Here is a 288358-nt window from a genome sequence, read left to right as displayed (position 1 = left end):
TTTTGTCCTTATTTCTCTTTCTTTTCTCTAGCTTTCTTTTCTAGCTCCCAAGAAGAAACTTTCTCTCTAACTATCTCCGTCCTTCTCTATCACTCTCTCTTTTGCTCTATGAACTAATGAGCTCAGGCAACTAATTGTCTCATTAGCTTAAGCGGCCACGTTTAACTCAAATTAATCTCGTTTAGCCACAAAAAAATAAAATTTACTGAGTAATTGTAGCTTTACGATATCAGTTTAACTCACGCACCTCATTTAGGTTTTTCCAAATCACCTAAGTGTTCAATTCTCACGTCCAAAACGATGAATTTGGATTCACCCCGATTTTGTTCCCATTTCTCTGTCTTTCTCTCTCTTCTAGCTCTCAAGAAGAAAGTTTCTGTCTAACTCTATCCGCCCTTCTCTCTTTTGTTCTAGGAACTAATTAGCTTTGGCAACTGATTGTTTCATTTCCTTAAGTGGCCGAGTTTAACTCAAACCAATCTCGCTTCGCCTCTAAGAAAGAGAATTTACTGAGTAATTGTAACTTGACGATATTGGTTTAACTTAAGCACCTCATTTAAGTTTTTCTAAATCACCTAAGTGCTCCATTCTCAAGTCCAAAATGTGGAATTTGAATTCACTTTGATTTCATTCCTATTTCCCTTTCTTTTCTCTAACTTTTCTTCTAGCTCTTAAGAACAAAGTACATCTCTAACTCACTCTGTCATTCTCCATCCTTCCTGGTTTTGTTCTAGGAACTAATTAGCACGGGAAACTAATCGTTTCTTTAGCTTAAGTGGCCTAGTTTAACTCAAACTAATCTTACTTAGCATCAAAGAAAGAGAGTGTGCTGAGTAATTGTAGCTTATCGATTTCAATTTAACTTAAGAACCTCATTTAAGGTTTTCTGAATCACCTAAGTCTTCAGTTCTCGAGTCGAAAAAGATGAATTTGAATTCCCATTGATTTTGTTCCTATTTCTCTTTCTTTTCCCTAACTTTCTCCTGTACCTCTCAAGAAGAATGTTTCTCCCAAACGCTCTCCGTCCTTCTCTCATTTGTTCTAGAAACTAATTAGCTAAGGAAACTCATTGTTTCATTATGTTAAGTGGCTATGGTTAACTCAAACTGTTCTTGCTTAGCGTCTAGGAACAAGAATTTACTGACTAATTTTTGCTTAACGACAATACTTGAACTTAAGAACCTCATTTAAGGAGTTCTTAATCACCTAAATGTTCAATTCTCAAGTCGAAAGGGATGAATTTAAACTCCCTCTAATTTTGTTCCTACTGTTCTCTAACTTTCTCTTCTTGCTCTCTAGATGAAAGTATTTCTCATTCTCTCTCGGTCCTTCTCCATCCTTCACCCTTTTGTTCTGGGAACTAATTAGTTTAGGAAACTAATTGTTTCATTTGCAAATGTGGCCAAGTTTAACTCAATCTAACTTAGCCTGTAAGAAGGCGTATTTACCGAGTAATCGTAGCTTGATGATTTTAGTTTAACTTAAGAACCTCGTGTATGGATTTCTAAATCACCTAAGAGTTCAATTCTCAAGTCTAAAAGAACGAATTTCGATTCCCCTTGATTTTGTCCTTATTTCTCTTTCTTTTCTCTAGCTTTCTTTTCTAGCTCCCAAGAAGAAACTTTCTCTCTAACTATCTCCGTCCTTCTCTATCACTCTCTCTTTTGCTCTATGAACTAATGAGCTCAGGCAACTAATTGTCTCATTAGCTTAAGCGGCCACGTTTAACTCAAATTAATCTCGTTTAGCCACAAAAAAATAAAATTTACTGAGTAATTGTAGCTTTACGATATCAGTTTAACTCACGCACCTCATTTAGGTTTTTCCAAATCACCTAAGTGTTCAATTCTCACGTCCAAAACGATGAATTTGGATTCACCCCGATTTTGTTCCCATTTCTCTGTCTTTCTCTCTCTTCTAGCTCTCAAGAAGAAAGTTTCTGTCTAACTCTCTCCGCCCTTCTCTCTTTTGTTCTAGGAACTAATTAGCTTTGGCAACTGATTGTTTCATTTGCTTAAGTGGCCGAGTTTAACTCAAACCAATCTCGCTTCGCCTCTAAGAAAGAGAATTTACTGAGTAATTGTAACTTGACGATATTGGTTTAACTTAAGCACCTCATTTAAGTTTTTCTAAATCACCTAAGTGCTCCATTCTCAAGTCCAAAATGTGGAATTTGAATTCACTTTGATTTCATTCCTATTTCCCTTTCTTTTCTCTAACTTTTCTTCTAGCTCTTAAGAACAAAGTACATCTCTAACTCACTCTGTCATTCTCCATCCTTCCTGGTTTTGTTCTAGGAACTAATTAGCACGGGAAACTAATCGTTTCTTTAGCTTAAGTGGCCTAGTTTAACTCAAACTAATCTTACTTAGCATCAAAGAAAGAGAGTGTGCTGAGTAATTGTAGCTTATCGATTTCAATTTAACTTAAGAACCTCATTTAAGGTTTTCTGAATCACCTAAGTCTTCAGTTCTCGAGTCGAAAAAGATGAATTTGAATTCCCATTGATTTTGTTCCTATTTCTCTTTCTTTTCCCTAACTTTCTCCTGTACCTCTCAAGAAGAATGTTTCTCCCAAACGCTCTCCGTCCTTCTCTCATTTGTTCTAGAAACTAATTAGCTAAGGAAACTCATTGTTTCATTATGTTAAGTGGCTATGGTTAACTCAAACTGTTCTTGCTTAGCGTCTAGGAACAAGAATTTACTGACTAATTTTTGCTTAACGACAATACTTGAACTTAAGAACCTCATTTAAGGAGTTCTTAATCACCTAAATGTTCAATTCTCAAGTCGAAAGGGATGAATTTAAACTCCCTCTAATTTTGTTCCTACTGTTCTCTAACTTTCTCTTCTTGCTCTCTAGATGAAAGTATTTCTCATTCTCTCTCGGTCCTTCTCCATCCTTCACCCTTTTGTTCTGGGAACTAATTAGTTTAGGAAACTAATTGTTTCATTTGCAAATGTGGCCAAGTTTAACTCAATCTAACTTAGCCTGTAAGAAGGCGTATTTACCGAGTAATCGTAGCTTGATGATTTTAGTTTAACTTAAGAACCTCGTGTATGGATTTCTAAATCACCTAAGAGTTCAATTCTCAAGTCTAAAAGAACGAATTTCGATTCCCCTTGATTTTGTCCTTATTTCTCTTTCTTTTCTCTAGCTTTCTTTTCTAGCTCCCAAGAAGAAACTTTCTCTCTAACTATCTCCGTCCTTCTCTATCACTCTCTCTTTTGCTCTATGAACTAATGAGCTCAGGCAACTAATTGTCTCATTAGCTTAAGCGGCCACGTTTAACTCAAATTAATCTCGTTTAGCCACAAAAAAATAAAATTTACTGAGTAATTGTAGCTTTACGATATCAGTTTAACTCACGCACCTCATTTAGGTTTTTCCAAATCACCTAAGTGTTCAATTCTCACGTCCAAAACGATGAATTTGGATTCACCCCGATTTTGTTCCCATTTCTCTGTCTTTCTCTCTCTTCTAGCTCTCAAGAAGAAAGTTTCTGTCTAACTCTCTCCGCCCTTCTCTCTTTTGTTCTAGGAACTAATTAGCTTTGGCAACTGATTGTTTCATTTGCTTAAGTGGCCGAGTTTAACTCAAACCAATCTCGCTTCGCCTCTAAGAAAGAGAATTTACTGAGTAATTGTAACTTGACGATATTGGTTTAACTTAAGCACCTCATTTAAGTTTTTCTAAATCACCTAAGTGCTCCATTCTCAAGTCCAAAATGTGGAATTTGAATTCACTTTGATTTCATTCCTATTTCCCTTTCTTTTCTCTAACTTTTCTTCTAGCTCTTAAGAACAAAGTACATCTCTAACTCACTCTGTCATTCTCCATCCTTCCTGGTTTTGTTCTAGGAACTAATTAGCACGGGAAACTAATCGTTTCTTTAGCTTAAGTGGCCTAGTTTAACTCAAACTAATCTTACTTAGCATCAAAGAAAGAGAGTGTGCTGAGTAATTGTAGCTTATCGATTTCAATTTAACTTAAGAACCTCATTTAAGGTTTTCTGAATCACCTAAGTCTTCAGTTCTCGAGTCGAAAAAGATGAATTTGAATTCCCATTGATTTTGTTCCTATTTCTCTTTCTTTTCCCTAACTTTCTCCTGTACCTCTCAAGAAGAATGTTTCTCCCAAACGCTCTCCGTCCTTCTCTCATTTGTTCTAGAAACTAATTAGCTAAGGAAACTCATTGTTTCATTATGTTAAGTGGCTATGGTTAACTCAAACTGTTCTTGCTTAGCGTCTAGGAACAAGAATTTACTGACTAATTTTTGCTTAACGACAATACTTGAACTTAAGAACCTCATTTAAGGAGTTCTTAATCACCTAAATGTTCAATTCTCAAGTCGAAAGGGATGAATTTAAACTCCCTCTAATTTTGTTCCTACTGTTCTCTAACTTTCTCTTCTTGCTCTCTAGATGAAAGTATTTCTCATTCTCTCTCGGTCCTTCTCCATCCTTCACCCTTTTGTTCTGGGAACTAATTAGTTTAGGAAACTAATTGTTTCATTTGCAAATGTGGCCAAGTTTAACTCAATCTAACTTAGCCTGTAAGAAGGCGTATTTACCGAGTAATCGTAGCTTGATGATTTTAGTTTAACTTAAGAACCTCGTGTATGGATTTCTAAATCACCTAAGAGTTCAATTCTCAAGTCTAAAAGAACGAATTTCGATTCCCCTTGATTTTGTCCTTATTTCTCTTTCTTTTCTCTAGCTTTCTTTTCTAGCTCCCAAGAAGAAACTTTCTCTCTAACTATCTCCGTCCTTCTCTATCACTCTCTCTTTTGCTCTATGAACTAATGAGCTCAGGCAACTAATTGTCTCATTAGCTTAAGCGGCCACGTTTAACTCAAATTAATCTCGTTTAGCCACAAAAAAATAAAATTTACTGAGTAATTGTAGCTTTACGATATCAGTTTAACTCACGCACCTCATTTAGGTTTTTCCAAATCACCTAAGTGTTCAATTCTCACGTCCAAAACGATGAATTTGGATTCACCCCGATTTTGTTCCCATTTCTCTGTCTTTCTCTCTCTTCTAGCTCTCAAGAAGAAAGTTTCTGTCTAACTCTCTCCGCCCTTCTCTCTTTTGTTCTAGGAACTAATTAGCTTTGGCAACTGATTGTTTCATTTGCTTAAGTGGCCGAGTTTAACTCAAACCAATCTCGCTTCGCCTCTAAGAAAGAGAATTTACTGAGTAATTGTAACTTGACGATATTGGTTTAACTTAAGCACCTCATTTAAGTTTTTCTAAATCACCTAAGTGCTCCATTCTCAAGTCCAAAATGTGGAATTTGAATTCACTTTGATTTCATTCCTATTTCCCTTTCTTTTCTCTAACTTTTCTTCTAGCTCTTAAGAACAAAGTACATCTCTAACTCACTCTGTCATTCTCCATCCTTCCTGGTTTTGTTCTAGGAACTAATTAGCACGGGAAACTAATCGTTTCTTTAGCTTAAGTGGCCTAGTTTAACTCAAACTAATCTTACTTAGCATCAAAGAAAGAGAGTGTGCTGAGTAATTGTAGCTTATCGATTTCAATTTAACTTACGAACCTCATTTAAGGTTTTCTGAATCACCTAAGTCTTCAGTTCTCGAGTCGAAAAAGATGAATTTGAATTCCCATTGATTTTGTTCCTATTTCTCTTTCTTTTCCCTAACTTTCTCCTGTACCTCTCAAGAAGAATGTTTCTCCCAAACGCTCTCCGTCCTTCTCTCATTTGTTCTAGAAACTAATTAGCTAAGGAAACTCATTGTTTCATTATGTTAAGTGGCTATGGTTAACTCAAACTGTTCTTGCTTAGCGTCTAGGAACAAGAATTTACTGACTAATTTTTGCTTAACGACAATACTTGAACTTAAGAACCTCATTTAAGGAGTTCTTAATCACCTAAATGTTCAATTCTCAAGTCGAAAGGGATGAATTTAAACTCCCTCTAATTTTGTTCCTACTGTTCTCTAACTTTCTCTTCTTGCTCTCTAGATGAAAGTATTTCTCATTCTCTCTCGGTCCTTCTCCATCCTTCACCCTTTTGTTCTGGGAACTAATTAGTTTAGGAAACTAATTGTTTCATTTGCAAATGTGGCCAAGTTTAACTCAATCTAACTTAGCCTGTAAGAAGGCGTATTTACCGAGTAATCGTAGCTTGATGATTTTAGTTTAACTTAAGAACCTCGTGTATGGATTTCTAAATCACCTAAGAGTTCAATTCTCAAGTCTAAAAGAACGAATTTCGATTCCCCTTGATTTTGTCCTTATTTCTCTTTCTTTTCTCTAGCTTTCTTTTCTAGCTCCCAAGAAGAAACTTTCTCTCTAACTATCTCCGTCCTTCTCTATCACTCTCTCTTTTGCTCTATGAACTAATGAGCTCAGGCAACTAATTGTCTCATTAGCTTAAGCGGCCACGTTTAACTCAAATTAATCTCGTTTAGCCACAAAAAAATAAAATTTACTGAGTAATTGTAGCTTTACGATATCAGTTTAACTCACGCACCTCATTTAGGTTTTTCCAAATCACCTAAGTGTTCAATTCTCACGTCCAAAACGATGAATTTGGATTCACCCCGATTTTGTTCCCATTTCTCTGTCTTTCTCTCTCTTCTAGCTCTCAAGAAGAAAGTTTCTGTCTAACTCTCTCCGCCCTTCTCTCTTTTGTTCTAGGAACTAATTAGCTTTGGCAACTGATTGTTTCATTTGCTTAAGTGGCCGAGTTTAACTCAAACCAATCTCGCTTCGCCTCTAAGAAAGAGAATTTACTGAGTAATTGTAACTTGACGATATTGGTTTAACTTAAGCACCTCATTTAAGTTTTTCTAAATCACCTAAGTGCTCCATTCTCAAGTCCAAAATGTGGAATTTGAATTCACTTTGATTTCATTCCTATTTCCCTTTCTTTTCTCTAACTTTTCTTCTAGCTCTTAAGAACAAAGTACATCTCTAACTCACTCTGTCATTCTCCATCCTTCCTGGTTTTGTTCTAGGAACTAATTAGCACGGGAAACTAATCGTTTCTTTAGCTTAAGTGGCCTAGTTTAACTCAAACTAATCTTACTTAGCATCAAAGAAAGAGAGTGTGCTGAGTAATTGTAGCTTATCGATTTCAATTTAACTTAAGAACCTCATTTAAGGTTTTCTGAATCACCTAAGTCTTCAGTTCTCGAGTCGAAAAAGATGAATTTGAATTCCCATTGATTTTGTTCCTATTTCTCTTTCTTTTCCCTAACTTTCTCCTGTACCTCTCAAGAAGAATGTTTCTCCCAAACGCTCTCCGTCCTTCTCTCATTTGTTCTAGAAACTAATTAGCTAAGGAAACTCATTGTTTCATTATGTTAAGTGGCTATGGTTAACTCAAACTGTTCTTGCTTAGCGTCTAGGAACAAGAATTTACTGACTAATTTTTGCTTAACGACAATACTTGAACTTAAGAACCTCATTTAAGGAGTTCTTAATCACCTAAATGTTCAATTCTCAAGTCGAAAGGGATGAATTTAAACTCCCTCTAATTTTGTTCCTACTGTTCTCTAACTTTCTCTTCTTGCTCTCTAGATGAAAGTATTTCTCATTCTCTCTCGGTCCTTCTCCATCCTTCACCCTTTTGTTCTGGGAACTAATTAGTTTAGGAAACTAATTGTTTCATTTGCAAATGTGGCCAAGTTTAACTCAATCTAACTTAGCCTGTAAGAAGGCGTATTTACCGAGTAATCGTAGCTTGATGATTTTAGTTTAACTTAAGAACCTCGTGTATGGATTTCTAAATCACCTAAGAGTTCAATTCTCAAGTCTAAAAGAACGAATTTCGATTCCCCTTGATTTTGTCCTTATTTCTCTTTCTTTTCTCTAGCTTTCTTTTCTAGCTCCCAAGAAGAAACTTTCTCTCTAACTATCTCCGTCCTTCTCTATCACTCTCTCTTTTGCTCTATGAACTAATGAGCTCAGGCAACTAATTGTCTCATTAGCTTAAGCGGCCACGTTTAACTCAAATTAATCTCGTTTAGCCACAAAAAAATAAAATTTACTGAGTAATTGTAGCTTTACGATATCAGTTTAACTCACGCACCTCATTTAGGTTTTTCCAAATCACCTAAGTGTTCAATTCTCACGTCCAAAACGATGAATTTGGATTCACCCCGATTTTGTTCCCATTTCTCTGTCTTTCTCTCTCTTCTAGCTCTCAAGAAGAAAGTTTCTGTCTAACTCTCTCCGCCCTTCTCTCTTTTGTTCTAGGAACTAATTAGCTTTGGCAACTGATTGTTTCATTTCCTTAAGTGGCCGAGTTTAACTCAAACCAATCTCGCTTCGCCTCTAAGAAAGAGAATTTACTGAGTAATTGTAACTTGACGATATTGGTTTAACTTAAGCACCTCATTTAAGTTTTTCTAAATCACCTAAGTGCTCCATTCTCAAGTCCAAAATGTGGAATTTGAATTCACTTTGATTTCATTCCTATTTCCCTTTCTTTTCTCTAACTTTTCTTCTAGCTCTTAAGAACAAAGTACATCTCTAACTCACTCTGTCATTCTCCATCCTTCCTGGTTTTGTTCTAGGAACTAATTAGCACGGGAAACTAATCGTTTCTTTAGCTTAAGTGGCCTAGTTTAACTCAAACTAATCTTACTTAGCATCAAAGAAAGAGAGTGTGCTGAGTAATTGTAGCTTATCGATTTCAATTTAACTTAAGAACCTCATTTAAGGTTTTCTGAATCACCTAAGTCTTCAGTTCTCGAGTCGAAAAAGATGAATTTGAATTCCCATTGATTTTGTTCCTATTTCTCTTTCTTTTCCCTAACTTTCTCCTGTACCTCTCAAGAAGAATGTTTCTCCCAAACGCTCTCCGTCCTTCTCTCATTTGTTCTAGAAACTAATTAGCTAAGGAAACTCATTGTTTCATTATGTTAAGTGGCTATGGTTAACTCAAACTGTTCTTGCTTAGCGTCTAGGAACAAGAATTTACTGACTAATTTTTGCTTAACGACAATACTTGAACTTAAGAACCTCATTTAAGGAGTTCTTAATCACCTAAATGTTCAATTCTCAAGTCGAAAGGGATGAATTTAAACTCCCTCTAATTTTGTTCCTACTGTTCTCTAACTTTCTCTTCTTGCTCTCTAGATGAAAGTATTTCTCATTCTCTCTCGGTCCTTCTCCATCCTTCACCCTTTTGTTCTGGGAACTAATTAGTTTAGGAAACTAATTGTTTCATTTGCAAATGTGGCCAAGTTTAACTCAATCTAACTTAGCCTGTAAGAAGGCGTATTTACCGAGTAATCGTAGCTTGATGATTTTAGTTTAACTTAAGAACCTCGTGTATGGATTTCTAAATCACCTAAGAGTTCAATTCTCAAGTCTAAAAGAACGAATTTCGATTCCCCTTGATTTTGTCCTTATTTCTCTTTCTTTTCTCTAGCTTTCTTTTCTAGCTCCCAAGAAGAAACTTTCTCTCTAACTATCTCCGTCCTTCTCTATCACTCTCTCTTTTGCTCTATGAACTAATGAGCTCAGGCAACTAATTGTCTCATTAGCTTAAGCGGCCACGTTTAACTCAAATTAATCTCGTTTAGCCACAAAAAAATAAAATTTACTGAGTAATTGTAGCTTTACGATATCAGTTTAACTCACGCACCTCATTTAGGTTTTTCCAAATCACCTAAGTGTTCAATTCTCACGTCCAAAACGATGAATTTGGATTCACCCCGATTTTGTTCCCATTTCTCTGTCTTTCTCTCTCTTCTAGCTCTCAAGAAGAAAGTTTCTGTCTAACTCTCTCCGCCCTTCTCTCTTTTGTTCTAGGAACTAATTAGCTTTGGCAACTGATTGTTTCATTTGCTTAAGTGGCCGAGTTTAACTCAAACCAATCTCGCTTCGCCTCTAAGAAAGAGAATTTACTGAGTAATTGTAACTTGACGATATTGGTTTAACTTAAGCACCTCATTTAAGTTTTTCTAAATCACCTAAGTGCTCCATTCTCAAGTCCAAAATGTGGAATTTGAATTCACTTTGATTTCATTCCTATTTCCCTTTCTTTTCTCTAACTTTTCTTCTAGCTCTTAAGAACAAAGTACATCTCTAACTCACTCTGTCATTCTCCATCCTTCCTGGTTTTGTTCTAGGAACTAATTAGCACGGGAAACTAATCGTTTCTTTAGCTTAAGTGGCCTAGTTTAACTCAAACTAATCTTACTTAGCATCAAAGAAAGAGAGTGTGCTGAGTAATTGTAGCTTATCGATTTCAATTTAACTTAAGAACCTCATTTAAGGTTTTCTGAATCACCTAAGTCTTCAGTTCTCGAGTCGAAAAAGATGAATTTGAATTCCCATTGATTTTGTTCCTATTTCTCTTTCTTTTCCCTAACTTTCTCCTGTACCTCTCAAGAAGAATGTTTCTCCCAAACGCTCTCCGTCCTTCTCTCATTTGTTCTAGAAACTAATTAGCTAAGGAAACTCATTGTTTCATTATGTTAAGTGGCTATGGTTAACTCAAACTGTTCTTGCTTAGCGTCTAGGAACAAGAATTTACTGACTAATTTTTGCTTAACGACAATACTTGAACTTAAGAACCTCATTTAAGGAGTTCTTAATCACCTAAATGTTCAATTCTCAAGTCGAAAGGGATGAATTTAAACTCCCTCTAATTTTGTTCCTACTGTTCTCTAACTTTCTCTTCTTGCTCTCTAGATGAAAGTATTTCTCATTCTCTCTCGGTCCTTCTCCATCCTTCACCCTTTTGTTCTGGGAACTAATTAGTTTAGGAAACTAATTGTTTCATTTGCAAATGTGGCCAAGTTTAACTCAATCTAACTTAGCCTGTAAGAAGGCGTATTTACCGAGTAATCGTAGCTTGATGATTTTAGTTTAACTTAAGAACCTCGTGTATGGATTTCTAAATCACCTAAGAGTTCAATTCTCAAGTCTAAAAGAACGAATTTCGATTCCCCTTGATTTTGTCCTTATTTCTCTTTCTTTTCTCTAGCTTTCTTTTCTAGCTCCCAAGAAGAAACTTTCTCTCTAACTATCTCCGTCCTTCTCTATCACTCTCTCTTTTGCTCTATGAACTAATGAGCTCAGGCAACTAATTGTCTCATTAGCTTAAGCGGCCACGTTTAACTCAAATTAATCTCGTTTAGCCACAAAAAAATAAAATTTACTGAGTAATTGTAGCTTTACGATATCAGTTTAACTCACGCACCTCATTTAGGTTTTTCCAAATCACCTAAGTGTTCAATTCTCACGTCCAAAACGATGAATTTGGATTCACCCCGATTTTGTTCCCATTTCTCTGTCTTTCTCTCTCTTCTAGCTCTCAAGAAGAAAGTTTCTGTCTAACTCTCTCCGCCCTTCTCTCTTTTGTTCTAGGAACTAATTAGCTTTGGCAACTGATTGTTTCATTTCCTTAAGTGGCCGAGTTTAACTCAAACCAATCTCGCTTCGCCTCTAAGAAAGAGAATTTACTGAGTAATTGTAACTTGACGATATTGGTTTAACTTAAGCACCTCATTTAAGTTTTTCTAAATCACCTAAGTGCTCCATTCTCAAGTCCAAAATGTGGAATTTGAATTCACTTTGATTTCATTCCTATTTCCCTTTCTTTTCTCTAACTTTTCTTCTAGCTCTTAAGAACAAAGTACATCTCTAACTCACTCTGTCATTCTCCATCCTTCCTGGTTTTGTTCTAGGAACTAATTAGCACGGGAAACTAATCGTTTCTTTAGCTTAAGTGGCCTAGTTTAACTCAAACTAATCTTACTTAGCATCAAAGAAAGAGAGTGTGCTGAGTAATTGTAGCTTATCGATTTCAATTTAACTTAAGAACCTCATTTAAGGTTTTCTGAATCACCTAAGTCTTCAGTTCTCGAGTCGAAAAAGATGAATTTGAATTCCCATTGATTTTGTTCCTATTTCTCTTTCTTTTCCCTAACTTTCTCCTGTACCTCTCAAGAAGAATGTTTCTCCCAAACGCTCTCCGTCCTTCTCTCATTTGTTCTAGAAACTAATTAGCTAAGGAAACTCATTGTTTCATTATGTTAAGTGGCTATGGTTAACTCAAACTGTTCTTGCTTAGCGTCTAGGAACAAGAATTTACTGACTAATTTTTGCTTAACGACAATACTTGAACTTAAGAACCTCATTTAAGGAGTTCTTAATCACCTAAATGTTCAATTCTCAAGTCGAAAGGGATGAATTTAAACTCCCTCTAATTTTGTTCCTACTGTTCTCTAACTTTCTCTTCTTGCTCTCTAGATGAAAGTATTTCTCATTCTCTCTCGGTCCTTCTCCATCCTTCACCCTTTTGTTCTGGGAACTAATTAGTTTAGGAAACTAATTGTTTCATTTGCAAATGTGGCCAAGTTTAACTCAATCTAACTTAGCCTGTAAGAAGGCGTATTTACCGAGTAATCGTAGCTTGATGATTTTAGTTTAACTTAAGAACCTCGTGTATGGATTTCTAAATCACCTAAGAGTTCAATTCTCAAGTCTAAAAGAACGAATTTCGATTCCCCTTGATTTTGTCCTTATTTCTCTTTCTTTTCTCTAGCTTTCTTTTCTAGCTCCCAAGAAGAAACTTTCTCTCTAACTATCTCCGTCCTTCTCTATCACTCTCTCTTTTGCTCTATGAACTAATGAGCTCAGGCAACTAATTGTCTCATTAGCTTAAGCGGCCACGTTTAACTCAAATTAATCTCGTTTAGCCACAAAAAAATAAAATTTACTGAGTAATTGTAGCTTTACGATATCAGTTTAACTCACGCACCTCATTTAGGTTTTTCCAAATCACCTAAGTGTTCAATTCTCACGTCCAAAACGATGAATTTGGATTCACCCCGATTTTGTTCCCATTTCTCTGTCTTTCTCTCTCTTCTAGCTCTCAAGAAGAAAGTTTCTGTCTAACTCTCTCCGCCCTTCTCTCTTTTGTTCTAGGAACTAATTAGCTTTGGCAACTGATTGTTTCATTTCCTTAAGTGGCCGAGTTTAACTCAAACCAATCTCGCTTCGCCTCTAAGAAAGAGAATTTACTGAGTAATTGTAACTTGACGATATTGGTTTAACTTAAGCACCTCATTTAAGTTTTTCTAAATCACCTAAGTGCTCCATTCTCAAGTCCAAAATGTGGAATTTGAATTCACTTTGATTTCATTCCTATTTCCCTTTCTTTTCTCTAACTTTTCTTCTAGCTCTTAAGAACAAAGTACATCTCTAACTCACTCTGTCATTCTCCATCCTTCCTGGTTTTGTTCTAGGAACTAATTAGCACGGGAAACTAATCGTTTCTTTAGCTTAAGTGGCCTAGTTTAACTCAAACTAATCTTACTTAGCATCAAAGAAAGAGAGTGTGCTGAGTAATTGTAGCTTATCGATTTTAATTTAACTTAAGAACCTCATTTAAGGTTTTCTGAATCACCTAAGTCTTCAGTTCTCGAGTCGAAAAAGATGAATTTGAATTCCCATTGATTTTGTTCCTATTTCTCTTTCTTTTCCCATGTCTTTAAAAACTGCATCTTGGAATGTCAGAGGATTTAATAATCCTCATCGACTGAAGGAGGTTAAAAATTTTTTGTTAAATGAAGACATTAAAATCTTGGGCATTTTGGAAACGAAAATAAAAGCTTTAAATGAACAGCTGATTTTTTCTGGTGTAAACAATTGGCCCTTTTTGACAAACTCACAACCTACTAAAACTGGGAGGATCTGCGTCTGCTAGGACCCAGCTTTTTGTAAGGTTACATTGTTATCAGCTTCTGACCAATATATTTTTTGCGAAGTTCATGAATTTTCGTCTGATAACATGTTTAAAATCTGTTTTGTTTATGCTGATAATAAACCTGACATTCGAAAAGAGTTTTTTGAGTTTATGGCTACGACTTCCCATTTGCAGTCCAAAACTCCTATCATGTTTCTGGGGGACTTCAATGCTATATGATACCCGTATGAGAAATCTGGGGGTTCTGTTAGTTGGTCTAGGGTCAAACAGGAGTTTAATTCATACATTCTGAAATCTGAGTTGGTTGATCTCTCTTACGGGGTTGCCAATTTACCTGGGCCAATAAGAGAACTAGTGGGGATTACATCGCAACTAAAATTGATAGAGTGCTGGTTAATGAGGCTTGGCTGGAAACCTTTCTTGCCTCTTTTGCCACCTTTTTACCCTCTGGCATATCTGACCACACTCTCCTGCTGTGGTTAATGTTTCTGACAAGAAATCTTCTTTTAAGAAACCTTTTAAATATTTTGACTTTTGGGCCGACCATAAGGACTTTAATTCTGTGGTTTCTAGAGTTTGAAACCAGTATATTTATGGTGTTCCTATGTATAGGGTGTGCCAAAAATTGAGATATTTGAAGCCTGAACTTAAGGCTCTGAACAAGAAAGACTTTAGTGACATAACTACTAGAGTCCAAACCTCTAAGTGTAAGCTCTTCTCTGCTCACTGTAAGCTGGATAAGGATCCGAGTAATTGTGAGTTGCAGAAAATTGAGCGCACTATCTTCAAGCAGCATGTTGACCTCCTGGCTGTTGAAGAGAGTTTGGCTCTCCAAAAATCTTGTGTCCAGTGGCTTAGTCAGGGGGATAGAAATAGTAGCTTCTTCTTCAAAACCATTAAGGGTAATATCAATAGGGGTAAGATTTTGAATCTGGAGTTGATGGATGGCCAAAAATCTTCTAAAATAGAGGACATCCAGAATGCATTCACAAACTTTTTCTCTGGTTTATTTGGTACCCCGTTTGATGACTAGTATCATGGTTTTGCTAGAATTCAGTCCGTGGTTAAGACCCGTGTTTCTCCTGATCAATCTCTTGTGCTTGCTAGCCCTGTGATTGACCAAGAGATCAAGGATACTTTTTGGTCTCTTAAGACCAATAAGGCTCCCGGTCCTGACGGTTTCTCTGCGGGTTTTTTTAAGACATCCTGGGCTATTGTTGGGAGAGATGTTATCCAAGCCATTAGAACGTTCTTTGAGTCAGGCAAGCTTCTGTCTGAAGTTAATAGCACAATCATTACTCTCATTCCCAAAGTCCCCAACCCTGCGAAAGTGGGTGACTTCAGGCCCATTTCTTGTTGCAACACCATCTATAAGTGCATTGCCAAGATCATAGCTAACAGGATTAAATCCGTTCTCCCTGATCTTATAGACCCTGTTCAATCCGCTTTTGTTCAAGGTCGGAGAATTTCTGACAATATCTTCCTATCTCAAGAGCTTATGAGGGGGTACCACAGGCATTCCCCTACTCCAAAGTGTGCCATGAAGGTGGATATCATGAAAGCTTATGATAGTGTGAGATGGGATTTTATTCTTGATATTCTCAAGGCTATGGCCTTTCCTCCTGTCATGGTTTCTTGGATCAAGGCCTGCATCACTAGCCCTTCCTTTTCAATTTGTATCAATGGTAGCCTTCATGGCTATTTTAAAGGAGCTAGAGGTCTTAGACAAGGTGACCCTATGTCCCCATACTTATTTGTTTTGGCCATGGAAATCCTGGCCAAAATCTTGGCAGAGAAAGCTATGAACCCTCTTTTTAAGTTTCATTGGAAGTGCGACAAGACTAAAATCATTAATCTTTGCTTCGCTGATGATCTTATGATCTTTAGTAGGGGTGATGCCTCTACTGTTAAGCTCATTATGGAAGGCCTTAAGGAGTTTTCATCCTTGTCTGGCCTAATTCCTAATCCCAGCAAAAGTAACATCTACTTTTCTGGTTGTGATATGGAGTTGAGAGCTTCTATTCTTGAGATTGCTAAGTTTAATGAAGGGACTCTTCCTGTTAGGTACCTTGGTGTCCCCTTAATTACCACGAAGTTGAGGGCTGCTGATTGTGGTCCTCTCATTGATAGGATCACCAATAGAGTGAAGAGTTGGACCAATAGAGCTTTATCTTACGCTGGTAGAAGCCAGCTCATTCAATCCATTCTCTTTTCTATGCAAGTGTACTGGTCCTCCCTTTTCATTCTTCCCAAGAAGTTCATTAGGGAGATTGATAGTATTCTTAAAGCATTCCTTTGGTCTGGTACTGATCTTAAAACTCATAGTGCCAAAATTGCCTGGGATTCTGTGTGTGCTCCGAAAAATGAGGGAGGTTTGGGCTTTAAATCTTTAGATATTTGGAATAGAGCGGCCATAGCTAAACACATTTGGTTTTTGTTTTCTGGGGGTGAGGGATCGATGTGGTGTCAGTGGGTCAAATCCTATTTATTAAAGGGGAAGAGTTTCTGGATAGTTAAGGTTCCTAATGATCCCTCTTGGGTGTGGAGAAAATTATTGTCTCTTAGGAAGTGGGTTTCCCCACTGATTAAGCATAAGATTGGGTGTGGGGACACCACTTTCCTTTGGTTTGATAATTGGCATCCCATTGGTCCTCTGTGGAACAAATTCGGGGATAGAATTATTTATGACTCTGCCCTTAACAGTGATACAAAAGTAAGTAAAATCATTGATGGGTCTTCTTGGAAGTGGCCTTTTCCCAACTCTTGGGAAATTCAGGAGCTAATCTCCTCTACTCCTGTGTGTTTTCATCCCAATCCTTCCAGCACTGATCAAGCTATTTGGAATCTTACCACTGATGGTAAGTTTTCCATTCAATCAGCTTGGAATCATTGGAGAAAGAAATTCGATAAAGTGGTTTGGCATAAGCTTGTGTGGGGCCCTCACAGAATCCCTAAAGCCAGCTTCATTGTTTGGGTGGCTCTCCACAATAGACTTTTCACTGGTGATAGACTCCGTATGTTTGGCCTGTCCACTAGCTCTCAATGCCCCTTTTGCCTCCACCTGGAGGAAAGCCACTCTCATCTATTCTTTGAATGCATCTTCTCTAGTAGAGTCTGGAGTGCCATTGAAGTTGCTTGTAACATTAAGTGGCCTGTCCTTGGCTGGCCTGATAGTGTTACATTTGCTTCTAAGGAGACTAAAGGTAACTCTTTGAGGGTGAATATCATTAGTAATGCATTCTTGTGTTCTGTTTACATGATCTGGATTGAGAGAAATAACAGAATTTTTAACAAAGAGCTAAAACCTGAAGAGGTGGTCATTAATTCTGTTATCCAAATGGTTAGAGATAGGATGCTGTCACTTAAGAATATTCCTAGATCCAATGGTGACAAATGGTTTCTTGATAAATGGAGTTTGCCGGAGACAATTTTGAAGCCCCATAGCATCAGAAATGGGAGGGCTGCTGAGTGATATGAGTTCACTAAATGTGGGTCGAGAGATGGTGAGCTTATATGAGGGCTTTATGTATTTAAGCTTTTTTTTCTTTTGCAGGTATATTCGGGTGTCCCAAGTGGATCTATCTATCCTTCAGGGTCGAGTGATGAAAGTTACTTTACATGTTCTCCAATTATTTGTGGGTCGAGTGATGTTAGCCATAAATTTTTTACTAATGACTATATATACTGTAAATTTTTATGTGCAGGTTAAGGAAGCTAATTTCGAGTTGTGTGAGCCCCTAAACTGTGGGCCGAGTGATGAGAGTTCCTACATTGAGTGTGCTGCTGCTATGTTTTGTCTTTGGTATCACTGGATGTACTCGCTTCTGATTTCTTCTACAGGGTCTATTACAATGTTTGAGCTTTATGGTGGCTGCCTGGATAGGGATACGTGCTACGTGTCTGAAGGATGTGGCTGTTATGATATTCCTATGCTGGGCAGATTAGGCTGTTGTGGGTCCACTATAATGTTTGAGTTCTATTGGGGCTGTATGGACTGTTGTGGGTTCGATGGCACTAAGGGTAGGGTGGTCGTGTTTTCTGGCACTTGATGATGGCTGCTTGTAGCGCCTTTGTGCATACTTGTCTTTCTTTTATTTTTTTTTTATTGTACTGTGTATGGACTATGAGTGTTTTGCTAGGTTGTCACTCTTTTTGGCCTAGCCGTGTGGGATGTACATGGTCTCTCATTTTGTGTCTGCTGCTAGTTGTAGCCGTTTATGGGCTGATTTCGTTCAGATTTGGTTCGCTGTTTGGATGTGTTCATGGTCCTCATTCGAATTTATGCGGCTCATGAACATATTTTGGGGCGGTTATAATTTTCCCATGTTTTGATTTCCTTTCTCCAGTTAAAGTCTTGTTTGTTTCTGGTCATGTTTTATTTTGGTTTTTTGCTGGTTGAGTGTTTTCGCCTATTTCTTTTGTTCTTGTATAGTTTTCGTTAGGTCCTGGGGTATGCCCCTTGTAGCTGTGTAATCTCTGTTTTTTATTTATGTCTTATTCACCCAAAAAAAAAAAGAAGAGAAAGTTAGAGAACAGTAGGAACAAAATTAGAGGGAGTTTAAATTCATCCCTTTCGACTTGAGAATTGAACACTTAGGTGATTAAGAACTCCTTAAATGAGGTTCTTAAGTTCAACTATTGTCGTTAAGCCAAAATTACTCAGTAAATTCTTGTTCTTAGACGCTAAGCAAGAACAGTTTGACTTAACCATAGCCACTTAACATAATGAAACAATGAGTTTCCTTAGCTAATTAGTTTCTAGAACAAATGAGAGAAGGACGGAAAAGGACGGAGAGCGTTTGGGAGAAACATTCTTCTTGGCAGGTACAGGAGAAAGTAAGGGAAAAGAAGGAGAAATTGGAACAAAATCAAAGGGAATTCAAATTCATCTTTTTCGTCTTGAGAACTGAACACTTAGGTGATTCAGAAAACCTTAAATGAGGTTCTTAAGTTAAATTAAAATCGATAAGCTGCAACTACTCAGCACCCTTTCTTTTTTAGATGCTAAGTAAGACTAGTTTGTGTTAAACTAGGCCACTTAAGCTAAAGAAACGATTAGTTTCCCGTGCTAATTAGTTCCTAGAACAAAACAAGGAAGGATGGAGAATGACAGAGTGAGTTAGAGACGTACCATGTTCTTAAGAGCTAGAAGAAAAGTTAGAGAAAAGAAAGGGAAATAGGAATGAAATCAAAGTGAATTCAAATTCCACATTTTGGACTTGAGAATGGAGCACTTAGGTGATTTAGAAAAACTTAAATGAGGTGCTTAAGTTAAACCAATATCGTCAAGTTACAATTACTCAGTAAATTCTCTTTCTTAGAGGCTAAGCGAGATTGGTTAGAGTTAAACACGGCCACTTAAGCAAATGAAACAATTAGTTGCCAAAGCTAATTAGTTCCTAGAACAAAAGAGAGAAGGACGGAGAGAGTTAAAGAGAAACTTTCTTCTTGAGAGCTAGAAGAGAGAAAGATAGAGAAATGGGTACAAAATCGGGGTGAATCCAAATTCATCGTTTTGGACGTGAGAATTGAACACTTATGTGATTTGGGTTAAACCAGATTAATTTGAGTTAAACGTGGCCGCTTAAGCTAATGAGACAATTAGTTGCCTCTCTTTAGTTCATAGTGGAAAAGAGAGAATGATAGAGAACGGCGGAGACAGTTAAAGAGAAAGTTTCTTCTTGGGAGCTAGAAAAGAAAGCTAGAGAAAAGAAATAAGAACGAAATCAAAGGGAATCGAAATTTGTTCTTTTAGACTTGAGAATTGAACTCTTAGGTGATTTAGAAATCCAGACACGAGGTTCTTAAGTTAAACTAATATCATCAAGCTACGATTACTCAGTAAATACGCCTTCTTACAGGCTAAGTTAGATTGAGTTAAACTTGGCTACATTTGCAAATGAAACAATTAGTTTCCTAAACTGATTAGTTCCCAGAACAAAAGGGTGAAGGATGGGGAAGGACCGAGAGAGAATGAGAAATACTTTCTTCTAGAGAGCAAGAAGAGAAAGTTAGAGAACAGTAGGAACAAAATTAGAGGGAATTTAAATTCATCCCTTTTGACTTGAGAATTGAGCACTTAGGTGATTAAGAACTCCTTAAATGAGGTTCTTAAGTTCAACTATTGTCGTTAAGCCAAAATTACTCAGTAAATTCTTGTTCTTAGACGCTAAGCAAGAACAGTTTGACTTAACCATAGCCACTTAACATAATGAAACAATGAGTTTCCTTAGCTAATTAGTTTCCAGAACAAATGAGAGGACGGAAAAGGACGGAGAGCGTTTGGGGGAAACATTCTTCTTGACAGGTACAGGAGAAAGTTAGGTAAAAGAAAGAGAAATAGGAACAAAATCAAAGGGAATTCAAATTCATCGTTTTCGACATGAGAACTGAATACTTAGGTGATTTAGAAAACCTTAAATGAGGTTCTTAAGTTAAATTAAAATCGATAAGCTACAATTACTCAGCACACTCTCTTTCTTAGATACTAAGTAAGATTAGTTTGAGTTAAACTAGGCCACTTAAGCGAAAGAAACGATTAGTTTCTCGTGCTAATTAGTTCCTAGAACAAAACAAGGAAGGATGGAGAATGACACAGTGAGTTAGAGACGTACTTTGTTCTTAAGAGCTAGAAGAAAAGTTAGAGAAAAGAAAGGGAAATAGGAATGAAATCAAAGTGAATTCAAATTCCACATTTTGGACTTGAGAATCGAGCACTTAGGTGATTTAGAAAAACTTAAATGAGGTGCTTAATTTAAACCAATATTGTCAAGTTACAATTACTCAGTAAATTCTCTTTCTTAGAGGCTAAGCGAGATTGGTTTGAGTTAAACTCGGCCACTTAATCAAATGAAACAATTAGTTGCCAAAGCTAATTAGTTCCTAGAACAAAAGAGAGAAGGACAGAGAGAGCTAGACAAAAACTTTCTTCTTGAGAGCTAGAAGAGAGAAAGATAGAGAAATGGGAACAAAATCGGGGTGAATCCAAATTCATCGTTTTGGACGTAAGAATTGAACACTTAGGTGATTTGGAAAAACCTAAATGAGGTGCGTGAGTTAAACTAATATCGTAAAGCTACAATTACTCTGTAAATTTTATTTCTTTGAGGCTTAACCAGATTAATTTGAGTTAAACGTGGCCGCTTAAGCTAATGAGGCAATTAGTTGCCTGAGCTCTTTAGTTCATAGAGCAAAAGAGAGAATGATAGAGAAGGACGGAGACAGTTAGGTAGAAAGTTTCTTCTTGGGAGCTAGAAAAGAAAGCTAGGGAAAAGAAAGAGGAATAAGAACGAAATCAAGGGGAATCAAAATTCGTTCTTTTAGACTTGGGAATTGAACTCTTAGGTGATTTGGAAATCCATACAAGAGGTCTTAAGTTAAACTAATATCATCAAGCTACGATTACTCAGTAAATACGCCTTCTTACAGGCTAAGTTAGATTGAGTCACTCACCTAAGTGTTGAACTCTCAAGTCCCTTCCCCAATCAAAAGGGGAAGAAAGTAGAGCCTCTCCCCCCAGAGTGAAAATGGAGCACTGTTCCGGTTATCTGCCTCACGCTTGAGGGAGAATGTGTTCTGTGTTTTATTGTGGTCATATGGTTAGCTTGATGTTCCTGGTGATGTTTAGCCAGTTGTTTATGGTTCCTTGTAGCTTCAATATCCATGTGCTGGGTTTATGGTTCAGTGTCGAAGAGCTTGGTTCATGGTTCTCTGCTTCTCTGAGTACGAAATTAGTTTTGTAGGAGAGAGAGAATCGCATGTAATGGTGGTCACTGTTAGTGTTGCAGGCCGACAGTGGTGGTCCGGCTGTTTTGTGCACTGGATTATTTTTCCAGTAAGGGTGTGGTATCTGTATTGAGCTCTGCTTTGGTTGCTATTCTCTCTCTCTACGTCCTTATAGCCTTAGAGAGAGAGAGAGATGATCTTCGGGTGTGTATTCTGGGTTTGCTGAGCTCCGGTTGAGGGTGACACCAAGGCGGGTTTGGCTCTGTATACACAGTATGTTTGTGCCGCTGGTGGTCTTGTGCCGCTGGCGGTGTTGGTGTTGATTGACACAGCCTCAAGCTTCAACAATGGCAGCATGGTCCTTCGGCGTTGGAGCTCGAGTGCTTGGGTGGTTTGAGCGATATCGCCAGTGGTCATCTTGCGGAGCCACCGGTTAGTGACGGTGCTTTATTGCTCCTTCAGGTATGGGTTCTCTGTGATTCAGCTGCTGGTGTGACCAGCCCGTGCGCTGTGTGTGTATGGAAGAAGATGTAATGGTGTGGACGCGCCTAGGTGCGGCTGGGCATAGTTATAGTCGGTACGTGGGGTGTGTTTTTGGGGCAGAGGGACGCACGCACTGTTTTCCCGCCCACTTTTGCGTTGGTATGTTAAACAGCTATTTCACCTTTTATATATATATATGGGTGAATATTTAATAATACTTAGTGGGTGCAAAGTGAAAGATAACCGTGTGGTAAAGGATGTTGGGTACATTGGAAAGTGCATCATTGTAGGCCTGCAGATTCAATAGGTGTGCAAGAGTCTAAGTGGTATATATTTATGATATTTTTGTATTAGTGGAGTACCACATGGGGTCAGCCACTTTATTGTTTTTGAATTTCAAAAAGCAGGTTGCATGGCCCATGGTTTTCATTTGAGCTGGTTGTGGAAATTGCCACCACGTGCAATGTTAGCAACATTGGGTCCCACCTACGGCTTTTTTATTATATATGGTTGCATGTTATAAACAAACTGGTTGGTGGCTCATAGTGGGTTGTATTATTTATTTGGTTTATTGGGTTTGGCTGGTGGATTTGTTAAGGCCCAAACCGTGGGTATGTTTTTGTGGGCCCTTTGTTTGACCCACGGGTTCATAATTTTGAGCAAGTGTGTTATGTGCTGGTGCTTGCCGCAGTTTTGGGCGCACTTTTTCAGCCCATATATTTTTGTTTAGCCACATTGCAGGGGACCTTTTGTAATTGGTTATCTCATGATGATTGATCGTGTGATCCTCATGTGACTCGATATGAGGGTGGTTTCGAGCCATCTCCGCCAAGAGTGATTGGGGAGAGTCACGCTATGGGGAATAGTGGTTCGATAACTAGCCGAGTTAGAGACTGGGAGATGAGCTGGAGGATAGCTACCGGTTTTCTGGTCGCTTCTTGTCTTCATGTGAATTCAAATTCCACATTTTAGACTTGAGAATCGAGCACTTAGGTGATTTAGAAAAACTTAAATGAGGTGCTTAATTTAAACCAATATTGTCAAGTTACAATTACTCAGTAAATTCTCTTTCTTAGAGGCTAAGCGAGATTGGTTTGAGTTAAACTCGGCCACTTAAGCAAATGAAACAATTAGTTGCCAAAGCTAATTCGTTCCTAGAACAAAAGAGAGAAGGACGGAGAGAGTTAGACAGAAACTTTCTTCTTGAGAGCTAGAAGAGAGAAAGATAGAGAAATGGGAACAAAATCGGGGTGAATCCAAATTCATCGTTTTGGACGTGAGAATTGAACACTTAGGTGATTCGGAAAAACCTAAATGAGGTGCGTGAGTTAAACTAATATCGTAAAGCTACAATTACTCAGTAAATTTTATTTCTTTAAGGCTAAACCAGATTAATTTGAGTTAAACGTGGCTGCTTAAGCTAATGAGACAATTAGTTGCCTGAGCTCATTAGTTCATAGAGCAAAAGAGAGAATGATAGAGAAGGACGGAGACAGTTAGAGAGAAAGTTTCTTCTTGGGAGCTAGAAAAGAAAGCTAGAGAAAAGAAAGAGAAATAATAACAAAATCAAGGGGAATCGAAATTCGTTCTTTTAGACTTGAGAATTGAACTCTTAGGTGATATAGAAATCCATACACGAGGTTCTTAAGTTAAACTAAAATCTTCAAGCTACGATTGCTCAGTAAATACGCCCTCTTACAGGCTAAGTTAGATTGAGTAAAACTTCGCCACATTTGCAAATGAAACAATTAGTTTCCTAAACTAATTTGTTCCCAGAACAAAAGGGAGAAGGATGGTGATGGACCGAGAGAGAATGAGAAATACTTTCTTCTAGAGAGCAAGAAGAGAAAGTTAGAGAACAGTAGGAACAAAATTAGAGGGAGTTTAAATTCATCCCTTTCGACTTGAGAATTGAACACTTAGGTGATTAAGAACTCCTTAAATGAGGTTCTTAAGTTCAATTATTGTCGTTAAGCCCAAATTACTAAGTAAATTCTTGTTCTTAGACGCTAGGCAAGAACAGTTTGACTTAACCATAGCCACTTAACATAATGAAACAATTAGTTTCCTTAGCTAATTAGTTTCTAGAACAAATGAGAGAAGGACGGAGAGCGTTTGGGAGAAACATTCTTCTTGACAGGTACAGGAGAAAGTTAGGGAAAAGAAAGAGAAATAGGAACAAAATCAAAGGGAATTCAAATTCATCTTCTTCGAATTGAGAACTGAACACTTAGGTGATTCAGAAAATCTTAAATGAGGTTCTTAAGTTAAATTAAAATCGATAAGCTACAGTTACTCAGCCCACTCTCTTTCTTAGATGCTAAGTACGATTAGTTTGAGTTAAACTAGGCCACTGAAGCTAAAGAAACGATTAGTTTCCCGTGCTAATTAGTTCCTAGAACAAAACAAGGAAGGATGGAGAATGACAGAGTGAGTTAGAGACGTACTTTGTTCTTAAGAGCTAGAAGAAAAGTTAGAGAAAAGAAAGGGAAATAGGAAAGAAATCAAAGTGAATTCAAATTCCACATTTTGGACTTGAGAATCGAGCACTTAGGTGATTTAGAAAAACTTAAATGAGGTGCTTAAGTTAAACCAATATCGTCAAGTTACAATTACTCAGTAAATTCTATTTCTTAGAGGCTAAGCGAGATTGGTTTGAGTTAAACTCGGCCACTTAAGCAAATGAAACAATTAGTTGCCAAAGCTAATTAGTTCGTAGAACAAAAGAGAGAAGGACGGAGAGAGTTAGACAGAAACTTTCTTCTTGAGAACTAGAAGAGAGAAAGATAGAGAAATGGGAGCAAAATCGGGGTGAATCCAAATTCATCGTTTTGGACGTGAGAATTGAACACTTAGGTGATTTGGAAAAACCTAAATGAGGTTTGTGAGTTAAACTAATATCGTAAAGCTACAATTACTCAGTAAATTTTATTTCTTTGAGGCTAAACGAGATTAATTTGAGTTAAACGTGGCCGCTTAAGCTAATGAGACAATTAGTTGCCTGAGCTCATTAGTTCATAGAGCAAAAGAGAGAATGATAGAGAAGGACGGAGACATTTAGAGAGAAAGTTTCTTCTTGGGTGCTAGGAAAGAAAGCTAGAATCTTGGCTGAAAAAGCTTGTGATCCCCTATTCAAGTTTCATTGGAGGTGTGATAAAACCAAGATTTTCAATCTCTGCTTTGCAGATGATCTTATGATTTTCAGTAAAGGTGATACTGGCACTGTCAATCTTATCATGCAAGGCCTTGAGGAGTTTAGGTTGTTGTCTAGTCTCGCCCCTAGTCCTAGTAAGAGTAATATATTCTTCTCGGGGTGTAATTGTGAGCTTAAAAATGACATTCTTCGTATTTCCAAGTTTACTGAGGGCACTCTTCCGGTGAAATACTTGGGTGTGCCCTTAATCACTACGAAGCTTAAGGCTACTGATTGTAAAATTCTGATTGAGAGGATCACCAAGAGGATTAAGAGCTGGACCAATAGACTTCTTTCTTATGCGGGTAGAGCCCAACTTATCCAGGCTATCCTTTTTTCTATGCAAGTCAATTGGTCCTCACTTTTATCCTTCCAAAAAAGGTGATTAGAGAGATTTATAGCATTTTGAGATCATTTCTTTGGTCGGGTGTTGAGTTGAAGATGCATAGTGCTAAAATCGCTTGGAATAATGTCTGTAAGCCTAAAGGTGAAGGGGGCTTAGGGTTCAAGGAGATGGGGGTTTGGAATAGGGCGGCTATCACCAAACACGTTTGGTTCTTGTTCTCCGGAGGGGAAGGATCCATGTGGTGCCAATGGGTTAAGTCCTACTTCCTTAAGGGTAAGAGCTTTTGGCATATTAAGATGCCTAGTGACCCCCTCATGGGTCTGGAGAAAATTCTGTCTCTTAGAAAAAATATCTTCCCTCTTATCAAGTTTAAGATTGGTAATGGAGAGAAGGTGTTTCTGTGGTTTGATAATTGGCATCCTTTGGGTTCTTTATGGGATAGGTTTGGGCATAGGATTATGTATGACACGGGTCTTCCTTTCAATTCCAAAGTTAGTGCTGTCATATCTAATAATGATTGGAAGTGGCCTATTGACAATTCTTGGGAGATCAAGGAGTGGATTTCTTCTACTCCTATTGAGCTTAAACCTAGTAGGGATATCCAGGATTGTCCTGTCTGGAACCTGACTGTGGATGGGAATTTTACCATACAATCTGCTTGGGATTGTTGGAGGGACAAGGATACTATGGTGCCTTGGGCTAATCTTGTTTGGGGGTCTCCGTCCATTCCTAGGGTCAGTTTTGTGGTCTGGATGGCTATTCATGAGAGATTAAACACAGGGAATAGGCTGCATCTATTCGGCCTTGTTCCTAATCCTACTTGTCCCCTTTGCCATGGTCCTGAGGAGAATCACTCTCATTTGTTTTTCAGGTGTGTTTATTCCTCTAGGATCTGGGGAGACATTCAGGTCAAGTGTAACATTAGCTGGCCCCAATTCTCCTGGCTGGAGTATGTGGTCTATGCTACTAAATCCACCAAAGGCAAAGATTTGAAGTCTGCTCTTACGAAACTCTCCTTTCTTTGCACTGTCTACCAGATCTGGATAGAAAGGAATAGGAGGATTTTTAGCAAGGAGTTTAAACCTGAGAAAATTGTGACTAATCTTATTGTCCAGATGGTTAGAGGTAGGATGCTTTCTATGTATAATCTGGCTAACTCTGCAGGTGATGCATGGTATTTGTCACAATGGAATTTACCTACAACAATTATGAAGCAACCCCAGGACAACAATGTTGGAAGCATATTGAGTGGGGATAGTTTACCTATATTGAGGGTTGAGTGAGGGTGAGCACATATTGTGGGTTTTCTAAATGGCTACTCTTTTGCAGATTTATATCATGGATGCTTGTTCCAACTTGATAATGATATCTTCCTACACTCTAGCATGTTCGGTTAATGCCATATGTGGGCCGAGTGAAGTGAGCCAAAATAATTTAATCCTACATTGTGGGTTGAGGGATGTGAGTCTGCTCACAAATATATTTCTAACTGTTATTATATATTATAATTTTTATGTACAGGTTAAGGAAGCTCCTTTATACAGCAAAACAATTGAGATCATGAGTGAGTTTGAGAGATGTGGGCCTAGTGAAGTGAGAACATATACTATGTCGAGTGTTGTTATTAGATGTGGGCCGACTGATGGGAGGTCTCATATACTAAGTATAATTTTCCTCCTTCTCTATGATGTCTCATGTAATATTGGCACTTACTATCTACTTCTCTATGGGAAGGTTAAGCAAAAACCTGTATGGTGGGTTTGTTACTGGCAGTCTCCTTTGGACTGTTACTGGGATTGTTATTGGACTATGGCTGCAAGTTGCATGCTGTTGGGGAAGGCTCTTAGGTGATGGCAACAATCTGTGTCTGGTTACGAGTTTAATGTTGACTGGTGGTGTGGAGGAGGCTGCAACCAGCGCCCCTCTTTGAAACTGTATGCTGTGTGGAGATGCTCTTCGGCAATGGCAGCAAGTTGCGCCTTGCCTAGGCATTTCAGTGGGTTCATAAGCTGTTTTCAATTCTGGTTGTATATATACCCGTATGGTGGGACTGTAATTATTGTATATCATAACGCTGGCCCCCTTTTTTTTGGGTTGTTTTGTTTATTAGTTCTGGACGTGTTTGAGACTAAGAACTGGGCTGGTTTTTTTTGTTTTGGTATTTCACGATGGACCTTGTATTATTCCAGTTCGGTACTACCTTTGGGATGGTGTAGTATAAGTTCTTGACCCCTATCTGATGTGGGACATGGTTCTTGAACAAGTATTATGTACTGCTTAGTTGTTCTGGCAGAATGAGCTACTAGGTTATTGTTGATGGCTAGCCTTTTTGGGGCCAGTTATTTCTTTTCTTTTTAAGTTAGGGCGTTGTCGTTGTATTTTGGGGTAGGGCCTGGGGTATGCCCCTTGTAATCGTGTAAATTTTCTTGTTTTATTTATTTCTTACTCACCCAAAAAAAAAAAAAAGAAAGCTAGAGAAAAGAAAGAGAAATAAGAACAAAATCAAGGGGAATCGAAATTCGTTCTATTAGACTTGAGAATTGAACTCTTAGGTGATTTAGAAATCCATACACGAGGTTCTTAAGTTAACCTAAAATCATCAAGCTACGATTACTCAGTAAATACGCCTTCTTACAGGCTAAGTTAGATTGAGTTAAACTTGGCCACATTTGCAAATGAAACAATTAGTTTCCTAAAGTAATTAGTTCCCAGAACAAAAGGGTGAAGGATGGAGAAGGACCGAGAGAGAATGAGAAATACTTTCTTCAAGAGAGCAAGAAGAGAAAGTTAGAGAACAGTAGGAACAAAATTAGAGGGAGTTTAAATTCATCCCTTTCGACTTGAGAATTGAACACTTAGGTGATTAAGAACTCCTTAAATGAGGTTCTTAAGTTCAAGTATTGTCGTTAAGCCAAAATTACTCAGTAAATTCTTGTTCTTAGACGCTAAACAAGAACAGTTTGACTTAACCATAGCCACTTAACATAATGAAACAATGAGTTTCCTTAGCTAATTAGTTTCTAGAACAAATGAGAGAAGGACGGAGAGCGTTTGGGAGAAACATTCTTCTTGACAGGTACAGGAGAAAGTTAGGGAAAAGAAAGAGAAATAGGAACAAAATCAAAGGGAATTCAAATTCATCTTTTTCGACTTGAGAACTGAACACTTCGGTGAGTCAGAAAACCTTAAACGAGGTTCTTAAGTTAAATTAAAATTGATAAGGTACAACTACTCAGCACACTCTCTTTCTTAGATGCTAAGTAAGATTAGTTTGAGTTAAACTAGGCCACTGAAGCTAAAGAAACGATTAGTTTCCCGTGCTAATTAGTTCCTAGAACAAAACAAGGAAGGACGGAGAATGACGGAGTGAGTTAGAGACGTACTTTGTTCTTAAGAGCCAGAGGAAAAGTTAGAGAAAAGAAAGGGAAATAGGAATGAAATCAAAGTGAATTCAAATTCCACATTTTGGACTTGAGAATCGAGCACTTAGGTGATTTAGAAAAACTTAAATGAGGTGCTTAAGTTAAACAAATATCGTCAAGTTACAATTACTCAGTAAATTCTCTTTCATAGAGGCTAAGCGAGATTGGTTTGAGTTAAACTCGGCCACTTCAGCAAATGAAACAATTAGTTGCTATAGCGACCCCGGTCTTTTCCCATTTGATTATTGTATCCGGACTTAGGTTCCGTAGATTTCCGTCATTGTATAATTGTTGTTGTCATTCATTATTTTCTTATTTTGAGTCATGGGTTGTGTTGGGAAGATTTGGAGCAGGTTGGTTGAGCTTAGGAACCAAGTCTAGTTGCCCAGATTTTGGCTTATCCGCTCGAGCGGAGGTTTGGACGCTCGAGCGGGGAATACACCCATCCAGTATCTCCTGTGTAGTGTTGGCCGCTCGAGCGGGGGATTGGACGCTCGAGCGGGAAGTCGTGAGTGACGCTCGAGCGGGGAGTTGGGCGCTCGAGCGGGGACCTGTCTGCAAAAACTTCTGGGAGTGTGCATTCGCCGCTCGAGCGGGGGTTTCCACGCTCGAGCGGGGCGACTGGTATAAAAACCCGAGATCCGACTTTCTGGATCATTTTTCATCTCCTTTTTGATTTTAAAACCCTAGAACCGTCTTCTCCCTCTCCCTACACACCTTCTCTCTTAGGTTTGATCTACTTAGAGTGTATTTCTACCCTAAGTCCTTTGTTAAAAAGATAGAGTGAGTCGAGGGCTTCCATTTAATCTGAACGTTTGGTGGTTTGGAGCACTTTGGAATTTGGGTCTTCATCTTCATCTTATCCATTCGAGTTCTTCACTTCAAGGTAGGGATTTCCTACTCCATTCTATAAGTTTTGTTCTAAGTTTTGGTATTTTGATATGTTGGGGATACTTTGGTAATTTTGGGAAAAACCCTAGTTGTATTAATAAATTAATTTGTATAATTAGTTTAAGGGAATTTGGTTAAATTCATGGAATTGAGGAATTCATTGATTAAATGGTGTGGTGGGATAATTTAAACCACTCGCCTAGTGAATTGTTGTTGTATTTATTTCCAGTCTAGAAATAACTGTTTTGGGCTATCGGTGAAGGATAGTCGTGATTGTTGTAGACATTGCATGTGGATTAGGAATGACTGAAACTAATCACATTGGTTAAGTCATTAATTTTGACTATTGCATTAATACAGAAAATACGTGTATTGATTGAGCATTGCATTTGCATACATTGTTTTGTGTGGGAGGAGATAGGGGATGTACTCCACGGTTTAGGGGAAGATAGGGGATGGACCTCTAAACCGGATTTTTGTTTGGGAGGAGATAGGGGATGGACTCCATTAGCACCATTTTTATGTGTGCTTATTATATTGAAGTGTTTTTACATGATTATTGATACAGCACTAAAATGTGTATCAAATGGGAAGTATGAAGTGTTTTGATATGAGCATGAGTCTCGTTTGTTTTGTTGATATTGGAAGTAATGTGAATATGATATACAATTCACTGTTGTAAGTTGGCCAGGTTCTGAGCCATGTTGATAATAATGGAAAGTGAAATGTGTCTTAGACATTAGTGTCATGAGACTGTTTAATGATAAAATTGATTATCTTAGTTAACCATCTATTGAATGCTATAGCTTTATTCAATGCTTATATTTGGTTTAGTGTTTTTCTACTGGGCTGTGGCTCACCCTTTATGGGAACATCATTTTCAGGTTCAGGTGATAAGCTACCTCCACAGACTTAGCCTGGAAGGATTTGATGTTTGGGATTTTGAAGACTTGTCTTTAGTTATATGTTTTATTTTGTTATTTTTGAGATTTCATGTAAACATTCAAGCCTAGGGCTTAACTTGTAAATGAGTTTAGTACTCATCTTTTTGTGTCCAAGTGTTAGCTTGGAAAGATGTAAGCCCTTAGGGCATTTATTTTGATGTTGCAGGATGTTACATGTGATGCCTTTCAATAAGAACACTCTGATGAATAACTCAAATGATTCATTTTCTTTTATAAATGCATGTTAATGTTATGGTTATTATGGGTTTATTTTGAGGGCGTTACAACTTGGTATCAGAGCGTACCGGGTTCGAATACTTTGGGTACGTGGGAAGTGATTAGTATCACAATGGGTTCGTCTCGCTTGATAGAGACTTAGATGTACTGTTATGTGCTTATATGATAGCATGTTTATGTGATTATGTGGGTATGGAACGTAGTTTCTAGGATGTTAATTGGACCCTTGAGTTTCTAGTAGTCTTGTTGGAAAGGCACTTGATCAATGCTGTTTCCAACCGGAACTATAGTAACGCTTCGGGACTATTATTATCCAGGAATGAAATTCGTAGGTGCTTATGTGATTATGTGCTTACGTGGAATGAATTATTTTTGTCCAATGCATTAGGACGCGAGTGTTTAGTTTCGGCACATTTATTAATGTGCTAACGTCTTTGTTTGTTTCCTTTATTAGGATGTCAGGGCGAGGACGAGGACGCGGTAGGCGTGGTAGGCCGGGTAGGCAGGAGGTACCGGTGCCAGAGGAGATTCCGTCAGTTCATGAGGGAATTGGCCAGGCCAATGTGGCCGAGCCAGTAGGCCAACAGGCTATGGGCGCTTTAGCCCGAGAGATAGCAGGGGCATTCAGGGAGTCAGTAGGCATTCTTAGGGCTGAGAATCAAGCCCAGGTTGTTGTTGCGGATGCAGGACCTTCCTTTCTGAAGAGGGAGTTCTTCCGGTCTAATCCGGATGAATTTGTGGGTGATCCTAAAGAGCCGCTTAAGGCAGACGAATGGCTCGAACAGACAACGAAGACGTTTGAGATGCTTGGCATCGAAGACGAGGGGTTGAAGGTGACCTTGGCATCATTCCAGTTGAAGGGGGATGCGGGTCAGTGGTGGAAGTTCACTAAGGGGCGTATAGGAGGTACATGGGAGGCTTTTGTGAATGCTTTCCAGGAGAAGTTCTTATCTCCAGCAGTTAGGGAGAAGCTGAGAGACCAGTTCTGCCAGCTTAAGCAGTCGAGTTCTTCAGTGGCCGAGTTTGAGGCTGCATTTACTAGTTTATCCAGGTTTGCACCTGAATTGGTGGCGTCTGAGGAACGCCGTTGTATTGAGTTTGAGAGGAAGTTGAGGCGTGGCCTCAAGCTGAGAGTTGGGGGAACTATGATTCGGGATTATGGGCGTTTGGTTGATGCTGCAGCCCACATGGAAATCATGATGCAGGAGGAGGAGGAAGGACAGAAGGGCTCCAAGAGGAGTCAGGATGGTCAGAGTGATGGTAGGAGACAGAAGGGTTTTAATCCCCAACAATCTCAGAGTAGCTTTTCTAGATCGACTTTTCCTGTGCCGAGTGCTAGTTCGGGGAAAGGCAGTCAAGGAGACATTACCTGCTTCAAGTGTGGCCAGCTGAGCCACAAGTCTCCAGTTTGTCCTCAGAAGGGAGGAGTGCAGAGAGCAGCATCATCTTCGGCTCGATCTCAGAGCCAGAGTCAGGGTAGAGGCCAGCCACTCTCGTGTTATCAGTGTGGTCAGCCAGGGCATATGAAGAGGTATTGCCCGCAGTTGGGTAGCACACCTGGTGCATCTGGTTTGAGGCAGATTCAGGGTCAACAGCCAGCTCAGTCGGGTCAGGCCTCGAGGGCCAATCAGGGGGCTTCATCGTCTCAGTCGGTGCAACAATCTTATGCTCCTAGGGGTGAGCAGGTTGATCAGAGGTCATCTGGGCGCGTGTATGCTGTTACCGCGCAGGATCTTGTACCGGCTCCATCGGTTGTGAGAGGTACTTTCTTGTTTTGCAACTCGGTTGCTAATGTTTTGATTGATACGGGTGCATCTCATTCCTTTGTGTCTGCTGCATTTGCATCTGTTTTGGAGTTGGAGTTAGCACAGTTAGCATCTCCTATTTGTGTAGTGTCGCCTCTTGGGGGTGAATTGATTTTGAAACACGGTGTTAGGGGTTGTGATATAGAGGTTGATTACCATAGAATCCCATTTTCCTTTGTAGTTATGCCTATGAGAGGTTTCGATGTTATTTTGGGTATGGACTGGTTATCGTCATACCGGGCAGTTATTGATTGCTACCGCCAGAGAGTCACTTGTTGTACCGTGAATGGTGAGTGTTTTCATTTTCTGGGGGACCGTGTTGGTAGTGTTTTGCCACCAGGGTATGTTCCGCGAGGACGGAGTGAGCTTAGTGGCCTACTTGCTAACCTTTCGATTAGTGAGGACGGTGAGACTCAGATTGTGTTGCCAAGGGTGGTGTGTGAGTACTCGGACGTTTTTCCCGAGGATCTTGTTGGTTTGCCACCGCATCGAGAGATTGAATTCTCTATTGACTTAGTGCCCGGCACGGCGCCGATTTCTATGGCACCCTATCATTTTGCCCCAGCTGAGTTAGTTGAGTTGAAGATCCAACTCCAGGAGTTGCTAGATAAAGGCTTTATACGTCCTAGTGTTTCGCCTTGGGGAGCACCGGCCCTCTTTGTTAAAAAGAAAGGTGGTGCTTTGAGACTTTGTATAGATTACCGGAAATTGAATCGGGCTACGGTTAAGAATAAGTACCCTATGCCCCGTATAGATGATCTGTTCGATCAGTTGAAAGGTTCCCGTTGTTTCTCGAAGATAGACTTGAGATCAGGTTATCATCAGTTGAGAGTCAGGGAGGAGGATATTCCAAAGACGGCATTCCGTACGCGGTATGGCCACTATGAGTTTTTGGTGATGCCATTTGGGCTCACCAATGCACCGGCAGTATTTATGGATTTGATGAACCGGATATTCCGAGAATTTCTAGATCGTTTTGTAGTCGTCTTCGTGGACGACATCCTTATCTATTCACCTTCAGAGGAAGAGCACGAGGAACACTTGAGGGTGGTGCTTGATTTACTTAGAGCCCATCAGCTTTATGCTAAGTTTGGGAAGTGTGAGTTCTGGCTAGAGGAGGTGAAGTTCTTAGGCCATGTAGTTTCTAGGGAAGGGGTGTCTGTTGATACATCCAAGACAGAGGCAGTGCAAGATTGGGTACAGCCTAAGAGTGTGTTTGAGATCCGCAGTTTTCTGGGATTAGCTGGGTATTATCGCCGGTTTATAAGAGATTTCTCCAGATTAGCTTCGCCTTTGACTAGATTGACTCGGAAGGGAGTCAAATTTGCTTGGAGTGAGACTTATGAAAAGTCGTTCCAGGAGTTGAAAGTTAGACTGACCACTGCTCCAGTCTTGATTATTCCGGAGAGAGGGTTGGGTTATGCAGTCTATTGTGACGCCTCACGAGAGGGTCTTGGTTGTGTGTTGATGCAAGAGGGGAAAGTGGTTGCCTATGGCTCACGTCAGTTGAAAGTTCACGAGAAGAATTACCCTACGCATGATTTAGAGTTAGCAGCTGTGATATTTGCCTTGAAGATTTGGAGACATTATCTTTACGGTGAGAGGTTCGAGGTATTCTCGGATCATAAGAGTCTGAAATATCTGTTCACACAGAAAGACTTGAACTTGAGGCAGAGGAGGTGGATGGAATTTATTGAGGATTATGACTTTGAATTGCATTATCATCCGGGAAAGGCCAATGTGGTGGCCGACGCCCTTAGCAGGAAACCTGTTGGTGACATAGCTAGTATAGCCATCCGAGAGTGGGAGATGTTAGGTGCACTTGGAGAGTTTGATTTGCTTCTGGGCGAATCCGTTGAGGCTGCGGCCTTGTTTTCTGTTGTTGCGCAACCTACACTTGTGACTCGAGTGTTAGAGGCTCAGAGGGGCGACCTTGAGGTAGAATCCCTCCGTGAGAAGATTTCTGGTGGGAAGGTTGAGAAAGGTTTGACGGTGTATCCCGACCTGAGTATGAGATACCGAGACCGTCTGTTTGTGCCGGAGTCTCATCGAGAGGAGGTACTCCGAGAGTTTCATCATTCACGCCTTGCGGTGCATCCGGGAGGTACTAAGATGTATCGGGATTTGGGTCGCCAGTTTTGGTGGCGGGGTATGAAGAGAGATGTGGCAGCTTTTGTATCTAAGTGCCTTACTTGTCAGCAAGTGAAGGCCGAACATCAGAGGCCAGCGGGTTTGTTGCAACCTTTGCCTATTGCCGAGTGGAAGTGGGAGCATGTCACTATGGACTTCGTTGTAGGTCTTCCGAGGACTCAGCGGGGCAGTGATGCTATTTGGGTGGTTGTAGACCGGTTGACTAAGTCGGCGCACTTCATTCCTATGCGCGTTAGAGATTCAGTAGATCATCTTGCCGACTTGTATATTCGGGACATAGTGAGGTTACACGGGGTTCCAGTGACGATCGTCTCCGATAGGGACCCTCGTTTTACTGCCAGATTATGGCAGAGCTTGCAGAGCGCCTTAGGTACTAAGTTGACCTTTAGCACAGCTTATCATCCTCAGACTGATGGGCAGTCCGAGCGTACTATTCAGATCCTTGAAGATATGCTTCGGGGTTGTGTTCTTGACTTTAGCGGGTCGTGGGAGAGGCACTTGCCATTAGTGGAGTTTGCCTACAACAACAGCTTCCAGTCTAGTATCGGTATGGCACCGTTTGAGGCCTTATACGGCCGACCGTGTAGGTCTCCTGTTTGTTGGGCCGAGGTGGGTGATGCACCTCTGTTAGGTCCGGAGTTAGTAAGGGAAACGACGGAGAAGGTTGAGCTTATCCGTAAGAGGCTTGTTACAGCCCAGAGTCGTCAGAAATCTTATGCCGACCGTAGGAGGAGACCTTTGGTGTTTGAGGTGAGTGATCATGTCTTTTTGAAGATATCACCAAGACGGGGATTGATGAGGTTTGGGAAGAGCGGGAAGTTATCCCCTCGATTCATTGGTCCTTTTGAGATCCTTGAGAGGATTGGCGAGGCTGCCTATCGTCTAGCTTTGCCGCCGCAGTTGTCCGGAGTACATGACGTGTTTCATGTGAGTATGCTTCGGAAGTATGAGCCGGATCCATCACATGTGTTGGATTGGACCGATTTAGTGGTTGATGAGGATGTTTCGTATGAGGAGAGACCGGTTCGGGTCTTGGATAGGCGGGATCAAGTTTTGCGAGGCAAAACCATCCCTTTGGTCAAAGTTTTGTGGAAACATCACGGAGTGGAGGAAGCCACTTGGGAACGTGAGTTGGAAGTCCGCGAAAAATACCCGGACATGTTTGTCGATTTATAATCTAGTATTTAGATTTTGTAATATTGTTAAACTTAAGAGCTTTACATGTGTCTTAAGTTGTAAAACGTTGAGTATGTTTTGATAAATGGGTGTATCTTGAAACTTGCTTCATTGTAGAAGTTTAGTGTAACATGGCATCTATTGAGTACATCGTTGAATATGTTGTTTATATCATGCGATTGAATATGATATGGGAGTTGTTAACATTAAAAGGAATAATCCATAATAATGATACAGGATGAAATATATGTTGTTTTATATATATTGTGAGATACCCTTTGATAAAGAGATGAAGTGACCAGTATTGGGTCAAGATGTTTATTGTTGTTATACAATATCTTTGAGAATCGAGAAAAACTTGTTTTTATTTACAAACTTATGCTTAATTTCGGGGACGAAATTCTTTTAAGGGGGGGAGGTTATAGCGACCCCGGTCTTTTCCCATTTGATTATTGTATCCGGACTTAGGTTCCGTAGATTTCCGTCATTGTATAATTGTTGTTGTCATTCATTATTTTCTTATTTTGAGTCATGGGTTGTGTTGGGAAGATTTGGAGCAGGTTGGTTGAGCTTAGGAACCAAGTCTAGTTGCCCAGATTTTGGCTTATCCGCTCGAGCGGAGGTTTGGACGCTCGAGCGGGGAATACACCCATCCAGTATCTCCTGTGTAGTGTTGGCCGCTCGAGCGGGGGATTGGACGCTCGAGCGGGAAGTCGTGAGTGACGCTCGAGCGGGGAGTTGGGCGCTCGAGCGGGGACCTGTCTGCAAAAACTTCTGGGAGTGTGCATTCGCCGCTCGAGCGGGGGTTTCCACGCTCGAGCGGGGCGACTGGTATAAAAACCCGAGATCCGACTTTCTGGATCATTTTTCATCTCCTTTTTTATTTTAAAACCCTAGAACCGTCTTCTCCCTCTCCCTACACACCTTCTCTCTTAGGTTTGATCTACTTAGAGTGTATTTCTACCCTAAGTCCTTTGTTAAAAAGATAGAGTGAGTCGAGGGCTTCCATTTAATCTGAACGTTTGGTGGTTTGGAGCACTTTGGAATTTGGGTCTTCATCTTCATCTTATCCATTCGAGTTCTTCACTTCAAGGTAGGGATTTCCTACTCCATTCTATAAGTTTTGTTCTAAGTTTTGGTATTTTGATATGTTGGGGATACTTTGGTAATTTTGGGAAAAACCCTAGTTGTATTAATAAATTAATTTGTATAATTAGTTTAAGGGAATTTGGTTAAATTCATGGAATTGAGGAATTCATTGATTAAATGGTGTGGTGGGATAATTTAAACCACTCGCCTAGTGAATTGTTGTTGTATTTATTTCCAGTCTAGAAATAACTGTTTTGGGCTATCGGTGAAGGATAGTCGTGATTGTTGTAGACATTGCATGTGGATTAGGAATGACTGAAACTAATCACATTGGTTAAGTCATTAATTTTGACTATTGCATTAATACAGAAAATACGTGTATTGATTGAGCATTGCATTTGCATACATTGTTTTGTGTGGGAGGAGATAGGGGATGTACTCCACGGTTTAGGGGAAGATAGGGGATGGACCTCTAAACCGGATTTTTGTTTGGGAGGAGATAGGGGATGGACTCCATTAGCACCATTTTTATGTGTGCTTATTATATTGAAGTGTTTTTACATGATTATTGATACAGCACTAAAATGTGTATCAAATGGGAAGTATGAAGTGTTTTGATATGAGCATGAGTCTCGTTTGTTTTGTTGATATTGGAAGTAATGTGAATATGATATACAATTCACTGTTGTAAGTTGGCCAGGTTCTGAGCCATGTTGATAATAATGGAAAGTGAAATGTGTCTTAGACATTAGTGTCATGAGACTGTTTAATGATAAAATTGATTATCTTAGTTAACCATCTATTGAATGCTATAGCTTTATTCAATGCTTATATTTGGTTTAGTGTTTTTCTACTGGGCTGTGGCTCACCCTTTATGGGAACATCATTTTCAGGTTCAGGTGATAAGCTACCTCCACAGACTTAGCCTGGAAGGATTTGATGTTTGGGATTTTGAAGACTTGTCTTTAGTTATATGTTTTATTTTGTTATTTTTGAGATTTCATGTAAACATTCAAGCCTAGGGCTTAACTTGTAAATGAGTTAGTACTCATCTTTTTGTGTCCAAGTGTTAGCTTGGAAAGATGTAAGCCCTTAGGGCATTTATTTTGATGTTGCAGGATGTTACATGTGATGCCTTTCAATAAGAACACTCTGATGAATAACTCAAATGATTCATTTTCTTTTATAAATGCATGTTAATGTTATGGTTATTATGGGTTTATTTTGAGGGCGTTACAGTTGCCAAAGCTAATTAGTTCCTAGAACAAAAGAGAGAAGGGTGGAGAGAGTTAGACAGAAACTTTCTTCTTGAGAGCTAGAAGAGAGAAAGATAGAGAAATGGGAACAAAATCGGGGTGAATCCAAATTCATCGTTCTGGATGTGAGAATTGAACACTTAGGTGATTTGGAAAAACCTAAATGAGGTGCGTGAGTTAAACTAATATCGTAAAGCTACAATCACTCAGTAAATTTTATTTCTTTGTGGCTAAACGAGATTAATTTGAGTTAAACGTGGCCGCTTAAGCTAATGAGACAATTAGTACCCACCCAAAAAAAAATGAGACAATTAGTTGCCTGAGCTCATTAGTTCATAGAGCAAAAGAGAGAATGATAGAGAAGGACGGAGACAGTTAGAGAGAAAGTTTCTTCTTGGGAGCTAGAGAAGAAAGCTAGAGAAAAGAAAGAGAAATAAGAACAAAATCAAGGGGAATCGAAATTCGTTCTTTTAGACTTGAGAATTGAACTCTTAGGTGATTTAGAAATCCATACACGAGGTTCTTAAGTTAAACTAAAATCATCAAGCTACGATTACTCAGTAAATACGCATTTTTACAGGCTAAGTTAGATTGAGTTAAACTTGGCCACATTTGCAAATGAAACAATTAGTTTCCTAAACTAATTAGTTCCCAGAACGAAAGGGTGAAGGATGGAGAAGGACCGAGAGAGAATGAGAAATACTTTCTTCAAGAGAGCAAGAAGAGAAAGTTAGAGAACAGTAGGAACAAAATTAGAGGGAGTTTAAATTCATCCCTTTCGACTTGAGAATTGAACACTTAGGTGATTAAAAACTCCTTAAATGAGGTTCTTAAGTTCAAGTATTGTCGTTAAGCCAAAATTACTCAGTAAATTCTTGTTCTTAGACGCTAAACAAGAACAGTTTGACTTAACCATAGCCACTTAACATAATGAAACAATGAGTTTCCCTAGCTAATTAGTTTCTAGAACAAATGAGAGAAGGACGGAGAGCGTTTGGGAGAAACATTCTTCTTGACAGGTACAGGAGAAAGTTAGGGAAAAGAAAGAGAAATAGGAACAAAATCAAAGGGAATTCAAATTCATCTTTTTCGACTTGAGAACTGAACACTTCGGTGAGTCAGAAAACCTTAAACGAGGTTCTTAAGTTAAATTAAAATCGATAAGGTACAACTACTCAGCACACTCTCTTTCTTAGATGCTAAGTAAGATTAGTTTGAGTTAAACTAGGCCACTGAAGCTAAAGAAACGATTAGTTTCCCGTGCTAATTAGTTCCTAGAACAAAACAAGGAAGGACGGAGAATGACGGAGTGAGTTAGAGACGTACTTTGTTCTTAAGAGCCAGAGGAAAAGTTAGAGAAAAGAAAGGGAAATAGGAATGAAATCAAAGTGAATTCAAATTCCACATTTTGGACTTGAGAATCGAGCACTTAGGTGATTTAGAAAAACTTAAATGAGGTGCTTAAGTTAAACAAATATCGTCAAGTTACAATTACTCAGTAAATTCTCTTTCATAGAGGCTAAGCGAGATTGGTTTGAGTTAAACTCGGCCACTTCAGCACATGAAACAATTAGTTGCCAAAGCTAATTAGTTCCTAGAACAAAAGAGAGAAGGGCGGAGAGAGTTAGACAGAAACTTTGTTCTTGAGAGCTAGAAGAGAGAAAGATAGAGAAATGGGAACAAAATCGGGGTGAATCCAAATTCATCGTTCTGGATGTGAGAATTGAACACTTAGGTGATTTGGAAAAACCTAAATGAGGTGCGTGAGTTAAACTAATATCGTAAAGCTACAATCACTCAGTAAATTTTATTTCTTTGTGGCTAAACGAGATTAATTTGAGTTAAACGTGGCCGCTTAAGCTAATGAGACAATTAGTACCCACCCAAAAAAAAATGAGACAATTAGTTGCCTGAGCTCATTAGTTCATAGAGCAAAAGAGAGAATGATAGAGAAGGACGGAGACAGTTAGAGAGAAAGTTTCTTCTTGGGAGCTAGAAAAGAAAGCTAGAGAAAAGAAAGAGAAATAAGAACAAAATCAAGGGGAATCGAAATTCGTTCTTTTAGACTTGAGAATTGAACTCTTAGGTGATTTAGAAATCCATACACGAGGTTCTTAAGTTAACCTAAAATCATCAAGCTACGATTACTCAGTAAATACGCCTTCTTACAGGCTAAGTTAGATTGAGTTAAACTTGGCCACATTTGCAAATGAAACAATTAGTTTCCTAAAGTAATTAGTTCCCAGAACAAAAGGGTGAAGGATGGAGAAGGACCGAGAGAGAATGAGAAATACTTTCTTCAAGAGAGCAAGAAGAGAAAGTTAGAGAACAGTAGGAACAAAATTAGAGGGAGTTTAAATTCATCCCTTTCGACTTGAGAATTGAACACTTAGGTGATTAAGAACTCCTTAAATGAGGTTCTTAAGTTCAAGTATTGTCGTTAAGCCAAAATTACTCAGTAAATTCTTGTTCTTAGACGCTAAACAAGAACAGTTTGACTTAACCATAGCCACTTAACATAATGAAACAATGAGTTTCCTTAGCTAATTAGTTTCTAGAACAAATGAGAGAAGGACGGAGAGCGTTTGGGAGAAACATTCTTCTTGACAGGTACAGGAGAAAGTTAGGGAAAAGAAAGAGAAATAGGAACAAAATCAAAGGGAATTCAAATTCATCTTTTTCGACTTGAGAACTGAACACTTCGGTGAGTCAGAAAACCTTAAACGAGGTTCTTATGTTCAATTAAAATTGATAAGGTACAACTACTCAGCACACTCTCTTTCTTAGATGCTAAGTAAGATTAGTTTGAGTTAAACTAGGCCACTGAAGCTAAAGAAACGATTAGTTTCCCGTCCTAATTTGTTCCTAGAACAAAACAAGGAAGGACGGAGAATGACGGAGTGAGTTAGAGACGTACTTTGTTCTTAAGAGCCAGAGGAAAAGTTAGAGAAAAGAAAGGGAAATAGGAATGAAATCAAAGTGAATTCAAATTCCACATTTTGGACTTGAGAATCGAGTGCTTAGGTGATTTAGAAAAACTTAAATGAGGTGCTTAAGTTAAACAAATATCGTCAAGTTACAATTACTCAGTAAATTCTCTTTCATAGAGGCTAAGCGAGATTGGTTTGAGTTAAACTCGGCCACTTCAGCAAATGAAACAATTAGTTGCCAAAGCTAATTAGTTCCTAGAACAAAAGAGAGAAGGGCGGAGAGAGTCAGACAGAAACTTTCTTCTTGAGAGCTAGAAGAGAGAAAGATAGAGAAATGGGAACCAAATCGGGGTGAATCCAAATTCATCGTTCTGGATGTGAGCATTGAACACTTAGGTGATTTGGAAAAACCTAAATGAGGTGCGTGAGTTAAACTAATATCGTAAAGCTACAATTACTCAGTAAATTTTATTTCTTTGTGGCTAAACGAAATTAATTTGAGTTAAACGTGGCCGCTTAAGCTAATGAGACAATTAGTACCCACCCAAAAAAAAATGATACAATTAGTTGCCTGAGCTCATTAGTTCATAGAGCAAAAGAGAGAATGATAGAGAAGGACGGAGACAGTTAGAGAGAAAGTTTGAACTCTTAGGTGATTTAGAAATCCATACATGAGGTTCTTAAGTTAAACTAAAATCATCAAGCTACGATTACTCAGTAAATACGCCTTCTTACAGGCAAAGTTAGATTGAGTTAAACTTTGCCACATTTACAAATGAAACAATTAGTTTCCTAAACTAATTTGTTACCAGAACAAAAGGGTGAAGGATGGAGAAGGACCGAGAGAGAATGAGAAATACTTTCTTCTAGAGAGCAAGAAGAGAAAGTTAGAGAACGGTAGGAACAAAATTAGAGGGCGTTTAAATTCATGCCTTTCGACTTGAGAATTGAACACTTAGGCGATTAAGAACTCTTTAAATGAGGTTCTTAAGTTCAAGTATTGTTGTTAAGCCAAAATTACTCAGTAAATTCTTGTTCTTAGACGCTAAGCAAGAACAGTTTGACTTAACCATAGCCACTTAACATAATGAAACAATGAGTTTCCTTAGCTAATTAGTTTCTAGAACAAATGAGCGAAGGACGGAAAAGGACGGAGAGCGTTTGGGAGAAACATTCTTCTTGACAGGTATAGGAGAAAGTTAGGGAAAAGAAAGAGAAATAGGAACAAAATCAAATGGAATTCAAATTCATCTTTTTCGACTTGAGAACTGAACACTTAGTTGGTTTAGAAAACCTTAAATGAGGTTCTTAAGTTAAATTAAAGTCGATAAGCTACAATTACTCAGCGCACTCTCTTTCTTAGATGCTAAGTAAGTTTAGTTTGAGTTAAACTAGGCCGTTTAAGCTAAAGAAATGATTAGTTTCTCGTGCTAATTAGTTCCTCGAACAAAACAAGGAAGGATGGAGAATGACAAAGTGAGTTAGAGACGTACTTTGTTCTTAAGAGCTAGAAGAAAAGTTAGAGAAAAGAAAGGGAAATAGGAATGAAATCAAAGTGAATTCAAATTCCACATTTTGGACTTGAGAATCGAGCACTTAGGTGATTTAGAAAAACTTAAATGAGGTGCTTAAGTTAAACCAATATTGTCAAGTTACAATTACTCAGTAAATTCTCTTTCTTAGAGGCTAAGCGAGAATGGTTTGAGTTAAACTCGGCCACTTAAGCAAATGAAACAATTAGTTGCCAAAGCTAATTAGTTCCTAGAACAAAAGACAGAAGGACAGAGAGAGTTAGACAGAAACTTTCTTCTTGAGAGCTAGAAGAGAGAAAGATAGAGAAATGGGAACAAAATCGGGGTGAATCCAAATTCATCGTTTTGGACGTGAGAATTGAACACTTAGGTGATTTGGGTTAAACTAGATTAATTTGAGTTAAACATGGCCGCTTAAGCTAATGTGACAATTAGTTGCCTGAGCTCTTTAGTTCATAGAGGAAAAGAGAGAATGATAGAGAAGGGCGGAGACAGTTAAAGAGAAAGTTTCTTGAGAGCTAGAAGAGAGAGAAAGACAGAGAAATGGGAACAAAATCGGGGTGAATCCAAATTCATCGTTTTGGACGTGAGAATTGAACACTTAGGTGATTTGGAAAAACCTAAATGAGTTGCGTGAGTTAAACTAATATCGTAAAGCTACAATTACTCAGTAAATTTTATTTCTTTGAGGCTAAACCAGATTAATTTGAGTTAAACGTGGCCGCTTAAGCTAATGAGACAATTAGTTGCCTGAGCTCTTTAGTTCATAGAGCAAAAGAGAGAATGATAGAGAAGGACGGAGACAGTTAGAGAGAGAGTTTCTTCTTGGGAGCTAGAAAAGAAGGCTAGAGAAAAGAAAGAGAAATAAGAACAAAATCAAGGGGAATCGAAATTCTTTCTGTTAGACTTGAGAATTGAACTTTTAGGTGATTTAGAAATCCATACACGAGGTTCTTAAGTTAAACTAATATCATCAAGCTACGATTACTCAGTAAATACGCCTTCTTACAGGCTAAGTTAGATTGAGTGAAACTTTGCCACATTTGCAAATGAAACAATTAGTTTCCTAAACTAATTAGTTTCCAGAACAAAAGGGTGAAGGATGGAGAAGGACCGAGAGAGAATGAGAAATACTTTCTTCTAGAGAGCAAGAGGAGAAAGTTAGAGAACAGTAGGAACAAAATTAGAGGGAGTTTAATTCATCCCTTTCGACTTGAGAATTGAACACTTAGGTGATTAAGAACTCCTTAAATGAGGTTCATAAGTTCAACTATTGTCGTAAAGCCAAAATTACTTAGTAAATTCTTGTTCTTAGACGCTAAGCAAGAACAGTTTGACTTAACCATAGCCACTTAACCTAATGAAACAATGAGTTTCCTTAGCTAATTAGTTTCTAGAACAAATGAGAGAAGGACGGAAAAGGACGGAGAGCGTTTGGGAGAAACATTCTTCTTGGCAGGTACAGGAGAAAGTAAGGGAAAAGAAGGAGAAATTGGAACAAAATCAAAGGGAATTCAAATTCATCTTTTTCGACTTGAGAACTGAACACTTAGGTGATTCAGAAAACCTTAAATGAGGTTCTTAAGTTAAATTAAAATCGATAAGCTACAACTACTCAGCACCCTTTCTTTTTTAGATGCTAAGTAAGATTAGTTTGTGTTAAACTAGGCCACTTAAGCTGAAGAAACGATTAGTTTCCCGTGCTAATTAGTTCCTAGAACAAAACAAGGAAGGATGGAGAATGACAGAGTGAGTTAGAGACGTACCTTGTTCTTAAGACCTAGAAGAAAAGTTAGAGAAAAGAAAGGGAAATAGGAATGAAATCAAAGTGAATTCAAATTCCACATTTTGGACTTGAGAATCGAGCACTTAGGTGATTTAGAAAAACTTAAATGAGGTGCTTAAGTTAAACCAATATCGTCAAGTAACAATTACTCAGTAAATTCTCTTTCTTAGAGGCTAAGCGAGATTGGTTTGAGTTAAACATGGCCACTTAAGCAAATGAAACAATTAGTTGCCAAAGCTAATTAGTTCCTAGAACAAAAGAGAAAAGGACGGAGAGAGTTAAAGAGAAACTTTCTTCTTGAGAGCTAGAAGAGAGAAAGATAGAGAAATGGGAACAAAATCGGGGTTAATCCAAATTCATCGTTTTGGACGTGAGAATTGAACACTTAGGTGATTTGGGTTAAACTAGATTAATTTGAGTTAAACATGGCCGCTTAAGCTAATGTGACAATTAGTTGCCTGAGCTCTTTAGTTCATAGAGGAAAAGAGAGAATGATAGAGAAGGGCGGAGACAGTTAAAGAGAAAGTTTCTTGTTGGGAGCTAGAAAAGAAAGCTAGAGAAAACAAAGAGAAATAAGAACGAAATCAAAGGGAATCGAAATTCGTTCTTTTAGACTTTAGAATTGAACTCTTAGGTGATTTAGAAATCCAGACACGAGGTTCTTAAGTTAAACTAATATCATCAAGCTACGATTACTCAGTAAATACGCCTTCTTACAGGCTAAGTTAGATTGAGTTAAACTTGGCTACATTTGCAAATGAAACAATTAGTTTCTTAAACTAATTAGTTCCCAGAACAAAAGGGTAAAGGATGGGGAAGGACCGAGAGAGAATGAGAAATACTTTTTTCTAGAGAGCAAGAAGAGAAAGTTAGAGAACAGTAGGAACAAAATTAGAGGGAGTTTAAATTCATCCCTTTCGACTTGAGAATTGAGCACTTAGGTGATTAAGAACTCCTTAAATGAGGCTCTTAAGTTCAAGTACTGTCGTTAAGCCAAAATTACTAAGTAAATTCTTGTTCTTAGACGCTAAGCAAGAACAGTTTGACTTAACCATAGCCACTTAACATAATGAAACAATGAGTTTCCTTAGCTAATTAGTTTCTAGAACAAATGAGAGAAGGACGGAAAAGGACGGAGAGCATTTGGGAGAAACATTCTTCTTGACAGGTACAGGAGAAAGTTAGGGAAAAGAAAGAGAAATAGGAACAAAATCAAAGGGAATTCAAATTCATCGTTTTCGACATGAGAACTAAATACTTAGGTGATTTAGAAAACCTTAAATGAGGTTCTTAAGTTAAATTAAAATCGATAAGCTACAATTACTCAGCGCACTCTCTTTCTTAGATACTAAGTAAGATTAGTTTGAGTTAAACTAGGCCACTTAAGCGAAAGAAACGATTAGTTTCTCGTGCTAATTAGTTCCTAGAACAAAACAAGGAAGGATGGAGAATGACACAGTGAGTTAGAGATGTACTTTGTTCTTAAGAGCTAGAAGAAAAGTTAGAGAAAAGAAAGGGAAATAGGAATGAAATCAAAGTGAATTCAAATTCCACATTTTGGACTTGAGAATCGAGCACTTAGGTGATTTAGAAAAACTTAAATGAGGTGCTTAATTTAAACCAATATTGTCAAGTTACAATTACTCAGTAATTTCTCTTTCTTGGAGGCTAAGCGAGATTGGTTTGAGTTAAACTCGGCCACTTAATCAAATGAAACAATTAGTTGCCAAAGCTAATCAGTTCCTAGAACAAAAGAGAGAAGGACAGAGAGAGCTAGACAAAAACTTTCTTCTTGAGAGCTAGAAGAGAGAAAGATAGAGAAATGGGAACAAAATCGGGGTGAATCCAAATTCATCGTTTTGGACGTAAGAATTGAACACTTAGGTGATTTGGAAAAACCTAAATGTGGTGCGTGAGTTAAACTAATATCGTAAAGCTACAATTACTCTGTAAATTTTATTTCTTTGAGGCTAAACCAGATTAATTTGAGTTAAACGTGGCCGCTTAAGGTAATGAGGCAATTAGTTGCCTAAGCTCTTTAGTTCATAGAGCAAAAGAGAGAATGATAGAGAAGGACGGAGACAGTTAGGTAGAAAGTTTCTTCTTGGGAGCTAGAAAAGAAAGCTAGAGAAAAGAATGAGAAATAAGAACGAAATCAAGGGGAATCAAAATTCGTTCTTTTAGACTTGGGAATTGAACTCTTAGGTGATTTAGAAATCCATACAAGAGGTTCTTAAGTTAAACTAATATCATCAAGCTACGATTACTCAGTAAATACGCCTTCTTACAGGCTAAGTTAGATTGAGTCACTCACCTAAGTGTTGAACTCTCAAGTCCCTTCCCCAATCAAAAGGGGAAGAAAGTAGAGCCTCTCTCTCTATTCTAGAGAGAGAAAGCTCCCCCCGGGCTGAAAATGGAGCACTGTTCCGGTTATCTCCCTCACGCTTGAGGGAGAATGTGTTCTGTGTTTTATTGTGGTCATATGGTTAGCTTGATGTTCCTGGTGATGTTTAGCCAGTTGTTTATGGTTCCTTGTAACTTCATTATCCATGTGCTGGGTTTATGGTTCAGTGTCGAAGAGCTTGGTTCATGGTTCTCTGCTTCTTTGAGTACGAAATTAGTTTTGTAGGAGAGAGAGAATCGCATGTAATGGTGGTCACTGTTAGTATTGCAGGCCGACAGTGGTGGTCCGGCTGTTTTGTGCACTGGATTATTTTTCCAGTAAGGGTGTGGTATCTGTATTGAGCTCTGCTTTGGTTGCTATTCTCTCTCTCTACGTCCTTATAGCCTTAGAGAGAGAGAGATGATCTTCGGGTGTGTATTCTGGATTTGCTGAGCTCCGGTTGAGGGTGACACCAAGGCGGGTTTGGCTCTGTATACACAGTATGTTTGTGCCGCTGGTGGTCTTGTGCCGCTGGCGGTGTTGGTGTTGATTGACAGCCTCAAGCTTCAACAATGGCAGCATGGTCCTTCGGCGTTGGAGCTCGAGTGCTTGGGTGGTTTGAGCGGTATCGCCAGTGGTCATCTTGCGGAGCCACCGGTTAGTGACGGTGCTTTATTGCTCCTTCAGGTATGGGTTCTCTGTGATTCAGCTGCTGGTGTGACCAGCCCGTGCGCTGTGTGTGTATGGAAGAAGATGTAATGGTGTGGACGCGCCTAGGTGCGGCTGGGCATAGTTACAGTCGGTACGTGGGGTGTGTTTTTGGGGCAGAGGGACGCACGCACTGTTTTCCCGCCCACTTTTGCGTTGGTATGTTAAACAGCTATTTCACCTTTTATATATATATATGGGTGAATATTTAATAATACTTAGTGGGTGCAAAGTGAAAGATAACCGTGTGGTAAAGGATGTTGGGTACATTGGAAAGTGCATCATTGTAGGCCTGCAGATTCAATAGGTGTGCAAGAGTCTAATTGGTATATATTCATATATCATATATATTTTTGTATTAGTGGAGTACCACGTGGGGTCAGCCACTTTATTGTTTTTGAATTTCAAAAAGCAGGTTGCATGGCCCATGGTTTTCATTTGAGCTGGTTGTGGAAATTGCCACCACGTGCAATGTTAGCAACATTGGGCCCCAACTACGGCTTTTTTATTATATATGGTTGCATGTTATAAACAAACTGGTTGGTGGCTCATAGTGGGTTGTATTATTTATTTGGTTTATTGGGTTTGGCTGGTGGATTTGTTAAGGCCCAAACCGTGGGTATGTTTTTGTGGGCCCTTTGTTTGACCCACGGGTTCATAATTTTGAGCAAGTGTGTTATGTGCTGGTGCTTGCCGTAGTTTTGGGCGCACTTTTTCAGCCCATATATTTTTGTTTAGCCACATTGCAGGGGACCTTTTGTAATTGGTTATCTCATGATGATTGATCGTGTGATCCTCATGTGACTCGATATGAGGGTGGTTTCGAGCCATCTCCGCCAAGAGTGATTGGGGAGAGTCACTGCTATGGGGAATAGTGGTTCGATAACTAGCCGAGTTAGAGACTGGGAGATGAGCGGGAGGATAGCTACCAGTTTTCTGGTCGCTTCTTGTCTTCATGTGACCCATCCTAATTGATTGTATTGCCACACCTGACATAGAGTGATGGGGACACTGCCGTGGGGTTTGAGGCTTGTGATCTACCAAGGAAGGGACCGGGGGATGTGATGATTGCTCTCATGTTTTGATTGGCCATGTATTGGTTTGTTGTAGCGGGGCTATTGTTTTTCCACTAAACTTCTCAAGACCGTGGATTATGGTGATTGACTATGCAGGTTTCATGTGACTCAACCAGGATCTTTCATGGGATAGATATTTTCCTTCGTCATGGCTTTGGTTGAGTGGCTAGGATGTCACGGCTATGAGAAGCGAGATGCTTATTGGATTCCATGCTTTCATCCGAGTTAGAGACTCCCAGCAAGCGGTGGCAGCTGCCATTTTTCGATTGGTCTTGTTGGGTTTCTAGTTAGTTACATTTGTATTGTGTGTTTTCTGTTATGTTTTATACGTCTGTGATGTGTGTTTGTTTATTTGCCCATATATCCACCCCAAGTTTCCATCTATTATCTTTGATGATAGGGGTTACTTGGGGACAAAAAGGATATATGGGCAAAGTGGGGTTCTGTTTTTTTTATATATTTATGTTTATGTTGTAAGATGTCCAGTGGTAGTTTTGTGATGTTTTTGTTCGTCTATTATTTGTTGTAGGGCGTACCTGGGGTATGCCCCTTGTAAACTTGTACATTTTACTGTCTTTATTTTATGACTTACTTACCCAAAAAAAAAAAAGTTAGATTGAGTTAAACTTTGCCACATTTGCAAATGAAACAATTAGTTTCCAGAACAAAAGGGTGAAGGATGGAGAAGGACCGAGAGAGAATGAGAAATACTTTCTTCTAGAGAGCAAGAAGAGAAAGTTAGAGAACTGTAGGAACAATTAGAGGGAGTTTAAATTCATCCCTTTCGACTTGAGAATTGAACACTTAGGTGATTAAGAACTCCTTAAATGAGGTTCATAAGTTCAACTATTGTTGTTAAGCCAAAATTACTCAGTAAATTCTTGTTCTTAGACACTACGCAAGAACAGTTTGACTTAACCATAGCCACTTAACATAATGAAACAATGAGTTTCCTTAGCTAATTAGTTTCTAGAACAAATGAGAGAAGGACGGAAAAGGACGGAGAGCGTTTGGGAGAAACATTCTTCTTGACAGGTACAGGAGAAAGTTAGGGAAAAGAAAGAGAAATAGGAACAAAATCAAAGGGAATTCAAATTCATCTTTTTTGACTTGAGAACTGAACACTTAGGTGATTTAGAAAACCTTAAATGAGGTTCTTAAGTTAAATTAAAATCTATAAGCTACAATTACTCAGCACACTCTCTTTCTTAGATGCTAAGTAAGATTAGTTTGAGTTAAACTAGGCCACTTAAGCTAAAGAAATGATTAGTTTCTCGTGCTAATTAGTTCCTAGAACAAAACAAGGAAGGATGGTGAATGACAGAGTGAGTTAGAGACGTACTTTGTTCTTAAGAGCTTTAAGAAAAGTTAGAGAAAAGAAAGGGAAATAGGAATGAAATCAAAGTGAATTCAAATTCCACATTTTGGACTTGAGAATGGAGCACTTAGGTGATTTAGAAAAACTTAAATGAGGTGCTTAAGTTAAACCAATATCGTCAAGTTACAATTACTCAGTAAATTCTCTTTCTTAAAGGTTAAGCGAGATTGGTTTGAGTTAAACTCGGCCACTTAAGCAAATGAAACAATTAGTTGCCAAAGCTAATTAGTTCCTAGAACAAAAGAGAGAAGGACGGAGAGAGTTAGACAGAAACTTTCTTCTTGAGAGCTAGAAGAGAGAAAGATAGATCGATCCATGGCTGGTAGTGGTTTACGTCGTGGGGCGGAGGTGTGGTGATTCCTTAATCCGCAGTTACCTGAGGCTGTTGACAGTGTATTTATCTCATGCAGTGAAGGAGTGGTGGCTGATTGCTGCATAGGTTCGGGTGGCAGTTGGCAGGGTGTGTATGTACCATGGTGATGGCTGCTTCAAGCGCCTTGCTATGCTACAAGTGAGAGCTAATCAGTGGTCTTTCTTGTTATTTGTACATAGTTTTAGTGTGCAGTTTGCTAACCAGTATATATATATTATCTCTTTATTTGCAGGATAAGGAAGCAATTTTCGAGTGTTGTGAGGTCCTATACTGTGGGCCGAGTGATGAGAGTTTACAAAATGTGTGTATTATCCTTCTTATTGGATTTTATTGGGCTTTCGTGATTTGGGTTCTGGTTTCTTGTTACTGGTAGGAAATTCTACTATGTTTAGAGAATGTCTGCCATCTTCACCAAACTTTGGACTGCCTTGCTGTGGTGTTGATGCTTCTGGAGATGCTGTCCGATGCTCTTGTGTATGCTGCAGCTTACCTGATAGGCGCTGCTACCTGCTGGGTTGGTAATTGGGAATTTGGTCTGCTGTATTTGAGTTACAAGTGGCTGTCAAGTGCCGATGGCTGCTGGATGCGCCTCGTTGTCTACAAGTTGTCTTCTTTTATATTACTATCTTCCTTTATGTTGTTTTTAACTTACATTGCACAATATTTTGTTAAGCCTACCCCTAGTGGGATGTACTAGGTCTTTTGTTGATATGTCTCAGCCTCATGCCATTACTTTAGTTTCTGGATTGCACATGATATACTGCGGTTGTCTCAGGTTGTATGCAGTCGGCTTAGTTGCTACTGGTTTGTGGTTTTGTGGGTCTGTCATGCCTTTTTGTTTTCGCAATGTTCATTTTCCCTATTTTCTTAGATATGGATACTGAACATTGTTTTAGTTTGCTTATGGTGTCTGTGTTTACTGTATAGCTGATTTAGGGCCTGGGGTATTCCCCTTGTAATCTTGTATGTTCTTTGTCTTTTATTTATGTCTTATTCACCCAAAAAAAAAAAAAAAAAAAAGTGCAGTTTGCCCACTCCTACGGGTTGTGTAGGAGGCTTTATGTGCATTTTGGTGTATCGTGTAATAGGTTTTTGAGCAACTTCGGTTGGATGGGCCTCTCTTGGCTTATCCCTACGGTCCCTTTTGGGTGGTTATTTTTATATGATATTTATTTTGTTACAGGTGCCTATCCCTACGGGTTGTGTAGGGAGGTTTGTTGTTGTGATAGTTCCTATCCCTACGGGTTGTGTAGGGGTTTTGTTGTTGTGGTGGTGCTTTTTGGCTGCTGGCTTTGGCTTTTGTACAAAGTCCCTATCCATCATAGGATATGGCCTTTGTACAGATCGATTGGCTAGTAATCAATTGGCTCTCTTAATCTTTCGGATGTAGCTCCTAGGCTTGGTTCAGTGTTTTTTTGTATTGTGCTTTCTTGGGCTTCGGTGGCTTTGGGCCGAGGCTTGTGTTGGTGTTCTGTTGTTAGGGCCTGGGGTATGCCCAATGTATTCTTGTAAATCTTTCTGTTTTATTTTATTTCCTATTCACCCAAAAAAAAAAAAAAAGATAGAGAAATGGGAACAAAATCGGGGTGAATCCAAATTCATCATTTTGGACGTGAGAATTGAACACTTAGGTGATTTGGAAAAACCTAACTGAGGTGCGTGAGTTAAACTAATATCGTAAAGCTATAATTACGCAGTAAATTTTATTTCTTTGAGGCTAAACGAGATTAATTTGAGTTACACGTGGCCGCTTAAGCTAATGAGACAATTAGTTGCCTGAGCTCTTTAGTTCATCGAGCAAAAGAGAGAATGATAGAGAAGGACGAAGACAGTTAGAGAGAAAGTTTCTTCTTGGGAGCTAGAAAAGAAAGCTAGAGAAAAGAAAGAGAAATAAGAATGAAATCAAGGGGAATCGAAATTCGTTCTTTTAGACTTGAAAATTGAACTCTTAGGTGATTTAGAAATCCATACAAGAGGTTCTTAAGTTAAACTAATATCATCAAGCTACGATTACTCAGTAAATACGCCTTCTTACAGGCTAAGTTTGATTGAGTTAAACTTGGCCACATTTGCAAATGAAACAATTAGTTTCCTAAACTAATTAGTTTCCAGAACAAAAGGGTGATGAAGGATGGAGAAGGACCGAGAGAGAATGAGAAATACTTTCTTCTAGAGAGCAAGAAGAGAAAGTTAGAGAACAGTAGGAACAAAATTAGAGGGAGTTTAAATTCAACCCTTTCGACTTGAGAATTGAACACTTAGGTGATTAAGCACTCCTTAAATGAGGTTCTTAAGTTCAAGTATTGTCGTTAAGCCAAAATTACTCAGTAAATTCTTGTTCTTAGACGCTAAACAAGAACAGTTTGACTTAACCATAGCCACATAACATAATGAAACAATGAGTTTCCTTAGCTAATTAGTTTCTAGAACAAATGAGAGAAGGACGGAGAGCGTTTGGGAGAAACATTCTTCTTGACAGGTACAGGAGAAAGTTAGGGAAAAGAAAGAGAAATAGGAACAAAATCAAAGGGAATTCAAATTCATCTTTTTCGACTTGAGAACTGAACACTTAGGTGATTCAGAAAACCTTAAACGAGGTTCTTAAGTTAAATTAAAATCGATAAGGTACAACTACTCAGCACACTCTCTTTCTTATATGCTAAGTAAGATTAGTTTGAGTTAAACTAGGCCACTTTAGCTAAAGAAACGATTAGTTTCCCATGCTAATTAGTTCCTAGAACAAAGCAAGGAAGGACGGAGAATGACAGAGTGAGTTAGAGACGTACTTTGTTCTTAAGAGCCAGAGGAAAAGTTAGAGAAAAGAAAGGGAAATTGGAATGAAATCAAAGTGAATTCAAATTCCACATTTTGGACTTGAGAATCGAGCACTTAGGTGATTTAGAAAAACTTAAATGAGGTGCTTAAGTTAAACAAATATCGTCCAGTTACAATTACTCAGTAAATTCTCTTTCTTAGAGGCTAAGCGAGATTGGTTTGAGTTAAACTCGGCCACTTAAGCAAATGAAACAATTAGTTGCCAAAGCTAATTAGTTCCTAGAACAAAAGAGAGAAGGGCGGAGAGAGTTAGACAGAAACTTTCTTCTTGAGAGCTAGAAGAGAGAAAGATAGAGAAATGGGAACAAAATCGAGGTGAATCCAAATTCATCGTTTTGGACGTGAGAATTGAACACTTAGGTGATTTGGAAAAACCTAAATGAGGTTCGTGAGTTAAACTAATATCGTAAAGCTACAATTACTCAGTAAATTTTATTTATTTGTGGCTAAACGAGACTAATTTGAGTTAAACGTGGCCGCTTAAGCTAATGAGACAATTAGTTGCCTGAGCTCATTAGTTCGTAGAGCAAAAGAGAGAATAATAGAGAAGGACGGAGACAGTTAGAGAGAAAGTTTCTTCTTGGGAGCTAGAAAAGAAAGCTAGAGAAAAGAAAGAGAAATAAGAACAAAATCAAGGGGAATCGAAATTCGTTCTTTTAGACTTGAGAATTGAACTCTTAGGTGATTTAGAAATCCATACACGAGGTTCTTAAGTTAAACTAAAATCATCAAGCTACGATTACTCAGTAAATACGCCTTCTTACAGGCTAAGTTAGATTGAGTTTAACTTGGCCACATTTGCAAATGAAACAATTAGTTTTCTAAACAAATTAGTTCCCAGAACAAAAGGGTGAAGGATGGAGAAGGACCGAGAGAGAATGAGAAATACTTTCTTCTAGAGAGCAAGAAGAGAAAGTTAGAGAACAGTAGGAACAAAATTAGAGGGAGTTTAAATTCATCCCTTTCGACATGAGATATGAACACTTAGGTGATTAAGAACTCCTTAAATGAGGTTCTTAATTTCAAGTATTGTCGTTAAGCCAAAATTACTCAGTAAATTCTTGTTCTTAGACGCTAAGCAAGAACAGTTTGACTTAACCATAGCCACTTAACATAATGAAACAATGAGTTTCCTTTGCTAATTAGTTTCTTGAACAAATGAGAGAAGGACGGAGAGCGTTTGGGAGAAACATTCTTCTTGACAGGTACAGGTGAAAGTTAGGGAAAAGAAAGAGAAATAGGAACAAAATTAAAGGGAATTCAAATTCATCTTTTTCGACTTGAGAACTGAACACTTCGGTGATTCAGAAAACCTTAAACGAGGTTCTTAAGTTAAATTAAAATCGATAAGGTACAACTACTCAGCACACTCTCTTTCTTAGATGCTAAGTAAGATTAGTTTGAGTTAAACTAGGCCACTTAAGCTAAAGAAACGATTAGTTTCCCGTGCTAATTAGTTCCTAGAACAAAACAAGGAAGGACGGAGAATGACGGAGTGAGTTAGAGACGTACTTTGTTCTTAAGAGCTAGAGGAAAAGTTAGAGAAAAGAAAGGGAAATAGGAATGAAATCAAAGTGAATTCAAATTCCACATTTTGGAGTTGAGAATCGAGCACTTAGGTGATTTAGAAAAACTTAAATGAGGTGCTTAAGTTAAACAAATATTGTCAAGTTACAATTACTCAGTAAATTCTCTTTCTTAGAGGCTAAGCGAGATTGGTTTGAGTTAAACTCGGCTACTTAAGCAAATGAAACAATTAGTTGCCAAAGCTAATTAGTTCCTAGAACAAAAGAGAGAAGGGCGTAGAGAGTTAGACAGAAACTTTCTTCTTGAGAGCTAGAAGAGAGAAAGATAGAGAAATGGGAACAAAATCAGGGTGAATCCAAATTCATCGTTTTGGACGTGAGAATTGAACACTTAGGTGATTTGGAAAAACCTAAATGAGGTGCGTGAGTTAAACTAATATCGTAAAGCTACAATTACACAGTAAATTTTATTTCTTTGTGGCTAAAAGAGATTAATTTGAGCTAAATGTGGCCGCTTAAGCTAATGAGACAATTAGTTGCCTGAGCTCATTAGTTCATAGAGCAAAAGAGAGAATGATAGAGAAGGACGGAGACAGTTAGAGAGAAAGTTTCTTCTTGGGAGCTAAAAAAGAAAGCTAGAGAAAAGAAAGAGAAATAAGAACAAAATCAAGGGGAATCGAAATTCGTTCTTTTAGACTTGAGAATTGAACTCTTAGGTGATTTAGAAATCCACACACAAGGTTCTTAAGTTAAACTAAAATCATCAAGCTACGATTACTCAGTAAATACGCCTTCTTACAGGCTATGTTAGATTGAGTTAAACATGGCCACATTTGCAAATGAAACAATTAGTTTCCTAAACTAATTTGTTCCCAAAACAAAAGGGTGAAGAATGGAGAAGGACCGAGAGAGAATGAGAAATACTTTCTTCTAGAGAGCAAGAAGAGAAAGTTAGAGAACAGTAGGAACAAAATTAGAGGGAGTTTAAATTCATCCCTTTCGACTTGAGAATTGAACACTTAGGTGGTTAAGAACTCCTTAAATAAGGTTCTTAAGTTCAAGTATGACGGAGTGAGTTAGAGACGTACTTTGTTCTTAAGAGCCAGGGGAAAAGTTAGAGAAAAGAAAGGGAAATAGGAATGAAATCAAAGTGAATTCAAATTTCACATTTTGGACTTGAGAATCGAGCACTTAGGTGATTTAGAAAAACTTAAGGGAATTCAAATTCATCTTTTTCGACTTGAGAATTGAACACTTCGGTGATTCAGAAAAACTTAAAGGAGGTTCTTAAGTTAAATTAAAATCGATAAGGTACAACTACTCAGCACACTCTCTTTCTTAGATGCTAAGAAAGATTAGTTTGAGTTAAACTAGGCCACTTAAGCTAAAGAAACGATTAGTTTCCCGTGCTAATTAGTTCCTAGAACAAAACAAGGAAGGACGGAGAATGACGGAGTGAGTTAGAGACGTACTTTGTTCTTAAGAGCTAGAGGAAAAGTTAGAGAAAAGAAAGGGAAATTGGAATGAAGTCAAAGTGAATTCAAATTCCACATTTTGGACTTGAGAATCGAGCTCTTAGGGGATTTAGAAAAACTTAAATGCGGTGCTTAAGTTAAACAAATATTGTCAAGTTACAATTACTCAGTAAATTCTCTTTCTTAGAGGCTAAGCGAGGTTGGTTTGAGTTAAACTCGGCCACTTAAGCAAATGAAACAATTAGTTGCCAAAGCTAATTAGTTCCTAGAACAAAAGAGAGAAGGGCGGAGAGAGTTAGACAGAAACTTTCTTCTTGAGAGCTAGAAGAGAGAAAGATAGAGAAATGGGAACAAAATCGGGGTGAATCCAAATTCATCATTTTGGACGTGAGAATTGAACACTTAGGTGATTTGGAAAAACCTAAATGAGGTGCGTGAGTTAAACTAATATCGTAAAGCTACAATTACTCAGTAAATTTTATTTCTTTGTGGCTAAACGAGATTAATTTGAGTTAAACGTGGCCGCTTAAGCTAATGAGACAATTAGTTGCCTGAGCTCATTAGTTCATAGAGCAAAAGAGAGAATGATAGAGAAGGACGGAGACAGTTAGAGAGAAAGTTTCTTCTTGGGAGCTAGAAAAGAAAGCTAGAGAAAAGAAAGAGAAATAAGAACAAAATCAAGGGGAACCGAAATTCGTTCTTTTAGACTTGAGAATTGAACTCTTAGGTGATTTAGAAATCCATACACGAGGTTCTTAAGTTAAACTAAAATCATCAAGCTACGATTACTCAGTAAATACGCCTTCTTACAGGCTAAGTTAGATTGAGTTAAACTTGGCCACATTTGCAAATGAAACAATTAGTTTCCTAAACTAATTAGTTCCCAGAACAAAAGGGTGAAGGATGGAGAAGGACCGAGAAAGAATGAGAAATACTTTCTTCTAGAGAGCAAGAAGAGAAAGTTAGAGAACAGGAGGAACAAAATTAGAGGGAGTTTAAATTCATCCCTTTCGACTTGAGAATTGAACACTTAGGTGATTAAGAACTCCTTAAATGAGGTTCTTAAGTTCAAGTATTGTCGTTAAGCCAAAATTACTCAGTAAATTCTTGTTCTTAGACGCTAAGCAAGAACAGTTTGACTTAACCATAGCCACTTAACATAATGAAACAATGAGTTTCCTTAGCTAATTAGTTTCTAGAACAAATGAGAGAAGGACGAAGAGCATTTGGGAGAAACATTCTTCTTGACAGGTACAGGAGAAAGTTAGGGAAAAGGAAGAGAAATAGGAACAAAATCAAAGGGAATTCAAATTCATCTTTTTCGACTTGAGAACTGAACACTTCGGTGATTCAGAAAACCTTAAACGAGGTTCTTAAGTTAAATTAAAATCGATAAGGTACAACTACTCAGCACACTCTCTTTCTTAGATGCTAAGTAAGATGAGTTTGAGTTAAACTAGGCCACTTAAGCTAAAGAAACGATTAGTTTCCCATGCTAATTAGTTCCTAGAACAAAACAAGGAAGGACGGAGAATGACGGAGTGAGTTAGAGACGTACTTTGTTCTTAAGAGCTAGAGGAAAAGTTAGAGAAAAGAAAGGGAAATAGGAATGAAATCAAAGTGAATTCAAATTCCACATTTTGGACTTGAGAATCGAGCACTTAGGTGATTTAGAAAAACTTAAATGAGGTTCTTAAGTTAAACAAATATCGTCAAGTTACAATTACTCAGTAAATTCTCTTTCTTAGAGGCTAAGCGAGATTGGTTTGAGTTAAACTCAACCACTTAAGCAAATGAAACAATTAGTTGCCAAAGCTAATTAGTTCCTAGAACAAAAGAGAGAAGGGCGGAGAGAGTTAGACAGAAACTTTCTTCTTGAGAGCTAGAAGAGAAAAAGATAGAGAAATGGGAACAAAATCGGGGTGAATCCAAATTCATCGTTTTGGACGTGAGAATTGAACACTTAGGTGATTTGGAAAAACCTAAATGAGGTGCGTGAGTTAAACTAATATCGTAAAGCTACAATTACTCAGTAAATTTTATTTTTTTGTGGCTAAACGAGATTAATTTGAGTTAAACGTGGCCGCTTAAGCTAATGAGACAATTAGTTGCCTGAGCTCATTAGTTCATAGAGCAAAAGAGAGAATGATAGAGAAGGACGGAGGCAGTTAGAGAGAAAGTTTCTTCTTGGGAGCTAGAAAAGAAAGCTAGAGAAAAGAAAGAGAAATAAGAACAAAATCAAGGGGAATCGAAATTCGTTCTTTTAGACTTGAGAATTGAACTCTTAGGTGATTTAGAAATCCATACACGAGGTTCTTAAGTTAAACTAAAATCATCAAGCTACGATTACTCAGTAAATACGCCTTCTTACAGGTAAGTTAGATTGAGTTAAACTTGGCCACATTTGCAAATGAAACAATTAGTTTCCTAAACTAATTAGTTCCCAGAACAAAAGGGTGAAGGATGGAGAAGGACCGAGAGAGAATGAGAAATACTTTCTTCTAGAGAGCAAGAAGAGAAAGTTAGAGAACAGTAGGAACAAAATTAGAGGGAGTTTAAATTCATCCCTTTCGACTTGAGAATTGAACACTTAGGTGATTAAGAACTCCTTAAATGAGGTTCTTAAGTTCAAGTATTGTCGTTAAGCCAAAATTACTCAGTAAATTCTTGTTCTTAGACGCTAAACAAGAATAGTTTGACTTAACCATAACCACTTAACATAATGAAACAATGAGTTTCCTTAGCTAATTAGTTTCTAGAACAAATGAGAGAAGGACGGAGAGAGTCATGATGGAGGAGTTGGCTCCTAACCCAGTGGTAGAGGAGGCTTCTCAACCTTTCCAAGCAGTGGTGGATCTCTCAGAAGGTTCAGAGGAGACTAATGCAGTGATGGACCCGGCTAAAGAAATGGACAAGTTTACAGAAAAAGTTCTGGAAATCACGAAGCTGGTTATTCCTCAGACAGCTGAGCACATGGAGTCAGTGATCGCTGAAGTCAAGTTGGCAAGGGAAATACAAAAAGCTACTACTCACCAAGTAGCTAATCAGATGAGTGGTAAGTCCTCTGGCAAAGGTACCAGCTGCCAGAGGAGGAAGAAAAGGTAACCCAGGTTGTAGTTGGTTGTGATTTGGTTTTTTGTTGAGTCTGGTTTTTTTGTATCCCAATGACTGTTAAAATTACTTTTTGGAATGTTAGAGGGTTGAATGACCCTTCTAAACATAAGGAAATTAAAAATTTGGTTCTCAATGAAAATATCAATGTCATGGGTGTTTTGGAGACTAAGATCAAACAAGTTAATGAAAATAAAATTTGTTCCAAGTGTTTTGGTGATTGGTCCTTTTTGTCTAACTCCCAACCAACTGTAACTGGTAGGGTGTGGGTGTGTTGGAATAATGTTATTTGTAATGTCCAATTGATTTCTATGTCTAACCAACATATTTTTTGCAAGATAACGGAGTTGGCTACAAATGATGATTTTTTTGCAACTTTTGTTTATGCTGAAAATAAACACAATTTAAGACTTCCTCTTTTTGAGAGTTTGGCTCAGATCTCCCGGTCTAAATCCAAATCCCCCAGTATTTTTCTGGGTGATTTCAATGCTATTAGAATTCGTCAGGAAAAAGTGGGGGGGTCTTCTAACTGGTCTTCTGAGCATGAGGCGTTTAATACCTGCATTAATGAGTCTGAATTGGCTGATCTTTCCTATGGGGGATTCCAGTTCACTTGGTCTAACAAAAGGTGTGGTGGTGAATATATAGCCACGAAAATTGATAGGGTGTTAACCAATGAGGCTTGGTTAGACAAATTTCCAGAGTCTACTGCCTTCTTCCTCCCTTCAAGGGTCTCTGATCACTCCCCTGCTGTGGTCAACACCTCTATTGCTAAGACCTCTTTCAAAAGGCCTTTTACGTTTTTTGATTGTTGGTCTAAACATCCGGAGTTTATCTCTACTGTGTCCTCTACTTGGAATCAATATATTAGAGGTGTCCCTATGTTTCGGGTGTATCAAAACCTGAGGCAACTCAAGGTCAAACTCAAACTCTTAAACAAAAAGGACTTTAGCGATATATCGCTCCTTGTTCAAGCATCTAAGACCAATTTGGACCTTCTACAATTTAAATTAGATAAGAACCCGTTGAATATTGTGCTTCAAGGTCAGGAGAGGGAGGAGCATAAGAAGTATTTAGATCTTAGCCAGGTGGAAGAGAGTCTTGCCCTTCAGAAATCTAGAATCCAATGGCTCGGGCTTGGGGATAGGAATAGTAGCTTCTTCTTTAGAACTGTCAAAAGTAATATAAATAGGGGGAAGATTCTGAGTGTTGATATGGGTAATGGCCTTAGATCCACTGAAAGTGGAGACATTCACAGTGCTTTCATTCAGTACTTCACTAATCTTTTTGGTTCCCCTTTTGAGGATGAGTATCATGGCTTTGAGAGAATCAGATCCCTGGTGCATTCCAAGGTCTCTGATGATCAATCTGCTATGCTGAGTAGGCCTGTTACTGATGGTGAAATTAAGGAGGTCTTTTGGTCCCTCAAGGCCAATAAGGCCCCTGGCCCTGATGGCTACTCAGCGGGCTTCTTTAAGAGCTCTTGGGATATTGTGGGTAAGGAGGTGACTACTGCTATCAGGTCTTTCTTTGAGTCTGGCAAGCTTCTCTCGGAAGTCAATAGCACTATCATTACCCTTATCCCCAAGATCCCAATCCCATGAAGGTGGGTGATTATAGACCCATTTCCTGTCGTAACACTACTTATAAGTGTATTGCCAAAATCATAGCGAATAGAGTTAAGCATGTGTTGCCGAATTTGATTGATCCTGTTCAATCTGCTTTTGTTCCTGGTAGAAGGATCTCGGATAATATATTTCTGTCCCAAGAGATCATGAGAGGTTACCATAGAGACTCCAAGGTCCCTAGGTGTGCTATGAAAGTGGACATCATGAAAGCCTACGACAATGTTAGATGGGAGTTTATCCTTGATATCCTCAAAGCTATGGACTTCCCTCTAAATATGATTAATTGGATCAAGGCGTGTATGACCAGTCCCTCTTTCTCTATTTGCATTAATGGTAGTCTTCATGGGTACTTCAAAGGTGCCAGAGGGCTTAGACAGGGAGACCCTATGTCCCCTTACCTGTTTGTGCTAGCTATGGAAATTCTTGCTAGAATCCTTGCTGAAAAAGCCAAGAGTCCCGTGTTTAAGTTCCATTGGAGGTGTGATAAGACCAAAATTGTGAACCCTTGTTTTGCTGATGATCTGATGATTTTTAGTAAAGGTGATCCTGGGACTATGAACCTTATTATGCAAGGATTGGATGAATTCAGAAGGCTATCAGGCCTTACTCCGAGTCCTAACAAGAGTAATATTTTCTTCTCTGGTTGTAACAGGCACCTCAGAGAGGAGATTCTTCATATTGCTAAGTTCAATGAGGGGACTCTACCGGTTAAATACTTGGGAGTTCCTTTGATTACCACTAAGCTCAAGGCTTTTGATTGCCAAATTCTGATCGATAGGATAACAAAGCGAATTAGGAGTTGGACTAATAAACTTCTATCCTATGCAGGTAGAGCTCAACTCATTCAAACCATCCTCTTTTCGATGCAAGTGTATTGGTCCTCTATGTTCATCCTTCCTAGGAAGGTTATTAGAGATATTGAGAGCCTGCTTAGAGCCTTTCTTCGGTCTGGGTCTGATTTGAAGAAGCATAGTGCTAAGATTGCTTGGAGCTCTATATGTAAACCCAAGAATGAGGGGGGCTTGGGTTTCAAAGATATGGGTATTTGGAATAAGGCTGCTGTAGCTAAACATGTTTGGTTCCTCTTCTTTGGTGGAGAGGGCTCTATGTGGTGCCAATGGGTCAAGTCCTACTTACTCAAAGGTAGGATTTTCTGGTATGTTAAAGTCCCTAGTGACCCCTCTTGGGTCTGGAGGAAAATCCTGAAGCTTAGACATCTCCTCCTCCCCCTTATTAAGCTTAAAATTGGTAATGGGGAGCAAGCTTTTCTATGGTTTGATAACTGGCATCCCCTTGGATCGTTGTGGAGCAGGTTTGGGCCTAGAATTGCCTATGATTCAGGTCTTGACTGTAACTCTAAAGTTAGCTCCATCATCTCTAGTGCTGCTTGGAAGTGGCCTTTCCCTAATTCTTGGGAGATCCGGGAGTGGATTGCATCTACTCCCTCCACTTTTAAACCCTCTGTGAGCACTCAAGATTGTCCTTGGTGGAGTCTTACAGGTGATGGTCTTTTCACTATTCAGTCTACTTGGGACTGCTGGAGGGAGTCCTAAAGTCTCTTGGAGTAAATTGCTCTGGGGGCATCCCTATATTCCTAGGGTTAGCTTCATTGTTTGGTTGGCTATTCATGAGAGATTGAACACTAGGGATAGATTGCAAGTTTTTGGGCTTGTTACTCACCCTAGTTGTCCCCTCTGCAATGATCCTACGGAGACTCATTCTCATCTTTTCTTTAGGTGTGCCTATTCATCACAGATTTGGGCTGCTATTCAGGGTAAATGTAATGTGAGTTGGCCTAACCTCAACTGGGCTGACAATGTTGAGCTGGCTGTGATTTCTACTAAAGGTAGATCTCTGAAGTCTGCTATTACTAAGTTGTCCTTTATGTGTACGGTGTATCACATCTGGAGGGAGAGGAATAGTAGAGTTTTTAGTCAAACTAGTATTCCTGCTGAGATTGTCACCAAACAAATTATCCAAATGGTGAGGGGTAGGATTATTTCTTTGAGTAATGTGATGTTGTCTACAGGTGATAGCTGGTACTTGTCACAATGGAATCTGCCAACAACAATCATGAGTTTGCCTATTGCTGGAAGAGGCACGAGGGATGTGAGTTCACCTATATTTTGAGGGTTGAGTGAAAGTAGCATATAGTGAGTGTTTCTTAAATGGTTATTATTTTGCAGGTACAGTTGACAATCATATTCTTTATGTTGTTTAAACTAAGGAATGGACAAGTCAAGACTCACTGTGGGTTGAGTGAAGTGAGCCAGTACATTATACACTCTAAATGTGGGTTGAGAGATGTGAGTAGTACCAAAGCTGGCTTTCTAATGAGTTTGTATATATGCTATATATTTTCTATTTTGCAAGACGGGGATGCTCTTTCAACTCAACTACTATTCCAAATTGAGTCTATATCTGTGAGTTGTGGGTTGAGTGATGTGAGACACTATATGGAGAGGAGAGACATATTTTATTGTGGGCCGAGTGTTGTGAGAATTTATATAATTTATGTTCTTTTTCTGCTCCTATTTGATCATAAAAACAGTTTCAACTTCTATATGTGGCTGTTTTTGGTTCATGTTTACAGTTCCATGTACAGGGGGAGTTTATGTGACATCAAGCTGTGCAAATCTGGAAGATGCAGTTTTGTTTCCAAAATGTTTTACTGGTGGTGGAGAGGTGGCAGCATTTTGCGCCCTTCTTGGTGGCTTCGTGATGATTGGAATTCCTTTTCGGCGATGGCAGCTAAATGCGCCTTGTCTAGAGTCCTCAAAAAGTCAAAGAATTGGTCTACTTATGGCTGTATAAATTATTTTGTGTCCTCTTGGTGTATTGTTTTTGGTTGTAATTTGTACACTTCCTGGGTGTTTGTAGTCCATTTAGTTAGTGTGTGGGCCCCATATTGGGCTGTTTTTATTTTATTTTTTTTATGTTGTTTGGACTTGCTCGTTGCCTTCATGGTGGCCTTGTGCAGGCCCCGTGTTTATCATGGACATGGCGCCTGAACAGGTTTTATGCGGTCTGTTTGTTTGTTTAGTCTGTTCGATTGGGTTCTTGTGAGGTGTATCTCTGGCCCGTCAAGTGGCTGTTTGATGTAGCTTGGTTGCTGTTCCTTTTGGTGTTTTTGTTGTAGTAGTGGTAGGGCCTGGGGTATGCCCCTTGTAATCGTGTAATTTTTGTTTGTTTTATTTATTCTTATTCACCAAAAAAAAAAAAAAGGACGGAGAGCGTTTGGGAGAAACATTCTTCTTGACTGGTACAGGAGAAAGTTAGGGAAAAGAAAGAGAAATAGGAACAAAATCAAAGGGAATTCAAATTCATCTTTTTCGACTTGAGAACTGAACACTTCGGTGATTCAGAAAACCTTAAACGAGGTTCTTAAGTTAAATTAAAATCGATAAGGTACAACTACTCAGCACACTCTCTTTCTTAGATGCTAAGTAAGATTAGTTTGAGTTAAACTAGGCCACTTAAGCTAAAGAAACGATTAGTTTCCCGTGCTAATTAGTTCCTAGAACAAAATAAGGATGGACGGAGAATGACGGAGTGAGTTAGAGACGTACTTTGTTCTTAAGAGCTAGAGGAAAAGTTAGAGAAAAGAAAGGGAAATAGGAATGAAATCAAAGTGAATTCAAATTCCACATTTTGGACTTGAGAATCGAGCATTTAGGTGATTTAGAAAAACTTAAATGAGGTGCTTAAGTTAAACAAATATCGTCAAGTTACATTTACTCAGTAAATTCTCTTTCTTAGAGGCTAAACGAGATTGGTTTGAGTTAAACTCGGCCACTTAAGCAAATGAAACAATTAGTTGCCAAAGCTAATTAGTTCCTAGAACAAAAGAGAGAAGGGCGGAGAGAGTTAGACAGAAACTTTCTTCTTGAGAGCTAGAAGAGAGAAAGATAGACAAATGGGAACAAAATCGGGGTGAATCCAAATTCATCGTTTTGGACGTGAGAATTGAACACTTAGGTGATTTGGAAAAACCTAAATGAGGTGCGTGAGTTAAACTAATGTCGTAAAGCTACAATTACTCAGTAAATTTTATTTTTTTGTGGCTAAACGAGATTAATTTGAGTTAAACGTGGCCGCTTAAGCTAATGAGACAATTAGTTGCCTGAGCTCATTAGTTCATAGAGCAAAAGAGACAGTAGAGAGAAAGTTTCTTCTTGGGAGCTAGAAAAGAAAGCTAGAGAAAAGAAAGAGAAATAAGAACAAAATCAAGGGGAATCGAAATTCGTTCTTTTAGACTTGAGAATTGAACTCTTAGGTGATTTAGAAATCCATACACGAGGTTCTTAAGTTAAACTAAAATCATCAAGCTACGATTACTCAGTAAATACGCCTTCTTACAGGCTAAGTTAGATTGAGTTAAACTTGGCCACATTTGCAAATGAAACAATTAGTTTCCTAAACTAATTAGTTCCCAGAACAAAAGGGTGAAGGATGGAGAAGGACCGAGAGAGAATGAGAAATACTTTCATCTGGAGAGCAAGAAGAGAAAGTTAGAGAACAGTAAGAACAAAATTAGAGGGAGTTTAAATTCATCCCTTTCGACTTGAGAATTGAACACTTAGGTGATTAAGAACTCCTTAAATGAGGTTCTTAATTTCAAGTATTGTCGTTAAGCCAAAATTACTCAGTAAATTCTTGTTCTTAGACGCTAAGCAAGAACAGTTTGACTTAACCATAGCCACTTAACATAATGAAACAATGAGTTTCCTTTGCTAATTAGTTTCTTGAACAAATGAGAGAAGGACGGAGAGCGTTTGGGAGAAACATTCTTCTTGACAGGTACAGGTGAAAGTTAGGGAAAAGAAAGAGAAATAGGAACAAAATTAAAGGGAATTCAAATTCATCTTTTTCGACTTGAGAACTGAACACTTCGGTGATTCAGAAAACCTTAAACGAGGTTCTTAAGTTAAATTAAAATCGATAAGGTACAACTACTCAGCACACTCTCTTTCTTAGATGCTAAGTAAGATTAGTTTGAGTTAAACTAGGCCACTTAAGCTAAAGAAACGATTAGTTTCCCGTGCTAATTAGTTCCTAGAACAAAACAAGGAAGGACGGAGAATGACGGAGTGAGTTAGAGACGTACTTTGTTCTTAAGAGCTAGAGGAAAAGTTAGAGAAAAGAAAGGGAAATAGGAATGAAATCAAAGTGAATTCAAATTCCACATTTTGGAGTTGAGAATCGAGCACTTAGGTGATTTAGAAAAACTTAAATGCGGTGCTTAAGTTAAACAAATATTGTCAAGTTACAATTACTCAGTAAATTCTCTTTCTTAGAGGCTAAGCGAGATTGGTTTGAGTTAAACTCGGCCACTTAAGCAAATGAAACAATTAGTTGCCAAAGCTAATTAGTTCCTAGAACAAAAGAGAGAAGGGCGTAGAGAGTTAGACAGAAACTTTCTTCTTGAGAGCTAGAAGAGAGAAAGATAGAGAAATGGGAACAAAATCAGGGTGAATCCAAATTCATCGTTTTGGACGTGAGAATTGAACACTTAGGTGATTTGGAAAAACCTAAATGAGGTGCGTGAGTTAAACTAATATCGTAAAGCTACAATTACACAGTAAATTTTATTTCTTTGTGGCTAAAAGAGATTAATTTGAGCTAAATGTGGCCGCTTAAGCTAATGAGACAATTAGTTGCCTGAGCTCATTAGTTCATAGAGCAAAAGAGAGAATGATAGAGAAGGACGGAGACAGTTAGAGAGAAAGTTTCTTCTTGGGAGCTAAAAAAGAAAGCTAGAGAAAAGAAAGAGAAATAAGAACAAAATCAAGGGGAATCGAAATTCGTTCTTTTAGACTTGAGAATTGAACTCTTAGGTGATTTAGAAATCCACACACGAGGTTCTTAAGTTAAACTAAAATCATCAAGCTACGATTACTCAGTAAATACGCCTTCTTACAGGCTATGTTAGATTGAGTTAAACATGGCCACATTTGCAAATGAAACAATTAGTTTCCTAAACTAATTAGTTCCCAGAACAAAAGGGTGAAGAATGGAGAAGGACCGAGAGAGAATGAGAAATACTTTCTTCTAGAGAGCAAGAAGAGAAAGTTAGAGAACAGTAGGAACAAAATTAGAGGGAGTTTAAATTCATCGCTTTCGACTTGAGAATTGAACACTTAGGTGGTTAAGAACTCCTTAAATAAGGTTCTTAAGTTCAAGTATGACGGAGTGAGTTAGAGACGTACTTTGTTCTTAAGAGCCAGGGGAAAAGTTAGAGAAAAGAAAGGGAAATAGGAATGAAATCAAAGTGAATTCAAATTTCACATTTTGGACTTGAGAATCGAGCACTTAGGTGATTTAGAAAAACTTAAGGGAATTCAAATTCATCTTTTTCGACTTGAGAATTGAACACTTCGGTGATTCAGAAAAACTTAAAGGAGGTTCTTAAGTTAAATTAAAATCGATAAGGTACAACTACTCAGCACACTCTCTTTCTTAGATGCTAAGAAAGATTAGTTTGAGTTAAACTAGGCCACTTAAGCTAAAGAAACGATTAGTTTCCCGTGCTAATTAGTTCCTAGAACAAAACAAGGAAGGACGGAGAATGACGGAGTGAGTTAGAGACGTACTTTGTTCTTAAGAGCTAGAGGAAAAGTTAGAGAAAAGAAAGGGAAATTGGAATGAAATCAAAGTGAATTCAAATTCCACATTTTGGACTTGAGAATCGAGCACTTAGGTGATTTAGAAAAACTTAAATGCGGTGCTTAAGTTAAACAAATATTGTCAAGTTACAATTACTCAGTAAATTCTCTTTCTTAGAGGCTAAGCGAGGTTGGTTTGAGTTAAACTCGGCCACTTAAGCAAATGAAACAATTAGTTGCCAAAGCTAATTAGTTCCTAGAACAAAAGAGAGAAGGGCGGAGAGAGTTAGACAGAAACTTTCTTCTTGAGAGCTAGAAGAGAGAAAGATAGAGAAATGGGAACAAAATCGGGGTGAATCCAAATTCATCATTTTGGACGTGAGAATTGAACACTTAGGTGATTTGGAAAAACCTAAATGAGGTGCGTGAGTTAAACTAATATCGTAAAGCTACAATTACTCAGTAAATTTTATTTCTTTGTGGCTAAACGAGATTAATTTGAGTTAAACGTGGCCGCTTAAGCTAATGAGACAATTAGTTGCCTGAGCTCATTAGTTCATAGAGCAAAAGAGAGAATGATAGAGAAGGACGGAGACAGTTAGAGAGAAAGTTTCTTCTTGGGAGCTAGAAAAGAAAGCTAGAGAAAAGAAAGAGAAATAAGAACAAAATCAAGGGGAACCGAAATTCGTTCTTTTAGACTTGAGAATTGAACTCTTAGGTGATTTAGAAATCCATACACGAGGTTCTTAAGTTAAACTAAAATCATCAAGCTACGATTACTCAGTAAATACGCCTTCTTACAGGCTAAGTTAGATTGAGTTAAACTTGGCCACATTTGCAAATGAAAAATTAGTTTCCTAAACTAATTAGTTCCCAGAACAAAAGGGTGAAGGATGGAGAAGGACCGAGAGAGAATGAGAAATACTTTCTTCTAGAGAGCAAGAAGAGAAAGTTAGAGAACAGTAGGAACAAAATTAGAGGGAGTTTAAATTCATCCCTTTCAACTTGAGAATTAAACACTTAGGTGATTAAGAACTCCTTAAATGAGGTTCTTAAGTTTAAGTATTGTCGTTAAGCCAAAATTACTCAGTAAATTCTTGTTCTTAGACGCTAAGCAAGAACAGTTTGACTTAACCATAGCCACTTAACATAATGAAACAATGAGTTTCCTTAGCTAATTAGTTTCTAGAACAAATGAGAGAAGGACGGAGAGCGTTTGGGAGAAACATTCTTCTTGATAGGTACAGGAGAAAGTTGGGGAAAAGGAAGAGAAATAGGAACAAAATCAAAGGGAATTCAAATTCATCTTTTTCGACTTGAGAACTGAACACTTCGGTGATTCAGAAAACCTTAAACGAGGTTCTTAAGTTAAATTAAAATCGATAACGTACAACTACTCAGCACACTCTCTTTCTTAGATGCTAAGAAAGATTAGTTTGAGTTAAACTAGGCCACTTAAGCTAAAGAAACGATTAGTTTCCCGTGCTAATTAGTTCCTAGAACAAAACAAGGAAGGACGGAGAATGACGGAGTGAGGTAGAGACGTACTTTGTTCTTAAGAGCTAGAGGAAAAGTTAGAGAAAAGAAAGGGAAATAGGAATGAAGTCAAAGTGAATTCAAATTCCACATTTTGGACTTGAGAATCGAGCACTTAGGTGATTTAGAAAAACTTAAATGAGGTGCTTAAGTTAAACAAATATCGTCAAGTTACAATTACTCAGTAAATTCTCTTTCTTAGAAGCTAAGCGAGATTGGTTTGAGTTAAACTCGGCCGCTTAAGCAAATGAAACAATTAGTTGCCAAAGCTAATTAGTTCCTAGAACAGAAGAGAGAAGGGCGGAGAGAGTTAGACAGAAACTTTCTTCTTGAGAGCTAGAAGAGAAAAAGATAGAGAAATGGGAACAAAATCGGGGTGAATCCAAATTCATCGTTTTGGACGTGAGAATTGAACACTTAGGTGATTTGGAAAAACCTAAATGAGGTGCGTGAGTTAAACTAATATCGTAAAGCTACAATTACTCAGTAAATTTTATTTCTTTGTGGCTAAACGAGATTCATTTGAGTTAAACGTGGCCGCTTAAGCTAATGAGACAATTAGTTGCCTGAGCTCATTAGTTCATAGAGCAAAAGAGAGAATGATAGAGAAGGACGGAGACAGTTAGAGAGAAAGTTTCTTCTTGGGAGCTAGAAAAGAAAGCTAGAGAAAAGAAAGAGAAATAAGAACAAAATCAAGGGGAATCGAAATTCGTTCTTTTAGACTTGAGAATTGAACTCTTAGGTGATTTAGAAATCCATACACGAGGTTCTTAAGTTAAACTAAAATCATCAAGCTACGATTACTCAGTAAATACGCCTTCTTACAGGGTAAGTTAGATTGAGTTAAACTTGGCCACATTTGCAAATGAAACAATTAGTTTCCTAAACTAATTAGTTCCCAGAACAAAAGGGTGAAGGATGGAGAAGGACCGAGAGAGAATGAGAAATACTTTCTTCTAGAGAGCAAGAAGAGAAAGTTAGAGAACAGTAGGAACAAAATTAGAGGGAGTTTAAATTCATCCCTTTCGACTTGAGAATTGAACACTTAGGTTCTTAAGTTCAACTATTGTCGTTAAGCCAAAATTACTCAGTAAATTCTTGTTCTTAGACGCTAAGCAAGAACAGTTTGACTTCACCATAGCCACTTAACATAACGAAACAATGAGTTTCCTTAGCTAATTAGTTTCTAGAACAAAGGAGAGAAGGGAGTGCGTTTGGGAGAAACATTCTTCTTGACAGGTACAGGAGAAAGTTAGGGAAAAGAAAGAGAAATAGGATCAAAATCAAAGGGAATTCAAATTCGTTTTTTTCGACTTTAGAACTGAACACTTCGGGGATACATAAAACCTTAAACGAGGTTCTTAAGTTAAATTAAAATCGATAAGGTACAACTACTCAGCACACTCTCTTTCTTAGATGCTAAGTAAGATTAGTTTGAGTTAAACTAGGCCACTTAAGCTAAAGAAACGATTAGTTTCCCGTGCTAATTAGTTCCTAGAACAAAACAAGGAAGGACGGAGAACGACGGAGTGAGTTAGAGACGTACTTTGTTCTTAAGAGCCAGAGGAAAAGTTAGAGAAAAGAAAGGGAAATAGGAATGAAATCAAAGTGAATTCGAATTCCACATTTTGGACTTGAGAATCGAGCACTTAGGTGATTTAGAAAAACTTAAATGCGATGCTTAAGTTAAACAAATATCGTCAAGTTACAATTACTCAGTAAATTCTCTTTCTTAGAGGCTAAGTGAGATTGGTTTGAGTTAAACTCGGCCACTTAAGCAAATGAAACAATTAGTTGCCAAAGCTAATTAGTTCCTAGAACAAAAGAGAGAATGGCGGAGAGAGTTAGACAGAAACTTTCTTCTTGAGAGCTAGAAGAGAGAAAGATACAGAAATGGGAACAAAATCGGGGTGAATCCAAATTCATCGTTTTGGACGTGAGAATTGAACACTTAGGTGATTTGGAAAAACCTAAATGAGGTGCGTGAGTTAAACTAATATCGTAAAGCTGCAATTACTCAGTAAATTTTATTTCTTTGTGGCTAAACGAGATTAATTTGAGTTAAACGTGGCCGCTTAAGCTAATGAGACAATTAGTTGCCTGAGCTCATTAGTTCATAGAGCAAAAGAGAGAATGATAGAGAAGGACGGAGACAGTTAGAGAGAAAGTTTCTTCTTGGGAGCTAGAAAAGAAAGCTAGAGAAAAGAAAGAGAAATAAGAACAAAATCAAGGGGAAGCGAAATTCGTTCTTTTAGACTTGAGAATTGAACTCTTAGGTGATTTAGAAATCCATACACGAGGTTCTTAAGTTAAACTAAAATCATCAAGCTACGATTACTCAGTAAATACGCCTTCTTACTGGGTAAGTTAGATTGAGTTAAACTTGGCCACATTTGCAAATGAAACAATTAGTTTCCTAAACTAATTAGTTCCCAGAACAAAAGGGTGAAGGATGGAGAAGGACCGAGAAAGAATGAGAAATACTTTCTTCTAGAGAGCAAGAAGAGAAAGTTAGAGAACAGGAGGAACAAAATTAGAGGGAGTTTAAATTCATCCCTTTCGACTTGAGAATTGAACACTTAGGTGATTAAGAACTCCTTAAATGAGGTTCTTAAGTTCAAGTATTGTCGTTAAGCCAAAATTACTCAGTAAATTCTTGTTCTTAGACGCTAAGCAAGAACAGTTTGACTTAACCATAGCCACTTAACATAATGAAACAATGAGTTTCCTTAGCTAATTAGTTTCTAGAACAAATGAGAGAAGGATGAAGAGCATTTGGGAGAAACATTCTTCTTGACAGGTACAGGAGAAAGTTAGGGAAAAGGAAGAGAAATAGGAACAAAATCAAAGGGAATTCAAATTCATCTTTTTCGACTTGAGAACTGAACACTTCGGTGATTCAGAAAACCTTAAACGAGGTTCTTAAGTTAAATTAAAATCGATAAGGTACAACTACTCAGCACACTCTCTTTCTTAGATGCTAAGTAAGATGAGTTTGAGTTAAACTAGGCCACTTAAGCTAAAGAAACGATTAGTTTCCCATGCTAATTAGTTCCTAGAACAAAACAAGGAAGGACGGAGAATGACGGAGTGAGTTAGAGACGTACTTTGTTCTTAAGAGCTAGAGGAAAAGTTAGAGAAAAGAAAGGGAAATAGGAATGAAATCAAAGTGAATTCAAATTCCACATTTTGGACTTGAGAATCGAGCACTTAGGTGATTTAGAAAAACTTAAATGAGGTTCTTAAGTTAAACAAATATCGTCAAGTTACAATTACTCAGTAAATTCTCTTTCTTAGAGGCTAAGCGAGATTGGTTTGAGTTAAACTCAACCACTTAAGCAAATGAAACAATTAGTTGCCAAAGCTAATTCGTTCCTAGAACAAAAGAGAGAAGGGCGGAGAGAGTTAGACAGAAACTTTCTTCTTGAGAGCTAGAAGAGAAAAAGATAGAGAAATGGGAACAAAATCGGGGTGAATCCAAATTCATCGTTTTGGACGTGAGAATTGAACACTTAGGTGATTTGGAAAAACCTAAATGAGGTGCGTGAGTTAAACTAATATCGTAAAGCTACAATTACTCAGTAAATTTTATTTTTTTGTGGCTAAACGAGATTAATTTGAGTTAAACGTGGCCGCTTAAGCTAATGAGACAATTAGTTGCCTGAGCTCATTAGTTCATAAAGCAAAAGAGAGAATGATAGAGAAGGACGGAGGCAGTTAGAGAGAAAGTTTCTTCTTGGGAGCTAGAAAAGAAAGCTAGAGAAAAGAAAGAGAAATAAGAACAAAATCAAGGGGAATCGAAATTCGTTCTTTTAGACTTGAGAATTGAACTCTTAGGTGATTTAGAAATCCATATACGAGGTTCTTAAGTTAAACTAAAATCATCAAGCTACGATTACTCAGTAAATACGCCTTCTTACAGGTAAGTTAGATTGAGTTAAACTTGGCCACATTTGCAAATGAAACAATTAGTTTCCTAAACTAATTAGTTCCCAGAACAAAAGGGTGAAGGATGGAGAAGGACCGAGAGAGAATGAGAAATACTTTCTTCTAGAGAGCAAGAAGAGAAAGTTAGAGAACAGTAGGAACAAAATTAGAGGGAGTTTAAATTCATCCCTTTCGACTTGAGAATTGAACACTTAGGTGATTAAGAACTCCTTAAATGAGGTTCTTAAGTTCAAGTATTGTCGTTAAGCCAAAATTACTCAGTAAATTCTTGTTCTTAGACGCTAAACAAGAATAGTTTGACTTAACCATAACCACTTAACATAATGAAACAATGAGTTTCCTTAGCTAATTAGTTTCTAGAACAAATGAGAGAAGGACGGAGAGAGTCATGATGGAGGAGTTGGCTCCTAACCCAGTGGTAGAGGAGGCTTCTCAACCTTTCCAAGCAGTGGTGGATCTCTCAGAAGGTTCAGAGGAGACTAATGCAGTGATGGACCCGGCTAAAGAAATGGACAAGTTTACAGAAAAAGTTCTGGAAATCACGAAGCTGGTTATTCCTCAGACAGCTGAGCACATGGAGTCAGTGATCGCTGAAGTCAAGTTGGCAAGGGAAATACAAAAAGCTACTACTCACCAAGTAGCTAATCAGATGAGTGGTAAGTCCTCTGGCAAAGGTACCAGCTGCCAGAGGAGGAAGAAAAGGTAACCCAGGTTGTAGTTGGTTGTGATTTGGTTTTTTGTTGAGTCTGGTTTTTTTGTATCCCAATGACTGTTAAAATTACTTTTTGGAATGTTAGAGGGTTGAATGACCCTTCTAAACATAAGGAAATTAAAAATTTGGTTCTCAATGAAAATATCAATGTCATGGGTGTTTTGGAGACTAAGATCAAACAAGTTAATGAAAATAAAATTTGTTCCAAGTGTTTTGGTGATTGGTCCTTTTTGTCTAACTCCCAACCAACTGTAACTGGTAGGGTGTGGGTGTGTTGGAATAATGTTATTTGTAATGTCCAATTGATTTCTATGTCTAACCAACATATTTTTTGCAAGATAACGGAGTTGGCTACAAATGATGATTTTTTTGCAACTTTTGTTTATGCTGAAAATAAACACAATTTAAGACTTCCTCTTTTTGAGAGTTTGGCTCAGATCTCCCGGTCTAAATCCAAATCCCCCAGTATTTTTCTGGGTGATTTCAATGCTATTAGAATTCGTCAGGAAAAAGTGGGGGGGTCTTCTAACTGGTCTTCTGAGCATGAGGCGTTTAATACCTGCATTAATGAGTCTGAATTGGCTGATCTTTCCTATGGGGGATTCCAGTTCACTTGGTCTAACAAAAGGTGTGGTGGTGAATATATAGCCACGAAAATTGATAGGGTGTTAACCAATGAGGCTTGGTTAGACAAATTTCCAGAGTCTACTGCCTTCTTCCTCCCTTCAAGGGTCTCTGATCACTCCCCTGCTGTGGTCAACACCTCTATTGCTAAGACCTCTTTCAAAAGGCCTTTTACGTTTTTTGATTGTTGGTCTAAACATCCGGAGTTTATCTCTACTGTGTCCTCTACTTGGAATCAATATATTAGAGGTGTCCCTATGTTTCGGGTGTATCAAAACCTGAGGCAACTCAAGGTCAAACTCAAACTCTTAAACAAAAAGGACTTTAGCGATATATCGCTCCTTGTTCAAGCATCTAAGACCAATTTGGACCTTCTACAATTTAAATTAGATAAGAACCCGTTGAATATTGTGCTTCAAGGTCAGGAGAGGGAGGAGCATAAGAAGTATTTAGATCTTAGCCAGGTGGAAGAGAGTCTTGCCCTTCAGAAATCTAGAATCCAATGGCTCGGGCTTGGGGATAGGAATAGTAGCTTCTTCTTTAGAACTGTCAAAAGTAATATAAATAGGGGGAAGATTCTGAGTGTTGATATGGGTAATGGCCTTAGATCCACTGAAAGTGGAGACATTCACAGTGCTTTCATTCAGTACTTCACTAATCTTTTTGGTTCCCCTTTTGAGGATGAGTATCATGGCTTTGAGAGAATCAGATCCCTGGTGCATTCCAAGGTCTCTGATGATCAATCTGCTATGCTGAGTAGGCCTGTTACTGATGGTGAAATTAAGGAGGTCTTTTGGTCCCTCAAGGCCAATAAGGCCCCTGGCCCTGATGGCTACTCAGCGGGCTTCTTTAAGAGCTCTTGGGATATTGTGGGTAAGGAGGTGACTACTGCTATCAGGTCTTTCTTTGAGTCTGGCAAGCTTCTCTCGGAAGTCAATAGCACTATCATTACCCTTATCCCCAAGATCCCAATCCCATGAAGGTGGGTGATTATAGACCCATTTCCTGTCGTAACACTACTTATAAGTGTATTGCCAAAATCATAGCGAATAGAGTTAAGCATGTGTTGCCGAATTTGATTGATCCTGTTCAATCTGCTTTTGTTCCTGGTAGAAGGATCTCGGATAATATATTTCTGTCCCAAGAGATCATGAGAGGTTACCATAGAGACTCCAAGGTCCCTAGGTGTGCTATGAAAGTGGACATCATGAAAGCCTACGACAATGTTAGATGGGAGTTTATCCTTGATATCCTCAAAGCTATGGACTTCCCTCTAAATATGATTAATTGGATCAAGGCGTGTATGACCAGTCCCTCTTTCTCTATTTGCATTAATGGTAGTCTTCATGGGTACTTCAAAGGTGCCAGAGGGCTTAGACAGGGAGACCCTATGTCCCCTTACCTGTTTGTGCTAGCTATGGAAATTCTTGCTAGAATCCTTGCTGAAAAAGCCAAGAGTCCCGTGTTTAAGTTCCATTGGAGGTGTGATAAGACCAAAATTGTGAACCCTTGTTTTGCTGATGATCTGATGATTTTTAGTAAAGGTGATCCTGGGACTATGAACCTTATTATGCAAGGATTGGATGAATTCAGAAGGCTATCAGGCCTTACTCCGAGTCCTAACAAGAGTAATATTTTCTTCTCTGGTTGTAACAGGCACCTCAGAGAGGAGATTCTTCATATTGCTAAGTTCAATGAGGGGACTCTACCGGTTAAATACTTGGGAGTTCCTTTGATTACCACTAAGCTCAAGGCTTTTGATTGCCAAATTCTGATCGATAGGATAACAAAGCGAATTAGGAGTTGGACTAATAAACTTCTATCCTATGCAGGTAGAGCTCAACTCATTCAAACCATCCTCTTTTCGATGCAAGTGTATTGGTCCTCTATGTTCATCCTTCCTAGGAAGGTTATTAGAGATATTGAGAGCCTGCTTAGAGCCTTTCTTCGGTCTGGGTCTGATTTGAAGAAGCATAGTGCTAAGATTGCTTGGAGCTCTATATGTAAACCCAAGAATGAGGGGGGCTTGGGTTTCAAAGATATGGGTATTTGGAATAAGGCTGCTGTAGCTAAACATGTTTGGTTCCTCTTCTTTGGTGGAGAGGGCTCTATGTGGTGCCAATGGGTCAAGTCCTACTTACTCAAAGGTAGGATTTTCTGGTATGTTAAAGTCCCTAGTGACCCCTCTTGGGTCTGGAGGAAAATCCTGAAGCTTAGACATCTCCTCCTCCCCCTTATTAAGCTTAAAATTGGTAATGGGGAGCAAGCTTTTCTATGGTTTGATAACTGGCATCCCCTTGGATCGTTGTGGAGCAGGTTTGGGCCTAGAATTGCCTATGATTCAGGTCTTGACTGTAACTCTAAAGTTAGCTCCATCATCTCTAGTGCTGCTTGGAAGTGGCCTTTCCCTAATTCTTGGGAGATCCGGGAGTGGATTGCATCTACTCCCTCCACTTTTAAACCCTCTGTGAGCACTCAAGATTGTCCTTGGTGGAGTCTTACAGGTGATGGTCTTTTCACTATTCAGTCTACTTGGGACTGCTGGAGGGAGTCCTAAAGTCTCTTGGAGTAAATTGCTCTGGGGGCATCCCTATATTCCTAGGGTTAGCTTCATTGTTTGGTTGGCTATTCATGAGAGATTGAACACTAGGGATAGATTGCAAGTTTTTGGGCTTGTTACTCACCCTAGTTGTCCCCTCTGCAATGATCCTACGGAGACTCATTCTCATCTTTTCTTTAGGTGTGCCTATTCATCACAGATTTGGGCTGCTATTCAGGGTAAATGTAATGTGAGTTGGCCTAACCTCAACTGGGCTGACAATGTTGAGCTGGCTGTGATTTCTACTAAAGGTAGATCTCTGAAGTCTGCTATTACTAAGTTGTCCTTTATGTGTACGGTGTATCACATCTGGAGGGAGAGGAATAGTAGAGTTTTTAGTCAAACTAGTATTCCTGCTGAGATTGTCACCAAACAAATTATCCAAATGGTGAGGGGTAGGATTATTTCTTTGAGTAATGTGATGTTGTCTACAGGTGATAGCTGGTACTTGTCACAATGGAATCTGCCAACAACAATCATGAGTTTGCCTATTGCTGGAAGAGGCACGAGGGATGTGAGTTCACCTATATTTTGAGGGTTGAGTGAAAGTAGCATATAGTGAGTGTTTCTTAAATGGTTATTATTTTGCAGGTACAGTTGACAATCATATTCTTTATGTTGTTTAAACTAAGGAATGGACAAGTCAAGACTCACTGTGGGTTGAGTGAAGTGAGCCAGTACATTATACACTCTAAATGTGGGTTGAGAGATGTGAGTAGTACCAAAGCTGGCTTTCTAATGAGTTTGTATATATGCTATATATTTTCTATTTTGCAAGACGGGGATGCTCTTTCAACTCAACTACTATTCCAAATTGAGTCTATATCTGTGAGTTGTGGGTTGAGTGATGTGAGACACTATATGGAGAGGAGAGACATATTTTATTGTGGGCCGAGTGTTGTGAGAATTTATATAATTTATGTTCTTTTTCTGCTCCTATTTGATCATAAAAACAGTTTCAACTTCTATATGTGGCTGTTTTTGGTTCATGTTTACAGTTCCATGTACAGGGGGAGTTTATGTGACATCAAGCTGTGCAAATCTGGAAGATGCAGTTTTGTTTCCAAAATGTTTTACTGGTGGTGGAGAGGTGGCAGCATTTTGCGCCCTTCTTGGTGGCTTCGTGATGATTGGAATTCCTTTTCGGCGATGGCAGCTAAATGCGCCTTGTCTAGAGTCCTCAAAAAGTCAAAGAATTGGTCTACTTATGGCTGTATAAATTATTTTGTGTCCTCTTGGTGTATTGTTTTTGGTTGTAATTTGTACACTTCCTGGGTGTTTGTAGTCCATTTAGTTAGTGTGTGGGCCCCATATTGGGCTGTTTTTATTTTATTTTTTTTATGTTGTTTGGACTTGCTCGTTGCCTTCATGGTGGCCTTGTGCAGGCCCCGTGTTTATCATGGACATGGCGCCTGAACAGGTTTTATGCGGTCTGTTTGTTTGTTTAGTCTGTTCGATTGGGTTCTTGTGAGGTGTATCTCTGGCCCGTCAAGTGGCTGTTTGATGTAGCTTGGTTGCTGTTCCTTTTGGTGTTTTTGTTGTAGTAGTGGTAGGGCCTGGGGTATGCCCCTTGTAATCGTGTAATTTTTGTTTGTTTTATTTATTCTTATTCACCAAAAAAAAAAAAAAAGGACGGAGAGCGTTTGGGAGAAACATTCTTCTTGACTGGTACAGGAGAAAGTTAGGGAAAAGAAAGAGAAATAGGAACAAAATCAAAGGGAATTCAAATTCATCTTTTTCGACTTGAGAACTGAACACTTCGGTGATTCAGAAAACCTTAAACGAGGTTCTTAAGTTAAATTAAAATCGATAAGGTACAACTACTCAGCACACTCTCTTTCTTAGATGCTAAGTAAGATTAGTTTGAGTTAAACTAGGCCACTTAAGCTAAAGAAACGATTAGTTTCCCGTGCTAATTAGTTCCTAGAACAAAATAAGGAAGGACGGAGAATGACGGAGTGAGTTAGAGACGTACTTTGTTCTTAAGAGCTAGAGGAAAAGTTAGAGAAAAGAAAGGGAAATAGGAATGAAATCAAAGTGAATTCAAATTCCACATTTTGGACTTGAGAATCGAGCATTTAGGTGATTTAGAAAAACTTAAATGAGGTGCTTAAGTTAAACAAATATCGTCAAGTTACATTTACTCAGTAAATTCTCTTTCTTAGAGGCTAAACGAGATTGGTTTGAGTTAAACTCGGCCACTTAAGCAAATGAAACAATTAGTTGCCAAAGCTAATTAGTTCCTAGAACAAAAGAGAGAAGGGCGGAGAGAGTTAGACAGAAACTTTCTTCTTGAGAGCTAGAAGAGAGAAAGATAGACAAATGGGAACAAAATCGGGGTGAATCCAAATTCATCGTTTTGGACGTGAGAATTGAACACTTAGGTGATTTGGAAAAACCTAAATGAGGTGCGTGAGTTAAACTAATGTCGTAAAGCTACAATTACTCAGTAAATTTTATTTCTTTGTGGCTAAACGAGATTAATTTGAGTTAAACGTGGCCGCTTAAGCTAATGAGACAATTAGTTGCCTGAGCTCATTAGTTCATAGAGCAAAAGAGACAGTAGAGAGAAAGTTTCTTCTTGGGAGCTAGAAAAGAAAGCTAGAGAAAAGAAAGAGAAATAAGAACAAAATCAAGGGGAATCGAAATTCGTTCTTTTAGACTTGAGAATTGAACTCTTAGGTGATTTAGAAATCCATACACGAGGTTCTTAAGTTAAACTAAAATCATCAAGCTACGATTACTCAGTAAATACGCCTTCTTACAGGCTAAGTTAGATTGAGTTAAACTTGGCCACATTTGCAAATGAAACAATTAGTTTCCTAAACTAATTAGTTCCCAGAACAAAAGGGTGAAGGATGGAGAAGGACCGAGAGAGAATGAGAAATACTTTCATCTGGAGAGCAAGAAGAGAAAGTTAGAGAACAGTAAGAACAAAATTAGAGGGAGTTTAAATTCATCCCTTTCGACTTGAGAATTGAACACTTAGGTGATTAAGAACTCCTTAAATGAGGTTCTTAAGTTCAAGTATTGTCGTTGAGCCAAAATTACTCAGTAAATTCTCTTTCTTAGACGCTAAACAAGAACAGTTTGACTTAATCATAGCCACTTAACATAATGAAACAATGAGTTTCCTTAGCTAATTAGTTTCTAGAACAAATGAGAGAAGGACGGAGAGCGTTTGGGAGAAACATTCTTCTTGACTGGTACAGGAGAAAGTTAGGGAAAAGAAAGAGAAATAGGAACAAAATCAAAGGGAATTCAAATTCATCTTTTTCGACTTGAGAACTGAACACTTCGGTGATTCAGAAAACCTTAAACGAGGTTCTTAAGTTAAATTAAAATCGATAAGGTACAACTACTCAGCACACTCTCTTTCTTAGATGCTAAGTAAGATTAGTTTGAGTTAAACTAGGCCACTTAAGCTAAAGAAACGATTAGTTTCCCGTGCTAATTAGTTCCTAGAACAAAACAAGGAAGGACGGAGAATGACGGAGTGAGTTAGAGAGACGTACTTTGTTCTTAAGAGCTAGAGGAAAAGTTAGAGAAAAGAAAGGGAAATAGGAATGAAATCAAAGTGAATTCAAATTCCACATTTTGGACTTGAGAATCGAGCACTTAGGTGATTTAGAAAAACTTAAATGAGGTGCTTAAGTTAAACAAATATCGTCAAGTTACAATTACTCAGTAAATTCTCTTTCTTAGAGGCTAAGCGAGATTGGTTTGAGTTAAACTCGGCCACTTAAGCAAATGAAACAATTAGTTGCCAAAGCTAATTAGTTCCTAGAACAAAAGAGAGAAGGGCGGAGAGAGTTAGACAGAAATTTTGGTATATATATTAAATGTATAATATATATGTAACTCAGTGGGTTAGTGGCTGAGAGTTTTGGTTTGTTGTGGGCCCGACAAAACCTCACTTCATGGATATTTGATATGTTTTGTTTTGGCCCACGGCAAATTGGTTTTATGAAGAAATTGGTGGGGCCATTTGGACTTCATGGTTATATTTTTTATGGGTCTGCTATTATTTTATTTCCACGGTTTATGGGCAGATTTTTTGGGCTCATAATTTTGTTTAGCCACAATGCAGCGGACCTTTTGTAGTCGGTTATTTCATGTTGATTGATTGTGTGATCCTCATGTGACTCGATATGAGGGTGGTTTCGAGCCATCTCCACCAAGAGTGATTGGGGAGTCACTGCTTTGGGGAATAGTGGTTCGTTAACTAGCCGAGGTAGAGACTGGGAGATGAGCGGGAGGATAGCTACCGGTTTTCTGGTCGCTTCTTGTCTTCATGTGACCCATCCTAATTGATTGCATTGCCACACCTGACATGGAGTGAAGGGGACACTGCCGTGGGGTTTGAGGTTTGTGATCTACTAAGGAAGGGACTGGGGAATGTGATGATTGCTCTCATGTTTTGATTGGCTATGTATTGGTTTGTTGTAGCGGGGCTAGTGTTTTTTCACTAAACTTCTCAAGACTGTGGATTATGGTTTTTGACTGTGCAGGCTTCATGTGACTCAGCCAGGATCTTTCATGGGATAGATATTTTCCTTCGTCATGGCTTTAGTTGAGTGGCTAGGATGTCACGGCTATGAGAAGCGAGATGCTTATTGGATTCCATGCTTTCATCCGAAGTAGAGACTGGGAGCAAGCAGGGGCAGTTATCATTTTCCGATTGGTCTTGTTGGGTGTTTAGTTAGTTACATTTGTATTTGTGTGTTTTCTGTTATGTTTTATGTATCTGTGGTGTTTTTTGTTTATTTGCCCATATATCCACCCCAAGTTTCCATCTATTATCTCTGATGATAGGGGTTACTTGGGGACAAAAAGGATATATGGGCAAAGTGGGGTTCTGTTTTCTGTTGTTCTTTCGCTTCTGCGAGTGTGGCTTTATGTTGTAGGTTGTCCAGTTGTAGTTTGTGGTGTTTTGTTCGTCTATTATTTGTTGTTGGGTGTACCTGGGGTATGCCCCTTGTAAACTTGTACATTTTACTGTCTTTATTTTATGACTTACTTACCCAAAAAAAAGGTAGACAGAAACTTTCTTCTTGAGAGCTAGAAGAGAGAAAGACAAATGGGAACAAAATCGGGGTGAATCCAAATTCATCGTTTTGGACGTGAGAATTGAACACTTAGGTGATTTGGAAAAACCTAAATGAGGTGCGTGAGTTAAACTAATATCGTAACGCTACAATTACTCAGTAAATTTTATTTCTTTGTGGCTAAACGAGATTAATTTGAGTTAAACGTTGCCGCTTAAGCTAATGAGACAATTAGTTGCCTGAGCTCATTAGTTCATAGAGCAAAAGAGAGAATGATAGAGAAGGACGGAGACAGTTAGAGAGAAAGTTTCTTCTTGGGAGCTAGAAAAGAAAGCTAGAGAAAAGAAAGAGAAATAAGAACAAAATCAAGGGGAATCGAAATTCGTTCTTTTACACTTGGGAATTGAACTCTTAGGTGATTTAGAAATCCATACACGAGGTTCTTAAGTTAAACTAAAATCATCAAGCTACGATTACTCAGTAAATACGCCTTCTTACAGGCTAAGTTAGATTGAGTTAAACACTTAGATGAGTGACTCAATCTAACTTTCTCTGTAAGAAGGCGTATTTACTGAGTAATCGTAGCTTGATGATATTAGTTTAACTTAAGAACCTCTTGTATGGATTTCTAAATCACCTAAGAGTTCAATTCCCAAGTCTAAAAGAACGAATTTTGATTCCCCTTGATTTCGTTCTTATTTCTCTTTCTTTTCTCTAGCTTTCTTTTCTAGCTCCCAAGAAGAAACTTTCTCTCTAACTGTCTTCGTCCTTCTCTATCATTCTCTCTTTTGCTCTATGAACTAAAGAGCTCAGGCAACTAATTGTCTCATTAGCTTAAGCGGCCACGTGTAACTCAAATTAATCTCGTTTAGCCTCAAAGAAATAAAATTTACTGAGTAATTATAGCTTTACGATATTAGTTTAACTCACGCACCTCATTTAGGTTTTTCCAAATCACCTAAGTGTTCAATTCTCACGTCCAAAATGATGAATTTGGATTCACCCCGATTTTGTTCCCATTTCTCTATCTTATTTTTTTTTTTTTGGGTGAATAAGAAATAAAATAAAACAAAAAGATTTACAAGAATACAAGGGGCATACCCCAGGCCCTAACAACAGAACACCAACACAAGCCTCGGCCCAAAGCCACCGAAGCCCAAGAAAACACATTACAAAAAAACACTAAACCAAGCCTAGGAGCTACATCCGAAAGATTAAGAGAGCCAATTGATTACTAGCCAATCGATCTGTACAAAGGCCATATCCTATGATGGATAGGGACTTTGTACAAAAGCCAAAGCCAGCAGCCAAAAAGCACCACCACAACAACAAAACCCCTACACAACCCGTAGGGATAGGAACTATCACAACAACAAACCTCCCTATACAACCCGTAGGGATAGGCACCTGTAACAAAATAAATATCATATAAAAATAACCACCCAAAAGGGACCGTAGGGATAAGCCAAGAGAGGCCCATCCAACCGAAGTTGCTCAAAAACCTATTACACGATACACCAAAATGCACATAAAGCCTCCTACACAACCCGTAGGAGTGGGCAAACTGCACTTTTTTTTTTTTTTTTTGGGTGAATAAGACATAAATAAAAGACAAAGAATATACAAGATTACAAGGGGAATACCCCAGGCCCTAAATCAGCTATACAGCAAAACAGACACCATAAGCAAACTAAAACAATGTTCAGTATCCATATCTAAGAAAATAGGAAAAATGAACATTGCGAAAACAAAAGGGCATGACAGACCCACAAAACCACAAACCAGTAGCAACTAAGCCGACTGCATACAACCTGAGACAACCACAGTATATCATGTGCAATCCCGAAACTAAAGTAATTGCATGAGGCCGAGACATATCAACAAAAGACCTAGTACATCCCACTAGGGTAGGCTTAACAAAATATTGTGCAATGTAAGTTAAAAACAACATAAAGGAAGATAGTAATATAAAAGAAGACAACTTGTAGACAACGAGGCGCATCCAGCAGCCATCGGCACTTGACAGCCACTTGTAACTCAAATACAGTAGACCAAATTCCCAATTATCAACCCAGCAGGTAGCAGCGCCTATCAGGTAAGCAGCAGCATACACAAGAGCATCAGACAGCATCTCCAGAAGCATCAACACCACAGCAAGGCAGTCCAAAGTTTGGTGAAGATGGCAGACATTCTCTAAACATGGTAGAATTTCCTGCCAGTAACAAGAAACCACAACCCAAATCACGAAAGCCCAATAAAATCCAATAAGAAGGATAATACACACATTTTGTAAACTCTCATCACTCGGCCCACAGTATAGGACCTCACAACACTCGAAAATTGCTTCCTTATCCTGCAAATAAAGAGATAATATATATATACTGGTTAGCAAACTGCACACTAAAACTATGTACAAATAACAAGAAAGACCACTGATTGTAGCATAGCAAGGCGCTTGAAGCAGCCATCACCATGGTACATACACACCCTGCCAACTGCCACCCGAACCTATGCAGCAATCAGCCACCACTCCTCCACTGCATGAGATAAATACACTGTCAACAGCCTCAGGTAACTGCGGATTAAGGAATCACCACACCTCCGCCCCACGACGTAAACCACTAGCAGCCATGGATCGATCTATCTTTCTCTCTTCTAGCTCTCAAGAAGAAAGTTTCAGTCTAACTCTCTCCGTCCTTCTCTCTTTTGTTCTAGGAACTAATTAGCTTTGGCAACTAATTGTTTCATTTGCTTAAGTGGCCAAGTTTAACTCAAACCAATCTCGCTTAGCCTTTAAGAAGGAGAATTTACTGAGTAATTGTAACTTGACGATATTGGTTTAACTTAAGCACCTCATTTAAGTTTTTCTAAATCACCTAAGTGCTCGATTCTCAAGTCCAAAATGTGGAATTTGAATTCACTTTGATTTCATTCCTATTTCGCTTTCTTTTCTCTAACTTTTCTTAAAGTTCTTAAGAACAAAGTACGTCTCTAACTCACTCTGTCATTCACCATCCTTCCTTGTTTTGTTCTAGGAACTAATTAGCACGAGAAACTAATCATTTCTTTAGCTTAAGTGGCCTAGTTTAACTCAAACTAATCTTACTTAGCATCTAAGAAAGAGAGTGTGCTGAGTAATTGTAGCTTATAGATTTTAATTTAACTTAAGAACCTCATTTAAGGTTTTCTAAATCACCTAAGTGTTCAGTTCTCAAGTCAAAAAAGATGAATTTGAATTCCCTTTGATTTTGTTCCTATTTCTCTTTCTTTTCCCTAACTTTCTCCTGTACCTGTCAAGAAGAATGTTTCTCCCAAACGCTCTCCGTCCTTTTCCGTCCTTCTCTCATTTGTTCTAGAAACTAATTAGCTAAGGAAACTCATTGTTTCATTATGTTAAGTGGCTATGGTTAAGTCAAACTGTTCTTGCGTAGTGTCTAAGAACAAGAATTTACTGAGTAATTTTGGCTTAACAACAATAGTTGAACTTATGAACCTCATTTAAGGAGTTCTTAATCACCTAAGTGTTCAATTCTCAAGTCAAAAGGGATGAATTTAAACTCCCTCTAATTTTGTTCCTACAGTTCTCTAACTTTCTCTTCTTGCTCTCTAGAAAAAAGTATTTCTCATTCTCTCTCGGTCCTTCTCCATCCTTCACCCTTTTGTTCTGGAAACTAATTAGTTTAGGAAACTAATTGTTTCATTTGCAAATGTGGCAAAGTTTAACTCAATCTAACTTTTTTTTTTTTTTTGGGGTAAGTAAGTCATAAAATAAAGACAGTAAAATGTACAAGTTTACAAGGGGCATACCCCAGGTACGCCCTACAACAAATAATAGACGAACAAAAACATCACAAAACTACCACTGGACATCTTACAACATTAACATAAATATATAAAAAAAACAGAACCCCACTTTGCCCATATATCCTTTTTGTCCCCAAGTAACCCCTATCATCAAAGATAATAGATGGAAACTTGGGGTGGATATATGGGCAAATAAACAAACACACATCACAGACGTATAAAACATAACAGAAAACACACAATACAAATTTAACTAACTAGAAACCCAACAAGACCAATCAAAAAATGACAGCTGCCACCGCTTGCTCGGAGTCTCTAACTCGGATGAAAGCATGGAATCCAATAAGCATCTCGCTTCTCATAGCCGTGACATCCTAGCCACTCAACCAAAGCCATGACGAAGGAAAATATCTATCCCATGAAAGATCCTGGCTGAGTCACATGAAGCCTGCATAGTCAATCACCATAATCCACGGTCTTGAGAAGTTTAGTGGAAAAACAATAGCCCCGCTACAACAAACCAATACATAGCCAATCAAAACATGAGAGCAATCATCACATCCCCCAGTCCCTTCCTTGGTAGATCACAAGCCTCAAACCCCACGGCAGTGTCCCCATCACTCCATGTCAGGCGTGGCAATACAATCAATTAGGATGGGTCACATGAAGACAAGAAGCGACCAGAAAACCGGTAGCTATCCTCCCGCTCATCTCCCAGTCTCTAACTCGGCTAGTTATCGAACTACTATTCCCCATAGCAATGACTCCCCAATCACTCTTGGCGGAGATGGCTCGAAACCACCTTCATATCGAGTCACATGAGGATCACACGATCAATCATCATGAGATAACCAATTACAAAAGGTCCCCTGCAATGTGGCTAAACAAAAATATATGGGCTGAAAAAGTGCGCCCAAAACTGCGGCAAGCACCAGCACATAACACACTTGCTCAAAATTGTGAACCCGTGGGTCAAACAAAGGGCCCACAAAAACATACCCACGGTTTGGGCCTTAACAAATCCACCAGCCAAACCCAATAAACCAAATAAATAATACAACCCACTATGAGCCACCAACCAGTTTGTTTATAACATGCAACCATATATAATAAAAAAGCCGTAGGTGGGACCCAATATTGCTAACATTGCACGTGGTGGCATTTTCCACAACCAGCTCAAATGAAAACCATGGGCCATGCAACCTGCTTTTTGAAATTCAAAAACAATAAAGTGGCTGACCCCACGTGGTACTCCACTAATACAAAAATATATATGACATATGAATATATACCACTTAGACTCTTGCACACCTATTGAATCTGCAGGCCTACAATGATGCACTTTCCAATGTACCCAACATCCTTTACCACACGGTTATCTTTCACTTTGCACCCACTAAGTATTATTAAATATTCACCCATATATATATATAAAAGGTGAAATAGCTGTTTAACATACCAACGCAAAAGTGGGCGGGAAAACAGTGCGTGCGTCCCTCTGCCCCAAAAACACACCCCACGTACCGACTGTAACTGTGCCCAGCCGCACCTAGGCGCGTCCACACCATTACATCTTCTTCCATACACACACAGCGCACGGGCTGGTCACACCAGCAGCTGAATCACAGAGAACCCATACCTGAAGGAGCAATAAAGCACCGTCACTAACCGGTGGCTCCGCAAGATGACCACTGGCGATACCGCTCAAACCACCCAAGCACTCGAGCTCCAACGCCGAAGGACCATGCTGCCATTGTTGAAGCTTGAGGCTGTCAATCAACACCAACACTGCTAGCGGCACAAGACCACCAGCGACACAAACATACTGTGTATACAGAGCCAAACCCGCCTTGGTGTCACCCTCAACCGGAGCTCAGCAAACCCAGAATACACACCCGAAGATCATCTCTCTCTCTCTCTAAGGCTATAAGGACGTAGAGAGAGAGAATAACCACCAAAGCAGAGCTCAATACAGATACCACACCCTTACTGGAAAAATAATCCAGTGCACAAAACAGCCGGACCACCACTGTCGGCCTGCAATACTAACAGTGACCACCATTACATGCGATTCTCTCTCTCCTACAAAACTAATTTCGTACTCAGAGAAGCAGAGAACCATGAACCAAGCTCTTCGACACTGAACCATAAACCCAGCACATGGATATTGAAGCTACAAGGAACCATAAACAACTGGCTAAACATCACCAGGAACATCAAGCTAACCATATGACCACAATAAAACACAGAACACATTCTCCCTCAAGCGTGAGGGAGATAACCGGAACAGTGCTCCATTTTCACTCCGGAGGGAGCTTTCTCTCTCTAGATTCTAGAGAGAGAGGCTCTACTTTCTTCCCCTTTTGATTGGGGAAGGGACTTGAGAGTTCAACACTTAGATGAGTGACTCAATCTAACTTAGCCTGTAAGAAGGCGTATTTACTGAGTAATCGTAGCTTGATGATATTAGTTTAACTTAAGAACCTCTTGTATGGATTTCTAAATCACCTAAGAGTTCAATTCCCAAGTCTAAAAGAACGAATTTTGATTCCCCTTGATTTCGTTCTTATTTCTCTTTCTTTTCTCTAGCATTCTTTTCTAGCTCCCAAGAAGAAACTTTCTACCTAACTGTCTCCGTCCTTCTCTATCATTCTCTCTTTTGCTCTATGAACTAAAGAGCTCAGGCAACTAATTGTCTCATTAGCTTAAGGGCCACGTTTAACTCAAATTAATCTGGTTTAGCCTCAAAGAAATAAAATTTACAGAGTAATTGTGGCTTTACGATATTAGTTTAACTCACGCACCTCATTTAGGTTTTTCCAAATCACCTAAGTGTTCAATTCTTACGTCCAAAACGATGAATTTGGAATCACCCCGATTTTGTTCCCATTTCTCTATCTTTCTCTCTTCTAGCTCTCAAGAAGAAAGTTTTTGTCTAGCTCTCTCTGTCCTTCTCTCTTTTGTTCTAGGAACTGATTAGCTTTGGCAACTAATTGTTTCATTTGATTAAGTGGCCGAGTTTAACTCAAACCAATCTCGCTTAGCCTCTAAGAAAGAGAATTTGCTGAGTAATTGTAACTTGACAATATTGGTTTAAATTAAGCACCTCATTTAAGTTTTTCTAAATCACCTAAGTGCTCGATTCTCAAGTCCAAAATGTGGAATTTGAATTCACTTTGATTTCATTCCTATTTCCCTTTCTTTTCTCTAACTTTTCTTCTAGCTCTTAAGAACAAGGTACGTCTCTAACTCACTCTGTCATTCTCCATCCTTCCTTGTTTTGTTCTAGGAACTAATTAGCACGGGAAACTAATCGTTTCTTTAGCTTAAGTGGCCGAGTTTAACACAAACTAATCTTACTTAGCATCTAAAAAAGACAGGGTGCTGAGTAGTTGTAGCTTATCGATTTTAATTTAACTTAAGAACTTCATTTAAGGTCTTCTGAATCACCTAAGTGTTCAGTTCTCAAGTCGAAAAAGATGAATTTGAATTCCCTTTGATTTTGTTCCAATTTCTCTTTCTTTTCCCTTACTTTCTCCTGTACCTGTCAAGAAGAATGTTTCTCCCAAACGCTCTCCGTCCTTTTCCGTCCTTCTCTCATTTGTTTCATTATGTTAAGTGGCTATGGTTAAGTCAAACTGTTCTTGCTTAGCGTCTAAGAACAAGAATTTACTAAGTAATTTTGGCTTTACGACAATAGTTGAACTTATGAACCTCATTTAAGGAGTTCTTAATCACCTAAGTGTTCAATTCTCAAGTCGAAAGGGATGAATATAAACTCCCTCTAATTTTGTTCCTACTGTTCTCTAACTTTCTCTTCTTGCTCTCTAGAAGAAAGTATTTCTCATTCTCTCTCAGTCCTTCTCCATCCTTCACCCTTTTGTTCTGGAAACTAATTAGTTTAGGAAACTAATTGTTTCATTTGCAAATGTGGCAAAGTTTAACTCACTCTAACTTAGCCTGTAAGAAGGCGTATTTACTGAGTAATTGTAGCTTGATGATATTAGTTTAACTTAAGAACCTCGTGTATGGATTTCTAAATCACCTAAGAGTTCAATTCTCAAGTCTAAAAGAAAGAATTTCGATTCCCCTTGATTTTGTTCTTATTTCTCTTTCTTTTCTCTAGCCTTCTTTTCTAGCTCCCAAGAAGAAACTTTCTCTCTAACTGTCTCCGTCCTTCTCTATCATTCTCTCTTTTGCTCTATGAACTAAAGAGCTCAGGCAACTAATTGTCTCATTAGCTTAAGCGGCCACGTTTAACTCAAATTAATCTGGTTTAGCCTCAAAGAAATAAAATTTACTGAGTAATTGTAGCTTTACAATATTAGTTTAACTCACGGACCTCATTTAGGTTTTTCCAAATCACCAAAGTGTTCAATTCTCATGTCCAAAACGATAAATTTGGATTCACCCCGATTTTGTTCCCATTTCTCCATCTTTCTCTCTTCTAGCTCTCAAGAAGAAAGTTTCTGTCTAACTCTCTCTGTCCTTCTGTCTTTTGTTCTAGGAACTAATTAGCTTTGGCAACTAATTGTTTCATTTGCTTAAGTGGCCGAGTTTAACTCAAACCATTCTCGCTTAGCCTCTAAGAAAGAGAATTTACTGAGTAATTGTAACTTGACGATATTGGTTTAACTTAAGCACCTCATTTAAGTTTTTCTAAATCACCTAAGTGCTCGATTCTCAAGTCCAAAATGTGGAATTTGAATTCACTTTGATTTCATTCCTATTTCCCTTTCTTTTCTCTAACTTTTCTTCTAGCTCTTAAGAACAAAGTACGTCTCTAACTCACTCTGTCATTCTCCATCCTTCCTTGTTTTGTTCTAGGAACTAATTAGCACGAGAAACTAATCATTTCTTTAGCTTAAGTGGCCTAGTTTAACTCAAACTAATCTTACTTAGCATCTAAGAAAGAGAGTGTGATGAGTAATTGTAGCTTATATTCAGTTCTCAAGTCGAAAAAGATGAATTTGAATTCCCTTTGATTTTGTTCCTATTTCTCTTTCTTTTCCCTAACTTTCTCCTGTACCTGTCAAGAAGAATGTTTCTCCCAAACGCTCTCCGTCCTTCTCTCATTTGTTCTAGAAACTAATTAGCTAAGGGAACTCATTGTTTCATTATGTTAAGTGGCTATGGTCAAGTCAAACTGTTCTTGTTTAGCGTCTAAGAACAAGAATTTACTGAGTTTTTTTTTTTTGGTGAATAAGAGATAAAATAAAACAAGAAAATTTACACAACTACAAGGGGCATACCCCAGGACCTAACACAGCTATACAGAAAACAGAACAAAAGCCAACAACCTGTTCACCATTCCTATAATCTAGCAATAGGAAAAGTGAACAAGAAATATAAACAATTATAGCAACCTAGGCGAAGAGAGAAACAAACTGAAGCATAGATCCAGGAGGCTATGGTCTTGAAAGGAACCTCCTGCTACTGTAGCACCAAGCAAGAGAACCTGGACACTGTATCCACAAGGGCACAAGCCAAAACAAAACAACATTCCCTACACATCCCGTAGGGATAGGAATAAGAAACCAAAACAAAACTAAACTGTTAAAATGTGTGCAACCCGAAACATGGTTACTAGGAAAGCTATTTGGAACACAAAGAAGCACAAAGATACTCCTACACAGCCCGTAGGAATAAGCTAAACACACTGCAAAATTATGTAAAAAATACAATGAAAAACAACTGATTTTCTCCCTCCTGTAGCACAGCAAGGCACTAGCAGCAGCCATCACCATGGTACAGACACACCCTACATACTGCCACCCGAATCTGTGCAGCATGTATTCATCACCCTTCCACACCAAAAAACAAGGATACCAGCAGCAATTCCCTGTAACTGCACTGTAAGCAGCACCACACCTCCTTACCAACAAGTGAACCTGTCGTAAATCATAAAGGAGAAGAAATAACAGACACACAGTATAGGAGCTCTCCTCACTCGACCCACAACACAGTATGTCTCTCCACTCCATATATGATCTCACAACACTAGGCCCACAACTCACATGATATCTCAAAAGAATCAGAAGGACATTATACTTGAAAGCTCCAAGAACCTGCACAAACCATATATAAGATATAATAAAAGTTAGCATAAAATATGTGTACTGTCTCTCATCACTCAACCCACAATGTCTGGAAATATTTAGGTAGCTCACAACACTCAACCCTCCATACGGACACATCAATGTAGGAGAAGATTTAGGATTCATGGTAACCTGCAAAAGAGCACCCAGTTAGTAAACCCCACAGTAGTTGCTCACCATCACTCAACCCTCAATGTATGTAACCTCACATCACTCATTCTCCGGCCAGCTGCAATAGTATGGTGCTGCTGCAAGAATTTGAGAGGAAGACTCCATTCCTCCAAAAGCCAATTATCACCTGCAGAAATTTTAACAATTTCCATAGAAAGAAGCCTACCCCTAACCATTTGGATAATAGAGTTAGTAACAACCTCTTCAGGCTTTTGGGCCTTATTGAAGATCCTACTATTCCTCTCCATCCAGATGTGGTAGACAGTGCAAAGAAATGATAGCTTAAGAATCACCATTTTCAAGGAGGTACCACTGGTGGATCTAACAGCAAAATCAACAGTTTCCAACCAAGGCAAAGAAGGCCAGTTAGACTTACACTTGGCAAGGATACCACCCCAAATTCTAGAAGAAAATATGCATCTAAAAAAGAGATGAGAATGAGTCTCCTCAGGATCTTGACAGAAAGGGCAGCAAGGATTTGTAACAAGACCACAGGTTTTAAGTCTATCACCAGTATTAAGTCTCTCATTGATGGCTAACCAAACAATAAAACTAACCCTAGGGATTGAAGGGGGGCCCCAAATAAGTTTGAACCAAGTGACTTTAGGGCCCTTATCCCTCCAACAATCCCAAGCTGACTGGATAGAAAAGTCACCATCAGTAGCCAAATTCCAAAACGGAGTATCAGAAGAGCCAAAGGAAGGTAGAAAAGATAAAGGGGTAGAAGAGATCCACTCCTTTATCTCCCAAGAATTAGAGATAGGCCACTTCCAAGAACCATTAGAGACTATAGAGCTAACCTTGGTGCTATCAGGAAGATTACTGTCATAAAGAATTCTAGGACCAAACCTATGCCACAGCGAACCAAGCGGATGCCAATTGTCATACCACAGGAACACATGTTCCCCATTACCAATTTTGAACTTGATGTGAGGATAGATTAAATGCCTAAGAGACAGGATTTTCCTCCAGACCCATGAGGGATCACTAGGAGTTCTAACAGCCCAAAAGCTCCTCCCTTTAAGCAAGTAAGCCTTGACTCATTGGCACCACATGGAACAATCACCCCCAGAAAACAAGTACCAAACATGTTTGGCTATAGCAGCCTTGTTCCAGGTAGCTAAGTCCTTGAAACCAAGGCCACCCTCATTTTTTTTCCTGCAGATATATCTCCAAGCAATCTTAGCACTATGTTTCTTCAACTCAACCCCAGACCAAAGAAAAGATCTAAGGATGCTCTCAATGTCACCAATGATTTTCTTAGGGAGGATAAAAAGAGAGGACCAATACACTTGCATTGAAAACAGAATAGACTGGATGAGTTGAGCTCTACCAGCATAAGAAAGCAGTTTATTGGTCCAACTTTTAATCCTCTTAGTAATTCTCTCAACCAGAGTATGACAATCAGACACTTTAAGCTTGGTAGTGATAAGAGGCACACCAAGGTATTTCACCGGGAGGGAGCCCTCAGTAAAATTGGCAATCTGAAAAATATCCTCTTTAAGCTCACTACTACACCCCGAGAAAAAAATATTACTCTTACTAGAATTAGGGGTAAGACCAGACAGATTCCTAAATTCATCCAATCCCTGCATGATAAGAGAAATAGTACCAGGGTCCCCTTTACTGAAAATCATCAAATCATCAGCAAAACAAAGGTTAACAATTTTAGTTTTCTCACACCTCCAGTGGAATTTGAACAAAGGGCTCCTAGATTTCTCAGCTAGAATTCTGGCAAGAATTTCCATGGCCAACACAAAGAGATACGGGGACATAGGGTCCCCTTGTCTTAATCCCCTCGCCCCTTTGAAATACCCCTGAAGGCTCCCATTAATACAAATCGAGAAAGAAGGACTCGTAATGCAAGCCTTTATCCAGGTAATCATACAAGGAGGGAAAGCCATAGCTTTGAGGATATCAATGATAAAGTCCCATCTCACAGTATCATAAGCTTTCATAATATCAACTTTCATGGCGCACTTAGGAGAGTGGGAACTCCTATGGTAACCTCTCATAATCTCTTGGGACAAGAAAATGTTGTCCGAGATCCTTCTACCTTGAACAAACGCAGACTGCACAGGATCAATCAAATCAGGAAGGGCCAATTTAATTCTATTAGCTATGATCTTGGCAATGCATTTATAGATGGTATTACAACAAGAGATGGGTCTATAGTCACCAACATGAGTAGGATTAGGAACCGTAGGAATAAGAGCTATAATGGTACTGTTAACCTCAGAAAGAAGTTTACCAGAGTCAAAGAAAGACTTAATAGCTAGAATGACATCCTTACCAACAATATCCCAAGAGCTCTTAAAAAAACCAGCGGAATACCCATCCGGGCCAGGGGCTTTATTGGACTTTAAAGACCAAAAAACCTCCTTGATTTCATTTTCAGAAACAGGCTTGGACATTGAAACAGATTGAGAGAGAGAGACTTTTTTTTCCACCAAAGATTGAATCCTCTCAAGGCCCTTGTATTGATCCACAGAAGGGGTACCAAACAAATTGGTATAAAAATTGATAAAAGAGGGGTGGACATCAGAACTATGCGTAGACCTAGAACCATCACCCATGACAACACTCAAAATCTTCCCTCTATTGATATTACTTTTCACAGACCTAAAGAAGAATTTGCTATTTCTATCCCCAAGACCAAGCCACTGCACTCTGGATTTTTGAAGAGCAAGGCTCTCTTCTAATTTGCTAAGCTCAATATACTTTTTCAGATCCTCTCTCTCTTGGGTTTGCAAAACACTATTCAAAGGGTCTTTGTCAAGTTTATATTGAATAAGATCCAGATTAGTTTTTGCAATTTGGACACGAGTAGATATGTCACTAAAGTCTTTCTTATTCAAAAGCTTGAGACTAGCTTTAAGCTTTCTGAGTTTTTGACAGACCCTGAACATAGGAACCCCTTGAATGTACTGCCCCCAGGTGTTAGAAACAGTACCCAGAAAATCTGGATGTTGAGACCAGAAATCAAAGTATTTGAAAGGTTTTTTGAAAGAGCACTTGGTGGCACTGATATTGACCACAGCAGGGGAGTGGTCAGAAATACCAGAGGGGAGAAACTGGCAGTAGCCTCAGGAAATTTGTCCAGCCAAGCCTCATTAACCAGAACTCTATCAATTTTGGTAGCTATATAGGTCCCCTCACTCCTATTGTTAGCCCAGGTGAATTGGCAACCACCGTAAGACAAATCAGCCAACTCAGAAGCATTAATATAAGTATTAAATTCCTCATTATCATTTGTCCAATTAGATGTCCCCCCAATTTTTTCCTGCTGGTATCTAATAGCATTAAAATCACCCAAAAAAACACAAGGAACTTTGGATTTAACACGGGAGATATCAAGCATAGAATTTACTGAGTAATTTTGGCTTAACGACAATAGTTGAACTTAAGAACCTCATTTAAGGAGTTCTTAGTCACCTAATTGTTCAATTCTCAAGTCGAAAGGGATGAATTTAAACTCCCTCTAATTTTGTTCCTACTGTTCTCTAACTCTCTCTTCTTGCTCTCTAGAAGAAAGTATTTCTCATTCTCTCTCGGTCCTTCTCCATCCATCACCCTTTTGTTCTGGGAACTAATTAGTTTAGGAAACTAATTGTTTCATTTGCAAATGTGGCCAAGTTTAACTCAATCTAACTTAGCCTGTAAGAAGGCGGATTTACTGAGTAATCGTAGCTTGATTTTTTTTTTTTGGGTAAGTAAGTCATAAAATAAAACAATGAAATTTACAAGTTTACAAGGGGCATACCCCAGGCACGCCCAAACAACAAATAAAAAACATATATAACCAACAAACTACCACTACACCCCCTAAAAAAGGGGGTAAACAAGAAACTGAAAACACAATAACCCAACTTTGCCCATATATCCTTTTTGTCCTCAAGTAACCCCTACCATCAGAGATAATAGAAGGGAACTTGAGGTGGATATATGGGCAAAGAAATACAAAAACATCATAAAGTAAAGAAACCAAACACACATACTGACAAACAACAACCCACAAGCCGAAACAAAGATGATGATCAACCCCACATGCCCCCAGTCTCTACTGCAGATAAAAACAAGGAATCCAATAAGCGTCCTGCTCCTCACAGCCGTGTCATCCAAGCCACTTAACCAAAGCCGAGACGGAGGAAAAGATATATCCCAAGAGAAATCCCAGCAAAGTCACATGAAGCTAGCACGATCAAAAAACCATATGCCACAGACTAGGGAGTTGAAGTAAAAGACAATAACCCCTCAGCAACAAACCCATACACAGCCAACAAAATCAAGAAATCAATCATCACATCCCCCAGTCCCTTCCTTGGTAGATCACAAGCCTCAAACCCCATGGCAGTGTGACCAGCACTCCATGTCAGGCGTGGCAATACGATCAATTAGGACGGGTCACATGAAGACAAGAAGCGACCGGAAAACCGGTAGCTATCCTCCCGCTCATCTCCCAGTCTCTAACTCGGCTGGTTATTGAACCACTATTCCCCATAGCAGTGACTCCCCAATCACTCTTGGCGGAGATGGTTCAAAACCACCCTCATATCGAGTCACATGAGGATCACACGATCAATCACCATAAAATTATCAACTATAAAAGATCCGCTGCAAAGAGGTTAGACAAAAAATTCCAAAGTACCCCAATAATATAAAATTACCAAGTGGGCCCAAAGAAAATGCAAAATGTTGTCCATACAAAAGAACCAATCAAAATCCAATTAACTCACCACACATCTCCCAGGTCCAGCAATGGCGAATTCCACACCTCAATTCCCCATGGCAATGTCCCCCTCACTCCACACCAGAAGAGGTCAGAGAACTGCGCTAAGCCGAATCACATGAATATGTACGGATCATCTACCAAATAACGAAAAGGCCAAATATAGAAGACAACAGAACGCATAATGGCCCATCAATTTCCAAATAAACCACTCACCCACATAGATTCATCAACAACAAAAGAAGCATAGCCCAGGCAAAATGTTGTCCACACAAAGAGCCAATCAAAATCCAATTAACTCACCACACATCTCCCAGTTCCAGCAATGGCAAATTCCACACCTCAATTCCCCACGGCAGTGTCCCCCTCACTCCACACCAGAAGAGGTCAGAGAATTGCACTAAGCTAAATCACATGAATATGTATGGATCATCAACCAAATAACGAAGAAGCCAAATATGGTAGACATCAGAATTCAAGGACTAAACAACTTCCTATTTTACTTTAATTGGCCGTGGACCTTCGGATTTCTCTACAAACAGCCACGGCCAAAAATAAATTAGCCCATAAGTTGGATAGTAGACCCATATAACAATATAACCATGAAGTCCAAATGGGTCCCACCAATATCTTCAGAAAAAACCAATTTACCTTGGCCCAAAATTTGCCCACTGCCACATTCCACTCCACGCCCCAAACATGGCAAAAATTATCAATTGGGCCCAGCTGCCCAGGCCAAGAAGCACCCACAAAACCGTAGCCAACAGCAAATTAAATAACCAAAGACCAAAAGTCCAGCGTGGGCCCACCCACTCCAACAACACCAATTTAATATATGCACCGTGGGCCCACCCACTCCAACACAAAACCCACGGCCATAAGAACATGGCTCAGCAAATATATATAATATATATATATATATTAAACCAATAAACAAGGAAACCACGTGGATAACCCAAATTTAAATTACCTCCAAAAGGCAGCCATACATCAATAACACTCTGCCCCACGTTTGAACCAACAGGCCTACAACTGGCTATACAACACTGCAGCACGCAAAGAGGTGAAATATCCACACCGTAAGCGGCGGGAAAGCTGGAAGCCTTGTGCTTACCATCTACTTCGACACACGCGCAGCTGTAACGCGTATAGCCACTCATCACTTTCAACACGTTCCTTGCCCACCCAAGCAGCCATGGATGAGCAATCACAGTAAGTTTTTTATAGAACCACGGCGGACAGGACGACGCCGGAAGCCGTAGCACCCAACTCAAAAACACAACGGTGTGAAGAAAACTCTGGTCTCCAGCAGCAACACGAGTTATCAACACGGAGCTCACAGAGATAAACACCCCTTGCACCACAAGGTACCATCACGGAGTTCAGTGTATGGACTCCAGCAGCAACCCCAACGAATCTTCCGTGACAATGTACCACACGCAAATGACAGCCTCAAAGCCACGCGAACCCCCGTCGGAAGCGACCGCACCGGTAAACCAGCGCTACCACCGTCGGAAGTGAACCTGGATCAACACTGTACAAATCAGTTCCTTATCCTCAACACAGTCGAAACGGCGCTAGAAGCCCAAAGGAAATTCCAACAGCACGAACCAGATACAAATCACACTCAGTCGCCCGAACACGACCAACACAACCACCGGAAAAACCAGTCAACAAAGACTAACTCACGCCGAGACCATAGCGTCTGAACTGCGTCGGCAAGCTATCAACACCGGCACTAAACCGGATTTATAGGGCACCACCAAACAGAGCAGACAAACATCAAACTCGATTCACCATAGCTAGAAAAAAACCCAGCAGAAGCAAACAGAGCAACAGACCCAAGCTATACACCAGCAACGACCCCACCAAAAACATTACAAAAACCTCCTAAATCTGGACAAAATAAGAACAGATTCAGCAACAACACATAGCATCATCCAAACCAGACAAAGAATCTGATAAGGGACCCGCACACTCCATGGGTAACAACGGAGGGAGCTTTCTCTCTCTAGGATCTAGAGAGAGAAGCTCTCAACCTAATCCCCAATTATGGGGCTGTTAATCGTAGCTTGATGATTTTAGTTTAACTTAAGAACCTCGTGTATGGATTTCTAAATCACCTAAGAGTTCAATTCTCAAGTCTAAAAGAACGAATTTCGATTCCCCTTGATTTTGTTCTTATTTCTCTTTCTTTTCTCTAGCTTTTCTTTTCTAGCTCCCAAGAAGAAACTTTCTCTCTAACTGTCTCCGTCCTTCTCTATCATTCTCTCTTTTGCTCTATCAACTAATGAGCTCAGGCAACTAATTGTCTCATTAGCTTAAGCGGCCACGTTTAACTCAAATTAATCTCGTTTAGCCACAAAGAAATAAAATTTACTGAGTAATTGTAGCTTCACGATATTAGTTCAACTCACGCACCTCATTTAGGTTTTTCCAAATCACGTAAGTGTTCAATTCTCACGTCCAAAACGATGAATTTGGATTCACCCCGATTTTGTTCCCACTTCTCTATCTTTCTCTCTTCTAGCTCTCAAGAAGAAAGTTTCTGTCTAACTCTCTCCGCCCTTCTCTCTTTTGTTCTAGGAACTAATTAGCTTTGGCAACTAATTGTTTCATTTGCTTAAGTGGCCGAGTTTAACTCAAACCAATCTCGCTTAGCCTCTAAGAAAGAGAATTTACTGAGTAATTGTAACTTGACGATATTGGTTTAATTTAAGCACCTCATTTAAGTTTTTCTAAATCACCTAAGTGCTCGATTCTCAAGTCCAAAATGTGGAATTTGAATTCACTTTGATTTCATTCCTATTTCCCTTTCTTTTCTCTAACTTTTCTTCTAGCTCTTAAGAACAAAGTACGTCTCTAACTCACTCTGCCATTCTCCATCCTTCCTTGTTTTGTTCTAGGAACAAATTAGCACGGGAAACTAATCGTTTCTTTAGCTTAAGTGGCCTAGTTTAACTCAAACTAATCTTACTTAGCATCTAAGAAAGAGAGTGTGCTGAGTAATTGTAGCTTATCGATTTTAATTTAACTTAAGAACCTTATTTAAGGTTTTCTGAATCACCTAAGTGTTCAGTTCTCAAGTCGAAAAAGATGAATTTGAATTCCCTTTGATTTTGTTCCTATTTCTCTTTCTTTTCCCTAACTTTCTCCTGTACCTGTCAAGAAGAATGTTTCTCCCAAACGCTCTCCGTCCTTCTCTCATTTGTTCTAGAAACTAATTAGCTAAGGGAACTCATTGTTTCATTATGTTAAGTGGATATGGTCAAGTCAAACTGTTCTTGTTTAGCGTCTTAGAACAAGAATTTACTGAGTAATTTTGGCTTAACGACAATAGTTGAACTTAAGAACCTCATTTAAGGAGTTCTTAGTCACCTAAGTGTTCAATTCTCAAGTCGAAAGGGATGAATTTAAACTCCCTCTAATTTTGTTCCTACTGTTCTCTAACTCTCTCTTCTTGCTCTCTAGAAGAAAGTATTTCTCATTCTCTCTCGGTCCTTCTCCATCCATCACCCTTTTGTTCTGGGAACTAATTAGTTTAGGAAACTAATTGTTTCATTTGCAAATGTGGCCAAGTTTAACTCAATCTAACTTAGCCTGTAAGAAGGCGGATTTACTGAGTAATCGTAGCTTGATGATTTTAGTTTAACTTAAGAACCTCGTGTATTGATTTCTAAATCACCTAAGAGTTCGATTCTCAAGTCTAAAAGAACAAATTTCGATTCCCCTTGATTTTGTTCTTATTTCTCTTTCTTTTCTCTAGCTTTTCTTTTCTAGCTCCCAAGAAGAAACTTTCTCTCTAACTGTCTCCGCCCTTCTCTATCATTCTCTCTTTCGCTCTATCAACTAATGAGCTCAGGCAACTAATTGTCTCATTAGCTTAAGCGGCCACGTTTAACTCAAATTAATCTCGTTTAGCCACAAAGAAATAAAATTTACTGAGTAATTGTAGCTTCACGATATTAGTTTAACTCACGCACCTCATTTAGGTTTTTCCAAATCACCTAAGTGTTCAATTCTCACGTCCAAAACAATGAATTTGGATTCACCCCGATTTTGTTCCCACTTCTCTATCTTTCTCTCTTCTAGCTCTCAAGAAGAAAGTTTCTGTCTAACTCTCTCCGCCCTTCTCTCTTTTGTTCTAGGAACTAATTAGCTTTGGCAACTAATTGTTTCATTTGCTTAAGTGGCCGAGTTTAACTCAAACCAATCACGCTTAGCCTCTAAGAAAGAGAATTTACTGAGTAATTGTAACTTGACGATATTGGTTTAATTTAAGCACCTCATTTAAGTTTTTCTAAATCACCTAAGTGCTCGATTCTCAAGTCCAAAATGTGGAATTTGAATTCACTTTGATTTCATTCCTATTTCCCTTTCTTTTCTCTAACTTTTCTTCTAGCTCTTAAGAACAAAGTACGTCTCTAACTCACTCTGCCATTCCTTCCTTGTTTTGTTCTAGGAACAAATTAGCACGAGAAACTAATCGTTTCTTTAGCTTGAGTGGCCTAGTTTAACTCAAACTAATCTTACTTAGCATCTAAGAAAGAGAGTGTGCTGAGTAATTGTAGCTTATCGATTTTAATTTAACTTAAGAACCTCATTTAAGGTTTTCTGAATCACCTAAGTGTTCAGTTCTCAAGTCGAAAAAGATGAATGTGAATTCCCTTTGATTTTGTTCCTATTTCTCTTTCTTTTCCCTAACTTTCTCCTGTACCTGTCAAGAAGAATGTTTCTCCCAAACGCTATCCGTCCTTCTCTCATTTGTTCTAGAAACTAATTAGCTAAGGGAACTCATTGTTTCATTATGTTAAGTGGCTATGGTCAAGTCAAACTGTTCTTGTTTAGCGTCTAAGAACAAGATTTACTGAGCAATTTTGGCTTAACGACAATAGTTGAACTTAAGAACCTCATTTAAGGAGTTCTTAGTCACCTAATTGTTCAATTCTCAAGTCGAAAGGGATGAATTTAAACTCCCTCTAATTTTCTTCCTGCTGTTCTCTAACTCTCTCTTCTTGCTCTCTAGAAGAAAGTATTTCTCATTCTCTCTCGGTCCTTCTCCATCCATCACCCTTTTGTTCTGGGAACTAATTAGTTTAGGAAACTAATTGTTTCATTTGCAAATGTGGCCAAGTAGATGAGAAGTCGGAGAAAAGAAAAAGGAAAATAGAAAGAAATTCAAAGGGATTTCAAATTCTTCCTTTTGGAATTGAGAATTGAACACTTAGGTGATTTAGAAATCCTTAAACAAGGTTCTTAAGTTAAACTAATATCGTTAAGCTGCAATTGCTCTTAAAATTCTCTTTTTTAGGGGCTAAGTTAGGTTAGTTTGAGCTAAACTTGGCCATTTAAGCTAATCAAACGATTAGTGGCCTAAGCTAATTAGTTCCTAGAACAAGATAGAGAAAGATGCGGAAGGACGGGGAAAGTTATGGAGAAACATTCTTAAGTGGATAGAGCATCTTGTTGCCGCTGACAGGCGTTGATGAGCCGGATTAATGGAGAAACTAAATAGGGTGCTTAAGTGGATACTAGAGTCAAACATGACCACTTAAGCTAATGAAATAATTAGTGGCCTAAGCTAATTAGTTCGTAGAACAAAATAGAGAAGGCCGGAGAAAGTTAGACAGAAACATTCTTATTGAGAGCTTAGAAGAGAGAGTTAGAGAAAATAAAGAGAAATAGGAAGAAAGTCAAAGGGCATTCAAATTCATCGTTTTGGACTTGAGAATTGAACACTTACGTGATTTTGAAAACATTAAATGAGGTGCCTGAGCTCAACTAATATCGTTATGCTACAATTACTCAGAAAATTCTCTTTCCTAGAGGCTAAGCAAGGTGAGTTTGAGTTAAACTTGGCCACATAAGCTAATGAAAGAATTAGTGGCCTGCGCTAATTAGTTCCAAGAACCAAATGGAAAAGGATGGAGAAGGACGGAGAAAGAGAGAAACATTTTGCTTTAGAGCTAGAAGAGAAAGCTGGAGAAAAGAAAGGGATTTTAGAAAGATAATCAAAGGGCATTCAAATTCATCGTTTTGGACTTGAGAATTGAACACTTCAGCGATTTTGAAAACCTTAAATGAGGTGCCTAAGTTAAACTAATATCGTTATGCTACAATTACTCAGAAAATTCTCTTTCTTAGAGGCTAAGCAAGGTTAATTTGAGTTAACACATGGCCACTTAAGCTAATGAAACAATTAGTGGCCTATGCTAATTAGTTCGTAGAATAAAACAGAAAAGATGAGGAAGCACGGAGAAACTTTGGGAGAAACGTTCTTCTTGAGATGTAGAAGAGAAAGTTAGAGAAAAGGAAGAGAAATATAGGAAGAAAATCGAAGAGAAATCGAATCCATCCATTTGGACTTGAGAATTGAACACGTAGGAGACTTAGAAAACCTTAAATAGGGTGCTCAAATTAAACTAATATGGTTAAGCTACAATTACTCATAAAATCCTCTTTCCTAGACGATATGCATGGTTAGTTTGAGTTAAACCTGGCCACTTAAGCTAATGAAACAATTATTGGCCAAAGCTAATTAGTTCGTAGGACAAAATCGAGAAGCATGGAGAAAGTTTTGGAGAAACATTCTTCTTGACAGGTAGATGAGAAGTTGGAGAAAAGAAAGAGAAATAGGAAGAAAATCAAAGGGATTTCAAATTCTTCCCTACGGACTTGCGAATTGAACACGTAGGTGATTTGGAAATCCTTAAATGAGGTTCTTAACTTAAACTAACATCGTTAAACTAAAATTACTTAGAAAATTCTTTTTCTTACAAGCTAAGCAAGGATAGTTTCAGTTAAACCTGGCCGCTTAAGCTAATAAAACAATTAGTGGGCTAAGCTAATTAGTTCGTAGAACAAAACAGAGGAAGACGGAGAAGCATAGAGGGAAACGTTCTTCTTGAGATGTTGAAGAGAATTTAGAGAAAAAGAAAGAGAAATAGGAAGAAAATCAAAGAGAATTCAAATTCATCCATTTGAACTCGAGAACTGAACACGTAGGCGATTTAGAAAACCCTAAATAGGGTGCTTAAGTTAAACTAACATAGTTAAGCTACAATTACTCAGAAAATTCCCTTTCTTAGAGGCTAAGCAAGGTTAGTTTGAGTTAAACTTGTCCCCTTAAGCTGATGAAACAATTAGTGGCTTATTAGTTCCTAGAACAAAATAGAGAATGATGGAGAAGGACGGAGATAGTTAGAGACAAACGTTCTTTTTTTTGGGTGAATAAGTCATAAATAAAACAGAAGAATAAACGAGATTACAAGGGGCATGCCCCACGCCCTAGAAAGCTATACACGAGAGAAAGAAAAGCCTGAATAACCAGACGCAAGATGTTCAAACACTACATCAAAGAGAAATAGCTATTGAACATCAGCGGAAGAACTAACTAAAATCAATAATGAAACAAAGTAATAGCAATGAGCCACCCATCCAAAAATGTCAAACGCCAATAATGAAAGTAGCAACCAAAGTAAGCCATCCAGAAATCACCGAAATCTGAATCGGCATAGTCTTGAAACGTAACCCACACGGAGTGTAACAGTATTCCTAAAGTGCGCTGGAGGAGAAACCCGCAATCTGATGTATGCATCCAGCAAATAGCTATGAGTAACAAAACACAGTCCCTAGTACATCCCACTAGAGTAGGCAAAATATGTATGTAGTTATAGTAGGTGTAGAACACAAAGAAAATAAAGGACAGCTTTTGAACATTCTGAATTCTTCTTGAGAGGCGGTAGAGAAAGGTTAGAGAAAAGAAAGAGAAATAGCAAGAAAATCAAAGAGAATTGAAATTCATCCTTTTCGATTTGAGAATTGAACACGTAGGAGATTTAGAAAACCTTAAATGACGTGTTTAAGTTAACTAATATCATTAAGCTACAATTAATCATAAAATTCTCTTTCTTACAGGCTAAGCATGGTTTTGTTTGAGTTAAACCGGGCCATTTAAGCTAATGAAAGAATTATTGGCCCAAGCTAATTAGTTCGTAGGATAAAATAGAGAAGGATGGAGAAGGCCGGAGAAACTTGGGGAGAAACATTCTTCTTGACATGTAGATGAGAAGTCGGAGAAAAGAAAAAGGAAAATAGAAAGAAATTCAAAGGGATTTCAAATTCTTCCTTTTGGAATTGAGAATTGAACACTTAGGTGATTTAGAAATCCTTAAACAAGGTTCTTAAGTTAAACTAATATCGTTAAGCTGCAATTGCTCTTAAAATTCTCTTTTTTAGGGGCTAAGTTAGGTTAGTTTGAGCTAAACTTGGCCATTTAAGCTAATCAAACGATTAGTGGCCTAAGCTAATTAGTTCCTAGAACAAGATAGAGAAAGATGCGGAAGGACGGGGAAAGTTATGGAGAAACATTCTTAAGTGGATAGAGCATCTTGTTGCCGCTGACAGGCGTTGATGAGCCGGATTAATGGAGAAACTAAATAGGGTGCTTAAGTGGATACTAGAGTCAAACATGGCCACTTAAGCTAATGAAATAATTAGTGGCCTAAGCTAATTAGTTCGTAGAACAAAATAGAGAAGGCCGGAGAAAGTTAGACAGAAACATTCTTATTGAGAGCTTAGAAGAGAGAGTTAGAGAAAACAAAGAGAAATAGGAAGAAAGTCAAAGGGCATTCAAATTCATCGTTTTGGACTTGAGAATTGAACACTTACGTGATTTTGAAAACATTAAATGAGGTGCCTGAGCTCAACTAATATCGTTATGCTACAATTACTCAGAAAATTCTCTTTCCTAGAGGCTAAGCAAGGTGAGTTTGAGTTAAACTTGGCCACATAAGCTAATGAAAGAATTAGTGGCCTGCGCTAATTAGTTCCAAGAACCAAATGGAAAAGGATGGAGAAGGACGGAGAAAGAGAGAAACATTTTGCTTTAGAGCTAGAAGAGAAAGCTGGAGAAAAGAAAGGGATTTTAGAAAGATAATCAAAGGGCATTCAAATTCATCGTTTTGGACTTGAGAATTGAACACTTCAGCGATTTTGAAAACCTTAAATGAGGTGCCTAAGTTAAACTAATATCGTTATGCTACAATTACTCAGAAAATTCTCTTTCTTAGAGGCTAAGCAAGGTTAATTTGAGTTAACACATGGCCACTTAAGCTAATGAAACAATTAGTGGCCTATGCTAATTAGTTCGTAGAATAAAACAGAAAAGATGAGGAAGCACGGAGAAACTTTGGGAGAAACGTTCTTCTTGAGATGTAGAAGAGAAAGTTAGAGAAAAGGAAGAGAAATATAGGAAGAAAATCGAAGAGAAATCGAATCCATCCATTTGGACTTGAGAATTGAACACGTAGGAGACTTAGAAAACCTTAAATAGGGTGCTCAAATTAAACTAATATGGTTAAGCTACAATTACTCATAAAATCCTCTTTCCTAGACGATATGCATGGTTAGTTTGAGTTAAACCTGGCCACTTAAGCTAATGAAACAATTATTGGCCAAAGCTAATTAGTTCGTAGGACAAAATCGAGAAGCATGGAGAAAGTTTTGGAGAAACATTCTTCTTGACAGGTAGATGAGAAGTTGGAGAAAAGAAAGAGAAATAGGAAGAAAATCAAAGGGATTTCAAATTCTTCCCTACGGACTTGCGAATTGAACACGTAGGTGATTTGGAAATCCTTAAATGAGGTTCTTAACTTAAACTAACATCGTTAAACTAAAATTACTTAGAAAATTCTTTTTCTTACAAGCTAAGCAAGGATAGTTTCAGTTAAACCTGGCCGCTTAAGCTAATAAAACAATTAGTGGGCTAAGCTAATTAGTTCGTAGAACAAAACAGAGGAAGACGGAGAAGCATAGAGGGAAACGTTCTTCTTGAGATGTTGAAGAGAATTTAGAGAAAAAGAAAGAGAAATAGGAAGAAAATCAAAGAGAATTCAAATTCATCCATTTGAACTCGAGAACTGAACACGTAGGCGATTTAGAAAACCCTAAATAGGGTGCTTAAGTTAAACTAACATAGTTAAGCTACAATTACTCAGAAAATTCCCTTTCTTAGAGGCTAAGCAAGGTTAGTTTGAGTTAAACTTGTCCCCTTAAGCTGATGAAACAATTAGTGGCTTATTAGTTCCTAGAACAAAATAGAGAATGATGGAGAAGGACGGAGATAGTTAGAGACAAACGTTCTTTTTTTTGGGTGAATAAGTCATAAATAAAACAGAAGAATAAACGAGATTACAAGGGGCATGCCCCACGCCCTAGAAAGCTATACACGAGAGAAAGAAAAGCCTGAATAACCAGACGCAAGATGTTCAAACACTACATCAAAGAGAAATAGCTATTGAACATCAGCGGAAGAACTAACTAAAATCAATAATGAAACAAAGTAATAGCAATGAGCCACCCATCCAAAAATGTCAAACGCCAATAATGAAAGTAGCAACCAAAGTAAGCCATCCAGAAATCACCGAAATCTGAATCGGCATAGTCTTGAAACGTAACCCACACGGAGTGTAACAGTATTCCTAAAGTGCGCTGGAGGAGAAACCCGCAATCTGATGTATGCATCCAGCAAATAGCTATGAGTAACAAAACACAGTCCCTAGTACATCCCACTAGAGTAGGCAAAATATGTATGTAGTTATAGTAGGTGTAGAACACAAAGAAAATAAAGGACAGCTTTTGAACATTCTGAATTCTTCTTGAGAGGCGGTAGAGAAAGGTTAGAGAAAAGAAAGAGAAATAGCAAGAAAATCAAAGAGAATTGAAATTCATCCTTTTCGATTTGAGAATTGAACACGTAGGAGATTTAGAAAACCTTAAATGACGTGTTTAAGTTAACTAATATCATTAAGCTACAATTAATCATAAAATTCTCTTTCTTACAGGCTAAGCATGGTTTTGTTTGAGTTAAACCGGGCCATTTAAGCTAATGAAAGAATTATTGGCCCAAGCTAATTAGTTCGTAGGATAAAATAGAGAAGGATGGAGAAGGCCGGAGAAACTTGGGGAGAAACATTCTTCTTGACATGTAGATGAGAAGTCGGAGAAAAGAAAAAGGAAAATAGAAAGAAATTCAAAGGGATTTCAAATTCTTCCTTTTGGAATTGAGAATTGAACACTTAGGTGATTTAGAAATCCTTAAACAAGGTTCTTAAGTTAAACTAATATCGTTAAGCTGCAATTGCTCTTAAAATTCTCTTTTTTAGGGGCTAAGTTAGGTTAGTTTGAGCTAAACTTGGCCATTTAAGCTAATCAAACGATTAGTGGCCTAAGCTAATTAGTTCCTAGAACAAGATAGAGAAAGATGCGGAAGGACGGGGAAAGTTATGGAGAAACATTCTTAAGTGGATAGAGCATCTTGTTGCCGCTGACAGGCGTTGATGAGCCGGATTAATGGAGAAACTAAATAGGGTGCTTAAGTGGATACTAGAGTCAAACATGGCCACTTAAGCTAATGAAATAATTAGTGGCCTAAGCTAATTAGTTCGTAGAACAAAATAGAGAAGGCCGGAGAAAGTTAGACAGAAACATTCTTATTGAGAGCTTAGAAGAGAGAGTTAGAGAAAACAAAGAGAAATAGGAAGAAAGTCAAAGGGCATTCAAATTCATCGTTTTGGACTTGAGAATTGAACACTTACGTGATTTTGAAAACATTAAATGAGGTGCCTGAGCTCAACTAATATCGTTATGCTACAATTACTCAGAAAATTCTCTTTCCTAGAGGCTAAGCAAGGTGAGTTTGAGTTAAACTTGGCCACATAAGCTAATGAAAGAATTAGTGGCCTGCGCTAATTAGTTCCAAGAACCAAATGGAAAAGGATGGAGAAGGACGGAGAAAGAGAGAAACATTTTGCTTTAGAGCTAGAAGAGAAAGCTGGAGAAAAGAAAGGGATTTTAGAAAGATAATCAAAGGGCATTCAAATTCATCGTTTTGGACTTGAGAATTGAACACTTCAGCGATTTTGAAAACCTTAAATGAGGTGCCTAAGTTAAACTAATATCGTTATGCTACAATTACTCAGAAAATTCTCTTTCTTAGAGGCTAAGCAAGGTTAATTTGAGTTAACACATGGCCACTTAAGCTAATGAAACAATTAGTGGCCTATGCTAATTAGTTCGTAGAATAAAACAGAAAAGATGAGGAAGCACGGAGAAACTTTGGGAGAAACGTTCTTCTTGAGATGTAGAAGAGAAAGTTAGAGAAAAGGAAGAGAAATATAGGAAGAAAATCGAAGAGAAATCGAATCCATCCATTTGGACTTGAGAATTGAACACGTAGGAGACTTAGAAAACCTTAAATAGGGTGCTCAAATTAAACTAATATGGTTAAGCTCATAAAATCCTCTTTCTTAGACGATATGCATGGTTAGTTTGAGTTAAACCTGGCCACTTAAGCTAATGAAACAATTATTGGCCAAAGCTAATTAGGTCGTAGGACAAAATCGAGAAGGATGGAGAAAGTTTTGGAGAAACATTCTTCTTGACAGGTAGAGATGAGAAGTTGGAGAAAAGAAAGAGAAATAGGAAGAAAATCAAAGGGATTTCAAATTCTTCCTTGCGGACTTGCGAATTGAACACGTAGGTGATTTGGAAATCCTTAAATGAGGTTCTTAACTTAAACTAACATCGTTAAACTAAAATTACTTAGAAAATTCTTTTTCTTACAAGCTAAGCAAGGATAGTTTCAGTTAAACCTGGCCGCTTAAGCTAATAAAACAATTAGTGGGCTAAGCTAATTAGTTCGTAGAACAAAACAGAGGAAGACGGAGAAGCATAGAGGGAAACGTTCTTCTTGAGATGTTGAAGAGAAAGTTAGAGAAAAAGAAAGAGAAATAGGAAGAAAATCAAAGAGAATTCAAATTCATCCATTTGGACTCGAGAACTGAACACGTAGGCGATTTAGAAAACCCTAAATAGGGTGCTTAAGTTAAACTAACGTAGTTAAGCTACAATTACTCAGAAAATTCTCTTTCTTAGAGGCTAAGCAAGGTTAGTTTGAGTTAAACTTGTCCCCTTAAGCTGATGAAACAATTAGTGGCTTATTAGTTCCTAGAACAAAATAGAGAATGATGGAGAAGGACGGAGATAGTTAGAGACAAACGTTCTTTTTTTTGGGTGAATAAGTCATAAATAAAACAGAAGAATAAACGAGATTACAAGGGGCATGCCCCACGCCCTACAAAGCTATACACGAGAGAAAGAAAAGCCTGAATAACCAGACGCAAGATGTTCAAACACTACATCAAAGAGAAATAGCTATTGAACATCAGCGGAAGAACTAACTAAAATCAATAATGAAACAAAGTAATAGCAATGTGCCACCCATCCAAAAATGTCAAACGCCAATAATGAAAGTAGCAACCAAAGTAAGCCATCCAGAAATCACCGAAATCTGAATCGGCATAGTCTTGAAGCGTAACCCACACGGAGTGTAACAGTATTCCTAAAGTGCGCTGGAGGAGAAACCCGCAATCTGATGTATGCATCCAGCAAATAGCTATGAGTAACAAAACACAGTCCCTAGTACATCCCACTAGAGTAGGCAAAATATGTATGTAGTTATAGTAGGTGTAGAACACAAAGAAAATAAAGGACAGCTTTTGAACATTCTGAATTCTTCTTGAGAGGCGGTAGAGAAAGGTTAGAGAAATAGGAAGAAAATCAAAGAGAATTGAAATTCATCCTTTTCGATTTGAGAATTGAACACGTAGGAGATTTAGAAAACCTTAAATGACGTGTTTAAGTTAAACTAATATCATTAAGCTACAATTACTCATAAAATTCTCTTTCTTACAGGCTAAGCATGGTTTTGTTTGAGTTAAGCCGGGCCATTTAAGCTAATGAAAGAATTATTGGCCCAAGCTAATTAGTTCGTAGGATAAAATAGAGAAGGATGGAGAAGGCCGGAGAAACTTGGGGAGAAACATTCTTCTTGACAGGTAGATGAGAAGTCGGAGAAAAGAAAAAGGAAAATAGAAAGAAATTCAAAGGGATTTCAAATTCTTCCTTTTGGAATTGAGAATTGAACACTTAGGTGATTTAGAAATCCTTAAACAAGGTTCTTAAGTTAAACTAATATCGTTAAGCTGCAATTGCTCTTAAAATTCTCTTTTTTAGGGGCTAAGTTAGGTTAGTTTGAGCTAAACTTGGCCATTTAAGCTAATCAAACGATTAGTGGCCTAAGCTAACTAGTTCCTAGAACAAGATAGAGAAAGATGCGGAAGGACGGGGAAAGTTATGGAGAAACATTCTTAAGTGGATAGAGCATCTTGTTGCCGCTGACAGGCGTTGATGAGCCGGATTAATGGAGAAACTAAATAGGGTGCTTAAGTGGATACAAGAGTCAAACATGGCCGCTTAAGCTAATGAAATAATTAGTGGCCTAAGCTAATTAGTTCGTAGAACAAAATAGAGAAGGCCGGAGAAAGTTAGACAGAAACATTCTTATTGAGAGCTTAGAAGAGAGAGTTAGAGAAAACAAAGAGAAATAGGAAGAAAGTCAAAGGGCATTCAAATTCATCGTTTTGGACTTGAGAATTGAACACTTACGTGATTTTGAAAACATTAAATGAGGTGCCTGAGCTCAACTAATATCGTTATGCTACAATTACTCAGAAAATTCTCTTTCCTAGAGGCTAAGCAAGGTGAGTTTGAGTTAAACTTGGCCACATAAGCTAATGAAAGAATTAGTGGCCTGCGCTAATTAGTTCCAAGAACCAAATGGAAAAGGATGGAGAAGGACGGAGAAAGAGAGAAACATTTTGCTTTAGAGCTAGAAGAGAAAGCTGGAGAAAAGAAAGGGATTTTAGAAAGATAATCAAAGGGCATTCAAATTCATCGTTTTGGACTTGAGAATTGAACACTTCAGCGATTTTGAAAACCTTAAATGAGGTGCCTAAGTTAAACTAATATCGTTATGCTACAATTACTCAGAAAATTCTCTTTCTTAGAGGCTAAGCAAGGTTAATTTGAGTTAACACATGGCCACTTAAGCTAATGAAACAATTAGTGGCCTATGCTAATTAGTTCGTAGAATAAAACAGAAAAGATGAGGAAGCACGGAGAAACTTTGGGAGAAACGTTCTTCTTGAGATGTAGAAGAGAAAGTTAGAGAAAAGGAAGAGAAATATAGGAAGAAAATCGAAGAGAAATCGAATCCATCCATTTGGACTTGAGAATTGAGCACGTAGGAGACTTAGAAAACCTTAAATAGGGTGCTCAAATTAAACTAATATGGTTAAGCTCATAAAATCCTCTTTCTTAGACGATATGCATGGTTAGTTTGAGTTAAACCTGGCCACTTAAGCTAATGAAACAATTATTGGCCAAAGCTAATTAGGTCGTAGGACAAAATCGAGAAGGATGGAGAAAGTTTTGGAGAAACATTCTTCTTGACAGGTAGATGAGAAGTTGGAGAAAAGAAAGAGAAATAGGAAGAAAATCAAAGGGATTTCAAATTCTTCCTTGCGGACTTGCGAATTGAACACGTAGGTGATTTGGAAATCCTTAAATGAGGTTCTTAACTTAAACTAACATCGTTAAACTAAAATTACTTAGAAAATTCTTTTTCTTACAAGCTAAGCAAGGATAGTTTCAGTTAAACCTGGCCGCTTAAGCTAATAAAACAATTAGTGGGCTAAGCTAATTAGTTCGTAGAACAAAACAGAGGAAGACGGAGAAGCATAGAGGGAAACGTTCTTCTTGAGATGTTGAAGAGAAAGTTAGAGAAAAAGAAAGAGAAATAGGAAGAAAATCAAAGAGAATTCAAATTCATCCAATTGGACTCGAGAACTGAACACGTAGGCGATTTAGAAAACCCTAAATAGGGTGCTTAAGTTAAACTAACGTAGTTAAGCTACAATTACTCAGAAAATTCTCTTTCTTAGAGGCTAAGCAAGGTTAGTTTGAGTTAAACTTGTCCCCTTAAGCTGATGAAACAATTAGTGGCTTATTAGTTCCTAGAACAAAATAGAGAATGATGGAGAAGGACGGAGATAGTTAGAGACAAACGTTCTTTTTTTTGGGTGAATAAGTCATAAATAAAACAGAAGAATAAACGAGATTACAAGGGGCATGCCCCACGCCCTACAAAGCTATACACGAGAGAAAGAAAAGCCTGAATAACCAGACGCAAGATGTTCAAACACTACATCAAAGAGAAATAGCTATTGAACATCAGCGGAAGAACTAACTAAAATCAGTAATGAAACAAAGTAATAGCAATGTGCCACCCATCCAAAAATGTCAAACGCCAATAATGAAAGTAGCAACCAAAGTAAGCCATCCAGAAATCACCGAAATCTGAATCGGCATAGTCTTGAAGCGTAACCCACACGGAGTGTAACAGTATTCCTAAAGTGCGCTGGAGGAGAAACCCGCAATCTGATGTATGCATCCAGCAAATAGCTATGAGTAACAAAACACAGTCCCTAGTACATCCCACTAGAGTAGGCAAAATATGTATGTAGTTATAGTAGGTGTAGAACACAAAGAAAATAAAGGACAGCTTTTGAACATTCTGAATTCTTCTTGAGAGGCGGTAGAGAAAGGTTAGAGAAATAGGAAGAAAATCAAAGAGAATTGAAATTCATCCTTTTCGATTTGAGAATTGAACACGTAGGAGATTTAGAAAACCTTAAATGACGTGTTTAAGTTAAACTAATATCATTAAGCTACAATTACTCATAAAATTCTCTTTCTTACAGGCTAAGCATGGTTTTGTTTGAGTTAAGCCGGGCCATTTAAGCTAATGAAAGAATTATTGGCCCAAGCTAATTAGTTCGTAGGATAAAATAGAGAAGGATGGAGAAGGCCGGAGAAACTTGGGGAGAAACATTCTTCTTGACAGGTAGATGAGAAGTCGGAGAAAAGAAAAAGGAAAATAGAAAGAAATTCAAAGGGATTTCAAATTCTTCCTTTTGGAATTGAGAATTGAACACTTAGGTGATTTAGAAATCCTTAAACAAGGTTCTTAAGTTAAACTAATATCGTTAAGCTGCAATTGCTCTTAAAATTCTCTTTTTTAGGGGCTAAGTTAGGTTAGTTTGAGCTAAACTTGGCCATTTAAGCTAATCAAACGATTAGTGGCCTAAGCTAATTAGTTCCTAGAACAAGATAGAGAAAGATGCGGAAGGACGGGGAAAGTTATGGAGAAACATTCTTAAGTGGATAGAGCATCTTGTTGCCGCCGACAGGCGTTGATGAGCCGGATTAATGGAGAAACTAAATAGGGTGCTTAAGTGGATACAAGAGTCAAACATGGCCGCTTAAGCTAATGAAATAATTAGTGGCCTAAGCTAATTAGTTCGTAGAACAAAATAGAGAAGGCCGGAGAAAGTTAGACAGAAACATTCTTATTGAGAGCTTAGAAGAGAGAGTTAGAGAAAACAAAGAGAAATAGGAAGAAAGTCAAAGGGCATTCAAATTCATCGTTTTGGACTTGAGAATTGAACACTTACGTGATTTTGAAAACATTAAATGCGGTGCCTGAGCTCAACTAATATCGTTATGCTACAATTACTCAGAAAATTCTCTTTCCTAGAGGCTAAGCAAGGTGAGTTTGAGTTAAACTTGGCCACATAAGCTAATGAAAGAATTAGTGGCCTGCGCTAATTAGTTCCAAGAACCAAATGGAAAAGGATGGAGAAGGACGGAGAAAGAGAGAAACATTTTGCTTTAGAGCTAGAAGAGAAAGCTGGAGAAAAGAAAGGGATTTTAGAAAGATAATCAAAGGGCATTCAAATTCATCGTTTTGGACTTGAGAATTGAACACTTCAGCGATTTTGAAAACCTTAAATGAGGTGCCTAAGTTAAACTAATATCGTTATGCTACAATTACTCAGAAAATTCTCTTTCTTAGAGGCTAAGCAAGGTTAATTTGAGTTAACACATGGCCACTTAAGCTAATGAAACAATTAGTGGCCTATGCTAATTAGTTCGTAGAATAAAACAGAAAAGATGAGGAAGCACGGAGAAACTTTGGGAGAAACGTTCTTCTTGAGATGTAGAAGAGAAAGTTAGAGAAAAGGAAGAGAAATATAGGAAGAAAATCGAAGAGAAATCGAATCCATCCATTTGGACTTGAGAATTGAGCACGTAGGAGACTTAGAAAACCTTAAATAGGGTGCTCAAATTAAACTAATATGGTTAAGCTCATAAAATCCTCTTTCTTAGACGATATGCATGGTTAGTTTGAGTTAAACCTGGCCACTTAAGCTAATGAAACAATTATTGGCCAAAGCTAATTAGGTCGTAGGACAAAATCGAGAAGGATGGAGAAAGTTTTGGAGAAACATTCTTCTTGACAGGTAGATGAGAAGTTGGAGAAAAGAAAGAGAAATAGGAAGAAAATCAAAGGGATTTCAAATTCTTCCTTGCGGACTTGCGAATTGAACACGTAGGTGATTTGGAAATCCTTAAATGAGGTTCTTAACTTAAACTAACATCGTTAAACTAAAATTACTTAGAAAATTCTTTTTCTTACAAGCTAAGCAAGGATAGTTTCAGTTAAACCTGGCCGCTTAAGCTAATAAAACAATTAGTGGGCTAAGCTAATTAGTTCGTAGAACAAAACAGAGGAAGACGGAGAAGCATAGAGGGAAACGTTCTTCTTGAGATGTTGAAGAGAAAGTTAGAGAAAAAGAAAGAGAAATAGGAAGAAAATCAAAGAGAATTCAAATTCATCCATTTGGACTCGAGAACTGAACACGTAGGCGATTTAGAAAACCCTAAATAGGGTGCTTAAGTTAAACTAACGTAGTTAAGCTACAATTACTCAGAAAATTCTCTTTCTTAGAGGCTAAGCAAGGTTAGTTTGAGTTAAACTTGTCCCCTTAAGCTGATGAAACAATTAGTGGCTTATTAGTTCCTAGAACAAAATAGAGAATGATGGAGAAGGACGGAGATAGTTAGAGACAAACGTTCTTTTTTTTGGGTGAATAAGTCATAAATAAAACAGAAGAATAAACGAGATTACAAGGGGCATGCCCCACGCCCTACAAAGCTATACACGAGAGAAAGAAAAGCCTGAATAACCAGACGCAAGATGTTCAAACACTACATCAAAGAGAAATAGCTATTGAACATCAGCGGAAGAACTAACTAAAATCAGTAATGAAACAAAGTAATAGCAATGTGCCACCCATCCAAAAATGTCAAACGCCAATAATGAAAGTAGCAACCAAAGTAAGCCATCCAGAAATCACCGAAATCTGAATCGGCATAGTCTTGAAGCGTAACCCACACGGAGTGTAACAGTATTCCTAAAGTGCGCTGGAGGAGAAACCCGCAATCTGATGTATGCATCCAGCAAATAGCTATGAGTAACAAAACACAGTCCCTAGTACATCCCACTAGAGTAGGCAAAATATGTATGTAGTTATAGTAGGTGTAGAACACAAAGAAAATAAAGGACAGCTTTTGAACATTCTGAATTCTTCTTGAGAGGCGGTAGAGAAAGGTTAGAGAAATAGGAAGAAAATCAAAGAGAATTGAAATTCATCCTTTTCGATTTGAGAATTGAACACGTAGGAGATTTAGAAAACCTTAAATGACGTGTTTAAGTTAAACTAATATCATTAAGCTACAATTACTCATAAAATTCTCTTTCTTACAGGCTAAGCATGGTTTTGTTTGAGTTAAGCCGGGCCATTTAAGCTAATGAAAGAATTATTGGCCCAAGCTAATTAGTTCGTAGGATAAAATAGAGAAGGATGGAGAAGGCCGGAGAAACTTGGGGAGAAACATTCTTCTTGACAGGTAGATGAGAAGTCGGAGAAAAGAAAAAGGAAAATAGAAAGAAATTCAAAGGGATTTCAAATTCTTCCTTTTGGAATTGAGAATTGAACACTTAGGTGATTTAGAAATCCTTAAACAAGGTTCTTAAGTTAAACTAATATCGTTAAGCTGCAATTGCTCTTAAAATTCTCTTTTTTAGGGGCTAAGTTAGGTTAGTTTGAGCTAAACTTGGCCATTTAAGCTAATCAAACGATTAGTGGCCTAAGCTAACTAGTTCCTAGAACAAGATAGAGAAAGATGCGGAAGGACGGGGAAAGTTATGGAGAAACATTCTTAAGTGGATAGAGCATCTTGTTGCCGCTGACAGGCGTTGATGAGCCGGATTAATGGAGAAACTAAATAGGGTGCTTAAGTGGATACAAGAGTCAAACATGGCCGCTTAAGCTAATGAAATAATTAGTGGCCTAAGCTAATTAGTTCGTAGAACAAAATAGAGAAGGCCGGAGAAAGTTAGACAGAAACATTCTTATTGAGAGCTTAGAAGAGAGAGTTAGAGAAAACAAAGAGAAATAGGAAGAAAGTCAAAGGGCATTCAAATTCATCGTTTTGGACTTGAGAATTGAACACTTACGTGATTTTGAAAACATTAAATGAGGTGCCTGAGCTCAACTAATATCGTTATGCTACAATTACTCAGAAAATTCTCTTTCCTAGAGGCTAAGCAAGGTGAGTTTGAGTTAAACTTGGCCACATAAGCTAATGAAAGAATTAGTGGCCTGCGCTAATTAGTTCCAAGAACCAAATGGAAAAGGATGGAGAAGGACGGAGAAAGAGAGAAACATTTTGCTTTAGAGCTAGAAGAGAAAGCTGGAGAAAAGAAAGGGATTTTAGAAAGATAATCAAAGGGCATTCAAATTCATCGTTTTGGACTTGAGAATTGAACACTTCAGCGATTTTGAAAACCTTAAATGAGGTGCCTAAGTTAAACTAATATCGTTATGCTACAATTACTCAGAAAATTCTCTTTCTTAGAGGCTAAGCAAGGTTAATTTGAGTTAACACATGGCCACTTAAGCTAATGAAACAATTAGTGGCCTATGCTAATTAGTTCGTAGAATAAAACAGAAAAGATGAGGAAGCACGGAGAAACTTTGGGAGAAACGTTCTTCTTGAGATGTAGAAGAGAAAGTTAGAGAAAAGGAAGAGAAATATAGGAAGAAAATCGAAGAGAAATCGAATCCATCCATTTGGACTTGAGAATTGAGCACGTAGGAGACTTAGAAAACCTTAAATAGGGTGCTCAAATTAAACTAATATGGTTAAGCTCATAAAATCCTCTTTCTTAGACGATATGCATGGTTAGTTTGAGTTAAACCTGGCCACTTAAGCTAATGAAACAATTATTGGCCAAAGCTAATTAGGTCGTAGGACAAAATCGAGAAGGATGGAGAAAGTTTTGGAGAAACATTCTTCTTGACAGGTAGATGAGAAGTTGGAGAAAAGAAAGAGAAATAGGAAGAAAATCAAAGGGATTTCAAATTCTTCCTTGCGGACTTGCGAATTGAACACGTAGGTGATTTGGAAATCCTTAAATGAGGTTCTTAACTTAAACTAACATCGTTAAACTAAAATTACTTAGAAAATTCTTTTTCTTACAAGCTAAGCAAGGATAGTTTCAGTTAAACCTGGCCGCTTAAGCTAATAAAACAATTAGTGGGCTAAGCTAATTAGTTCGTAGAACAAAACAGAGGAAGACGGAGAAGCATAGAGGGAAACGTTCTTCTTGAGATGTTGAAGAGAAAGTTAGAGAAAAAGAAAGAGAAATAGGAAGAAAATCAAAGAGAATTCAAATTCATCCAATTGGACTCGAGAACTGAACACGTAGGCGATTTAGAAAACCCTAAATAGGGTGCTTAAGTTAAACTAACGTAGTTAAGCTACAATTACTCAGAAAATTCTCTTTCTTAGAGGCTAAGCAAGGTTAGTTTGAGTTAAACTTGTCCCCTTAAGCTGATGAAACAATTAGTGGCTTATTAGTTCCTAGAACAAAATAGAGAATGATGGAGAAGGACGGAGATAGTTAGAGACAAACGTTCTTTTTTTTGGGTGAATAAGTCATAAATAAAACAGAAGAATAAACGAGATTACAAGGGGCATGCCCCACGCCCTACAAAGCTATACACGAGAGAAAGAAAAGCCTGAATAACCAGACGCAAGATGTTCAAACACTACATCAAAGAGAAATAGCTATTGAACATCAGCGGAAGAACTAACTAAAATCAGTAATGAAACAAAGTAATAGCAATGTGCCACCCATCCAAAAATGTCAAACGCCAATAATGAAAGTAGCAACCAAAGTAAGCCATCCAGAAATCACCGAAATCTGAATCGGCATAGTCTTGAAGCGTAACCCACACGGAGTGTAACAGTATTCCTAAAGTGCGCTGGAGGAGAAACCCGCAATCTGATGTATGCATCCAGCAAATAGCTATGAGTAATAAAACACAGTCCCTAGTACATCCCACTAGAGTAGGCAAAATATGTATGTAGTTATAGTAGGTGTAGAACACAAAGAAAATAAAGGACAGCTTTTGAACATTCTGAATTCTTCTTGAGAGGCGGTAGAGAAAGGTTAGAGAAATAGGAAGAAAATCAAAGAGAATTGAAATTCATCCTTTTCGATTTGAGAATTGAACACGTAGGAGATTTAGAAAACCTTAAATGACGTGTTTAAGTTAAACTAATATCATTAAGCTACAATTACTCATAAAATTCTCTTTCTTACAGGCTAAGCATGGTTTTGTTTGAGTTAAGCCGGGCCATTTAAGCTAATGAAAGAATTATTGGCCCAAGCTAATTAGTTCGTAGGATAAAATAGAGAAGGATGGAGAAGGCCGGAGAAACTTGGGGAGAAACATTCTTCTTGACAGGTAGATGAGAAGTCGGAGAAAAGAAAAAGGAAAATAGAAAGAAATTCAAAGGGATTTCAAATTCTTCCTTTTGGAATTGAGAATTGAACACTTAGGTGATTTAGAAATCCTTAAACAAGGTTCTTAAGTTAAACTAATATCGTTAAGCTGCAATTGCTCTTAAAATTCTCTTTTTTAGGGGCTAAGTTAGGTTAGTTTGAGCTAAACTTGGCCATTTAAGCTAATCAAACGATTAGTGGCCTAAGCTAATTAGTTCCTAGAACAAGATAGAGAAAGATGCGGAAGGACGGGGAAAGTTATGGAGAAACATTCTTAAGTGGATAGAGCATCTTGTTGCCGCCGACAGGCGTTGATGAGCCGGATTAATGGAGAAACTAAATAGGGTGCTTAAGTGGATACAAGAGTCAAACATGGCCGCTTAAGCTAATGAAATAATTAGTGGCCTAAGCTAATTAGTTCGTAGAACAAAATAGAGAAGGCCGGAGAAAGTTAGACAGAAACATTCTTATTGAGAGCTTAGAAGAGAGAGTTAGAGAAAACAAAGAGAAATAGGAAGAAAGTCAAAGGGCATTCAAATTCATCGTTTTGGACTTGAGAATTGAACACTTACGTGATTTTGAAAACATTAAATGCGGTGCCTGAGCTCAACTAATATCGTTATGCTAAAATTACTCAGAAAATTCTCTTTCCTAGAGGCTAAGCAAGGTGAGTTTGAGTTAAACTTGGCCACATAAGCTAATGAAAGAATTAGTGGCCTGCGCTAATTAGTTCCAAGAACCAAATGGAAAAGGATGGAGAAGGACGGAGAAAGAGAGAAACATTTTGCTTTAGAGCTAGAAGAGAAAGCTGGAGAAAAGAAAGGGATTTTAGAAAGATAATCAAAGGGCATTCAAATTCATCGTTTTGGACTTGAGAATTGAACACTTCAGCGATTTTGAAAACCTTAAATGAGGTGCCTAAGTTAAACTAATATCGTTATGCTACAATTACTCAGAAAATTCTCTTTCTTAGAGGCTAAGCAAGGTTAATTTGAGTTAACACATGGCCACTTAAGCTAATGAAACAATTAGTGGCCTATGCTAATTAGTTCGTAGAATAAAACAGAAAAGATGAGGAAGCACGGAGAAACTTTGGGAGAAACGTTCTTCTTGAGATGTAGAAGAGAAAGTTAGAGAAAAGGAAGAGAAATATAGGAAGAAAATCGAAGAGAAATCGAATCCATCCATTTGGACTTGAGAATTGAGCACGTAGGAGACTTAGAAAACCTTAAATAGGGTGCTCAAATTAAACTAATATGGTTAAGCTCATAAAATCCTCTTTCTTAGACGATATGCATGGTTAGTTTGAGTTAAACCTGGCCACTTAAGCTAATGAAACAATTATTGGCCAAAGCTAATTAGGTCGTAGGACAAAATCGAGAAGGATGGAGAAAGTTTTGGAGAAACATTCTTCTTGACAGGTAGATGAGAAGTTGGAGAAAAGAAAGAGAAATAGGAAGAAAATCAAAGGGATTTCAAATTCTTCCTTGCGGACTTGCGAATTGAACACGTAGGTGATTTGGAAATCCTTAAATGAGGTTCTTAACTTAAACTAACATCGTTAAACTAAAATTACTTAGAAAATTCTTTTTCTTACAAGCTAAGCAAGGATAGTTTCAGTTAAACCTGGCCGCTTAAGCTAATAAAACAATTAGTGGGCTAAGCTAATTAGTTCGTAGAACAAAACAGAGGAAGACGGAGAAGCATAGAGGGAAACGTTCTTCTTGAGATGTTGAAGAGAAAGTTAGAGAAAAAGAAAGAGAAATAGGAAGAAAATCAAAGAGAATTCAAATTCATCCATTTGGACTCGAGAACTGAACACGTAGGCGATTTAGAAAACCCTAAATAGGGTGCTTAAGTTAAACTAACGTAGTTAAGCTACAATTACTCAGAAAATTCTCTTTCTTAGAGGCTAAGCAAGGTTAGTTTGAGTTAAACTTGTCCCCTTAAGCTGATGAAACAATTAGTGGCTTATTAGTTCCTAGAACAAAATAGAGAATGATGGAGAAGGACGGAGATAGTTAGAGACAAACGTTCTTTTTTTTGGGTGAATAAGTCATAAATAAAACAGAAGAATAAACGAGATTACAACGGGCATGCCCCACGCCCTACAAAGCTATACACGAGAGAAAGAAAAGCCTGAATAACCAGACGCAAGATGTTCAAACACTACATCAAAGAGAAATAGCTATTGAACATCAGCGGAAGAACTAACTAAAATCAATAATGAAACAAAGTAATAGCAATGTGCCACCCATCCAAAAATGTCAAACGCCAATAATGAAAGTAGCAACCAAAGTAAGCCATCCAGAAATCACCGAAATCTGAATCGGCATAGTCTTGAAGCGTAACCCACACGGAGTGTAACAGTATTCCTAAAGTGCGCTGGAGGAGAAACCCGCAATCTGATGTATGCATCCAGCAAATAGCTATGAGTAACAAAACACAGTCCCTAGTACATCCCACTAGAGTAGGCAAAATATGTATGTAGTTATAGTAGGTGTAGAACACAAAGAAAATAAAGGACAGCTTTTGAACATTCTGAATTCTTCTTGAGAGGCGGTAGAGAAAGGTTAGAGAAATAGGAAGAAAATCAAAGAGAATTGAAATTCATCCTTTTCGATTTGAGAATTGAACACGTAGGAGATTTAGAAAACCTTAAATGACGTGTTTAAGTTAAACTAATATCATTAAGCTACAATTACTCATAAAATTCTCTTTCTTACAGGCTAAGCATGGTTTTGTTTGAGTTAAGCCGGGCCATTTAAGCTAATGAAAGAATTATTGGCCCAAGCTAATTAGTTCGTAGGATAAAATAGAGAAGGATGGAGAAGGCCGGAGAAACTTGGGGAGAAACATTCTTCTTGACAGGTAGATGAGAAGTCGGAGAAAAGAAAAAGGAAAATAGAAAGAAATTCAAAGGGATTTCAAATTCTTCCTTTTGGAATTGAGAATTGAACACTTAGGTGATTTAGAAATCCTTAAACAAGGTTCTTAAGTTAAACTAATATCGTTAAGCTGCAATTGCTCTTAAAATTCTCTTTTTTAGGGGCTAAGTTAGGTTAGTTTGAGCTAAACTTGGCCATTTAAGCTAATCAAACGATTAGTGGCCTAAGCTAATTAGTTCCTAGAACAAGATAGAGAAAGATGCGGAAGGACGGGGAAAGTTATGGAGAAACATTCTTAAGTGGATAGAGCATCTTGTTGCCGCCGACAGGCGTTGATGAGCCGGATTAATGGAGAAACTAAATAGGGTGCTTAAGTGGATACAAGAGTCAAACATGGCCGCTTAAGCTAATGAAATAATTAGTGGCCTAAGCTAATTAGTTCGTAGAACAAAATAGAGAAGGCCGGAGAAAGTTAGACAGAAACATTCTTATTGAGAGCTTAGAAGAGAGAGTTAGAGAAAACAAAGAGAAATAGGAAGAAAGTCAAAGGGCATTCAAATTCATCGTTTTGGACTTGAGAATTGAACACTTACGTGATTTTGAAAACATTAAATGCGGTGCCTGAGCTCAACTAATATCGTTATGCTACAATTACTCAGAAAATTCTCTTTCCTAGAGGCTAAGCAAGGTGAGTTTGAGTTAAACTTGGCCACATAAGCTAATGAAAGAATTAGTGGCCTGCGCTAATTAGTTCCAAGAACCAAATGGAAAAGGATGGAGAAGGACGGAGAAAGAGAGAAACATTTTGCTTTAGAGCTAGAAGAGAAAGCTGGAGAAAAGAAAGGGATTTTAGAAAGATAATCAAAGGGCATTCAAATTCATCGTTTTGGACTTGAGAATTGAACACTTCAGCGATTTTGAAAACCTTAAATGAGGTGCCTAAGTTAAACTAATATCGTTATGCTACAATTACTCAGAAAATTCTCTTTCTTAGAGGCTAAGCAAGGTTAATTTGAGTTAACACATGGCCACTTAAGCTAATGAAACAATTAGTGGCCTATGCTAATTAGTTCGTAGAATAAAACAGAAAAGATGAGGAAGCACGGAGAAACTTTGGGAGAAACGTTCTTCTTGAGATGTAGAAGAGAAAGTTAGAGAAAATGAAGAGAAATATAGGAAGAAAATCGAAGAGAAATCGAATCCATCCATTTGGACTTGAGAATTGAGCACGTAGGAGACTTAGAAAACCTTAAATAGGGTGCTCAAATTAAACTAATATGGTTAAGCTCATAAAATCCTCTTTCTTAGACGATATGCATGGTTAGTTTGAGTTAAACCTGGCCACTTAAGCTAATGAAACAATTATTGGCCAAAGCTAATTAGGTCGTAGGACAAAATCGAGAAGGATGGAGAAAGTTTTGGAGAAACATTCTTCTTGACAGGTAGATGAGAAGTTGGAGAAAAGAAAGAGAAATAGGAAGAAAATCAAAGGGATTTCAAATTCTTCCTTGCGGACTTGCGAATTGAACACGTAGGTGATTTGGAAATCCTTAAATGAGGTTCTTAACTTAAACTAACATCGTTAAACTAAAATTACTTAGAAAATTCTTTTTCTTACAAGCTAAGCAAGGATAGTTTCAGTTAAACCTGGCCGCTTAAGCTAATAAAACAATTAGTGGGCTAAGCTAATTAGTTCGTAGAACAAAACAGAGGAAGACGGAGAAGCATAGAGGGAAACGTTCTTCTTGAGATGTTGAAGAGAAAGTTAGAGAAAAAGAAAGAGAAATAGGAAGAAAATCAAAGAGAATTCAAATTCATCCATTTGGACTCGAGAACTGAACACGTAGGCGATTTAGAAAACCCTAAATAGGGTGCTTAAGTTAAACTAACGTAGTTAAGCTACAATTACTCAGAAAATTCTCTTTCTTAGAGGCTAAGCAAGGTTAGTTTGAGTTAAACTTGTCCCCTTAAGCTGATGAAACAATTAGTGGCTTATTAGTTCCTAGAACAAAATAGAGAATGATGGAGAAGGACGGAGATAGTTAGAGACAAACGTTCTTTTTTTTGGGTGAATAAGTCATAAATAAAACAGAAGAATAAACGAGATTACAAGGGGCATGCCCCACGCCCTACAAAGCTATACACGAGAGAAAGAAAAGCCTGAATAACCAGACGCAAGATGTTCAAACACTACATCAAAGAGAAATAGCTATTGAACATCAGCGGAAGAACTAACTAAAATCAGTAATGAAACAAAGTAATAGCAATGTGCCACCCATCCAAAAATGTCAAACGCCAATAATGAAAGTAGCAACCAAAGTAAGCCATCCAGAAATCACCGAAATCTGAATCGGCATAGTCTTGAAGCGTAACCCACACGGAGTGTAACAGTATTCCTAAAGTGCGCTGGAGGAGAAACCCGCAATCTGATGTATGCATCCAGCAAATAGCTATGAGTAACAAAACACAGTCCCTAGTACATCCCACTAGAGTAGGCAAAATATGTATGTAGTTATAGTAGGTGTAGAACACAAAGAAAATAAAGGACAGCTTTTGAACATTCTGAATTCTTCTTGAGAGGCGGTAGAGAAAGGTTAGAGAAAAGAAAGAGAAATAGGAAGAAAATCAAAGAGAATTGAAATTCATCCTTTTCGATTTGAGAATTGAACACGTAGGAGATTTAGAAAACCTTAAATGACGTGTTTAAGTTAAACTAATATCATTAAGCTACAATTACTCATAAAATTCTCTTTCTTACAGGCTAAGCATGGTTTTGTTTGAGTTAAGCCGGGCCATTTAAGCTAATGAAAGAATTATTGGCCCAAGCTAATTAGTTCGTAGGATAAAATAGAGAAGGATGGAGAAGGCCGGAGAAACTTGGGGAGAAACATTCTTCTTGACAGGTAGATGAGAAGTCGGAGAAAAGAAAAAGGAAAATAGAAAGAAATTCAAAGGGATTTCAAATTCTTCCTTTTGGAATTGAGAATTGAACACTTAGGTGATTTAGAAATCCTTAGACAAGGTTCTTAAGTTAAACTAATATCGTTAAGCTGCAATTGCTCTTAAAATTCTCTTTTTTAGGGGCTAAGTTAGGTTAGTTTGAGCTAAACTTGGCCATTTAAGCTAATCAAACGAGTAGATGAGAAGTCGGAGAAAAGAAAAAGGAAAATAGAAAGAAATTCAAAGGGATTTCAAATTCTTCCTTTTGGAATTGAGAATTGAACACTTAGGTGATTTAGAAATCCTTAAACAAGGTTCTTAAGTTAAACTAATATCGTTAAGCTGCAATTGCTCTTAAAATTCTCTTTTTTAGGGGCTAAGTTAGGTTAGTTTGAGCTAAACTTGGCCATTTAAGCTAATCAAACGATTAGTGGCCTAAGCTAATTAGTTCCTAGAACAAGATAGAGAAAGATGCGGAAGGACGGGGAAAGTTATGGAGAAACATTCTTAAGTGGATAGAGCATCTTGTTGCCGCCGACAGGCGTTGATGAGCCGGATTAATGGAGAAACTAAATAGGGTGCTTAAGTGGATACTAGAGTCAAACATGGCCGCTTAAGCTAATGAAATAATTAGTGGCCTAAGCTAATTAGTTCGTAGAACAAAATAGAGAAGGCCGGAGAAAGTTAGACAGAAACATTCTTATTGAGAGCTTAGAAGAGAGAGTTAGAGAAAACAAAGAGAAATAGGAAGAAAGTCAAAGGGCATTCAAATTCATCGTTTTGGACTTGAGAATTGAACACTTACGTGATTTTGAAAACATTAAATGAGGTGCCTGAGCTCAACTAATATCGTTATGCTACAATTACTCAGAAAATTCTCTTTCCTAGAGGCTAAGCAAGGTGAGTTTGAGTTAAACTTGGCCACATAAGCTGATGAAAGAATTAGTGGCCTGCGCTAATTAGTTCCAAGAACCAAATGGAAAAGGATGGAGAAGGACGGAGAAAGAGAGAAACATTTTGCTTTAGAGCTAGAAGAGAAAGCTGGAGAAAAGAAAGGGATTTTAGAAAGATAATCAAAGGGCATTCAAATTCATCGTTTTGGACTTGAGAATTGAACACTTCAGCGATTTTGAAAACCTTAAATGAGGTGCCTAAGTTAAACTAATATCGTTATGCTACAATTACTCAGAAAATTCTCTTTCTTAGAGGCTAAGCAAGGTTAATTTGAGTTAACACATGGCCACTTAAGCTAATGAAACAATTAGTGGCCTATGCTAATTAGTTCGTAGAATAAAACAGAAAAGATGAGGAAGCACGGAGAAACTTTGGGAGAAACGTTCTTCTTGAGATGTAGAAGAGAAAGTTAGAGAAAAGGAAGAGAAATATAGGAAGAAAATCGAAGAGAAATCGAATCCATCCATTTGGACTTGAGAATTGAACACGTAGGAGACTTAGAAAACCTTAAATAGGGTGCTCAAATTAAACTAATATGGTTAAGCTCATAAAATCCTCTTTCTTAGACGATATGCATGGTTAGTTTGAGTTAAACCTGGCCACTTAAGCTAATGAAACAATTATTGGCCAAAGCTAATTAGTTCGTAGGACAAAATCGAGAAGGATGGAGAAAGTTTTGGAGAAACATTCTTCTTGACAGGTAGATGAGAAGTTGGAGAAAAGAAAGAGAAATAGGAAGAAAATCAAAGGGATTTCAAATTCTTCCTTGCGGACTTGCGAATTGAACACGTAGGTGATTTGGAAATCCTTAAATGAGGTTCTTAACTTAAACCAACATCGTTAAACTAAAATTATTTAGAAAATTCTTTTTCTTACAAGCTAAGCAAGGATAGTTTCAGTTAAACCTGGCCGCTTAAGCTAATAAAACAATTAGTGGGCTAAGCTAATTAGTTCGTAGAACAAAACAGAGGAAGACGGAGAAGCATAGAGGGAAACGTTCTTCTTGAGATGTTGAAGAGAAAGTTAGAGAAAAAGAAAGAGAAATAGGAAGAAAATCAAAGAGAATTCAAATTCATCCATTTGGACTCGAGAACTGAACACGTAGGCGATTTAGAAAACCCTAAATAGGGTGCTTAAGTTAAACTAACGTAGTTAAGCTACAATTACTCAGAAAATTCTCTTTCTTAGAGGCTAAGCAAGGTTAGTTTTTAACACTTGTCCCCTTAAGCTGATGAAACAATTAGTGGCTTATTAGTTCCTAGAACAAAATAGAGAATGATGGAGAATGACGGAGATAGTTAGAGACAAAAGTTCTTTTTTTTGGGTGAATAAGTCATAAATAAAACAGAAGAATAAACGAGATTACAAGGGGCATGCCCCACGCCCTACAAAGCTATACACGAGAGAAAGAAAAGCCTGAATAACCAGACGCAAGATGTTCAAACACTACATCAAAGAGAAATAGCTATTGAACATCAGCGGAAGAACTAACTAAAATCAGTAATGAAACAAAGTAATAGCAATGTGCCACCCATCCAAAAATGTCAAACGCCAATAATGAAAGTAGCAACCAAAGTAAGCCATCCAGAAATCACCGAAATCTGAATCGGCATAGTCTTGAAGCGTAACCCACACGGAGTGTAACAGTATTCCTAAAGTGCGCTGGAGGAGAAACCCGCAATCTGATGTATGCATCCAGCAAATAGCTATGAGTAACAAAACACAGTCCCTAGTACATCCCACTAGAGTAGGCAAAATATGTATGTAGTTATAGTAGGTGTAGAACACAAAGAAAATAAAGGACAGCTTTTGAACATTCTGAATTCTTCTTGAGAGGCGGTAGAGAAAGGTTAGAGAAATAGGAAGAAAATCAAAGAGAATTGAAATTCATCCTTTTCGATTTGAGAATTGAACACGTAGGAGATTTAGAAAACCTTAAATGACGTGTTTAAGTTAAACTAATATCATTAAGCTACAATTACTCATAAAATTCTCTTTCTTACAGGCTAAGCATGGTTTTGTTTGAGTTAAACCGAGCCATTTAAGCTAACGAAAGAATTATTGGCCCAAGCTAATTAGTTCGTAGGATAAAATAGAGAAGGATGGAGAAGGCCGGAGAAACTTGGGGAGAAACATTCTTCTTGGCAGGTAGATGAGAAGTCGGAGAAAAGAAAAAGGAAAATAGAAAGAAATTCAAAGGGATTTCAAATTCTTCCTTTTGGAATTGAGAATTGAACACTTAGGTGATTTAGAAATCCTTAAACAAGGTTCTTAAGTTAAACTAATATCGCTAAGCTGCAATTGCTCTTACAATTCTCATTTTTAGGGGCTAAGTTAGGTTAGTTTGAGTTAAACTTGGCCATTTAAGCTAATCAAACGATTAGTGGCCTAAGCTAATTAGTTCCTAGAACAAGATAGAGAAAGATGCGGAAGGACGGGGAAAGTTATGGAGAAACATTCTTAAGTGGATAGAGCATCTTGTTGCCGCTGACAGGCGTTGATGAGCCGGATTAATGGAGAAACTAAATAGGGTGCTTAAGTGGATACTAGAGTCAAACATGGCCACTTAAGCTAATGAAATAATTAGTGGCCTAAGCTAATTAGTTCGTAGAACAAAATAGAGAAGGCCGGAGAAAGTTAGACAGAAACATTCTTATAGAGAGTTAGAGAAAATAAAGAGAAATAGGAAGAAAGTCAAAGGGCATTCAAATTCAACGTTTTGGACTTGAGAATTGAACACTTACGTGATTTTGAAAACATTAAATGAGGTGCCTGAGCTCAACTAATATCGTTATGCTACAATTACTCAGAAAATTCTCTTTCCTAGAGGCTAAGCAAGGTGAGTTTGAGTTAAACTTGGCCACATAAGCTAATGAAAGAATTAGTGGCCTACGCTAATTAGTTCCAAGAACCAAATGGAAAAGGATGGAGAAGGACGGAGAAAGAGAGAAACATTTTGCTTTAGAGCTAGAAGAGAAAGCTGGAGAAAAGAAAGGGATTTTAGAAAGATAATCAAAGGGCATTCAAATTCATCGTTTTGGACTTGAGAATTGAACACTTCAGCGATTTTGAAAACCTTAAATGAGGTGCCTAAGTTAAACTAATATCGTTATGCTACAATTACTCAGAAAATTCTCTTTCTTAGAGGCTAAGCAAGGTTAATTTGAGTTAACACATGGCCACTTAAGCTAATGAAACAATTAGTGGCCTATGCTAATTAGTTCGTAGAATAAAACAGAAAAGATGAGGAAGCACGGAGAAACTTTGGGAGAAACGTTCTTCTTGAGATGTAGAAGAGAAAGTTAGAGAAAAGGAAGAGAAATATAGGAAGAAAATCGAAGAGAAATCGAATCCATCCATTTGGACTTGAGAATTGAACACGTAGGAGACTTAGAAAACCTTAAATAGGGTGCTCAAATTAAACTAATATGGTTAAGCTCATAAAATCCTCTTTCTTAGACGATATGCATGGTTAGTTTGAGTTAAACCTGGCCACTTAAGCTAATGAAACAATTATTGGCCAAAGCTAATTAGTTCGTAGGACAAAATCGAGAAGGATGGAGAAAGTTTTGGAGAAACATTCTTCTTGACAGGTAGATGAGAAGTTGGAGAAAAGAAAGAGAAATAGGAAGAAAATCAAAGGGATTTCAAATTCTTCCTTGCGGACTTGCGAATTGAACACGTAGGTGATTTGGAAATCCTTAAATGAGGTTCTTAACTTAAACCAACATCGTTAAACTAAAATTATTTAGAAAATTCTTTTTCTTACAAGCTAAGCAAGGATAGTTTCAGTTAAACCTGGCCGCTTAAGCTAATAAAACAATTAGTGGGCTAAGCTAATTAGTTCGTAGAACAAAATAGAGGAAGACGGAGAAGCATAGAGGGAAACGTTCTTCTTGAGATGTTGAAGAGAAAGTTAGAGAAAAAGAAAGAGAAATAGGAAGAAAATCAAAGATAATTCAAATTCATCCATTTGGACTCGAGAACTGAACACGTAGGCGATTTAGAAAACCCTAAATAGGGTGCTTAAGTTAAACTAACATAGTTAAGCTACAATTACTTAGAAAATTCCCTTTCTTAGAGGCTAAGCAAGGTTAGTTTGAGTTAAACTTGTCCCCTTAAGCTGATGAAACAATTAGTGGCTTATTAGTTCCTAGAACAAAATAGAGAATGATGGAGAAGGACGGAGATAGTTAGAGACAAACGTTCTTTTTTTTGGGTGAATAAGTCATAAATAAAACAGAAGAATAAACGAGATTACAACGGGCATGCCCCACGCCCTACAAAGCTATACACGAGAGAAAGAAAAGCCTGAATAACCAGACGCAAGATATTCAAACACTACATCAAAGAGAAATAGCTATTGAACATCAGCGGAAGAACTAACTAAAATCAATAATGAAACAAAGTAATAGCAATGAGCCACCCATCCAAAAATGTCAAACGCCAATAATGAAAGTAGCAACCAAAGTAAGCCATCCAGAAATCACCGAAATCTGAATCGGCATAGTCTTGAAGCGTAACCCACACGGAGTGTAACAGTATTCCTAAAGTGCGCTGGAGGAGAAACCCGCAATCTGATGTATGCATCCAGCGAATAGCTATGAGTAACAAAACACAGCCCCTAGTACATCCCACTAGAGTAGGCAAAATATGTATGTAGTTATAGTAGGTGTAGAACACAAAGAAAATAAAGGACATCTTTTGAACATTCTGAATTCTTCTTGAGAGGCGGTAGAGAAAGGTTAGAGAAAAGAAAGAGAAATAGGAAGAAAATCAAAGAGAATTGAAATTCATCCTTTTCGATTTGAGAATTGAACACGTAGGAGATTTAGAAAACCTTAAATGACGTGTTTAAGTTAAACTAATATCATTAAGCTACAATTACTCATAAAATTCTCTTTCTTACAGGCTAAGCATGGTTTTGTTTGAGTTAAACCGGGCCATTTAAGCTAATGAAAGAATTATTGGCCCAAGCTAATTAGTTCGTAGGATAAAATAGAGAAGGATGGAGAAGGCCGGAGAAACTTGGGGAGAAACATTCTTCTTGACAGGTAGATGAGAAGTCGGAGAAAAGAAAAAGGAAAATAGAAAGAAATTCAAAGGGATTTCAAATTCTTCCTTTTGGAATTGAGAATTGAACACTTAGGTGATTTAGAAATCCTTAAACAAGGTTCTTAAGTTAAACTAATATCGTTAAGCTGCAATTGCTCTTAAAATTCTCATTTTTAGGGGCTAAGTTAGGTTAGTTTGAGCTAAACTTGGCCATTTAAGCTAATCAAACGATTAGTGGCCTAAGCTAATTAGTTCCTAGAACAAGATAGAGAAAGATGCGGAAGGACGGGGAAAGTTATGGAGAAACATTCTTAAGTGGATAGAGCATCTTGTTGCCGCTGACAGGCGTTGATGAGCCGGATTAATGGAGAAACTAAATAGGGTGCTTAAGTGGATACTAGAGTCAAACATGGCCACTTAAGCTAATGAAATAATTAGTGGCCTAAGCTAATTAGTTCGTAGAACAAAATAGAGAAGGCCGGAGAAAGTTAGACAGAAACATTCTTATTGAGAGCTTAGAAGAGAGATTTAGAGAAAATAAAGAGAAATAGGAAGAAAGTCAAAGGGCATTCAAATTCAACGTTTTGAACTTGAGAATTGAACACTTACGTGATTTTGAAAACATTAAATGAGGTGCCTGAGCTCAACTAATATCGTTATGCTACAATTACTCAGAAAATTCTCTTTCCTAGAGGCTAAGCAAGGTGAGTTTGAGTTAAACTTGGCCACATAAGCTAATGAAAGAATTAGTGGCCTACGCTAATTAGTTCCAAGAACCAAATGGAAAAGGATGGAGAAGGACGGAGAAAGAGAGAAACATTTTGCTTTAGAGCTAGAAGAGAAAGCTGGAGAAAAGAAAGGGATTTTAGAAAGATAATCAAAGGGCATTCAAATTCATCGTTTTGGACTTGAGAATTGAACACTTCAGCGATTTTGAAAACCTTAAATGAGGTGCCTAAGTTAAACTAATATCGTTATGCTACAATTACTCAGAAAATTCTCTTTCTTAGAGGCTAAGCAAGGTTAATTTGAGTTAACACATGGCTCACGGACCGCTACCGTCTCCCAAATTGACAGCAGTAACCACTGCCATCATTTGATCACAGCAGCCATTCACACAAGGCCAAGGCTCACAGCGACAAGACCTTTTATGATCAAGGACCCCAGTGTAGGCCAGCAAGAAGGCACAACATACTGCCATACCATTACACCAGTGCTCTTCAAACCAACTCAAACAAAAGGCATACATAAACATTGATTTCTACACCACCTGTCGTGAAGTTAAACAGTTGAAAACCTTCACCATACATGGATACCAACTGGTCAGACTTTAGTAGAACCTGCAAAGAGGGCCTCAAGTGAGTGTAAACAGTAATAAGGAAACCCCACACCAGCAAGAATAAGAAGGAACAACCCACATTATACATACTCTCATCACTCAACCCACATTTTAGGAACTCACAACACTCAATTTTAGCTTCCTTAGTCTGCATATAAAAAATTACTATATATAACAACATTAGTGAAAATTTTAAAAGGGCTACCAATCACTCAACCCACTAACAGTATGTAAACAATTTTGAATTCCTCACATTTCTTAACCCTCATGTTGAGCAAAAAGAATCTTCCAACAAAGAACTTCACAGATTCAACAAACTATTAATAAAACACACTTTTGCTCACCCACACTCAACCCTCATGTAGTGAACTCACATCACTTAGTAGCCCTTCCATGACAGTAACCATGGGGCTTCAAAATAGATCCAGGCAAATTCCATTGAGTTAGAAACCAATTGTCACCTGTTGAGCTAGGAAGATTGTTAGTAGCCAACATTCTACATCTCACCATTTGAACAATGGATTTAATAACAACCTCCTCAGATTTAAATTCTTTGTTAAAAATTCTATTGTTTCTTTCAATCCAGATGTGGTACAGAGAGCACTGAAAGGACAGTGCAAGAATATTGGATCGTAAAGAGTTGCCCTTAGTCTCTCTAGTTGTAAAGAGCACAATATCTAGCCAATGAATGATAGGCCAGTTCACATTACATTTGGTTTGAATAGCATGCCAAACTCCAATGAAAAAACACAACTAAAGAAGAGATGGGAGTGGCTTTCCATAGTAGACAAGCAAAAAGGACAATCGGTGTTAGCTGTCATACCAAATTTATGCAGCCTATCACCAGTAGTCAGTCTTTCATGAAGGGCAATCCAGACAATAAAACTGACTTTAGGGATCCTATTAGCTCCCCAAACAAACTTATGCCAAGACACTTTATCAAACTTCTTCCTCCAAAGGTCCCAGGCAGAATAGATAGTGAACTCACCATTAGAAGTAAGCTTCCAAATGGTTTGATCACTTCTAGTAGGATTAGGTCTATAGCTGCTAGGAGTGAAGAAATTAACTCCTGAATCTCCCAAGAATTAGGGTAGGCCACTTCCAAGAAGTACCATTGACAATCTGACTTACTTTAGTCTCATTGTTTCCCTCTAAGTTTCTCTGTCCTTCTCCATCTTTCTTTGTTTTGTTATACTAACTAATTAGCTTAGGCCACTAATTGTTTCACTAGCTTAAGTTGCCAGGTTTAACTGAAACTAACCTTACTTAGCCTGTAAGAAAAAGAATTTTCTAAGTAATTTTAGTTTAACGATATTAGTTTAAGTTAAGAACCTTATTTAAGGATTTCCAAATCACCTACGTGTTCAATTCCCAAGTCCACAAGGAAGAATTTGAAATCCCTTTAATTTTCTTCTTTTCTCTAAGTTCTCATCTACCTGTTAAGAAGAATGTTTCTCCAAAACTTTCTCGAGCCTTCTCCATCCTTCTCTATTTTGTCCTATGAACTAATTAGCTTTGGCCAATAATTGTTTCAAGCTTAAGTTTGAAAAAAGTGCATTTTTTGACATAAATTTCAAACGGGGAGTCCCATGCTAGTTTCATAAGTTTCCAAAACTTACATTGGTCACTCCCAAGGTGTTTCAGGTGTTCCTCAGGCCTTCTCGTGACTGTTACACAATTTTGGCCCCTGATGGACAATTTTTAAGAATAACTGTGAAAAAAGTATATTTTTCGACTTAGTTTTCAAAACCGGAAGTCCAATGCTAGTTCCGTAAATTTAGAAAATTTACATTGGTCTCTACCGAGGTGTTTGCTGTGTTCTCGGGGCCTTCTCGTGACTGTTACATGATTTTGGCCCCCGATGGCCTATTTTCAAGCTTAAGTGTGAGAAAAGTTCCTTTTCAGACTTAGTTTTCAAACCGGGAGTCTCATGCTAGTTCCGTAGATTTTCACAACTTACATTGGTCCCTCCCGAGGTGTTTAAGGTGTTCCCCGGGCTTTCTCGTGACTGTTACACGATTTTTGCCCCCGATGGCCTATTTCAAGCTTAAGTCTGAAAAAAGTGCATTTTTCAACTTAGTTTTAAAACCGGGAGTCACGTGCTAGTTCCGTAAGTTTACACAACTTACATTGCTCCCTCCCGAGGTCTTTGAAGTGTTCCCCGGGCCTTCTCGTGACTGTTACAATATTTTGGCCCCCTATGGCCTATTTTCAATCTTAAGTGTGATAAAAGTGCATTTTTTGACTTAGTTTTTAAACAGGGAGTCCCATGCAAGTTCTGTAAGTTTCCAAAACTTACATTGGTCCCTCCCGAGGTATTTGATGTGTTGCTGGGGCTTTTCTCGTGACTGTTACACGATTTTGGCTCCCAGATGGCCTATTTTTAAGCTTAAGTGTGAGAAAAGTGCCTTTTCGGACTTAATTTTCAATCCGGCAACCTTGTGCTATTTTTGTAAGTTTTCGCAATATACATTGGTCCCTCCCAAGGTGCTTCAGGTGTTCCCCAGGACTTCTCGTGACTGTTACATGATTTTGGCCCCCGATGGCCTATTTTCTAGCTAAAGTGTGAAACAATTGCATTTTTTGACTTAGTTTTCAAACAGGCAGTCCCGTGCCCATTCCGTAAGTTTCCACAACTTGCATTGGTCCCTCCCGAAGTATTTGAGGGTTTCCCCAGGCCTTCTTATGACTGTTACACGATTTTGGCCCCCAATGGCCTATTTTCAAGCTTTAGTGTGAAAAGAGTACCTTTTTCGACTTAATTTTCAATCTGGGAGTCCCGTGCTAGTTCTGTAATCTTCCACAACTTACATTGGTCCCTCTTGAGGTGTTTGAGATGTTTCCCGGGCCTTCTCGTGACTGTTACACAATTTTGGGCCGCCATGGCCTATTTTCAATCTCAAGTGTGATAAAAGTGCATTTTTTTGACTTAGTTTTCACACTGGGAGTCTCGTGCTAGTTCCTCATATTTGAGCTTTGTTTTCAACTGAAAAAAGTCTTGTTTTGAGATCCTTTTGATGTTTGTTTAAGGTCATTTTGTTGTTGGGGGTCATCTACCTCCTTGCATGCTTCATTTTGCCTTGTTTTGAGCCATGCCCTAAGGCCTTTGTGTTGACCTTTGCTTGGCCTTTTAACCACTGAAATCCAACGGATTTTCAGTGGTTGGTATATAGTTTTGAGGGCCAAAATCAAAGAGGGGTGACCCTCTCCCTCCTTGTCTTGTTCACTAGCATTTTTGGCCTTACAAAGGAGCCTTCATTTGCACACCTCCAAGCCTTGTTTCAGGCCCTTTTCAGTGAATTTTAGGGCCTGCCTAGGCTCTTTCCAAAGTTGGTTTTGTCACCTTGGGTGTGTCTCTTGCATATGTAGAATAACCCCTCTTGTAGCCTATCAAAGGAGCATGTCATTCTTGCATGCATTGATCATGTTTCAGTGGGTTTTTGGGCTTTATTTGGCATGTCATGTCTCTGCCTTTTGCTGGTTTAGTGGCCTCTTGAATGCTTCATATGCTTGTAGTGTAATCCATGTTCACTAGCTCACATTGCATGTTGTTTTGGCCCTTGATTCTAGCATATTTTGGCCATGTTCTAAACTGATGCTATTCATGATTTGGGCTGCCTTAGCTCTGTTTTGAGGTCCCATGGTCGAATGATGCTTTCCATGCATGCTTGTAGTGTAATACCCTTGCCTAGCTTCGAGTTTTGAAGCCTCTTGCATGCTTAACTTGAGTTGTTTTCATGTTTTGGCATCATTGAAAATGTTATTTCAGAGCTTATACTTGTGTCAAATTCCTATGTTTTCCACTCTTTAAATGCATTTGAGAGTTGTGCTTATATGCCTCATTTTTGGGCTATGGCATGAGCTTCATTTTTGTGCATTGCAAGCCATCATTTTAGTCCATTTTGCCACTATTTTTGGTCTGAATAGGGACTTTTTGGGGTTGGTTTGGTCTTTTGGGCATTGCTTTGCATACCTCTAGTGTAATGCACTTCACTAGTTTCGGTAATTGTGCCATCCAACATGCATCGGGTGAGTTGTTTGCATGATTCGGGACCATCTTGTATGTCATTTCAGAGCTAGAACATGTGTCATTGTATACCATATTTCATCCTTGTTATGCTTTGGTAGAGTTGCACTTTGTTTCTTAGGTTTGGTCCCTTACATTTGTGCATGTTTGCATGTAACTTGTTACCTCATTCTCATCATATTGGCCACTGATTTGGGTGTGGCCGAGGCCCATCCATCTTGGCTTAAGTCCATCTTGCATTGTGTATGCCTTATAGTCCATGTTATCGCATGTTTGATCATTGCATTGCGTATGTGTGATAACCCTGTTCCGTAATTAGCTAATTGGTCCTTATTATGAGTTTGATTATATGTCTAATATGAATTGGTGTTCCATTATGTGAAAATGTGTGATTTTGAATTTCAATCTATTCACAGTAGGAATATCTGTTTGCTCATCTGCTTTGGGAATTAAATTGAAGGCCTTATCGGCCACGGAACCTGAAATTGATTACGCCATTGTGATTGGCATAATTTTTAGAGCCTACGGTGAAATTTAATTGAAAATTGATTCGGATTAGATTAATTAGATTAATTAGTAGTGTAGTGCTCAAATTGTTTAATATTAAATAATTGTGACTAGTGGGAATTTATGTAGAAGGGCACTATACACTTAGTTCCTATACTTGAGCTCAAGAATCAGATTTTGTGCCTTGAGAGAGAGAGAGAGAGAGAGAGAAAGAGGGCCGAATATAGAGAGAGAAAGGGAGAGCATTGTGTAATCTTGGCTCAAGGTTTGGGAATTTGAAGATTAAACTCAAGAATTGGCTAGAGTTGGGTGTTGAAGCCTCTAGGTAAGTGAATTCATGAATTTTAAGTTATCATCTTGTGAATTCAAGTTTGAATAATGGTCAAGAACATGGATTAAATTCATTATAAGGAAATTGAGTTGATTTTGTTGTATTTGAAGTCATGGAATGCATGCATGTGCATAATTGTTACAATTTTGGGTGTTCTAGCATGTAGCATGTTAAAAATGAAGAATAGAGCACCAAATCTCACATGCATAAGTAGTTTTGTGTAGCTTCATGATTTGGAGCATCATTTGTACCATTCATAACAGAAATGAAGTCAAAATTTACATACAAGCATGATTTGGCTAAATTTCATGTGTTTAAGCATCATTTGACCTATTTGAAATGGAATTGGAGTTAAAAGATTGCATGCATGTTTGATTTTTGAAGATATGAAGCTCATATGGGATTTGAAAGCATAAACCATGATTATACAAGAATGTTGATTGATTTTGGAGAATTGAACCATGATTTTGAGGAATTAGCTTCAAATTGTTTGTGTACCCTTGTAATATAATGTGTTTATATGTTTTTGGGACTAAAATCATGAGTTGAGACCCTTGAACATCAAAATTGAACTCCAAGAACAGTTCTGGAATTTCCATAAAGTTTGATGTCCGCTCGAGTGGGGAAACCGCCGCTCGAGCGTGAATTTCATACTCCCAGCACTTTTTGTAGACATGGTGTCCGCTCGAGCGGGGAAGTTCCTGCTCGAGCGGGCACGGAACCATGTAGAGAGGCCTTTCGCTCAAGCGCCAAAATGCACGCTCGAGCATAAATTCGGCATAGCCAGTACTTTTGCAGGCCTCTTGGGTTCGCTCGAGCGGGGAAGTCCACGCTCGAGCGGGGACCCTGTTTTCTGAAATTATGAAAAGACATTCTGTGTTTCAATTTCCGTTCCCTTTCACTTCTAAGCACTCTTAGGCATACATTGAGAATTGTAATTGAGTTAAAGAGATAAGAATGAAGCCTAAAGAGGAATATGTGAATTAAAGAACAAATTGAATTATTTGTGACCCATATGTGTTATATGATATGTAGGGTCAAGCTCCAGGGCAAATCCATAAGCCGATCACTGTGAGTAATATGTTCACGAGATATTTGAAATATGTTGTTGTCCAATCGTTTACTCTATGTAAGTTTTGTAAGTTCATTAATTTGAATGGTGGACGACGATTGACATAAATGATTGGGCCGAAGGCCAATTGACATGAATGATTGGGCCGAAGGCCGATTGACATGAATGATTGGGCCGAAGGCCGATTGACATGAATGATTGGGCCGAAGGCCGATTGACATAAATGATTGGGCCGAAGGCCGATTGACATAAATGGTTGGGCCAAAGGTCGTTTTGACACAAATGAAAGTTTGACATGCATGAATGGGCCAGAGGCCAGTTTGACATGCATGAATGGGCCAGAGGCCAGTTTGACATGCATAAATGGGCCAGAGGCCAGTTCGACATGAATGAAAGTTTGAAAGGCCTAAAGGCCAGTTTGATATGAAAGTTTGAAAAAGCCAAAGGCCAGTTTGACACGAATAACAGTTTGACACTAATGAATTGGGCCCAAGGCCGTATAATGTGTTTGGAACCGCAGTTACTTAACTTACATATGTCTACGTATGTATGTATTAGTAGAAATATGAATTGGGCCAAGGTCGTTTGATGTATATTTTTTTTTGGGTGAATAAGACATAAAATAAAAAAGACAGAGAACTACACAACTACAAGGGGCATACCCCAGGACCTAACAAACTATACAACTGATGAGAGAACAAACAAAAAAACCAGTCAACAATCAAGGATCAAAACCGGCTGCCAAAATTAAGGATAATAAAAGCAATACATAGAAATAAACCCCCCCGGGATATGTGCATAAGCCGCATACTGACGAATGAGGTCTATGAACACATCCAACTACAAGGGGCATACCCCAGGTCGTTTGATGTATATTGTTCTAATGTATATTCTTTATTTGATATTATTCACTGGGCTTTTGCTCACGCTCATTCATGTGTTTGTTGGTGAGCCAAGAGAAGTCCAAACCCAGCCCCAATGAAGTCTGTATGGAACAACTAAGGTTTTGGAGAGTCAGCCCTTGCGTCTCACGCACGAGACACGTCTTCGCCCTTCTGCCATTCTATGTTATTTTGTCATGTTGGCGAGGACTTTGGTGCACGTCTGTATATAGCTTTGTTTTGGCTGACTTAGATTTGAATGATCCTGTCTGTATAGAACTTTATGTTACTATACTTTCTGTTATGAGTTATTAACATATGTATGTATGGAATGTTATGATGTGCATATAATCACGGTTCTATGGACAAAATTTTAAATTTGCTTCCGTTTGGCCCCTTTACTCTGATGAGTTTTGTTTGGTTTGACTTTGAGGCCATAGGTAATCTCGTGATTACTGGCCGATTATGGCTTTAACCCATAGGGGCGGGTTCGGGTCGTGACAGAGTGGTATCAGAGCATGAGTTAATAACTCACACACTTGTCCAAAAGAGCAATAAGCGTCTAGAAAAGATCTAGGATGCATTCATGTGATAAGTATGTATCTGAAAGCATCAAGAATGCGCTCAAATGTTTAATATGAACAAACATATATATTATAAGTTTGTGATTCGCTTGCATTGCAAATTGTTTGAATACGTATGCTTTTTAGTATATGCATACCGGTGAATCTTTTGTATAAAGTATAATGCAAGCTTAATCAGATGGTGAGAACATGTGATTATATGAGATATGAATTGTTGCACTGATGTGTACAACAAGTTTGTTTTATTATAATGCACATATATGAACATATGAATCATAAAAAGTTGCATATGTGCATTCGATTATGCAAATGGGTGTTTATGTGGAATATGATTTGAGTATATAATTACTGAGTAAATGTTCAGCATGCGATGTCTGATAAGTATGCAATCATCTGTTACGTATGCGATTAATTGTGTTTTGATGATACATGAAATGAGAATATAACAACGTGCGAATGTACCTATGTGAATCTGTGTTTATTTTTGTATTGAGCACCCAAGTAATGAACTCTATAATTGTGAGACCATGCATTTTAATTGGTAGAGAATTGACTGGATTATGTGACTGTACTGAGCCCGACTCATAAACCTACGTTTTGTGACTAATTTGGAACTTTTGTGTAACAGACCCTATCATATGTACAACCAAGGAACTTTGTTTAATGTGTTATTGTGCTTGCATGTAAGACTTATTTGGGAACTGCCGTATTGGTTATGATACATACCTCCTGATATGAATAATTTCACGCATATGTAACTACACCAGAACTTATGTGGACAATGTCATATTGTACATGACTTGAAATACTTTGATATGAACAGTTGTGATGAATGACTCCGATATGACTTTGAGAACTGATGAACTTAGAACAATTGTGAAACTATCAACCATGTACCTAAGCAAACGGAGTAGGCCTTACAGAACCGAATGTACCCTATTTGAGAAAACTTTTATCTGATTCGATCCGATAGAACCTTTGTTTGATTTGGCCTGATAGAACCCTCGTTGGATGTAATTCGATAGGACCTTTGTTTGGTTTAATCTGACAAGACATTTGCTTGGATTGATCGATAAGACCCTCTATCTAATTTGATTTTGTTAAAGGGGATTAAGAATTGCTTCTAAATAAATAGCCAGATTATTCTTGGCAGAAAAACCGATAAACCCAAAACTTGAATCCGTTTGGAGTACTTGACTTATTTGAAAGGCCTTATGTGGGCTGTCAGCAGATTGATCTAACCATGAACACCATTGAGAACCAACCTCCAACTATCGAGGACATATGTGTTAAAAATGAACTGAATTATGCAAATCCAGTGATTGGGTGTCTTAAGGAACAATGCTGGTGTATAGTCATATTCTTGCTTATTTGACGCTATGGAAGCCGATGACAACAGATTGATTTGATTGTAAACAGTATTGAATATCTATCCTCGACTAATCAGAATATGTTTCATATGTCTGCTTCAGTGTTATCAAATTTTGGGGAAATCAGATTATGGTGAGTGGTATTGTGTTATTTTGATGACATTCTTGAGACGTCCTTTCGTACTAGGGGATGTTAAGCCTATGTAGCACCTTTGTTGAGATACCTCTTTTGCCACCGACAGTTTTGTACGGGTGGGTTTGTTTAATCGATCTCAAGTCGGCCACCAACGGTCGGGAACGGGTGTGCTTTGATTCCGAGACGATTATTCCTTTGTTTTGTCCGGAATATCCGAAAGTGTGTGAATTCAGTACACTATGTGTAAATAACTGTTCAGTGCCATTATATTCTGTAATTGGGGCTCTGGGGATGTGTAAATTGTGCTTAATATGTGATTGACTCCTTTGATATTGTCCTTGACATAATGGGGATTTGTATATGCATTGCCTTATGCTTCTGACGATTATCAGATAATATGGAAAGACTCGATAGAACAGGGGATTGAATGTGGACTGAATTGTAAACCGTAAACTGTTGAATGAATTGAGGACACGTGTATTGTGTTAGAAATTGATTGCTTCGATGCTACCTTTGTCGATTCGGGAATCAATGTCTAGATCCACTTCATATTCTTGAAGACTTTTGGTTAACCTTGGATAACTATGATGAGTCACTAAACTGAGTACTGAATTGGGTTGTGAATTGCGAAATTATTGAGGAATGAATTGAACTTCTGTGACAAGGAAATGGATCAAACTTCTATGGTAAGGTTAGTTGGCATTTGAAACAAATATGTTGGCAACCTATTATGAAGAAGGAAATTGTTGAATTTGTGTCTGAATGTTTTCGGTGCCAATGAGTCAAAGTTGAATAACAGATATTGGTGGAACTACTGCAACCTCTCGCTATTTCGAAATGGAAATAGAAATATGTGACTACGAATTTCATTGTGGGACTACCTCGGACGCCCAAGGTGTGAGTCCCATTTGGGTTATTATATATGGAATTACTAAATTTGCTCGTTTCCTCCCTGTAAAATTTTTGTATGATGCTTGTAGACTAGCCACTATTTACATCGATAAGATTGCTCGTTTGGATGGGGTCCCAGTATCTATTGTTTTAGACAGAAATTCTAAAATGTATTTGACTTCTGACAAGCCTTTAAAGGCAATGAGAACTGAATTGGGATTCAGCGCTGCTTTCCATCTGCAAATCGATGTATAATCAGAAAGAACTATTTAGACTCTGGGAGGAATGCTCCAAATGTGTACTTTAGATTTTCGGGGAATTGGAAAAATCTATCCATCGTTGGCAGACTTTGCTTACAACAATGGCTCACACTCTAGTTTCGCCATGGCACCATACAAGCCTTGTAAGGTAAGTCTCTGACTGATTGAGAACAGAGCGTTGCTTGACTTTGAGGCTAAGCAGTAAATAACTATCAAAAATGATTGGAACCATTGAATGAAAAGTGTTCCGAATTGTTTTCGACTAAAGATGAAATCAGTTTGGGGGACCAAACTTCTTAAAGGGGGAAAGACTGTGATAACCCTGTTCCGTAATTAGCTAATTGGTCCTTATTATGAGTTTGATTATATGTCTAATATGATTTTGCGTGCCATTATGTGAAAATGTGTGATTTTGAATTTCTATCTGTTCACCGTAGAAATATATATCTGCTCATCTGTTTTGGGAATTAAATTGAAGGCCTTATCGGCCACGGAACCCGAAATTGATTACACCATTGTGATTGGCAAAATTTTTAGAGCCTACGGTAAAATTTAATTAGAAATTGATTCGGATCAGATAATTAGATTAATTAGTAGTGTAGTGCTCAAATTGTTTAATATTAAATAATTGTGACTAGTGGGAATTTATGTAGAAGGGCACTATACACTTAGTTCCAATGCTTGAGCTCAAGAATCAGATTTTGTGCCTTGAGAGAGAGAGAGAGAGAGAGGGCTGGATATAGAGAGAGAAAGGGAGAGCATTGTGTAATCTTGGCTCAAGGTTTGGGAATTTGAAGATTAAACTCAAGAATTGGCTAGAGTTGGGTGTTGAAGCCTCTAGGTAAGTGAATTCATGAATTTTAAGTTATCATCTTGTAAATTCAAGTTTGAATAATGGTCAAGAACATGGATTAAATTCATTATAAGGAAATTGAGTTGATTTTGTTGTATTTGAAGTCATGGAATGCATGCATGTGCATAATTGTTACAATTTTGGGTGTTCTAGCATGTAACATGTTAAAAATGAAGAATAGAGCACCAAATCTCACATGCATAAGTAGGTTTGTGTAACTTTATGATTTGGAGCATCATTTGTACCATTCGTAACAGAAATGAAGTGAAAATTTACATGCAAGCATGATTTGGCTAAATTTCATGTGTTTAAGCATCATTTGACCTATTTGAAATGGAATTGGAGTTAAAAGATTGCATGCATGTTTGATTTTTGAAGATATGAAGCTCATATGGGATTTGAAAGCATAAACCATGATTATACAAGAATGTTGATTGATTTTGGAGAATTGAACCATGATTTTGAGGAATTAGCTTCATATTGTTTGTGTACCCTTGTAATATAATGTGTTTATATGTTTTTGGGACTCAAATTATGAGTTGAGACCCTTGAACATCAAAATTGAACTCCAAGAACAGTTCTGGAATTTCCAGAAAGTTTGATGTCCGCTCGAGCGGGGAAACCGCCGCTCAAGCGTGAATTTCGTGCTCCCAACACTTTTTGCAAACATGGTGTCCGCTCAAGCGAGGAAGTTCACGCTCGAGCGGGGAACCATGTAGAGAGGCCTTCCGCTCGAGTGTCAGAATGCACGCTCGAGCGTAAATTCGGCATAGCCAGTACTTTTGCAGGCCTCTTGGGTCCGCTCGAGCGGGGAAGTCCACGCTCGAGCGGGGACCCTGTTTTCTGAAATTATGGAAAGGCATTATGTGTTTCATTTTCCGTTCCCTTTCACTTTTAAGCACTCTTAGGCATACATTGAGCATTGTAATTGAGTTAAAGAGATAAGAATGAAGCCTAAAGAGGAATATGTGAATTAAAGAACAAATTGAATTATTTGTGACCCATATGTATTATATGATGTGTAGGGTCAAACTCCAGGGCAAATCCACAAGCCGATCACTGTGAGTAATATCTTCACGAGATATTTGAAATATGTTGTTGTCCAATCGTTTACTCTATGTAAGTTTTTTAAGTTCATTAATTTGAATGGTGGACGACGATTGACATAAATGATTGGGCCGAAGGCCAATTGACATGAATGATTGGGCCGAAGGCCAATTGACATAAACAATTGGGCCGAAGGCCGATTGACATGAATGATTGGGCCGAAGGCCGATTGACATAAATGATTGGGCCGAAGGCCGATTGACATAAATGATTGGGCCAAAGGCCGTTTTGACACAAATGAAAGTTTGACATGCATGAATGGGTCAGAGGCCAGTTTGACATGCATGAATGGGCCAGAGGCCAGCTCGACATGAATGAAAGTTTGAAAGGCCTAAAGGCCAGTTTGATATGAAAGTTTGAAAAAGCCAAAGGCCAGTTTGACACGAATAACAGTTTGACACTAATGAATTGGGCCCAAGGCCGTTTGATGTGTTTGGAATCGCAGTTACTTAACTTACATATGTCTATGTATGTATGTATTAGTAGAAATATGAATTGGGCCCAAGGCCATTTGATGTATATTGTTCCAATGTATATTCTTTATTTGATATTTTTCACTAGGCTTTCGCTCACGCTCATTCATGTGTTTGTAGGTGAGCCAAGAAAAGTCCAAACCCAGCCCCAGTGAAGTCTGTATGAAACAACTAAGGTTTTGGAGAGTCAGCCCTTGCGTCTCACGCACGAGACACGTCTTCGCCGTTCTGCCATTCTATGTTATTTTGTCATGTTGGCGAGGACTTTGGTGTACGTCTGTATATAGCTTTGTTTTGGCTGACTTAGATTTGAATGATCCTGTCTGTATAGAACTTTATATTACTATACTTTCTGTTGTGAGTTATTAACATATGTATGTATGGAATGTTATGATGTGCATATAAGCACGGCTCTATGGACAAAGTTTTAAATTTGCTTCCGTTTGGCCCCTTTACTCTGATGAGTTTTGTTTGGTTTGACTTTGAGGCCGTAGGTAATCTCGTGATTACTGGCCGGTTATGGCCTTAACCCATAGGGGCGGGTTCGGGTCGTGACAGTATGCCTCGTTCATAACATTGTGTTTGTTAATGCATTGTATATGCATGCCATATAATCCATGTGCATTGAGTATGCCATTGATTAGTTCATAGCATTGTGTATGGCATTTGCATGCTTGCATGTCATCCTTTGCATGTTTACATCACTTAGTCACATTACATTTAGGATTGCATACTAGAGTTACATTTGTACATGCCTTGCCATTCTACTTGTTGCATTGTGTTTGGAATAGGAGTTAGTCCAAACACGGGAAACGAGGAACGTTTCATACTCTAAGTGATAAAACGTGCCTCGATTCCCGGTCGCCGACACTCTTGACCATCCATGATGGAGTCGTTGGTTTTAGTTGCTTATATGTGCATTCATGTCCCATTGAGTCGTGCAATTCGATTCCTCAGCCATCATGCATTGGGATGCGTGATTGATGGCGCGAGGATCGAGGACTACACTCCCTAGAGCTTATGCAATGACGGGGAGAGTGGTCAGGCACACATATGTTAAAAATACTTTGCCTTCTCTCCCTCTTGCCTTTGTTGCAGAAAAAGCAGAAACCAGGAGAATGAACTGGTCGGCCGACCAGGTTTTCTGGTAGGCCGACCACTTTTTCTGGTCTTCACCACCAAGGGTGGTCGGCAGGTGGTCTCCCTTGTCCATAGCTTGGTCGGCAGCCTTCCCACAACTTTCTTGGGTGGAGTTTCATCTCTCTGGAGCCTCGTGCAACTTTCTGAAATCAATTGTAAACAAAGGCGAGCCAGGGCATCACGATGGATTTCCCGACAAGGCGACTCGAACATGCATGCATCCTTTATCATTCAGAACAGAGCTAAGGCAGTCCATTTCATGTAGCTTGCTAATTTATTTGCTTCCTTAGTTTAATTTGTTAATTAATTAATGTTGTGTAATATTTAGCTATAATTCGTTATTCATTTCAATTGTGTAATAACTAGTTTAATTAGCTTAGATTAGCTAGTTGATTCTGTATTATTTATTCGGACCCTCCGCGAGAGGGCAAACTTTGTAATAAGTGTACGTGTGTGTGATGCATGTCTTCCAGCCCCACGTCTTTCTCTCTTTTATTTACTAGTTTATGATGGTTAGTTTTAGGGCATGTTTCAATTAGCATCTATATGTTCGCATGCTTGCATTCATTCATCTGTATTGCATGCACCGGGCTCGGCGCATCATGCTAACTACATTGTATTTCAATTTCAAGTTGAATACATGTATCGATTATTGCATCTCATATGCCATTTTAGAATAGCCGAGCCTATTGTAGTTGCATTTTTGCATGTGTTGCATTAGGCATTCTTAGCATAAGTTAGGATTCATGCATGTTTTCTAATTAGCTTCTTTCTTTGGCTCGGAGTACTCGGTAAGTTTTTATGCTTTAGCATCCTTGCATGTGTGTGAGTGACTGCCATGATAGTATGCTTACCATGAGGCTATGTGCTTATGTGATATAACCGCCTGAATGCCTGTGGGTGAAGGTTGGGTTGCTTGAGTTGGAATAATTCGTCGAAACCCGTGTTTTAGCCTACTTGCGAGTAGCAAACTTTAATCCATTTTCAAAACAAACGGATATGCGATGCTTTGTTCCAACTTAGGCAATCCAGTCTATACTTGTATGTTGTGCGCATCACATAATAATTCTAGGCTAATAAACCGGAATAAGAGCACATGTGTTTTCAAAAACTCGATATCTTGTTTAGTAGTGGCCAATCTTTGATCGGGCGAGCGGGGGTGCTCATTGCATGACCTTCCCTAATCGTACCCAAGTTTCCGAGCCGAAGCAACTTTGGTGATGACGGACACGTGGCCTTAGGCATGAGTCAGGGTTTCCTAAATTCTCCCAAAATAAAATATTTAGGTGGCGACTCTGTATCTGACAAAGCAGTCCATGTTTGACACTTCTTTCTAAAGAATCAGTTTTTCAAAACGATTTGCCAGATTTGGACTTTTTGGTGATTTATCAGTCTTGCATTGCACTTTGCGAGATCAGATTAAGAACCGTGACATTTGAGTCCGAACTGTAGTGAGCCCAATGAACAAAACGGGATTTCTCCCGAGACGTTCGGGGACGTCTACAATAGCTTGATAAAAAAATATCATTTTCATTTTCATATGATTCTATTTTTGTTTTTAAGGAAAATAATATTTGTATGATTGAATATTATTTTTATATTAATTGTATAATTTGATTTAATATTTTTACTAGTCTCTACGTTTTTTCTTAACAAATAAAATAATATTTTTATTTAAAATTTAATTTTAAAAAAATAATATAAAATGTTAGAAATACATTTGAAATATTTGTTTCATTTATAAATAACTCAGATATATATATATATATATATATTTTAAAGTACTTTGTAGGGTGCAAGTCTATTATGTGTGGGGGTACATGTTCATTATGTGTAGGTGCAAGTTTAGTATGTGTGGTGTACAAGTCAAATCTATGTAGTGGTGCAAGTCTAGTCTATGTTAGCATGTAAGTTGAATCTCTGTGAGGGTGTAAGTTTAGTCTATGTGGTGTGCAAGTCAAATCTGTGTGGGAGTGCAAGTTTAGTCTGTGTAGGGTGCAATGAAATCTATGAATGGTGCAAGTTGAATTTGTGTAAGCGTGCAAATCTAATTTGTGTGGGACGCATGTTTGGTCTGTGTAGGGGTGCATGTTTAGTATGTGTAGGGTGTATGTCTATTCTGTATGGTGAGCAAGTCAAATCTGTGTAGTAGTGCAAGTCTAGTTTATGTTGGCGTGCATGTTGAATCTGTGTAGAGGTGAAAGTTTAGTTAGTGTAGAGTGCAAGTTTAATTTGTGAGGGGTGCAAGTTGAATTTGTGTAAGGGGTCCAAGTAGAAGGGGAATAAAGTATGAGCTTCTCTCTCTAAGAGAGAGAAAATCCCTCCCAGGAAACATTGGTGTGATTGAGATGTTTAGGAACTATAGTTTCTGATCATGGTGTAGGTATTGGAGATCATCGGTCTTGATGGTCACTAGTTATGTATGTTTTGACATTTTTCTGGTCATGAGGTGGTGTCACTCTGGTGGTTTTCAAGGTCTTGTAGATGACCTGGGTGCTGAGTTCATATCGGAACTCGTATAAAACTCATGTTGCTCCGGCGCAATTCAAACTCCGACGTCATTGCTACAGTGTGTTTGCATCGAAGGCATTGGTCTTTGATGCTCTGAACGTCGTTGCCAATTGCTTCAAGTTGATTGGAGAAGGTTTCAGGCGAGCTCATTTGTGGTTGTCTAGTAACTGATCTCTAGCTTTGGTTTGCTGGTCATCTTGTTTGGCCTATCGTCGCCGGTGATGCGATTGTGAGCTTGGAATGATATACGTTTGTCTAAGGGACTTCGTGAAGCTGGGTGGTACTGGTATATGGACTGTACGACACCAGCGATTTGAGCTGGGTTAGTGGTCCACGCGCATGGGTATTTCGCTATGAGCATTGATGGGGCATCACTAGGTTTCTTAAGCTGGTGCTAAACTGGTTGCAAGGTTGGTGGAGCTTTGGTTTTGGGTTTTTGTCGTCCTTCGAATCTATTTGGTGGGTGTTCCGGTTGGGTGGTGCCATCGTCGTTGCTGTGGCTCGCCGTGTAGATGGTTTCTGGCGCTGTCGCTACACTAGCAGGAGGCTAATATGTCTACAGTACACGTGTTTAAAGAGTATGATGTTTGTCTACGCGTAGCAGATAGTGCGTGATCGCCCGGCCTTGGGTGTTTCACCCATGTTGGGTAAAGTGAGCAGCTGCCAAGTTGATGTGCCGGCTGTATATTGTATAGTTACAGGACCATCACATGGGATTGTTTTAGTGGGAAACTCAAAACTTTAGCGATAAGAGTTTCAAGTTGAACCGACTACGTGGACTTTGTGGGCTGAAATCAGTGGGCAAGTGTTGGTTTTAGCATGTAGGCCATCTTTTTCCATTTTGGACTTCATGGATATATTATTAAATGGGCCCACTGTCCTTTTCTTTTTCGTGGGGAAGGCTTAGGTGAAGCTGGGAGGAATTTTGATTTCAGTGAAGTTGAATGGGTTTGACCCACGGTTTTTTGGGTTTGTGGGACATCCGTAGACTTCAATTTGTATGAGGGCTTTTGGCAATATTGGTATGTTTTTTAAGGGTTTGTTTGGTTTTGTTTAATCACTTTGAAGCAGATCATTTATAGTTGATTATTTCATGATAATTGATCGTGTGATCCTCATGTGACTCGATATGAGAGTGGTTTTAAGCCATCTCCGCCAAGAGTGATTGGAGAGTCACTGCTATGGGGAATAGTGGTTCGATAACTAGCCGAGTTAGAGACTGGGAGATGAGCGGGAGGATAGCTACCGGTTTTCTGGTTGCTTCTTGTCTTCATGTGACTCATCCTAATTGATCGTATTGCCACGCTTGACATGGAGTGAAGGGCACACTGCGTGGGTTTGAGGCTTGTGATCTACGAAGGAAGGGACTGGGGGATATGATGATTGCTCTCATGATTTTGTTGGCTATGTATTGGTTGGTTGCTGTGGGGCTATTGTTTTTCACCACAACTCCCAAGACCTTGGCTTATGGTTACTGATCGTGCTAGCTTCATATGGCTTTGTTGGGATTTCTCGTGGGGTATATTTTTTCCTCTGTCACAGCTTTAGCTAAATGGCTTGGATGTCACGGCTGTGAGGAGTGGAACGCTTATTGGATTCTATGTGTTTATCTGCAGTAGAGACTGAGGGCATGTGGGGTTGGTTATCATCTTGGTTTCGGCTTGTGGGCTGTTGCTTTATGAGTATGTTTGCTATGTTTATAAGCTTTGTGGTGTTTATTTGTATCTTTGCCCATATATTCACCTCAAGTTCTCATCTATTATCTTTGATGATAGGGGTTACTTGGGGACAAAAATGATATATGGGCAGAGTTGGGTTATTTTGTTTTTTGTTGTTCTTGATTATCTCCTTTTTTAGGGGCATAGTGGTAGTTTACGTTGGTTATGTAATCGTTTTTATTTATTTGTTGGGCATCCCTAGGGTATGCCCTTTGTAAACTTGTAAATTTCATTGTCTTTATTTTATGACTTACTTACCTAAAAAAATTTGTGTAGGGATACAAGTCTAATATATGGGGGACACAAGTTTAATCTGTGTAGGGTGTGGGGTGCAAATCTAATATGTGTAGGGATACAAGTCTAGTATGTATGAAGTGTAAGTTTAGTTTGTGTAGGTGCAAGTCTTACTTTGTGTGTGGAATCAAACATGGCCATTATTATTTTTATTATTATATTATTATTTTGGTTTGAGTTATTATTTGCATGGTTTGAATTAATATGTTTTTATTTACATTAGTATTATTCTAAACGTTTTCTCCTACCAATATATATATATATATATATATATCTATATATATATATATTAATTAGAAAAGTAATTTTATTATTTATATTAACTTAAATCATACAAATTATTTTAATTCTATAAATTTTTATATATTTTAGATTATTAATTTAAATTTTTATTAAATATGTGAAATATTAGTTGCATTTTAAAATTTTAAATATATTTTTAGAACAATATCAATTCCATAAAAATAGAATTTGTATATTAAATATTAAATATATTTTAATAAAATAAAATAAATTTAAAAATATAAAGATAAATTTTATTTTATTTTTGTTTTTTTTATTAAAAGAATGAAGTGAGTGTATGTGTGATGGGTAGAACTAGGTGAAGATTATGAGGGGTCATGACCTCTCTGTCACTGTGAAAATTTTATTTGCCATAGTATTTCTAAATATATATATATATATATATATATATATATATATTTTAATTGGCAAAATATATATATATATATATATTATTTTATAAATAAAATAGTATCTTAGTATAAAAGATATATACCCCACTATTTTTTTTTTTGGGGTGAATAAGACATAAATAAAACATGAAAATATACAAAGATTACAAGGGGCATGCCCCAGGTCCTACGAACTATACAAAGGAATCCAAGAGAAACAAAACAGAAGAGAACAAAACGCAAATGTTCAAAACCTATTTCAAAGAAAATAGAAATTGAACAAAGGCAAAGGATCTAACATCAACCAAAATAAAGAAAAATAATGAAGGTCCAACCAACCAAAAGACACAAAAGAGAGCAACCAAGATGTCCATCCAGATATCAACGACCCCAAACCCACATAGTTTTGAGGAGTCCACATGAAGTGTAACAGGAAGCCCAAAGTATGCTGAAAACCATCAATATGAAGCTCCACCCCACTATTTTCTCATCTTTTATTCTCTGTTATTTTTTTAGAAAAAAAATTATTCATTCTATTAGAGATTGTTTATATGATATTTAAATTTTTTTTATGTGTATATATATAATTTATATATCATGCTGTACATATATGTGTATTTGTCTATACGGTAAAAAAATATTGTGTATCTTTTAACCTCTGTAGTAATAAAATTTTAATTTCACCTCTATATGTGAGAGAAAGAGAGAGAGAGAGAGAGAGAGAGAGAGAGAGGTGTGAGTATGTGCAAGGTGTATTAGTGAGTGTAAGAGTTAAGGGTAAAATCCGTTTAGTTTAATTTTATAATTATGATTTAAATGTGAAATTGTGATTTTAAGTGTGGAGTTATGAGTTGAGTTTTGAAAAAATAAAAATTTGTATATATATATATTTTGGTTGTTAACTACGGTTTTTGGTGGGGCTTAATGGCCTGGGCAGCTGGGGCCCACTTGGTAATTTTATTCCAAGTTTGGGGCGTAAAGTGGTTTGTGGCAGTGGGCAATTTTTAGCCAACGGCAAATTGGGTTTATGAAGATACTGGTGGGGCCCTTTCTTGGGTCCTTGTTTACTTACTGTGGGCAGTCCGTGGGCCTCCTTTTATGGTGCTCGTGGTCTTGTTGATTTTGGGCCTTTTCTTGGGCTAAATTGTATTGGGTCTCAATTTTATTGGTGTGCCCATTTATTTTTGATTAGCCACAATGCAGTGAATCTTTTGTAGTCGATTATTTCATGATGATTGATCGTGTGATCCTCATGTGACTCGATATGAGGTTAGTTTTGGGCCATCTCCGCCAAGAGTGATTGGGGAGTCACTGCTATGGGGAATAGTGATTCGATAACTAGCCGAGTTAGAGACTGGTAGATGAGCGAAAGGATAGCTACTGGTTTTCTGGTCGCTTCTTGTTTTCATGTGACCCATCCTAATTGATTGCTCTGCCACGCCTGACATGGAGTGATGGGGACACTGCCGTGAGGTTTAAGGCTTGTGATCTACACAAAAAGGGACTGGGGGATGTGATGATTGCTCTCATGTTTTGTTGGCTATGTTTTGGTTTGCTGCAGCGGGGCTATTGTTTTTCACTACAACTCTCAAGACCGTGGCTTATGGTTACTGACCGCACTAGCTTCATGTGATTCTGTTGGGATTTCTCATGGGATAGATTTTTTCCTCCGTTACGGCTTTGGTTAAGTGGCTTGGATGTCACGGCTGTGAGGAGTGGGATGCTTATTGGATTCCATGTGTTTATCTACAGTATAGACTGGGGGCTTGTGGGGTTGGTGGTATCCTTCGTTTCTGGCGTGAGGGTTGTAGCTTTGTGAGTGTCTGTCGTGTTTTACAAGTTTTGGGGTGCTTTTTTGTATCTTTGCCCATATATTCACCCCAAGTTTCTTTCTATTATCTCTGATGGTAGGGGTTACTTGGGGACAAAAAGGATATATGGGCAAAGTTGGGTTATTTGTTGCTTTGTTGTTCTTGTATACCCCCCTCTTTCTTAGAGGGGTGTAGTGGTAGTTTCTGTTGGTTTGTAATTGTTTTTTTTATTATTTGTTGTTGGGCGTGCCTGGGGTATGCCCCTTGTAAACTTGTAAATTTCATTGTCTTTATTTTATGACTTACTTACCCAAAAAAATAAAATAAAAATTTGTTTGGTTATGAATTTTGAAAATATTTTTGAGTTTTTGAATTTTAAATTTTGAAAAGAATTTTGAGTTTTGAAAAGAGTTTTAAGTTGTACTTTGAGTTTTAAGTTTTTGAATTTTGAGTTGTATTTTGAAATTTTTCGAATTTATTTCTTTTAAATATTTAAAAACGTTTAAGAAAATTTTATTTTTTATTTTAAATATTTTATTTCATTTTTGTAAACATTTTAAATTCAGAACATAACTCCACACTTAAATCAGAAGCAAACACGTAACTTAAAACTCAATTCAAAAACTATTTTTAAAACTCATAACCAAACACATAATTCAAAATTCAATTAAAAAACTTTTTAATCAAAATATTGTTTTTATTTTTTATTTTTTTTTGAAAAATAATTTTTGTTTTTTTTTAAGTATTGGCCAAATAATTTGTTATGGTTTAGATATATATGGCGATCCAATTTTTTTTGAAATAAAAAAAAAATTAAATATTTAAAAAAAGTTAAAAAATATTAAAAACATTAAAATATTAAAAATATATTTTTTAAATAAAATAAATTATTTGAAATAAAAAAATAAAAATTATATATTTAAAAAAATAATTTTTTTAAAATTTTTAAATATTTAAAAAAATACAGTGCACAATTATATGAAATATAGTGCACATTAAAAACATACAACTCAAAACTCTTTTCAAAATTCATAACCAAACAAATTTTTCTCTTTTCAAAACTCAACTCAAAATTCATAATTGAAAAAACAACTCTACACTCAAATCATGATTTTAAAAAATAAAATAAAGAAATATCTTTTAAAATTTTTCTTTAAATAAAATTTTGAAAAGAATTTGGTTGTGAGTTTTGAAAAGAATTTTTAATTAAATTTTGATTTGCATGTTTGGTTACACATTTAGAAAAGATTTTTGAATTTTTTTTTATTCGGTAGTATTGCATGTACCAATTAGTGTACTAACTAGTATACCAACACTAATTATGATATTATTATTGACCCCCCACTCATTAATAACATTACAAATACTAAAAATATCTTAAATTATGTCACATCGTCAATTGGTACATTAATTAATACATATAATATTATTCTTATTTATTAGAATTACAATTCCAAAAGTAAACCATAACCGAAATCAATACAAAAAATGTCATTTTCTTGTATAAATTTTGTACTCTTTACTGTTGTTAAAAAAAATCAGTGACTGTTAATAACTTTTCTCAAAGTCTACGATTAAGTAATTCTCCCTTATTTTATTGGGTTGTAGTCAGCATTAAGTTGCCAACGAGTACGAACATGTGGGAGGCGCCTAATTGTGTATTAGGATCCTCTAGAGTGGGATGCCTTGAAGTGATCCCTGAAGTGAGTGATCCAATGGTTCAAAATAAAACTAGCCAAAACGACGTCGTTTTGGTTAGTAATTTCAAAAAAAAAAAAAAAAACAAAAAAAACAACAACAACAACAACAAACAGAAATCAACTTTCTGGGTTCGCTTTCACTAGTTTGTGGGAGAGTTTGAGATAGAGAGAGAAGGGACCAGAGCAAGAGAAGGGACAGAGCTTTGATTTTGAGTTGAGACTCTACTTCATTTTAGAAATCTTTTGATTCAAGTGGATAGTGAGTGGTTCTTGTTCTTGATCTATACACTAGTGCTTCACAAATCAGCCCTTGATGATGATGATGAACATCCTTTGTTCAAGTCAGCCATAGAAGACCTTCTGTCAACGATTTCCTCCGTCGATTTCCATGTCCGTTGATCGGATATGCTGATTTTGATGATGATGATGATGATGATACAGATCTGAATCAATCTTTGGTCCTCGCACTATGGGGTTTGTAAATAGACATATATGCATATATAAATACATATCTGAATCAATCTTTTTATGATGATGATGATAAAGATATGAATCAATTTTATTATCAAATCGATTTAATCTTCTTCACAAGGTCTGTAAATATATATATATATATATATATATATATGCATATAGAAATACATATCTATATCAATCTTTTGATGATGATGATGACAATGATGATACAAATCTGAATCAATCTTATTATTGACGAATCGATTTAATCTTTTGAAGCCTCTTTCTCATTTTTTTCATGGGTTTTCTTTAATCTTTTGATGATGATGATGATACATATCTGAATCAATTTTATTATTGAATCGATTTAATCTTCTTTTTTATTTATTTAGATTTCACAGATCAAAATCCATGATAATGATATAGTTTGAAACCTCTTTCTCATTCTGTTTACATTTTTTCTTCAATCTTTTGATGATGATGATGATGATACAGATCTGAAACAATCTTATTATCGAATCAATTTAATCTTCTTTTTTATTTATTTAGATCTCACAGATCAAAATCCATGATGATGATACCGTTTGAAGCTTCTTTCTCATTCTTTTTGGGTAAGTAGCTTCTTCTTCTTCTTCTTTCTCATTCTGTTCACATTTTTTTTTTCTTCATTATTTTTTTTTATAATTTTTTTTCACCAAAACAATATCGTTTTGACAAGAATTAATCTCAACCTTCCATTAGTGAGACACGGGTCGGATCCATCTCATTAACTCTAGGGATCACAACGCCCTAATTGTTTTGTATTCTCCCAACCCAACAACGGCTATATTCACCACCGCCCCCCGCCCAACGGTACATTTCTCTCACAAAATTGCAACGGAGACAAATCTTTCTATCCTCCGCTCTCCTCATTACGATTAGGCTCACATCCGCATGCAATTCTTCCGTCTCCTTACACTTGAATCCACTTTTTTCCGATTCCGATCAATGTATTTTTCACCCAATTCGATTTAGGGTTTTTCAACCACTCAAATTCCATCCCCAATTATCGAATCATTAGGTTTTAGAGTTGTCTTGATCAGAATCGGAGTTAGTGTTGTGGTTTTGTTTGAATTTCTGCTGCGATCGGTGACGTGAAGATCGAAGAGTTGGACGAGGTTGAATCTGATGGAAGGAGTTACAATCACAGTGATTTCTGGAAGAATGATTGTTCGGGTCGACGCAAAGAGAGCGCTAGTCGGAGCTGGGGCTCGGATCCTGTTCTACCCGACCCTTCTGTACAATGTTTTCCGGAACAAGATTCAAGCTGAGTTCAGCTGGTGGGACCAAATTGATCGGGTTTTGGTTCTAAGTCCCTTCATATATATATATATATATATGTATGTATATTTGTGTATGTTGTTGTATCTGTTTTTTGTGTTTGCTTTGGTCTTGTGTTTGTATCACTGTGATTGTTGCTCTATGTTTTAATTTCTGGAGTTGTTTTTGTTTGATCTGTTTGGTTGCTGGGAAAATGGAGCACTACAAAGAAAAAGAAGGATTTTTCGTGTTGTTTTAATGGGTGGTAGTTTAGTAGCTTTTTGGAATTGTTCTTCTCAATCCATTTGGTTGTTGAGAAAATAGAATTCCTATGTATTTCAGTTACTAGAGAAAATAGAATTCCTATGACTGTCACTGTATGTAATAGCTTCTGGAGTTGTTTTTCTTTGATCTGTTTGGTTGCTGGAAAAAAAAAAAACAAAACAAAACAAAAAAAATTGAAAAGTGAAGTAGTTCAGTAGAGCTTTAAAATTGTTCTTCATGATTCATTTGGTTGTTGAGAAAATAGAATTCCTTTGCATTTAAGTTACTGGAGAAAATGTAGGAAAAAGATGGGATAATGGGGCCTGTTATTCTTAGAATTCTGATTATCTGAATTGGAGAAAATGAAGAGCTTCCTGAAACTTTGACCAATGCAACTACTTTACATTTCATTTTCTTGGTGTTCTTGGTGCACTGATGGAATGTGAGCTTAAATTAAAGGGATCATGATTTATTGATTTGAGTTTTTATTTCTATTTTGATTTTTAAACAGTATCTTCTGCTGGGGGCGGTTCCATTCCCTAAGGATGTTTTGCAGTTGAAGCAGCTTGGTGTTGGCGCTGTCATCACCCTTAATGAGCCTTATGAAACGTTGGTTCCAACATCATTGTACCATGTGAGTGATGTCGTCTGCGCTGATTCGGTGGCTGGGGATTGGGAGGTCACGGCTCAGGTCCAGGGATTTCAAGAACATGTCCATTTTCGCCACAATTGACAAGGTTAGTAATTTTACATACATAATATATGGTATATATTTACATATATACATATTAATTGTGCCAAATTTAGTTGTTTGAATTCTCAACTTATATCTGTAAAATTTGATTCTCTTTACCAAACGGCGTCGGCTTGACACGAAACTTAACACACACGACCACCTAGGCACGAGAGACTTGTGGGAGAAAACGGTACTCCAATCCGGTTCCCGGTTTTGGGAGTTAGAGACGGATTTCACTCTAGGCAAACTAGTTCCTTAAGAAACTTGAATTCGAGGTGTTGACGCCTCAAAATCGCCAAAAGGCGTCAGTTTCGCACGAAACTTGGCACGCATGACCGCCTAGGCACGTGAAACTTGTGGGAGAAGACAAAACTCCAATTGGGTTCCCGGTTTGGGAGTTAGAGCCGGATTTCACTCTAGGCAAAAGTAGTTCCTTAAAAAATTTGAATTCGAGGTGCTGACACTCCAAAATACCAAACGCCGTCAGTTTGGCACAAAACTTGGTACACAAGACCGCCTAATCACGAGAGACTTGTGGGAGAAAACGGGGCTCCAATCGGGTTCTCGGTTTGAGAGTTAGAGCCAGATTTCACTATAGGCAAACTAGTTCGTTAATAAATTTGAATTTGAGGTTTTGACACCTTAAAGTCACCAAACGGGGTTCGATTAGCACGAAACTTGGCACACACGACCGCCTAGGCACGAGAGACTTGTGGGAGAAGACGGGGCTCGAATCGGGTTCCCGGTTTGGGAGTTAGAGCCGGATTTCGGTCCCTTCAGAAATTTAAATTCGAGGTGTTGATGCCCCAAAATCGCCAAACGGTGTTGGTTTGGCACGAAACTTGGCACACACGACCGCCTAGGCACGAGAGACTTGTGGGAGAAGACGGGGCTCCAATCGGGTTCCCGGTTTGAGAGTTAGAGCAAGATTTCACTATAGGCAAACTAGTTCGTTAATAAATTTGAATTCGAGGTTTTGACACCTTAAAATCACCAAACGGGGTTCGATTAGCACGAAACTTGGCACACACGACCGCCTAGGCACGAGAGACTTGTGGGAGAAGACGGGGCTCGAATCGGGTTCCCGGTTTGGGAGTTAGAGCCGGATTTCGGTCCCTTTAGAAATTTAAATTCGAGGTGTTGATGCCCCAAAATCGCCAAACGGCGTTGGTTTTGCACGAAACTTGGCACACACGACCGCCTAGGCACGAGAGACTTGTGGGTGAAGACAGGGCTCGAATCGGGTTCCCGGTTTGGGTGTTAGAGCCGGTTTTCGGTCTAGCCAAGCTAGTTCCTTAAGAAATTTGAAGTCGAGGTGCTGATGCCCCAAAATCACCAAACGGCGTCGGTCTGGCACGAAACTTGGCACACACCGCCTAGGGACGAGAGACTTGTAGGAGAAGACGGTACTCCAATCGGGTTCCCGATTTCGGAGTTAAAGCCGGATTTCACTCTAGGCAAACTAGTTCCTTAAGAAATTTGAATTCGAGGTGTTGACGCCCCAAAATCTGCAAACGGCGTCTGTTTTGCACGAAACTTGGCACACACGACCGCCTAGGCACGAGAAACTTGTGGGAGAAGACGGGATTTGAATCGGGTTCCCGGTTTGGGAGTTAGAGCCGGATTTCGGCCTAGGCAAGCTAGTTCCTTAAGAAATTTGAATTCGAGGTGATGATGCCCCAAAATCACCACACCAGCGTCGGTTTGGCACGAAATTTGGCACGCACGACAGCCTAGGCACGAGAGACTTCTGGGAGAAGACGGTACTCCAATCGGGTTCCCGGTTTGGGAGTCAGAGCCGGATTTCACTCTAGGAAAACTAGTTCCTTAAGAAACTTGAATTCGAGTTTTTGACGCCCCAAAATCGCCAAAAGGCGTCGGTTTCGCACGAAACCTGCCACACACAACCGCCTAGGCACGAGAAACTTGTGGGAGAAGACAGGACTCCAATCGGGTTTCCTGTTTGGGAGTTACAGCCGGATTTCACTTTAGTCAAACTAGTTCCTTAAGAAACTTGAATTCGAGGTGTTGACGCCCCATAATCGCCAAAAGGCGTCGGTTTCGCACGGAACTTGGCACACACGACCGCCTAGGCACGAGAAACTTGTAGGAGAAGACAGAACTCCAATTAAGTTTCCGGTTTGGGAGTTAGTGCCAGATTTCACTCTAGGCAAAAGTAGTTCTTTAAGAAATTTGAATTCGAGGTGTTGACGCCCCAAAATACCAAACGCCGTCGGTTTGGCACAAAACTTGGCACACATGACCGCCTAAACACGAGAGACTTGTGGGAGAAGACGGGGCTCTAGTCGGGCTCCCGATTTGGGAGTTAGAGCCAGATTTCACTCTAGGCAACCTAGGTCATTAAGAAATTTGAATTCGAGGTTTTGACACCTTCAAATCACCAAACAGGGTTCGATTGGCACGAACCTGGCACACACGACCGCCTAGGAACGAGAGACTTATGGGAGAAGACGGGAGTCGAATCGGGTTCCCCGTTTGGGAGTTGGAGCCAGATTTCACTCTAGGCAACCTAGTTCGTTAAGAAATTTGAATTCGAGGCTTTGACACCTTAAAATCACCAAACGGGGTTCGATTGGCACGAAACCGTGGCACACACGACCGCCTAGGCACGAGAGACTTCTGGGAGAAGACGGTACTCCAATCGGGTTCCCGGTTTGGGAGTCAGAACCGGATTTCACTCTAGGAAAACTAGTTCCTTAAGAAACTTGAATTCGTGGTTTTGACGCCCCAAAATCGCTAAAACGCGTCGGTTTGGCACGAAATTTGGCACACATGAACGCCTAAACACGATAGAGTTGTGGGAGAAAACACGGCTCCAATCGGGTTCCCGATTTGGGAGTTAGAGCCGGATTTCTCTTTAGGCAAACTAGTTCGTTAAGAAACTTGAATTCGAGGTGTAGACGCCCCAAAATCGCCAAAAGACGTCAGTTTCGCACGAAACTTGGCACACACGACCGCCTAGGCACGAGAAACTTGTGGGAGAAGATAGGACTCCAATTGGGTTCCCGGTTTGGGAGTTAGAGCCGGATTTCACTCTAGGCAAAAGTAGTTCCTTAAGAAATTTGAATTCGAGGTGTTGACGCCCCAAAATACCAAACGCCGTCGGTTTGGCACAAAACTTGGCACACATGACCGCCTAAACACGAGAGACTTGTGGGAGAAGACGGGGCTCTAGTCGGGCTCCCGATTTGGGAGTTAGAGCCAGATTTCACTCTAGGCAACCTAGGTCATTAAGAAATTTGAATTCGAGGTTTTGACACCTTAAAATCACCAAACAGGGTTCGATTGGCACGAACCTGGCACACACGACCGCCTAGGAACGAGAGACTTATGGGAGAAGACGGGGCTCGAATCGGGTTCCCGGTTTGGGAGTAAGAGCCAGATTTCGGTCTAGACAATTTGGTCCCTTAAGAAATTTAAATACGAGGTGTTGACGCCCCAAAATCGCCAAACGACGTCGGTTTGGCACGAAACTTGGCACACACGACCTCCTAAGCACGAGAGACTTGTGGGACTAGACGGGGCTCGAATTGGGTTCTCGGTTTGGGAGTTAGAGCCGGATTTCGGTCTAGGCAAGCTAGTTCCTTAAGAAATTTGAATTCGAGGTGTTGACGCCCCAAAATTACCAAACGGCGTCGGTTTGACACGAAAGTTGACACACACGACCGCCTAGGCACGAGAGACTTGTGGGAGAAGACGGTACTCCAATCGGGTTCCCGGTTTGGGAGTTAGAGACGGATTTCACTCTAGGCAAGCTACTTCCTTCAGAAACTTAAATTCGAGGTGTTGACGTCCCAAAATCGCCAAAAGGCGTCGGTTTCGCACGAAACTTGGCACACACGACCGCCTAGGCACGTGAAACTTGTGGGAGAAGACGGGGCTCCAATCAGGTTCCCGGTTTGGGAGTTAGAGCTAGATTTCACTATAGGCAAATTAGTTCGTTAATAAATTTGAATTCGAGGTGTTGACGCCCCGAAATCGCCAAAAGGCGTCTGTTTCGCCCGAAACCTGGCGCACAAGACCGCCTAAGCACGAGAAACTTGTAGGAGATGACAGGACTCCAATTCGGTTCCCGATTTTGGAGTTCCTAATGAAAATTGAATTCGAGGTGTGGACGCCCCGAAATACCAAACGCTGTGGGTTTGGCACGAAACTTGGCTCACATGACCGCCTAAACACGATAGAGTTTTGGGAGAAGACACGGCTCTAATCGGGTTCCCGGTTTGTGAGTTAAAGCCGGATTTCACTCTAGGCGAAAGTAGTTCCTCAAGAAATTTGAATTCGAGGTGTTGACGCCCCAAAATACCAAACGCCGTCGGTTTGGCACAAAACTGGGCACACATGACCGCCTAAAGACGAGAGACTTGTGGGAGAAGACGGGGCTCCAATCGGGTTCCCGGTTTGGGAGTAAGAGCCAGATTTCGGTCTAGACAATTTGGTCCCTTAAGATATTTAAATTCGAGGTGTTGACGCCCCAAAATTGCCAAACGGCGTCGGTTTGGCAAGAAACTTGGCACACACAACTGCCTAGGCACGAGAGACTTGTAGGAGAAGACGGGGCTCGAATCGGGTTCCCGGTTTGGGAGTTATAGCCGGATTTCGGTCTAGGCAAGCTAGTTCCTTAAGAAATTTGAATTTAAGGTGTTGACGCCCCAAAATTACCAAACGGCGTCGGCTTGACACGAAACTTAACACACACGACCACCTAGGCACGAGAGACTTGTGGGAGAAAACGGTACTCCAATGGGGTTCCCGGTTTGGGAGTTAGAGCCGGATTTCGGTCCCTTTAGAAATTTAAATTCGAGGTGTTGATGCCCCAAAATCGCCAAACGGCGTTGGTTTTGCACGAAACTTGGCACACACGACTGCCTAGGCACGAGAGACTTCTGGGAGAAGACGGGGCTCGAATCGGGTTCCCGGTTTGGGAGTTATTGCCGGATTTCGGTCTAGGCAAGCTAGTTCCTTAAGAAATTTGAATTTAAGGTGTTGACGCCCCAAAATTACCAAACGGCGTCGTCTTGACACGAAACTTAACACACACGACCACCTAGGCACGAGAGACTTGTGGGAGAAAACGGTACTCCAATGGGGTTCCCGGTTTGGGAGTTAGAGACGGATTTCACTCTAGGCAAACTAGTTCCTTAAGAAACTTGAATTCGAGGTGTTGACGCCCCGAAATTGCCAAAAGGCGTCTGTTTCGCCCGAAACCTGGCGCACAAGACCGCCTAAGCACGAGAAACTTGTAGGAGATGACAGGACTCCAATTGGGTTCTCGATTTTGGAGTTAGAGCCGGATTTCGCTCTAGGCATAAGTAATTCCTTATGAAAATTGAATTCGAGGTGTGGACGCCCCGAAATACCAAACGTCGTCGGTTTGGCACAAAACTTGGCACACATGACCGCCTAAACACAATAGAGTTTTGGGAGAAGACACGGCTCAAATTGGGTTCCCGGTTTGGGAGTTAAAGTCGGATTTCACTCTTGGCAGAAGTAGTTCCTTAAGAAATTTGAATTCGAGGTGTTGACGCCCCAAAATTACCAAACGGCGTCGGCTTGACACGAAACTTAAGACACACGACCACCTAGGCACGAGAGACTTGTGGGAGAAAACGGTACTCCAATCGGGTTCCCGGTTTGGGAGTTAGAGACGGATTTCATTCTAGGCAAACTAATTTCTTGAGAAACTTGAATTCGAGGTGTTGACGCCCAAAAATCGCCAAAAGGCATCAGTTTCGTACGAAACTTGGCACACACGACCGGCTAGGCACGTGAAACTTGTGGGAGAAGACAGGACTCCAATTGGGTTCCCGGTTTGGGAGTTAAAGCCGGATTTCACTCTAGGCAAAAGTAGTTCCTTATAAAATTTGAATTCGAAGTGTTGACACCCCAAAATACCAAATGCCGTCAGTTTGGCACAAAACTTGGCACACAAGACCGCCTAATCATGAGAGACTTGTGGGAGAAGACGGGGCTCCAATCGGGTTCCCGGTTTGAGAGTTAGAGCCAGATTTCACTATAGGCAAACTAGTTCGTTAATAAATTTGAATTCGAGGTTTTGACACCTTAAAATCACCAAACGGGGTTCGATTAGCACGAAACTTGGCACACACGACCGCCTAGGCACGAGAGACTTGTGGGAGAAGACGGGGCTCGAATCGGGTTCCCGGTTTGGGAGTTTGAGCCGGATTTCGATCCCTTTAGAAATTTAAATTCGAGGTGTTGATGCCCCAAAATCGCCAAACGACGTTGGTTTTGCACGAAACTTGGCACACACGACCACCTAGGCACGAGAGACTTGTGGGTGAAGACAGGGCTCGAATCGGGTTCCCGGTTTGGGTGTTAGAGCCGGTTTTCGGTCTAGCCAAGCTAGTTCCTTAAGAAATTTGAAGTCGAGGTGCTGATGCCCCAAAATCACTAAACGGCGTCGGTCTGGCACGAAACTTGGCACACACGACCGCCTAGGGACGAGAGACTTGTGGGAGAAGACGGTACTCCAATCGGGTTTCCGGTTTCGGAGTTAAAGCCGGATTTCACTCTAGGCAAACTAATTCCTTAAGAAACTTGAATTCGAGGTGTTGACGCCCCAAAATCTGCAAACGGCGTCTGTTTTGCACGAAACTTGGCACACAGGACCGCCTAGGCACGAGAAACTTGTGGGAGAAGACGGGATTTGAATCGGGTTCCCGGTTTGGGAGTTAGAGCCGGATTGCGGCCTAGGCAAGCTAGTTCCTTAAGAAATTTGAATTCGAGGTGATGATGCCCCAAAATCACCACAACAGCGTCGGTTTGGCACGAAATTTGGTACGCACGACAGCCTAGGCACGAGAGACTTCTGGGAGAAGACGGTACTCCAATCGGGTTCCCGGTTTGGGAGTCAGAGCCGGATTTCACTCTAGAAAAACTAGCTCCTTAAGAAACTTGAATTCGAGGTTTTGACGCCCTAAAATCGCCAAAAGGCGTCGGTTTCGCACGAAACCTGCCACACACTACCGCCTAGGCACGAGAAACTTGTGGGAGAAGACAGGACTCCAATCGGGTTTCCTGTTTGGGAGTTAGAGCCGGATTTCACTTTAGGCAAAATAGTTCCTTAAGAAACTTGAATTCGAGGTGTTGACGCCCCATAATCGCCAAGGAATTGGGGTCACTGCTGTGGCAAAGGCACAGCAGTGACTGTTGTGCTTCATTTTGTGATGCATTATGGGATTATTTTTATGATCTGAACCGTTCATTTTGTAGGGTTTGTTGAGTACTTCAAGCCTACCAAAAATCATATTAATCGGATACCAATAACTATATGATCGAATTGCATATTTTTATACTATTTTTCAAAAGAAAAACTTCTTGTTTGTTTTTTTGGTTATCAATCATATAGTTGTTGATATCCGATTAATATGATTTTTGGTAGGCTTGAAGTACTCAACAAATCTTACAAAATGAATGGTTCAGATCATAAAAATAAGCCTATAATACATCACAAAATGAAGCACAACAGTCACTGCTGTGCATTTGCCACAGCAGTGACCCTGTGCATTTGCCACAGCAGTGACCCCAAGTCTTAATCGCCAAAAGGCGTCTATTTCGCACGGAACTTGGCACACACGACCGCCTAGGCACGAGAAACTTGTGGGAGAAGACAGAACTCCAATTAGGTTTTCGGTTTGGGAGTTAGTGCCAGATTTCACTCTAGGCAAAAGTAGTTCCTTAAGAAATTTGAATTCGAGGTGTTGACGCCCCAAAATACCAAACGTCGTCGGTTTGGCACAAAACTTGGCACACATGACCGCCTAAACACGAGAGACTTGTGGGAGAAGACGGGGCTCTAGTCGGGCTCCCGATTTGGGAGTTAGAGCCAGATTTCACTCTAGGCAACCTAGGTCATTAAGAAATTTGAATTCGAGGTTTTGACACCTTAAAATCACCAAACAGGGTTCGATTGGCACGAACCTGGCACACACGACCGCCTAGGAACGAGAGACTTATGGGAGAAGACGGGGCTCGAATCGGGTTCCCCGTTTGGGAGTTGGAGCCAGATTTCACTCTAGGCAACTTAGTTCGTTAAGAAATTTGAATTCGAGGTTTTGACACCTTAAAATCTCCAAACGGGGTTCGATTGGCACGAAACCTGGCACACACGACCGCCTAGGCACGAGAGACTTCTGGGAGAAGACGGTACTCCAATCGGGTTCCCGGTTTGGGAGTCAGAGCCGGATTTCACTCTAGGAAAACTAGTTCCTTAAGAAACTTGAATTCGTGGTTTTGACGCCCCAAAATCGCTAAAACGCGTCGGTTTGGCACGAAACTTGGCACACATGAACGCCTAAACACGATAGAGTTGTGGGGAGAAGACACGGCTCCAATCGGGTTCCCGATTTGGGAGGAGTTAGAGCCGGATTTCTCTTTAGGCAAACTAGTTCGTTAAGAAACTTGAATTCGCGGTGTAGACGGCCCAAAATCGCCAAAAGGCGTCAGTTTCGCACGAAACTTGGCACACACGACCGCCTAGGCACGAGAAACTTGTGGGAGAAGATAGGACTCCAATTGGGTTCTCGGTTTGGGAGTTAGAGCCGGATTTCACTCTAGGCAAAAGTAGTTCCTTAAGAAATTTGAATTCGAGGTGTTGACGCCCCAAAATACCAAACGCCGTCGGTTTGGCACAAAACTGGGCACACATGACCGCCTAAAGACGAGAGACTTGTGGGAGAAGACGGGGCTCCAATCGGGTTCCCGGTTTGGGAGTGGAGCCAGATTTCACTCTAGACAACCTAGTTCGTTAAGAAATTTGAATTCGAGGTTTTGACACCTTAAAATCACCAAACGAGGTTCGATTGGCACGAAACCTGGCACACACGACCGCCTAGGCACGAGAGACTTGTGGGAGAAGACGGGGCTCGAATCGGGTTCCCGATTTGGGAGTAAGAGCCAGAATTCGGTCTAGACAATTTTGTCCCTTAAGAAATTTAAATTCGAGGTGTTGACGCCCCAAAATTGCCAAACGGCGTCGGTTTGGCAAGAAACTTGGCACACACAACTGCCTAGGCACGAGAGACTTGTGGGAGAAGACGTGGCTCGAATCGGGTTCCCGGTTTGGGAGTTAGAGCCGGATTTCGGTCTAGGCAAACTAGTTCCTTAAGAAATTTGAATTCAAGGTGTTGACGCCCCAAAATTACCAAACGGCGTCGGCTTGACACGAAACATAACACACACGACCACCTAGGCACGAAAGACTTGTGGGAGAAAACGGTACTCCAATCGGGTTCCCGGTTTGGGAGTTAGAGACGGATTTCACTCTAGGCAAACTAATTTCTTGAGAAACTTGAATTCGAGGTGTTGACGGCCCAAAATACCAAATGCCGTCAGTTTGGTACAAAACTTGGCACACAAGACTGCCTAATCACGAGAGGCTTGTGGGAGAAGACGGGGGTCCAATCGGGTTCCCGGTTTGAGAGTTAGAGCCAGATTTCACTATAGGCAAACTAGTTCGTTAATAAATTTGAATTCGAGGTTTTGACACCTTAAAATCACCAAACGGGGTTCGATTAGCACGAAACTTGGCACACACGACTGCCTAGGCACGAGAGACTTGTGGGAGAAAACGGGGCTCGAATCGGGTTCCCGGTTTGGGAGTTAGAGCCGGATTTCGGTCCCTTTAGAAATTTAAATTCGAGGTGTTGATGCTCCAAAATCTCCAAACGGCGTTGGTTTTGCACGAAACTTGGCACACACGACCGCCTAGGCACGAGAGACTTGTGGGAGAAGACAGGGCTCGAATCGGGTTCCCGGTTTGGGTGTTAGAGCCGGTTTTCGGTCTAGCCAAGCTAGTTCGTTAAGAAATTTGAAGTCGAGGTGCTGATGCCCCAAAATCACCAAACGGCGTCGGTCTGGCACTGACCTTGGCACACACGACCGCCCAGGGACGAGAGACTTGTGGGAGAAGACGGTACTCCAATCGGGTTCCCGGTTTCGGAGTTAAAGCCGGATTTCACTCTAGGCAAACCAGTTCCTTAAGAAACTTGAATTCGAGGTGTTGACGCCCCAAAATCTGCAAACGGCGTCTATTTTGCACGAAACTTGGCACACACGACCGCCTAGGCACGAGAAACTTGTGGGAGAAGACGGGATTTGAATCGGGTTCCCGGTTTGGGAGTTAAAGCCGGATTTCGGCCGAGGCAAGCTAGTTCCTTAAGAAATTTGAATTCGAGGTGATGATGCCCCAAAATCACCACAACAGTGTCGGTTTGGCACGAAATTTGGCACGCACGACAGCCTAGGCACGATAGACTTCTGGGAGAAGACGGTACTCCAATCGGGTTCCCGGTTTGGGAGTCAGAGCCGGATTTCACTCTAGGAAAACTAGTTCCTTAAGAAACTTGAATTCGAGGTTTTGACGCCCTAAAATCGCCAAAAGGCGTCGGTTTCGCACGATACCTGCCACACACAACCGCCTAGGCACGAGAAACTTGTGGGAGAAGACAGGACTCCAATCGGGTTTCCTGTTTGGGAGTTAGAGCCGGATTTCACTTTAGGCAAACTAGTTCCTTAAGAAACTTGAATTCGAGGTGTTGACGCCCCATAATTGCCAAGGAATTGAGGTCACTGCTGTGGCAAAGGCACAGCAGTGACTGTTGTGCTTCATTTTGTGATGCATTATGGGATTATTTTTATGATCTGAACCGTTCATTTTGTAGGGTTTGTCGAGTACTTCAAGCCTACCAAAAATCATATTAATCGGATACCAATAACTATATGATCGAATTGCATATTTTTATACTATTTTTCAAAAGAAAAACTTCTTGTTTGTTTTTTTGGTTATCAATCATATAGTTGTTGATATCCGATTAATATGATTTTTGGTAGGCTTGAAGTACTCAACAAATCTTACAAAATGAACGGTTCAGATCATAAAAATAAGCCCATAATACATCACAAAATGAAGCACAACAGTCACTGCTGTGCATTTGCCACAGCAGTGACCCCAAGTCTTAATCACCAAAAGGCGTCGGTTTCGCACGGAACTTGGCACACACGACCGCCTAGGCACGAGAAACTTGTGGGAGAAGACAGAACTCCAATTAGGTTTCCGGTTTGGGAGTTAGTGCCAGATTTCACTCTATGCAAAAGTAGTTCCTTAAGAAATTTGAATTCGAGGTGTTGACGCCCCAAAATACCAAACGCCGTCGGTTTGGCACAAAACTTGGCACACATGACCGCCTAAACACGAGAGACTTGTGGGAGAAGACGGGGCTGTAGTCGGGCTCCCGATTTGGGAGTTAGAGCCAGATTTCACTCTAGGTCATTAAGGAATTTGAATTCGAGGCTTTGACACGTTAAAATCACCAAACAGGGTTCGATTGGCACGAACCTGGCACACACGACCGCCTAGGAATGAGAGACTTATGGGAGAAGACGGGGCTCGAATCGGGTTCCCCGTTTGGGAGTTGGAGCCAGATTTCACTCTAGGCAACCTAGTTCGTTAAGAAATTTGAATTCGAGGGTTTGATACCTTAAAATCACCAAACGGCGTCGGCTTGACACGAAACCTGGCACACACGACCGCCTAGGCACGAGAGACTTCTGGGAGAAGACGGTACTCCAATCGGGTTCCCGGTTTGGGAGTCAGAGCCGGATTTCACTCTAGGAAAACTAGTTCCTTAAGAAACTTGAATTCGTGGTTTTGACGCCCCAAAATCGCTAAAACGCGTCGGTTTGGCACGAAATTTGGCACACATGAACGCCTAAACACGATAGAGTTGTGGGAGAAAACACGGCTCCAATCGGGTTCCCGATTTGGGAGTTAGAGCCGGATTTCTCTTTAGGCAAACTAGTTCGTTAAGAAACTTGAATTCGAGGTGTAGACGCCCCAAAATCGCCAAAAGGCGTCAGTTTCGCACGAAACTTGGCACACACGACCGCTTAGGCACGAGAAACTTGTGGGAGAAGATAGGACTCCAATTGGGTTCCCGGTTTAGGAGTTAGAACCGGATTTCACTCTAGGCAAAAGTAGTTCCTTAAGAAATTTGAATTCGAGGTGTTGACGCCCCAAAATACCAAACGCCGTCGGTTTGGCACAAAACTTGGCACACATGACCGCCTAAACACGAGAGACTTGTGGGAGAAGACGGGGCTCTAGTCGGGCTCCCGATTTGGGAGTTAGAGCCAGATTTCACTCTAGGCAACTTAGGTCATTAAGAAATTTGAATTCGAGGTTTTGACACCTTAAAATCACCAAACAGGGTTCGATTGGCACGGACCTGGCACACACGACCGCCTAGGAACGAGAGACTTATGGGAGAAGAGGGGAGTCGAATCGGGTTCCCGGTTTGGGAGTAAGAGCCAGATTTCGGTCTAGACAATTTGGTCCCTTAAGAAATTTAAATACGAGGTGTTGACGCCCCAAAATCGCCAAACGGCGTCGGTTTGGCACGAAACTTGGCACACACGACTTCTTAAGCACGAGAGACTTGTGGGACTAGACGGGGCTCGAATTGGGTTCTCGGTTTGGGAGTTAGAGCCGGATTTCGGCCTAGGCAAGCTAGTTCCTTAAGAAATTTGAATTCGAGGTGTTGACGCCCCAAAATTACCAAACGGCGTCGGTTTGACACGAAAGTTGACACACACGACCGCCTAGGCACGAGAGACTTGTGGGAGAAGACGGTACTCCAATCGGGTTCCCGGTTTGGGAGTGAGAGACGGATTTCACTCTAGGCAAGCTACTTCCTTAAGAAACTTAAATTCGAGGTGTTGACGTCCTAAAATCGCCAAAAGGCGTCCGTTTGGCACGAAACTTGGCACACACGACCGCCTAGGCACGTGAAACTTGTGGGAGAAGACGGGGCTCCAATCAGGTTCCCGGTTTGGGAGTTAGAGCTAGATTTCACTATAGGCAAATTAGTTCGTTAATAAATTTGAATTCGAGGTGTTGACGCCCCGAAATCGCCAAAAGGCGTCTGTTTCGCCCGAAACCTGGCGCACAAGACCGCCTAAGCACGAGAAACTTGTAGGAGATGACAGGACTCCAATTCGGTTCCCGATTTTGGAGTTCCTTATGAAAACTGAATTCGAGGTGTGGACGCCCCGAAATACCAAAAGCCGTCGGTTTGGCACGACACTTGGCACACATGACAGCCTAAACACGATAGAGTTTTGGGAGAAGACACGGTTTCCAATCGGGTTCCCGGTTTGTGAGTTAAAGCCGGATTTCACTCTAGGCAAAAGTAGTTCCTCAAGAAATTTGAATTCGAGGTGTTGACGCCCCAAAATACCAAACGCCGTCGGTTTGGCACAAAACTGGGCACACATGACCGCCTAAAGATGAGAGACTTGTGGGAGAAGACGGGGCTCGAATCGGGTTCCCGGTTTGGGAGTAAGAGCCAGATTTCGGTCTAGACAATTTGGTCCCTTAAGATATTTAAATTCGAGGTGTTGACGCCCCAAAATTGCCAAACGGCGTCGGTCTGGCAAGAAACTTGGCACACACAACTGCCTAGGCACGAGAGACTTGTAGGAGAAGACGGGGCTCGAATCGGGTTCCCGGTTTGGGAGTTATAGCCGGATTTCGGTCTAGGCAAGCTAGTTCCTTAAGAAATTTGAATTTAAGGTGTTGACGCCCCAAAATTACCAAACGGCGTCGGCTTGACACGAAACTTAACACACACGACCACCTAGGCACGAGAGACTTGTGGGTGAAAACGGTACTCCAATGGGGTTCCCGGTTTGGGAGTTAGAGACGGATTTCACTCTAGGCAAACTAGTTCCTTAAGAAACTTGAATTCGAGGTGTTGACGCCCCGAAATTGCCAAAAGGCGTCTGTTTCGCCCGAAACCTGGCGCACAAGACCGCCTAAGCACGAGAAACTTGTAGGAGATGACAGGACTCCAATTGGGTTCCCGATTTTGGAGTTAGAGCCGGATTTCGCTCTAGGCAAAAGTAGTTCCTTATGAAAACTGAATTCGGGGTGTGGACTCCCCGAAATACCAAACGTCGTCGGTTTGGCACGAAACTTGGCACACATGACCGCCTAAACACAATAGAGTTTTGGGAGAAGACACGGCTCGAATTGGGTTCCCGGTTTGGGAGTTAAAGCCGGATTTCACTCTTGCCAGAAGTAGTTCCTTAAGAAATTTGAATTCGAGGTGTTGACGCCCCAAAATACCAAACGCCGTCGGCTTGGCACAAAACTAGGCACACATGACCGCCTAAAGACGAGAGACTTGTGGGAGAAGACGGGGCTCCAATCGGGTTCCCGGCTTGGGAGTTGGAGCCAGATTTCACTCTAGGCAACCTAGTTCGTTAAGAAATTTGAATTCGAGGTTTTGACACCTTAAAATCACCAAACGGGGTTCGATTGGCACGAAACCTGGCACACACGACCGCCTAGGAACGAGAGACTTGTGGGAGAAGACGGTACTCCAATCGGGTTCCCGGTTTCGGAGTTAAAGCCGGATTTCACTCTAGGCAAACTAGTTCCTTAAGAAACTTGAATTCGAGGTGTTGACGCCCCAAAATCTGCAAACGGCGTCTGTTTTGCACGAAACTTGGCACACACGACCGCCTAGGCACGAGAAACTTGTGGGAGAAGACCGGATTTGAATCGGGTTCCCGGTTTGGGAGTTACAGCCGGATTGCGGCCTAGGCAAGCTAGTTCCTTAAAAAATTTGAATTCGAGGTGATGATGCCCCAAAATCACCACAACAGCGTCGGCTTGGCACGAAATTTGGCACGCACGACAGCCTAGACACGAGAGACTTCTGGGAGAAGACGGTACTCCAATCGGGTTCCCGGTTTGGGAGTCAGAGCCGGATTTCACTCTAGGAAAACTAGTTCCTTAAGAAACTTGAATTCGAGGTTTTGACGTCCTAAAATCGCCAAAAGGCGTCGGTTTCACACAAAACCTGCCACACACTACCGCCTAGGCACGAGAAACTTGTGGGAGAAGACAGGACTCCAATCGGGTCTCCTGTTTGGGAGTTAGAGCCAGATTTCACTTTAGGCAAACTAGTTCCTTAAGAAACTTGAATTCGAGGTGTTGACGCCCCATAATTGCCAAGGAATTGGGGTCACTGCTGTGGCAAAGGCACAGCAGTGACTGTTGTGCTTCATTTTGTGATGCATTATGGGATTATTTTTATGATCTGAACCGTTCATTTTGTAGGGTTTGTTGAGTACTTCAAGCCTACCAAAAATCATATTAATCGGATACCAATAACTATATGATCGAATTGCATATTTTTATATTATTTTTGAAAAGAAAAACTTCTTGTTTGTTTTTTTGGTTATCAATCATATAGTTGTTGATATCCGATTAATATGATTTTTGGTAGGCTTGAAGTACTCAACAAATCTTACAAAATGAACGGTTCAGATCATAAAAATAATCCCATAATGCATCACAAAATGAAGCACAACAGTCACTGCTGTGCCTTTGCCACAGCAGTGACCCCAATTCCTTGGCGATTATGGGGCGTCAACACCTCGAATTCAAGTTTCTTAAGGAACTAGTTTGCCTAAAGTGAAATCCGGCTCTAACTCTCAAACAGGAAACCCGATTGGAGTCCTGTCTTCTCCCACAAGTTTCTCGTGCCTAGGCGGTTGTGTGTGGCAGGTTTTGTGCGAAACCGACGCCTTTTGGCGATTTTAGGGCGTCAAAACCTCGAATTCAAGTTTCTTAAGGAACTAGTTTTCCTAGAGTGAAATCTGGCTCTGACTCCCATACCGGGAACCCGATTGGAGTACCGTCTTCTCCCAGAAGTCTCTCGTGCCTAGGCTGTCGTGCGTGCCAAATTTCGTGCCAAACCGACGCTGTTGTGGTGATTTTGGGGCATCATCACCTCGAATTCAAATTTCTTAAGGAACTAGCTTGCCGAGGCCGAAATCCGGCTCTAACTCCCAAACCGGGAACCCGATTCAAATCCTGTCTTCTCCCACAAGTTTCTCGTGCCTAGGCGGTCGTGTGTGCCAAGTTTCGTGCAAAACAGACGCCGTTTGCAGATTTTGGGGCGTCAACACCTCGAATTCAAGTTTCTTAAGGAACTAGTTTGCCTAGAGTGAAATCCGACTTTAACTCCGAAACCGGGAACCCGATTGGAGTACCGTCTTCTCCCACAAGTCTCTCGTCCCTAGACTTCTGGGAGAAGACGGTACTCCAATCGGGCTCCCGGTTTGGGAGTCAGAGCCGGATTTCACTCTAGGAAAATTAGTTCCTGAAGAAACTTGAATTCGTGGTTTTGACGCCCCAAAATCGCTAAAACGCGTCGGTTTGGCACGAAACTTGGCACACATGAACGCCTAAACACGATAGAGTTGTGGGAGAAGACACGGCTCCAATCGGGTTCCCGATTTGGGAGTTAGAGCCGGATTTCTCTTTAGGAAAACTAGTTCCTTAAGAAACTTGAATTCGAGGTGTAGACGCCACAAAATCGCCAAAAGGCGTCAGTTTCGCACGAAATTTGGCACACACGACCGCCTAGGCACGAGAAACTTGTGGGAGAAGATAGGACTCCAATTGGGTTCCCGGTTTGGGAGTTAGAGCCGGATTTCACTCTAGGCAAAAAAGTAGTTCCTTAAGAAATTTGAATTCGAGGTGTTGACGCCCCAAAATACCAAACGCCGTCGGTTTGGCACAAAACTTGGCACACATGACCGCCTAAACACGAGAGACTTGTGGGAGAAGACGGGGCTCTAGTCGGGCTCCCGATTTGGGAGTTAGAACCAGATTTCACTCTAGGCAACCTAGGTCATTAAGAAATTTGAATTCGAGGTTTTGACACCTTAAAATCACCAAACAGGGTTTGATTGGCACGAACCTGGCACACACGACCGCCTAGGAACGAGAGACTTATGGGAGAAGACGGGGCTCGAATCGGGTTCCCGGTTAGGGAGTAAGAGCCAGATTTCGGTCTAGACAATTTGGTCCCTTAAGAAATTTAAATACGAGGTGTTGACGCCCCAAAATCGCCAAACGGCGTCGGTTTGGCACAAAACCTGGCACAAACGACTTCCTAAGCACGAGAGACTTGTGGGACTAGACGGGGCTCGAATTAGGTTCTCGGTTTGGGAGTTAGAGCCGGATTTCGGTCTAGGCAAGCTAGTTCCTTAAGAAATTTGAATTCGAGGTGTTGACGCCCCAAAATTACCAAACGGCGTCGGTTTGACACGAAAGTTGACACACACGACCGCCTAGGCACGAGAGACTTGTGGGCGAAGACTACCACTCCAATCGGGTTCCCGGTTTGGGAGTTAGAGACGGATTTCACTCTAGGCAAGCTACTTCCTTAAGAAACTTAAATTCGAGGTGTTGACGTCCCAAAATCGCCAAAAGGCGTCGGTTTCGCACGAAACTTGGCACACACGACCGCCTAGGCACGTGAAACTTGTGGGAGAAGACGGGGCTCCAATCAGGTTCCCGGTTTGGGAGTTAGAGCTAGATTTCACTATTGGCAAATTAGTTCGTTAATAAATTTGAATTCGAGGTGTTGACGCCCCGAAATCGCCAAAAGGCGTCTGTTTCGCCCGAAACCTGGCGCACAAGACCGCCCAAGCACGAGAAACTTGTAGGAGATGGCAGGACTCCAATTCGGTTCCCGATTTTGGAGTTCCTTATGAAAATTGAATTCGAGGTGTGGACGCCCCGAAATACCAAACGCCGTGGGTTTCGCACGAAACTTGGCACACATGACCGCCTAAACACGATAGAGTTTTGGGAGAAGTCACGGCTCCAATCGGGTTCCCGGTTTGTGAGTTAAAGCCGGATTTCACTCTAGGCAAAAGTAGTTCCTCAAGAAATTTGAATTCGAGGTGTTGACGCCCCAAAATACCAAACGCCGTCGGTTTGGCACAAAACTGGGCACACATGACCGCCTAAAGACGAGAGACTTGTGGGAGAAGACGGGGCTCCAATCGGGTTCCCGGTTTGGGAGTAAGAGCCAGATTTCGGTCTAGACAATTTGGTCCCTTAAGATATTTAAATTCGAGGTGTTGACGCCCCAAAATTGCCAAACGGCGTCGGTTTGGCAAGAAACTTGGCACACACAACTGCCTAGGCACGAGAGACTTGTAGGAGAAGACGGGGCTCGAATCGGGTTCCCGGTTTGGCAGTTATAGCCGGATTTCGGTCTAGGCAAGCTAGTTCTTTAAGAAATTTGAATTTAAGGTGTTGACGCCCCAAAATTACCAAACGGCGTCGGCTTGACACGAAACTTAACACACACGACCACCTAGGCACGAGAGACTTGTGGGAGAAAACGGTACTCCAATGGGGTTCCCGGTTTGGGAGTTAGAGACGGATTTCACTCTAGGCAAACTAGTTCCTTAAGAAACTTGAATTCGAGGGGTTGACGCCCCGAAATTGCCAAAAGGCGTATGTTTCGCCCGAAACCTGGCGCACAAGACCGCCTAAGCACGAGAAACTTGTAGGAGATGACAGGACTCCAATTGTGTTCCCGATTTTGGAGTTAGAGCCGGATTTCGCTCTAGGCAAAACTAGTTCCTTATGAAAATTGAATTGAGGTGTGGACGCCCCGAAATACCAAACGTCCTCGGTTTGGCACGAAACTTGGCACACATGACCGCCTAAACACAATAGAGTTTTGGGAGAAGACACAGCTCGAATTGGGTTCGGGGTTTGGGAGTTAAAACCGGATTTCACTCTTGGCAAAAGTAGTTCCTTAAGAAATTTGAATTCGAGGTGTTGACGCCCCAAAATACCAAACGCCGTCGGTTTGGCACAAAACTGGGCACACATGACCGCCCAAAGACGAGAGACTTGTGGGAGAAGACGGGGCTCCAATCGGGTTCCCGGTTTGGGAGTTGGAGCCAGATTTCACTCTAGGCAACCTAGTTCGTTAAGAAATTTGAATTCGAGGTTTTGATACCTTAAAATCACCAAACGGGGTTCGATTGGCACGAAACCTGGCACACACGACCGCCTAGGCACGAGAGACTTGTGGGAGAAGACGGGGCTCGAATCGGGTTCCCGGTTTGGGAGTAAGAGCCAGATTTCGGTCTAGACAATTTTGTCCCTTAAGAAATTTAAATTCGAGGTGTTGACGCCCCAAAATTGCCAAAATTGCCAAACGGCGTTGGTTTGGCAAGAAACTTGGCACACACAACTGCCTAGGCACGAGAGACTTGTGGGAGAAGACGGCGCTCGAATCGGGTTCCCGGTTTGGGAGTTAGAGCCGGATTTCGGTCTAGGCAAACTAGTTCCTTAAGAAATTTGAATTCAAGGTGTTGACGCCCCAAAATTACCAAACGGCGTCGGCTTGACACGAAACTTAACACACACGGCCACCTAGGCACGAGAGACTTGTGGGAGAAAACGGTACTCCAATCGGGTTCCCGGTTTGGGAGTTAGAGACGGATTTCACTCTAGGCAAACTAATTTCTTGAGAAACTTGAATTCGAGGTGTTGACGGCCCAAAATACCAAATGCCGTCAGTTTGGCACAAAACTTGGCACACAAGACCGCCTAATCACGAGAGAGTTGTGCGAGAAGACGGGGCTCCAATCGGGTTCCCGGTTTGAGAGTTAGAGCCAGATTTCACTATAGGCAAACTAGTTCGTTAATAAATTTGAATTCGAGGTTTTGACACCTTAAAATCACCAAACGGGGTTCGATTATCACGAAACTTGGCACACACGACCGCCTAGGCACGAGAGACTTGTGGGAGAAGACGGGGCTCGAATCGGGTTCCCGGTTTGGGAGTTAGAGCCGGATTTCGGTCCCTTTAGAAATTTAAATTCGAGGTGTTGATGCCCCAAAATCGCCAAACGGCGTTGGTTTTGCACGAAACTTGGCACACACGACTGCCTAGGCACGAGAGACTTCTGGGAGAAGACGGGGCTCGAATCGGGTTCCCGGTTTGGGAGTTATAGCCGGATTTCGGTCTAGGCAAGCTAGTTCCTTAAGAAATTTGAATTTAAGGTGTTGACGCCCCAAAATTACCAAACGGCGTCGTCTTGACACGAAACTTAACACACACGACCACCTAGGCACGAGAGACTTGTGGGAGAAAACGGTACTCCAATGGGGTTCCCGGTTTGGGAGTTAGAGACGGATTTCACTCTAGGCAAACTAGTTCCTTAAGAATCGAGGTGCTGACGCCCCGAAATTTCCAAAAGGCGTCTGTTTCGCCCGAAACCTGGCGCACAAGACCGCCTAAGCACGAGAAACTTGTAGGAGATGACCGGACTCCAATTGGGTTCCCGATTTTGGAGTTAGAGCCGGATTTCGCTCTAGGCAAAAGTAGTTCCTTATGAAAATTGAATTCGAGGTGTGGACGCCCCGAAATACCAAACGTCGTCGGTTTGGCACGAAACTTGGCACACATGACCGCCTAAACACAATAGAGTTTTGGGAGAAGACACGGCTCAAATTGGGTTCCCGGTTTGGGAGTTAAAGCCGGATTTCACTCTTGGCAGAAGTAGTTCCTTAAGAAATTTGAATTCGAGGTGTTGACGCCCCAAAATTACCAAACGGCGTCGGCTTGACACGAAACTTAACACACACGACCACCTAGGCACGAGAGACTTGTGGGAGAAAACGGTACTCCAATCGGGTTCCCGGTTTGGGAGTTAGAGACGGATTTCATTCTAGGCAAACTAATTTCTTGAGAAACTTGAATTCGAGGTGTTGGCGCCCAAAAATCGCCAAAAGGCGTCAGTTTCGTACGAAACTTGGCACACACGACCGGCTAGGCACGTGAAACTTGTGGGAGAAGACAGGACTCCAATTGGGTTCCCGGTTTGGGAGTTAAAACCGGATTTCACTCTAGGCAAAAGTAGTTCCTTATAAAATTTGAATTCGAGGTGTTGACACCCCAAAATACCAAATGCCGTCAGTTTGGCACAAAACTTGGCACACAAGACCGCCTAATCACGAGAGACTTGTGGGAGAAGACGGGGCTCCAATCGGGTTCCCAGTTTGAGAGTTAGAGCCAGATTTCACTATAGGCAAACTAGTTCGTTAATAAATTTGAATTCGAGGTTTTGACACCTTAAAATCACCAAACGGGGTTCGATTAGCACGAAACTTGGCACACACGGCCTCCTAGGCACGAGAGACTTGTGGGAGAAGACGGGGCTCGAATCGGGTTCCCGGTTTGGGAGTTAGAGCCGGATTTCGGTCCCTTTAGAAATTTAAATTCGAGGTGTTGATGTCCCAAAATCACCAAACGGCGTTGGTTTTGCACGAAACTTGGCACACACGACCGCCTAGGCACGAGAGACTTGTGGGAGAAGACAGGGCTCGAATCGGGTTCCCGGTTTGGGTGTTAGAGCCGGTTTTCGGTCTAGCCAAGCTAGTTCGTTAAGAAATTTGAAGTCGAGGTGCTGATGCCCCAAAATCACCAAACGGCGTCGGTCTGGCACGAAACTTGGCACACACGACCGCCTAGGAACGAGAGACTTGTGGGAGAAGACGGTACTCCAATCGGGTTCCCGGTTTCGGAGTTAAAGCCGGATTTCTCACTCTAGGCAAACTAGTTCCTTAAGAAACTTGAATTCGAGGTGTTGACGCCCCAAAATCTGCAAACGGCGTCTGTTTTGCACGAAACTTGGCACACACGACCGCCTAGGCACGAGAAACTTGTGGGAGAAGACCGGATTTGAATCGGGTTCCCGGTTTGGGAGTTAGAGCCGGATTGCGGCCTAGGCAAGCTAGTTCCTTAAAAAATTTGAATTCGAGGTGATGATGCCCCAAAATCACCACAACAGCGTCGGCTTGGCACGAAATTTGGCACGCACGACAGCCTAGACACGAGAGACTTCTGGGAGAAGACGGTACTCCAATCGGGTTCCCGGTTTGGGAGTCAGAGCCGGATTTCACTCTAGGAAAACTAGTTCCTTAAGAAACTTGAATTCGAGGTTTTGACGCCCTAAAATCGCCAAAAGGCGTCGGTTTCGCACAAAACCTGCCACACACTACCGCCTAGGCACGAGAAACTTGTGGGAGAAGACAGGACTCCAATCGGGTCTCCTGTTTGGGAGTTAGAGCCAGATTTCACTTTAGGCAAACTAGTTCCTTAAGAAACTTGAATTCGAGGTGTTGACGCCCCATAATTGCCAAGGAATTGGGGTCACTGCTGTGGCAAAGGCACAGCAGTGACTGTTGTGCTTCATTTTGTGATGCATTATGGGATTATTTTTATGATCTGAACCGTTCATTTTGTAGGGTTTGTTGAGTACTTCAAGCCTACCAAAAATCATATTAATCGGATACCAATAACTATATGATTGATAACCAAAAAAACAAACAAGAAGTTTTTCTTTTCAAAAATAATATAAAAATATGCAATTCGATCATATAGTTGTTGATATCCGATTAATATGATTTTTGGTAGGCTTGAAGTACTCAACAAATCTTACAAAATGAACGGTTCAGATCATAAAAATAATCCCATAATGCATCACAAAATGAAGCACAACAGTCACTGCTGTGCCTTTGCCACAGCAGTGACCCCAATTCCTTGGCGATTATGGGGCGTCGAACACCTCGAATTCAAGTTTCTTAAGGAACTAGTTTGCCTAAAGTGAAATCCGGCTCTAACTCTCAAACAGGAAACCCGATTGGAGTCCTGTCTTCTCCCACAAGTTTCTCGTGCCTAGGCGGTTGTGTGTGGCAGGTTTTGTGCGAAACCGACGCCTTTTGGCGATTTTAGGGCGTCAAAACCTCGAATTCAAGTTTCTTAAGGAACTAGTTTTCCTAGAGTGAAATCTGGCTCTGACTCCCATACCGGGAACCCGATTGGAGTACCGTCTTCTCCCAGAAGTCTCTCGTGCCTAGGCTGTCGTGCGTGCCAAATTTCGTGCCAAACCGACGCTGTTGTGGTGATTTTGGGGCATCATCACCTCGAATTCAAATTTCTTAAGGAACTAGCTTGCCGAGGCCGAAATCCGGCTCTAACTCCCAAACCGGGAACCCGATTCAAATCCTGTCTTCTCCCACAAGTTTCTCGTGCCTAGGCGGTCGTGTGTGCCAAGTTTCGTGCAAAACAGACGCCGTTTGCAGATTTTGGGGCGTCAACACCTCGAATTCAAGTTTCTTAAGGAACTAGTTTGCCTAGAGTGAAATCCGGCTTTAACTCCGAAACCGGGAACCCGATTGGAGTACCGTCTTCTCCCACAAGTCTCTCGTCCCTAGACTTCTGGGAGAAGACGGTACTCCAATCGGGCTCCCGGTTTGGGAGTCAGAGCCGGATTTCACTCTAGGAAAATTAGTTCCTGAAGAAACTTGAATTCGTGGTTTTGACGCCCCAAAATCGCTAAAACGCGTCGGTTTGGCACGAAACTTGGCACACATGAACGCCTAAACACGATAGAGTTGTGGGAGAAGACACGGCTCCAATCGGGTTCCCGATTTGGGAGTTAGAGCCGGATTTCTCTTTAGGAAAACTAGTTCCTTAAGAAACTTGAATTCGAGGTGTAGACGCCACAAAATCGCCAAAAGGCGTTAGTTTCGCACGAAATTTGGCACACACGACCGCCTAGGCACGAGAAACTTGTGGGAGAAGATAGGACTCCAATTGGGTTCCCGGTTTGGGAGTTAGAGCCGGATTTCACTCTAGGCAAAAAAGTAGTTCCTTAAGAAATTTGAATTCGAGGTGTTGACGCCCCAAAATACCAAACGCCGTCGGTTTGGCACAAAACTTGGCACACATGACCGCCTAAACACGAGAGACTTGTGGGAGAAGACGGGGCTCTAGTCGGGCTCCCGATTTGGGAGTTAGAGCCAGATTTCACTCTAGGCAACCTAGGTCATTAAGAAATTTGAATTCGAGGTTTTGACACCTTAAAATCACCAAACAGGGTTTGATTGGCACGAACCTGGCACACACGACCGCCTAGGAACGAGAGACTTATGGGAGAAGACGGGGCTCGAATCGGGTTCCCGGTTAGGGAGTAAGAGCCAGATTTCGGTCTAGACCAAGGTCTAGACAATTTGGTCCCTTAAGAAATTTAAATACGAGGTGTTGACGCCCCAAAATCGCCAAACGGCGTCGGTTTGGCACAAAACCTGGCACAAACGACTTCCTAAGCACGAGAGACTTGTGGGACTAGACGGGGCTCGAATTGGGTTCTCGGTTTGGGAGTTAGAGCCGGATTTCGGTCTAGGCAAGCTAGTTCCTTAAGAAATTTGAATTCGAGGTGTTGACGCCCCAAAATTACCAAACGGCGTCGGTTTGACACGAAAGTTGACACACACGACCGCCTAGGCACGAGAGACTTGTGGGCGAAGACTACCACTCCAATCGGGTTCCCGGTTTGGGAGTTAGAGACGGATTTCACTCTAGGCAAGCTACTTCCTTAAGAAACTTAAATTCGAGGTGTTGACGTCCCAAAATCGCCAAAAGGCGTCGGTTTCGCACGAAACTTGGCACACACGACCGCCTAGGCACGTGAAACTTGTGGGAGAAGACGGGGCTCCAATCAGGTTCCCGGTTTGGGAGTTAGAGCTAGATTTCACTATTGGCAAATTAGTTCGTTAATAAATTTGAATTCGAGGTGTTGACGCCCCGAAATCGCCAAAAGGCGTCTGTTTCGCCCGAAACCTGGCGCACAAGACCGCCCAAGCACGAGAAACTTGTAGGAGATGGCAGGACTCCAATTCGGTTCCCGATTTTGGAGTTCCTTATGAAAATTGAATTCGAGGTGTGGACGCCCCGAAATACCAAACGCCGTGGGTTTCGCACGAAACTTGGCACACATGACCGCCTAAACACGATAGAGTTTTGGGAGAAGTCACGGCTCCAATCGGGTTCCCGGTTTGTGAGTCAAAGCCGGATTTCACTCTAGGCAAAAGTAGTTCCTCAAGAAATTTGAATTCGAGGTGTTGACGCCCCAAAATACCAAACGCCGTCGGTTTGGCACAAAACTGGGCACACATGACCGCCTAAAGACGAGAGACTTGTGGGAGAAGACGGGGCTCCAATCGGGTTCCCGGTTTGGGAGTAAGAGCCAGATTTCGGTCTAGACAATTTGGTCCCTTAAGATATTTAAATTCGAGGTGTTGACGCCCCAAAATTGCCAAACGGCGTCGGTTTGGCAAGAAACTTGGCACACACAACTGCCTAGGCACGAGAGACTTGTAGGAGAAGACGGGGCTCGAATCGGGTTCCCGGTTTGGCAGTTATAGCCGGATTTCGGTCTAGGCAAGCTAGTTCTTTAAGAAATTTGAATTTAAGGTGTTGACGCCCCAAAATTACCAAACGGCGTCGGCTTGACACGAAACTTAACACACACGACCACCTAGGCACGAGAGACTTGTGGGAGAAAACGGTACTCCAATGGGATTCCCGGTTTGGGAGTTAGAGACGGATTTCACTCTAGGCAAACTAGTTCCTTAAGAAACTTGAATTCGAGGGGTTGACGCCCCGAAATTGCCAAAAGGCGTATGTTTCGCCCGAAACCTGGCGCACAAGACCGCCTAAGCACGAGAAACTTGTAGGAGATGACAGGACTCCAATTGTGTTCCCGATTTTGGAGTTAGAGCCGGATTTCGCTCTAGGCAAAACTAGTTCCTTATGAAAATTGAATTGAGGTGTGGACGCCCCGAAATACCAAACGTCGTCGGTTTGGCACGAAACTTGGCACACATGACCGCCTAAACACAATAGAGTTTTGGGAGAAGACACAGCTCGAATTGGGTTCGGGGTTTGGGAGTTAAAACCGGATTTCACTCTTGGCAAAAGTAGTTCCTTAAGAAATTTGAATTCGAGGTGTTGACGCCCCAAAATACCAAACGCCGTCGGTTTGGCACAAAACTGGGCACACATGACCGCCCAAAGACGAGAGACTTGTGGGAGAAGACGGGGCTCCAATCGGGTTCCCGGTTTGGGAGTTGGAGCCAGATTTCACTCTAGGCAACCTAGTTCGTTAAGAAATTTGAATTCGAGGTTTTGATACCTTAAAATCACCAAACGGGGTTCGATTGGCACGAAACCTGGCACACACGACCGCCTAGGCACGAGAGACTTGTGGGAGAAGACGGGGCTCGAATCGGGTTCCCGGTTTGGGAGTAAGAGCCAGATTTCGGTCTAGACAATTTTGTCCCTTAAGAAATTTAAATTCGAGGTGTTGACGCCCCAAAATTGCCAAAATTGCCAAACGGCGTCGGTTTGGCAAGAAACTTGGCACACACAACTGCCTAGGCACGAGAGACTTGTGGGAGAAGACGGCGCTCGAATCGGGTTCCCGGTTTGGGAGTTAGAGCCGGATTTCGGTCTAGGCAAACTAGTTCCTTAAGAAATTTGAATTCAAGGTGTTGACGCCCCAAAATTACCAAACGGCGTCGGCTTGACACGAAACTTAACACACACGGCCACCTAGGCACGAGAGACTTGTGGGAGAAAACGGTACTCCAATCGGGTTCCCGGTTTGGGAGTTAGAGACGGATTTCACTCTAGGCAAACTAATTTCTTGAGAAACTTGAATTCGAGGTGTTGACGGCCCAAAATACCAAATGCCGTCAGTTTGGCACAAAACTTGGCACACAAGACCGCCTAATCACGAGAGAGTTGTGCGAGAAGACGGGGCTCCAATCGGGTTCCCGGTTTGAGAGTTAGAGCCAGATTTCACTATAGGCAAACTAGTTCGTTAATAAATTTGAATTCGAGGTTTTGACACCTTAAAATCACCAAACGGGGTTCGATTATCACGAAACTTGGCACACACGACCGCCTAGGCACGAGAGACTTGTGGGAGAAGACGGGGCTCGAATCGGGTTCCCGGTTTGGGAGTTAAAGCCGGATTTCGGTCCCTTTAGAAATTTAAATTCGAGGTGTTGATGCCCCAAAATCGCCAAACGGCGTTGGTTTTGCACGAAAGTTGGCACACACGACTGCCTAGGCACGAGAGACTTCTGGGAGAAGACGGGGCTCGAATCGGGTTCCCGGTTTGGGAGTTATAGCCGGATTTCGGTCTAGGCAAGCTAGTTCCTTAAGAAATTTGAATTTAAGGTGTTGACGCCCCAAAATTACCAAACGGCGTCGTCTTGACACGAAACTTAACACACACGACCACCTAGGCACGAGAGACTTGTGGGAGAAAACGGTACTCCAATGGGGTTCCCGGTTTGGGAGTTAGAGACGGATTTCACTCTAGGCAAACTAGTTCCTTAAGAATCGAGGTGCTGACGCCCCGAAATTTCCAAAAGGCGTCTGTTTCGCCCGAAACCTGGCGCACAAGACCGCCTAAGCACGAGAAACTTGTAGGAGATGACCGGACTCCAATTGGGTTCCCGATTTTGGAGTTAGAGCCGGATTTCGCTCTAGGCAAAAGTAGTTCCTTATGAAAATTGAATTCGAGGTGTGGACGCCCCGAAATACCAAACGTCGTCGGTTTGGCACGAAACTTGGCACACATGACCGCCTAAACACAATAGAGTTTTGGGAGAAGACACGGCTCAAATTGGGTTCCCGGTTTGGGAGTTAAAGCCGGATTTCACTCTTGGCAGAAGTAGTTCCTTAAGAAATTTGAATTCGAGGTGTTGACGCCCCAAAATTACCAAACGGCGTCGGCTTGACACGAAACTTAACACACACGACCACCTTGGCACGAGAGACTTGTGGGAGAAAACGGTACTCCAATCGGGTTCCCGGTTTGGGAGTTAGAGACGGATTTCATTCTAGGCAAACTAATTTCTTGAGAAACTTGAATTCGAGGTGTTGGCGCCCAAAAATCGCCAAAAGGCGTCAGTTTCGTACGAAACTTGGCACACACGACCGGCTAGGCACGTGAAACTTGTGGGAGAAGACAGGACTCCAATTGGGTTCCCGGTTTGGGAGTTAAAACCGGATTTCACTCTAGGCAAAAGTAGTTCCTTATAAAATTTGAATTCGAGGTGTTGACACCCCAAAATACCAAATGCCGTCAGTTTGGCACAAAACTTGGCACACAAGACCGCCTAATCACGAGAGACTTGTGGGAGAAGACGGGGCTCCAATCGGGTTCCCAGTTTGAGAGTTAGAGCCAGATTTCACTATAGGCAAACTAGTTCGTTAATAAATTTGAATTCGAGGTTTTGACACCTTAAAATCACCAAACGGGGTTCGATTAGCACGAAACTTGGCACACACGGCCTCCTAGGCACGAGAGACTTGTGGGAGAAGACGGGGCTCGAATCGGGTTCCCGGTTTGGGAGTTAGAGCCGGATTTCGGTCCCTTTAGAAATTTAAATTCGAGGTGTTGATGTCCCAAAATCACCAAACGGCGTTGGTTTTGCACGAAACTTGGCACACACGACCGCCTAGGCACGAGAGACTTGTGGGAGAAGACAGGGCTCGAATCGGGTTCCCGGTTTGGGTGTTAGAGCCGGTTTTCGGTCTAGCCAAGCTAGTTCGTTAAGAAATTTGAAGTCGAGGTGCTGATGCCCCAAAATCACCAAACGGCGTCGGTCTGGCACGAAACTTGGCACACACGACCGCCTAGGAACGAGAGACTTGTGGGAGAAGACGGTACTCCAATCGGGTTCCCGGTTTCGGAGTTAAAGCCGGATTTCTCACTCTAGGCAAACTAGTTCCTTAAGAAACTTGAATTCGAGGTGTTGACGCCCCAAAATCTGCAAACGGCGTCTGTTTTGCACGAAACTTGGCACACACGACCGCCTAGGCACGAGAAACTTGTGGGAGAAGACCGGATTTGAATCGGGTTCCCGGTTTGGGAGTTAGAGCCGGATTGCGGCCTAGGCAAGCTAGTTCCTTAAAAAATTTGAATTCGAGGTGATGATGCCCCAAAATCACCACAACAGCGTCGGCTTGGCACGAAATTTGGCACGCACGACAGCCTAGACACGAGAGACTTCTGGGAGAAGACGGTACTCCAATCGGGTTCCCGGTTTGGGAGTCAGAGCCGGATTTCACTCTAGGAAAACTAGTTCCTTAAGAAACTTGAATTCGAGGTTTTGACGCCCTAAAATCGCCAAAAGGCGTCGGTTTCGCACAAAACCTGCCACACACTACCGCCTAGGCACGAGAAACTTGTGGGAGAAGACAGGACTCCAATCGGGTCTCCTGTTTGGGAGTTAGAGCCAGATTTCACTTTAGGCAAACTAGTTCCTTAAGAAACTTGAATTCGAGGTGTTGACGCCCCATAATTGCCAAGGAATTGGGGTCACTGCTGTGGCAAAGGCACAGCAGTGACTGTTGTGCTTCATTTTGTGATGCATTATGGGATTATTTTTATGATCTGAACCGTTCATTTTGTAGGGTTTGTTGAGTACTTCAAGCCTACCAAAAATCATATTAATCGGATACCAATAACTATATGATTGATAACCAAAAAAACAAACAAGAAGTTTTTCTTTTCAAAAATAATATAAAAATATGCAATTCGATCATATAGTTGTTGATATCCGATTAATATGATTTTTGGTAGGCTTGAAGTACTCAACAAATCTTACAAAATGAACGGTTCAGATCATAAAAATAATCCCATAATGCATCACAAAATGAAGCACAACAGTCACTGCTGTGCCTTTGCCACAGCAGTGACCCCAATTCCTTGGCGATTATGGGGCGTCGAACACCTCGAATTCAAGTTTCTTAAGGAACTAGTTTGCCTAAAGTGAAATCCGGCTCTAACTCTCAAACAGGAAACCCGATTGGAGTCCTGTCTTCTCCCACAAGTTTCTCGTGCCTAGGCGGTTGTGTGTGGCAGGTTTTGTGCGAAACCGACGCCTTTTGGCGATTTTAGGGCGTCAAAACCTCGAATTCAAGTTTCTTAAGGAACTAGTTTTCCTAGAGTGAAATCTGGCTCTGACTCCCATACCGGGAACCCGATTGGAGTACCGTCTTCTCCCAGAAGTCTCTCGTGCCTAGGCTGTCGTGCGTGCCAAATTTCGTGCCAAACCGACGCTGTTGTGGTGATTTTGGGGCATCATCACCTCGAATTCAAATTTCTTAAGGAACTAGCTTGCCGAGGCCGAAATCCGGCTCTAACTCCCAAACCGGGAACCCGATTCAAATCCTGTCTTCTCCCACAAGTTTCTCGTGCCTAGGCGGTCGTGTGTGCCAAGTTTCGTGCAAAACAGACGCCGTTTGCAGATTTTGGGGCGTCAACACCTCGAATTCAAGTTTCTTAAGGAACTAGTTTGCCTAGAGTGAAATCCGGCTTTAACTCCGAAACCGGGAACCCGATTGGAGTACCGTCTTCTCCCACAAGTCTCTCGTCCCTAGACTTCTGGGAGAAGACGGTACTCCAATCGGGCTCCCGGTTTGGGAGTCAGAGCCGGATTTCACTCTAGGAAAATTAGTTCCTGAAGAAACTTGAATTCGTGGTTTTGACGCCCCAAAATCGCTAAAACGCGTCGGTTTGGCACGAAACTTGGCACACATGAACGCCTAAACACGATAGAGTTGTGGGAGAAGACACGGCTCCAATCGGGTTCCCGATTTGGGAGTTAGAGCCGGATTTCTCTTTAGGAAAACTAGTTCCTTAAGAAACTTGAATTCGAGGTGTAGACGCCACAAAATCGCCAAAAGGCGTCAGTTTCGCACGAAATTTGGCACACACGACCGCCTAGGCACGAGAAACTTGTGGGAGAAGATAGGACTCCAATTGGGTTCCCGGTTTGGGAGTTAGAGCCGGATTTCACTCTAGGCAAAAAAGTAGTTCCTTAAGAAATTTGAATTCGAGGTGTTGACGCCCCAAAATACCAAACGCCGTCGGTTTGGCACAAAACTTGGCACACATGACCGCCTAAACACGAGAGACTTGTGGGAGAAGACGGGGCTCTAGTCGGGCTCCCGATTTGGGAGTTAGAGCCAGATTTCACTCTAGGCAACCTAGGTCATTAAGAAATTTGAATTCGAGGTTTTGACACCTTAAAATCACCAAACAGGGTTTGATTGGCACGAACCTGGCACACACGACCGCCTAGGAACGAGAGACTTATGGGAGAAGACGGGGCTCGAATCGGGTTCCCGGTTAGGGAGTAAGAGCCAGATTTCGGTCTAGACAATTTGGTCCCTTAAGAAATTTAAATACGAGGTGTCGACGCCCCAAAATCGCCAAACGGCGTCGGTTTGGCACAAAACCTGGCACAAACGACTTCCTAAGCACGAGAGACTTGTGGGACTAGACGGGGCTCGAATTGGGTTCTCGGTTTGGGAGTTAGAGCCGGATTTCGGTCTAGGCAAGCTAGTTCCTTAAGAAATTTGAATTCGAGGTGTTGACGCCCCAAAATTACCAAACGGCGTCGGTTTGACACGAAAGTTGACACACACGACCGCCTAGGCACGAGAGACTTGTGGGCGAAGACTACCACTCCAATCGGGTTCCCGGTTTGGGAGTTAGAGACGGATTTCACTCTAGGCAAGCTACTTCCTTAAGAAACTTAAATTCGAGGTGTTGACGTCCCAAAATCGCCAAAAGGCGTCGGTTTCGCACGAAACTTGGCACACACGACCGCCTAGGCACGTGAAACTTGTGGGAGCAGACGGGGCTCCAATCAGGTTCCCGGTTTGGGAGTTAGAGCTAGATTTCACTATTGGCAAATTAGTTCGTTAATAAATTTGAATTCGAGGTGTTGACGCCCCGAAATCGCCAAAAGGCGTCTGTTTCGCCCGAAACCTGGCGCACAAGACCGCCCAAGCACGAGAAACTTGTAGGAGATGGCAGGACTCCAATTCGGTTCCCGATTTTGGAGTTCCTTATGAAAATTGAATTCGAGGTGTGGACGCCCCGAAATACCAAACGCCGTGGGTTTCGCACGAAACTTGGCACACATGACCGCCTAAACACGATAGAGTTTTGGGAGAAGTCACGGCTCCAATCGGGTTCCCGGTTTGTGAGTTAAAGCCGGATTTCACTCTAGGCAAAAGTAGTTCCTCAAGAAATTTGAATTCGAGGTGTTGACGCCCCAAAATACCAAACGCCGTCGGTTTGGCACAAAACTGGGCACACATGACCGCCTAAAGACGAGAGACTTGTGGGAGAAGACGGGGCTCCAATCGGGTTCCCGGTTTGGGAGTAAGAGCCAGATTTCGGTCTAGACAATTTGGTCCCTTAAGATATTTAAATTCGAGGTGTTGACGCCCCAAAATTGCCAAACGGCGTCGGTTTGGCAAGAAACTTGGCACACACAACTGCCTAGGCACGAGAGACTTGTAGGAGAAGACGGGGCTCGAATCGGGTTCCCGGTTTGGCAGTTATAGCCGGATTTCGGTCTAGGCAAGCTAGTTCTTTAAGAAATTTGAATTTAAGGTGTTGACGCCCCAAAATTACCAAACGGCGTCGGCTTGACACGAAACTTAACACACACGACCACCTAGGCACGAGAGACTTGTGGGAGAAAACGGTACTCCAATGGGGTTCCCGGTTTGGGAGTTAGAGACGGATTTCACTCTAGGCAAACTAGTTCCTTAAGAAACTTGAATTCGAGGGGTTGACGCCCCGAAATTGCCAAAAGGCGTATGTTTCGCCCGAAACCTGGCGCACAAGACCGCCTAAGCACGAGAAACTTGTAGGAGATGACAGGACTCCAATTGGGTTCCCGATTTTGGAGTTAGAGCCGGATTTCGCTCTAGGCAAAACTAGTTCCTTATGAAAATTGAATTGAGGTGTGGACGCCCCGAAATACCAAACGTCGTCGGTTTGGCACGAAACTTGGCACACATGACCGCCTAAACACAATAGAGTTTTGGGAGAAGACACAGCTCGAATTGGGTTCCCGGTTTGGGAGTTAAAACCGGATTTCACTCTTGGCAAAAGTAGTTCCTTAAGAAATTTGAATTCGAGGTGTTGACGCCCCAAAATACCAAACGCCGTCGGTTTGGCACAAAACTGGGCACACATGACCGCCTAAAGACGAGAGACTTGTGGGAGAAGACGGGGCTCCAATCGGGTTCCCGGTTTGGGAGTTGGAGCCAGATTTCACTCTAGGCAACCTAGTTCGTTAAGAAATTTGAATTCGAGGTTTTGACACCTTAAAATCACCAAACGGGGTTCGATTGGCACGAAACCTGGCACACACGACCGCCTAGGCACGAGAGACTTGTGGGAGAAGACGGGGCTCGAATCGGGTTCCCGGTTTGGGAGTAAGAGCCAGATTTCGGTCTAGACAATTTTGTCCCTTAAGAAATTTAAATTCGAGGTGTTGACGCCCCAAAATTGCCAAAATTGCCAAACGGCGTCGGTTTGGCAAGAAACTTGGCACACACAACTGCCTAGGCACGAGAGACTTGTGGGAGAAGACGGCGCTCGAATCGGGTTCCCGGTTTGGGAGTTAGAGCCGGATTTCGGTCTAGGCAAACTAGTTCCTTAAGAAATTTGAATTCAAGGTGTTGACGCCCCAAAATTACCAAACGGCGTCGGCTTGACACGAAACTTAACACACACGGCCACCTAGGCACGAGAGACTTGTTGGAGAAAACGGTACTCCAATCGGGTTCCCGGTTTGGGAGTTAGAGACGGATTTCACTCTAGGCAAACTAATTTCTTGAGAAACTTGAATTCGAGGTGTTGACGGCCCAAAATACCAAATGCCGTCAGTTTGGCACAAAACTTGGCACACAAGACCGCCTAATCACGAGAGAGTTGTGCGAGAAGACGGGGCTCCAATCGGGTTCCCGGTTTGAGAGTTAGAGCCAGATTTCACTATAGGCAAACTAGTTCGTTAATAAATTTGAATTCGAGGTTTTGACACCTTAAAATCACCAAACGGGGTTCGATTATCACGAAACTTGGCACACACGACCGCCTAGGCACGAGAGACTTGTGGGAGAAGACGGGGCTCGAATCGGGTTCCCGGTTTGGGAGTTAGAGCCGGATTTCGGTCCCTTTAGAAATTTAAATTCGAGGTGTTGATGCCCCAAAATCGCCAAACGGCGTTGGTTTTGCACGAAACTTGGCACACACGACTGCCTAGGCACGAGAGACTTCTGGGAGAAGACGGGGCTCGAATCGGGTTCCCGGTTTGGGAGTTATAGCCGGATTTCGGTCTAGGCAAGCTAGTTCCTTAAGAAATTTGAATTTAAGGTGTTGACGCCCCAAAATTACCAAACGGCGTCGTCTTGACACGAAACTTAACACACACGACCACCTAGGCACGAGAGACTTGTGGGAGAAAACGGTACTCCAATGGGGTTCCCGGTTTGGGAGTTAGAGACGGATTTCACTCTAGGCAAACTAGTTCCTTAAGAATCGAGGTGCTGACGCCCCGAAATTTCCAAAAGGCGTCTGTTTCGCCCGAAACCTGGCGCACAAGACCGCCTAAGCACGAGAAACTTGTAGGAGATGACCGGACTCCAATTGGGTTCCCGATTTTGGAGTTAGAGCCGGATTTCGCTCTAGGCAAAAGTAGTTCCTTATGAAAATTGAATTCGAGGTGTGGACGCCCCGAAATACCAAACGTCGTCGGTTTGGCACGAAACTTGGCACACATGACCGCCTAAACACAATAGAGTTTTGGGAGAAGACACGGCTCAAATTGGGTTCCCGGTTTGGGAGTTAAAGCCGGATTTCACTCTTGGCAGAAGTAGTTCCTTAAGAAATTTGAATTCGAGGTGTTGACGCCCCAAAATTACCAAACGGCGTCGGCTTGACACGAAACTTAACACACACGACCACCTTGGCACGAGAGACTTGTGGGAGAAAACGGTACTCCAATCGGGTTCCCGGTTTGGGAGTTAGAGACGGATTTCATTCTAGGCAAACTAATTTCTTGAGAAACTTGAATTCGAGGTGTTGGCGCCCAAAAATCGCCAAAAGGCGTCAGTTTCGTACGAAACTTGGCACACACGACCGGCTAGGCACGTGAAACTTGTGGGAGAAGACAGGACTCCAATTGGGTTCCCGGTTTGGGAGTTAAAACCGGATTTCACTCTAGGCAAAAGTAGTTCCTTATAAAATTTGAATTCGAGGTGTTGACACCCCAAAATACCAAATGCCGTCAGTTTGGCACAAAACTTGGCACACAAGACCGCCTAATCACGAGAGACTTGTGGGAGAAGACGGGGCTCCAATCGGGTTCCCAGTTTGAGAGTTAGAGCCAGATTTCACTATAGGCAAACTAGTTCGTTAATAAATTTGAATTCGAGGTTTTGACACCTTAAAATCACCAAACGGGGTTCGATTAGCACGAAACTTGGCACACACGGCCTCCTAGGCACGAGAGACTTGTGGGAGAAGACGGGGCTCGAATCGGGTTCCCGGTTTGGGAGTTAGAGCCGGATTTCGGTCCCTTTAGAAATTTAAATTCGAGGTGTTGATGTCCCAAAATCACCAAACGGCGTTGGTTTTGCACGAAACTTGGCACACACGACCGCCTAGGCACGAGAGACTTGTGGGAGAAGACAGGGCTCGAATCGGGTTCCCGGTTTGGGTGTTAGAGCCGGTTTTCGGTCTAGCCAAGCTAGTTCGTTAAGAAATTTGAAGTCGAGGTGCTGATGCCCCAAAATCACCAAACGGCGTCGGTCTGGCACGAAACTTGGCACACACGACCGCCTAGGAACGAGAGACTTGTGGGAGAAGACGGTACTCCAATCGGGTTCCCGGTTTCGGAGTTAAAGCCGGATTTCTCACTCTAGGCAAACTAGTTCCTTAAGAAACTTGAATTCGAGGTGTTGACGCCCCAAAATCTGCAAACGGCGTCTGTTTTGCACGAAACTTGGCACACACGACCGCCTAGGCACGAGAAACTTGTGGGAGAAGACCGGATTTGAATCGGGTTCCCGGTTTGGGAGTTACAGCCGGATTGCGGCCTAGGCAAGCTAGTTCCTTAAAAAATTTGAATTCGAGGTGATGATGCCCCAAAATCACCACAACAGCGTCGGCTTGGCACGAAATTTGGCACGCACGACAGCCTAGACACGAGAGACTTCTGGGAGAAGACGGTACTGCAATCGGGTTCCCGGTTTGGGAGTCAGAGCCGGATTTCACTCTAGGAAAACTAGTTCCTTAAGAAACTTGAATTCGAGGTTTTGACGTCCTAAAATCGCCAAAAGGCGTCGGTTTCGCACAAAACCTGCCACACACTACCGCCTAGGCACGAGAAACTTGTGGGAGAAGACAGGACTCCAATCGGGTCTCCTGTTTGGGAGTTAGAGCCAGATTTCACTTTAGGCAAACTAGTTCCTTAAGAAACTTGAATTCGAGGTGTTGACGCCCCATAATTGCCAAGGAATTGGGGTCACTGCTGTGGCAAAGGCACAGCAGTGACTGTTGTGCTTCATTTTGTGATGCATTATGGGATTATTTTTATGATCTGAACCGTTCATTTTGTAGGGTTTGTTGAGTACTTCAAGCCTACCAAAAATCATATTAATCGGATACCAATAACTATATGATTGATAACCAAAAAAACAAACAAGAAGTTTTTCTTTTCAAAAATAATATAAAAATATGCAATTCGATCATATAGTTGTTGATATCCGATTAATATGATTTTTGGTAGGCTTGAAGTACTCAACAAATCTTACAAAATGAACGGTTCAGATCATAAAAATAATCCCATAATGCATCACAAAATGAAGCACAACAGTCACTGCTGTGCCTTTGCCACAGCAGTGACCCCAATTCCTTGGCGATTATGGGGCGTCGAACACCTCGAATTCAAGTTTCTTAAGGAACTAGTTTGCCTAAAGTGAAATCCGGCTCTAACTCTCAAACAGGAAACCCGATTGGAGTCCTGTCTTCTCCCACAAGTTTCTCGTGCCTAGGCGGTTGTGTGTGGCAGGTTTTGTGCGAAACCGACGCCTTTTGGCGATTTTAGGGCGTCAAAACCTCGAATTCAAGTTTCTTAAGGAACTAGTTTTCCTAGAGTGAAATCTGGCTCTGACTCCCATACCGGGAACCCGATTGGAGTACCGTCTTCTCCCAGAAGTCTCTCGTGCCTAGGCTGTCGTGCGTGCCAAATTTCGTGCCAAACCGACGCTGTTGTGGTGATTTTGGGGCATCATCACCTCGAATTCAAATTTCTTAAGGAACTAGCTTGCCGAGGCCGAAATCCGGCTCTAACTCCCAAACCGGGAACCCGATTCAAATCCTGTCTTCTCCCACAAGTTTCTCGTGCCTAGGCGGTCGTGTGTGCCAAGTTTCGTGCAAAACAGACGCCGTTTGCAGATTTTGGGGCGTCAACACCTCGAATTCAAGTTTCTTAAGGAACTAGTTTGCCTAGAGTGAAATCCGGCTTTAACTCCGAAACCGGGAACCCGATTGGAGTACCGTCTTCTCCCACAAGTCTCTCGTCCCTAGACTTCTGGGAGAAGACGGTACTCCAATCGGGCTCCCGGTTTGGGAGTCAGAGCCGGATTTCACTCTAGGAAAATTAGTTCCTGAAGAAACTTGAATTCGTGGTTTTGACGCCCCAAAATCGCTAAAACGCGTCGGTTTGGCACGAAACTTGGCACACATGAACGCCTAAACACGATAGAGTTGTGGGAGAAGACACGGCTCCAATCGGGTTCCCGATTTGGGAGTTAGAGCCGGATTTCTCTTTAGGAAAACTAGTTCCTTAAGAAACTTGAATTCGAGGTGTAGACGCCACAAAATCGCCAAAAGGCGTTAGTTTCGCACGAAATTTGGCACACACGACCGCCTAGGCACGAGAAACTTGTGGGAGAAGATAGGACTCCAATTGGGTTCCCGGTTTGGGAGTTAGAGCCGGATTTCACTCTAGGCAAAAAAGTAGTTCCTTAAGAAATTTGAATTCGAGGTGTTGACGCCCCAAAATACCAAACGCCGTCGGTTTGGCACAAAACTTGGCACACATGACCGCCTAAACACGAGAGACTTGTGGGAGAAGACGGGGCTCTAGTCGGGCTCCCGATTTGGGAGTTAGAGCCAGATTTCACTCTAGGCAACCTAGGTCATTAAGAAATTTGAATTCGAGGTTTTGACACCTTAAAATCACCAAACAGGGTTTGATTGGCACGAACCTGGCACACACGACCGCCTAGGAACGAGAGACTTATGGGAGAAGACGGGGCTCGAATCGGGTTCCCGGTTAGGGAGTAAGAGCCAGATTTCGGTCTAGACAATTTGGTCCCTTAAGAAATTTAAATACGAGGTGTCGACGCCCCAAAATCGCCAAACGGCGTCGGTTTGGCACAAAACCTGGCACAAACGACTTCCTAAGCACGAGAGACTTGTGGGACTAGACGGGGCTCGAATTGGGTTCTCGGTTTGGGAGTTAGAGCCGGATTTCGGTCTAGGCAAGCTAGTTCCTTAAGAAATTTGAATTCGAGGTGTTGACGCCCCAAAATTACCAAACGGCGTCGGTTTGACACGAAAGTTGACACACACGACCGCCTAGGCACGAGAGACTTGTGGGCGAAGACTACCACTCCAATCGGGTTCCCGGTTTGGGAGTTAGAGACGGATTTCACTCTAGGCAAGCTACTTCCTTAAGAAACTTAAATTCGAGGTGTTGACGTCCCAAAATCGCCAAAAGGCGTCGGTTTCGCACGAAACTTGGCACACACGACCGCCTAGGCACGTGAAACTTGTGGGAGAAGACGGGGCTCCAATCAGGTTCCCGGTTTGGGAGTTAGAGCTAGATTTCACTATTGGCAAATTAGTTCGTTAATAAATTTGAATTCGAGGTGTTGACGCCCCGAAATCGCCAAAAGGCGTCTGTTTCGCCCGAAACCTGGCGCACAAGACCGCCCAAGCACGAGAAACTTGTAGGAGATGGCAGGACTCCAATTCGGTTCCCGATTTTGGAGTTCCTTATGAAAATTGAATTCGAGGTGTGGACGCCCCGAAATACCAAACGCCGTGGGTTTCGCACGAAACTTGGCACACATGACCGCCTAAACACGATAGAGTTTTGGGAGAAGTCACGGCTCCAATCGGGTTCCCGGTTTGTGAGTTAAAGCCGGATTTCACTCTAGGCAAAAGTAGTTCCTCAAGAAATTTGAATTCGAGGTGTTGACGCCCCAAAATACCAAACGCCGTCGGTTTGGCACAAAACTGGGCACACATGACCGCCTAAAGACGAGAGACTTGTGGGAGAAGACGGGGCTCCAATCGGGTTCCCGGTTTGGGAGTAAGAGCCAGATTTCGGTCTAGACAATTTGGTCCCTTAAGATATTTAAATTCGAGGTGTTGACGCCCCAAAATTGCCAAACGGCGTCGGTTTGGCAAGAAACTTGGCACACACAACTGCCTAGGCACGAGAGACTTGTAGGAGAAGACGGGGCTCGAATCGGGTTCCCGGTTTGGCAGTTATAGCCGGATTTCGGTCTAGGCAAGCTAGTTCTTTAAGAAATTTGAATTTAAGGTGTTGACGCCCCAAAATTACCAAACGGCGTCGGCTTGACACGAAACTTAACACACACGACCACCTAGGCACGAGAGACTTGTGGGAGAAAACGGTACTCCAATGGGGTTCCCGGTTTGGGAGTTAGAGACGGATTTCACTCTAGGCAAACTAGTTCCTTAAGAAACTTGAATTCGAGGGGTTGACGCCCCGAAATTGCCAAAAGGCGTATGTTTCGCCCGAAACCTGGCGCACAAGACCGCCTAAGCACGAGAAACTTGTAGGAGATGACAGGACTCCAATTGTGTTCCCGATTTTGGAGTTAGAGCCGGATTTCGCTCTAGGCAAAACTAGTTCCTTATGAAAATTGAATTGAGGTGTGGACGCCCCGAAATACCAAACGTCCTCGGTTTGGCACGAAACTTGGCACACATGACCGCCTAAACACAATAGAGTTTTGGGAGAAGACACAGCTCGAATTGGGTTCGGGGTTTGGGAGTTAAAACCGGATTTCACTCTTGGCAAAAGTAGTTCCTTAAGAAATTTGAATTCGAGGTGTTGACGCCCCAAAATACCAAACGCCGTCGGTTTGGCACAAAACTGGGCACACATGACCGCCCAAAGACGAGAGACTTGTGGGAGAAGACGGGGCTCCAATCGGGTTCCCGGTTTGGGAGTTGGAGCCAGATTTCACTCTAGGCAACCTAGTTCGTTAAGAAATTTGAATTCGAGGTTTTGATACCTTAAAATCACCAAACGGGGTTCGATTGGCACGAAACCTGGCACACACGACCGCCTAGGCACGAGAGACTTGTGGGAGAAGACGGGGCTCGAATCGGGTTCCCGGTTTGGGAGTAAGAGCCAGATTTCGGTCTAGACAATTTTGTCCCTTAAGAAATTTAAATTCGAGGTGTTGACGCCCCAAAATTGCCAAAATTGCCAAACGGCTTCGGTTTGGCAAGAAACTTGGCACACACAACTGCCTAGGCACGAGAGACTTGTGGGAGAAGACGGCGCTCGAATCGGGTTCCCGGTTTGGGAGTTAGAGCCGGATTTCGGTCTAGGCAAACTAGTTCCTTAAGAAATTTGAATTCAAGGTGTTGACGCCCCAAAATTACCAAACGGCGTCGGCTTGACACGAAACTTAACACACACGGCCACCTAGGCACGAGAGACTTGTTGGAGAAAACGGTACTCCAATCGGGTTCCCGGTTTGGGAGTTAGAGACGGATTTCACTCTAGGCAAACTAATTTCTTGAGAAACTTGAATTCGAGGTGTTGACGGCCCAAAATACCAAATGCCGTCAGTTTGGCACAAAACTTGGCACACAAGACCGCCTAATCACGAGAGAGTTGTGCGAGAAGACGGGGCTCCAATCGGGTTCCCGGTTTGAGAGTTAGAGCCAGATTTCACTATAGGCAAACTAGTTCGTTAATAAATTTGAATTCGAGGTTTTGACACCTTAAAATCACCAAACGGGATTCGATTATCACGAAACTTGGCACACACGACCGCCTAGGCACGAGAGACTTGTGGGAGAAGACGGGGCTCGAATCGGGTTCCCGGTTTGGGAGTTAAAGCCGGATTTCGGTCCCTTTAGAAATTTAAATTCGAGGTGTTGATGCCCCAAAATCGCCAAACGGCGTTGGTTTTGCACGAAAGTTGGCACACACGACTGCCTAGGCACGAGAGACTTCTGGGAGAAGACGGGGCTCGAATCGGGTTCCCGGTTTGGGAGTTATAGCCGGATTTCGGTCTAGGCAAGCTAGTTCCTTAAGAAATTTGAATTTAAGGTGTTGACGCCCCAAAATTACCAAACGGCGTCGTCTTGACACGAAACTTAACACACACGACCACCTAGGCACGAGAGACTTGTGGGAGAAAACGGTACTCCAATGGGGTTCCCGGTTTGGGAGTTAGAGACGGATTTCACTCTAGGCAAACTAGTTCCTTAAGAATCGAGGTGCTGACGCCCCGAAATTTCCAAAAGGCGTCTGTTTCGCCCGAAACCTGGCGCACAAGACCGCCTAAGCACGAGAAACTTGTAGGAGATGACCGGACTCCAATTGGGTTCCCGATTTTGGAGTTAGAGCCGGATTTCGCTCTAGGCAAAAGTAGTTCCTTATGAAAATTGAATTCGAGGTGTGGACGCCCCGAAATACCAAACGTCGTCGGTTTGGCACGAAACTTGGCACACATGACCGCCTAAACACAATAGAGTTTTGGGAGAAGACACGGCTCAAATTGGGTTCCCGGTTTGGGAGTTAAAGCCGGATTTCACTCTTGGCAGAAGTAGTTCCTTAAGAAATTTGAATTCGAGGTGTTGACGCCCCAAAATTACCAAACGGCGTCGGCTTGACACGAAACTTAACACACACGACCACCTAGGCACGAGAGACTTGTGGGAGAAAACGGTACTCCAATCGGGTTCCCGGTTTGGGAGTTAGAGACGGATTTCATTCTAGGCAAACTAATTTCTTGAGAAACTTGAATTCGAGGTGTTGGCGCCCAAAAATCGCCAAAAGGCGTCAGTTTCGTACGAAACTTGGCACACACGACCGGCTAGGCACGTGAAACTTGTGGGAGAAGACAGGACTCCAATTGGGTTCCCGGTTTGGGAGTTAAAACCGGATTTCACTCTAGGCAAAAGTAGTTCCTTATAAAATTTGAATTCGAGGTGTTGACACCCCAAAATACCAAATGCCGTCAGTTTGGCACAAAACTTGGCACACAAGACCGCCTAATCACGAGAGACTTGTGGGAGAAGACGGGGCTCCAATCGGGTTCCCAGTTTGAGAGTTAGAGCCAGATTTCACTATAGGCAAACTAGTTCGTTAATAAATTTGAATTCGAGGTTTTGACACCTTAAAATCACCAAACGGGGTTCGATTAGCACGAAACTTGGCACACACGACCTCCTAGGCACGAGAGACTTGTGGGAGAAGACGGGGCTCGAATCGGGTTCCCGGTTTGGGAGTTAGAGCCGGATTTCGGTCCCTTTAGAAATTTAAATTCGAGGTGTTGATGTCCCAAAATCACCAAACGGCGTTGGTTTTGCACGAAACTTGGCACACACGACCGCCTAGGCACGAGAGACTTGTGGGAGAAGACAGGGCTCGAATCGGGTTCCCGGTTTGGGTGTTAGAGCCGGTTTTCGGTCTAGCCAAGCTAGTTCGTTAAGAAATTTGAAGTCGAGGTGCTGATGCCCCAAAATCACCAAACGGCGTCGGTCTGGCACGAAACTTGGCACACACGACCGCCTAGGAACGAGAGACTTGTGGGAGAAGACGGTACTCCAATCGGGTTCCCGGTTTCGGAGTTAAAGCCGGATTTCTCACTCTAGGCAAACTAGTTCCTTAAGAAACTTGAATTCGAGGTGTTGACGCCCCAAAATCTGCAAACGGCGTCTGTTTTGCACGAAACTTGGCACACACGACCGCCTAGGCACGAGAAACTTGTGGGAGAAGACCGGATTTGAATCGGGTTCCCGGTTTGGGAGTTAGAGCCGGATTGCGGCCTAGGCAAGCTAGTTCCTTAAAAAATTTGAATTCGAGGTGATGATGCCCCAAAATCACCACAACAGCGTCGGCTTGGCACGAAATTTGGCACGCACGACAGCCTAGACACGAGAGACTTCTGGGAGAAGACGGTACTCCAATCGGGTTCCCGGTTTGGGAGTCAGAGCCGGATTTCACTCTAGGAAAACTAGTTCCTTAAGAAACTTGAATTCGAGGTTTTGACGCCCTAAAATCGCCAAAAGGCGTCGGTTTCGCACAAAACCTGCCACACACTACCGCCTAGGCACGAGAAACTTGTGGGAGAAGACAGGACTCCAATCGGGTCTCCTGTTTGGGAGTTAGAGCCAGATTTCACTTTAGGCAAACTAGTTCCTTAAGAAACTTGAATTCGAGGTGTTGACGCCCCATAATTGCCAAGGAATTGGGGTCACTGCTGTGGCAAAGGCACAGCAGTGACTGTTGTGCTTCATTTTGTGATGCATTATGGGATTATTTTTATGATCTGAACCGTTCATTTTGTAGGGTTTGTTGAGTACTTCAAGCCTACCAAAAATCATATTAATCGGATACCAATAACTATATGATTGATAACCAAAAAAACAAACAAGAAGTTTTTCTTTTCAAAAATAATATAAAAATATGCAATTCGATCATATAGTTGTTGATATCCGATTAATATGATTTTTGGTAGGCTTGAAGTACTCAACAAATCTTACAAAATGAACGGTTCAGATCATAAAAATAATCCCATAATGCATCACAAAATGAAGCACAACAGTCACTGCTGTGCCTTTGCCACAGCAGTGACCCCAATTCCTTGGCGATTATGGGGCGTCGAACACCTCGAATTCAAGTTTCTTAAGGAACTAGTTTGCCTAAAGTGAAATCCGGCTCTAACTCTCAAACAGGAAACCCGATTGGAGTCCTGTCTTCTCCCACAAGTTTCTCGTGCCTAGGCGGTTGTGTGTGGCAGGTTTTGTGCGAAACCGACGCCTTTTGGCGATTTTAGGGCGTCAAAACCTCGAATTCAAGTTTCTTAAGGAACTAGTTTTCCTAGAGTGAAATCTGGCTCTGACTCCCATACCGGGAACCCGATTGGAGTACCGTCTTCTCCCAGAAGTCTCTCGTGCCTAGGCTGTCGTGCGTGCCAAATTTCGTGCCAAACCGACGCTGTTGTGGTGATTTTGGGGCATCATCACCTCGAATTCAAATTTCTTAAGGAACTAGCTTGCCGAGGCCGAAATCCGGCTCTAACTCCCAAACCGGGAACCCGATTCAAATCCTGTCTTCTCCCACAAGTTTCTCGTGCCTAGGCGGTCGTGTGTGCCAAGTTTCGTGCAAAACAGACGCCGTTTGCAGATTTTGGGGCGTCAACACCTCGAATTCAAGTTTCTTAAGGAACTAGTTTGCCTAGAGTGAAATCCGGCTTTAACTCCGAAACCGGGAACCCGATTGGAGTACCGTCTTCTCCCACAAGTCTCTCGTCCCTAGACTTCTGGGAGAAGACGGTACTCCAATCGGGCTCCCGGTTTGGGAGTCAGAGCCGGATTTCACTCTAGGAAAATTAGTTCCTGAAGAAACTTGAATTCGTGGTTTTGACGCCCCAAAATCGCTAAAACGCGTCGGTTTGGCACGAAACTTGGCACACATGAACGCCTAAACACGATAGAGTTGTGGGAGAAGACACGGCTCCAATCGGGTTCCCGATTTGGGAGTTAGAGCCGGATTTCTCTTTAGGAAAACTAGTTCCTTAAGAAACTTGAATTCGAGGTGTAGACGCCACAAAATCGCCAAAAGGCGTTAGTTTCGCACGAAATTTGGCACACACGACCGCCTAGGCACGAGAAACTTGTGGGAGAAGATAGGACTCCAATTGGGTTCCCGGTTTGGGAGTTAGAGCCGGATTTCACTCTAGGCAAAAAAGTAGTTCCTTAAGAAATTTGAATTCGAGGTGTTGACGCCCCAAAATACCAAACGCCGTCGGTTTGGCACAAAACTTGGCACACATGACCGCCTAAACACGAGAGACTTGTGGGAGAAGACGGGGCTCTAGTCGGGCTCCCGATTTGGGAGTTAGAGCCAGATTTCACTCTAGGCAACCTAGGTCATTAAGAAATTTGAATTCGAGGTTTTGACACCTTAAAATCACCAAACAGGGTTTGATTGGCACGAACCTGGCACACACGACCGCCTAGGAACGAGAGACTTATGGGAGAAGACGGGGCTCGAATCGGGTTCCCGGTTAGGGAGTAAGAGCCAGATTTCGGTCTAGACAATTTGGTCCCTTAAGAAATTTAAATACGAGGTGTCGACGCCCCAAAATCGCCAAACGGCGTCGGTTTGGCACAAAACCTGGCACAAACGACTTCCTAAGCACGAGAGACTTGTGGGACTAGACGGGGCTCGAATTGGGTTCTCGGTTTGGGAGTTAGAGCCGGATTTCGGTCTAGGCAAGCTAGTTCCTTAAGAAATTTGAATTCGAGGTGTTGACGCCCCAAAATTACCAAACGGCGTCGGTTTGACACGAAAGTTGACACACACGACCGCCTAGGCACGAGAGACTTGTGGGCGAAGACTACCACTCCAATCGGGTTCCCGGTTTGGGAGTTAGAGACGGATTTCACTCTAGGCAAGCTACTTCCTTAAGAAACTTAAATTCGAGGTGTTGACGTCCCAAAATCGCCAAAAGGCGTCGGTTTCGCACGAAACTTGGCACACACGACCGCCTAGGCACGTGAAACTTGTGGGAGCAGACGGGGCTCCAATCAGGTTCCCGGTTTGGGAGTTAGAGCTAGATTTCACTATTGGCAAATTAGTTCGTTAATAAATTTGAATTCGAGGTGTTGACGCCCCGAAATCGCCAAAAGGCGTCTGTTTCGCCCGAAACCTGGCGCACAAGACCGCCCAAGCACGAGAAACTTGTAGGAGATGGCAGGACTCCAATTCGGTTCCCGATTTTGGAGTTCCTTATGAAAATTGAATTCGAGGTGTGGACGCCCCGAAATACCAAACGCCGTGGGTTTCGCACGAAACTTGGCACACATGACCGCCTAAACACGATAGAGTTTTGGGAGAAGTCACGGCTCCAATCGGGTTCCCGGTTTGTGAGTCAAAGCCGGATTTCACTCTAGGCAAAAGTAGTTCCTCAAGAAATTTGAATTCGAGGTGTTGACGCCCCAAAATACCAAACGCCGTCGGTTTGGCACAAAACTGGGCACACATGACCGCCTAAAGACGAGAGACTTGTGGGAGAAGACGGGGCTCCAATCGGGTTCCCGGTTTGGGAGTAAGAGCCAGATTTCGGTCTAGACAATTTGGTCCCTTAAGATATTTAAATTCGAGGTGTTGACGCCCCAAAATTGCCAAACGGCGTCGGTTTGGCAAGAAACTTGGCACACACAACTGCCTAGGCACGAGAGACTTGTAGGAGAAGACGGGGCTCGAATCGGGTTCCCGGTTTGGCAGTTATAGCCGGATTTCGGTCTAGGCAAGCTAGTTCTTTAAGAAATTTGAATTTAAGGTGTTGACGCCCCAAAATTACCAAACGGCGTCGGCTTGACACGAAACTTAACACACACGACCACCTAGGCACGAGAGACTTGTGGGAGAAAACGGTACTCCAATGGGGTTCCCGGTTTGGGAGTTAGAGACGGATTTCACTCTAGGCAAACTAGTTCCTTAAGAAACTTGAATTCGAGGGGTTGACGCCCCGAAATTGCCAAAAGGCGTATGTTTCGCCCGAAACCTGGCGCACAAGACCGCCTAAGCACGAGAAACTTGTAGGAGATGACAGGACTCCAATTGGGTTCCCGATTTTGGAGTTAGAGCCGGATTTCGCTCTAGGCAAAACTATTATGAAAATTGAATTGAGGTGTGGACGCCCCGAAATACCAAACGTCGTCGGTTTGGCACGAAACTTGGCACACATGACCGCCTAAACACAATAGAGTTTTGGGAGAAGACACAGCTCGAATTGGGTTCCCGGTTTGGGAGTTAAAACCGGATTTCACTCTTGGCAAAAGTAGTTCCTTAAGAAATTTGAATTCGAGGTGTTGACGCCCCAAAATACCAAACGCCGTCGGTTTGGCACAAAACTGGGCACACATGACCGCCTAAAGACGAGAGACTTGTGGGAGAAGACGGGGCTCCAATCGGGTTCCCGGTTTGGGAGTTGGAGCCAGATTTCACTCTAGGCAACCTAGTTCGTTAAGAAATTTGAATTCGAGGTTTTGACACCTTAAAATCACCAAACGGGGTTCGATTGGCACGAAACCTGGCACACACGACCGCCTAGGCACGAGAGACTTGTGGGAGAAGACGGGGCTCGAATCGGGTTCCCGGTTTGGGAGTAAGAGCCAGATTTCGGTCTAGACAATTTTGTCCCTTAAGAAATTTAAATTCGAGGTGTTGACGCCCCAAAATTGCCAAAATTGCCAAACGGCGTCGGTTTGGCAAGAAACTTGGCACACACAATTGCCTAGGCACGAGAGACTTGTGGGAGAAGACGGCGCTCGAATCGGGTTCCCGGTTTGGGAGTTAGAGCCGGATTTCGGTCTAGGCAAACTAGTTCCTTAAGAAATTTGAATTCAAGGTGTTGACGCCCCAAAATTACCAAACGGCGTCGGCTTGACACGAAACTTAACACACACGGCCACCTAGGCACGAGAGACTTGTGGGAGAAAACGGTACTCCAATCGGGTTCCCGGTTTGGGAGTTAGAGACGGATTTCACTCTAGGCAAACTAATTTCTTGAGAAACTTGAATTCGAGGTGTTGACGGCCCAAAATACCAAATGCCGTCAGTTTGGCACAAAACTTGGCACACAAGACCGCCTAATCACGAGAGAGTTGTGCGAGAAGACGGGGCTCCAATCGGGTTCCCGATTTGAGAGTTAGAGCCAGATTTCACTATAGGCAAACTAGTTCGTTAATAAATTTGAATTCGAGGTTTTGACACCTTAAAATCACCAAACGGGGTTCGATTATCACGAAACTTGGCACACACGACCGCCTAGGCACGAGAGACTTGTGGGAGAAGACGGGGCTCGAATCGGGTTCCCGGTTTGGGAGTTAAAGCCGGATTTCGGTCCCTTTAGAAATTTAAATTCGAGGTGTTGATGCCCCAAAATCGCCAAACGGCGTTGGTTTTGCACGAAAGTTGGCACACACGACTGCCTAGGCACGAGAGACTTCTGGGAGAAGACGGGGCTCGAATCGGGTTCCCGGTTTGGGAGTTATAGCCGGATTTCGGTCTAGGCAAGCTAGTTCCTTAAGAAATTTGAATTTAAGGTGTTGACGCCCCAAAATTACCAAACGGCGTCGTCTTGACACGAAACTTAACACACACGACCACCTAGGCACGAGAGACTTGTGGGAGAAAACGGTACTCCAATGGGGTTCCCGGTTTGGGAGTTAGAGACGGATTTCACTCTAGGCAAACTAGTTCCTTAAGAATCGAGGTGCTGACGCCCCGAAATTTCCAAAAGGCGTCTGTTTCGCCCGAAACCTGGCGCACAAGACCGCCTAAGCACGAGAAACTTGTAGGAGATGACCGGACTCCAATTGGGTTCCCGATTTTGGAGTTAGAGCCGGATTTCGCTCTAGGCAAAAGTAGTTCCTTATGAAAATTGAATTCGAGGTGTGGACGCCCCGAAATACCAAACGTCGTCGGTTTGGCACGAAACTTGGCACACATGACCGCCTAAACACAATAGAGTTTTGGGAGAAGACACGGCTCAAATTGGGTTCCCGGTTTGGGAGTTAAAGCCGGATTTCACTCTTGGCAGAAGTAGTTCCTTAAGAAATTTGAATTCGAGGTGTTGACGCCCCAAAATTACCAAACGGCGTCGGCTTGACACGAAACTTAACACACACGACCACCTTGGCACGAGAGACTTGTGGGAGAAAACGGTACTCCAATCGGGTTCCCGGTTTGGGAGTTAGAGACGGATTTCATTCTAGGCAAACTAATTTCTTGAGAAACTTGAATTCGAGGTGTTGGCGCCCAAAAATCGCCAAAAGGCGTCAGTTTCGTACGAAACTTGGCACACACGACCGGCTAGGCACGTGAAACTTGTGGGAGAAGACAGGACTCCAATTGGGTTCCCGGTTTGGGAGTTAAAACCGGATTTCACTCTAGGCAAAAGTAGTTCCTTATAAAATTTGAATTCGAGGTGTTGACACCCCAAAATACCAAATGCCGTCAGTTTGGCACAAAACTTGGCACACAAGACCGCCTAATCACGAGAGACTTGTGGGAGAAGACGGGGCTCCAATCGGGTTCCCAGTTTGAGAGTTAGAGCCAGATTTCACTATAGGCAAACTAGTTCGTTAATAAATTTGAATTCGAGGTTTTGACACCTTAAAATCACCAAACGGGGTTCGATTAGCACGAAACTTGGCACACACGACCTCCTAGGCACGAGAGACTTGTGGGAGAAGACGGGGCTCGAATCGGGTTCCCGGTTTGGGAGTTAGAGCCGGATTTCGGTCCCTTTAGAAATTTAAATTCGAGGTGTTGATGTCCCAAAATCACCAAACGGCGTTGGTTTTGCACGAAACTTGGCACACACGACCGCCTAGGCACGAGAGACTTGTGGGAGAAGACAGGGCTCGAATCGGGTTCCCGGTTTGGGTGTTAAGAGCCGGTTTTCGGTCTAGCCAAGCTAGTTCGTTAAGAAATTTGAAGTCGAGGTGCTGATGCCCCAAAATCACCAAACGGCGTCGGTCTGGCACGAAACTTGGCACACACGACCGCCTAGGAACGAGAGACTTGTGGGAGAAGACGGTACTCCAATCGGGTTCCCGGTTTCGGAGTTAAAGCCGGATTTCTCACTCTAGGCAAACTAGTTCCTTAAGAAACTTGAATTCGAGGTGTTGACGCCCCAAAATCTGCAAACGGCGTCTGTTTTGCACGAAACTTGGCACACACAACCGCCTAGGCACGAGAAACTTGTGGGAGAAGACCGGATTTGAATCGGGTTCCCGGTTTGGGAGTTAGAGCCGGATTGCGGCCTAGGCAAGCTAGTTCCTTAAAAAATTTGAATTCGAGGTGATGATGCCCCAAAATCACCACAACAGCGTCGGCTTGGCATGAAATTTGGCACGCACGACAGCCTAGACACGAGAGACTTCTGGGAGAAGACGGTACTCCAATCGGGTTCCCGGTTTGGGAGTCAGAGCCGGATTTCACTCTAGGAAAACTAGTTCCTTAAGAAACTTGAATTCGAGGTTTTGACGTCCTAAAATCGCCAAAAGGCGTCGGTTTCGCACAAAACCTGCCACACACTACCGCCTAGGCACGAGAAACTTGTGGGAGAAGACAGGACTCCAATCGGGTCTCCTGTTTGGGAGTTAGAGCCAGATTTCACTTTAGGCAAACTAGTTCCTTAAGAAACTTGAATTCGAGGTGTTGACGCCCCATAATTGCCAAGGAATTGGGGTCACTGCTGTGGCAAAGGCACAGCAGTGACTGTTGTGCTTCATTTTGTGATGCATTATGGGATTATTTTTATGATCTGAACCGTTCATTTTGTAGGGTTTGTTGAGTAATTCAAGCCTACCAAAAATCATATTAATCGGATACCAATAACTATATGATTGATAACCAAAAAAACAAACAAGAAGTTTTTCTTTTCAAAAATAATATAAAAATATGCAATTCGATCATATAGTTGTTGATATCCGATTAATATGATTTTTGGTAGGCTTGAAGTACTCAACAAATCTTACAAAATGAACGGTTCAGATCATAAAAATAATCCCATAATGCATCACAAAATGAAGCACAACAGTCACTGCTGTGCCTTTGCCACAGCAGTGACCCCAATTCCTTGGCGATTATGGGGCGTCCAACACCTCGAATTCAAGTTTCTTAAGGAACTAGTTTGCCTAAAGTGAAATCCGGCTCTAACTCTCAAACAGGAAACCCGATTGGAGTCCTGTCTTCTCCCACAAGTTTCTCGTGCCTAGGCGGTTGTGTGTGGCAGGTTTTGTGCGAAACCGACGCCTTTTGGCGATTTTAGGGCGTCAAAACCTCGAATTCAAGTTTCTTAAGGAACTAGTTTTCCTAGAGTGAAATCTGGCTCTGACTCCCATACCGGGAACCCGATTGGAGTACCGTCTTCTCCCAGAAGTCTCTCGTGCCTAGGCTGTCGTGCGTGCCAAATTTCGTGCCAAACCGACGCTGTTGTGGTGATTTTGGGGCATCATCACCTCGAATTCAAATTTCTTAAGGAACTAGCTTGCCGAGGCCGAAATCCGGCTCTAACTCCCAAACCGGGAACCCGATTCAAATCCTGTCTTCTCCCACAAGTTTCTCGTGCCTAGGCGGTCGTGTGTGCCAAGTTTCGTGCAAAACAGACGCCGTTTGCAGATTTTGGGGCGTCAACACCTCGAATTCAAGTTTCTTAAGGAACTAGTTTGCCTAGAGTGAAATCCGGCTTTAACTCCGAAACCGGGAACCCGATTGGAGTACCGTCTTCTCCCACAAGTCTCTCGTCCCTAGACTTCTGGGAGAAGACGGTACTCCAATCGGGCTCCCGGTTTGGGAGTCAGAGCCGGATTTCACTCTAGGAAAATTAGTTCCTGAAGAAACTTGAATTCGTGGTTTTGACGCCCCAAAATCGCTAAAACGCGTCGGTTTGGCACGAAACTTGGCACACATGAACGCCTAAACACGATAGAGTTGTGGGAGAAGACACGGCTCCAATCGGGTTCCCGATTTGGGAGTTAGAGCCGGATTTCTCTTTAGGAAAACTAGTTCCTTAAGAAACTTGAATTCGAGGTGTAGACGCCACAAAATCGCCAAAAGGCGTCAGTTTCGCACGAAATTTGGCACACACGACCGCCTAGGCACGAGAAACTTGTGGGAGAAGATAGGACTCCAATTGGGTTCCCGGTTTGGGAGTTAGAGCCGGATTTCACTCTAGGCAAAAAAGTAGTTCCTTAAGAAATTTGAATTCGAGGTGTTGACGCCCCAAAATACCAAACGCCGTCGGTTTGGCACAAAACTTGGCACACATGACCGCCTAAACACGAGAGACTTGTGGGAGAAGACGGGGCTCTAGTCGGGCTCCCGATTTGGGAGTTAGAGCCAGATTTCACTCTAGGCAACCTAGGTCATTAAGAAATTTGAATTCGAGGTTTTGACACCTTAAAATCACCAAACAGGGTTTGATTGGCACGAACCTGGCACACACGACCGCCTAGGAACGAGAGACTTATGGGAGAAGACGGGGCTCGAATCGGGTTCCCGGTTAGGGAGTAAGAGCCAGATTTCGGTCTAGACAATTTGGTCCCTTAAGAAATTTAAATACGAGGTGTCGACGCCCCAAAATCGCCAAACGGCGTCGGTTTGGCACAAAACCTGGCACAAACGACTTCCTAAGCACGAGAGACTTGTGGGACTAGACGGGGCTCGAATTGGGTTCTCGGTTTGGGAGTTAGAGCCGGATTTCGGTCTAGGCAAGCTAGTTCCTTAAGAAATTTGAATTCGAGGTGTTGACGCCCCAAAATTACCAAACGGCGTCGGTTTGACACGAAAGTTGACACACACGACCGCCTAGGCACGAGAGACTTGTGGGCGAAGACTACCACTCCAATCGGGTTCCCGGTTTGGGAGTTAGAGACGGATTTCACTCTAGGCAAGCTACTTCCTTAAGAAACTTAAATTCGAGGTGTTGACGTCCCAAAATCGCCAAAAGGCGTCGGTTTCGCACGAAACTTGGCACACACGACCGCCTAGGCACGTGAAACTTGTGGGAGCAGACGGGGCTCCAATCAGGTTCCCGGTTTGGGAGTTAGAGCTAGATTTCACTATTGGCAAATTAGTTCGTTAATAAATTTGAATTCGAGGTGTTGACGCCCCGAAATCGCCAAAAGGCGTCTGTTTCGCCCGAAACCTGGCGCACAAGACCGCCCAAGCACGAGAAACTTGTAGGAGATGGCAGGACTCCAATTCGGTTCCCGATTTTGGAGTTCCTTATGAAAATTGAATTCGAGGTGTGGACGCCCCGAAATACCAAACGCCGTGGGTTTCGCACGAAACTTGGCACACATGACCGCCTAAACACGATAGAGTTTTGGGAGAAGTCACGGCTCCAATCGGGTTCCCGGTTTGTGAGTCAAAGCCGGATTTCACTCTAGGCAAAAGTAGTTCCTCAAGAAATTTGAATTCGAGGTGTTGACGCCCCAAAATACCAAACGCCGTCGGTTTGGCACAAAACTGGGCACACATGACCGCCTAAAGACGAGAGACTTGTGGGAGAAGACGGGGCTCCAATCGGGTTCCCGGTTTGGGAGTAAGAGCCAGATTTCGGTCTAGACAATTTGGTCCCTTAAGATATTTAAATTCGAGGTGTTGACGCCCCAAAATTGCCAAACGGCGTCGGTTTGGCAAGAAACTTGGCACACACAACTGCCTAGGCACGAGAGACTTGTAGGAGAAGACGGGGCTCGAATCGGGTTCCCGGTTTGGCAGTTATAGCCGGATTTCGGTCTAGGCAAGCTAGTTCTTTAAGAAATTTGAATTTAAGGTGTTGACGCCCCAAAATTACCAAACGGCGTCGGCTTGACACGAAACTTAACACACACGACCACCTAGGCACGAGAGACTTGTGGGAGAAAACGGTACTCCAATGGGGTTCCCGGTTTGGGAGTTAGAGACGGATTTCACTCTAGGCAAACTAGTTCCTTAAGAAACTTGAATTCGAGGGGTTGACGCCCCGAAATTGCCAAAAGGCGTATGTTTCGCCCGAAACCTGGCGCACAAGACCGCCTAAGCACGAGAAACTTGTAGGAGATGACAGGACTCCAATTGGGTTCCCGATTTTGGAGTTAGAGCCGGATTTCGCTCTAGGCAAAACTATTATGAAAATTGAATTGAGGTGTGGACGCCCCGAAATACCAAACGTCGTCGGTTTGGCACGAAACTTGGCACACATGACCGCCTAAACACAATAGAGTTTTGGGAGAAGACACAGCTCGAATTGGGTTCCCGGTTTGGGAGTTAAAACCGGATTTCACTCTTGGCAAAAGTAGTTCCTTAAGAAATTTGAATTCGAGGTGTTGACGCCCCAAAATACCAAACGCCGTCGGTTTGGCACAAAACTGGGCACACATGACCGCCTAAAGACGAGAGACTTGTGGGAGAAGACGGGGCTCCAATCGGGTTCCCGGTTTGGGAGTTGGAGCCAGATTTCACTCTAGGCAACCTAGTTCGTTAAGAAATTTGAATTCGAGGTTTTGACACCTTAAAATCACCAAACGGGGTTCGATTGGCACGAAACCTGGCACACACGACCGCCTAGGCACGAGAGACTTGTGGGAGAAGACGGGGCTCGAATCGGGTTCCCGGTTTGGGAGTAAGAGCCAGATTTCGGTCTAGACAATTTTGTCCCTTAAGAAATTTAAATTCGAGGTGTTGACGCCCCAAAATTGCCAAAATTGCCAAACGGCGTCGGTTTGGCAAGAAACTTGGCACACACAACTGCCTAGGCACGAGAGACTTGTGGGAGAAGACGGCGCTCGAATCGGGTTCCCGGTTTGGGAGTTAGAGCCGGATTTCGGTCTAGGCAAACTAGTTCCTTAAGAAATTTGAATTCAAGGTGTTGACGCCCCAAAATTACCAAACGGCGTCGGCTTGACACGAAACTTAACACACACGGCCACCTAGGCACGAGAGACTTGTGGGAGAAAACGGTACTCCAATCGGGTTCCCGGTTTGGGAGTTAGAGACGGATTTCACTCTAGGCAAACTAATTTCTTGAGAAACTTGAATTCGAGGTGTTGACGGCCCAAAATACCAAATGCCGTCAGTTTGGCACAAAACTTGGCACACAAGACCGCCTAATCACGAGAGAGTTGTGCGAGAAGACGGGGCTCCAATCGGGTTCCCGGTTTGAGAGTTAGAGCCAGATTTCACTATAGGCAAACTAGTTCGTTAATAAATTTGAATTCGAGGTTTTGACACCTTAAAATCACCAAACGGGGTTCGATTATCACGAAACTTGGCACACACGACCGCCTAGGCACGAGAGACTTGTGGGAGAAGACGGGGCTCGAATCGGGTTCCCGGTTTGGGAGTTAGAGCCGGATTTCGGTCCCTTTAGAAATTTAAATTCGAGGTGTTGATGCCCCAAAATCGCCAAACGGCGTTGGTTTTGCACGAAAGTTGGCACACACGACTGCCTAGGCACGAGAGACTTCTGGGAGAAGACGGGGCTCGAATCGGGTTCCCGGTTTGGGAGTTATAGCCGGATTTCGGTCTAGGCAAGCTAGTTCCTTAAGAAATTTGAATTTAAGGTGTTGACGCCCCAAAATTACCAAACGGCGTCGTCTTGACACGAAACTTAACACACACGACCACCTAGGCACGAGAGACTTGTGGGAGAAAACGGTACTCCAATGGGGTTCCCGGTTTGGGAGTTAGAGACGGATTTCACTCTAGGCAAACTAGTTCCTTAAGAATCGAGGTGCTGACGCCCCGAAATTTCCAAAAGGCGTCTGTTTCGCCCGAAACCTGGCGCACAAGACCGCCTAAGCACGAGAAACTTGTAGGAGATGACCGGACTCCAATTGGGTTCCCGATTTTGGAGTTAGAGCCGGATTTCGCTCTAGGCAAAAGTAGTTCCTTATTAAAATTGAATTCGAGGTGTGGACGCCCCGAAATACCAAACGTCGTCGGTTTGGCACGAAACTTGGCACACATGACCGCCTAAACACAATAGAGTTTTGGGAGAAGACACGGCTCAAATTGGGTTCCCGGTTTGGGAGTTAAAGCCGGATTTCACTCTTGGCAGAAGTAGTTCCTTAAGAAATTTGAATTCGAGGTGTTGACGCCCCAAAATTACCAAACGGCGTCGGCTTGACACGAAACTTAACACACACGACCACCTAGGCACGAGAGACTTGTGGGAGAAAACGGTACTCCAATCGGGTTCCCGGTTTGGGAGTTAGAGACGGATTTCATTCTAGGCAAACTAATTTCTTGAGAAACTTGAATTCGAGGTGTTGGCGCCCAAAAATCGCCAAAAGGCGTCAGTTTCGTACGAAACTTGGCACACACGACCGGCTAGGCACGTGAAACTTGTGGGAGAAGACAGGACTCCAATTGGGTTCCCGGTTTGGGAGTTAAAACCGGATTTCACTCTAGGCAAAAGTAGTTCCTTATAAAATTTGAATTCGAGGTGTTGACACCCCAAAATACCAAATGCCGTCAGTTTGGCACAAAACTTGGCACACAAGACCGCCTAATCACGAGAGACTTGTGGGAGAAGACGGGGCTCCAATCGGGTTCCCAGTTTGAGAGTTAGAGCCAGATTTCACTATAGGCAAACTAGTTCGTTAATAAATTTGAATTCGAGGTTTTGACACCTTAAAATCACCAAACGGGGTTCGATTAGCACGAAACTTGGCACACACGGCCTCCTAGGCACGAGAGACTTGTGGGAGAAGACGGGGCTCGAATCGGGTTCCCGGTTTGGGAGTTAGAGCCGGATTTCGGTCCCTTTAGAAATTTAAATTCGAGGTGTTGATGTCCCAAAATCACCAAACGGCGTTGGTTTTGCACGAAACTTGGCACACACGACCGCCTAGGCACGAGAGACTTGTGGGAGAAGACAGGGCTCGAATCGGGTTCCCGGTTTGGGTGTTAGAGCCGGTTTTCGGTCTAGCCAAGCTAGTTCGTTAAGAAATTTGAAGTCGAGGTGCTGATGCCCCAAAATCACCAAACGGCGTCGGTCTGGCACGAAACTTGGCACACACGACCGCCTAGGAACGAGAGACTTGTGGGAGAAGACGGTACTCCAATCGGGTTCCCGGTTTCGGAGTTAAAGCCGGATTTCTCACTCTAGGCAAACTAGTTCCTTAAGAAACTTGAATTCGAGGTGTTGACGCCCCAAAATCTGCAAACGGCGTCTGTTTTGCACGAAACTTGGCACACACGACCGCCTAGGCACGAGAAACTTGTGGGAGAAGACCGGATTTGAATCGGGTTCCCGGTTTGGGAGTTAGAGCCGGATTGCGGCCTAGGCAAGCTAGTTCCTTAAAAAATTTGAATTCGAGGTGATGATGCCCCAAAATCACCACAACAGCGTCGGCTTGGCACGAAATTTGGCACGCACGACAGCCTAGACACGAGAGACTTCTGGGAGAAGACGGTACTCCAATCGGGTTCCCGGTTTGGGAGTCAGAGCCGGATTTCACTCTAGGAAAACTAGTTCCTTAAGAAACTTGAATTCGAGGTTTTGACGTCCTAAAATCGCCAAAAGGCGTCGGTTTCGCACAAAACCTGCCACACACTACCGCCTAGGCACGAGAAACTTGTGGGAGAAGACAGGACTCCAATCGGGTCTCCTGTTTGGGAGTTAGAGCCAGATTTCACTTTAGGCAAACTAGTTCCTTAAGAAACTTGAATTCGAGGTGTTGACGCCCCATAATTGCCAAGGAATTGGGGTCACTGCTGTGGCAAAGGCACAGCAGTGACTGTTGTGCTTCATTTTGTGATGCATTATGGGATTATTTTTATGATCTGAACCGTTCATTTTGTAGGGTTTGTTGAGTACTTCAAGCCTACCAAAAATCATATTAATCGGATACCAATAACTATATGATTGATAACCAAAAAAACAAACAAGAAGTTTTTCTTTTCAAAAATAATATAAAAATATGCAATTCGATCATATAGTTGTTGATATCCGATTAATATGATTTTTGGTAGGCTTGAAGTACTCAACAAATCTTACAAAATGAACGGTTCAGATCATAAAAATAATCCCATAATGCATCACAAAATGAAGCACAACAGTCACTGCTGTGCCTTTGCCACAGCAGTGACCCCAATTCCTTGGCGATTATGGGGCGTCAACACCTCGAATTCAAGTTTCTTAAGGAACTAGTTTGCCTAAAGTGAAATCCGGCTCTAACTCTCAAACAGGAAACCCGATTGGAGTCCTGTCTTCTCCCACAAGTTTCTCGTGCCTAGGCGGTTGTGTGGCAGGTTTTGTGCGAAACCGACGCCTTTTGGCGATTTTAGGGCGTCAAAACCTCGAATTCAAGTTTCTTAAGGAACTAGTTTTCCTAGAGTGAAATCTGGCTCTGACTCCCATACCGGGAACCCGATTGGAGTACCGTCTTCTCCCAGAAGTCTCTCGTGCCTAGGCTGTCGTGCGTGCCAAATTTCGTGCCAAACCGACGCTGTTGTGGTGATTTTGGGGCATCATCACCTCGAATTCAAATTTCTTAAGGAACTAGCTTGCCGAGGCCGAAATCCGGCTCTAACTCCCAAACCGGGAACCCGATTCAAATCCTGTCTTCTCCCACAAGTTTCTCGTGCCTAGGCGGTCGTGTGTGCCAAGTTTCGTGCAAAACAGACGCCGTTTGCAGATTTTGGGGCGTCAACACCTCGAATTCAAGTTTCTTAAGGAACTAGTTTGCCTAGAGTGAAATCCGGCTTTAACTCCGAAACCGGGAACCCGATTGGAGTACCGTCTTCTCCCACAAGTCTCTCGTCCCTAGACTTCTGGGAGAAGACGGTACTCCAATCGGGCTCCCGGTTTGGGAGTCAGAGCCGGATTTCACTCTAGGAAAATTAGTTCCTGAAGAAACTTGAATTCGTGGTTTTGACGCCCCAAAATCGCTAAAACGCGTCGGTTTGGCACGAAACTTGGCACACATGAACGCCTAAACACGATAGAGTTGTGGGAGAAGACACGGCTCCAATCGGGTTCCCGATTTGGGAGTTAGAGCCGGATTTCTCTTTAGGAAAACTAGTTCCTTAAGAAACTTGAATTCGAGGTGTAGACGCCACAAAATCGCCAAAAGGCGTCAGTTTCGCACGAAATTTGGCACACACGACCGCCTAGGCACGAGAAACTTGTGGGAGAAGATAGGACTCCAATTGGGTTCCCGGTTTGGGAGTTAGAGCCGGATTTCACTCTAGGCAAAAAAGTAGTTCCTTAAGAAATTTGAATTCGAGGTGTTGACGCCCCAAAATACCAAACGCCGTCGGTTTGGCACAAAACTTGGCACACATGACCGCCTAAACACGAGAGACTTGTGGGAGAAGACGGGGCTCTAGTCGGGCTCCCGATTTGGGAGTTAGAGCCAGATTTCACTCTAGGCAACCTAGGTCATTAAGAAATTTGAATTCGAGGTTTTGACACCTTAAAATCACCAAACAGGGTTTGATTGGCACGAACCTGGCACACACGACCGCCTAGGAACGAGAGACTTATGGGAGAAGACGGGGCTCGAATCGGGTTCCCGGTTAGGGAGTAAGAGCCAGATTTCGGTCTAGACAATTTGGTCCCTTAAGAAATTTAAATACGAGGTGTCGACGCCCCAAAATCGCCAAACGGCGTCGGTTTGGCACAAAACCTGGCACAAACGACTTCCTAAGCACGAGAGACTTGTGGGACTAGACGGGGCTCGAATTGGGTTCTCGGTTTGGGAGTTAGAGCCGGATTTCGGTCTAGGCAAGCTAGTTCCTTAAGAAATTTGAATTCGAGGTGTTGACGCCCCAAAATTACCAAACGGCGTCGGTTTGACACGAAAGTTGACACACACGACCGCCTAGGCACGAGAGACTTGTGGGCGAAGACTACCACTCCAATCGGGTTCCCGGTTTGGGAGTTAGAGACGGATTTCACTCTAGGCAAGCTACTTCCTTAAGAAACTTAAATTCGAGGTGTTGACGTCCCAAAATCGCCAAAAGGCGTCGGTTTCGCACGAAACTTGGCACACACGACCGCCTAGGCACGTGAAACTTGTGGGAGAAGACGGGGCTCCAATCAGGTTCCCGGTTTGGGAGTTAGAGCTAGATTTCACTATTGGCAAATTAGTTCGTTAATAAATTTGAATTCGAGGTGTTGACGCCCCGAAATCGCCAAAAGGCGTCTGTTTCGCCCGAAACCTGGCGCACAAGACCGCCCAAGCACGAGAAACTTGTAGGAGATGGCAGGACTCCAATTCGGTTCCCGATTTTGGAGTTCCTTATGAAAATTGAATTCGAGGTGTGGACGCCCCGAAATACCAAACGCCGTGGGTTTCGCACGAAACTTGGCACACATGACCGCCTAAACACGATAGAGTTTTGGGAGAAGTCACGGCTCCAATCGGGTTCCCGGTTTGTGAGTCAAAGCCGGATTTCACTCTAGGCAAAAGTAGTTCCTCAAGAAATTTGAATTCGAGGTGTTGACGCCCCAAAATACCAAACGCCGTCGGTTTGGCACAAAACTGGGCACACATGACCGCCTAAAGACGAGAGACTTGTGGGAGAAGACGGGGCTCCAATCGGGTTCCCGGTTTGGGAGTAAGAGCCAGATTTCGGTCTAGACAATTTGGTCCCTTAAGATATTTAAATTCGAGGTGTTGACGCCCCAAAATTGCCAAACGGCGTCGGTTTGGCAAGAAACTTGGCACACACAACTGCCTAGGCACGAGAGACTTGTAGGAGAAGACGGGGCTCGAATCGGGTTCCCGGTTTGGCAGTTATAGCCGGATTTCGGTCTAGGCAAGCTAGTTCTTTAAGAAATTTGAATTTAAGGTGTTGACGCCCCAAAATTACCAAACGGCGTCGGCTTGACACGAAACTTAACACACACGACCACCTAGGCACGAGAGACTTGTGGGAGAAAACGGTACTCCAATGGGGTTCCCGGTTTGGGAGTTAGAGACGGATTTCACTCTAGGCAAACTAGTTCCTTAAGAAACTTGAATTCGAGGGGTTGACGCCCCGAAATTGCCAAAAGGCGTATGTTTCGCCCGAAACCTGGCGCACAGGACCGCCTAAGCACGAGAAACTTGTAGGAGATGACAGGACTCCAATTGTGTTCCCGATTTTGGAGTTAGAGCCGGATTTCGCTCTAGGCAAAACTAGTTCCTTATGAAAATTGAATTGAGGTGTGGACGCCCCGAAATACCAAACGTCGTCGGTTTGGCACGAAACTTGGCACACATGACCGCCTAAACACAATAGAGTTTTGGGAGAAGACACAGCTCGAATTGGGTTCGGGGTTTGGGAGTTAAAACCGGATTTCACTCTTGGCAAAAGTAGTTCCTTAAGAAATTTGAATTCGAGGTGTTGACGCCCCAAAATACCAAACGCCGTCGGTTTGGCACAAAACTGGGCACACATGACCGCCCAAAGACGAGAGACTTGTGGGAGAAGACGGGGCTCCAATCGGGTTCCCGGTTTGGGAGTTGGAGCCAGATTTCACTCTAGGCAACCTAGTTCGTTAAGAAATTTGAATTCGAGGTTTTGATACCTTAAAATCACCAAACGGGGTTCGATTGGCACGAAACCTGGCACACACGACCGCCTAGGCACGAGAGACTTGTGGGAGAAGACGGGGCTCGAATCGGGTTCCCGGTTTGGGAGTAAGAGCCAGATTTCGGTCTAGACAATTTTGTCCCTTAAGAAATTTAAATTCGAGGTGTTGACGCCCCAAAATTGCCAAAATTGCCAAACGGCGTCGGTTTGGCAAGAAACTTGGCACACACAACTGCCTAGGCACGAGAGACTTGTGGGAGAAGACGGCGCTCGAATCGGGTTCCCGGTTTGGGAGTTAGAGCCGGATTTCGGTCTAGGCAAACTAGTTCCTTAAGAAATTTGAATTCAAGGTGTTGACGCCCCAAAATTACCAAACGGCGTCGGCTTGACACGAAACTTAACACACACGGCCACCTAGGCACGAGAGACTTGTGGGAGAAAACGGTACTCCAATCGGGTTCCCGGTTTGGGAGTTAGAGACGGATTTCACTCTAGGCAAACTAATTTCTTGAGAAACTTGAATTCGAGGTGTTGACGGCCCAAAATACCAAATGCCGTCAGTTTGGCACAAAACTTGGCACACAAGACCGCCTAATCACGAGAGAGTTGTGCGAGAAGACGGGGCTCCAATCGGGTTCCCGGTTTGAGAGTTAGAGCCAGATTTCACTATAGGCAAACTAGTTCGTTAATAAATTTGAATTCGAGGTTTTGACACCTTAAAATCACCAAACGGGGTTCGATTATCACGAAACTTGGCACACACGACCGCCTAGGCACGAGAGACTTGTGGGAGAAGACGGGGCTCGAATCGGGTTCCCGGTTTGGGAGTTAAAGCCGGATTTCGGTCCCTTTAGAAATTTAAATTCGAGGTGTTGATGCCCCAAAATCGCCAAACGGCGTTGGTTTTGCACGAAACTTGGCACACACGACTGCCTAGGCACGAGAGACTTCTGGGAGAAGACGGGGCTCGAATCGGGTTCCCGGTTTGGGAGTTATAGCCGGATTTCGGTCTAGGCAAGCTAGTTCCTTAAGAAATTTGAATTTAAGGTGTTGACGCCCCAAAATTACCAAACGGCGTCGTCTTGACACGAAACTTAACACACACGACCACCTAGGCACGAGAGACTTGTGGGAGAAAACGGTACTCCAATGGGGTTCCCGGTTTGGGAGTTAGAGACGGATTTCACTCTAGGCAAACTAGTTCCTTAAGAATCGAGGTGCTGACGCCCCGAAATTTCCAAAAGGCGTCTGTTTCGCCCGAAACCTGGCGCACAAGACCGCCTAAGCACGAGAAACTTGTAGGAGATGACCGGACTCCAATTGGGTTCCCGATTTTGGAGTTAGAGCCGGATTTCGCTCTAGGCAAAAGTAGTTCCTTATGAAAATTGAATTCGAGGTGTGGACGCCCCGAAATACCAAACGTCGTCGGTTTGGCACGAAACTTGGCACACATGACCGCCTAAACACAATAGAGTTTTGGGAGAAGACACGGCTCAAATTGGGTTCCCGGTTTGGGAGTTAAAGCCGGATTTCACTCTTGGCAGAATTAGTTCCTTAAGAAATTTGAATTCGAGGTGTTGACGCCCCAAAATTACCAAACGGCGTCGGCTTGACACGAAACTTAACACACACGACCACCTTGGCACGAGAGACTTGTGGGAGAAAACGGTACTCCAATCGGGTTCCCGGTTTGGGAGTTAGAGACGGATTTCATTCTAGGCAAACTAATTTCTTGAGAAACTTGAATTCGAGGTGTTGGCGCCCAAAAATCGCCAAAAGGCGTCAGTTTCGTACGAAACTTGGCACACACGACCGGCTAGGCACGTGAAACTTGTGGGAGAAGACAGGACTCCAATTGGGTTCCCGGTTTGGGAGTTAAAACCGGATTTCACTCTAGGCAAAAGTAGTTCCTTATAAAATTTGAATTCGAGGTGTTGACACCCCAAAATACCAAATGCCGTCAGTTTGGCACAAAACTTGGCACACAAGACCGCCTAATCACGAGAGACTTGTGGGAGAAGACGGGGCTCCAATCGGGTTCCCAGTTTGAGAGTTAGAGCCAGATTTCACTATAGGCAAACTAGTTCGTTAATAAATTTGAATTCGAGGTTTTGACACCTTAAAATCACCAAACGGGGTTCGATTAGCACGAAACTTGGCACACACGGCCTCCTAGGCACGAGAGACTTGTGGGAGAAGACGGGGCTCGAATCGGGTTCCCGGTTTGGGAGTTAGAGCCGGATTTCGGTCCCTTTAGAAATTTAAATTCGAGGTGTTGATGTCCCAAAATCACCAAACGGCGTTGGTTTTGCACGAAACTTGGCACACACGACCGCCTAGGCACGAGAGACTTGTGGGAGAAGACAGGGCTCGAATCGGGTTCCCGGTTTGGGTGTTAGAGCCGGTTTTCGGTCTAGCCAAGCTAGTTCGTTAAGAAATTTGAAGTCGAGGTGCTGATGCCCCAAAATCACCAAACGGCGTCGGTCTGGCACGAAACTTGGCACACACGACCGCCTAGGAACGAGAGACTTGTGGGAGAAGACGGTACTCCAATCGGGTTCCCGGTTTCGGAGTTAAAGCCGGATTTCTCACTCTAGGCAAACTAGTTCCTTAAGAAACTTGAATTCGAGGTGTTGACGCCCCAAAATCTGCAAACGGCGTCTGTTTTGCACGAAACTTGGCACACACGACCGCCTAGGCACGAGAAACTTGTGGGAGAAGACCGGATTTGAATCGGGTTCCCGGTTTGGGAGTTAGAGCCGGATTGCGGCCTAGGCAAGCTAGTTCCTTAAAAAATTTGAATTCGAGGTGATGATGCCCCAAAATCACCACAACAGCGTCGGCTTGGCACGAAATTTGGCACGCACGACAGCCTAGACACGAGAGACTTCTGGGAGAAGACGGTACTCCAATCGGGTTCCCGGTTTGGGAGTCAGAGCCGGATTTCACTCTAGGAAAACTAGTTCCTTAAGAAACTTGAATTCGAGGTTTTGACGCCCTAAAATCGCCAAAAGGCGTCGGTTTCGCACAAAACCTGCCACACACTACCGCCTAGGCACGAGAAACTTGTGGGAGAAGACAGGACTCCAATCGGGTCTCCTGTTTGGGAGTTAGAGCCAGATTTCACTTTAGGCAAACTAGTTCCTTAAGAAACTTGAATTCGAGGTGTTGACGCCCCATAATTGCCAAGGAATTGGGGTCACTGCTGTGGCAAAGGCACAGCAGTGACTGTTGTGCTTCATTTTGTGATGCATTATGGGATTATTTTTATGATCTGAACCGTTCATTTTGTAGGGTTTGTTGAGTACTTCAAGCCTACCAAAAATCATATTAATCGGATACCAATAACTATATGATTGATAACCAAAAAAACAAACAAGAAGTTTTTCTTTTCAAAAATAATATAAAAATATGCAATTCGATCATATAGTTGTTGATATCCGATTAATATGATTTTTGGTAGGCTTGAAGTACTCAACAAATCTTACAAAATGAACGGTTCAGATCATAAAAATAATCCCATAATGCATCACAAAATGAAGCACAACAGTCACTGCTGTGCCTTTGCCACAGCAGTGACCCCAATTCCTTGGCGATTATGGGGCGTCAACACCTCGAATTCAAGTTTCTTAAGGAACTAGTTTGCCTAAAGTGAAATCCGGCTCTAACTCTCAAACAGGAAACCCGATTGGAGTCCTGTCTTCTCCCACAAGTTTCTCGTGCCTAGGCGGTTGTGTGTGGCAGGTTTTGTGCGAAACCGACGCCTTTTGGCGATTTTAGGGCGTCAAAACCTCGAATTCAAGTTTCTTAAGGAACTAGTTTTCCTAGAGTGAAATCTGGCTCTGACTCCCATACCGGGAACCCGATTGGAGTACCGTCTTCTCCCAGAAGTCTCTCGTGCCTAGGCTGTCGTGCGTGCCAAATTTCGTGCCAAACCGACGCTGTTGTGGTGATTTTGGGGCATCATCACCTCGAATTCAAATTTCTTAAGGAACTAGCTTGCCGAGGCCGAAATCCGGCTCTAACTCCCAAACCGGGAACCCGATTCAAATCCTGTCTTCTCCCACAAGTTTCTCGTGCCTAGGCGGTCGTGTGTGCCAAGTTTCGTGCAAAACAGACGCCGTTTGCAGATTTTGGGGCGTCAACACCTCGAATTCAAGTTTCTTAAGGAACTAGTTTGCCTAGAGTGAAATCCGGCTTTAACTCCGAAACCGGGAACCCGATTGGAGTACCGTCTTCTCCCACAAGTCTCTCGTCCCTAGACTTCTGGGAGAAGACGGTACTCCAATCGGGCTCCCGGTTTGGGAGTCAGAGCCGGATTTCACTCTAGGAAAATTAGTTCCTGAAGAAACTTGAATTCGTGGTTTTGACGCCCCAAAATCGCTAAAACGCGTCGGTTTGGCACGAAACTTGGCACACATGAACGCCTAAACACGATAGAGTTGTGGGAGAAGACACGGCTCCAATCGGGTTCCCGATTTGGGAGTTAGAGCCGGATTTCTCTTTAGGAAAACTAGTTCCTTAAGAAACTTGAATTCGAGGTGTAGACGCCACAAAATCGCCAAAAGGCGTTAGTTTCGCACGAAATTTGGCACACACGACCGCCTAGGCACGAGAAACTTGTGGGAGAAGATAGGACTCCAATTGGGTTCCCGGTTTGGGAGTTAGAGCCGGATTTCACTCTAGGCAAAAAAGTAGTTCCTTAAGAAATTTGAATTCGAGGTGTTGACGCCCCAAAATACCAAACGCCGTCGGTTTGGCACAAAACTTGGCACACATGACCGCCTAAACACGAGAGACTTGTGGGAGAAGACGGGGCTCTAGTCGGGCTCCCGATTTGGGAGTTAGAGCCAGATTTCACTCTAGGCAACCTAGGTCATTAAGAAATTTGAATTCGAGGTTTTGACACCTTAAAATCACCAAACAGGGTTTGATTGGCACGAACCTGGCACACACGACCGCCTAGGAACGAGAGACTTATGGGAGAAGACGGGGCTCGAATCGGGTTCCCGGTTAGGGAGTAAGAGCCAGATTTCGGTCTAGACAATTTGGTCCCTTAAGAAATTTAAATACGAGGTGTCGACGCCCCAAAATCGCCAAACGGCGTCGGTTTGGCACAAAACCTGGCACAAACGACTTCCTAAGCACGAGAGACTTGTGGGACTAGACGGGGCTCGAATTGGGTTCTCGGTTTGGGAGTTAGAGCCGGATTTCGGTCTAGGCAAGCTAGTTCCTTAAGAAATTTGAATTCGAGGTGTTGACGCCCCAAAATTACCAAACGGCGTCGGTTTGACACGAAAGTTGACACACACGACCGCCTAGGCACGAGAGACTTGTGGGCGAAGACTACCACTCCAATCGGGTTCCCGGTTTGGGAGTTAGAGACGGATTTCACTCTAGGCAAGCTACTTCCTTAAGAAACTTAAATTCGAGGTGTTGACGTCCCAAAATCGCCAAAAGGCGTCGGTTTCGCACGAAACTTGGCACACACGACCGCCTAGGCACGTGAAACTTGTGGGAGCAGACGGGGCTCCAATCAGGTTCCCGGTTTGGGAGTTAGAGCTAGATTTCACTATTGGCAAATTAGTTCGTTAATAAATTTGAATTCGAGGTGTTGACGCCCCGAAATCGCCAAAAGGCGTCTGTTTCGCCCGAAACCTGGCGCACAAGACCGCCCAAGCACGAGAAACTTGTAGGAGATGGCAGGACTCCAATTCGGTTCCCGATTTTGGAGTTCCTTATGAAAATTGAATTCGAGGTGTGGACGCCCCGAAATACCAAACGCCGTGGGTTTCGCACGAAACTTGGCACACATGACCGCCTAAACACGATAGAGTTTTGGGAGAAGTCACGGCTCCAATCGGGTTCCCGGTTTGTGAGTCAAAGCCGGATTTCACTCTAGGCAAAAGTAGTTCCTCAAGAAATTTGAATTCGAGGTGTTGACGCCCCAAAATACCAAACGCCGTCGGTTTGGCACAAAACTGGGCACACATGACCGCCTAAAGACGAGAGACTTGTGGGAGAAGACGGGGCTCCAATCGGGTTCCCGGTTTGGGAGTAAGAGCCAGATTTCGGTCTAGACAATTTGGTCCCTTAAGATATTTAAATTCGAGGTGTTGACGCCCCAAAATTGCCAAACGGCGTCGGTTTGGCAAGAAACTTGGCACACACAACTGCCTAGGCACGAGAGACTTGTAGGAGAAGACGGGGCTCGAATCGGGTTCCCGGTTTGGCAGTTATAGCCGGATTTCGGTCTAGGCAAGCTAGTTCTTTAAGAAATTTGAATTTAAGGTGTTGACGCCCCAAAATTACCAAACGGCGTCGGCTTGACACGAAACTTAACACACACGACCACCTAGGCACGAGAGACTTGTGGGAGAAAACGGTACTCCAATGGGGTTCCCGGTTTGGGAGTTAGAGACGGATTTCACTCTAGGCAAACTAGTTCCTTAAGAAACTTGAATTCGAGGGGTTGACGCCCCGAAATTGCCAAAAGGCGTATGTTTCGCCCGAAACCTGGCGCACAAGACCGCCTAAGCACGAGAAACTTGTAGGAGATGACAGGACTCCAATTGGGTTCCCGATTTTGGAGTTAGAGCCGGATTTCGCTCTAGGCAAAACTAGTTCCTTATGAAAATTGAATTGAGGTGTGGACGCCCCGAAATACCAAACGTCGTCGGTTTGGCACGAAACTTGGCACACATGACCGCCTAAACACAATAGAGTTTTGGGAGAAGACACAGCTCGAATTGGGTTCCCGGTTTGGGAGTTAAAACCGGATTTCACTCTTGGCAAAAGTAGTTCCTTAAGAAATTTGAATTCGAGGTGTTGACGCCCCAAAATACCAAACGCCGTCGGTTTGGCACAAAACTGGGCACACATGACCGCCTAAAGACGAGAGACTTGTGGGAGAAGACGGGGCTCCAATCGGGTTCCCGGTTTGGGAGTTGGAGCCAGATTTCACTCTAGGCAACCTAGTTCGTTAAGAAATTTGAATTCGAGGTTTTGACACCTTAAAATCACCAAACGGGGTTCGATTGGCACGAAACCTGGCACACACGACCGCCTAGGCACGAGAGACTTGTGGGAGAAGACGGGGCTCGAATCGGGTTCCCGGTTTGGGAGTAAGAGCCAGATTTCGGTCTAGACAATTTTGTCCCTTAAGAAATTTAAATTCGAGGTGTTGACGCCCCAAAATTGCCAAAATTGCCAAACGGCGTCGGTTTGGCAAGAAACTTGGCACACACAACTGCCTAGGCACGAGAGACTTGTGGGAGAAGACGGCGCTCGAATCGGGTTCCCGGTTTGGGAGTTAGAGCCGGATTTCGGTCTAGGCAAACTAGTTCCTTAAGAAATTTGAATTCAAGGTGTTGACGCCCCAAAATTACCAAACGGCGTCGGCTTGACACGAAACTTAACACACACGGCCACCTAGGCACGAGAGACTTGTTGGAGAAAACGGTACTCCAATCGGGTTCCCGGTTTGGGAGTTAGAGACGGATTTCACTCTAGGCAAACTAATTTCTTGAGAAACTTGAATTCGAGGTGTTGACGGCCCAAAATACCAAATGCCGTCAGTTTGGCACAAAACTTGGCACACAAGACCGCCTAATCACGAGAGAGTTGTGCGAGAAGACGGGGCTCCAATCGGGTTCCCGGTTTGAGAGTTAGAGCCAGATTTCACTATAGGCAAACTAGTTCGTTAATAAATTTGAATTCGAGGTTTTGACACCTTAAAATCACCAAACGGGGTTCGATTATCACGAAACTTGGCACACACGACCGCCTAGGCACGAGAGACTTGTGGGAGAAGACGGGGCTCGAATCGGGTTCCCGGTTTGGGAGTTAGAGCCGGATTTCGGTCCCTTTAGAAATTTAAATTCGAGGTGTTGATGCCCCAAAATCGCCAAACGGCGTTGGTTTTGCACGAAAGTTGGCACACACGACTGCCTAGGCACGAGAGACTTCTGGGAGAAGACGGGGCTCGAATCGGGTTCCCGGTTTGGGAGTTATAGCCGGATTTCGGTCTAGGCAAGCTAGTTCCTTAAGAAATTTGAATTTAAGGTGTTGACGCCCCAAAATTACCAAACGGCGTCGTCTTGACACGAAACTTAACACACACGACCACCTAGGCACGAGAGACTTGTGGGAGAAAACGGTACTCCAATGGGGTTCCCGGTTTGGGAGTTAGAGACGAATTTCACTCTAGGCAAACTAGTTCCTTCAGAATCGAGGTGCTGACGCCCCGAAATTTCCAAAAGGCGTCTGTTTCGCCCGAAACCTGGCGCACAAGACCGCCTAAGCACGAGAAACTTGTAGGAGATGACCGGACTCCAATTGGGTTCCCGATTTTGGAGTTAGAGCCGGATTTCGCTCTAGGCAAAAGTAGTTCCTTATGAAAATTGAATTCGAGGTGTGGACGCCCCGAAATACCAAACGTCGTCGGTTTGGCACGAAACTTGGCACACATGACCGCCTAAACACAATAGAGTTTTGGGAGAAGACACGGCTCAAATTGGGTTCCCGGTTTGGGAGTTAAAGCCGGATTTCACTCTTGGCAGAAGTAGTTCCTTAAGAAATTTGAATTCGAGGTGTTGACGCCCCAAAATTACCAAACGGCGTCGGCTTGACACGAAACTTAACACACACGACCACCTAGGCACGAGAGACTTGTGGGAGAAAACGGTACTCCAATCGGGTTCCCGGTTTGGGAGTTAGAGACGGATTTCATTCTAGGCAAACTAATTTCTTGAGAAACTTGAATTCGAGGTGTTGGCGCCCAAAAATCGCCAAAAGGCGTCAGTTTCGTACGAAACTTGGCACACACGACCGGCTAGGCACGTGAAACTTGTGGGAGAAGACAGGACTCCAATTGGGTTCCCGGTTTGGGAGTTAAAACCGGATTTCACTCTAGGCAAAAGTAGTTCCTTATAAAATTTGAATTCGAGGTGTTGACACCCCAAAATACCAAATGCCGTCAGTTTGGCACAAAACTTGGCACACAAGACCGCCTAATCACGAGAGAGTTGTGCGAGAAGACGGGGCTCCAATCGGGTTCCCGGTTTGAGAGTTAGAGCCAGATTTCACTATAGGCAAACTAGTTCGTTAATAAATTTGAATTCGAGGTTTTGACACCTTAAAATCACCAAACGGGGTTCGATTAGCACGAAACTTGGCACACACGGCCTCCTAGGCACGAGAGACTTGTGGGAGAAGACGGGGCTCGAATCGGGTTCCTGGTTTGGGAGTTAGAGCCGGATTTCGGTCCCTTTAGAAATTTAAATTCGAGGTGTTGATGTCCCAAAATCACCAAACGGCGTTGGTTTTGCACGAAACTTGGCACACACGACCGCCTAGGCACGAGAGACTTGTGGGAGAAGACAGGGCTCGAATCGGGTTCCCGGTTTGGGTATTAGAGCCGGTTTTCGGTCTAGCCAAGCTAGTTCGTTAAGAAATTTGAAGTCGAGGTGCTGATGCCCCAAAATCACCAAACGGCGTCGGTCTGGCACGAAACTTGGCACACACGACCGCCTAGGAACGAGAGACTTGTGGGAGAAGACGGTACTCCAATCGGGTTCCCGGTTTCGGAGTTAAAGCCGGATTTCTCACTCTAGGCAAACTAGTTCCTTAAGAAACTTGAATTCGAGGTGTTGACGCCCCAAAATCTGCAAACGGCGTCTGTTTTGCACGAAACTTGGCACACACGACCGCCTAGGCACGAGAAACTTGTGGGAGAAGACCGGATTTGAATCGGGTTCCCGGTTTGGGAGTTACAGCCGGATTGCGGCCTAGGCAAGCTAGTTCCTTAAAAAATTTGAATTCGAGGTGATGATGCCCCAAAATCACCACAACAGCGTCGGCTTGGCACGAAATTTGGCACGCACGACAGCCTAGACACGAGAGACTTCTGGGAGAAGACGGTACTCCAATCGGGTTCCCGGTTTGGGAGTCAGAGCCGGATTTCACTCTAGGAAAACTAGTTCCTTAAGAAACTTGAATTCGAGGTTTTGACGTCCTAAAATCGCCAAAAGGCGTCGGTTTCGCACAAAACCTGCCACACACTACCGCCTAGGCACGAGAAACTTGTGGGAGAAGACAGGACTCCAATCGGGTCTCCTGTTTGGGAGTTAGAGCCAGATTTCACTTTAGGCAAACTAGTTCCTTAAGAAACTTGAATTCGAGGTGTTGACGCCCCATAATTGCCAAGGAATTGGGGTCACTGCTGTGGCAAAGGCACAGCAGTGACTGTTGTGCTTCATTTTGTGATGCATTATGGGATTATTTTTATGATCTGAACCGTTCATTTTGTAGGGTTTGTTGAGTACTTCAAGCCTACCAAAAATCATATTAATCGGATACCAATAACTATATGATCGATAACCAAAAAAACAAACAAGAAGTTTTTCTTTTGAAAAATAATATAAAAATATGCAATTCGATCATATAGTTGTTGATATCCGATTAATATGATTTTTGGTAGGCTTGAAGTACTCAACAAATCTTACAAAATGAACGGTTCAGATCATAAAAATAATCCCATAATGCATCACAAAATGAAGCACAACAGTCACTGCTGTGCCTTTGCCACAGCAGTGACCCCAATTCCTTGGCGATTATGGGGCGTCAACACCTCGAATTCAAGTTTCTTAAGGAACTAGTTTGCCTAAAGTGAAATCCGGCTCTAACTCTCAAACAGGAAACCCGATTGGAGTCCTGTCTTCTCCCACAAGTTTCTCGTGCCTAGGCGGTTGTGTGTGGCAGGTTTTGTGCGAAACCGACGCCTTTTGGCGATTTTAGGGCGTCAAAATCTCGAATTCAAGTTTCTTAAGGAACTAGTTTTCCTAGAGTGAAATCCGGCTCTGACTCCCATACCGGGAACCCGATTGGAGTACCGTCTTCTCCCAGAAGTCTCTCGTGCCTAGGCTGTCGTGCGTGCCAAATTTCGTGCCAAACCGACGCTGTTGTGGTGATTTTGGGGCATCATCACCTCCAATTCAAATTTCTTAAGGAACTAGCTTGCCGAGGCCGAAATCCGGCTCTAACTCCCAAACCGGGAACCCGATTCAAATCCTGTCTTCTCCCACAAGTTTCTCGTGCCTAGGCGGTCGTGTGTGCCAAGTTTCGTGCAAAACAGACGCCGTTTGCAGATTTTGGGGCGTCAACACCTCGAATTCAAGTTTCTAAAGGGACCGAAATCCGGCTCTAACTCCCAAACCGGGAACCCGATTCGAGCCCCGTCGTCTCCCACAAGTCTCTCGTGCCTAGGCGGTCGTGTGTGCCAAGTTTCGTGATAGACAATTTTGGGAGAAGACGGGGCTCGAATCGGGTTCCCGGTTTGGGAGTAAGAGCCAGATTTCGGTCTAGACAATTTTGTCCCTTAAGAAATTTAAATTCGAGGTGTTGACGCCCCAAAATTGCCAAAATTGCCAAACGGCGTCGGTTTGGCAAGAAACTTGGCACACACAACTGCCTAGGCACGAGAGACTTGTGGGAGAAGACGGCGCTCGAATCGGGTTCCCGGTTTGGGAGTTAGAGCCGGATTTCGGTCTAGGCAAACTAGTTCCTTAAGAAATTTGAATTCAAGGTGTTGACGCCCCAAAATTACCAAACGGCGTCGGCTTGACACGAAACTTAACACACACGGCCACCTAGGCACGAGAGACTTGTGGGAGAAAACGGTACTCCAATCGGGTTCCCGGTTTGGGAGTTAGAGACGGATTTCACTCTAGGCAAACTAATTTCTTGAGAAACTTGAATTCGAGGTGTTGACGGCCCAAAATACCAAATGCCGTCAGTTTGGCACAAAACTTGGCACACAAGACCGCCTAATCACGAGAGAGTTGTGCGAGAAGACGGGGCTCCAATCGGGTTCCCGGTTTGAGAGTTAGAGCCAGATTTCACTATAGGCAAACTAGTTCGTTAATAAATTTGAATTCGAGGTTTTGACACCTTAAAATCACCAAACGGGGTTCGATTATCACGAAACTTGGCACACACGACCGCCTAGGCACGAGAGACTTGTGGGAGACGACGGGGCTCGAATCGGGTTCCCGGTTTGGGAGTTAGAGCCGGATTTCGGTCCCTTTAGAAATTTAAATTCGAGGTGTTGATGCCCCAAAATCGCCAAACGGCGTTGGTTTTGCACGAAACTTGGCACACACGACTGCCTAGGCACGAGAGACTTCTGGGAGAAGACGGGGCTCGAATCGGGTTCCCGGTTTGGGAGTTATAGCCGGATTTCGATCTAGGCAAGCTAGTTCCTTAAGAAATTTGAATTTAAGGTGTTGACGCCCCAAAATTACCAAACGGCGTCGTCTTGACACGAAACTTAACACACACGACCACCTAGGCACGAGAGACTTGTGGGAGAAAACGGTACTCCAATCGGGTTCCCGGTTTGGGAGTTAGAGACGGATTTCATTCTAGGCAAACTAATTTCTTGAGAAACTTGAATTCGAGGTGTAGACGCCCCAAAATCGCCAAAAGGCGTCAGTTTCGCACGAAACTTGGCACACACGACCACCTAGGCACGAGAAACTTGTGGGAGAAGATAGGACTCCAATTGGGTTCCCGGTTTGGGAGTTAGAGCCGGATTTCACTCTAGGCAAAAGTAGTTCCTTAAGAAATTTGAATTCGAGGTGTTGACGCCCCAAAATACCAAACGCCGTCGGTTTGGCTCAAAACTTGGCACACATGACCGCCTAAACACGAGAGACTTGTGGGAGAAGACGGGGCTCTAGTCGGGCTCCCGATTTGGGAGTTAGAGTCAGATTTCACTCTAGGCAACCTAGGTGATTAAGAAATTTGAATTCGAGGTTTTGACACCTTAAAATCACCAAACAGGGTTCCATTGGCACGAACCTGGCACACACGACGGCCTAGGAACGAGAGACTTATGGGAGAAGACGGGGCTCGAATCGGGTCCCGTTTTGGGAGTAAGAGCCAGATTTCGGTCTAGACATTTTGGTCCCTTAAGAAATTTAAATACGAGGTGTTGACGCCCCAAAATTGCCAAACGGCGTCGGTTTGGCACGAAACTTGTCACACACGACTTCCTATGCACGAGAAACTTGTGGGACTAGACGGGGCTCGAATTGGGTTCTCGGTTTGGGAGTTAGAGCCGGATTTCAGTCTAGGCAAGCTAGTTCCTTAAGAAATTTGAATTCGAGGTGTTGACGCCCCAAAATTACCAAACGGCGTCGGTTTGACACGAAAGTTCACACACACGACCGCCAAGGCACGAGAGACTTGTGGGAGAAGACGGTACTCCAATCGGGTTCCCGGTTTGGGAGTTAGAGACGGATTTCACTCTAGGCAAGCTACTTCCTTAAGAAACTAAAATTCGAGGTGTTGACGTCCCAAAATCCCCAAAAGGCGTCGGTTTCGCACGAAACTTGGCACACACGACCGCCTAGGCACGTGAAACTTGTGGGAGAAGACGGGGCTCCAATCAGGTTCCCGGTTTGGGAGTTAGAGCTAGATTTCACTATAGGCAAATTAGTTCGATAATAAATTTGAATTCAAGGTGTTGACGCCCCGAAATCGCCAAAAGGCGTCTGTTTCGCCCGAAACCTGGCGCACAAGACCGCCTAAGCACGAGAAACTTGTAGGAGATGACAGGACTCCAATTCGGTTCCCGATTTTGGAGTTAGAGCCGGATTTCTCTCTAGGCAAAAGTAGTTCCTTATGAAAATTGAATTCGAGGTGTGGACGCCCCGAAATACCAAACGTCGTCGGTTTGGCACGAAACTTGGCACACATGACCGCCTAAACACAATAGAGTTTTGGGAGAAGACACGGCTCGAATTGGGTTCCCGGTTTGGGAGTTAAAGCCGGATTTTTTTTTTGGGTGAATAAGACATAAATAAAAAAACAGAGATTACACAGCTACAAGAGGCATACCCCAGGACCTAACGAAAACTATACAAGAATAAATGAAAAGACCAAAACACACAACCAGCAAACAAACCAAACTAAACAGGACTAGAAACTAACAAGACATAAGAATTAGAGAAAGGACATGGGAAAATATAAACCCCCAAAAATGTGTTCATGAGCCGCATAATTCGAATGAGGATCATGAACACATCCAACAGCGACCCAACTCTGTAATAAAACCACCCCCAAAAATGTGTTAAAGCCGGATTTCACTCTTGGCAAAAGTAGTTCCTTAAGAAATTTGAATTCGAGGTGTTGACGCCCCAAACTACCAAACGCCGTCGGTTTGGCACAAAACTGGGCACACATGACCGCCTAAAGACGAGATACTTGTGGGAGAAGACGGGGCTCCAATCGGGTTCCCGGTTTAGGAGTTGGAGCCAGATTTCACTCTAGGCAACCTAGTTCGTTAAGAAATTTGAATTCGAGGTTTTGACACCTTAAAATCACCAAACGGGGTTCGATTTGCACGAAACCTGCCACACACGACCGCCTAGGCACGAGAGACTTGTGGGAGAAGACGGGGCTCGAATCGGGTTCCTGGTTTGGGAGTAAGAGCCAGATTTCGGTCTAGACAATTTTGTCCCTTAAGAAATTTAAATTCGAGGTGTTGACGCCCCAAAATTGCCAAACGGCGTCGGCTTGGCAAGAAACTTGGCACACACAACTGCCTAGGCACGAGAGACTTGTGGGAGAAGACGGGGCTCGAATCGGGTTCCCGGTTTGGGAGTTAGAGCCGGATTTCGGTCTAGGCAAGCTAGTTCCTTAAGAAATTTGAATTCAAGGTGTTGACGCCCCAAAATTACCAAACGGCGTCGGCTTGACACGAAACTTAACACACACGACCACCTAGGCACGAGAGACTTGTGGGAGAAAACGGTACTCCAACCGGGTTCCCGGTTTGGGAGTTATAGACGGATTTCACTCTAGGCAAACTAATTTCTTGAGAAACTTGAATTCGAGGTGTTGACGCCCCAAAATCGCCAAAAGCCGTCAGTTTCATATGAAACTTGGCACACACGACCGCCTAGGGACGTGAAACTTGTGGGAGAAGACAGGACTCCAATTGGGTTCCCGGTTTGGGAGTTGGAGCCGGATTTCACTCTAGGCAAAAGTAGTTCCTTATAAAATTTGAATTCGAGGTGTTGACACCCCAAAATCGCCAAACGGGGTTCGATTAGCACGGAACTTGGCACACACGACCGCCTAGGCACGAGAGACTTGTGGGAGAAGATGGGGCTCGAATCGGGTTCCCGGTTTCGGAGTTAAAGCCGGATTTCACTCTAGACAAACTAGTTGCTTAAGAAACTTGAATTCGAGGTGTTGACGCCCCAAAATCTGCAAACGGCGTCTGTTTTGCACGAAACTTGGCACACACGACCGCCTAGGCACGAGAAACTTGTGGGAGAAGACGGGATTTGAATCGGGTTCCCGGCTTGGGAGTTAGAGCCGGATTTCGGCCTAGGCAAGCTAGTTCCTTAAGAAATTTGAATTTGAAGTGATGATGCCCCAAAATCACCACAGCAGCGTCGGTTTGGCACGAAATTTGGCACGCACGACAGCCTAGGCACGAGAGACTTCTGGGAGAAGACGGTACTCCAATCGGGTTCCCGGTTTGGGAGTCAGAGCCGGATTTCACTCTAGGAAAACTAGTTCCTTAAGAAACTTGAATTCGAGGTTTTGACGCCCTAAAATTGCCAAAAGGCGTCGGTTTCGCACAAAACCTGCCACACACTACCGCCTAGGCACGACAAACTTGTGGGAGAAGACAGGACTCCAATCGGGTTTCCTGTTTGGGAGTTAGAGCCGGATTTCACTTTAGGCAAACTAGTTCCTTAAGAAACTTGAATTCGAGGTGTTGATGCCCCATAATCGCCAAGGAATTGGGGTCACTGCTGTGGCAAGGGCACATCGGTGACTGTTGTGCTTCATTTTGTGATGCATTATGGGATTATTTTTATGATCTGAACCGTTCATTTTGTAGGGTTTGTTGAGTACTTCAAGCCTACCAAAAATCATATTAATCGGATACCAATAACTATATGATCGATAACCAAAAAAACAAACAAGAAGTTTTTCTTTTGAAAAATAATATAAAAATATGCAATTCGATCATATAGTTGTTGATATCCGATTAATATGATTTTTGGTAGGCTTGAAGTACTCAACAAATCTTACAAAATGAACGGTTTAGATCATAAAAATAATCCTATAATGCTTCACAAAATGAAGCAAAGCAGTCACTGCTGTGCCTTTGCCACAGCAGTGACCCCAATTCCTTGGCGATTATGGGGCGTCAACACCTCGAATTCAAGTTTCTTAAGGAACTAGTTTGCCAAAAGTGAAATCCGGCTCTAACTCCCAAACAGGAAACCCAAAACCTGCCACACACTACCGCCTAGGCGGTAGTGTGTTGCAGGTTTTGGATTCTCGGTTTGGGAGTTAGAGCCGGATTTCGGTCTAGGCAAGCTAGTTCCTTAAGAAATTTGAATTCGAGGTGTTGACGCCCCAAAATTACCAAACGGCGTCGGTTTGACACGAAAGTTGACACACACGACCGCCTAGGCACGAGAGACTTGTGGGAGAAGACGGTACTCCAATCGGGTTCCCGGTTTGGGAGTCACCGCCGGATTTCACTCTAGGAAAACTAGTTCCTTAAGAAACTTGAATCCGTGATTTTGACGCCCCAAAATCGCTAAAACGCGTCGGTTTGGCATGAAATTTGGCACACATGAACGCCTAAACACGATAGAGTTGTGGGAGAAGACACGGCTCCAATCGGGTTCCCGATTTGGGAGTTAGAGCCGGATTTCTCTTTAGGCAAACTAGTTCCTTAACAACTTGAATTCGAGGTGTAGACCAAACGGCGTCGGTTTGACACGAAAGTTGACACACAAGACCGCCTAGGCACGAGAGACTTGTGGGAGAAGACGGTACTCCAATCGGGTTCCCGGTTTGGGAGTTAGAGACGGATTTCACTCTAAGAAAGCTACTTCCTTAAGAAACTTAAATTCAAGGTGTTGACGTCCCAAAATCGCCAAAACGCGTCGGTTTCGCCCGAAACGTGGCACACACGACCGCCTAGGCACGTGAAACTTGTAGGAGAAGACGGGGCTCCAATCAGGTTCCTGGTTTGGGAGTTAGAGCTAGATTTCAATATAGGCAAATTAGTACGTTAATAAATTTGAATTCGAGGTGTTGACGCCCCGAAATCGCCAAAAGGCGTCTGTTTCGCCCGAAACCTGGCGCACAAGACTGCCTAAGCACGAGAAACTTGTAGGAGATGACAGGACTCCAATTCGGTTCCCGATTTTGGATTTCCTTATGAAAATTGAATTCGAGGTGTGGACGCCCCGAAATACCAAACGCCGTGGGTTTGGCACGAAACTTGGCACACATGACCGCCTAAACACGATAGAGTTTTGGGAGAAGACACGGCTCCAATCGGGTTCCCGGTTTGTGAGTTAAAGCCGGATTTCACTCTAGGGAAAAGTAGTTCCTCAAGAAATTTGAATTCGAGGTGTTGACGCCCCAAAATACCAAACGCCGTCGGTTTGGCACAAAACTGGGCACACATGACCGCCTAAAGACGAGAGACTTGTGGGAGAAGACGGGGCTCCAATCGGGTTCCCGGTTTGGGAGTTGGAGCCAGATTTCACTCTAGGCAACCTAGTTCGTTAAGAAATTTGAATTCGAGGTTTTGACACCTTAAAATCACCAAACGGGGTTCGATTGGCATGAAACCTGGCACACACGACCGCCTAAGTACGAGAGACTTGTGGGAGAAGACGGGGCTCGAATCGGGTTCCCGGTTTGGGAGTAAGAGCCAGATTTCGGTCTAGACAATTTTGTCCCTTAAGAAATTTAAATTCGAGGTGTTGACGCCCCAAAATTGCCAAACGGCGTCGGTTTGGCAAGAAACTTGGCACACACAGCTGCCTAGGCACGAGAGACTTGTGGGAGAAGACGGGGCTTGAATCGGGTTCCCGGTTTGGGAGTTAGAGCCGGATTTCGGTCTAGGCAAGCTAGTTCCTTAAGAAATTTGAATTCAAGGTGTTGACGCCCCAAAATTACCAAACGGCGTCGGCTTGACATGAAACTTAACACACATGACCACCTAGGCACGAGAGACTTGTGGGAGAAAACGGTACTCCAATGGGGTTCCCGGTTTGGGAGTTAGAGACGGATTTCACTCTAGGCAAACTAATTTCTTGAGAAACTTGAATTCGAGGTGTTGACGCCCCAAAATCGCCAAAAGGCGTCAGTTTCATACGAAACTTGGCACATACGACCGCCTAGGCACGTGAAACTTGTGGGAGAAGACAGGACTCCAATTGGGTTCCCGGTTCGGGAGTTAGAGCCGGATTTCACTGTAGGCAAAAGTAGTTCCTTATAAAATTTGAATTCGAGGTGTTGACACCCCAAAATCGCCAAACGGCGTTGGTTAGGCACGAAACTTGGCACACACGACCGCCTAGGCACGAGAGACTTGTGGGAGAAGACGGGGCTCCAATCGGGTTCCCGGTTTGAGAGTTAGAGCCAGATTTCACTATAGGCAAACTACTTCGTTAATAAATTTGAATTCGAGGTTTTGACACCTTAAAATCACCAAACGGGGTTCGATTAGCACGAAACTTGGCACACACGACCGCCTTGGCATAAGAGACTTGTGTGAGAAGACGGGGCTCGAATCGGGTTCCCGGTTTGGGAGTTAGAGCCGGATTTCGGTCCCTTTAGAAATTTAAATTCGAGGTGTTGATGCCCCAAAATCGCCAAACGGCGTTGGTTTTGCACGAAACTTGGCACACATGACCGCCTAGGCACGAGAGACTTGTGGGAGAAGACAGGGCTCGAATCGGGTTCCCGGTTTGGGTGTTAGAGCCGATTTTCGGTCTAGCCAAGCTAGTTCGTTAAGAAATTTGAAGTCGAGGTGCTGATGCCCCAAAATCACCAAACGGCGTCGGTCTGGCACGAAACTTGGCACACACGACCGCCTAGGGACGAGAGACTTGTGGGAGAAGACGGTACTCCAATCGGGTTCCCGGTTTCGGAGTTAAAGCCGGATTTCACTCTAGGCAAACTAGTTCCTTAAGAAACTTGAATTCGAGGTGTTGACGCCCTAAAATCTGCAAACGGCGTCTGTTTTGCACGAAACTTGGCACACACGACCGCCTAGGCACGAGAAACTTGTGGGAGAAGACGGGATTTGAATCGGGTTCCCGGTTTGGGAGTTAGAGCCGGATTTCGGCCTAGGCAAGCTAGTTCCTTAAGAAATTTGAATTCGAGGTGATGATGCCCCAAAATCACCACAACAGCGTCGGTTTGGCACGAAATTTGGCACGCACGACAGCCTAGGCACGAGAGACTTCTGGGAGAAGACGGTACTCCAATCGGGTTCCCGGTTTGGGAGTCAGAGCCGGATTTCACTATAGGAAAACTAGTTCCTTAAGAAACTTGAATTCAAGGTTTTGACGCCCTAAAATCGCCAAAAGGCGTCGGTTTCGCACAAAACCTGCCACACACTACCGCCTAGGCACGAGAAACTTGTGGGAGAAGACAGGACTCCAATCGGGTTTCCTGTTTGGGAGTTAGAGCCGGATTTCACTTTAGGCAAACTAGTTCCTTAAGAAACTTGAATTCGAGGTGTTGATGTCCCATAATCGCCAAGGAATTGGGGTCACTGCTGTGGCAAAGGCACAGCGGTGATTGTTGTGCTTCATTTTGTGATGCATTATGGGATTATTTTTATGATCTGAACCGTTCATTTTGTAGGGTTTGTTGAGTACTTCAAGCCTACCAAAAATCATATTAATCGGATACCAATAACTATATGATCGAATTGCATATTTTTATACTATTTTTCAAAAGAAAAACTTCTTGTTTGTTTTTTTCTTTATCAATCATTATATAGTTGTTCATATCCGATTAATATGATTTTTGGTAGCCTTGAAGTACTCAACAAATCTTACAAAATGAACGGTTCAGATCATAAAAATAAGCCCATAATACATCACAAAATGAAGCACAACAGTCACTGCTGTGCATTTGCCACAGCAGTGACCCCAAGTCGTAATCGCCAAAAGGGGTCTGTTTCGCACGGAACTTGGCACACACGACCGCCTAGGCACGAGAAACTTGTGGGAGAAGACAGAACTCCAATTAGGTTTCCGGTTTGGGAGTTAGTGCCAGATTTCACTATAGGCAAAAGTAGTTCCTTAAGAAATTTGAATTCGAGGTGTTGACGCCCCAAAATACCAAACGTCGTCGATTTGGCACACAACTTGGCACACATGACCGCCTAAACACGAGAGACTTGTGGGAGAAGACGGGGCTCTAGTCGGGCTCCCGATTTGGGAGTTAGAGCCAGATTTCACGCTAGGTCATTAAGAAATTTGAATTCGAGGTTTTGACAACTTAAAATCACCAAACAGGGTTCGATTGGCACGAACCTGGCACACACGACCGCCTAGGAACGAGAGAGTTATGGGAGAAGACGGGGCTCGAATCGGGTTCCCCGTTTGGGAGTTGGAGCCAGATTTCACTCTAGGCAACCTAGTTCGTTAAGAAATTTGAATTCGAGGCTTTGACACCTTAAAATCACCAAACGGGGTTCGATTGGCACGAAACCTGGCACACACGACCGCCTAGGCACGATAGACTTCTGGGAGAAGACGGTACTCCAATCGGGTTCCCGGTTTGGGAGTCAGAGCCGGATTTCACTCTAGGAAAACTAGTTTCTTAAGAAACTTGAATTCGTGGTTTTGACGCCCCAAAATCGCTAAAACGCGTCGGTTTGGCACGAAATTTGGCACACATGAACGCTTAAACACGATAGAGTTGTGGGAGAAGACACGGCTCCAATCGGGTTCCCGATTTGGGACTTAGAGCCGGATTTCTCTTTAGGCAAACTAGTTCCTTAAGAAACTTAAATTCGTGGTGTAGACGCCCCAAAATCGCCAAAAGGCGTCAGTTTCGCACGAAACTTGGCACACACGACCGCCTAGGCACGAGAAACTTGTGGAAAAAGATAGGACTCCAATTGGGTTCCTGGTTTGGGAGTTAGAGCCGGATTTCACTCTAGGCAAAAGTAGTTCCTTAAGAAATTTGAATTCGATGTGTTGACGCCCCAAAATACCAAACGCCGTCGGTTTGACACAAAACTTGGCACACATGACCGCCTAAACACGAGAGACTTGTGGGAGAAGACGGGGCTCTAGTCGGGCTCCCGATTTGGGAGTTAGAGCCAGATTTCACTCTAGGCAACCTAGGTTATTAAGAAATTTGAATTCGAGGTTTTGACACCTTAAAATCACCAAACAGGGTTCGATTGGCACGATTGGCACGAACCTGGCACACACGACCGCCTAGGAACGAGAGACTTATGGGAGAAGACGGGGCTCGAATCGGGTTCCCGGTTTGGGAGTAAGAGCCAGATTTCGGTCTAGACAATTTGGTCCCTTAAGAAATTTAAATACGAGGTGTTGACGCCCCAAAATCGCCAAACGGCGTCGGTTTGGCACGAAACTTGGCACACACGACTTCCTAAGCACGAGAGACTTGTGGGACTAGACGGGGCTCGAATTGGGTTCTCGGTTTGGGAGTTAGAGCCGGATTTCGGCCTAGGCAAGCTAGTTCCTTAAGAAATTTGAATTCGAGGTGTTGACGCCCCAAAATTACCAAACGGCGTCGGTTTGACACGAAAGTTGACACACACGACCGCCTAGGCACGAGAGACTTGTGGGAGAAGACGGTACTCCAATCGGGTTCCCGGTTTGGGAGTTAGAGACGGATTTCACTCTAGGCAAGCTACTTCCTTAAGAAACTTAAATTCAAGGTGTTGACGTCCCAAAATCGCCAAAAGGCGTCGGTTTCGCACGAAACTTGGCACACACGACCGCCTAGGCACGTGAAACTTGTGGGAGAAGACGGGGCTCCAATCAGGTTCCCGGTTTGGGAGTTAGAGCTAGATTTCACTATAGGCAAATTAGTTCGATAATAAATTTGAATTCGAGGTGTTGACGCCCCGAAATCGCCAAAAGGCGTCTGTTTCCCCCGAAACCTGGCGCACAAGACCGCCTAAACACGAGAAACTTGTAGGAGATGACAGGACTCCAATTCGGTTCCCGATTTTGGAGTTCCTTATGAAAATTGAATTCGAGGTGTGGACTCCCCGAAATACCAAACGCCGTGGGTTTGGCACGAAACTTGGCACACATGACCGCCTAAACACGATAGAGTTTTGGGAGAAGACACGGCTCCAATCGGGTTCCCGGTTTGTGAGTTAAAGCTGGATTTCACTCTAGGCAAAAGTAGTTCCTCAAGAAATTTGAATTTGAGGTGTTGACTCCCCAAAATACCAAACACCGTCAGTTTGGCACAAAACTGGGCACACATGACCGCCTAAAGACGAGAGACTTGTGGGAGAAGACGGGGCTCCAATCGGGTTCCCGGTTTGGGAGTAAGAGCCAGATTTCGATCTAGAAAATTTGGTCCCTTAAGATATTTAAATTCGAGGTGTTGACGCCCCAAAATTGCCAAACGGCGTCGGTTTGGCAAGAAACTTGGCACACACAACTGCCTAGGCACGAGAGACTTGTAGGAGAAGACGGGGCTCGAATCGGGTTCCTGGTTTGGGAGTTATAGCCGGATTTCGGTCTAGGCAAGCTAGTTCCTTAAGAAATTTGAATTTAAGGTGTTGACGCCCCAAAATTACCAAACAGCGTCGGCTTGACACGAAACTTAACACACACGACCACCTAGGCACGAGAGACTTGTGGGAGAAAACGGTACTCCAATGGGGTTCCCGGTTTGGGAGTTAGAGACGGATTTCACTCTAGGCAAACTAGTTCCTTAAGAAACTTGAATTCGAGGTGTTGACGCCCCGAAATTGCCAAAAGGCGCCTGTTTCACCCGAAACCTGGCGCACAAGACCGCCTAAGCACGAGAAACTTGTAGGAGATGACAGGACTCCAATTGGGTTCCCGATTTTGGAGTTAGAGCCGGATTTCGCTCTAGGCAAAACTAGTTCCTTATGAAAATTGAATTCGAGGTGTGGACGCCCCGAAATACCAAACATCGTCGGTTTGGCACGAAACTTGGCACACATGACCGCCTAAACACAATAGAGTTTTGGGAGAAGACACGGCTCGAATTGGGTTCCCGGTTTGGGAGTTAAAGCCGGATTTCACTCTTGGCAAAAGTAGTTCCTTAAGAAATTTGAATTCGAGGTGTTGACGCCCCAAAATACCAAACGCCGTCGGTTTGGCACAAAACTGGGCACACATGACCGCCTAAAGACGAGAGACTTGTGGGAGAAGATGGGGCTCCAATCGGGTTCCTGGTTTGGGAGTTGGAGCCAGATTTCACTCTAGGCAACCTAGTTCGTTAAGAAATTTGAATTCGAGGTTTTGACACCTTAAAATCACCAAACGGGGTTCGATTGGCCCGAAACCTGGCACACACGACCGCCTAGGCACGAGAGACTTGTGGGAGAAGACGGGGCTCGAATCGGGTTCCCGGTTTGGGAGTAAGAGCCAGATTTCGGTCTAGACAATTTTGTCGCTTAAGAAATTTAAATTCGAGGTGTTGACTCCCCAAAATTGCCAAACGGCGTCGGTTTGGCAAGAAAATTGGCACACACAACTGCCTAGGCACGAGAGACTTGTGGGGGAAGACGGGGCTCGAATCGGGTTCCCGGTTTGGGAGTTAGAGCCGGATTTCGGTCTAGGCAAGCTAGTTCCTTAAGAAATTTGAAATCAAGGTGTTGACGCTCCAAAATTACCAAACGGCGTCGACTTGACACGAAACTTAACACACACGACCACCTAGGCACGAGAGACTTGTGGGCGAAAACGGTACTCCAATGGGGTTCCCGGTTTGGGAGTTAGAGACGGATTTCACTCTAGGCAAACTAATTTCTTGAGAAACTTGAATTCGAGGTGTTGACGGCCCAAAATACCAAATGCCGTCAGTTTGGCACAAAACTTGGCACACAAGACCGCCTAATCACGAGAAACTTGTGGGAGAAGACGGGGCTCCAATCGGGTTCCCGGTTTGAGAGTTAGAGCCAGATTTCATTATAGGCAAACTAGTTCGTTAATAAATTTGAATTCGAGGTTTTGACACCTTAAAATCACCAAACGGGGTTCGATTAGCACGAAACTTGGCACACACGACCGCCTAGGCACGAGAGACTTGTGGGAGAAGACGGGGCTCGAATCGGGTTCCCGGTTTGGGAGTTAGAGCCGGATTTCGGTCCCTTTAGAAATTTAAATTCGAGGTGTTGATGCCCCGAAATCACCAAACGACGTTGGTTTTGCACGAAACGTGGCACACACGACCGCCTAGGCACGAGAGACTTGTGGGAGAAGACAGGGCTCGAATCGGGTTCCCGGTTTGGGTGTTAGAGCCGGTTTTCGGTCTAGCCAAGCTAGTTCGTTAAGAAATTTGAAGTCAAGGTGTTGATGCCCCAAAATCACCAAACGGCGTCGGTCTGGCACGAAACTTGGCACAGACGATCGCCTAGGGACGAGAGACTTGTGGGAGAAGACGGTACTCCAATCGGGTTCCCGGTTTCGGAGTTAAAGCCGGATTTCACTCTAGGCAAACTAGTTCCTTAAGACACTTGAATTCGAGGTGTTGACGCCCCAAAATCTGCAAACGGCGTCTGTTTTGCACGAAACTTGGCACACACGACCGCCTAGGCACGAGAAACTTGTGGGAGAAGACGGGATTTCAATCGGGTTCCCGGTTTGGGAGTTAGAGCCGGATTTCGGCCTAGGCAAGCTAGTTCCTTAAGAAATTTGAATTCGAGGTGATGATGTCCCAAAATCACCACAACAGCGTCGGTTTGGCACGAAATTTGGCACGCACGACAGCCTAGGCACGAGAGACTTCTGGGAGAAGACGGTACTCCAATCGGGTTCCCGGTTTGGGAGTCAGAGCCGGATTTCACTCTAGGAAAACTAGTTCCTTAAGAAACTTGAATTCGAGGTTTTGACGCCCTAAAATTGCCAAAAGGCGTCGGTTTCGCACAAAACCTGCCACACACTACCGCCTAGGCACGACAAACTTGTGGGAGAAGACAGGACTCCAATCGGGTTTCCTGTTTGGGAGTTAGAGCCGGATTTTACTTTAGGCAAACTAGTTCCTTAAGAAACTTGAATTCGAGGTGTTGACGCCCTATAATCGCCAAGGAATTGGGGTCACTGCTGTGGCAAAGGCACAGCAGTGACTGTTGTGCTTCATTTTGTGATGCATTATGGGATTATTTTTATGATCTGAACCGTCATTTTGTAGGGTTTGTTGAGTACTTCAAGCCTACCAAAAATCATATTAATCGGATACCAATAACTATATGATTGATAACCAAAAAAACAAACAAGAAGTTTTTCTTTTGAAAAATAGTATAAAAATATGCATTGGTGTGCTTTTATCTCATATAATGCACATTTAATGTTAACTTGGACCTCCAATACTTTAAGGAGCCTTACCAAACATTGTATTTTACAATCACGTCAAGTGATAACCAGTAGATATGGTTTTTGAGGATTCAAAATTGCCCATGAGTTTGTGATGCACTGTTTTTTTTGAGAGCTTGATATATATATATATGGTCCCTTTTCCTGACAGCAAAAGCTTTTGGTGCAAGCATTAATGTAACCTAATATTGGAGCTTTGTTTATTGGAGGTGTCAAGTCTTGTTATATGTGATTGTTAGTGTCTAGTTTATTATGTTTTGTTTTTTTTTGTGCACCCTATTCAGTTCAAATTGTGAGGGATCATCATTAACCGGTTAAACTTTTGGGGCAGCTGGTAATTTAACGTCTTTATAGCTTTTAATTTCTCTCAACCTATTTTGCTAATTTTGATGATTTAAAAAGGGTAACGTCCTTTGAGCCCACATTTCTGATTTATCAATTATGGTTTCGCATTTCATGGATTAGAGCCTCTATTTTGTGCTGTTCTTTGTCAAATTGTATTTCTATGTAGTTTGCACAAAAATAGGTTTATTGCTAAATTTGATGCAGTTAAAAAACACGGCAGAGCAGTTGCTGGGAACTATAATAAGCCAAATCTGCCATCGTGGTGGACCATACTCTGGTTCGTGGATTTTACTAGGAGCAAAATTGAGAAAGAATTGTTGATTGACAATGAATTGATGTTTGTGAGAATATTTAGCTGACACGTCTATGGATTCATCTGTTGTGCCACTCTATAGTACACCTGCTGCTATCCATGTTCCACAAAACAACATCAATGTGATGGACCCAGCTGTTTTGTACATTCTGTGGTATAGGGTTCTAGGCTCACATGTTGCATGATCTTGTGTATCTTGCAATAGCACAATATATAATGCTCAAAAGATTTTGAACCTGAAATATTTATCCCAAAAAAAAAAAAAAAAACCATCTTGAACTTGAAATGACTTGAACCTGAGATTTAAAAAATCAACATCTTGCATTTTGCCATGCTACTCTACAAATTTTTTCATATATTTTTTGCTTTAATTTTTTTTATTATTTCTTTTTAAAATATACATAAAAAACTATTTGTTGATTCTCAAATAATGAAAAAAATTGCAAATTAAAATTTATATATAAATTAATATGCATGCTCTCATTTTCAAAGTTGATGCTTTCATGTCACTCTCAGTCTACAACCCATTCTTATCTAACACTTACATTTTCTAGACAGCTACCATAGTAAATGTAAGCATTACTAGGCAGAACCAAAAAAAAGTGTACTTAGACTTGTTCACTATATTAACCGCAATGCAAATTCCCAAAATGTGGCCTTAGTCTTAACTTCACAGATTACTATACTCACAAATAAGAATCAATTCCTTAAGGAACTGTTCTTGAGTTGCTAATGTCTGGTTGGGCTGCTTTAGTCTCTCCATTGTTGCGTGAAACTCGCCCTTGAGTTTGTTGTCAGCATTTCCTTTGTTGTTTGAACATATGCTTTTGACTTGCTTAACACTTCCTTGGCATGCCCTTACATCTTCCTTCTTTTTACAATTTTATAATTTGCAAAAATTGAACTTAAGTTTCATTTTCTAGTTTCATTTCTATATTTCAACGATTTGATAGTCAGCATCCGTATGTAAATTCTAATGAAGAATTTAATCCATGAGTCTATCTTCATATAGTCTTCAGCAAAATTCCACAAAAATGGATCGTGCTAACTCAAAGAAAGCTTCAAATAATACTATTTGGAAGCACTTAACACCTCAAGATTCATTGTTTCAGGTAATGAAAAATCAATCAACAGATCATGTTGTCCGTTGTTACAAAAAAAAAAATCATCAACAACAAAGTCATGTAATTATTGCTTATGTTGTTGGCAGAATCAATAGATGTATGAACACTTATGTTGCCAACAATTAGACATCCATTGTCAGAATACTCATCAAATAATGGTGGTAATTCACCTTCTACCTCTGATTCCAGAGATAAGAATCTCTGTGCCAAAATATTTCACCTAACTTGATATGAAGATCTTCAATATTTTCCTTCATTTTTAACCCCAAGGGTTTGGCCTGGTGCATGAGGCCTGTAACCCCAATCACCACCTACCACATGTGTGTGGGGGTGATGGAGGTGGTGATTGGAGGGGATTTCCATCACTCCTCATTCAAGAATTACAAAACTTCCATAATTATTTTTATGAAAAAATTTTCATAGTACTAGCATTCCTGATAAATTATTTGGGATTCATAACCGTTTCTATTAATTAATGGTAATTATTTGGGATTCATAACCGTTTCTTTTAATTAAGAGCATCTCCAACGGTTACTCAGATTTTTCACCAAATTTGAGTAAAAAATGACTCATTTTACCAATTTCATACCACTCGCTCCAACGGTGCATTTTCATCAAATTTGTGCCAGGGACAACCGGTTGGTCGACCGGTTAAGCGAAATTTTTTTTTTTTTTTTTTTTTGATTTTTTTTTTTGATTTTTTTTTTGAACTTTTTGAACCTTTTAGTGGTCGACCGGCTGGTCAACCGGCTGGTCGACCGGTTAGGCAAAAAAAATTTTTTTTTTTTTTTTTTTTTACTGTTTGAACCTTTTTTTCGAACCGTTTTTGAACCTTTAGGCGGTCAACCGGTTGGTCAACCGGCCGGGCAACCGGCCGGGCAACCGGCTGGTTGACCGGTTGGTCTCTCCCAACGGTTAGGAACAGTGATTTGGTAAAATGCTTCGCCTGTTCTCATTTTGGTACAAGATTTGCTGAATTCTGGATTTGATATCGATTTGGTGAAACGGTTGGAGCTCAAAAAAGTGACTTTTTCATCAAATTTTGAATTTGATATCACGTTTGCTGAAGCGTTGGAGATGGTCTAATGGGCATTGATGAAGGTATATATATGTTGACGTGTGTCTGGAAACTTTTCCAGAACTTCCTTGAGACGTAGCATTTCTCTTTACTAGTGAGTGTTATCTCTCTCTCTCTCTCTCTCTAACTGGTTTCGAAGGGGAGAGGACGAACGAGCAAGGCCATGGTTTCCACAAGAAGAAGTGGATCTCTCAATGAAAACAACACCAAGCGGTCGTCGCCGTCGCCGGAAGACAAGCCTCCGCGGCCAAAACAACAAAAGGTCTCTTCGTCAATCCAATCTCGCCCTTTGATCTTGATTCCTTTTTTCATTTTCTTGGTAATTGTCGCGTTTTTTGACCATTGATTTGCTTGAATTTCAGGTTGACAATGGCTTTGCATCAGATAAATCGACTCCGGCTGAGAATTCCAAGCAATTGTGCACCACTTCGGTGGTAATTCCACCGGAACGTGGCTCTGTTGATCCTCCGACCGCCGGAGGTGGTGGCGGAGAAGCTCCGAGTTCCGGGAAAGTGGATTCAACTCAAGCGGTTGCTCAAGGTTAGTCGATTCTTTCTGGTTCTTTTCCATGTATGTTTATTTCTGTGTAGAAGTGATAATAGACCGTTTGGTTTGAGTGATTTTAAGGGAAAATAAAAAGAAATTGATTTTCTTCGTCTTGAATCAAAAATTAAGTTACAATCCACTTCTTGAAAAATTGAAATTGGATTATTATTAATTTTTTGTATCCTATGAAAATTATCCTTGTAGATGCTAAAGAAATATAAAAGCATTTAAGGTGGATAAACCAAAGAGTTCTTTATCTTAGATTTTCAAACATGGTGTAAATGTGATTTCCCAAACATAGTTGATGTGTTATATGAATTTAAGAGACTGAAATATATTGTTTTTGGTTGCGTCTTGGAGGGTCTTGGCCGATTGTGGCGGATAAACCGAAGATTTCTTTATCTTCACGGAGTGCTCATCAGAAGAAGAGGCCGAGTTTTGATTCTACAACCCCATGGTGCAGGCTTTTGTCGCAGTATGCACAGGTTTAAAGCTTTCTCCTGATGAGATTTAAAAAATTGTGTTCTTTTGGTGACCACAATTGGGTTTTCTACACTAGATGAAGCCACATTTTTTGAGTTCTCGTTGTTTTATGTACACATAAACGGGTTTATATTGTTTACTGCAGAATTCGAATGTTCCAATTTGCACATCAAAATTTTTAATCGGTTCAAGCAGATTCAATGATCTTGTATTGAAGGACCAGACCGTTAGTGCAAATTTGTGTGTGATCAAGCAGGCAAAGGTATTTCTTTGATTAAACTCATATCCATGAGGATTAATTCAATATTTATTTTGCAAATACATGGCGTGTTACTTGGCTATGTACTCATGGTTTGTGGAAATGGAAATGATCAGTACGCAGACACTTTTGTTGCTATGCTCGAAAGCAGGGGGATGAAGGGATCTGTGCAAGTAAATGGGAAGATTATTAAGAGGGGTAACATCTGTGTCGTCAATTCTGGTGATGAGGTGGTTTTTGGTCGTTTGGCGAACCATGCTTATGTATCCATCTATTTCATTTCAGTGCGGCTCTTTGATCAATATTAAAGTTTTGCTCATGGGTTCTCAATATTCTTTAATACCTTTTCCTTGTTGGATTGTGTAGTGTGTGTGTGTGTGTGTGTGTGTGTGTGTGAATTCATCAATGTGACAATTTTCCTTAATTTTACTCTATATAGATTTTTCAGCTACTAGTGACTGATATTGTTATCAAGACCCCCTCATCAGCTGGTGGTGCAGAGGTTCAGACTACTGTAGGTAGATTATTACATATCGAAAGGAGGGTAGAGGATCCTTCAATTATGACGGGGGCTTCAATTTTGGCATCTCTTTCAAGCCTGCGGCAAGACTTGTCGCGTTTGAAGCCTACTGCTCAGGCCAGTGGTAAAACACATCAAGGGACTAAGATGCCCCCTCATCATATTGTTCACGACAGTATGGAGATTGATCTTGATGGTCTGGACGCCAATTCGGAAACAAATATTGGGAGTGATAAAGCTGGTGACATTGGAGAGACTAGCAAGATCCTTTCTCTTGATGCCAACCCAGACTCTAGTATAGCGGCTGGGAATGTAATTTTTATTTTTATTTTTTATGTGATGAATTTTTTGCTAAGGCCTTTATGTCTGGTATTAGCTCTCCATCAGCTAGTTATGACCTGTAATTGAGCAAAAGTAACGGTATACAGGTATTTGAAGAAAGAAGTGAGTGGACCAGGGATTCACTGCCAGCATCAGCATCAGGTATATCTCTGAGGCGTGCAGTATTGAAAGAAGACATTTATATGGGGATTCTTGATGGAAAAAACATGGAAGTTTCATTTGACAGTTTCCCATATTATCTAAGGTATGAATGTTTTGTTATATATTGTGCTATTTATCATGCTCCTGGTGAGGGGTGACTATCCAGCCAGTGTTCTTTTTATTTTTATTTTTTTGGGTTAATTACTGTCACTTAGTATCACTTCACCCACCTCAACTATAAAATCGTATATTTGAATCCCTCAACTATTAAAAAAAATCAGATAAATGTCCTCTTTCGGAGGGGTGAAGCTGATACAATGTTTCAACTATAAAAAAAAAGTGTCCAAATAACCCCCTTTGGAGGGTGGAATTGATACAATGTTGCAGTTGAGGAGGTCCAAATGCACGGTTTTATAGTTGATGGAGTGTATGTGTAATTAACCTTTAAAAAGAAAATAGATTGTTATATGAGGCCTTATTGGAGGTACTGTTATCAATTATTTAATATGGATGATTTAAAGGTAAAGTCTAGGAGAAGTTAATAAAGTGGGAAAGAGAAGCTTCTCAATGTCTATCTTAAAGTTAATAATACAATTCCATATTTTTTGGGCAATGATTTTTCCAAGGGACTCGAGTTATGTTTGAAGTTTTAAGTCAAAGAAGCTTGAAAAGACTAATAATGGGACTGGTTTTGGATTGATGTTGTTCTCATTGAGGCTTGCAGATGTGTGGACAATGATGCATGGTGTGGTTATTTAGGAGCAAGTATATTCAGAAGCTACAAGTGGAGTGTGAATATCATTACTCATTTAAAATGAATAATATTTCAAAGAAGACGGCCAAAAAACATTGGAAAAGTTTTGTAATATTTTCATACAAGGAAAAAGGTGACATTTAAGCTTGTTTGATAGTTTATTTGTTTCATGTTTCATTCCCACTAACAGTTCTCAAAAAATGGGGAAAAAAAAAATGAAAAAAAATATATATTTTCACTTTTCACTTGTTCTGGAAACAAGTTGTGACTTGTTTTTAAAACTCCCCATCTCCAAAAACTGACCACACATGTCATCTTATTCTTGTTTTCATTTGTTTTTAAAACATTTGGGTGTACCAAACATCTTTTCTTGATTTTAGTTTTTTTCAACAAAAAAAAAAAAAGAAAGAAAGGAAGACAAATGAATGTGCTTCTTTTTTTCTTTTTCTTTTTTTTTTTTTGCTGTTGCCAAAAAATGAAAACGCAACCTTAGAGTTGCATTTTGCTTTTGACATGCCATTTGCCATTTGGTGTGGATGGGATGAAGTATGGTAGTGGATTACCTTAGGTTTTTGGAGATTAGCATGACACAGCATTTTATATTGTTGTATGTTGGTTGATTAGCTATACAAGGTTAACATTAGTGAGGGTGGGGAAAATGAGGTGTAGCTGGAGGCTGGAAAATATGGAGGTTTGAAGTGAAACCCAATTACTGGATTTAATTAGAGACTTGGAGGAAAAGGCATTTTGGGCTAAGATCCAAGGTGTGTTCTTTGCTCATAAGGCAAGGTTTGTGAAATCCTGATGTTTGAAAGCTTAAAAGGGGAAAAGTGTCTCCAAAGTCATATTTTATGTGGAAGGCAAAGAAAATATCCTGATGTTTGACAGCTTAAAAGGGGAGAAGTGGTGTTCCTTTAATTTAGCATTTCTTGACTAAGTTATTTTCAAATCCTAACTTAATCTATAACTTCTCTCCCAAGCTCCATTTTGAGTTCTGTTTTACTGCAAGTTTCTATGCACGGGGGGAACGTGTGTGCCTGCTTTAGTGGACAACCCAACCTAAATGGATTAGTAGAGGTGCATGTAAGCTAGCCGGACACCCGGTTATCAAAAAATCAAAAAAAGAAAAAAGTAATGGACGATTTTGCCCCACATACCTAAAATTTAACATTTTTGAACTAAGTTGTTATTCAAATCCTAACCTAATCCATAACTTGCTCTCCCAAGCTTCGTTTTGAGTTTTGTTTTTTTCCCCAGCCCCTCCTGACGCAGCCTCATCTTACACCCAGGCTAGCCCTCCTATCACTCGAAACAATTTTATGAACACTTTGAGAGCACACCCCTCCTCTCCCACCCCGAAAAACCAGCACACCCCTCCTTCCTCACCGAAAAACCAACACAACAATGGAAATCAAACCTTGGCATTTTGCAAATAAATAAAAATTAAATAAATAAATAAAGATGAAAATAATACGGCATACCTGTAATGCTCTCGAGTCCATGCAATGCAGAAAGCCTCCCTTAATATTCATTGCTGGCAGAGAAGAGGGAGGGATTTAGATCAATTTTGGAAACAGGTATTACTTATGGTGTTAGGGTTAGGGTTAGGTGCCAAGGTTTAGATGATCAATTTTGGAAACAAATTGGAAGGCTGACTTTAAAGCCACTTATAGATGCTTTATGTGATCCTGGACAATGCTTTCATCCTTTGTTTACCACGGCTACCAGTTTTTTTTTTTTTTTCAAAGTGGTAGGTTACTATGGGGTGAAAAGGTTGCTGGAAATTTTGGATGGCTTATTCTTGAGTTTGGGTTATATACTAAATAGCTTATAGTGTAGGAGAAGAATTAATGTTATAGAACTGGATTCTTAAGTTGGAGAATCATTGACTATGGTCTGACTAACAAGATTTTGGCCTTAAAATGCATCTAAACTCTGTAACTTACTACAGACTATTTATATAGACTTGATCATAATTTGCAAATTAAGATCCATGGACCACCACTATAGCCTATGTCCAAAATATCTTGACCTTATTTTGACTCTAAAACTTTATAAACCATGAATAACATGGGATGTTGCTTAATTAATTTTGAAGGAGCTTTCAGAGCTATCTTGCATATTTTAATGGTTTCCTTAGAGGCAGCATTACTTATAGGATGTTGCCTAGCAATAGCAGGATGATGCATTTTAGGGAGTGAAATCTAGGAAGCTCGACTGTAGTATTTCAAGGATATGGCATTACGAGCTGCATTTTCTGTTTGTGTGGGAGTTGATGATGATAAAGGCTGAAGGTAATATATATATCGGTCTTGGATGGAAGTAATGGTAGGTGAGTGATTTGCTAAGTCAACAGAAATACTGAACATGTTGGGGGTGAAATTGTGATGAGTAGGTTGAAGCTGTGCTGGTACAGTTTTTAATTTTGGTGATGGTGCAGAAAGATAACACTGATAAGAGACAATTGTGGTAGCAAGGAAGGATGAAGCAGAGGTGAGGGGGTCTGTTGCATTGGTTGTTGGTCAAAGGTTGGTCAATTGTGCAAATGGTGTTGTGATGTATAAGTTATCGGTGGTGGCCCACTTGACAATAATTGTTATTGATGATGATGATAGTACAGAAGATTTTTTTTTTTTTTTGGGGGGGGGGGCGCATTTTTTTGCTGATGTTTGTTGGACTTGGTGGTGGCATTTTGTATCTTGAAGTTTTCCTATGAAATTATAGAAAGCAACATTCTTTTTATTGTTACATTACATCCCTTTCCCCTTGAGATTGGCAAATTTCAATTGTACCTCATCCTACTAAACTATGCGGCTTGTGTTATGCATTTTTAATAATTTTTAATAATGTTCAAACTTCAAAGTGTATGCACACATCAGATTGACCACTTAGGTATTTTTAAACACATAACAAAAGTTTAACTACAAACTTCTAGGTTTCGCTGTCAAAACAATTCTATAACATTGTTGTTTTCCATCTTATTTGATTTCTTTTATATGTTGTTTATTCTTTGATATTTCATGATTTTTATTATGTGCTACTTCTTTGTGCATATTAATCTACATAAATGAATATGGCCATTGGTAAGTGGTTGCTTTCTTTCTGTGAACACCCATGGTTGTTGATTTCTTATGTCCATTCTTTGACTGCTGAATGGTGCATTGATGATTGTTAATCCTGAATGGAACATTATTAATATGTTAACATTTTTATACTTTCTTCCCCTCTCGCAGTGAAAACACAAAAAATGTGTTGATTGCACCTTTGTATATACATTTCAAACACAGAGAACAAGTTAAATATACCTTTGAACTTTCTGCCATGAACCCGAGGATTTTGCTCTCTGGTCCTGCAGGTTTGTGAGTATTTTTAAGTTCTCAATTTATTTGGGGGTTGTAATTTGTCCTGTTTAAGAAATGCTGTGTAAGGGTTTAGTTTCAGTTCTGATATTGTTTTTTGGGCAGGGTCTGAGATATACCAGGAGATGTTGGCAAAGGCACTTGCCAGATACTTTGGGGCTAAATTGCTTATTTTTGATAGACATTCAATTCTGGGTGTAAGATATAAATCTCTGGAATTGACTCTGATACAAGAATATCATCTTCTTTGTATAAGTTTTGCATCATGTGGCATATGGAGGATCATTTCTTGTTATAGCTTGTTTTGGTTGTTCTTATTATTGACTTGTTTAGATGTTATTAGGGTTTATCGAAGGAAGCAGAGTTACGGAAAGAGGGATATAATGCAGATAAATCCTGCAACATTAACAAGCCAAGTGTTGGAGCCACTGAGCTCGCTAAGGGCATGGGTCCTTCAGCAACTGAGGTAGATACGCCCATCTTGTCAAATGTTCCTTCTTGTGGCCTGGAGTCCCAACCAAAAATGGAGAATAACACTGTACCCTCTTCTTTTGGGACATCTAAGAGTCCTTTGTTTAAAACAGGTATTTCACATCTGATTCCATGCCAGGGACGCCTTCATAGTTCACTTTTCAACCTTCTCTAGTATACTGTAACCGTTATTATATCTTTGACATTGGCTGAACTATTTTTAATTGAATTAAATCATGAAACTTGTAGGTGATAGAGTGAGATTCGTCGGTTCTTCTTCTGGAAGCTTATATTCAACATCATCTCCATCAAGGTATAATTTTACAAGGACCTGTTTTCATCTGCATCTGTTTTTTTTTTTTTTTTTTTTTTTTTCCAACAAGAAGAAAAGATTTTATTAAAAGAAGCAAGAAAAAGTACAAGAGGAGGAGGACAAGAAGTCCACCAAGAAAAGAAAAAAGAAAGAAGAGAAAAGGAAAATACAATCTCACATTCTACAAATCGCTTTCCAATCCCTGGAACCACTTTCAAAGGAGGAGCCACTGACACGAAAACGAGGCCTCCCAAAAAAATTATTTCCTAAAAAACCTCTAGCATTCATCTCGAGCCATAAAATCCGAACACACATTTCCATAAATCCTGTGCCTTGTCATTTGATACAAACCCCTTAAAGTCAATGCGAAGCAAATGCTAATCTCTGCCAAATAAAAATTCCACCATAAGAAAATAGCTAAGGAACAATGCAATAAAAGATGATCCATGTTTTCCTCAACCTCCTACACATAACACACCATTGTGGGAACAAGTAACAATTAGGCTGCCTTGTTTGGATCATGTCATTAGTATTAAGCTTCTTTTGAGCCAATTATAGACACTTTAACCTTAAGGAGCAAGGAAGCATCCCAGACCATGTTGTTAGGAGGAAAAGAAATAAACATTTGGAGAATCAGTCAGTGATTCGGAACATTCATGGAGGCTCGTGGAGACTTTGTTTACAGTCTTATAATTTTATTATGTCTTTAATAGTTTATTATTTTATAATTCATTAGGATCTTAATAATGTGCGTGTTTGGGAAGTGGCTATTTTAGAGGCTTTTTAGCTTTTTTAATAGGCTATTTTAATTTTTGTATTTGGGAAGATGGAATAGCAAGATGGAATGGATTTTTATTTAAAGTGTTGTATTGAAAAATGTGTTGAAATGATGTTTAAAGTTAAAATGACAAATTTATCCCTAATCTCACATTTTTCAAAATTAATATAAAGTGGTAAAATCGTCATTTACCAATAATGGGACAACTTGTCAACGGTGACAGTAGTATACACTGTCACTGTGACAGCCCACCGTTTTTTTTTTTTTTTTTTTTTTTTTAAGTATTGATTTAGGGGCTTTTGGGCCTTTTTTCTTTTTTTTTAGTTTGAGGCTATTTTATCCTCAAACTCAGCTTCCCAAACACACCCAATATTTGATTTCTTATATTTGGGGATTTAGTTTCTCAAGTTAATTAAGTTATATGCAGACTCTATGTTATGATTTAGTCTCCTATATTAAATTAGGGTTTTGTGACATATATTTGAGGTTTTTGCAGTGTAATAGATAGCTTTGATTAATGAAAATTTTACTGTTAAAGGCTGTGGCCCTATTCTTCCTCCCTTTTCTTTCTTCTATTGCGCTCTACATCAATTTGGTATCAGAGCAGAAGCTCCGATCCCTTTTGCCTCCGGTCTCTCTCTCACTGCCTTGACCAGCCTTGGTCGGGCTCACTCCATCATTGCCTCGCTATCATTGTCACACTACCAAAAAATTCCATCACTGCCATTGCCTTCCGTCGCCAGCAATGGCCATCATCAACACAGTCACAACTGTCACCGTCACCCACGATCACCGTTTCCAGTTGCATCACATTGTCATCGCCTCTGTCAGTCTCCTCCCATTCTCTCTGCTGCGATTCACCTTTGCAGGTGGGTTCTTCGCATTGTCTCTATGAGAAGACTGAAAAAAAAAAAAACAAACAAACAAAACAAAACAAACTTGAACTTATCCAATATTTAACCCATTGTCTGAATCCAAACCCATATCCATTGTTTAAACCTGACCAGCTTTATAACCCACAATAAACCAAGCCACAAGCACCTGTGCCAAAAATTACCAGCTAGATCTAACCCAAATCCAGCCACTTAAACTTTAACTCTAGCCCAACCTCAGACCAGCCCAAACCCAATAAACCCAAACTAAACCCAGGTAGACTTCAAGCAAATCCAGCCCACTGTTAAGCCTTAAATGTGGCCCAAAGCTCACCTATTGAAATTAGCATCTAACCCAAACACCCAGGTCACCCCAATCAGGCTACATCACCCTGTTCTGCCCGAGTAAGGATTCTCTAGAGTGATTTTTCCTTAAAGTTTCCTAGAGTGCTACATTGTGTGGTTGAGATTTACTGGCAAGTTACATCAATTTTTCTGATGTGACTTGCCAGTAAATCTCAACCACACAATGTAGCACTCTAGGAAACTTTAGAGAAATTTCACTCTAGAGGATCTTTGGTGGTTCTGCCCAGGTACACTTTATTAAAAAAATAAAAGAAAAAATAAAAATAAATAAATAAAAATAAAGAGCCCAACCACATACTTCTTCCCTATGCCCAAACCACATCTAGCCCAACTAACCTAGGGGTGAGCATGGTTCGGATTGGACAGGATTTGGGTAAAATTGGACTGGATTTAGGTAAAATCAGGACCAATCCGTTATCTACGGTTCCTAAAAAATTAAAACCAATCCAATCCATTTAAATCATGGAACCAATCCGAACCAGCTTATTTAAACACGGATTGGATCGGTTTAGGATCACGGATTCATATAATTAAATAACAAAAAAATGTATATGTAACATTTTAATTTCATAAAAACATAAACATAGCGCTATATTAGTTCCACAATAGCAACATGTTTTTCTATAATAGCGACATACTGTTCTAGAATTTAAACAACCATAAGAAAATTGGTTTCACCATAAAAATTTAGACCATTATAAATTAAAACTAAAAACTAATAAATAAAAGTAATAAAAAAAGATATTATACGGGTTTAGGTTTGAGTTTAGGTTTTATATAGAATAAGAGAAGATACTATGAGGGAAGATGTATAATAAAAATATACACTATTTGCATATGGTCTGGATCGGTTCCAATCCGGAACCGTGGGGTTCAATCCGGAACCAATCCGTGGACTATAGATTTTTAATTCTTCAATCCGAAACCGAACCACAGATTCAAAAAATCAATCCAAACTTATCAGATTGGCCTGAACTGAACTGAATCGAATTACGAATTTTACGAATTCCTTACTCAACTCAAGTCTACACTGCTATCTCAAACCTTTGAAACCAATCCGAGTTGAGCCCAGCCAAAAAATCCAGGGGAGGAAAAAAAAAAAAGAAGCCCTTTGACCCCTTTAATCTTGGTAACTAATGCAGAGGTATATTCACATTTGGATGCTTTCCATCAAGACCTAAAAGAAATTCCCACAACCAAATGTCAACTCAATTGTTCCAAATCCAATCAACTTTGGATAACTTGGTGGTCCATTTTTTGGTAGAAAATTCAAGATTTTCTCAAAGTGCTAGTGAAGAACATGTGGACTTTGTTGATCAAGTCGTTCCAACATCCGAGGTAAGTGAACCTATTTTGGAAGAAAATCCGGAAGTTCAAGAAGCCGCTCCTGAAGACAGTGATCCTACATAAAGAAGTTCTTGAAGATGAAGGCACACTCACTTGTCAAATCCTTTGGACGTGCCTCCAACCGATTATTTTATCAAGATAGAGTTGATTGACTCTGTTGGTATTAAGGATTTTCTTTGCATGTTTAACCCGTGTTGGGGCTCATCAATAGCTTGATCAAACTGATTAGTTGGAACAAGGATAAAATCAAATAATTGGCTTATTCGAAATATTTGATTTGTTGGCATGGCCAAGTTCAGTATTTAAAGAGGAACTCGGGGAAAAGTTCTTCTTTTTAGTTGGGGAGAATGATGCAAAATATTCATGGGGGCTTATGGAGATTTTATTTATTTATTTATGTCTTTAATACTTTATTTTTTTATTTATTTTGTAGTTCATTAGGATCTTAATAATATTTGATTTCTTATATTTGGGGATTTAGTTGCCTAAGTTAAGTTTTATTCATAGTCCATATTATGATTTAGTTTACTATATTGAATTAGGGTTCCGTGGTCTATATATTTGAGGTTTTTGCAATTTAATAGATAGCTTTGATTAATGAGAATTTGAGTGTTAAAGGTTGTGGCCACGTGTTAGGGTTGTGGCCCTCTTCTTCCTCCCTTCTCTTTCTTCCATTGCACTCTACATCCATCAGCTTCTCAAAATAGGGGACTTACAAGAAAACAAATGAATGGCCACCACACCTATCAAGAGAGAAATAAGACAAAGAAACATTCTCAAGAATTGTCAACTAAAATACAAGCTCCAAAGCTTCTCTCAATCATTAACATTTCTTAAAAAACTTAAAATTCCACAAGATAGAAAATGAAGAAGAGGACACCTTGGAAGCAATAGAAAAATCATGAGATCCAGATGTCCGATACAAGCGAGGGAATAACTGAAAAATGGCCGCTCCAAGGATACCCCCAAAACCAATTGAATTCCACATTCTCAACAAAAAGACGTTTTGAATTGAGAGAACCTAGCAAGTTCATGTGAGATAAATTTCTAGGAGCACAATAGGCCCCCCTTTGCACCACATTCGAATACCATTCCTTAGCCTGGAGCCCAAACATACTCTTGATAACTACATTCCATGAAGACTTTCTCTCGAAAACCTCCATAACCATTTATCTAGCAATGCAATATTCTTTTCAACAATGTGACCCACCAGATGCTTGTGTCTTCCTTCTCCAATGAATGCCTTCGTCCACCCATCCAATCCTTTTCCGATCTTCTTCAAGACTAGTGCCCAAAAGTCTTCCCTCTTCAGATCCCTTGCTAAGGGCAAGCCTAAATTCTTCATTGGTAAAGACTCAACTGGGCATCCCATGATTTCCGCCATTCTACTCAACCTATCATGCAAAAGATTTCCCCACTAATGTACTCTTCTTCAAGTTAATCCCAAAAACCATTTCAAACAAAAATGATGGAACACAAATTCACCATTTTATTCTCCTCTCCTGAAGGAAAAAGATGGTATTGTCTGCAAATTGTATGCGTGATACTAAGACACGATCTCTTCCTATCTCAAAGTTGTCCAATAAATGCCTCGAGTGCCGTATCAACCATCCTACTCAGCACGTCAACAACTACGGTGAACAAGAATAGAGATAAATGATCCCCTTACCTTAAACCCTTCGAAGCTTCAAAAGTTCTCCCTGGTTTCCCATTCAATAGAACCGAGAGATTGGATGAAGCAAGACAACATAAATTCATTTTCCCCATCTCTCGCCAAAACCTGGTTTCACCAAAACAAAATCCAGAAATTCCCATTCAACATGATCACAAGTCTTCTCAAAATTGGCTTTAAAAATCACCCCTTCCCTATTCTTGGCTCTATACTCCAAAACCACTTCATTTGTAATCAAAGCTACATCCAAAATGTTATGGCCCTCTATAAAAGCACCTTGATTCTTATAAATACTGTTGCCCAAAACCACCCACAATCTTCTAGATAAAACTTTAGCCAAACTTTATACGATGAAGCAACCAAACTAACCGGTCTAATATCACCAATGTTTAAGGAGTTGACTTTTTTTGGGATTAAACAGAAAAGAGAAGCATTTGTACATGCATTGACAATCACATTTTAAAAAAATTCCTCAAAAACCTTCATTACGTCCCCTTTGTTCATCTCCCAATAATCATGAAAAACTGCCACAGTGAAACCATCCAGAGTTGGAGACTTGTCTCTCTAAATCAAAGACTACCTCCTTGACTTCCATTTACTTATTCAAAAGGTCTTTCTAGCAAAGCAGAACTAGTACTACTTATTGAATGCCAATCAAGACCTTTAATCCTCGGCCTTGGAATCCCATCCAAGAAAACAATCTTGAGTAAAATGAAAGGATTTCATTAACATTCTAATCCTCTCTATTCACCACCTTACCTGTAGTTGCCTAATTCTTTTCTTGCTTTGCTTGTCATTTGCCACCTTATGAAATAATTTAGAAGTATTGTCTCCACTAGTAACCACTACACTGATTCTATATAAGCCACTTTCTTAAATTCAATCTTTCCCTCATGAGTGCCTCATCCACTCTCCCCTAGATTCAAGACAGTCAAGTACCTCAATCTTTTTCGCAATCTCACTTTTCTTAACTCTTAAATCTCCAAAAACTTCTCTATTCCACTATTTTAATTTTCCTGATCATTTTCAAAATTTTCATGAATTTGAAACCTTGCCATCCATTAATCCTACAACACTCTCATCATTGTTTAAAATTCATTTTGGATGAAGGGTCATCCAACCACATATTCTCGAATCTAAATGGTGTAGGGCCCCACTTAAGAGGATTGCTTTCCATGACCAATGGGCAATGATTACAAAGCACTCTAGGAAGTACCTTTTGCCTTACACTAGGGAATGACTCTTCCCAACCCAATGAAAATAACAATCTGTCTAATCTGTTGCAAACCAAATTTTTCTGAAAATTGGACCAAGTAAATGAAACACTCAACAATGAGGGATCAATCAAATCGCAATCCCTAATGAAAGTATCAAAGTCTCTTGTGGATTGATACACGATTATCAACCTAACTATATGTAGCATCAGTTTGGTATACATTACCAAACCAAACTAAGCATTGTGTCCCACTCAAGTCAGGTTGTCTACATGAATCTTTTTTCGCTTTTCTTCTTTGTCAAAGGGTATATGCTTAGTTAAATTAAACAAATTCATATGTTTTTTAATGATGCATCCCATGTAAGTTTAGGTCTTCCCCTTCCCGTAACATTCCCATTTATGGTGATCATATCAATCTTCTTTACTGTTGCATCTATAGGTCTTTGTTACACTCAGTTTGGTATACATTATTGAAGGTAATAGTTGTTAAAAGCATTGTATTCGGTTTATTCACACAACACAGAAAGGTTGCACCCACAATTGGCCTCCACTGCCACCCCATTGGTTTGTGCCCAAAATTTATACTAATGCATCCTCCTTTACAAATTGATGATTTTGGAGAAGATAAACCAGAAGGGGATGGGATCAAAGATGTTGACAAAGACATAAGCTTTTCATCTAAATTGGGACATCTTAGATTAAAGTGTTGGCAGTGCTTCTTTAAGGGGGGAAAAAAAACAAAAGAGGTTGATGGGATGGAGAAGAAGTTGGTAGTGCTGGTATTGGCATTTCGAGTTGGATTTGTTTGTAGCGAATGCTTTGGTACAATTTTATGGGAGTTGTCAATGCTTGCAGTCAAGGATTCAGTGGAAGTGATGTGAGAAATGTTGAAAGATGGTGGTAGTGGTTTGCATGAGGGAGGGAGGGAGGGAGGGAGTTAAGTAGATTATGTACTACTAAGTTAATTATAAGAGTGTATTTTTTTGGAATACTATAAGTTTATTTTTAAGTTAATTACAAATAGTATTAATTTGGAGTAAAGATTTAATGGAAATTTTTTTGCTTATTACTTCAAAACAATTACATTATTAATTTTTTAAGTTACAAAATAACATTGTTTGGATTGAATACTTAAAATGGATTCAATTTGGTTGGTTTGAGTGTTTGGTCACAAGAGGGGAAAGGAGAAAGAATAGTGGGATCCATCTACTGTGGAATTATAATTTTGTACAAGGACCAAAGTGTGAAAAGTATATGTTTGTCAATATTTATTAATCTACAACTCTAACAAGGGAAGTTAGTGTGATTTCATAAACCATGAGGGTGGTCCACATGTAATTGTCAAAAATCTCAGGGTAGATACATCTAATTATCCCACATACTTTTTTTTCTTTCCAAATTTGGTGCAATGCATTTATAATCCATGTTAAACATGCAATTTGCTTATGTTGTACCTCTCTCTTGTCTATTTTTTATGAAATGTGAAATTTACTATGATCCTGATGTTGTTCATGCCTTTTAAATTAAACCTTTAGGGGGCGGCCACCTTTTGGAATTCAAGGAAAGGTTCTACTACCTTTTGAAGATAATCCTTGGTCAAAAATTGGTGTAAGATTTGATAAACCCATACCTGATGGGGTTGACCTTGGGGCCCTATGTGAGGGAGGTCATGGATTCTTTTGCAATGGTAAAGACCTAATGTGCTATTAATTTCTGTTTCCCAGGTTCTTGTTAATTATGTTTTGTTCTCATAATTTCTTACTCTCTCTCTCTCTCTCTCTAGGTAATGATCTTCGTCTGGAAACTACAGGGGTGGAAGATTTGGACAAGTTACTCATTAACATGTTATTTGAGGTGGGGTTTTCATTTTGTTTGAATAATTGGGTCTGTTGTATGTCAGTTTTATGCTCATCACCAATTCATGAGCTTCTCATCTAACACCATTTTTTTTTTCTTGTTCAGACTGTGTTTAGTGAGAGCAGAAGTTCTCCATTTATTTTGTTTGTGAAAGACGCCGAGAAGTCCATTGTAGGAAATTCAGAATTATTTGCAACATTTAAAAACAAACTTGAGAAACTCCCTGATAACACCGTCATTATTGGTTCACACACTCAGACTGACATTAGTAAGGAAAAGGTAATTATAGTCTAATTTTGAGAAGCTCCTGTTATGGTGACTTTAGTTTGATTTTTGTTTAAAAAAGCGAAGGAGAGTATTTATAAGCATGAGAGTCAAGCTTCTTCTAAAATGCTGCAAATGTTCTTTACATTTTTGATGATTTTGGTTTTGAAATAAGGAAAGTCAAAATGGTGTTCATTCTTAAAATTGTATTTCTGAATTAGATTTAAAAGGTTTGCATCCAAAGTAGATCTTTGAAGAAAGGAAAAAGGCAGAGAGTTGGAATAAGTGCTCACCAGACTAGTTGCCTAATTTCTTTTAATATGTAGAGTGGAAAAGAAACCCAAAACTGTTAATATTGTTAAGTTTGTCTTCTGTTCTAGATTCATTAGTGAAGTCCCAGGCCTTCAAAGGGGAATTGTTTTATGAAATACTATTAAAATTGTTCAATTAATCTTGAGGTTGAAACTTGGCCTACTAATCTTGAGGCAGTGGATTCAAAACCAAGGGCAGCCACTTGGTGCCAATTATGCCAAAAGTTAGGTTTGTAGACTGTACCCAATCTACTCCTAGACCCCCATCAGATGGGGACTAAATAGGGTTTACTTTTTTTTATTATTCGAATTGTTATACTGCACTTATTTTTCTATGTATTAGAGTGACGCAGACCTTGGAAATCCAAGACTCCACAGTCTAAACCTGAATTACTTTTTCTTGTAGCCTCTCTTAGGAGAGACTCATGGCTCGAAACTCGAATACCTTAAAAACCATACCTTTGTTGGAAATCCAAGACTCCATGGTCTAACCTGAATTACTTTTTCTTGGAACCTCTCTTAGGAGAGACTCATGGCTCGAGCCTCGAATACCTTAAAAACCATACCTTTTTTGTGGGCCCAACAAGTTATGAAAAACTATCTATTAGCTTACCTCATAGTATCTTCGTAAACAAATTCCATTTGCTTCTCTTGCAGTCACACCCTGGTGGTTTGCTTTTTACAAAATTTGGCAGCAACCAAACTGCTCTTCTTGACTTTGCTTCCCCGGTAATGTTTACTCTTTTTGACTTGGCTTTCCCCATAATATTTTTCAGTTGCAGTGTTGAATGCTTTGTTTCTAATTGTTGCATATCCATGTGTTGTAGAACATTATAAGGGAAGAGAGAGAAAAAGGGAGAGAGGAAGAACACAAGGGCCACAACCCTAATCACATTGGTTATAGCCTTAAGCTCAATATTATAAATCCAAAATTGTCTAATACAATGTCAAAAACCTAATATTTATAAACCACTAACCATAATTAAATTAGGAAACTAAATCCTAATAAAATAGGAAAAGTAAATATTAAAGAATACTAAATACTAAACAGAATATCAACTATAATAAGGACAATAGTTAATAAAATTGTAAATGAGCCCTTTGTTCTTTCTTTCTACTGTCTTTTTGTTTAATCAAGGATGGGAATGGGACTTATTCCCATTTCGCCGTAAGCACGGACACTTTTAAGAAGGTGGCATGTTCATTTCCGTCACTCATTAAACACTTCTTGGCACTCATCCAAATGTGTCCTATAATTTTTTTGAATGATTTTATATCCGGACATTCTTCATACACTATGGGGGACATATGTGTCCATCACTACACACATGAAACTACTAAGAAGTTCGAACAAAATAACTTAAAGACACAAACAATGTAGATTTATAGGAACTAGTATTTTGTTATATTTTGTTATCTTTGAATGATATATTCATATATATGACTAATAATAAATATATAAAGCTCTATATTTTGTGTGTGTACTCCATGTGGGGTGTTTTGTATTTTTAAAAAATTGTCATGCTGACGTGTTTGTGTCGGGTCGTGTGTCCGTGTTCATGCTTCTCACGTATTTCGCCATATTTATCGTGTAGTTTTGATAATGGGAATACCATTTGTACTTGAATGAGATAACCTTATATGGTGGGTTCTCATTACGATACAGTGGGGTGGTATTCTCATTCCCATTCTCATTCTATTTGAGCATTTTTTGGTTGATAAAGTTAGTTTGTAATTGATTCTATTATTTGTTTACATATAGTATTAAACCAAATATAAAAGATGAAAATGAGGTTTTCTTTTTTTGATCAACAACAAAGAATATCAATTGAAAAGTAAAAAATTACAAAAGGAAGGAGGACAAGGTGCTATCCCAAAGAAAAGGAAATGGTATCATTCACATTCTACAAGTGAGACACAAATTCTGTCCATTCCAATCACAAAACCGTCAACTAATCATGCCTCTCACCCCGTTAACTATTCTACCCAAGAGAACTGCCACTAGGGTAAAAAAGAAAAAGGAGAGGATTTTCCTGGCTTCCCATTTACAATAAGTGACATGTTTCATGTCGAAAGACAACTCCAAATTCACCACCTCCATCTCTCTTCGTATCCCTCCTTTTGCATCACAAAATCCAAAAATGACAATCTACATGATCATATGCTTTCTCAAAATCAATCTTAAAAATGAGACATATCTTCCTCAAATCCCTATATTCTTCGATCAATTCATTTGCCACCAAATCTATATCTAAAATTTATCGACCCTTCACAAAGGCACCCTAAATTGTAGATACAGTATCCCCCACAGATATGTCCTTTATCTTTTAGACAAAACCTTCCCCACAATCTTATAAAGAGATGTAATAGGCTTGTAATCACTAATCTTAATGAGTTCTCTTTTTTAGGAATTAAGCATATGAATGATGCATTGGTGTATAATATAAAGACTCGCATCAAATCCGCCTTCACCACCTCCCAACATTCTTGGAAAACTGCCATGGAAAACCCGTCTGACCCTAAAGCTTTATCTCTCTCACAATCAAATACTGCCTCTCTAATGCCTTCAATCCTTGGTCTCATCACCTCCCCTTCCAAGTACAATTTGAATAAAAATTATAAAATTTATTAGCAATTTGATCTCTTTCCACAATTACAATTTAACTCACCTCAAGTCTTTTGATGAATTTCATTTTCATTTTCCCATATGCAACCTTTTGAAAAAACTTTAAATTAATGTCGCCCTCCTTCATCTGTTTTAATTTTCCTTTTTGAGCCCAAAAAATTTGTTCCCTAAAGATTATCGTTTCCAATTTTAATTTTAGCTCCTCCCTTGCACTCCTCATTGAGTCATCCAAACCCTCCTTAACCTCAATAGCATCCACCTCTTCAAGTCAACGACTAATGTCGCTCTTTGTGAACTTCAAGTCACCAAAGACATCCCCATTCCATTCCTTCACTTTATCCTTGATCATTTTCAAGTTCTTCATAAATTTAAAACATTCCCATCCTTGACACCTATTGTTGGTCCACCAATCTTAAAATTATCTTTGAAGAAGTGATGCCCCCATTTGAGAGGTCAACTCTCAAATACCACCGGACAATGATCAGACCTGTCTCAAGTTCGGGGAAAACTCTTCCCATCCCAATAAAAAGAAAAACCGGTCCAATCTACAGCGTACTAGATTTTCCTAGAGGTTACCAAGTAAACATAACATTAAACAAAGGAGGATACACTAGAACACACTTTCTTATAAATGAATCAAAATCCCTCGTACCTCTATTAGTTGAAGTTCCATTAAGTTTCTCCTAGACCAATCTAACTGCATTAAAATCTCCTCAAACACACCAATTTGGAAAGCACAACCATAAAGTCCAAATAATTCCTCCCACTATTCCATTCTCCTAGAAGGTGAATTAGGGCCATAAACCACGATCAAACACCATTGATTATTGTCATGGTTTCCAAACCTAATTGATAATGAAAGCTCCCCCATAATAGTCTCACAATCTAAAATAATTCTCTCACCCCATATAATCAAAATACCCCCAGATGTACCACAAGATGGCAAAGAAGCCTATTTCCTATGTTTAGTTCCCTAAATGCTCTTAATAAAATTCCTATCACTTTCCTCCACTTTAGATTCTTCGAACATTACAATAACTGGTTGTGAGGTTTTCTTTTCAAGCCATATTCCTAGCATGTCCAAACTTTAAATGGGAATATTTGATTCCTTGGTATTCCTAGATATCTATACCCTAGTTTGAGACGTTGATTCCTGAACTCACCGTTAGTTTGTATGGATCCTTGTGATTAGGATGCATCATTATTTATTTCATTCTACTTGTTATTGCCTAGTTCCCTTCATTGAGAATTTGCTTATCATTGATTTGAATTGGAAGAGAAGGGTTTCGATCTGTGTCCTTAAGTCAATTTGAGTATGTAATAATCTCCTTTGTCCCTTTATGGTTTCAATCTCAAGATATCCTGTCCTTAAGTCAATTTGAGTATGTAATAATATCTCGTTTGTCCCTTTATTTTGGCGGTCCTTCCTCCTTTTGGGGGGTGAAAATGATCGTCACAATTAACTTTTCCCTAATTTTGTTACTCCATTTGAGATGCCTTATATTCAGTACTTTCCTCTTCTTCTTCTTTTTTTTTTTTTTTTTATTGTCCCGCGGCATCTTGACTAATTTTTAAAAAGGAAAAACCCATTGACCTGCTGTGAGATTTTTGGATTTGGCATTGAAACCAGAAACCAGCTAAGATAAAATGAATCCTTTTTTATTTTTGCAGTTATAATCTACAATTTTCCTTACAAGTTTTTAAAGTGTTTTCAAAAGTTTAATACTTTTTGTTGATCTTTTCCTTGTGGTAGTACTAGTTTTTAAAATGTTTTTCAGCACATTTTCCCAAGAGCTTCCCATTTGATTCCGGATCATTCCCTACTTCATCTTTTCTGTCTTTTCCTAAGCCATTTTTCACTTTCATCTCCCACTTCAGCTTCCCATTCTGGTTAATGTAGTTAGTTCGTGAGTGTCTGGGATGAGTAAGAGAGAGGATATAGAGGAGAGGTGCATAAGGCACATATATACTCAAGTTGATTACATTCATGTCTGCAGTTCTGCTAACAAACAATCTTGTTTCGGTGATGTTTAATTAAAGTTCACCTAGAAGTGATAATCTACTCTCCCTTCAATATATATATATATTATCTTTTTGTAGTTTTTGATTCTATAGTTTTTTTTTTTTTTTGTTTTTTTGGCTGGGTTTTTGATTCTGTAAGTTTTCTGATCGTAGGCATTCTTTGTAATGTCTTCGCTAAATGAGTCAGAGTACATAAGGCATTTGGTTTGACATTTTTTCATTATGTTTGACTGAACTGGTTCTCCTGCTGCTTGTGCTTGTCTTAGCTTCCATTTGCAGAGGGTCAGAGACTTGATATTATTGTAGTTTGTTTTCTCAGGATAGTTTTGGGAGACTGCATGAGAAGGGGAAGGCGGTTCCCAAGGAAACAAAGCTGACAAAACTTTTCCCCAATAAAGTAACCATTCACATGCCACAGGTATGTCCTTGCTGTTCTGGGAAAATCAGTTGGCTTGTGTTTTTTACAATATGTAATAGTAGGTTATAAGCCATTGCAGGATGAGGGACTTCTTGTGAGCTGGAAGCATCAATTGGATAGAGATGCTGAGACTCTTAAAATGAAGGGAAATCTGAATCAGCTGTGTACGGTGAGCAATTCTTTTATAACTAGATTATTGAGTATTATGAAGTCGTCTTGTTTTTTAACATTATCAAATTAGTGTATATGTTTGCTCTATGGATGGAGTTTCAAGTTTCCTCCACAAACTTATTAAACTTTCTAGTCTTGCTCCAAATGGTTAAGTCTTTGAATGTTTAGTTTTATACTAATACACCTAAATTTACTCCATGAAATGGGACATTGACTTCAGACTAATTCCTCGAACTTTATAGAATTCCAACTTATAGTTAACTTGAAGACCTTTAAACTTAATTTTTCAATTGATGTTGTCTTTGATTTTTAACTTCTTGGGCATTTAAGTTTCAAAATATCGTGAAATGCAACACATCAGTGTTGACATCATTGTCATGCTGTTTATTAAAGGGAAAAAAATTAAAGGGAAAGAAAAGAAAGACCTTTTGTCATTGTATTGTTATGTATCTATGTCTTGGCAAAAGGCAATAAAGGAATCTAGGAATGCCCAGGCTCTAAGCATGTTAAAAAATTTCATACTTTGTTTTATAGTGTAGGGTATTTTCTTCAAGGTTTGATGCTTAAAGATGTCACATTTAGAAATGATTCACATTTATAATCTGCTGTTTTTGTCTTGCATAGGTCCTGAATCGGATTGGGTTGGAATGTGATGGATTTGAGACATTGTCCATCAAGAACCAAACACTTACAAATGAAAGTACGTTTTGGTTTTTGTCACACAAGGAAATCCAGTATTGCCCTTATAAATGAATAATTCCTGAATAAACAATAACTTAGTAAAATTATGTATTGGCATGTATTGAAGGTGCAGCGAAGGCAATTGGGTGGGCTTTGAGCCACCATTTAATGCAGAACCCCAAAGCTGATGCTGATGGAAGGCTTGTTTTGTCTAGTGAGAGGTAATAGAGATCTTGCCAGTGTAAATTGGAGTATTTGTTACTATGTGTTTGATACTGACATATTGCAATTCTGGCAGCATCCAGTATGGGATTGGAATTTTACAGGCTATCCAGAATGAATCCAAGAGCTTGAAGAAGTCGCTAAAGGTATTATTTTTGGATTGTGAAGTCCAGATGTATGTTTATAAAATTTTATTTATACATGCATAAATATAAAGGAAATTCTGGTGTGAAGCTTTTTCTTAATTTCTTTTCTAGGGTTACATATTAATTAATGGTTAAGACCTGGCCTAATAACCTTAAGGTTATGGTTTCAAGTCTTGGGGCCACCACTTTGTGCATTATGCTAAAGGTTAGGTGTGTACTCAATGTTTTCCCTCCCAAACACACATTAATGTGTACTAATTGGGCGTTGTTTTTTTTTGTTTTTTTTTAATCTCAGGATGTCGTGACAGAAAATGAATTTGAGAAAAGACTTTTAGCTGATGTTATTCCACCCAGTGACATTGGACTGACTTTTGATGATATCGGAGCTCTTGAAAATGTCAAGGACACACTAAAGGAGTTGGTGATGCTCCCTTTACAGAGGCCTGAGCTTTTTTGCAAGGGTCAATTAACAAAGGTTTTCACATCTCTCCTTTTTTCAGCGTTGATAATGGTTGCCTTAGCTGAAGAATAGTTTAGGCTATAACAAATTGTGGTGTTCGTATGCATCATGTAGTTTTGGTTAAAATGTTTTCTGTGGTCTACGGTGCGGATGAGATTATTAAAAAATAAAATAAAATAAATTATAAATGTACACTTGTTTGAAATCACCAGCTTTTTCTCTTTCAATCAATGATTCTTTGACAAAATATGGTTGGTTATCTAATTTATTGTACTATTTTTTTATTTTTCTCTGTTCTGGTGCAAATGCTTTTGTTGACCATATTCCTGTAAACATCATTTTTTGATGTGTTTCTGCTGAATGGGTATTGTTGACCTATGTTTGGAGTCAGGCACCGCACATTTTCATGCATGAACACGACACTCTAATTGCTTATTGATACCATATGCTTTGAAGTAGTCTATAGAGTATATAATTATTCTAAAACTGGCATATAAAGATCTGTGTGTGTGTGTGTGTGTGCGCCCATGGTTTTATGATTCATGTCTGGTATATTGTGTTTTTTGCCCTTACCAGATTTTGGCACTTCCTTTCTGTTGGTTTTTTTAGAGATGATTTTATGAGTCACCAAGAGTATGTAATTCTGATGCTTTGATTTACAGCCATGCAAGGGTATTCTTTTATTTGGGCCCCCTGGAACTGGAAAGACAATGCTTGCAAAGGCTGTGGCCACTGAAGCTGGTGCAAACTTCATCAATATTTCTATGTCAAGCATCACATCTAAGGTTAATATTGATCAGGAGATTCTATTAACTATGGTTATATCTCTTTGATGATTTCACCTACTAGTTTTCAACTCACTTCTGTCCCCATCTTACTGCAGTGGTTTGGCGAGGGTGAAAAATATGTGAAAGCTGTCTTCTCACTAGCTAGTAAAATTGCCCCTAGTGTTGTATTTGTTGACGAAGTATGCTCTGCTTATGACTCCTTTAGGCCGTGTTTGGATCATGATTTATGGATTTAGATAGGAATTCGGAAAGGGAAAGGAAAAGCCGAGAGAAATGTGAATGAAGCATAAGCTAATTTTTTCCTCCACTTGCTTTGCCTTTTTCTTTTTTCTTTGAACATCCCTATCCAAATCTTTGATCTAAACACAGCCTTAATATTTTGGATTTTGATTTGCGTCAACTTATTGAATCCTTTTGCTTGTCTTTTTTTTTCTAAAGGTTGATAGCATGTTGGGCCTGAGCGAAAATCCAGGGGAACATGAGGCCATGCGTAAGATGAAAAATGAATTTATGATGAACTGGGATGGCTTGCGAACAAAAGATACAGAACGAGTTCTGGTACTTGCAGCTACAAACAGGCCATTTGATCTTGATGAGGCTGTTATCCGAAGGCTGCCGCGTAGGTAAAACCACAGTTCAAAATGGGCCCAAAAATTAAAATGCTGACTTATCTTTGCCCCTGCATTTGGGAGTTTTTTAGGTTGTGACGTGTGTTTTTCAAATAGATTGATGGTCAACCTGCCGGATGCTCCAAATAGAGGAAAGATATTGAAAGTGATCCTAGCCAAAGAGGATTTGTCTCCCAATGTTGATTGGGATTCAATCGCAAGTATGACAGGGGGATATTCTGGAAGTGACCTTAAGGTAGCTTTTGGTCTCTTTTTTTCCTCGCATAACATGAACTCTTATTATTGTTGATGCGTGCTGTGTTTCTGCCACACTCAAAAGTAAATTTTTTACATTGCAGAACCTATGTGTAACCGCTGCCCATTGCCCAATTAGAGAGATTTTGGAAAAGGAAAAGAAGGTTTGTTTCTTTCGGTTAATGAATAAGCAGCTTATTGAATTGGAAATAGAATGATATCATTTGTGTATGGTAACAACTGAAATTATACTTGTGCCATAATCATATTTACTGCCCAAATGTTTGGTGATTGTTGTCCTCATCAATGTGTTTTCCATTTTATTTCTGGCTGGGAAATAATTAAAATGAACACTGAAAATTTGACAGGAGCGAGCTGCAGCACTATCCGAAGGTAAACCCGCTCCAGCATTGAGTGGCAGTGCTGATATCCGTCCTTTAAACATGGACGACTTCAAACATGCTCACGAACAGGTAAAGAGGAAACAACTGAAGATTACATATGATTTATAATTCACTCAATCATCTTATATTATTTCAGTTTTATTTATTTTATTTTATTTTTGAACTCGCCTTCTTACCCATTACCATACTAGGTTTGTGCAAGCGTTTCATCTGAATCTATAAACATGACGGAGCTCTTACAGTGGAATGAACTCTATGGCAAAGGGGGTTCTAGAAGGAAGAAGGGTCTCAGTTACTTCATGTGAAGGCTTGTCATCTCTGTACAAATGGTTCTTTCTCTTCCTCAACTCTCTGTACTTTATTTTCTCCTCTCTCCTATAGGCCAAGCTTAGTCACTGCTCTCTCAGAGCTGATGTGAAGCCATTTTGTCTTTAAAATTAGGTTAATTAAGCTACATTTTTATATCGTTTACTTACAAGATAGTTGGTATGAAGGTTGTATAGCCTTGCAAATTTTGGCATCGCTTAGTTTTTGTTTGGTCCCTCCCATCTCCTTGTTCTCGATGTGAAGAGAACCACTGCTCTATTCTAGTGAAGAAAAAAATAATAATAAAATAAACAAATAAAAATCTATAGTTTGTACACATATTTGTAGTCAATTCTTAATGATGATCTTTAGAATCCAATCAAACAATAAGAAATCTGCATGGTTATGATTTGTACTTTTTTTGGTATTTTTCGAATGCATGTTTAATTATGCGTGCTAACAAGTGTTTGTTTATGCAAGCTTATGAAATTTTGTTATGCAACAATCATCCTCAGTAGGTATACATTTTTCTTTTCTTTTTTCTGCGATCAACTCTCTGATTAGTCCCAATCACAGACCGCTGACCTTGGTGTACCAATATTAATACCATCACCAATACTTATTTTCATTTTTTAATTTAGAAGTAATACCTGGCAGATACCAAAAATGCATAATGTTTCTTTGCACCAATTTTTCCCTTTTCATTCGAAGTTCAGTCCTAAATTTGGTTTTGGTGTGGTTTTTGTTTTTGTTTTTAGACAAAATTGGAAAAAAGAAAACCTATTTGACAAACTAATATTGGAAATATTTTTTGTAGACATTTCATTTTTTAGGAAACAGTTGTAAGTTAATTTTGAATTTTTAAAAATTGTTTTTGCACCAATATGAAAAGGATGGATGTTTTCAACCATTTAAAAAAATTTTGCTTGAAATAAATAAATAAAGGGTCAATAAGGCATAGTCCGCCTTAAGGTTTCTGACAAATGTATAGATTTGCCATCTAGTGTTTGAAATTACACCGACCTCCTCTTTTAGAATGAGTTGTTGAGTAGGGGATGGAAAGTAACATATTGTAAATTTACTACTTTTTAACTGTCCACCAAATTCAATTTCCATTGTACAAAATTCGTTCTCAAAACCCAAACTATATCATTTATTATTCCATATCTAATGCCATCTATCTAGATCTAGTAACCAAATTATGTTTCTTACTTCTCCATGTGACGAGATTGCCTTCAACAAATGTGCAATATCTAGAAAGTAATCGTTTGTTAGTGATTGATCCAACTCAATCCGCATTAGTAAATGCCTTCACACTAAGATGTCTATGTTTTGAAAAATAGAGACCCTTTTTAGGAGAAGCCTTCACGTACCTCAGAATTCTTGAGTTCAATGAGCCTAAGTACACCATATGTCGTGATTATAAGCACTTAGTTTATTTTATTTTATTTTCATCCCAAGGTTGAAGTGCTTGGTACCTGTGTCACTTTGCAAGCACAACTCATTTTGATCACGAAAAATCCACACTTCTCTTGTAGATGTGGGCACCGTCAATATCCCACCATCTAGGCGGGAACCAGCAATATTTGATCCTTGGGGATATGAGATGTTGGAAATTGGATCAAAAAAACAGATGGGCACCAAATGATATGTCATTCGCATGTTGAAACCTCCGCGTGGGAAGTTATTTTATTATATTTTTCAAAAATTTATTAAAACTAAATTTGTTAAAGTAGAATTAACATTAAAATAAAAAAATTACTTGGCATTTTGGGCTTTTGGTGAAAGGTCACTCAACTTTTCTTGCAAAGAGGATAAGCTAAAATGTTTTTATTCATTAAGGACAAATATCATAATATCATTAAAATATGACAAAAATACTCAAAGTTTTACTAGTTTCTTCCCCCACCATCTTAGGCTACCACCACCGCCAGTGACTAGCCACCAATGACCACTACCTTTAGCGGTCGTCGAAGATTGCTTTCTGACCATTGATCACTGGCCACCATTTTTCAAATGAATCTCCAACGGCCATTTTTCAATGACAACCACCACCACCACCACTACCCTATAACCACCACTTAGCAAATAACAAAAAAAATTATTTAAACCTCACTATTTTATAGACAATAAAAATTTACTCTATTATAATAATAAAATTTTACTGTATCAATGACAGTGGAATTTTACTGTGTCAATGACAGTAAAATTTTACTATATGAATTTAACATTTAAATGATAAAAAATTTCAACATCGTTTCAACATCACCAATCAACACACTTAGAGCATTTTTTCAAGTGACTCTTTAAATGAGGCTTGTTATAGCTAAGATTATCATATTTTAGTCACTTCAATGAGCTAGCTATTACAATAGCTATTTTAACAAAATTCTTCAAGACTAGTTACATTTGAAGGGTCTTAAGAGGCTCTTTAAACAACTTGTGTGTATAAATAGATAAAATAAAGAAGAATTACTTTTTTTTTTTTTTTTTGGGTATTTTAGCTAGTGAAAAATGAAGAGTACATGATTTTACCATTGCTAGTAGAAATATTAAATAAAAAAAATTATCAAAACATTTCTAGAGTAAAATTTTACTCCATGTTGATAGTAAAATTTTCTTGTTTGCTACAAAAACGGAATGGACAACTCAAATGGCCTTTTTCTAACAGATCTATGGTCGTTAGTCTCATATTTGAGTTTGTTAATACCAGATCTATGACGATGAAGGTTGATGGTGAAGATGGTGGTCGTCGATGATAGATTTGATACGGCAATTTATAGTAGAGATAGTAAGTAGCGCCAACTATAGACATCTCATTTTGACTGACCTTAAGACCTAAACATTTGGATGCTTCCTAATGATAAAAATAGTACACTTTGATGAATAAGTATGTCTGGGCCACTATTCGGCTCGTTCAACCACTTTTTATTCCCAAAAACCATTTTCCATCAAAACATCTATCATTTTAGTATCTTTTAGAAAGATGAGGAGGACAGAGACCCAATTAAAATTAAGGGCTGGTTTGGCATAGACTATATAATCCATCTTTTTATCTTTTTTCCATCACATCACCTCTCTACTTTTCTGCACATCTTTTCGTAAAAAGACAAAAAGTGCACTTTTTTAGGACACGCCAAACCAATCCTAAGTTGACAAATTTTACAAACAATAGCCAAACTTATGATCCAAAATGTCAATTGGGGTTTAATGGGGCTTTCTTGTGTAACAAGAGAATCCAAGAATTGAAGTGTGGACCCAAAATCATAGTAGGCTCGCAAGCTTTTCTACTTAAGACCACATATCTTTGGTCTACCCATAGATTCCACTTGCGCCCAAATTATAGGTTTACGGCCACACAATTTATGTTGTGCGACTGCATAACCTTTGTGTAGTTGTACATGCAAAAGTGTGGCCGCATAAGGATCTCAATATTTGCATATTCGATTTTGGAAGATCTTATTGCCTTATCAGAAGAGAGGCACTACAAGATAAAGTGTATACTCATTAATTTTAGCCCTAATATGCATAAATTTGCTCCCTAAGGCTCCTAGGCCTATATATACCGCCTACCTTCCTCCTTTTTGAGAGAGAGAACTCAACACAGCCAACATCTGCCAATTTTACTCCCTGGCACATACAAATCCAAAAATACACGTACATATTCGCATATAAAACAAGCTAGGCAATGCTTAGTCAAAGAAAATGTAACATCCCAAATTTTATTACTCGAATGCCATTACCATATTCCTTATTAGGGTCTATTTCCATAATCATAAAGCGGAAGCTACAATCATTCACTTAAATAATCAATAAATATTCTCTCTCACATATATAATGATGAAGCATTTAATTACAATTGAAGAAATGCCCTTAGGCATACAATTTACATAAATAAACGGAGCTTAACCCATAACAAATACAATGGCATTCAACCTACACAAAAGAAACCTTGTGATCGAAAACATGAGACAAACTTCTCAACCCAAGTGAAGTCCTTCGTGCCTGCATCTGAAAAAGGTTTAACAATGTAGGATGAACATAACATCCAATAGGGGTCCCAATAATTATTATTAATACAGCCTAGACATGTATATGATCATGAATGCTCCATATGTTACATATATAAGTAATGTTCTCTTTTCATATCCAAAATATGCAGATACATAGGTATACTTTTCCTTAAAAAATAAAATATTAGTTCTTTAATATTTTAAAAGGGACCAATGTCCTTAACTTTCCATTTCATCTTCAATAACTTAAAGAGATTTCATCACTTTCCAACATTTGAAAATCATTTGTTAAAATATTTCCCGTTTCCCTAAGGTAAATCAATTAAAGCCATGACAACAACCATACTACAATTAAACAGTAACGATTTCACATAAATTATAAATAGCTTACAACCATCTATCACATCATACAACTCACACGAACTTCAACTACCATTCCAATTCACAATACTCTATTAAGACATTTCCCATATTTTCTGGTCATAAGCATAAGGGTAAAAGGGTCATCCACTACAACACATACACATATATAAACAACAGAATTCTCACATAACACAATCCGGCTTCGTCAAGCCATAACCATCCTCTTTACCAGGCACTACCTGGAAGGAACTTCATTAGAAACGCATCACTTTATCAAACGCTAGCTAGAAAGAAATTGGTACCTCTCATTCGAAGTGTATCCCACTTTACCAGGCGCTAACTGGAAGGAAATTTGTACCTCTCATTCAAAGCGTAACCACTTTATTGGCTGCTAACTGGAAGGAAATTGGGACCTCTATATAGCACTCTCATCACATACCACATCAATTGCGTAATTAAATAATCAAAACTACATAACACATAAGAGCATCTCCAATGGTTGTTGCTATATTGCCATTGCTATTGCTATAATTTGGCAATAAATAGTGCTATTTTGCCAAATTATAGCAATGGTGCTCCAATGGTCATTTGCTATTTTAGCAAATCCTAATTAACTTTCCCTCTAAGTTTGTATGTGTTGTTTGGATACAAGTTTTTTTGTAATTTTATTTTTGTTTATTTTTTGTCTTTTGTGATTTTTTTTAACTGTTTGTAAAAAAAATTATATATTTATATTATTCCCGACTAGACAAATATAAAAATTGAAAAAATTGGGAAAAAAAATATATTTAATGAAAAAAATGTATTTAATCTTTTTATTGCCTTCATTTCAAAAATAGTCAACATTATACATTGCAAAAATAATATTACCATTCTGTTGTAGAAAAAACTCAAAAATACAAAAAAAAAAGAAATTTCATTACCAAAAAAAAAAAATGACATTGTAAATAAAGACTAACAATTACATTAAAAAAATAAATGACATTGCAAAAAAATACATTATCCCGTAATTATTCATCAGGAGGCATGGGAAAATAGTAATTTGGGCTGCTGACATTTGAGGACCACTTGGCAAATATCTCATTTTTTTGCATTGTGTAATACGCTTTCGTCTGAGGGTCCAAAAGAGAAATGTCCGTAGTCATTATCTCATGTTCTTGTTTTTTGATCTTAAGTTCTTTCATTCCCTGCAGTGCTTGAATCCTTCTTTTTTCTCTTTCATCTTTTTTCTTTTCCTTCTCAGCAAGGTGTTGGTTAAATGTCTCCAATTGTATGCTTATTTTTTGGACTTCAACTTCAACGACTTGATTTCTCCGAAATAATTCTTTTGAAGCTTTCCTACCCATAGGTCTTTTACCCCTTGCAGAGACACTGCCCTCACCAACAGTTGGATTGTTACCAACACTTGAACTGGTGTCATCTTCAAGAGAAATACAGTTATCCGTAGGAGAATCGGGGGCTGAATCAAGAGAAAACGGTATATGTATCCTTGACTTCACCGTGTTCATAGGAGCTTAATCTTGCCACCTGATATTGTTTTGCAAGATTGGCCAACAATGTTCAAAAACAAAATATTTGTTTTCATCTTGATGGTATAATAATTTTGCTTGAAGCATTTGTATCAATAAAATATTAAATTAATTAATTAGTTAAATTTTATATAAGACAAAATAAAAATAAAAAAAAACTAACATAATAAATGAAGATGAAATCTTACTATATCAACTTGAGACATCCCACTTGGGTGTAGATTTTCGATTTGCGCTAAACACCCACGAAATTTGTTGCAACGTTTCATGATTACACCCCATCGAGATGAGATAGACACTTACGTTCTTAAGTGATCATTCTGCAATGAACAATAATTTTCAAAAATTCTTCCCCCAAAATGAGCATGAGATTGTGAATTCCCAACAATTGGGTCTTCAGTAATGTGATACAAAGCTCTATAAATTGTCACATCTTCTTGAGTGGCGAATGATTTTTCTCTCTTTATTTTTGATGAACCTTCCATAATGATTGTGTGAAAAAACTAAGAAGAAAATAATTTGTAAAGTTTGGTGTGAAATGAAATTCAGATGAAGAGAAGAGAAAAGAAAAATGTAATTTGAAATGTTTGGTGTGAAATGAAATTGAGATTAAGAGTTTTTATTTATAGAAATACAAAATATGACCGTTTGTAGAAAATGACCGTTAATTTATAGTTGTTCTTTGAAAGAGAAAGAAAAAGAGTCGTTGCTCAAACCCATGTGCATTCCAATAACAAAATTGCACTGTTGGATTATATAATCCAACAGCTCATCTATCTATCTATCTAGAACAATCCATGTGCATTCCAATGTCTATCTATCTATCTATCTATCTATCTATCTACCCTCTAGAACAATCATCTCCCAAGTCTGTTTATGACACCAAGCTCTCTCTATATCTATCTCTCTGCTCTCTCTTCATTCCTCTCACCAGTCTTCATCTCTCTCTCCTCTTTTCTCCTCTCCTCTCCTCAGATCTTCCAAATCAAACCCTAACCAAGCCATTCTTCCTCAAACTCTCTCTCTCTCTCTCTCTCTCTCTTTCTCTCTTAGATACGGAAGCTTCCTGATCTCACGCCTCTGCAAGCTACACAAACCTCCTTTTGTCGTTGTGGATTTATGTAGTTTTTTCTCAATCTAAAATAGAGAAAAATTATATCAGCTTAGATCTGACCCACACGCATGAGATGATAGTGGTTTTTGTGTCAGAACGCACAAAGAAGACCGCGTGGCCGTCGATTTAGCTCCTCCGGCGAGTCAAAGCTCAATTTCATGAAATACCAAGAAAATTAGGAGTCCATTCATAGAATATATATATACATACCTTTAGTAGTAGCTTTCATAGAAAATATATATATATATATATACCTTACGCAGAAGCTTTCATTTTCTCCATGTGCTTGATCTCTTTATCTCTCTCCCATGTTCTTTTTTTTTTTAGTTTTCCATATATATATGTATGATATATATATATATATATATATATAATGTATCTATATGCATATCATGTTTAGTTTTGAGTTTAATTAATTTGAATACTCTCATCTCTGTTCTTTGTCTTTATAGGTATATATATCATCAGATTTGAGGGTTTTTTTTTTGTTGTTGTTGATGACGATGATGATGATGAAGAAGATGAAGCCAAATTCCTTTTCAAATTGTAGGTATTTTTTATGATATTATCTTGCTCAAATTCAATTTATTTTTATTTTTATTTTTGAAATTCATTACTTGAAATTGTTGAAATTGATTCATTCATATTATTGATTTTGAAATTTTTAGCTTTAGAAATTTTTTTTTTTTTTTTGGGTGAATGTTTGCTTTTGTTTTGGAAAATACTTGCTAGGAAGGATGATGAGGGAGGCAGGGAGGGGGAAACGGTTGGTTTTGGTGACTTGGCAACTTTGGCAGCTACTAAAGCTTATGCCATATTTGACACAAGTTTTGGCATTTGACAAAGATAGCATGTAGCGATCCCAATTTTTCCACTTCGCTGAGTATGTCGAGGATCAAGCTGCCCGGTCAGCTCGCGGGGGTCCAGGGGGCAATGCTCCTTGGCGGGTCCAAGGGCAGTGCCCTGGCGGGGATCGAGCTACCCGGTCAGCTCGCGGGGGTCCAAGGGGAACGCCCCTTGGCGGGTCCTAGGGCAGCGCCTTGGCGAGGTTGAGGGATAGCGCCCCCAAAGCAAAAATGTAAAATGCATTAGAAGTTACTTGTTCACTCGAGCGACCGTTTATGCGCTCAAGCAGAGAATGTTAGGTTCCACAAGTTTGACCTATCTGCAAAAGTACTGGGAAAGTGTATGTGACGCTCCAGCGGGGCTTTTCATGCTCGAGCAAACCATATTATATCAGTTCATGAATCTGATATTTAGATCACTTTTGTATATCTCTCTCTAAAAACTCTTTCCTCTCTCTTCTCTCTACATTTCCCTATGCCAAATTGGATCAAAAGCTTGATTTCTCTTGATCCATTGGAGTTCTGCCATATGTTATTCATCAAAGTTGGTTAACTTCTCGAGGGCTTCGTTGTGTGCAGTGAAGATCGAGTTTCGACACTGTTGATTTTGAGGGTTTCATCTCATTTCTTCTTCAAAACTTGAGGTAGGGATTTTCTTAGAGTTATATATATTTTTGTAAGATCTATATGATTTTGAAATCATCTTTCAATAGCTTTGAAAATTGATTGTTGATTCAAGAAGTTGAGCGATTTTGAAAGTGGGTTTGTCTCTTGTTCTTTTAAAATGATCTTATGAGTTTTGATCTTCATTGATTGAAGAAAAGATGATTTTGGAAATTTTCTTTCGAAAGATTTGAGTTGTATAGTTTTGATGAGAAAACCTAGAATTTGAAAAAAAAAATTTAAAGAGACTGAAAACCCATGAATGATATTGTTATATTATTTTGTGTGTTAAAATAAATGGATGTTTGGAAAATTTCTTATTTATATTTATATAAATGATGAATTTCAGGGAATATGAGAATTGTTGTTCATTTTGGAAATTATTATTCAAAACGTTGAAATAGTCTTGAAATAACTAATTGTCGAGGATACTTGAGAAGAGGGAATTGTGTTATTCCTTGGATGATGAATTGGAATAAAAGTATTTATATTCATCTTGTGAAATTGACATATCAATTCATTTGATTACATTAAACTTTGAAAGTTGATTTGAAAACTTGCATTGAGAAAAGAATGTTGAGAAACAAGTTTTCATGGAATGGTTTTGGGGTAAATACGTTGGTAAGTCTTGATAGGTGGTGTAGATGATATTGAATAAGTTGACCTGAGAGTCTGAGGTGAAAGACCAAAAATCCGTGCGGATAGGTGTCGAGCCTTCCGGTTAATACCGGTAAAAATGACAATTTGGTAGTACTTGTATAGTCTACTTGCAGTCACCGACCTAGGACAGAGTCGTATTTACTGCTCTTGAAATAAATTGTTAAGTTTTGAACAATTGAAATTGCATGATATTATTGAGCGTGATGATTTTCAAAAGATGAAAATGTGATTTATCTTCAAAAAGCGCATAGCATGGCATGTGCATTTCATCTCTTGAGACTTGTATAAAATGTATATACTTTGCTAGAATTTCCTACTAGGCTTTATGCTCACCTACGAGATTTTTGTGCAGGAAAAGATGTGGTGATCCCACCAAACTAGAGGCATGGAAGTATGTGTGTTAGGAGTACAATGCTCTCATTTTGCTGTGACTCTGTGTGTAAGCCAAGGGCTGTGTTTGTGTGGGTTTGAATAATCGTTTTGCGTAACCAGGCTCAAGCCTTGGAAACTTGTAAACCCTTGGGGGTATTTACATGTTGGATTAATGTATTGTTGCACGAAGAACTATTGTATCATGTAATGTAAGTTTGGAGATTTATATATGGTTTTCCTTGAAAGAGCCATGATTGTTGTCTTATCATTTGGGCTAGAAATTTGGGGCGTTACACAGCAGCTGCCGAAACTTGCCATTGGAGAACACTTTTCACTAACACCTGCTATAAAATGGCTTTGGCATCTCCAATGGCAAACCATTGAAGATGCTCTAAGGGTTTGATTCACGTAGTTCCACATCAATTCTACAACAAACAATGCAATCCTTTACCGATTGTCAAAACAGATATCTTTACACAATTTATTTTAATATAAATAACATTCAACCTATAAATTTGATCAACCACACATCTTATACAATATTCTTTAAACCATTTGCAATTCTCATTACTTGCCCAATTTATAATTCCTTGATACTCGTTATTGTCCCATCTATTGACAGAATTAAATTCAATCCTCTTAAGTGAATATAAATCTCAAATTTTCCCAATTCATACCATTCTAAAAGAAAATTAAGGCTTTTCATTTTAATGTATCAACATGCTTCAAACATTCCATAAATCAACATATCCAAAATTGCCAAGTTAAATCATAAAATCCAACACATATAGATAGGTATTTCTGACCATTTATCAATTTACATTATTTTCTAATTTCTCTAATTTATTATAAACTTCAACAATTTCATTTAAAACTTGAACTCTCTATACTTATCATTTTCTCAATGAATAAAATTTCAATTTCAATTTTCTCAAATGATTCAACAACTCTCTATTTTTCCAAAATCACATGGTTCCAAGAATATCAGGGTTTCTCTGTAAGAATTTTAGGGCTTTTCCATTCCAAGCTTGCCATATGTTCTAAAATCTTACATAAATCACAATACATGATGAAATACTTAATAAATATCAAACACAACACTAGCCTTAACTCATATATCACATGCTTTGAAAATCTCTAAAATTTATGTAATGAAACTACCACATATCCATGTATAACAGTTACAATAAAAAAAATCAAAGAAATTCTCACCTCTTGAAAAGAAGAAGAGAACCAAGCTCAAAACCCCCCAAATTTGAACTCGTTGGAAATTGATCTCCATTGTTTAAAATGTAGTCATCGACACGTTCGTCGTTTTGGTCTTAAGAACTACTATCTAAAACTCAATAGATTTTGGCAGATTGAAGAGAAAATGAAGAAAACGGTGGTTGTAGAGAGAAGAGAGAGAAAGAAAAAGTTTAGAGAGATAGATATATAATGAAATGAGGGAAAAAAGGGAGATGAGTCAAGAAAATGGTTGAAAAGCTCAAAATTCAAGGCTGAGTCAGACTTGGCCGCATGTGTTTTTGTTGTAGGCCCAAAACTCAATTGCTCACCCTCACCACACATGCAGCCTAACTTCTCACACATGTAACCCCCATTCCGCACGTGCAGCTTTAGTCCTTACACGTGCGAGACCAAGCCTTGAACTCCAAAATTCTCCTGCACTAATCCGCACGTACAGGCCTACCTGTTCTAGTACAAGACTGTAACAACCCGACCCTTGTTTATGATTCTGGTATACTTTCAGTCCCTGAATCTGTGCCTTTATATGCTTATTGTGAAATTCCATGTAGAATTAAGTGTAATTAAGTAAACTTTATGATTATAGATTTATATCTGTTTAATAAGAAAACATATCTGTCACAATTAAAATGGTTGCATCAGGAATTGAAAGCCTTAGGAGATCAATAACTCGAAATTAATTTTATATTTGAGATCAGCATGATTTTGAAGCCATGATAAGCATTTTTGTGAAATGCCAATTCGGAGTGATTAAACTGAATCAGTTTTGTCCTATTCAATTTATATATATATATAGCTTTAGCCATTTGACATAATATATATGTATGCTTAAGTCATTTGACTTGGAACCTAAAAAAACTAAAATATCTCCTGAGAGGGTTAGGAGAGGAGAATGAGGGAGAAAGAAGAGAAGTCTTCTAAGGAAGAGATTGAGAAGGTTTGAGGGATTTAAAAGCTCGAGGTATGTTGATTATACTTTAATTAACTCCTCTCTTTAATATGGGTAAGAATTTCTTGGGTATTCACATAAGTTGGGGTTTGGATAGGTGTTTTCATCATTTGATTAATGGTGTTAATTGGAACCATGTAAAGGAAATTGCATTCTATTCTTAGTTCTACATATTTGCATCCAATTATGTGTGTAATGGATCTATGTGTGTGTTTAGATGTTAAAGAAAATGAATTATAGTGTAGTAGTAAAGATCAAGACCCAAGTTATGTTGAGATTGTTATGTGTTATGATGTCTATGTACATGATTTTTGAACCATACTTCATCAATTAAAGGACCTATTTGAGCCTTAAGAACACTCACCAAAAAATGGGATTTTGTCTGAATTTCGAACTGCATTCTGTCCAGATCGCCGCACGTGCGGGGCTTACTATCGCACGTGCGGGAAGCACTGCCGCACGTGCGGGGCTCACAGCCGCACGTGCGGCCCAAGCTGAAAAAAATGTTCAGCTCCGTTTCGCATGCTCGACCCTCTGATATTTTTAAAATATTTTTCTGATGATCTTAAGATGGCGGTAAATTCATTCGAGACGTAATGAGTCAGGAAGTAATTTAACAAGGAAAGAGGGAAGTTAATTTGTGAACTTTGTATGTGTGTAGGACACGCTTCAGGGGGAAGTAGCGCTCCGCCTCAACACTGTGAGTAGTAGTACTCGATGTATCTTTAACCGTTGATGATTATTGTTATTGACGCTATGATCTTCGTCATAAGAATTACGTTGACATGTATGTTATGTATGCTACGTGAATATTGTGAAATTATGAAAACATCAAAAAGGATTTGTGAAATATGCATATCGAATTTGTGAAGTATGGATCACCAACTTGTGAAATATGAAACGATGTGGCCGAGGGCCATTTGTAAAGTATGAATCTTCGAATTGTGAATTGTGAAACTATGAAGCCAAGAGCCGAATTGTGAACCTATGAAACCCAAAAGCTAATTTATGTATATGTGAATTTATGAGGCCAGGGGCCGACTTGTGAATTTATGAGGCCGAGGGCCGACTTGTGAATTTATGAGACCAGGGGCCGACTTGTGAATTTATGAGGCCAGGGGCCGACTTGTGAATTTATGAGGCCGAGGGCCGACTTGTGAATTTATGTGGCCAGGGGCCATTTGTGAACTATGAACCTATGTGGCCAAGGGCCATTTGTGAAATTATGAAGCTATGAGGCCAAGGGCCAAACTTGTGAACTTGTGAATCCAAAGGGGCTGAAGGCCGATGTAATAAGTTGTGTATCTATGAAACTAAAGGCTATCGTGAATGTGTGAACCCCTCAGGCCAAGGGCCGAACTGTGGAATTGTGAAACCGATAAAGTCATCTGTAATCTAATGAAAATGTGCTTACTTTGTCCTGTTAACTTTATGTTAATTATGTCAACTCGTGGGAATGATGTAACGGTTACCATTAGGACTCTATTAATTACAAGGCAAGGCAACTATGTTAACAGATAAGAATGATTAAACAACAGTGTATACTATTGATTAATAGAGCACGTAAATTAAGTCATTTACCCAAAAGAATTTATGTTCATTCTTGAAGAATAGATTCTGAGTAAATGTAAGAGTAGCTATGTGTATCCATATGAATTTGAAGTTGTTTTGCTATGTTGCTTATGAATTGGAAGTTATTCAGAATCTACGATATAAGTGCAAAGTTTAGCATTATTATGTGACTCTCACGAGAATGTGAATTAGTCTCGTATTGTTAAGCGTACGATAATGACATGATACAACAAGAAACACTCTAGTTATAATATGTTCCGTTTGAGTTAATGAATGATGTTCAAGTATGTTTCAGGCATGTTTCCAGTATGTTACAAGTTCAAGTATGCTCAGGTATGTTTCACGTATATGTTACGAGTTTGAATATACTACAAGGCCAAACAAGTTTCAAGGGCTTTATGCCAATGTCTCAAGGGCCTCGTGCCACCACATTTCAAGGGCTTATAGCCATCAAGCTTATGTTGCAAGATTGGGTCTAAGGCCGTTATGTACTTAGCACAGAATCAAACTATTACATTGACATGTATTATGTTTCAAGTTAAGCATCATTTTATTTATGTATTACTATTCATTGAGCCCGGCTCACTCTTTATTATGTCTGTTTCTGTAGGTCACCAATCAGATGGTCAGTCCTAGCCAAGACGCCCGCTTTCTTTTGTCAACCTTTGTATGTCCAGGCACTGTATAAGCCATTTATTTTGTCAAGTTGTTAAGATGTTGACTTGCTTATTGGTGTCCCTCTAAGGTTGTTGTATATACTTTCATGTTCGTTTTTTTTATATACGCCCCATCATGGGGCTGGCATTGTAAATGTGTATGTATATGCTCCGGGTTATAGTTGGAACTTTATCTATCCACTATAATGCATGTGATGAATGAGATCCTGGCATGTAGAAGTAGCTCGATGGAGGTTACTTGTTTCATTATTTCCTTTTTTTTTCGTGCTTCCGATAAGGCCCCGTATGTTATGTACCAGGTTACATGTCCGTTTCTGAATAGGTCATGCCCAAACTTTTAGGGGTGGGTTTGGGGCGTGACAAAGACTTTCCGAGGTGATTCCAAGCTTTTGTTTTTTGTCCTTATACCCAAAACTCAAAAATTTCTAACTCATAAAACGATAAAGAAGGTTAGACATGGTTCAAATCATAGTTACAACACATTACACGACACGCAACTTTTCGAAGGCCACTCAGTAAGTCCAAGATGGCACAATCAAGTCAAGTCAAGGACCCGAGACATCACAGCAAATCAAGCAAAACACTTCCCAAGACTTGAGGGAAACATCCAAGCCACCATTCTTTGCTAGTTTCTAGTGTTTTCTTTGGTTTGACTCAACAAACCAACAATTAGTCTTCCTTTTCTCTTTTATTTATTATTTTCAATCATATTCAATTTAGATGATAATAGTTAGGGTAGTATTCATGTATATATTTTCGTGTAAAATAAAATATTTTACTATTATTTTGTCAAGATTATGGCTTATTTGCATTGTATCATTAGTTTGGGTTGCATATTATGCATGTAGGCCAAGTTAGATACCACGTATTCATATATTTCATCGTTACGTTTTTTTGTTTTAAATGTTTCATGAGTTTAATCTATGAATTTATTGTAAGGAATTTTCTGTAGGTGAGCCTACTTAGATCAAATAATTATACATTGTATTATCACACCCCACTTTTTATTACCCGAATAACTTTACCATATCCATTAAAATAATTCCATTTCTATTAAAAATATGCGAAACTATATATACATTACATCCATAAGAAATGAAATTTCTCTCAAAATGTAACAGGAATTACATTTAAACAAAATGCCCATAGGCTTACATCTTTACATTAAAGTAAGAGTTCAACCCTTTAACAACAATGGCGTTCTACCAACAAGTATAGGCCCCGTGGCCAACAATTTAAGGAAGATCACTGATCTTAAATTATCTCTCAATTTGCTCCTGAAAAAGTATTAGCAATGTGGGATGAACATAAAGTCCAATAGAGATCCCAACATAATCCTAAACAATAACAACATAAATATATCTATGATCATGAATGCACCATGACGTACAATATAAAAATGTGATACTTTAATGTTCAAAATATACTTATATAAGTACATTTTCTCCAAAAACATCAATTTGAACACTACAAAGTGTAAAACCATTTGTTTTCTTTCCAATTATCTAGTTTAGTTCCAAAAGCATTTCTTCACATGCAACCTTGATTATTTAAACCTCAACGTTAATAAAAGAATTCCGTCTCCACATTTATTTGAAAGCATGTTCACATATGAGTCATAACCCAACCCCATATCTCAACCCACTACACACACTTGAGTAACAACACATCTATTATCTTCCCTGGCCATAGGCCCAAGGGTAAAGAACAACCATAATAGGTTACCAAGAAGACATATTTCTAAATATAAATAACTGAATGTAATACATACTTCCATTTCCACCGGCCTACAGTACGGATGGAAAATGCTGCAACCCACATAATACATAACGCTTTATTGGCCTCACCCAGAGGGGAACGACTCCAATGTCACACTTTACCGTGCGCAAACCGGAAGGGAGAGAAACCTATCACAAGGTGCCACGCTTTACCGGCTCAATACGGAAAGAAACGGACCTCATTTCATACTTTACCGGGCACAAACCAAAAAGGACGAGGAACCTCTGTCAAGGCGTCACACTTTACCGGCTTCACCTAGATGGAAACAGACCCCCAAACAATAACACAATAACAACACAACATGCTAAACTACATAACACCATACAAGTGTAATGCATACACATCATCTACTTAA

At 40.7% G+C, this 288358-nt stretch overlaps 3 protein-coding genes and 1 long non-coding RNA gene across 25 annotated transcripts; all 4 read left to right on the top strand.

Moving 5' to 3' along the window:
• The first annotated feature begins 14303 nt into the window (after nucleotides 1-14303).
• Nucleotides 14304-17748, top strand: LOC145813079 (uncharacterized). Its single transcript, XM_082908342.1, has 4 exons — nucleotides 14304-14543; nucleotides 14733-17167; nucleotides 17253-17307; nucleotides 17404-17748. Exons 1-4 carry the CDS (start codon nucleotides 14304-14306, stop codon nucleotides 17746-17748), a joined length of 3075 nt encoding a protein of 1024 aa, XP_082764468.1.
• A 43382-nt stretch (nucleotides 17749-61130) lies between these two features.
• On the top strand, nucleotides 61131-63972 carry LOC145813078 (uncharacterized). Its single transcript, XM_082908341.1, has 4 exons — nucleotides 61131-62519; nucleotides 62659-63267; nucleotides 63345-63495; nucleotides 63752-63972. Exons 1-4 carry the CDS (start codon nucleotides 61131-61133, stop codon nucleotides 63970-63972), a joined length of 2370 nt encoding a protein of 789 aa, XP_082764467.1.
• Nucleotides 63973-156461: 92489 nt separating this feature from the next.
• Nucleotides 156462-245090, top strand: LOC145813648 (uncharacterized). Its single transcript, XR_014356848.1, has 3 exons — nucleotides 156462-157005; nucleotides 157742-157967; nucleotides 244934-245090. It is a non-coding gene; the product is annotated as an uncharacterized LOC145813648 (long non-coding RNA).
• Nucleotides 245091-246466: 1376 nt separating this feature from the next.
• On the top strand, nucleotides 246467-282032 carry LOC114256741 (uncharacterized). Of its 22 annotated transcripts, XM_082909358.1 has the most exons (31): nucleotides 246467-247506; nucleotides 247607-247784; nucleotides 248151-248275; nucleotides 248419-248535; nucleotides 248649-248795; nucleotides 248972-249364; nucleotides 249481-249638; nucleotides 253523-253644; nucleotides 253754-253845; nucleotides 253992-254114; nucleotides 254214-254232; nucleotides 254369-254432; nucleotides 262219-262370; nucleotides 262467-262537; nucleotides 262646-262819; nucleotides 263773-263844; nucleotides 268083-268181; nucleotides 268261-268350; nucleotides 268977-269052; nucleotides 269161-269254; nucleotides 269332-269401; nucleotides 269697-269876; nucleotides 270524-270646; nucleotides 270745-270828; nucleotides 271088-271272; nucleotides 271375-271513; nucleotides 271617-271676; nucleotides 271881-271985; nucleotides 279694-279787; nucleotides 280666-280730; nucleotides 281762-282032. In XM_082909358.1, exons 1-30 carry the CDS (start codon nucleotides 247408-247410, stop codon nucleotides 280689-280691), a joined length of 3531 nt encoding a protein of 1176 aa, XP_082765484.1. In that variant the 5' UTR covers nucleotides 246467-247407; the 3' UTR covers nucleotides 280692-280730; nucleotides 281762-282032. The 22 variants fall into 22 exon arrangements, with proteins under 22 accessions (XP_082765484.1, XP_082765492.1, XP_082765476.1 ...); XM_082909366.1 differs by lacking the exon at nucleotides 262646-262819; XM_082909350.1 differs by having other exon boundaries at nucleotides 253992-254232; nucleotides 269167-269254.
• Nucleotides 282033-288358: the final 6326 nt, after the last annotated feature.

The sequence above is a fragment of the Camellia sinensis genome, chromosome 15 (assembly GCF_055761805.1).
Source record: "Camellia sinensis isolate YWXY chromosome 15, ASM5576180v1, whole genome shotgun sequence".
NCBI classification, from domain to species: Eukaryota; Viridiplantae; Streptophyta; class Magnoliopsida; order Ericales; family Theaceae; genus Camellia; species Camellia sinensis.
Note: the sequence above shows the minus strand (reverse complement) of the source record. Positions and strands in the feature narration are given on the sequence as shown.

Excerpts from the sequence above, each read along its gene's own strand:
- LOC145813079 (XM_082908342.1), top strand. The coding sequence starts at position 14,304 with ATGTATAGGGTGTGCCAAAAATTGAGATATTTGAAGCCTGAACTTAAG. Across the intron at positions 17,168-17,252 it reads AGAAATGGGAGGGCTGCTGA|GTATATTCGGGTGTCCCAAG; the intron begins GTGATATGAGTT and ends TTTCTTTTGCAG. Across the intron at positions 17,308-17,403 it reads TTCAGGGTCGAGTGATGAAA|GTTAAGGAAGCTAATTTCGA; the intron begins GTTACTTTACAT and ends TTTTATGTGCAG.
- LOC145813078 (XM_082908341.1), top strand. The coding sequence starts at position 61,131 with ATGAAGGTGGGTGATTATAGACCCATTTCCTGTCGTAACACTACTTAT. Across the intron at positions 62,520-62,658 it reads GTCTTGACTGTAACTCTAAA|GTGATGGTCTTTTCACTATT; the intron begins GTTAGCTCCATC and ends GGAGTCTTACAG. Across the intron at positions 63,496-63,751 it reads CAAAGCTGGCTTTCTAATGA|TTCCATGTACAGGGGGAGTT; the intron begins GTTTGTATATAT and ends TCATGTTTACAG.
- LOC114256741 (XM_082909348.1), top strand. The coding sequence starts at position 247,408 with ATGGTTTCCACAAGAAGAAGTGGATCTCTCAATGAAAACAACACCAAG. Across the intron at positions 248,796-248,971 it reads GTTTGGCGAACCATGCTTAT|ATTTTTCAGCTACTAGTGAC; the intron begins GTATCCATCTAT and ends TACTCTATATAG. Across the intron at positions 271,986-279,693 it reads TCAAACATGCTCACGAACAG|GTATATATATCATCAGATTT; the intron begins GTAAAGAGGAAA and ends TTGTCTTTATAG.